The 204,133-nt window shown below is 46.0% G+C and overlaps 4 protein-coding genes across 7 annotated transcripts; 3 read left to right on the top strand and 1 right to left on the bottom strand.

The window, feature by feature from the left end:
* Nucleotides 1-1,714: 1,714 nt before the first annotated feature.
* RBBP9 (RB binding protein 9, serine hydrolase) lies at nucleotides 1,715-7,433 on the bottom strand. The gene is made up of 5 exons (XM_006077248.4): nucleotides 7,277-7,433; nucleotides 5,822-5,864; nucleotides 4,980-5,085; nucleotides 3,043-3,128; nucleotides 1,715-2,684 (listed from the first exon to the last, which is right to left on the bottom strand). The coding sequence occupies exons 1-5, from the start codon at nucleotides 7,373-7,375 to the stop codon at nucleotides 2,458-2,460; spliced, it is 561 nt and encodes a 186-aa protein (XP_006077310.3). The 5' UTR covers nucleotides 7,376-7,433; the 3' UTR covers nucleotides 1,715-2,457.
* A 6,430-nt stretch (nucleotides 7,434-13,863) lies between these two features.
* Nucleotides 13,864-47,712, top strand: SEC23B (SEC23 homolog B, COPII coat complex component). Of its 4 annotated transcripts, none has more exons than XM_006077245.4 (21): nucleotides 13,864-14,283; nucleotides 16,261-16,483; nucleotides 17,710-17,767; nucleotides 20,331-20,417; nucleotides 21,095-21,331; nucleotides 21,457-21,542; nucleotides 22,552-22,696; nucleotides 23,131-23,289; nucleotides 23,620-23,735; nucleotides 25,691-25,814; nucleotides 26,779-26,859; nucleotides 30,744-30,833; nucleotides 31,807-31,913; nucleotides 33,177-33,330; nucleotides 35,725-35,802; nucleotides 36,868-37,029; nucleotides 37,858-37,944; nucleotides 39,196-39,351; nucleotides 39,724-39,789; nucleotides 44,113-46,268; nucleotides 47,389-47,712. In XM_006077245.4, the coding sequence occupies exons 2-20, from the start codon at nucleotides 16,263-16,265 to the stop codon at nucleotides 44,200-44,202; spliced, it is 2,304 nt and encodes a 767-aa protein (XP_006077307.1). In that variant the 5' UTR covers nucleotides 13,864-14,283; nucleotides 16,261-16,262; the 3' UTR covers nucleotides 44,203-46,268; nucleotides 47,389-47,712. The 4 variants fall into 4 exon arrangements, with proteins under 4 accessions (XP_006077307.1, XP_006077306.1, XP_006077309.1 ...); XM_006077244.4 differs by having other exon boundaries at nucleotides 16,249-16,483; XM_006077247.4 differs by having other exon boundaries at nucleotides 13,864-14,301.
* A 5,152-nt stretch (nucleotides 47,713-52,864) lies between these two features.
* On the top strand, nucleotides 52,865-131,125 carry DTD1 (D-aminoacyl-tRNA deacylase 1). Its single transcript, XM_025264184.2, has 6 exons — nucleotides 52,865-53,022; nucleotides 57,851-57,941; nucleotides 60,388-60,623; nucleotides 68,077-68,183; nucleotides 120,139-120,306; nucleotides 130,572-131,125. The coding sequence occupies exons 1-5, from the start codon at nucleotides 52,980-52,982 to the stop codon at nucleotides 120,289-120,291; spliced, it is 630 nt and encodes a 209-aa protein (XP_025119969.1). The 5' UTR covers nucleotides 52,865-52,979; the 3' UTR covers nucleotides 120,292-120,306; nucleotides 130,572-131,125.
* Nucleotides 131,126-156,268: 25,143 nt separating this feature from the next.
* SCP2D1 (SCP2 sterol binding domain containing 1) lies at nucleotides 156,269-159,267 on the top strand. The gene has a single exon (XM_006077250.4). It carries the CDS (start codon nucleotides 158,597-158,599, stop codon nucleotides 159,065-159,067), a length of 471 nt encoding a protein of 156 aa, XP_006077312.1. The 5' UTR covers nucleotides 156,269-158,596; the 3' UTR covers nucleotides 159,068-159,267.
* Nucleotides 159,268-204,133: the final 44,866 nt, after the last annotated feature.

The raw sequence follows: 204,133 nt of genomic DNA, 5'->3' as shown, positions 1-204,133 counted from the left end.
CGATCTGATAGTTTTCATGAATAGTTCATGTGGGATTCTGTCATGTAACTTCTCTGATCTCAGTTTGGTGATGAGTAAGTTTTATAGGGCGGTAATTTTTATCGTGATCAACTAAGCAAACCAATCAAAAGTAACTCAATGGAGTCACTTCGACTGTGTTGGTGGGTGAGGGAAGAATGTATCATGTGCTCTAGCACAGCGCTGTCCAGGAGAACCTTCTCTCAGGATGGAGATGCTCTGTATCTTTGTCCAGCAAGGCAGCCACTAGTCACCCATGATGGCAGAGCACCTGCACTGTGGCTTCCGTGAATGAAGAACTGCACGTTGTCTTGCTGGCTCCCCGAGGCTACTGGCTGCCATGCTGAGTGGCACAACTGGATTGCCATATGGCTCCAAACTCAAGTTACTTTTATAGGAATGAAGAATAGCGAAGTTAATTATTTTTCAATTTTATGTATTTGTTTTTTTCTACAGAGAAAGAGTACAACAAAGTATTATGGACTGTTATTTGTATAAGTTTTTACTTTTAAGAAAGGACTGCAGAAAACAAGAAAGAACATACATAGAACAATTACTACTGCCAAATAATTCAAACAGAATCAAACTTTTGATTACAGGCTTGGTCATATCAGTGCTACACAACCTCTCTTAAGAAAATTATTCAACTGATTTATCTACTTTGCTTTTCACTAACTCATCAGATTTATTTTTAGTTATAAAAGACACATTCAGCACAGCAAACTCAGAACATCCCCAGCTGTAGAAAGTAAAGAGATGCCCACCACACCATACCTACCAAGATTCCCAGCCCCCTAAGGTAGTTACTGCTGAAAGCTTAGAGACTGTCTCCTGACTTTCTAAAAGCACATTTAGAAATCAAGACTCTTCAGCTTCAAATGATAGCTTTGAATCTTCATGAGGTGTAAATGGTGGGAATTCACATTACTGAAGCAAGTGTCAGGTGTGAATTTACTGGAAAGTGTTTGAGGCAATATTTAGGGATCATCATAGCCAAAAAACATTGGAAAATGAGAAAGGGTTTTTTGAGGGAGTGTGATTAGAAGAAAAATCATGGAAAGATGCTAAAAGAGATCTCAAGGCCCATGGAAACTGAAAGGTGGAGCACTTTACAGAACAAAACTTGAGGCGTGGAAAGATCATTTTTTAAAATATTTAAGACTGTAACAGAATCCAAATTGTTCCCATGACTTTGTCCTTTGACATGATGTCTGTTTCTCAGGCTTTTCTCAGGCTTTACAGAGAGCCATTTACAGCACCTGGCTAAGGGAATACCTAAGGCAGAGGTCACACAGGGATGGCCTGAACTTTGTGTCTTGCAGTGTTTGTAAATTTATTTGCACTGTAGTTGCCAACTAACATAACCTGTATGTCTGTGGACTGAACATAATTCATGTACATACGGATTTTATATATATATATATATATATATATATATATATGCTAAGTCACTTCAGTCGTGTCCGACTCTGCGACTCCATAGACGGCAGCCCACCAGGCTCCCCCATCCCTGGGATTCTCCAGGTGAGAACACTGGAGTGGGCTGCCATTTCCTTCTCCAATGCATGAAAGTGAAAAGTGAAAGTGAAGTCGCTCAGTCGTGTCCAACTCTTAGCGACCCCATGGATTGCAGCTTAACAGGCTCCTCCGTCCATGGGATTTTCCAAGCAAGAGTACTGACACAATAGTCCCTAAATTTAAAACCCACTGTACAAATTTGTTTTTATTGAAAAATCAGAAAGATTGGCAATATCTTGGCAAAAATTCCCACATGGCAACAGGGCCCAGGAGTTCTCCCTGTTCATTGCCCGGTTGCCCTCAGCGGTCTGGCCCGATCCTCGCCGATCCAGTCGGCTCTTCTCATGTTCACCACCTGCCCCTGCACACCCCTGCCTCCACCTCCTTATGTGTCACTCTCGGTGTGTTTGAGGGTGAGGGGTCAGGTGTCAAAGGGGAAGGACTTGGTCTGGGTTAACGTCTGGGGTCAGCTCCCAACTGAAGAGTGTTCAGAGCTCTTCACCAATACTGGGCCTTCAGTCATGTTTTCTTTCCCCGAAAACAAAAGTTTTATGTCAGAGAGCAGGGCAGCTCCTTCATCGTAACATGAAACCTGTTTTAATCCGAACTAGGGGGTCAGGAAACCTAGGTTTTGTTTCTGTCTTACTCACTTTGGACAGGTAAGGGTGGTTAAGCTGTCCCCTGTCCCTTTCCAAGTGGGGAAAAGAATATTTTAGGTCACAGCAATTTGAGGAGATGTAGATTCTGTTGAGAACAAAAATGCTGTTTGAAAATTGAAACGTGTTTTTTTAGGCATTTGGGGCCTTAATTGGATCTGTTTTATGTGTCAGTATTCACGTGATAATAGAGATTGTCGACTATTAATAATCTGATAGTTGCCCTCCTCCCATGTTGGTACGCAGACAGCAGGAGCCATCCTGTCTACGCTGGTACTTTCAGCATGGACCCGACTGCACTAACCAGTTCATGAAACTCCGTGTTCTGGAAGTGGCCGCGGTCAGTGAATTTGTACAATTTGGCTTCCAGCCTGTCGGCCACTTCTTGTTGTTCCTTCCAAGGAAGGAAAGGGTCATCAGTGGAGCCAAACTGCACAATGTGAGGGCAGTTGGCTTTGATCTTCTCCCACTGCCAGGGCCGGCTGAAGTAGCCTGTGAGAAAAACACCGAGCATCTCAGTGCCGTGGACCTTTTCCACTCTAGCTGCTCTAGTGAAGACCACAGCAGGGACATGAAGAATCCGAACCCCACTGTGAGTTTGCCGATCTGTAGGGCTTGATACTGTGGCTACTGGTGAAGAGGGAAGGTGTGGTTCAGGGGCTCAGTTCTAGATTGTGGATTACAAGCTGGTCCACTGCTCTAAGTGCCTACCTTATATCTAGATGGGTGGTGAGTATTTCTCATGTGCGATTAAACGTCTTGTTAGCCTGTCCGAAGACAGTGCTGTTTTATCATGGAGGCCCTTGACTACAGGAGGGGCTCTCCCCGGGGTCTCTGCCTTCAGACTTACCGCTTGCACGCTCGTTCGCATCCCCCAGGTCAGATGTGTACGCAGCCACTAACACGAGAGCATACACCCGGTGGGTCTCGGCGTACCTGGAGAGACAGGAATGACGTAGCTTATGTCTAGTGTTAAATGTAATTCCCAGAAAGGCAGTAAGCCACCCAAAGTCACTTGACTCAGCTTACAGAAAGCACGTGGTGCAGGCTGCTGAGCTTGGTATGAAAAAGAGCAAGCAAACTGCAGAAGAACTAGGAGCCCAGCAGGCAATTGCCTTACCTGGGCTACCTGAGCTTCTACTCAGTTCTCAAAGTAGTGCAGGCCTCGCCTGGACTAAGCATAACAAGGGTAATCATTCATCTCGATGTGTGGGTGCAGCCACCTTCAGCCTGCACTGGCTTTACCTTTTGGTTAACACGCAGTTTCCCTGGCTCGGCCCCAGAGCATCCGTTCAGAGGACTGAGAGCAAGGCCCAGGAATCAGCACTCTAAGGCATGACACCTCCCCAGCCCAGGTGACAGGTGCGGGTGGTCTATGTCCTACTGCAGAACCTTGCCTGTCACACGATGCTCTACTCTGTGCTGTTACTCGTTTGCATTGTGTCACATCTGTTCCCCGCCCCAGCAGGTCTGGGCCTTCTTGCTGTTTCTGGCCCTGTTCCCTCAAACAGTGCCCAGCAAGCAGACGCTCAGCTGATGGTGTAGGTAGTTCCCTCACTGAGCAGAGACTGGGGTCAGGAAGGGGCTCCTGCCTTTAAAGAAGGCACATGGTTATTAGCAGTGGCCTGAGAAAAATTGATCTGGCCTTGAGTTGGTACAGATTTTGGCGTAAAGTGATTTCTTCATTTTCCAGACAACCCCTTGCAGCTTGTGAACACTACGACTACCACAATTCTGCAGATCCACATCAGAAAGCATTCTCGTAGCTTCAACAGGTGTGGCTTACAGGTTATGGAACCTGGCAAGATTTCTCTGACAAACAATTCATGTGACATCCTGAGAGACTGAATAGGACAAGAGGCCACACAAAACAATAATCCTTTGTCATCCAGCCTCACAAATGAGGAAACCCAACCGTAACAGGCTATTCAGCCAGCTCTGTCCTTACTCTAGGCCTTAGAAGCCTGCAGGGTGACGTTCTAATAGGGCAGCAGGAATGTGCCCGTGAACCCCGAGGACTGGGGGTGGGCGTGGTTGACAGCCTCCACCTTTCCACAGGGATTTACTGAGCACCTACCATATGCCAGATACTCCTCCAGGCACTGGGGTTTCGGTGTCAGAATAACAAAGTCCCACCTAATGGAGTTTACATTTGAGTGGCAGGAGACAGACAAGAAATGAATAGGATGTCAGATGATAAAAAGTGCTATAGATAATAAGGGGCATCACAGATATACAGGGGGTAAGATTCAGTGAGGTGAGGTGAGGTTGCTGTTTCACAGGGAGTGATTCCAGAAGGCCTCACTGGAAGGTGACGTGGAGCAGAGACTTAAGAGAGGAGAAGGCCACGCAGGTTGTCTCAGGACTAAGTCCAGGTAGGACGATGGCCAGCACGGGCCTGAGGAAGGTGTGTGCTCAGAGTGTTCAAGGACTGCGGTGAGGTCTATAAGCCAGGCAGGGGGCAACTATGGGGCGATGGCAGAGATGACATGGGTGGTGGTGGTGTTCAAGGCCAAGGTATTCTTCTGGGGGGGTCAGGAGCTGCTGGGGTTTGGAGGCACTCTTGTTTTAAAAGGATCACTGTATCCGTGTCTGAGTGGATTAAATTTCTTTAATCCACTAACCAAGCCAGGAAGAAATTAGGACAGATCATATTACTACTTCTGAGGGCGGCACTGTTTCCTCTGCAGTGGAAACTTAGGACATGCACCAGCTATTTCCCAGGCAAGCACGGCTGCAGCCCATGGCAGGGGTGGGGGAAGGGGTGACATTCAACAGGGACCAAACCTCATGGCTGCGATGGCCCCAGAGCTGTGGCCAATGATGATGGTCTCCTCGTCACAGTGCAGCTCCGTCTTCATGAAGGGCAGCCAGATGCTCTCTCGGGCTGTGACTGCAGTTCAGGGGAAAGGAAGAGTCTGTCACTCAACAGGGGCAGTCTTAGTTTAGTCCTGCCCACCCTTCTAACACAGGATTGCTCAGTAAACTACAGGATCCCAACAGGGGATGGGGCTTTTTTCATGGAGCCAAAGTTTTCTGTGTTGCTGTTGGAAAGACTCATATCTGTAGTTTGGGTAAATAATTTTTTTTATTTTTTTACCATGTTCTTGTAACGAAATACTAAAGAAAAAATACAACTCTGAAGTTTTAATGTAAACTTTCCAATTGAAAAACAGAAATCCTATTGAAAACATTGTCTCTCAAGTTGACGTCCACAAATACTCTTTCTTTCCAAGAAGGAAATTCCTGAGACAAGTCACAGACATGCTCAGAACAAAAGTGGCAAAGTTACATTTTCTATTATTAGGATCTCATAGAGATGCTATAACTTTTGTCACATCTCTGCCTGAAATGAAAAACCCATGAATTCTGCCTGAAAATATTTGACTTATAGAAGGGAAAATCAAGTTGCTTACAAAGTTGAAAATTAAGTTTTACCAACCCTGGGTGCTCTTCTTGCTCCTCCTAGAACTTTCTATCACGTCTTTTGGTTTGTAGCCTCCTCCCCACAAATACTTGCCATCATTCATCCTGAGGTATGTATTCCCTTCGGCTTCTCTACCAGAAAATGGCAAGATTGAAACCCAACAAGAGTAGGCTTTTTTTAAAGATACATTTAAAAAACTTACTTGGGTCAGGCATGTTTTTAGACGAACACTGGAAACCAGGTATCTACAATATGAGGGGGGAAGAAAAAACTATTATAAGGCACTTAATTACAACTAGTAATGGCTAATAAGAAATGAGATACCTGATATGAGCTTTATCAATTCAATAAGTATTTGCTTCTATTATGAAATGAAGTGGGTTAAATGGTATAGGATTAAATATGAACAAACAGTCCCTCCTCATGAACTGCCACCTGTCAGTAGTTCTCTATCCAGCCAGCTCTGCAGATCTCTATATGTGCATCTACAAATCTCCATTTATCACCACCGGTGTATATGTAGACAGAGGGCTCCAGACAAACTCACCTGGAGCCAATCCGACTATGCTCCAGGGAATAGGTAAGATGTGGCACGCAAAGCTGGTACAGAGAGTGGGAGATCCCATCCTCCCGGACAGCTTTTCTAGCTCCATCGTGGCTCTCGGCCCTAAGCCTGAGATTTTATTGTAGACCTGCTCTGTTGCTGCTGCTAAGTTGCTTCAGTCATGTCCGACTCTGTGCGACCCCATAGACGGCACCCCACCAGGCTACCCCGTCCCTGGAATTCTTCAGGCAAGAACACTGGAGTGAGTGGGCAACTCAGGAAACAGTCATTGCCTAATTACGGAACAGGGTTTAAAAAAAATTCAATCTGCAGAAGACAACACAGATGCCATTGTTATAAAACTCACAAAGAAGCCAAATTTACCAAGGTATTGTTTAAAGCATACATATGGACGTTGAAAAGCACATTTTTTTCAGAGTGGAGTGAATTTAAAAACAGACAGGCTTCCCTGGTGGCCCAGAAGGTAAAGCGTCAGCCTACAATGTCAGAGACCTGGGTTCTATCCCTGGCTGGGGAAGATCCCCTGGAGAAGGAAATAGCAACCCACTCCAGTACGCTTGCCTGCAATATCCATGGATGGAGGAGCCTGGTGGACTGAAGTCCATGGGATCGCAAAGAGTTGGACACGACTGAACAACTTCACTGGTTCACTGGCTCAGAGGGCAGGGAAATGGGATGGAGGGACATACAGGTGGCTCTGAAGGTATTGGGAAGGTTCTAGATTTCGGCTTGGTGACAGGACTCTCAGGTATTGATTACATCGTGCTTCAGGATGAACACACGTGTTACGTACATCCTTTGTATATATCAACATTATGAATTAAAATATTTAAAAGTCTGAAGCAGAGAGCAGAGGAGACAGGTAAATTATCTGAACCTGCAGGAGATACGGGGAGTGGGCGTTCTCTAGTTTCTAGAGGTGAAGCTAGGACTCTAGCCTTAGAGAAGCCCTTCAGCCTGCTTCACCAGCCCAATTTCCAGCCCTCCTTGCAGTCTTAAGACAGGGCGGCAGGGCTTTGCACACAGGGGTCGGAGCGGGGCGCCCTGCGACGCCAGGCCGACCCTCCCAGCGCAGGTCGGCGCGGCTCCTACCTGCTCCAGCTCCCTCTTCACCCAGCCGTACCACCCGTGGGTGGCCACATCCTCGACCCCATTCCCCGGAATGATGACTGCCTTGCAGGGAGCCGCCATGTGTGCAGCAGACCTATGGTGCTCCGGGGCCTGATCAACCGGGTAGCCTGCCCCGTGGCATTCTGGGAATTGTAGTTCCGGGGTGGCAAGCGCGTATTCCTGCGAGCTGCTGGTCCACCTGCTCCACTGGAAGCACGGGCAAATCTTGAGGGGTTCCAGCAGATGTAAACCACTAGTGTTCTCATCCCCCCACCCCCTCTTATTTGGAACTGAGTGTGGTATTCCGAGAATGTGTTATCTCTTACCTAAAATTAATAATATTTCTATAGAAAATGTGTTTTCGTTTCCTAAAAGCAGAACACAACCCGCTTTATTAGTTGCAGATTCCTGATTTCAAAATGGTTCTTAGTAGAATAGTCAGTATCAGCCAGTAATAGTCAATAGCAGCAGGGGAATGGGGAAAAAAAAAAAAAGAATTAGGACTCAAAGCCTAGTTATTAAAAAAAAAATTCTTTGCTGAAACCCTTTGGGGAGTTCTGTGTTTTGAGGGGGGGCATGAGCCACTCATTACCTTGAATCAGGCCTTCAATAAACCTTTCTCTACTCCAGGCCCTGATGTTTCAATATTGTTTGGCCTAACTGTGTATCAAGCATATTAACTTGTGTTCACTAGCCTGTCTATGGGCCTGTATATCCAAAACATTTATTGTTTCATCCTGGGTTTTGTATTGAATTCTTCTCAGGGTGTATGGTAGGTCAGAGGCTCTAGTGGCTCATGACTGATCCCTGTAGAAATGGATAGCAGACAACGTTCTTTGTTTTATATTCTGTTTATATCTATGTCTTCATGGTTGTAACCAAGAAAGGTCTTGGGACATCCCTGGTGTTTCAGTGGGTAAGAGCCCACCTGCCAATGCATGGGACATGGGCTCAATCCCTGGCTCAAGAAGATTCCATGTGGCACGGAGAAATGAGCCAGTGCACCACAACTACTGAGCCTGTGCTCTAGAGTCTGCCAGCCCCAACTACTGAAGCCCATGCACCTAGAGCCTGTGCTCTGCAACAAGAGAACCCACTGCAACTGAGAAGCCTGTGCCCAACAGCTAGAGAATAACCCACATTGATTGCAACTAGAGAAAGCCCAGGCACAGCATGAAGACCCAGTGGAACCAAAAATGAAAGAAATAAATACATATTTTGGAAAAGAAAGGTCTTCACCTTTTGTTGTGAGTGAAATGGTTTACTAACTTAGAGAAAAGTTCAGTTCAGTTCAGTTCAGTCGTTCAGTCGTATCCGACTCTTTGCGACCCCATGAATCGCAGCACGCCAGGCCTCCCTGTCCATCACCAACTCCCGGATTTCACTCAGATTCACGTCCATCGAGTCAGTGATGCCATCCAGCCATCTCATCCTCTGTCGTCCCCCTCTCCTCCTGCCCCCAATCCCTCCCAGCATCAGTCTTTTCCAATGAGTCAACTCTTCCCATGAGGTGGCCAAAGTACTGGAGTTTCAGCTTTAGCATCATTCCTTCCAAAGAAATCCCAGGGCTGATCTCCTTCAGAATGGACTGGTTGGATCTCCTTGCATTCCAAGGGACTCGCAAGAGTCTTCTCCAACACCACAGTTCAAGAGCATCAGTTCTTCAGCGCTCAGCTTTCTTCACAGTCCGACTCTCACATCCATACATGACCACAGGAAAAACCATAGCCTTGACTAGACAGACCTTTGTTGGCAAAGTAATGTCTCTGTTTTTCAATATGCTATTGAGGTTGGTCATAACTTTCCTTCCAAGGAGTAAGCATCTTATAATTTCATGGCTGCAGTCACCATCTGCAGTGATTTTGGAGCCCAGAAAAATAAAGTCTGTCACTGTTTCCACTGTTTCCCCATCTATTTCCCGTGAAGTGATGGGACCAGATGCCATGATCTTTGTTTTCTGAATGTTGAGCTTTAAGCCAACTTTTCCACTCTCCACTTTCACTTTCATCAAGAGGCTTTTAGTTCCTCTTCACTTTCTGCCATAAGGGTGGTGTCATCTGCATATCTGAGGTTATTGATATTTCTCCTGGCAATCTTGATTCCAGCTTGTGCTTCTTCCAGCCCAGCATTTCTCATGATGTACTCTGCATATAAGTTAAATAAGCAGGGTGACAATATACATACATCCTTGACATACTCCTTTTCCTATTTGGAACCAGTCTGTTGTTCCATGTCCAGTTCTAACTGTTGCTTCCTGACCTGCATACAGGTTTCTCAGGAGGCAGGTCAGGTGGTCTGGTATTCCCACCTCTTTCAGAATTGTCCACAGTTTATTGTGATCCACACAGTCAAAGGCTTTGGCATAGTCAATAAAGCAGAAATAGATGTTTTTCTGGAACTCTCTTGCTTTTTCGATGATCCAGCAGATGTTGGCAATTTGCTCTGGTTCCTCTGCCTTTTCTAAAACTAGCTTGAACATCTGGAAGTTCACGGTTCATGTATTGCTGAAGCCTGGCTTGGAGAATTTTGAGCATTACTTTACTAGCGTGTAAGATGAGTGCAACTGTGCGGTAGTTTGAGCATTCTTTGCCATTGCCTTTCTTTGGGATTGGAATGAAAACTGCCCTTTTCCAGTCCTGTGGCCACTGCTGAGTTTTCCAAATTTGCTGGCATATTGAGTACAGCACTTTCATAGCATCATCTTTCAGGATTTGAAATAGCTCAACTGGAATTCCATCACCTCCACTACCTTTGTTCGTAGTGAAGCTTTCTTAAGGCCCACTTGACTTCACATTCCAGGATGTCTGGCTCTAGGTCAGTGATCACACCATCGTGATTATCTGGGTCATGAAGATCTTTTTTGTACAGTTCTTCTGTGTATTCTTGCCACCTCTTCTTAATATCTTAGAGACAAATTAGCCTACTACATTTCTTCAGGGAGCTCTGTTCTCATTGGCTTACATAGGGGAATAGAATTTGCGTCCCCCAAATATGTCTCTTGGTGTATTAATTATTTTAAGCTGGTTATTTTCTAAGAAACAGCAGACTTGGGAAAAAACTCTTAGCCAGTAGGAATTATCCTTTTGTAAGAAACATTTATATTTGTAAGAAGGATCTCCATTTGTAGGCTGTCTCTCTCCTTGTACTAGGAAGAGGATGACCACATCTCTAGAAAGTTATGAATGAAGAAGGCAGTGAGTTTAATCTGCCCAACCACATTGCCCTTATTTACTGTGTGATGTCTGATAACTCACTCCACACCCTCAATATCCTCTTTAGTCTTTAGTTGAGAGTTCCAGAAAAACATCTATTTCTGCTTTATTGACTGTGTAAAGCCTTTGACTGTGTGGATCACAATAAACTGTGGAAAATTCTGAAAGAGGTGGGAATACCAGACCACCTGACCTGCCTCCTGAGAAACCTGTATGCAGGTCAGGAAGCAACAGTTAGAACTGGACATGGAACAACAGACTGGTTCCAAACAGGAAAAGGAGTACATCAAGGATGTATATTATCACCCTGCTTATTTAACTTATATGCAGAGTACATCATGAGAAACGCTGGGCTGGAGGAAGCACAAGCTGGAATCAAGATTGCCAGAAATATCAATAACCTCAGATATGCAGATGACACCACCCTTATGGCAGAAAGTGAGGAAGAACTAAAGAGCCTCTTGATGAAAGTGAAGGTGGAGAGTGGAAAAGTTGATTTAAAGCTCAACATTCAGAAAACTAAGATCACGGCATCTGGTCCCATCACTTCATGGCAAATAGATGGGGAGACAGTGGAAACAGTGGCTGACTTTATTTTTCTAGGCTCCAAAATCACTGAAGATGGTGACTTCAGCCAGGAAATTACAAGACGCTTACTCCTTGCAAGGAAAGTTATGACCAACCTAGATAGCATATTAAAAAGCAGAGACATTACTCTGTCAACAAAGGTCCGTTTAGTCAAGATTATGGTTTTTCCAGTAGTCATGTATGGATGTGAGAGTTGGATTGTAAAGAAAGCTGAGCGCCAAAGAATTGATGCTTTTGAACTGTGGTGTTGGAGAAGACTCTTGAGAGTCCCTTGGACTGCAAGGAGATCCAACCAGTCCATCCTAAAGGAGATCAGTTCTGGGTGTTCATTGGAAGGACTGATGCTGAAGCTGAAACTCCAATACTTTGGCCACCTGATGCGAAGAGCTGACTCATTGGCAAAGACCCTGATGCTGGGAAAGATTGAGGGCAGGAGAAGGGGACGACAGAGGATGAGATGGTTGGATGGCATCAGCGACTCAATGGACATGGGTTTAGGTGGACTCTGGGAGTTGGTGATGGACAGGGAGACCTGGCGTGCTGCAGTTCATGGGGTCGCAAAGAGTCAGACATGACTGAGTGACTGAACTGAACTGAACTGAGGATGGTTTCTAAGGTGAGGGTTTCAAACATTTTGATTAGTTATTTAGTTAACCTGGTCTTTCCCCTGTGTATATGTTATTAAAATTTTGTTTCATTTTCTCCTGCTAATGTCTAATGTTGATTTAATTTTTCAGCCAGCGAGAAGAACCTAGAAGAACAGAGGAAATTTTCTTCCTTCCCACATTTATCAAGATAACTACACAGTCACATAAATCAACTATTCCTAAAATTCACTATTCATAAAGTAAGGAAATTCCTAAAATAAATAAATTTCTAATACTTTAAATATGATAGATTGAAAAAAATTCTTCTTACAGAAATTTCTAGTACTAGCAATCCAGGTTCAAATAACTCAAGAAAATTTTTGGCAAATGATAGTCTTCCAATGTTTGGTTAAAAAAAAAACCCAGCTATGTCTTTCTGTAAAAGAGAAGAATAAACCTGACTCAATACTGGATTTGTTTCTTTTACTTTAAACTTTGTATTCTACTGCTTTTGCTTCAAATTAATCACTAAAGGGAAGTTGTCTATAAACTTAAAGTGTCCATAATGATCCAGTTTAGGAACTCTGCCTCCCATGGCTGCGTGTTAAGCTAAAATACCTTTCTTTAGTTCACAGGAAACATCCTGACCAGACCCACCTGTGAATGGGTGCAGGAAAGATCAACACATCCCCTCCTCAACCTGGTGGGAACCAGTCTTCTTGGTCTGCTGGCTCTTAGATTAAAGTTGCTATTCTTTGCCCCAACAGGTGGTCTCCCGATTTATTAGCCTGTTGTGTGGGCAAGCAGCATGAGCTTGGACATGGTAAAATTTTTGCACTGTGAAATATAACACAAATGTGTATTACCTTAATCGTGTCTCCTTACTCAGAGAATAATTGATTTGAACGTCCTAAAGTTACACCAGTTTAATTACTTAAAAAAACCCTAACATTACTCTTACATAATGGTTTAGAAACATGAAAATTGTAAATTTGTTCAATAAAACTGAACCATTATTCAACTTTTTTTTTTTTTTTCTGCAAGTAACTTTAGAGAGCTCTAATAAATTAGATTACTACATCTCTTAAAGGAGCTTTGTTCTCATTGGCTTACGTAGGGGAATAGAATTTGCGTATCTTGTGGGAGCTAAGTTCCCCAACCAGCGACTGAATCTAGGCCCTCTGCAATGAGATCATGGGAGTCCTAACCATTAGACGGTGAGGGGATTCCTGAAAAATTTTCATATTAACAGTAACTTCAGAGTACATCAACTTGAAACTTATTTCTATGATCTGTTGGTCATTTAAAACTTTGTACTAATATTAACTTGGTGTTGGAGAAGACTCTTGACAGTCTCTTGGACTGCAAGCAGATCTAATCAGTCCATCCTAAAGGAGATCAGTCCTGGGTGTTCATTGGAAGGACTATGTTGAAGCTGAAACTTCAATACTTTGGCCACCTGATACGAAGAACTGACTCATTTGAAAAGACCCTGATGCTGGGAAAGATTGAAGGCGGGAGAAGGGGACGACAGGGGATGAGATGGTTGGATGGCATCACTGACTCAATGGACATTAGTTTGGGTAACCTCTGGGAGTTCGTGATGGACAGGAGGCCTGGTGTGCTGCAGTCGATGGGGTCGCAAAGAGTCGGACACGACTGAGCGACTGAACCGAACTGAACTAACTTGAGCTAATTAACTCTTGGACGCCTTGCTATGATCTAAGAATAGTTTTACATTTATATAATTTTGCTTATTCTTATATGCTATACAGAGGCGGTATCTCTGAATTAGATTAACAAACGCGCTCCGTTTTGCCGCTTAGAGGGAGTAAAACGGTAGTGGTGGTTTTAGAAAGTTGCATCCTAACCGTTAGGAGTTTCGTTAATCTCTTAAAATGTTTGACTACGACAGCTCCCAATTATTCACCTTCTCGTGGAAGGATGACAGGGATAGAGAAGAACTGTTTACTAATGCCAGGCCCCGCAAAGAGCCTCAATGCACCTGCACAAACCAAGACAGAACACATACAGGACAAAGAACAGACCGACCGGACTCCTGCGCTCACGCACCCCACGCTCCCTTAGCTCCGCCCCCTTATGCGTGCCGAGACCTCCTTCCGTCCAACCTGGTTTCCTCTGCGAGAAGCCCCGCCCTCTTCCGCTACCGGACGTCATCGTTCTCGCTTCCCGGTAACTAGGGTGATGAGGGGGACTTCCCACTGAAGGGAGCGGACGTCTTATTGGACGGCGGCGAGCTCCTGAGGCGCCCTGGTTGCGCCTAGAAAACAGTTATGTATGCGCCTGTGTTCCGTGCGGCAGAAGGGTTTAGAGGTGAACGTGGAAAAACGTGTATTCTGAGGAATTGTGATTTTGAGGCATGAAGCGTGTCTATTTTGTCCTGTTTCAATATGGCGGCGCAGCTTGTCTGAGTGTCTTCCTTCCTCTCTCCCGCCCCCGGGCCGTGTTTGATTGGCTAGCGGACGGCGCCGTGGAGTGACGCACAAGAGTGCTGACCAATCGGCTTAGAGCTGAGGTGGACTTGGTGGTGGGAGCCGGAGTCCGGCTTTTAGCAGCTGTGGTTGCGGAAGGCTGCGGCCAGGTGAGCTCCCCGGGCCAGGTGAGCGGGCAGTACAGGTGATGAGAGGCGGAGAGCTGGGACATGAGTCTCTGCTAAGGGCGGGTGGGTTCCTCCTGGGGCGAGGCCTTTTCCGAGCAGGCGGAGGAACTGAGGGGATCGGTGTCCCAAGGGTTTGTTGAGAGTGGCGCGGTCCCCGCCAGCTGGGGCGGCGGGCCTGCTTTTGGCACAGAATCCCTCGGACTCGGGGGAGGGGGGCCCGGAAGGATCCAACGTCCATTTTAAAGTTGAGGAACTCTAGAATTAAGTTAAATGATTTACGTTTTGTAACGGAGTCGGAGCTAAGAACCCAGGTCTTCGGACTCCTTGCTTAGCCTTAACTGCGTCCTTAAAAGTCATGCCCTTAAGGTGGAATGAATGGTACAGATTTTTTTTTTTATTTAACATACATATACAGGATCTTTAGAGTTTTACTTGTTCAAAGTTCATCCATTCAGCTATTAACCCATTCTGAAACTTTTCCCCTTTGAAAATACCATGTTAGTGGTCGACTCGACTCTAGAAAAATGCACTGTTGGCTCATGCACACAGTTTTGCATGCAGTTTCAGAGGATTTATTGACCTGGTGAAGTTCCTTGTTGGCTGTGAGCCCAGAGTTAAGATTCCATGCTGTTGAAAGAGTGAGGGGAAGACAGGCAGTGGCAAATGGACAGTGCAGGTTTTAATATGTAGGCGCTTGGGGACATAGGATGGAAATATAGTACCTATTAGTAATGAAATGTTTTGAGAAGGAAAACGGTCACTTAATGAAGGCTGCTGAGGTGCTTGCTGAGAGTGCTTTCATTCCCACCTAAATTACCTTTTGCTGCCCAGGAAGCTGTGGAAGTGTTTCTGTGTATATAGTGCCTTAGTTTCCCACTTTTGCAAGAAATAACATATGCCTCAGGGGGTTAATTTGAACAGACATTTGGAATTTCTATGGTCTATGTTGTGTGTAGCAGAGTAATCGATTCATTCACATTTATAAGCTGTTCATTGTTCTCTTTGTCCAAATTATTAACAGTATGGTACATCTTAAAATAATTGGAGACAGTCATTATTTAGCATTGCATAAGTGAGCACTAGAGGCCACTTATATAACAGATTCCTTAATTTACCTTTTTTCCCATTGTTGAGCTTTTTGTTCCCTTGAATCCTACCTAATAGCTGAACTGTATGTTAGCGTAGATTTTAGTATGTAAACAGGATGTATAGAGCACTCAGGGGAATTGGCATTATCTGGGTTTGGAAAATGTACTTAATCTGGATGGCTGTTAAAATTGGAATCTTTCAAGGCATGAGCATAAGTGACTGTGGTGAGAGGGTAGGTGCTGGTGAGGTGTGTATGTAGTGTGGTAGTCCGCTGGCCTTTAATTCCGGTGATCCCAAGAAGTACTCTGGGTAAGAACTGGGGGCTGTTCACTCCATGAATAGCATTTGAGCATCAGTATCTAGGTCTTTTCTCTGTAGTTAATAATGGAAAGAGGGAAAAGGGCACAAAACCAAGATCACTTGGAATGTAAATTTTAATACAATGTTTTACTCAAATAGAATCAGGAGGAAAGGGGGTCAGAGAGGAAGATAGCCAGCTTCTGAAACAGGGCTTGAACATGGGGTTGAAATCTGCTTGGCTGAAGTGATAGTGTGCTGTTTGAGGAGATTTAAATGACTCTTACTCAACTGCATGCAGCTTAGAGATAACCAAGTGATTGTAAACCTCCCACCCCTCATATTTTTTTTAAGTGCTAGAAACGGGGATTTGAGAAAGGAACAGGAAAGGTAGCCGTAAAGTTAACTGACCCTTGAGGGTCAGAGAGAAGTGAGACGTTGGCATCCTCCAGTGACAAGTTCTTCTACACTTAAGTGTTTAAAGAATGTTGCGTTAGGTTATCATCTTTTTTTTTGAAGTTCATTTGGGAATTTCACATACAATTAAGGGTTTATCTGTAGTTTTTTTTTTAGCAATGGCCACATACCTGGAGTTCATTCAGCAGAATGAAGAACGCGATGGCGTGCGTTTTAGTTGGAATGTGTGGCCTTCCAGCAGACTCGAGGCTACAAGAATGGTTGTTCCCCTGGCTTGTCTTCTCACTCCTTTAAAAGAACGTCCAGACCTGCCTCCCGTACAGTATGAACCGGTGCTCTGCAGCAGGCCAACTTGCAAAGCCATTCTCAATCCACTTTGGTATGAACTCTTTTAAAAACCAGTAGAAAGGATAACTACAGTAAATTCCGATGTTTACGTGATTCTCATAAAAGTGTTTCATTTGGGCAAGATGTCAGATCTGAGATGAGTAGTGAATAGTGAGATACTTAGGTAATGAGTGCTTTTGGGAATCCCTCCGGCCTGATAACTCCAAATAGAATTAGAACTTACGGGGTGAGGTGGAGGGAAAGGATTGGTTGTTTTTCCCTTCTGGTTTGCAGTTTATTTTTGGTTTAACCATTCATTTTATTGGTATCTTGAAAGCTTTTTCCAGAAAAATCCAAATACTTTAGACAGTTCTGTCGCACCTCCCTGGTATGGTGATCCCTACGGCAGGAAGAAGTAACAGGCAGAAGAAATTTGAGCTCTTAAAAGATATTATTGTTAAGCGTAACTTTTTTTTGCGCCTGGAATAGTGACCTGTGATCGCTCTTGTAAATGTGAGCACTCTTTCAAAAAATTTGTAAACAAATGAAGAGTGTCATAAATTCTCTTTAAAGGATAAAATTTTTACATAAGGGAACTTTTTTTTACTTCATTCTCCTTGCTTTTATTTGATGTGCCCATGTATAAGATGCTGCTGCTCTTTTAAAATAATAGCCCCTGATATTAATTTTCTAAATGTAGAAAGCAGGGGGCAAGCAACAAGTTTTAGGAAGTGTATCAACCCAGAAGCATTCCTACCCAACTTCTTCAAGTGAACTAAGTGTGGTTCAAATCTGAGGAGTTTTTCCTGTGTGAAATGTACTTTTTAGTACTAAAGTTTTGTAGTTTCACATATCCGAAAAGTAAAGATGTTAGGAAAATCATAAAGACTATTTAGATAATGGGGCCATAGGAAGTAACGAATAAATTTTATAGCTCACGAACTTCTAAATATTATCTAGGAAGTCAGAAAAGAGAAAAAACGGTTTAGTAGCCATTCATTGTTGCTGCTTGAAGGAGCCTTTCTGTGTCCTTAGCCAGAACTCGAGCTGCTGAGAAGGTGTTGCGTGCCTTCATCCACTGATGCACCCTCATAGGAAAACACATCTCTGAGATTAACTGAACTTGAAGTTTACACGTAAATGTTTTCTAGCTTAAAACACGTTATTGACCAGAGACGTATTAATGCCAGAGGTGTTCGTTTCTACAAAAATCCCCCTCTCAGTACTGTGTTAAAAATGAAAATAGAACCTGGATATAATATTTTATCTTTCTCACAGTCAGGTTGATTATCGAGCAAAACTTTGGGCCTGTAATTTCTGTTTCCAGAGAAATCAGGTATGTGAATATAATTATTTTAGAAGTATTCCCTGTGTTTCAGTTCGTTGTCCTACGCTGAAAAAATTGAGGTGAATTTGGGTCTCTCCTGGTAATATTGAACATTGAACATCCGTAATTTTTCTTTGAAATGGTCATTCCGTTTCTTTATTTGAGTCTTTGTTGTTTGCTGTGAAGAGGGCATAGAATTCCTTTCTTTTTTTTTTCTAAGTATGCTCTCTGTAAGCACTGAGTATGTTACCCTAGAAAACAGATAAGGTGTTTATATTACATTTGACTTCAATTTATTTTAATTGGATACTGGATTTTCATTTTCTGACCCTTCTAACTTTTAGGGTCAAATATCAGTATTTATCTTGTTTTGATTTAAGCATTTTTAAGCTATTGCGCTAAGAGCTCCCAAATGATGAGAGAGAATTCTCTTTGACATGAAGTGTGTCTATGAAGAAAATGTTCTAAAAGTGGATTATGATAAGTATTGCACAGTTCTATGTGCATTTACTAAAAATCACTGAATTGTGCATTTAAAATGAGTGAATTTTATTGTATATAAACTATGGTAAAGCAGTTAGCAAATAATTAATTATGCTCATCATAATATATACTGTTCTAGTAGATCTTAAGATAGTAATAATCTACTTATTCTTAATTTGATCATAATTATGAGTCTCATGCTCAGTGCACACTGAGACCAGTGATAAAGGACCAGCCTGTAGTTGATAACTGAGTATAAGCTTGGGAATTAGAAGCAGGTACCATTCAGTACTTTTTTTTTTCTTTCATTCATTTATTTTGGCCATGCCGGGTCTTAGCTGAGGCACATGAGATCTTCATTGCAACATTCAGAATCTTTAGTTGCAGCATGTGGGATCTAGTTCCCTGACCAGGGATCAAACCCAGGCCTCCTGCATTGGAAACATGGAGTCTTAGCCATTAGATCACCAGGGAAGTCCCACCATTCAAGATTCCATGGGCGATTCAGAAGTATATACAAGTCTTAAAAACATTCCTACACCCCATTACACTCAGAATTGATGTCCGTTTAATTTTATTAATTGTGAAAATTCTACTGGATCAAAAAGTGTCAACAGAGTAAAGGCCAGCTCATACAGTGGGTGAAAGTATTTGCAAATCGTATGTCTAAGGGATTAATGTGTAGAATATTTAAGAACTCGTAATAGTCAACAACAGGGAAGCCTAGTTCAGAAATGTCCAAAGGACTTGAAGAGATAATTTCTCCAAAGATGATAGATGGATGGCCAATAAGCACATAAAAAGGTGCTCATCGTCACTAATCATTAGTGATGTTTACCAAATGATGCAGAATTCCCACCTCTGGATATATATCCAAAAGAACTGAAAACAGGATCTTGTAGATATACACTCCTATTCATAGTAGTAGTATTCACAGTAGCTAAACATTTCACCTGACTTCAGTATCTGCCGCCAGGTGAATGGGTAAGCAAGTGTCCTGCATTCAGTGAAATAGTATCAGCCTTAAGATGCAAGGATGTTCTGACTTAACGCTACAATGTAATTGAGCTTTACCGATATTACTGAATGAAATAAGCCAGTCCTAAAAAGACAAACATATATGATCCCCATTAAATGAGGTACTTGGAGTAACGGAGAGGTGGGTGCTAGGGGCTGGATGGGGATGAAGCGGAGATTGTTTAAGAGGTTCAGAGTTTCAGTTTTACAAGATGAGGAAAGTTCTGGGGATGGATGTTAGAGGTGGTTGCACAGCGTTATAAGTGTATTTAAGACCTCTGAACCGGACACTCAAAAAGATGGTAAAATTGGTATGTACGGCATCATACCTCAATTTTTAACTGGGGGGAAAGGAAAAGCAACATACAAGCTACGAATCTAAAATGTTTGCAGAGAAAAAAGAAGACACCTATGACATTATGTTAAGCACCAAAAGGCAGGTTGCAAAATTGTGCATGCAAGATGATCTCAGCTGTGCTTAAGAACAAGTGTGGAAGCTGAGATGTTGACAGAGGCTGCCTCCAAGTGGTGGGAGTGTGTGTGGGTGTGTGTGTGTGATCAGGGGGTTGTTTCTTTTTTCTTATATTTTTCTTGTTCAGTCGCTCAGTCATGTACGACTTTTGCAACCCCGTGGGCTGTAGCCTGCCAGGCTCCTCTATCCATGAAATTTCTTGTACTTGCAGGTTTTCTACAATGAACATGTATTACTTTATTGATCACAGCTAGAATAATAAACCTAAATAAAAGCTTTAGATTCCACACAGATAATCGATAAAACAGCTAAAATCTCAGCCCTTCATTTATAGGCAACAATTAGGAAATGGTTTTTAATAGTGTGTGTTTTAATCATTTAGAAGTTACAGCATATCTGAAAACTGCATTTAAAATAAAGTTCCAGTGTGATATAGGGCAGTGTTAATAGATTTTTGTATTTTAGTAACATGTTCTAGGTTTTATACTTTCAGAATAAATACGTGGTCATTAAACTATTACTGTTTTTATAAATGGAAGATAAGAGACATAGTGTAACTTTCAGCCCGCATGAAACATTGCTCTGTCTTGTTTTCTCCAGTTTCCTCCAGCTTACGCAGGCATATCTGAGGTGAACCAGCCTGCTGAATTGATGCCCCAGTTTTCTACAATTGAGTACGTGATACAGGTAATTGTCATGTGTTTAAGGAGCAGTGTTAAGTATTGAGTTTCTTCTGAAATACTGTCTTCTGTGTCTCTTGCCCATATGAACGATTTACAGCTGCAAGGCCAGTGGGATCCTTGACTGCTCAGTGTGTGGGCACAGACATGTCCCTGGGCCTTTGTTCTGGCTTTTCCTCAGGCTGGAGCTCTCTCCCTGTATCTGCATTGCTCCCTCCCTCCCCTCCAGCTTTTTGCTCACGTTACTTCTTCTTTTTTTTTTTTCCTTTTGAAATCCAAAATGTTACTTTCTTAATAAGGCTGCCCTAGCCTCCCAGTTACTGGTGGAGTTCCACCCCTACCCTGCCCCACCTGCACAATCCCGCCCCTCTTCTCGGTTCTTGAAAGTTAGCTCCTCAGGCAGGTAGGGATCTCTGGCCTTTTGGTCTGCTGATGTATGGCAGGACCTAGAGCAAGGCCTGGCATTCAAAATGGGGAATAAATTGTTGGATACAAATAGTCTGCATCCAGTTGGTTCTGATAAAACCTGCCTTTTAATGAGGTAAGTAGAAGTGTGTTTTGATGTTGTTATCCCTGACAAGTGTAAATAAAGAGTTGTTATTTAATACATACCTGTTTTGTTTTAAAAAGAGCAGGTCACGTCTGTCTGTACACTAACTGTATGCCATTTTCCCCCACATCCAGCGAGGCGCCCCATCCCCTCTGATCTTCCTGTATGTGGTGGACACGTGTCTGGAGGATGATGACCTCCAAGCACTCAAGGAGTCCCTGCAGATGTCCCTGAGCCTCCTCCCTCCAGACGCGCTGGTGGGTTTGATCACGTTTGGGAGGATGGTACAGGTTCACGAACTCAGCTGCGAGGGGATCGCCAAGAGTTACGTCTTCCGGGGCACGAAGGACCTTACTGCCAGGCAGATCCAGGTCAGTGTGCAGCTTGTCCTCAGGCAGGAGCAGGGGTAGTTCTTAAAGTTCCATTAAGAAAAAGGAAAAAAATAGAGCCATTCTCTTATCGTGTTACGAGAAATGCGTCTTTTTGGTTTGTGTAGGACATGCTGGGCCTGACCAAGCCTGCGATGCCCGTGCAGCCAGTGCGCCCGGCTCAGCCGCAGGAGCGCCCGTCCGTGTCCAGCAGGTGAGCCTGGCCCCTTGGGTGGGGGGTAGAGGGGGCGCGGTGAGAGTGCTTTGTATTTTATTTTTAAAGGGGAAAAAAAGATTAGGCTTAATCAATATTTCATGTTTAATAATAAGCATAATATATCAGTGTATGTTTAAAATTTATAATCTATATAAGTATATACGTACACATATATCCTGGGGCAGTTTTGCTCAGGATGCTTTTCCTTTTAGAGTTGTATCACCATAGAGGTTTTGCGAGCACTGCACACGGTCATTCCCCTCTTCTTAGACACATGGCTGTTGTCCTTTTTTTCCTTTTTTTAATTTTGGCAGCACTGCAGCTTTTGGGACTTTGGTTCCCCAACCAGGAATTAAACCCGGGCTGCAACAGCGAAAGCCCATATTCCTAACCACTGGGCCACTAGGGAACTCCCCCATTTTGTAAAGCTGGAGACACTGAAAAGGCTTCTGCTGAGTGTCCTGAGACTGGGCACTTAGTTCACGTGGCCTGCTGCACTCCTAGAATGGCCAAGGGCTGGGTTAACAGCTGGCCAACATAAGGTGATGGTTACAGCCTCTTCTCTAAGAAACCGATGTTTCCCTGATGACTCCAAGTGTTTTAAGAGAAACCTTGAGAGAGTCTTCAGAACGATCGATGAAGGTTGTCCCTGCTTGTGAACGTTACGTGAACTGAGTTCCTGTTAGGCATGTCTTTAGGATTGTTGTTGTTGTTGTTGTTTTTGGCCACTTAAACTTTAATTAAACTGATTTGCTCCTGTTTGAAATCGATTGTCTTTTCACACTACATGTACAAATTATTATATGTTAGGCTTTAAGAGATTGTCCTGTATAAAATTGCTTTGAGTTTTTTGTGCTTGTAGTTAGAGACAACTTTGAAGGAAAAAAACTGCAAGTTTTTTCTACTCTGATACACGTTTTGAAGAGCAGTAGCTATGTGTTACGTGGGCCGAGGACCAGAGTACTTCATTAACTCAGACTTGACGTGGCCATTCAAAATCATGCAGGTTTCTGCAGCCCATTCACAAGATTGACATGAACCTCACTGATCTCCTTGGGGAACTACAGAGGGACCCGTGGCCCGTACCTCAGGGGAAGAGGCCTTTGCGATCCACTGGTGTTGCCTTGTCCATTGCTGTAGGCCTGTTGGAGGTAACTCAGAATTTACTGCCCTGCCCCCAAACATTGCAAGCTTGATGGCAGAAGGTGTGTTCCTTGGCCTTGTCTGAAAAATCAGCTGTGACCCCAGTCAGCTGGCTGTGTTAGTTTATCAGAACGTACTTCAGTGATTATTATTGTCCACACTGAAGGAGCCCTCAGTGTTTTGAAAATTATAGAAAGTTTTCTTGAGAAACACAAGACCATTAGGGCAGTGGGATCACAGTAAATTAATAAAAGCTCTCCAGAGCCTCAGCCTGGAAGTGAGAGGCTGCTTGTCCATAGTGTCGTCTGCTCTTTGCTGCAGTGTCCTCAGTGTTCACGACAGTTCACGACAGCTGAGGGAGCGCACGTTTGCGGCATCTCTGTGGGAAGTATGCTTGGGGCGGGCTGTGTGTCTCTAACATGCTGCCACTCAACTGTCACAGGGCACTTTTCCAAACACGGGAGCCAGGATCATGCTGTTCACTGGGGGACCCCCCACCCAGGGACCTGGCATGGTGGTTGGAGATGAATTAAAGGTTCCTATTCGTTCCTGGCATGACATTGAGAAAGACAATGCCCGCTTCATGAAAAAGGCAACCAAGGTAGGTGCTCCTGGCCACGGGCTGTAAGTGTAGTCATCCGGGGTGGGGCTTCGGCTGCTCAGGGGAGCAACCTCTGCTCTGCCCAGGCCATGCTGTGTGGCAGGAGAGCTGCATTTGCTGAGATGACCTGCCAGATCTCGCTGACATTAAATATCTGCCCCAGTTCTGAGACCTTCGTTAGAGTGGATGTGATCAAACAGGGGACATGGGGACAGTTTCGTTTATGAGATCCATATAAAAAAAGTGTAGCTTCCAATCTCGAAAAACTTTGAGGATACCTAATGGTCGTAATGTCCCTGTTCCATGAAGATGGTTTTTCTCTCTCTGCAGCACTATGAGATGCTTGCGAACCGCACTGCTGCAAACGGTCACTGCATTGATATTTACGCCTGTGCCCTTGATCAGACTGGACTCCTGGAGATGAAGTGTTGCCCAAATCTTACTGGGTATGTGGACAGTGAGCCCCCTCCCTGAGTAAAGTGAGAGTGGTTGTTCTAAGGAAAGAGAACTGAGGGGTGGAACTGTGGGGAGGGCCCAGGCTGGCTCACAGGAGCATTCATTTGGCTCCAGGCTGCGGTTTCTGAGCTGGAGAGGGTGGTGCACTTCTCGGAGGAAGAAGCTATGATCGGAGGGAGGTCAGGCTTCCCTAGGAACCTGTCGTTTCAGAGGAACTTCATTTCTTAGAGTTGTCCAGATACCCGGGCAAGATTGCAAGTGTGAAGTGTGTGGCCTTTAGCACTTCCTTGTGAGAAGGGTAGGGGATAGGTCTGAATGCCGGAGAAACTAGGAGCCCCTCCCCTGGCCTAGCAGTCACACTTCCTGACAGCCTGGAGGGTGCAGTGAGGGGTGGGTTGAGAGCACAAGTCCTCACCTCGTGGATGGCGTGGTGGAGGCATGGTCCTCAAAGCAGGATGAGGCCCAACCAGCCACTTCAGGGCTCCATGGGGCCTGATTAGAAATGTGTACAGTTAGGCTTCACCCCAGACCTCCTGAATCAGAGGCTTAGGCTCCAGCGTGGTGGTCGGTTTTAACAAACTCTCTGGGGATTTTGGTGAGATCCACAGATGTGCAGTGCTGGTCTGAAGCTGCTGCACATCAGAATCACCTGCGAACATTAAAAGCTACTCTTGATTTGAGTCCTGTTCCTAAAGTCAGATTTAATTAGCACAGGGCATGGCCTGGGCATCAGCGTATTTAAAGTTGCTGAGCGTTTCTGATGTGCAGGGTTTGAGAACCCCTGAGTGTTCCAGGTGTGGCTGAGCACATGCAGCTGATGATTGTATCATTTTTGTTTTAACTTTTTAATTGACGTAATTAAGATTCACAAGGAATTGCAAACACAGTACAAAGAGATCTGTCCGTACTTTTCATCCAGCAATTCCCAGTGGTTCAGTTTAGTTGCTCAGTCATGTCCATTCTTTGTGACCCCATGGACTGTAGCATGCCAGGCCTTCCTGTCCATCATCAACTCCCGGAGTTCACCCAAACTCATGTCCATTGAGTCGGTGATGCCATCCAACCATCTCATCCTCTGTCGTCCCCTTCTCCTCCCACCTTCAATCTTTGCCAGCATCAGGGTCTTTTCCAATGAGTTAGTTCTTTGCATCAGGTGGCCAAAGTATTGTAGTTTCAGCTTCAACATCAGTCCTTCCAATGAATATTTAGGACTGATCTCCTTTAGAATGGACTGGTTGGATCTCCTTGCAGTCCAAGGGACTCTCAAAAGTCTTCTCCAACTCCACAGTTCAAAAGCATCAATTCTTCAGCACTCAGCTTTCTTTATAGTCCAACTCTCACATCCATACATGACTACTGGAAAAACCATAGCCTTGACTAGACGGACCTTTGTTGGCAAAGTAATGTCTCTGCTTTTTAATATGGTATCTAGGTTGGTCATAATTTTCCTTCCAAGGAGTAAGCATCTTTTAATTTCATGGCTGCAGTCACCATCTGCAGTGATTTTGGAGCCCAGTGGTGGCATCTTACATAAGTTCAGCACAATGTCACAACCAGGAAACTTGACTTAGTCTATACAGTTAACTCCATTATGGACTGGACTTGACTCTCACCAGTGTTTACATGCACTCATTTTTAAAATCTCTGTGTATGTCTAGTTCTGTGAGGTATTTGTCATCTCTTGTAGGTTTATATAACTGCCATAGTGATCAAGGTACAAGTGCTGTTCTAAATAATTCTGTTTCATGTTTTAAAAATAGTGTCATGAGTACAGCTTGAACTGGCTGTTACCATTAGCAAGCAGTGTATTGTCAGTAACACCTTTATAGACAGGCTTGCTTTTTACTTTCTTCTCTAAATTAATTGTTTGTCAGTACCCAAGAAGCCTCTGAATGGCTTTCAGTCATCCTAAAGGTTCACTTTCTTTTTCCTTTTTTCTTCCTAGAGGCTACATGGTGATGGGAGATTCTTTCAACACTTCTCTCTTCAAGCAGACATTCCAAAGAATTTTCAGTAAAGATTTTAATGGCAATTTCCGAATGGCCTTTGGTGCTACTTTGGAAGTAAAGGTACAATATATTTCTAAAGATTTAAGGGAAGAATAGTGTTCCTGCTTATTTAATAGTTGGCCTTGGAGAAACCTCACCCCGCAGGACATGGGCACTTATAAAGATAAGAAGTTCCCAGCAAAATAATCCCACCATCCCTGGTCGCTTTGCTTCTCAAGAATGAACTGTGTATTTATCAGTGTTTGAAACACAGAGTTGTCTGCTCTCCCTGCAGGTTCTGCCCTACCCTAGGACAGCAGGCTATAGATTACGGGTGGTAGGCTGAGCACCCACTCAGCCACTGATTCGTGCATAACACCTGCCTGCAGACGGACCAGAGTGCTCTTAAATAGGGCGGCATCATGAGTATAGCTTTTTATTTTCCACTCAGGGACTGTAGACCTATACCCTTGATCTTGAGTCACTGAGAAAACAGTCAAAGTGACCATTAGAAAATACGATGGTAAATATTACTTTGCTAATTGGCGATAATGAGTAAATCATCTGGGTTAAACTTCAAACAACGTCATCAGATGTTTGAGGTTTATTTAAATAGATGAAGAATGGACTTTGCTGAAATGAATTCAGAATTAAGTATTTTAAAGATACACAGGACAGCGTGTTTGCTGATTGACAGTTGTGACTAATTACAGCAGGTTCGTGGCATTGGGGAACGTAGTAGTGGTGGTGGGGTTGCTGTCCTCTGTGTGCACAGTCATTTCAACTTTGAGAAAGCAGGACATGTGGCATCATCTTGGGAACAAGACATGCTGCTTCTCAAGGAGGGTTTTATTAAAGTTCTGGTCGGTTCACAGAAGCCATGGAGAACCGTGTACCAGCTTTTGTGTATTGGAATCCCTGTAGGGTTTTCTCTGGGTGAAGTGATAACCCTGCCATTTCTTCCTCTAAGTTTTAGTTGTGTCCTTTGTAAGACGGTGGTTCTTAGTGGTTGTTAACTGTGTGCTCTTGTGTAATTCTGTCTCAGACCTCAAGGGAGCTGAAGGTTGCGGGAGCCATCGGACCCTGTGTGTCTCTGAATGTGAAAGGACCGTGTGTGTCAGAAAACGTAAGAAAAACTTCCTCACCTTTCCCTCCTCTGTCCCAGATTTGACCGCTTAGATGGGTTGAAGCTGGATGACCTTTTGTGTGTCACCTGTTGGCTTGTGTCTGTGCAGAGGGGTGGAGGGGTGGTGTCATCTCTGTCTTTCCGTCCATCCATCTAAATGGTCAGAGAGGAGGAAGCTGAGGCTCGCAGAGGTTCAGTGTCCTGCTCAGGGTCAGAGCTGACACAGAGGAGCCAGGCCCAGGTCCCCCTCACCTGCTACTCCTGCTTGGGTGGTTGTGCCAGAGAACCACTAGGCATTTCATTCCATGGAGCACAGCCCTTTTGAGATAAACTCATGTGCTTATTGCCCTTGGAAGGGCTGCCTTTGTCTCACTTCTCAGAGACCATTCGAGTTAGCTGGGCGGTGGATGACACTGTGCGTGCAGATGTTGGTGTTCCTCGAGTGCGTGGAAGCACAGTTCAGCCCTTACTAGGTGGGGAGGTGGCCTTGCTGGCAGCCCGCTTCCTCTTCTCACACTTCAGCTACCAAGGGTGCACTAGCGGTCCAGTGAGGCCTGTCCAGGCTGGCTCTGGGCAGGGTGATGATGTTTATGTCCTTCCCCACCGTCATCTTCAACTTGAGGGTGGACGGGAGGGCTGGGAGCGGACTCAAGTGGAGGGTGGTCAGGACAAGGTACTTTCACGGATCCAGGACTCAGCATCTCTGTTGGGGAATAAAGGAAGTGATGGGACCTGCTGTATAGCACTATCGGGAGGATTCAGCGAGCAGCCCAGGGGAAGCACCAGGGATGCCCGCTCTAGAGTTCACCCTTCACATCAGAGTTCTGTCCTCAGCAATGAATGTTTGACTAGTAACTACCTAGAGCAAGTTTGAAGTTGCCAGAGGCAAGGTAATTTGCTAGAATTTTCCTGTAACCCTCTGGGTGAGGTGGATTGCTGCCCCAAGTGCCTCTGATGAGTCCCTCATCATCCCCAAGTACTATGGGACTTGTACTCCTGTTTCTCAATGGGGCCTTGGGAGGCTTCCTTGTTCCTAAATATTCCCCATAAACTTAGAATCTGCCTCAGAAGGTGTTGTCGATTAGTTCATGCTGATGAGCTGCTCTGGGGTCCAGCAGGGATCAGCGATGACACTTGTTGATGGGGAGGGAGGAGGCAACGGCGAGGGAAGTACAGTTTTCAGACACACTGGGAAGTCTGAGGAGAGCGTAATGAATCCTCTTTCCCCACCATTTAGGCTCATCAATCCTGGACATTTTGTCGGGATTATCACTCTGTCCTCTTGGCCACATTTGAGTTACCTATCTGATATCCTCTATTTGCCATATTTGCTATCCTATTTTGCCTTTGAAAACACATTGCAGATGTCTTGAGTCCATGTTTCAGTGTGCAGCTTCTGAAGACAAGGCTATTCTCAAGACTAGGAAAGCAGTTTCCTGATACCATCTAACACACAGTCACGTTCTTTCCCTGCTTTCTCTCCAAGTGCTCTTACAGCTGTTTTTCCCTCTAACCAGCATTGCATCTGGGATTATGTATCCTCAGTCTTCTAAGATCTAGAATGGACTTCCTGTCGTTTTGTTTATGCTTTCTAGCTTGTCTTGTTTGATGACGTCTGTTGAAGAGACGGAGCCACGTGCCAGCGTCTTCTGTCCTTGAGTGTCACAAGGTTTCCGTGTGACTGTTTTCTCATTTGACTTGTTTTCTGTCGTATATTTGCTGTGAAGTGGAGGCTGGACGGATGATTAGATGCAAGTGAAACCCTTTTGGGCCCACACTTCCTGAGTGATCTGTGTGCCTGCAGCCGAGCTGTGGGGAGGCGATACTGCTCATGCCTCAGGTACAGGGGCCGTTCCCTTTTTGCCTCAGCAGGAAACCTGTTGAATGAGATGATAGCACAACACGAGTATCTTGTTTGCCAGCAGCCTTTCCTCTGATTGCATTAGGTTATCCTTTGATAACCCTGTGTTTCAGTGTATTTGAATCTCAATAAAATGGTGACTTCTAGTTCCATCTTTCCATTTTCTTCTGATCAAGGCAGGGTAAATGCTTACTTAAGGAGTTTGTGTATTAGTGAGAAGTCCTTGTGGGGCTCTGGATGGTTTGTGACCACGCTTGGCAGCTGGTGCTATTCTGCCCATGTCAGTTTAATTTTTCGGGACCTGACAAAACACAGCTTAACAACAGGCAAACAAGCAAGTTTGTTAATGTGTGCATCGCACATATACACAGCACATACGTGCCTAGTGATAGATAACTGCAAGGGGTGGTTAGAACTTGGGAGTATGTTGCTTTTTAACAGAAGAGCAATAAATCTGTTGAAGAGGGATAACACAGAGGAATGGGACTTTGGATCCTGAGGAGTGGTAGATGGAGGAAACGTAGATAGATGGGGAAACTCATGAAAAAGGAGGGTTTTTTAAGCACAAGTCATTACACATTCTTCCACGCCACCTCTGGGCTGATGAGCATCTAGCATGTCCTTGGTGGTTACTTCAGACAGGAGGAGGACGGAGAGTTTTTTTTACTTCTGCTTTTAAAAAATGACCTTCAGTTTAAAATAATCCTTAGGCCATCATGGCATGTTTTGGGTGACAGTATTCTGAACCCGTGGATCTGAAACTTGAATGAGTTTCACGTATTAAAAATGGAGTTGGACAGTGTGGAGAGAGATTGGAGAGAAGGGTTAACAAGGCCAGAAAAGGAGGTGGGCAGGCCCGTTACTTCCTCACCCTCATTCCTGAGGGTGGCCTCACTGCCCAGCAGGAGTTAAAGGGAAGATGAACACCCAGACCTCTGTCCATCTCGCGATCTTCTCAGGAAAGTCTCATGAAGCACAAGGAGCTGTGACCTGATTTCACTGTGACTCTCCCCTCTCCTGCCTGAGCGTCACCTCCCTCAGATGCTGGATCTGTTCCCCGGGGACACAGGCTCCTGGCTCGGCTCCATAGAGACTGGACTGATGTCAGCTGTCTTCAGCTGACGCTATACACTGCGGGTGGATTCAGAGAAATGTATGAGAGGTGTCATGACTCTCTCAATGCACAGTCGTGTTGCTCTCCAAGGATGGTTTTCCGTATTTTAGTGAGGTGTTGAATGTATGTCTCAGACCCTGGTTCATGGTTCTAGGTGTATGATACCTGTAGCTTTTCTTCTCAATGTTATGCTTAAAGCTGTGATACCCTTCACACTTCAATGAACTTCTTATCACTGGGGAGCCGTTCAGCTGTTCAACATAAAGTAGCTTTCACACAGCTAAAATCTCAGTTCTCTTACCAAGAATTTATACCTCGCTTTTGCATAAAGGAATTGGGTTAAGAATTAATATTTGACAGCTCAAGTTCTGTAATTATTTCTTAGTCTGGTAACAATGGGGGAAGCACACAAATCTTTCAAGCTAAGCAGGTGGTTCTTCTCTCTTCTAGTATTTGCTTCTTCCCTGTCCCTGACTTATCCTCTCAGTTGACGTCAGTGTTCTGCACTGTGTGTGTCTGTGTAGAGATACGTCTCAGTGATGTAATGAAAACTGATCAGAGTGCCCATTTGAAAAGCCTGATTTTAAAGCACTGTGATAAGTGTTAAACTTTATTCTGGCTTGTAATTTTATTTTTTTCGTGAAATTTAGATTTTCTTTATTTTTTGGCTGTGCTGCGCAGATGTGGGATCTTAGTTCCTTGACCTGGGATTTGAACTTGTGCCCCCCTGCAGTGGAAGCTCACAGTTCCTAGCCACTGGACTGCCAGGGAATGCCTGAAATTCAGGCTTTTGTTTGGAGTGAGATAGTCTAAGGGGCCTGTCCTCAGAGCCAGTACTTGTCATTAGCAGTTAATCACTGGAGTATCTTTTTTGTCTTAATTCTTTTTAATTCGTCTTCTCACCCCTAGGAGCTTGGTGTTGGTGGCACAAGCCAGTGGAAAATCTGTGGCCTGGATCCCACAACAACGCTTGGCATCTACTTTGAAGTAGTCAACCAGGTGGACTGGATTTCTTTGTGAATAGTCATGTCTCTGTGTTGTGTTTTCTGGTTTATTACCGACCACTGGCCTTTGGTTTCTCTCTCCAGAAGCTGATGCTACTTTGGGCTTTTGTTGGGCCCGATACCATTCTGGCATCATCTTTTTTATTCTTTCTGGGGTTTGGTCAGAGTCAGACAGGAGATTGCCCTTGTCACTTTATTGAACTGATAAGGTCATCAGAAGAGGAATGGCTTTTATCAGCCGTCATAATGTTGGTGAATTTCTGAGTGTGTCAGTTTTTCTCCAGGATTTTACTGTTTTAAACTCAGACATACAGAAGAATGAGTAGAATTGTACAGTGAATACCCCAGTAGCCACCACTGAGGTTCTGTAATCGTCTAGCCTTCCCTCAATTCCTTCTGTTTGGCTGGACTTTGAAGCAAGCTGCAGTTATCAGTGTCTTTCCTCGCTGAACCCCTCAGCATGTATATCATTAAGTCGTGTTCAGTGTTTATTTGAATATGGTTCTCTTGTTGCTTTTTTTTCTTTTTTGATCCCTGGGTCTGGAAGATACCCTGGAGGAGGGAATGGCAACCCACTCCAGTATTCTTTTAATTTTTATCTTTAGTTAATTTTTTAAAAAGTTTATTCATTTATAATTAAAGGATGATTGCTTTACAGTATTGGTTTCTACCATACATCAACACGAATCAGCCATAGGTTTACCCATGGCCCTTCCCACTTGAACATCCCTCCACCTCCCCCGACATCCCACCCCTGTAAGTTGTCACTGAGCCCCAGCTGGTTCTCTGTTTTTGAGATAAGAATTATAAAAAGTGAAAAGCCCTGCTCTTAAGTGTCACATTCAACACGCCTTGAGAACCTTGCTGTCACCATGGTGTTGGTCGTCTTAGGACGCACCTGCAGCCTCTGACTGCTTGTGTGGGGTCCTGCACTGACAGTCACAGGGTGCTGGCCTCTTGCCCTGCAGCACAACGCCCCGATCCCGCAAGGAGGCCGAGGCGCCATCCAGTTCGTCACGCACTACCAGCACTCCAGCACCCAGCGGCGCATCCGTGTGACCACCGTTGCCCGCAAGTGAGCACCCCAGCTTCCTCCCTGCTGAGCCCCTGGTCTTTGCTGTGGAGGGGATCTAGTATCTAGTTGTTCATCTCTGTGATCCACTGTTTGCATGGTCCTCACCAGCCCTTGCTGCCTCATTTGATCAGAGCAGGGTGGGGACGGGGGTGGGGGAGGAGGGGGCAGAGGAGGAGGCAGCATTGCAGCTCACTCAGCTTAGAAGACGCTCCTTTAGTAGGGATAAGTTCTTTAAAAATGATGTTTCATTATTTTATTTATCAAATAAGTGACCCATAAGCATACCGTCCTTGTAAAATATTCAGACAGCACATAGTTATGTAAAGAGTGGGTCTCCCTGCTTCCCCTGAGGTGAAGTACAGTTACCGTGCTGGCTTCACTGTCCACAGTCCCATTTCTGGGCAGTTGTGTACCACGTGTGTGCATTATATATGTGATGGCTTTTGTGTTGGTGTGCATAAGCTTCTCTCATTAATGTGTCAAGGACACCTTTCTTGCCAGTACATAAAGGCCTCAACCTTTATGTTTTGTTTTGGGGGGAAAAAAAAAGCTCTTTTGAAGTAGTTGGTAAAGAATTTGCCTGCAGTGCAAGAGACCTGGGTTCAATCCCTGTGTTGGGAAGATCCCCTGGAGGAGGGCATGGCAACCCACTCTGGTATTCTTGCCTAGAGAATCCCATGGACAGAGGAGCCTGGCGGGCTGTAGTCCATGGGGTTGCAAAGAGTCAGACATGACTGAGCGACCAAGCACACATTAGATTCAGGTGTACAACATAGTGATCGCATGTTTTAATAGGTTGTAATCCGTTCAAAGTTATTATAAAATGTTGGGTCTAGTCCCTGTGCTGTACAGTATGTCCTTGTAGCCAGTTTATTTTATACACAGTAGGTTTTACTTCTTCTTTCTTGCTCCTCCCTCCTTCCTTTTCCTGACTGGTAACTGCTAGCTTGTTCTCTATTTGTGAATCTGTTTCTGTTTTGTTATATTCATTTGTTTCATTTTTTAGATTCCAGGTGTAAGAGAAAATACAGAGTATTTAGTATTTGTCTTTCTCCGTCTGATATGTCTCAGTAAGCATAGCACCCTCTAGGTCCATTCGTGTTGTTGGAAATGGTGGAATAGAATTCCCTTTTTTGTGGCTGAGTAGTATTCCCGTGTGTGTGTGTGCGTGTGTGTGTGTGTGTGTGTGTGTAAAAGCAGAGATTAAGAAGAGGTGCATGTGTGAGTGTGAGAGCTGGCCCTCACCCTGGGATGTCCGGTCAGTTGGGCAGACGTGCAGAGCCAGCTGAAGCACATCGAAGCGGCGTTTGACCAGGAGGCGGCGGCGGTGCTGATGGCACGGCTGGGGGTGTTCCGAGCCGAGACGGAGGAGGGGCCGGATGTGCTCCGGTGGCTGGACCGACAGCTCATCCGGCTGGTGAGTTGGGGGCAGTGGCACTGAGTTCAGTCTTGGTCTCAGTTCTACTTTTGAGAAAAGAAAACTCATTGAAACCTATTATTTTATATATTCTGTAAACAAGAGTTTTATCAGTTGCTTACCTTATACCAAGCACTGGTGGTTCTGAGAAGGGTGTAAACAAAGCATCAAATACGCATTTTCTCCAGGGCTCACCTTACAGGTGGGAAGAGGCTCCGCACACAGGCTGTTTAGATGATGGTGTAGACCCGAGTGTGTTGAGGGTTGACTCGGGAGTCCCTGTGAATGCTGAGCTTCTGCATTTTCCCTCCAGACCTTGGATGGTTTGGGGGGGAGTTGGGGTGCAGCACTGCCAGCCTGTAGGCACAGTGTGCGGTCAGTGTGTGCGGGAACCTGCAGAGGCCACGGTCACAGGTGCCTGAGTGTGCAGCAGGGGAGCAGCCGTGCAGGTTGTTCGCGCGGTTCCCTGGTTGTGGAGTCACAGAGGGGAAGGGGCAAGTGTTCTTGAGCAGAGGTGTGTCAGCAGCGTGACGCTTGTGTTCACACCATCTGTCACCATGTAAGATCCATCAGAGGGTGAAAGGGCTGCTGTTGGGGAGGCCCATGGAGGATTTTTCTGGCTCCAGGGGGCAGAGGCCAGGATAGTGGCAGTACGGTTGGAGTGGAGAGGAAGTTTGGAATCAGGATGTATGCTGAGAGGAGGATTGATCGAACCTGGTCAAACTGTCTGTGGACTCAAAAAAGAAAATCAACGCAGAGTCAGATTTTAAGTGTGGGTAATTGCAAGAATGATGGAGCGCTGGAAAAGGGGAAAGGAGAGCAACTTGAAGGTGGAGGAAAGGAATCTCCTTTTTTTTTTTTTAAATGTAGTAGTTTATTTTGAGTGTGAACTTGCAAAGCATGTCCAAGGAAAGCGTCCCCCTGTAGTCAGGAGAGGTCCTGAAGGAGCTCAGGTCAGAGGTCAGCACTGCATCTGGAGAAGGGACATGGGTGACACTGGCCTGGCCGTCAAGCTCTTTGTAGACAAGGAGGTGAGGATGGGAGGTGAGGAAGAGGGTGGAGGAGCCCGCCGCAGTCATGGGGAGGGAGGGGCCGGGCTGTTAGAAGAGGCAGAGGAGGATCAGTCGTTCGATAATGGGGTTCAGGAAATTGCTGCTCTAGTGGCTGGCTGACAGGAGAAATTGAAGAGGCTGGGGGTCCCCTGGCTCATGGCAGGAGAGGATTTATGATAGTGAGGTCTGTGCGAGAATGTGATGCAGAGAGGCTCGTTGCCAGAGATGAGCTTTCTCCAAACAGTGGACAGTTGGATCCTTTGGTGACCAGAGGGTGTGTGAAAGAAGGGAGGGGGTGTGAGAGAAGGACATCGGAATGAAAGAGAAAATGTTGAGGTCCTTTAATGGACCAGAACCTGGTGGTCCGGAGTCGACCGATAAGAAAGTAAAGGAGAGAGAAAGAGGCTGATATTCCTTGGTTTACGCAGAAAGCCAATAAAGTCCCTGACATGGGGCTTGCTCTGTTCACGGAGGCCTCAGGCGCCCTCTTGATGGGGTGAAGGCGCAGAGCGCCTTCTTGAGAGGGTCTTAGAAGCCCGGGCAGGAAAGTGAACTCAGAGAGCCTCTGTGCTCCAGGGGATCAGCCTGAAAAAGAGAGAGAGAGAAAGCAAGACACGGGGACCAAAGCTCTGATGGAGCAGAGGTGTTTTATTCAATATTGTGTAGGTATTTATACTGTCTTACAAGATAGCTATTTTCAGCAGAGATAAAATCAAAATTTACAAGTTATCAAGGAAACATGAGGTCATCCATATGAAAGAGAGAGGGTTGTAAATAATCACTTTTACCATATGGTTCATAAAAAGGAAGAGGGTACTTATCACCATATAGAAAAACTAACGAAGGAAAAGCCTGGATTCCTCAGCCCCCGGGAGAGGCTTGCTTCTCCTTTTAATTCCTGAATATTCAGGAATTAATAAAGAACAGAGGATTCCTGACAGATCCACAACTGCACACAGGAAGCCTCCTGTTAAATGCTTCCTGACAAGAAAACATTCATAAATTTGCCTGTGAGAGGACAGCGGAGTGGTAGAGAGATGGGATGTTAGGTTATCCTGGTTCTGGAGGTTTTCCTATGGAAGAGTCGCCTGGGATGCCTCTTTTAGCCCCTTGTAGCCAGCACTGCATGGGAGCTGTTAGGACGTGGGGCTCCGGCCCCTCCCAGATCTCCCGCCTCTCCAAGATCTCTCCACCTCCTCCCCACACACAGGTGTTGAGTGTTGAGTGCAGCGCTCAGCTGAGAGGAAGGGGTGGAGGTGAGGGTGGGGCGTGGCCCTCTTCCCAGGAGTTTTCAGGTAATGCTCACTTTGTTGTTGTTTTTTTTCCTGTTTTCTCTCACCAGTGTCAGAAGTTTGGACAGTATAACAAAGAAGACCCCATGTCATTTAGGTTATCAGATTCCTTCTCTCTATATCCTCAGGTAAGTAATACATGTTAAATAACAAAAGAAGAAAGTCATATAAATAAAGCTCACTGCTCTCAGGGTAAAGTGAAGACTCCATGTGTTTGGAGACTTCATCTGTAGGTGATGAAGGTCATTCAGGTCAAGGTCAGATGGTGCCAGAGCCCCTTGGGAGACACAGGGGACACCCAGAGAGCAGGTGCACAGACTTTGGGGAGAAGGCAGAACAGGTCCCTTGCTGTGAGGCCATGGCATGATCTCTGATTCGTGGTTTGCTGAGGGCCAGGCGCCTGTTTCACTTGGTGGCTGGGAGCCAGCCCTGTAGCTGGGCCTGGGGTGTGTGGGTCGGGCCCCTCACAGAGCAGCTTCCCCAGAACAGGAGGCAAACTCAACGTTTTCCTCCTTCCCTCAGGGATGCCTTAGTGAGGAATAAGTAGGAGGAAGCAGACTTTTATTTTTAAGGGAACTTGTTAGGACTTCGCTACACAAACGGGTATTACCTTACCGGATACTCGATTTGGTGAGTTGACCTAGATTTCAGTCTTTAGCTTGTGTAGCTTGGACTCTAGGGCTTCAGGGAGGCTCAAGATCCCAGCTCACTGGATGGGCTGGCTGGGCAGTTCTGACGTGTGTCCGTCTGGCCTATGTGCTAACTGTTGAGGCTAGAAGGAAGCCCACAAGAAGACAGGCTTCTCTACCTTGGCCCTTCCATGTGGAAACTTTGACTTCCCCAGAGAACTCCCTCTTTTTTGGAAATGTTTATTTCTAATTGTAGTGAAAACCCCACAGCATACGACTGACCCTCTCACCCGTTTTTAAGTGTGCAGTTTGGTAGTGTTGAGTATGTTCAATTGTTGAGCAGCAAATCTCAGCCACTTTCACCTCAGTAAAGAATGGTCATCTTTCAGCTCTCCCCTCCCTGTTCCCCGGCCATGGGCTGCCATCCCAGCCTCAGCTCACTGCGCCTGAAGGCCTTGGTCCTGAGGGCTGGTTCTCCTGTCTCCGGGTGGTGGCAGTTCTGCTCTCTGGGGGTCTAGGAAGGTGACAGTTATGTGCTTTGTTCTTTTTTCTTTGTAAATGCAGTTCATGTTCCATCTTAGAAGGTCTCCATTCCTTCAAGTCTTCAACAACAGCCCTGACGAGTCTTCGTATTATCGGCACCACTTTGCCCGGCAGGACCTCACCCAGTCCCTCATCATGATCCAGCCCATCCTGTATTCCTACTCCTTCCACGGCCCCCCAGAGGTAAGGGCCCTAGGCATTAGGAATCAGCTGATATGGAGTGCTTTTAGTCTAGCAAGTTCACTCTTAGAGCAAAACTATAAGAAAGAAATCTTTTGAGTCTTTATAGTAATTTAGCAGCATTTCTGAGTATTAAAAAAACGTGCATAGGAAAAAGTCACAGGATGCATAAAATTAGAAAGCAGTCCAAATGTTCAATGTAGGGAAGTTAAGTAATCAGAAATATTCACAAAGTTTATGTAACAGAATAAAGTAAATCCTTATGTTAGATTAAAGATGATTTTTAAAAAGCCACCAGGAATGAAAACTATAAAAAAAATAAACCAAAATGACAATATTTGTTGTTTAGCAGAAATTTTCAGATTTCCCTTAATGAGTTTAAGTATACTTTTATTATTGAAATAAAAGTCATAATCAAATGAACTTTAAAACTGGTATTAAAGGATGTTCTTTTTTATGTAGGCATTGTAGTTCTCTGTCATCTACCACAGTAGATTTGCGAGAAATATGTCTCTGATAGAATTTATTTCTAGCACAAAACAAAATTTGGAATTATTTCTGGTTCCTAGAGCAGAAGATAACATTCATCTTGCTTCCCAGTTGATAAGAGATTATTTAAATCTCTTTCTTGTACAAAATTGAAACCTAGAGTTGCCCCATCAGAACAGAAAGTGGGAACTTGGCACGAAGAGGAGGTGAACCTCCCTGCAGTGTATATTTGGCCCTGCAGCTGCCCGGAGGGAAGCGGGGGGCTGGCCCTGGGTGGGGGGCTGGCAGGTGGCCATGTGGGCACCAAGGGAAGACCCACGCCGTTCTCTCCCTGTGTTGTAGCCTGTGCTCCTGGACAGCAGCAGCATTCTTGCTGACAGAATTCTGCTCATGGACACTTTCTTCCAAATTGTCATTTATCTTGGTGAGGTAAGACCTTGCTTATGGTATTTGTATACTTAGTAATTTCAATATTACTTGCTATAAGTAAATCTGAAGTGCTCCTTTTACATTTTTAAAATTTTTTTATGCAATTTTTAAAGGTTACTTTTCTCACGTTGTTAAGTACATCCTTGAGCTCTATCCTGTAGCCACCAGTAACCGCTAGCTTGTTCCCTAGATCTTTGTGACTGTTTCTCTTTCATTATATTCACTAATTTGTTGTATTTTTCAGATTCCACGTATAAGTGAGCTGATCCAGTATTTATCTTTCTCTGTCTGGCTTATTTCACTAGCATAATGCCCTTCAAGTCTATGCATGTTGTTTCAAATGACAAAATTTTGTTCTTTTTTTAGGGCAGAGTAGTAGTACCCTGTTGTGTATATATCCCATGTTTTCTTTATCCATTCATCTGTTGATGGACACTTAGGTTGCTTCCATATCTGGGCAGTTGTGAGAAGTGTGCTGTGAACATTGGGGTGCACGTATCTTTTTTAATTAGTGTTTTTGTTCTTTCAGATATATGCCCAGAAGTGGTCATATATGATAGTTCTGTCTTTAGTTTTCTGAGAAACCTCCATACTTTTTTTTAGGTGGTCCTTTTAAATCACTATGATTTATTGCTTTCTGAGTTGTCAGGCAAAATCAGTTTACTTTTTCTCAGTGAACTTTTTATATTCACACTGTCCTTTCGGAGTTGCATTAGAGTTACTAGTAAACACCGCTAAGTTTGGGACTAGAGTGTTTACCTGAGATAACATGGCCCAGTGAACCTTATGCCAGGTCTCTGGTTCCCAAGGATGGCTGTAGGTTGGTGTTCATTTCTTTCTCAGAGAGGTTTGTGCCCTAAGGAAACGAGGGATTCCTCAAAAGAAAATCCTCTATGTTCAAGGATGTTTTCTTTTTTTTCTATTATATGTTGATACATTCTTTACCTTCAGTTCATTTCTTTTTAACAACTGACTTGACTCTCTGGTGTCTGTACATTAGAAGTGATTTCAAATGTCCTGCAAGGAAGAAATTGTTTTCTAATATTAACAGGCGTTTTATAACCTGAGACTTTATTCAGATGGTGGTATCCTGGTCAGATCCACTTGGCTCCCCTCTGCAACTCGTCTTTCCTGACTTAAGACCTTGTCACTAGAAACAGGTCCTGAGTGGAGTGTTAGAATGTCAGGGCCGTCCTAAGACTGTCATTACAGCATCTCCACAACAAGTTGTGATTTGCCTGTTTGCTGCAGACCATAGCCCAGTGGCGGAAGGCAGGCTACCAGGACATGCCCGAGTATGAAAACTTCAAGCACCTCCTGCAGGCGCCCCTGGACGATGCACAGGAGATCCTGCAGGCGCGGTTCCCGATGCCGCGGTACATCCACACAGAGCACGGCGGCAGCCAGGTGAGCCAGCTCGGCCCGCTGCTCTGCTGGCCTCGTGCACGATGCCTCTGAAGGCTCTAAATCCACACAGCCTGGTCAGTATTTCACATGGTGACCGAAATCAACAGGCAGGTCGGCTTCCAAATACGACTTCTTGCTAAATGAGTGGTTAGAATATGCTGGTGTGGAAAGGAGAGGATTGCCAGAGTAAAATACACCTCGTGTTTCAGGAGCCCAGTGAATGGAGAGTCTTTGGGCATAAACCGAACAAATGGGTTCCCGTGTGGTAAAAAAAACTTCTAATTTAACCAAAAAAAAGTAAAGACCTTTTTTTCCTGTTAAACTAATATTAATGCCATTTTTAATCTTTAAATCTACTTTTTTTTTTTTAAGGCTCGATTTCTTTTGTCCAAAGTGAATCCGTCTCAGACACACAATAACCTGTATGCTTGGGGACAGGTGAGTAACTGTCAGGAATTTGAGGAGGGGCCAGGCTACTTTTTTAAAATGTTGCTTTTAAATTCTACAAATTGGAGGATTCCCTGGCAGTACAGTGGTTAGGACTCAGCACTTTCACTGCCAGGGCCCAGGGTTCGAGCCCTGCCCTAGAAGTTAAGATCCTGCAAGCCACATGGTGTGACCAAAAAAAAAAAACCCAAAGTGAGAAAATAAATAAATGCTACAAATTGAATCCTTTTTGGCCCAGAGATAATTTGGGTGTTCTACTGGGAAGAAAACTTTGAATCATATAGAAATTTTCTGTTACCAGCATTTTCAGTTTATAAGGTTTCAGTTACCTGAGAAAGTGGTCAGAAATAATAATTCATGGCTTTTGATTACACACCAATCTGAGTAGCCTGATGAAGCCTCACACCTTCCTGTTCCCTCTCGCCCGTGTTCTCTTTGTCTGGTGCATCCACGCTGTCCACACCACCTGCCTATTAACACCTGTATAGGAAAACCTTAGTATATGCAGGGTTCCATTCTACCCGTGTGTGGTGTCAGGCACTGGAGTCTTGGAACCTGTCCACTGTGGATAAGGGGGCAACTAGAGTCTACTGTGTAGGCTGGGGGCAGGGAGACATGTGGATTCCCTTCTGCAGTGCACAGTAGAGTTCGATGGGTTCAGGCCAAAGGACCGGATGCTGAACTGTGACCTCCATGTGCTTCCCTCAGAGACACGCAGCATCTCCCCAAGCCCTCCACTTCCTGCTCTGTCTCCCCTCTGCTCCTGCTCACCACTCCTCCCTCCTCTTCACTTCTCAGCTCCGGCTTCCTTCTTTATCTGATTATTCCCAGCATTTATGTCTCCCTCAAATGAGTCTTATTTTTCATTGTACATTCTTAGAGCATTCTTGGGGCTGGTAATTTTAAAAATTTATATGCAGTTGTAAGAAATAACACAGAGAGATCCCCTATACCTTAACCCAGTTCCCCCAGGGTTAACACCTTGCAGAGCTATAACGATATCATAACCAGGATAAGGACATTGATGAGGTCAAGATATGCATTTCCATCTCCACAGGGGTCTCTTGTGTTGCCTTTTATAGTGCCACTCACATCCCTCCTGCCTCCACCCTTTCCCTGACACCTGGCAGCTCATCTCCTGGTTTCCATTTCTGTAATTTTCTCATGAAAAAGCTTCCACAGGGAACTATATTCAACATCCTGTAATAAACCGGGATGGAAAAGAGTGTGAAAAAGAATATATTTACACATGTATATGTAGCTGAATCACTTTGCTATATAGCAGAAACTTGTGCGAATCAGTGAACATATATGAAACCATACGGCACATAATCTTGGGGGACTGGCCTTTCTCCCCTCAGCGTGCTTATCTAGAGATCCAGGTTGTTGGATGTGTGGATAATTTGCTCCTTTATTGGTTGAGTAGTGTTCCATGGTGTAGACATACTGCAGTTTATCATTCACCCATGAAGGACAGCTGTGGTGGTCACAGTTTCTGGCCATTAGGAATAAAGCTGCTGTAAACATTCTTGTACAACTTTCTTGAACATAAGTCTTCATTTCTCTGTGATAAATGCCTAGGAGTTCATTAGTTGAGTTGGCTGATAGTTACACAGTTTTTAAAGAAACTGCCATACTCTTTTTCCAGAGTGATTGTCTCCTTTTATATCCCCAGCTGCACTGTATGAAGCGTCGTTTCTCTATCCGTGTCTGCGTATGATGTTGTCATTATTCTTATTTTAGCTGTCCTGACAGATGTGAGTGGTATAACATTGTGGTTTTGATTTACATTTTCCTAATAGCTAGTGATGTTGAACATCTTTTTTGGTGCTTTCTCATCTATGTGTTTTCTTCGGTGAAGTCTGTGTCTTGCCTATGTTTTAATTGGATTTTTTTTTAAAAATGATTGCGTTTTGAGAGTTATATATTCTTGATACTAATCTTTTGTCAGATTCATGGTTTGCGTATGTTTCCTCTCACTTCTGGTTTGTGTATACATTGTCTTCACAGGGTCTTTGCAAAGTAAAAGTTATTTCTATGAAGTGCACTTTTTTTTTAATGGATTGTGTTTTTGATGTCAAGAAATCTTTGTCTTACCCTAGATTCCAAATATCTCCTGTGACTTTTTTTACTTTAAATTTGCATTTCAGTCTGTGATCCATTTTGAGTTAATTTTTGTATGAGATGTGAGGCTTAGGTTTATTTTTTGCTTATGGGTATCCGATTGCTCCAGTACCATTACTTGAAAAGGCTACCTTTTTTCCATTGATTGCTTTTGCATATTTGTCAGAGATTATTTGGGCATATTTGTGTGAGTCCACTTCGGGGCTTCTGTTCTGTCCTGTTGACCTATGTTTCTGTCTCTCTACTAACACTATACAGTCTTGGTTATTGTAGCTGCATAGTAAGTTTTGAAATCAGGTAGACTGGTTTCTGTCACTTTTTTTTCAAAACTTGCTTAACTATTCTGATTTCTTTGCATTTCCATATGAGTTGTATAATAATCTTGTATCTATCTTTTAAAAATCTTGCTGGAAGTTTGGTAAAAATTGCATTGAACCTCTCTGTCAATTTGGGGAGAGTTGGTACCTTTATTGAGCTTTCCTATCTATGAACTCAGTACGTCTCTCCATTTATTAAGTCTGTTTTTATTTCTTTCATCAGTTTTTCTTTTTTTCTTGAGTGACTCTGAGTGATACTGTATTTTTAATTTCAGTGTCCAGTTGTTCATTGCTAGTACAGGTCTTTAACTTACAGTGGGATTATATCTGAATAAACGCATCATAAGTTGAAATTGCATTTAACACACCTAACCTGCTAAACATCATAGCTTAGCCTGGCCTACCTTAAATATGCTCAGAGCACTTATATCAGCCTATAGTGAGGCAGAACCGTCTAACACAAAACATATTTTATAATAACACAAAATGTATTGAGTATCTCATGTAACTTATTAAATACTGAAGTGAAAGTGAAAAGCAAAGTGGTTGTCTGGGTCAGAATGGTTGTGTCTTGGTTGTTCACCCATGTGATTAGTGTGGCTGACTGGGACCTGCCCAGCATCACAGGAAACTGGGGCTGTGTATCACTAGCCTGGAAAGAGACCAAAACTCAAGATGTAAAATACGGTGTATGATTTCTATTGAATGAGTATTGCTTTTACGCCATCATAAAATCAAAGAATCATAAGTCAGCAAGCATAACATAAAGTTATTTTTGTAGACTTGTGTCCTGTGACCTTCCTGAGTCACTTACTACCTTTGAGAGTTTTTTGGTAGATTCCTTGGGATTTTTTACAGACTTCTTCAAGTAGGAGCAGTTTATTTCTTCCATTCCAATTTGAAACGTGTTATTTCCTTTTCTTGTCCTCTTATCTGTTTGCTGGGTCATTGATTTCTGCTCTAATCTTTATTTTCTTCTGCTTGCTGTGGGTTTATATCTTGCATCTTCTAGGTTCTTGAGGGTAGGAGTTTAAATTATTGATTTGAGACTTTTCACTTCTTCACTGTATGCATTTAGTGCTTCTGAATCCCTTTGCAGCACCACTTTTGCTGTGTCCCACAAGTTTGATTGTTGTATTCTTGTTTTCATTCAGTTTGATACATTTTCTAAAATTTCCTTTGAGAGTTCTTTTTTGTCTTTTGGATTATAAGTGTTGTTTAGTTTCCAGAGATTTTCTTTTTGTCTTTAGTTATCGATTTTATTTTGATTCCATTGTGGTTAAACAATATACCTTGCATTATTTCAGTTTTTTAAAAATTTGATGGTTTGTTTTATGGCCTAGGATATGGCCTGTTTGGCCTATATGTTCCATGGTCACTTGATTGGGTATTCTGCTGTTGGATAGATTTATAGATGGTTCTATAAATGTCAGCTAGGTCCTGTTAGTTGATGGTGATGTTGAATTCTTATATACTCCTGCTGATTATCTGTATAGTTCTATAAGTTTTTGAGAGAGGATATTAACATTTCTTACTCTTAATGGTGAGTTTGTTGCTCTTTTGAATTCTGTCATGTGGGAGCCAGCCCTGGAGGAGTCCTGAGAATTACACAGAGGATGAAGTAAGAGAGCATGTTCTCAGAACTGTGTAGTGGCAGGGATGGCCAGATCTTAGTGGATCAGGGAGGGTTTTATGAGGAAACTATGCTTCACTTGAAAAAATTAGTTAGCTCTGTAGGGGATGGGCATGGGTGGCAGGAGTATTCTTGGCAGAGGGACAGCACTTCTAGTTTCCTGAGGGGAAAGTCCCTAATTCATGAATTCTAACCAGCTTTTAAGATACCTGCCAGTAAACCCTTCTTGTTTTATTTCAGGAAACGGGAGCACCCATCCTCACTGATGACGTTAGCCTGCAGGTGTTCATGGACCATCTGAAGAAGCTGGCTGTCTCCAGTGCTTGTTGAGTTAAGGATATAGGCAGGAAATGGAAGAAAACACTGTCACTTTGTGTTCACAATTGTTTATAAAGGCTTAACATTCCTTTTACTTTGCCAGTGGATTTTAATAAATAATCAAAGGAAGTGTTAGTAACTATTTAGATTTTAATTTATTTGTATTCCTTATCTGTGCCCTTTTCTTACTCCATAAAATTGTAAGGTCATAAACATTTTGGTATTGGTAGATGTTTATATGCTTTTTGTATCCTAACTTTTAGAGTCTGTATAAAATCAGAGCTAATGTATTTTGGCAACTTGCTTACATGAAAATCAATGATCAGAAAGGAAATAAATCTGGATGGAGAAAGCATTGGTTAAAATAGTGCTAATACATATTTGATTTGTGAAGTCTCTAAGTCTTGAGTATGTTTTATGTAAATTCTCCAACAAGTAATTCCTGAACTTAATCTTCATTTACTGTCCAAATGTTAACAGATAAGGAAACGTAAGAAATAATGTGCAGCTGTTGAGGCTGAGTGGTCTGGAGTGGCACTGTCCCTCCCTCACCTGAGATATAGAGAACACATTGGTGGTTACCAGTGGAGGAGGGATGGGGAAGGGTGAAATGGATTAAGGGGGGGTCTGTTGTACTGTGATGGAGGGAAACTAGGGATTGTGGTAGTGAAGTGACTGCAGTGCATACAGAACTTGAATTATAATGTACATGTGAAACATGTTATAAACCAACGTTACCTCAATTATAAAAATTCTAGCTATTCTACCCAGTGGAGTTCATTCTTGTTTTGAGGTTATGTCCCCTTTCACATAGGCCCCCGATGGCTAAGATGGTAAAGAATCTGTTTGGGATGCAGGAAACCTGAGTTTGATCCCTGGGTGCAGAAGATCCCCTGGAGGAGGGCATGGCAACCCACTCTGGTATTCTTGCCTGGAGAATCCCATGGACAGAAGAGCCTGGAGGGCTACTTGAGGTCGCAAAGAGTTGGAGATGACTCAGCAACTAACACACAATTGCTACGACAGCTGTCATCCAGGAATTTCTTTTGTTGGACTCCTCTGTTAGTTTCCAGGAGTAATAAGGACCTAATCTATAGTGCAGGAAACTACTCAATACTCTGTAATGACCTATATGGGAAAGAATCTAAAAAAGAGGGGATCTGTGTATATATAAACTGATTCAGTTTGCTCTATACCCGAAACTACAGCACTGTAAATCAACTATATTCCAATAAAAAGAAGTGCCAGGGGCTTTCCTTGGCAGTCCAGTAATTAAGGCTCTGCTTCCAGTGCAGGGGTCTTGGCTTCATCCCTGGTCAGGAAACTAAGATCCCACAAGCTAAGGGGTCAAAAAAAAAAAAAAAAAAAAAAGGCGGGGGGAACCCCAAAACAAGTGCCACCTGAAGCCTTTGTAAGGCATGCCGTTACAATTATGCAAGCTCCAATACTTTGGCCGCTTGATGCAAAGAACTGACTCATTGGAAAAGACCCTGATGCTGGGAAAGGTTGAAGGCAGGAAGAGAAGGGGACGACAGAGGATGAGATGGTTGGATGGCATCACCGAATGGATGGACGAGTCTGAGCAAGGTCCGGAAGTTGGTGATGGACAGGGAAGCCTGGCATGCTGCTGTCCATGGGGTCGCCGGGAGTCGGATATGACTGAGCGACTGAACTGAACTGAACTGAGAGGTCTGCTTAAGAGAAGCTGTCATAGGGCCCCGTCACGTGGAAGGCAAGGTTGTGGGTTCCAGGCAAAAGACGGAAGCCCTCGAGCCCAGCCCCACACCTGAGTTCTTTCCGGGCGGGAGGTCCGTACTACACGCCCCAGGATGCATCGGGGGCCAGCGCCGGAAGCGGCTGCCCAGAGCGGCTCTTCATTGGAGGCGGTGGTGGTGACGCGCAGACCGGAAGGCCCGCCTTCACCCGAGACTCGGAGGAGTGTGGTCTACGCGGCGGTGTCATGCGGCCGGCGCAGGCCCTTAGTTGGTACCGGCGGATGTCATTTGTTTACGGACTGGGCGCCTGGACCCTGCTGGGCTCCTTGATTTTTTTGAGTCAGAAAAAGAGCAAGCCGCCAGGTACGGCTCTCGGGCAGGACCTCCGCAGACGCGCGGCCTTCCGTGGGCCGTGTCCGGGCGGTTAGCGGAAGTGGCTTCGCGGTGCCGTTTCCCCAGGTTTATTCTACGGAGCACTGGGGCGACTGCTTATCGTTATCATGGAACCAAGCAGGAAAGGCCTTTTAGAGCCTTTTCCCTCGACCTTGCTGAGTTATTGAATGAGGCCGTCACTGTCCTCAGAATTTGAAGAATTTGCGAGGTTCCCGGTGAAATGTCAAAAGACACTAGAAGGTGGTTTAAAGAGGTCATGCTCCCATAGCATCAGCCCTCCTCCCATTCAGCGAGCAAACGGTTTCAGGACTTGCACCTGCTGGAGTATTGAAATTTTCCCAATAGATTCCCTACCAAAGAGGAAATCCTCCAGCTTTCAGAAATGGGCTGTAAATCTAGTTTCCTCCAGAGTAGGGGTTGCCTGGGGCTTGGTGGGGAGCGACTGCTAAAAAAAATCAGGGTTTTTTTGTGTGTGTGTCTGATATTCTAAACTTTATTTGGTGCTGATTGCACAGATCTGGAAAGACTAAAAACTACTGAATTATATATTTTAAGTGAGTTAAATGTGTATATGAAAAATATATTTCAGTAAAGCTTTTTATGTAAAAACTGCTGATGATTTCGTTTGGTGTTGAAAATTACCAGGGGCCTGAAAGTACACATATCCACTATTGAGCGTTTTAAAACATTTATCTCTGTAGTGGTCATTTGAAAAAAAAAAAAAAAATTATTTATTGACTGCGGGTGTCTTGGTTGTGGCATGTGGGATCTAGTTCCCTGATTAGGGATTGAAATGGGACTCCTTGCATTGGGAACTCCGAGTCTTAGTGTCTGGACTACCAGGGAAGCCCCCTATAGTGGTCATTTTTTAAAAAAAATTATTAAAAAAAATTTCTTTTGACAAACAATGGTGTCAGGAATCTGATGGGGTGGGGTAATTCTTACCTTAGTTTATTTAATTTTCAAGACTCTACTAATAATTCTAATGACTGCTGTATAGTTAGAAATTAGTGATCAACTATACTTTAATTAAAAAAAAAGATAAAAAAGTTAATGATGCAGATGTTCCTTTTTTTTTTTCTTTTTTAAGGTGATAAAGTAGAACAAAAGGATGTCTCAAGAAATGAACTATCTGAGCCCCCACAAGGCTTTTATGTGGAAACGATTGTCACATATAGAGAAGATTTTGTTCCAGTTACTGCCAGGATCATCAATTATTTGAAATCATGGACTAGTGGCCCTGGACCAAAATCATGATTGACTGCTGGACTCTGAAAACAGAACTTTGGTTCAGCATATACATTTGAGAGATACCTTGATTTCCACTTTCCATTTGTGAAAAGTGAATACATTTAAGTTCGCTGTAAAATAAAATAAAAAATAGGCAATAAATATCCCCTTGAAGAAAAGTAAATTGCATATTCAGAGGGTGTTCTTCTGTATTCATAGGAGTGAAAGATTGAAGTGAAATATCATATTGAACTTTGTAAACTTGGTTTTCTGAAATTAGTTGATGTAACTTTATACTTCTTTCATGTTGCTGTCAAACAGAGCTTCTGTGGTCCCTTTAAGATTAGGTTTGGGAAACCTCCACGTTTAGTTTGGGACTTGGAGCAGCCCTTCGTGTACTATATGGGTGCTTGGTAAGTGTATTATGAACTGGGTTGTAACTCCTGGATTCAGTAGACTCCATCAGTTCTTTAGGAGCAGCACAGATACCCTCATCCTTTCAGCTGATGTGGATTAAATCCCAACAGTGGCTACTAGTATTCTAGAGATGGGGGTACAAAGTGAGGATCCGGGTCCCTGCCCTCTGGTGCTGCAGGTTTCTCTCCACTGGTCTCCGTTGGTTGCAAGTGACAAACCCACGTAAATGCACCTAAATCAGAAGGAGATGTATATGAAATACGCGTATGAACGTGGAATTCCCTGGCAGTCCAATGGTTAGGACTTGGAACTTTCACTGCTGGGGGTCCGGGTTCTGTCGTTGGTTGGGCAACTAAGATCCTGTCTGCTGTGTGGTGACAAAAATGGAAAAGAAAAGCTCCGTATAACTTGGAAAAGTATCTCAGATTTTCTTTTCCTTGACATTTTTGAAGGATTATTCTAGTTACTCTGTAGTTGTTGTTCAGTCACTCAGTCGTGTTGGACTCTGTGACCCCATGGAGGATAGCATGCCAGGCTTCCCTGTCCTTCACCATCTCCAGGAGCTTGCTCAAACTCTTGTCCACTGAGTCAGTAATGCCCTCCAGCCATCTCATCCTCTGTCGTCCCCTTCTGCCTTCAATCTGCATTCTGTAGAATGCTCCTTAATTTAGGTTTGGTCTTGCTTCATGATTGGATTCAGATTATATGTTTTTGGCAGACAATACCACTAAAGTGATGCCATGTCTTTCCTCAGTGAAGTATCAGAAGTGTATGATGTTTGTCGTACTACCGGTGATACTATTTTTGGCAACTTAGTGTGTAATACTTTGGCCACCTCATGCGAAGAGTTGACTCACTGGAAAAGACTCTGATGCTGGGAGGGATTGGGGGCAGGAGGAGAAGGGGACGACAGAGGATGAGATGGCTGGATGGCATCACTGACTCGATGGACGTGAGTCTGAGTGAACTCTGGGAGTTGGTGATGGACAGGGAGGCCTGGCGTGCTGCGATTCATGGGGTCACAAAGAGTCGGACACGACTGAGCGACTGACCTGATCTGATCTGAGTGTGTAGTATTTAACATTCCAGCATACTATTTTGTATCTTTTCTGGCCAAATGACTGTTTCTTGTTTTCAACTTGAAACTTTCTCTTCTAGGGGAGGAAAAAGTTTTCCTTATTCTCCTCAGGTCTGAAAAAGTAAAGTGATAGACAAATGAACAGGAGAAAAGCATACAAATTTATATAAAGTTTTCAGCTACCCACTCCAGGACTCTTGCCTGGAGAAGTCCATGGACAGAGGAGACTGGCATGTTACAGTCCTGGGGGTTGCAAAGAGATGACTGAGCGACTTTCACTTCACTTACATGATGTAAGAGTCTTGATAAGGAGATGAAGACCTAAAGAAGCAGGCCTGTGTTTTGTGTGTGTATGTGTGTTTTTGTCATTAAGTTTGCAATTGCACTCATCTCACATGCTAGTAAAGTAATGCTCAAAATTCTCCAAGCCAGGCTTCAGCAATACATGAACCGTGAACTTCCAGATGTTTAAGCTGGTTTTAGAAAAGACAGAGGAACCAGAGATCAAATTGCCAACATCCGCTGGATCATGGAAAAAGCAAGAGTTCCAGAAAAACATCTATTTCTGCTTTATTGACTATGCCAAAGCCTTTGACTGTGTGGATCACAATAAACTGGAAAATTCTGAAAGAGATGGGAATACCAGACCACCTGACCTGCCTCTTGGGAAATCTGTATGCAGGTCAGGAAGCAACAGTTAGAACTGGACATGGAACAACAGACTGGTTCCAAATAGGAAAAGGAGTGCATCAAGGCTGTATACTGTCACCCTGCTTATTTAACTTTTATGCAGAGTACATCCGGAGAAGGCAATGGCACCCCACTCCAGTACTCTTGCCTGGAAAACCCCATGGACGGAGGAGCCTGGTGAGTTGCAGTCCATGGGGTCACTAAGAGTTGGACACGATTGAGCGACTTCACTTTCACTTTTCAGTTTCATGCATTGGAGAAGGAAATGGCAACCAACTCCAGTGTTCTTGGCTGGAGAATCCCAGGGACAGCGGAGCCTGGTGGGCTGCCATCTATGGGGTCGCACAGAGTCGGACATGACTGAAGCAACTTAGCAGCAGCAGCAGCAGCAGCAGAGTACATCATGAGAAATGCTGGGCTGGAAGAAGCACAAGCTGGAATCAAGATTGCCGGGCGAAATATCAATAACCTCAGATATGCAGATGACACCACCCTTATGGCAGAAAGTGAAGAGGAACTAAAAAGCCTCTTGATGAAAGTGAAAGTGGAGAGTGAGAAAGTTGGCTTAAAGCTCAACATTCAGAAAATGAAGATCATGGCATCCGGTCCCATCACTTCATGGGAAATAGATGGGGAAACAGTGTCAGACTTTATTTTTTTGGGCTCCAAAATCACTACAGATGGTGACTGCAGCCATGAAATTAAAAGACGCTTACTCCTTGAAAGAAAAGTTATGATCAACCTAGATAGCATATTGAAAAGCAGAGACATTACTTTGCCAACAAAGGTCCATCTAGTCAAGGCTATGGTTTTTCCAGTGGTCATGTATGGATGTGAGAGTTGGACTGTGAAGAAAGCTGAGTGCTGAAGAATTGATGCTTTTGAACTATGGTGTTGGAGAAGGCTCTTGAGAGTCCCTTGGACTGGAGGAAGATCCAACCAGTCCATTCTGAAGGAGATCAGCCCTGGGTGTTCTTTGGAAGGAATGATACCAAAGCTGAAACTCCAGTACTTTGGCCACCTCATGTGAAGAGTTGACTCATTGGAAAAGACTGTGATGGTGGGAGGGATTGGGGGCAGGAGGAGAAGGGGACGACGGAGGATGAGATGGCTGGATGGCATCACTGACTCGATGGACGTGAGTCTCAGTGAACTCCGGGAGTTGGTGATGGACAGGGAGGCCTGGCGTGCTGCGATTCATGGGGTCGCAAAGAGTCAGACACGACTGAGCGACTGAACTGAACTGAAGAATCATGGAGGAACATGACAGGTTAAGGAATATGAGGTAGGCAAGTAAACTGGAGGAAACTGCAAAGCTTGTTGGTTCAGATTCTTCTTGGTCAGCTTTTGTCTTTGGAAATAAGACTGCTCCTTTCCTCCCGGTATAGAGGGGCATCTCTCACATGAGAGTTTGTGACCTATTTCAGGAGAGAAGGGTCAGGGTGACACAGGCTGAAACCTGGGACCTTCTACCTGAGTGCTTGCACCTGGACAGACGTCAACTCCAGCAACAGGATACAAAGAAACCATAGGGACTACAAATAACAGCACCCATGCACAGTCACAGTGGGGCAGAAATGAACATGGATGTGTGCTCAGTAGCCAAGTCGTGTCTGACTCTTGGGATCCCATGGACTGTAGCCTGACAGGCTTCTCTATCCATAGAATTTCCCAGGCAAGTACACTGGGGTTTGGAGAAGGCAATGGCAACCCACCCCAGTACTCTTGCCTGGAAAACCCCATGGATGGAGGAGCCTGGTAGGCTGCAGACCATGGGGTTGCGAGGAGTTGGACATGACTGAGTGATTTCACTTTCACTTTTCACTTTCATGCATTGGAGAAGGAAATGGCAACCCACTCCAGTGTTCTTGCCTGGAGAATCCCAGGGACAGCGGAGCCTGGTGGGCTGCTGTCTATGGGGTCGCACAGAGTCGGACATGATTGAAGCGACTTAGCAGTAGCAGCAGCATACTGGAGTTGGGTTCCCATTTCCTTCTCCAGGGGATTTTCCCTGACCCAGGGATGGAACCCGAGTCTCCTGCATCGGCAGCTGAATTCTTTACCACTGAGCCACCTGGGAAGCCCACAATTATGAAAACTAAGATACAAAAAGACCATAAACCAGCTGCCATTTCTGAGGTGCTCAGCACAAAAGCAGGGCAGGGAAGACCTGAGTTTGGTTCAGGAATATCAGGAACCCCATTCCTCTGTACCCACCAGCACTATCAGACTGAAGAAGACACACTCAGAGGAGTTTTTTTTTTTTTTTTTTTTTTTAATCTGTGACAATGATTGTTAGGGTAATATTTGTACAGTCCTTTGCAGCTTTCCAAGCACTTTTACACAGTGTATTTTATTCAAACCTTCTAATAATCCTGTGAGAGAGGCCAAATATTAGGATTAGAGAAGGAATTAGAATTACAGAATCATGTATCTCTGCAGGAAACATGACAGGTAGGTCAAATGAGTACTTAAACAGTTTGTTGTTCAATTGCTCAGTTGTGTCCGACTCTGCGATCTCATGGACTGCAGCACACCAGGCTTCCGTCCTTCACCATCTCCCAGAGCTTATTCAAACTCATGTCCGTTGAGTCGGTGATGCCATCCAACCATCTCCTCTGTTGCTCCCTTTTCCTCCTGCCTTCAATGTTTCCCAGCATCAGGGTCTTTTCTAAGGAGTTGGCTCTTCGCATCAGGTGGCAAAGTATTGGGGCTTCAGCATCCGTCCTAATGAATGTTCGGGGTTGATTTCCTTTAGGATTGACCTAAACAGTTAGATGGCTATTTTAGGCAGCAGTTCCTCTTATGTCTGGTTTCTGAGGAGCTGCAGAGGGAGGAAGACAAGGGAAAAGGAATTTGGGAGGATCTGGGGTCAGAGGGGTGGGAAAACGGCAGGAGGAACACGGTTAGGATTAGGAATCAGGACAAAGCTGGGATGCAGGCATGACTGGCGGGATGTGAGCAGAAACTTAGCACCTGTGAGTCTGCCTAGGAGTGGGGGCCGGGAAAGGGGTTGAGTCTGGGCGGGGCTCAGCTCTGGGTGGGCAGGAACGGGGAGTGGGCGGGGCTCACAGCGGGGCGGGGCTACACGGGGGCGGGGCCAACTTACGGAGGGCGGGGCCAACCTGCGGTGGGCGAGTCCGGTGGGGCCGCGCCGGGGCGCGCTTCCGGGTGTCCCCGGCAGAGGGCGCCGGCCGCCGCGCCGCCCGCGGAGTCCCCGAGGCCGGAAGCCGCCCGGCGCCGCCCCGCTCGCCGCAGCCGCCGCCATGAAGGCCGTGGTGCAGCGCGTCACCCGGGCCAGCGTCACAGGTCAGTCGGGCGGGGCCGGGAGGAGCCGCCCTGACCCCGCGCCCGGTCGCCCCTGCCAAGGGTTCTCCCGGGCGCCGCCCACGGGCGATCCCAGCCCCGCGGCCCCGAGCACCCCCACCGCCCCTCCGTACCCCGGCCCGCGGCGCTCTCAAAGGGCCGCCGGGTCTCCGCTGAGGGACGCGGTGGCCGTCGTCTTCAGCGGCGCTTGCTTTTGTTCTGAGCGCGGACGGCCGCGCCCCCGGGCGTCCCCCGGCCCGCCCTTCCGCGGGGTGTTGTAGGGCTGCGCGTGGGGGGGGCGTCTCCGGAGCGCGCAGCTCCTCCCCAGCCGCTCCCCTCGGCGTTTGTGCCTTTCTCTCCCCCGACACCCCCCCGGGTTTTCTCCGTGTCTCGGTCTTCCTGGAGCTGGACGCCCCGCGAGGTGCGCGCCCCTGACAGGTGTTCGCAGGGGCTGGTTCTGAGCGTGTCCGCCCCCGTAACCCGGGGAGACTCTGAAGCATCAGGAGGCGTTTCTTTCCGCCAGTCTCTCGTGGACCGAGCCTCGCGGCCCTCAGTCTTTCTCCTGGTCACATGTGGTCTCGTGTGGACATCAGGGGTCCAGATGACTAGTGGGTACAAGGGAATCGTTTCAAAACTCAGACAAGATCATAAAGATGTTAACATTTATTATTATTATTTTTTGGAATGACTAACTTTACATTGTCTTCTAGTCTTTCCTATTCTTATTGGCAGAATTCTAGTATTGTTTCCCTTGTAGATAACCCTGCCCTCAAACCAGTGTATATACCAAACGCGTGTTTTTGTGTCCAAGAAAGTATAGCTCTAAGAACAAAACAGCAAACTCCCCTAAAGAAACCATCAAACTCGGTAAAACCATGTATTTAAATCTGAGAGTCTACTTTTCAGTCCTGCAACATGATTTCTAACGTGTTTTGGTAGCTGGTTTGCGATATGGTCTTGGAGTAACGGGGGATAGTGTAACTCTGGGGTTTATTGCCTTTTTTTTTTTTTTTTTTTGAGAAGAATTTTGCAGTCTGCTCAATGTGATCGTCATGAGCAGCGAGCAAACTTTGCAGAATGTTAAGTTTTGGTCCTAACCGACAACTCTCCATTCTGCCAATCTGATTAAAAACATGATTCTGTGAGATTAGCTGCATAGTTTGAATGATTTTAGCTTACTATTTAAATTATATGCTTTGGATTAAAAACAACATAGAAACCATCCTGCATGTTAAGGGAAAAAAAAGAAAAAACACGCAAGAGTGCTAACTGTGGTTAGGAGTTAATAAGATGGAATTCTCTCGCAGTGCTGGAGGAGCCTTTGGTTAGCCAGGCCTTCTCCTGGAATTACAACAGAGAGATTTTCTGATTGCTTTAGGATGTGACTGGCTCCGCTGCCACGTGGCCTTTCGTGAGTGGCATTTTATTTCAAAGGTTCTAAAATGTCACTTCCGATTTTATGAGTGACAGAGGAGAATATTAGGAGTCACATTATATAGTAGCCTCCTTTATGAACATGGTCCGGCACATTGATGCCTTAGCGTGGTTATTATGATCATCTAATTTTAAAAGCTTTAAAATGATGGAACATTTCAGACATATTCATATGGTTACATGGATGGAACAGGACAGTAATCCCCATGTCTATCACTCAGCTTTTTCTTTAATTTTTATTGGAGTATAGTTGACTCACAATGGTGTGTTTTAGGTGCATAGCAAAGTGAATCAGTTACACATATACATGCGTACCTCTCTTTTAGATTCGTCACTCAGCTTTATGAGCTGAAATCTGAATAGATTCATAGAATGTTGGAAAGAGATTGGTTGGGTTTGAATGGATTAATTAGGTGGTGAATTCTTCTCAAAGAAGAGGTCTTGTATGGTGCCAACATACATGGCATCAAATAAACTATTTTAGTTTACTTATAAACTAAATAAATTTATATTTATACAAAATAAATTTATATTGACTAAATATCTCAGGTCTTTCCTAGCCCTGTGTTTTTTCCCTTTAGAAATCCATTTGTCTATAATAAAACATCCCTAGGGAGGGGCATAACTTCTCCAAAAGGAAAGTGTCATTTCAAGGCTTTGGTGCATAATTTGCTTATTAGGACAATACCACATTATGAAAATGTTGAAACTCTTCACATAGTGATTTGAAACACTTCAAATTGTGATTCTACTTCTGAGGATTCATCTACGAAGTTAATCCTAATTATGGAAAAAGCTTTAGAGGGATGAACCAGCAGAGCCCAGAGGTGTCTTCGGGCAGTGACACTGCTCTGCATGATAGTGTCATGGTGGAGACATGTCGTGAGACATCTGTTCAAACCCCCACAGCACCAAGAGTGACCCTTGGTGTAAACTGTGGACTTTGAATGATGATGTGTCCATGGAGGTTCATTGTCTGGAACAAATATACCATCTGATGAGGGATGTTGGTGGTGGGGGGACTGTATGGGGGCAGGGTATATGGGAAGCCTCTGTACCTTCTGTTCAATTTTGCTATGAACCTAAAACTATGCTATACAGGAACGTCTGTTTAAAAAAAAAGGACTTTAGTGTCCAAAGATTTTCACCACAGTGTTATTTATTGAAGTGAGAACTTGAAAGCAAGCCATTTATCTGGCCAAATAGGATGCTTAGTCCGTCCATGGATAGAATGCAGCTGTTTCACTGGATGGGCTGCAACTAAAAGATGTTTAGGAAAAGCTCATAATGTGAAAACATGCCCATGTGCTGTTAAAAGATGAGACACAAAAAATTATATACAATATTATTCGGTAGTTGAGAACAAATATGGAGTAAAATCTGTGAGTGGAGAAATCTCAAAAGGAAATCAATCAGTAACATACTAAAGTGCTTGTCTTTGGGTGTTCTGTGTTCTTTTTTTCTTTCCTGTTTTTTAAAAAAATTTCTGTAATGCATATGGCATTACTTTAATGGTGGACATAGTTCAATAATCATTTTTTCAGTTTTTAAAATATACTCTGGGGAAAAATTTTAAAATATTGATATTGTAAGAAAATAATATGGATTTAATTAAAGAACAAATAGAGCCAAAGTTTTCTAAAGCCATACAAACAGGCAAACAACCCTGAGTGTTTACTGGTTATGTCAGGATAGATGATTTTGGTTTCATATTTTGAATCAGTGGTTCATCACTCATAGTCCATTATAAAAAAAAAGCACAGAAGAAAATATTAAAATGTTTGTTTTTTTAAAGTATAAAAATAAGAGACATTAAGCTGTAAAAAGAGTTATTTAAGGAATAAGTTGAGACATGTACTTTCCTGGTTTCTGACTGTCAGATGCCTGCAGGAATGGGGGGTTTCTCATTCTTTCCTGAGCTTGCAGGATGTGGTACATGGCACAGTATGCGATGCCTTGTCAGGAACATTTATGGATATTATCATCCAGCAGAAGCAGACAGCAAAAAAATGTCAGAGTTGACCCTTCTCTGGATTGGAACATTAGGTCAGTACAGAATAAACTAACCAAACATCAATAATCTAATGAGCTTCAGTAACAAGTTGGCCCTAAAATTGAAAATTATGAAGATAAACATTTGAAATATGGCTTTAGTTTGACCCCCATAATAATGTTTCTTGCTTAAGTAGTGTGCCACCATTGATAAAATGGTAGTGTTGTGTACTTGCTGTTTAGTCCCTAAGTCGTATCTGACTCTTGCGACCCCATAGACTGTAGTCTACCCAGCTTCTCTGTCCATGGGATTTCCCAGGCAAAAACACTGGAGTGGGTTGCCATTTCCTTCTCCTGGGGATCTTCCTAGCCCAGGGATGGAATCTGCATCTCCTGCATTGGCAGGTGGATTCTTTACCACTGAGCCACCAGGGAAGCCCAGAGTGTACAGTTGACTCTGCTGCTGCTGCTGCTGCTAAGTCGCTTCAGTCGTGTCCGACTCTGTGCGACCCCATAGATGGCAGCGCACCAAGCTCCCCTGTTCCTGGGATTCTCCAGGCAAGAACACTGGAGTGGGTTGCCATTTCCTTCTCCAATGCATGAAAGTGAAAAATGAAAGTGAAGTCACTCAGTCGTGTCTGACTCTTTGCGACCCCATGGACTGCAGCCCACCAGGCTCCTCCATCCATGGGATTTTCCAGGCAAGAGTACTGGAGTGGGTTGCCATTGCCTTCTCCGACAGTTGACTCTAAATACACGCAAATATTTGAAATAGAAATCTGTGTTCAGAGAATTTTCTTTTTTATGGGTGGGGTGCATCATTCAAAAAGATTTGGAGGTCATTGGCTTATAATGCAACATTAGTAATAAACTGGGAAATAATAGAATTTTGCTGACTTGAAGCTTAACTTTTAAGGTGTATTTTTTATGTATATTTCTCTTTTCTGCAGTTAGTAGAGAAATCATTTATTTTGTATGACATAAATGTTTCTGCATTCTGTATTGTGTTACCCAGTTTGCTGATTTTCAAGAAAAGCAAGTATTTCCTTTCTGAGAACTAACAGAGCTAAGCTGGATTCTCTGGGAGGAAAGCTCTGTTGTTACAGATGGGCAGACTCATAGAAAATTTCAGGTGTCTCACTCATGGTAACACAAATGAACATGAGGCCTGAAAATCATGTGTCACGGTTGTTCACTTCACAACTCATTCATTCCAGATATAAAATCAGAATGGGCAGCTATGATCATAATACTGAGTTAATGTAAGCTCTTACATGTTTCAGTACCTATGGCCTTTGCCAAAGAAGTTACAAGTGCAGTGTTTAAGCTTTCCTGTGGATACTCATATGTGCTTCATGGCACCTTCCTGGTTCTGAGTCTCTTTTCCCTTTTGTTGCCTTCCCAGTTGGAGGAGAGCAGATAAGCGCCATCGGACGGGGCATCTGCGTGTTGCTGGGTATTTCCTTGGAAGATACGCAGAAGGAACTGGAGCACATGTAAGAGGCATCTTATCTTACATTCCACATCACTGCTGTTCTGGTGGGACACGTGCTGGTTGTCCAGCTAGCTGGCTGGTTCTTTATATAATATATACACACAGACATATACATGTATGTATATATAGGCACTTCCCTGGTGGTCCGGTGGCTGAGACTCCATGCTCTCCATGTCGGGGGCCTCAGGTTCAATCCCTGGTCAGGGAACTAGATCTCACATGCTGCAACTAAAGATCTTGCATATGCCAAAAAGAATATTGAAGATCCTATGTGCTGCTACTAAGACCCAGTGCAGCCAAATAAATATATAACAGAACTTTAAAAAAAGATACATATATGTATATACACACACACACGGAACTTCCGTAGTGTTTTGCTCCTGTAAAGTGAGCCTCTGTCACTTTCATCTGTGTGCCTTTCGATGCAGTGTGGCCACCTCTGTGTCACGGACGAGGAGGGCAGGGAAGAGCTGTCACCTGGCGGGTGACGTCAGTGGCGGGCTGGAGCACAGCTCAGCCTCTGTCCCTGTGTGCTCTTGCAGCTTCGAGCCATTCTCCTAATGCAAACACTGAGCCTCTTTTCACATGAATAGTTTATGTTCCCAGTTTAAGCTGCACTGTCTGGGCCCTGTTACATATGTCAGAAATGCTCAGTTGTTCACTGGACACATGAGGATCTGCAGGTCAGTGAGGTTACGTTACCTGCTGACGGTCGTGCACATGTACGTAGCACAAAGCCTGACTCCAGACTAGAACCTGGGCTGCCCGACCTGGAAGCCGGTGCTCTCTCTTCTAAGGTGGGAGCTTTGTCACTGTTGTTGCCTGACTGGCCTGTCCTCACGTTTCCTCTCCCCAGCACTATCTGGCATGCTTTCTTCCAAGGCTTGGATCTGTTTTCTCTCTGCCCTTTGGTGCCCAGAGCAAAGGTGCAGCAGCGCCCAGTAATCCCTTTTGTGTTAGGTTGAAAACCAGACTTGGAACCGAATTCCTGCTAAGGTGTTACTGTCTGGCAAGGACCATTCAGTACCACTTCACGAATGTCAGTGTTTCTATAGCTGTCCCTCAGATACACAGGAGGCTGGGGGTGGTGTAGGGGTTAAAAGCTGGGGCCTGGGTCTGAATCTTTCTGTGGCTCTGACAAAATGGAGAGCTAGTACGTAACTTGGTGGTTCAGAGAGAGGACTCAACAGAAGGTGGACCTCAGCCATGGAAAAGGGGCCATGGACATGTCCCCTGCAGAAGGCGCCTACAAAACTGGTGGCGAGCGAGTATTTGTAGAGGCTCTGAACATGTCTTTAGCATCATCCACACAGGTGGGTTCAGGGGGTGGAATTGCAGCTTGCATGGAAATAGTTGTTTGTTATTTGTCTCAAGTCTGACCTTATAAATGTTAGCCAGTCCTCTTCCTTGCTGAGGTGGGTGTCCTTTGTTATCCCCACATACAGGGAAAGCCCCTCTGGTTATAAGGAGCCTGTGACATGGTTGTCAAAATGTCTCTCCCCAGATCTTCCTGCATTTCTGCACTGACCATGAGTTTTCTCCAGGGTATTTGCTGAATTGTTAAAAAGGGTCATCATTTACCCCTGTGTAAAGATTGAATTCTCTAGAAAATAGAACTGAGCTCATGTTTTGATATGATCCTCAAGCTCCAGCTTGAAGGAGCAGATAGTGAAGGGCTCGTCATCTCAGCTCCATTTCCCACTGGAAGCTCTGTGAATTTGAGGGGCTGATAAAAGAAAAGAAAGGACTGTTATTATCCCATTCGGAGAAGGCAGTGGCACCCCATTCCAGTACTCTTGCCTGGAAAATCCCATGGACGGAGGAGCCTGGAAGGCTGCAGTCCATGGGGTCGCTGAAGGTTGGACACGACTGAGCGACTTCACTTTCACTTCTCACTTAAATGCATTGGAGAAGGAAATGGCAACCCACTCCAGTGTTCTTGCCTGGAGAATTCCAGGGATGGGGGAGCCTGGTGGGCTGCCATCTATGGGGTTGCACAGAGTCGGACACAACTGAAGCGACTTAGCAGCAGCAGCAGCAGCAGCAACAGCAGCAGCTTTATCCCATTACTGAAGGGCTCAGACGGTAAAGAGTTTGCCCACAATGCGGGAGGCCCAGGTTCGATTCTTGGGTGGCGAAGAACCCCTGGAGAAGGAAATGGCAACCCATTCCAGTATTCTTGTCTGGGAAATCCCATGGACAGAGGAGCCTGACGGGCTACAGTCCATGGGGTCCAGAAGAGTCTGACACAACTTAGTGACCAGCACTCTCACTTTTTACTGATGAGGCGCAGGGAGGAAAGGAACTTGCCCGAGGTCATCCGTTGTGTAGGCGATGGAGCCAGCACAGTGTCCCCCGTCTGCAGAGCACTGGTGACATTTTAGGGGCATGGGTGTGTCTGGGGTCTTGTGGGTCTCTAGGTGGCTCTCACCCGGGTTTTCCCCCAGGGTCCGGAAGATCTTAAACCTGCGTGTATTTGAGGATGAAAGTGGGAAACACTGGTCGAAGAGCGTGATGGACAAGCAGTACGAGGTGCTGTGTGTCAGCCAGTTCACCCTGCAGTGTGTCCTCAAGGGGAACAAGCCCGACTTCCACCTGGCCATGCCTGCAGAGCAGGCCGAGTCCTTCTACAAGGGCTTCCTGGAGCAACTACGCAAGGCCTACAGGCCAGAGCTCGTCAAAGGTAGGTGGGGTCCCCCAGGGGATAGGGGGGCAGTGTCCCCAGGACATTTTCCAGCAGGGGACCAACAGTCTGCAGATGGAACATTTCCTTTCCAGAAAGTTCACTGGTTATACTTATTACTTTTTTTTTAATTGGGGTATAATTGCTTTATAATGTCGTGTTAGTTTCTGCTGTACAACAACAGTGAATCAGCTATATGTATATATATGTGGGCTTCCCAGGTGGTTCAGTGGGTAGAACCTCCTGCCAGTGCAGGAGACGTAAGAGATGCGGGCTCGATCCCTGGGTGGGGAAGATCCTCTGGAGGAGGAAATGGCAACCCACTCCAGTATTCTTGACTAGAGAATCCCGTGGACAGAGGAGCCTGGTGGGCTACAGTCCATGGGATTGCACAGTCGGACCTGATTGAAGCGACTTAGCACGCACACATACGTATATCCCCTCCCTCTTTGACCTCCCTCCCTCCCTCCCCCATCCCACCCATCTAGGTTATCACAGAGCCCTGAGCCGAGTGCCCTTGTGCTATATAGTAGTTTATTATTTTGTTAAAACCACATTGGAGCCGCTGCCCCTGCCGCTGCCATGTGTGTCCTCTGAAGGCCGCGTGGTACCATTCACCCTTCTCCGTGCTTCTGTCCACGTTTGAGGTGTGTCGTGGTGCAGCAGCGCACAGGATGCAGGGTGCTTTGTTCTGGTTGTTTACCCTGCCTGACGAGGAATGCAACTGCCGGCCGCAGAGGGGAGTCGCGTGTCCTCTTAAATTTCTAGGAGCCATACTAAAAAAAGGAAAAAGAAACAAGCACAACTTGTGTGCAGGACACCCCCAGGGTTCTGATTTGACCCCGCAGTCAGTGTAGAGAGTTCCTGATGAGCGTTCTTCTTTCCTGCCTTGTACTGAAGCTTTCTGCTCACTGTGCACCTCGATCCAGGCCCACCCCGTTTCCAGCACCCCGTGGCCGCGTGTGGCTCTCTGCTGGTGTGTGAACAGTGTAGACTTAACCACTGGTTGTGGGAGATGCCATCCAAGCTTCATCGACCAAGAGGGAGCCTAGAAAATGCCTGAGAAGAGTGGGCCTGGTTTGTAGGAGAACTGTGAATCCAACATTATGAATTTTCTTCTGAGGGCCATTCACCTCTAGTCAGTTTTCATGTTTCAGGGGACGAGTTGCATTTAGACCATCCTAGTGTGCCTTTCGGAGAAGGCAATGTTACCCTACTCCAGTATTCTTGCCTGGAAAATCCCGTGGATGGAGGAGCCTGGTGGGCTGCAGTCTGTGGGGTTGCTAAGAGTTGGACATGACCGAGCGACTTCACTTTCACTTTTCACTTTCATGCATTGGAGAAGGAAATGGCAACCCACTCCAGTGTTCTTGCCTGGAGAATCCCAGGGACGGGGGAGCCTGGTGGGCTACTGTCTATGGGGTCGCACAGAGTCAGACATGGCTGAAGCGACTTAGCAGCAGCAGCAGCAGCAGCAGTGTGCCTTTTGCTTCAGCTACTGGGAAAGCATATTTAGCCTCCTTTGGTGATGAACCTCAGGGTGAGACCGCAGGATGACCACTTCTGTGTCTGATCAACCACAGCTGTGTCTGCTGCTGCTGTCAGCCTCCTGTAGACATTTAGCTGTTGTCACCAGTTAATTCTGTAGTTTTTCCTGTTCTTTAACTTTCTCTCTCTGGGTTAAATAAACCTAGGTCCCTTTTTTATTGGGCCTGTTTTCAACCATAAGTGATAAATGTCATGACCTGACTCTGGAGTTCTGTAGCAGAACCCCACCTCAAGGGCCGTCAGCTCCTCAGATCGGTCGTGTTCAGAGGAGTTTTGTCCCAGTTCCTCACTGGTATTTCTTTTAAATTAAATTTTCCTCTTATGTGAAGTGTCCAGTTGCCAAAAGGACAGATGGGTTCTATGTGATCAGGACCCTCTCACCTTAAGTCAAGTCCTGCCCTTGACTTGGGTCCTGGTAGAGAAGGAATACACATACCTCATCTGGGAACATCCCAGTTTAGAATTCCATGGACAAGTCTGGTCGTGGACGTCCACTGGGGTCCTCTGTCCAACATGGCTTTGCTACAAACAAGGTTCTTCCCCCAATTAGGAGTTCAGTGCTTTGAATAATGATGTTTCTTTGCTGAGCCAGGGATTAACTGCTGTCAGCATTGTGTCATCTGCCTGCCGTGTAGAATCATCCCATTTCTGAGTAACCTCAGATGTGTTTGAGGCTGCACCAAGTTCCTTAGAAGGATGAGCACCAGGAATATCACAGAAGCACGGGAGAGAGCCCTTTCTGTGGGACATGAGTGATGGTTGTCAGGGAACTCGCGGGTGAAAACAAGGCCACTTTCACTGAAGCCCTTCAATACGAGTGTTCCATGTACCGTTAAGTGCTTTGTGTTCCTAAAAACAGCTCTTACTTTTTGAAAAGATGTGTATTTTGTCCAGGTCATTATGTGAAGTGCCTGAAGCAGTGTACTGTAAACTCTATAATTTTTTAAAGGATCAGAATTTACGCTCATGGGATATGGTACATCAGATCATTCTGATGAAAAGCCAACATGGATGATGCCAGGGGTTTTAATCAGAATTTATTTTCAGCTGCTTTGGGCTTTTAGAGGCCCTACGGTGATCTCCCGTGCCTTGCTTGCTCTTCTGTAGTGGAACAAAGTGCAGGGAGTATGTTTTACACGCTTACTGTCGTTGGGTTAATTTTGAGATTCTGGCTTTCACCTCCAACGTGGAAAGTCCTCTGTGAGCTGAAGGAACATAAACTGCTGAATACATTTTCTTTCTTGAAAGATTTTCAGGGTCTCTTCAGTGACTTTAAGACAATGTAGTTTAATTTAAAAGTTAGAAAATTTAACCCTGATGCCAAGAAATTAAAAGAAATGTCTAGTTCTTTTGAGATGTAATTGACCTGTAACGCTCTGTTAGGTTTAGTGACTTGACGTATGTATGTACTGTGAAATGACCACAGATTGACATCCATCCCCTCCCAGGTTACATGTCTATATCCCTAAGAGCTGAGTGCCCAAAACACACCAACTTCTTCTAAGTTGCCCAATATCCTTTCCCCATGTAAAATACCCTGCCCTTCTACCCCTCCTGGCTTCATGTGGCATGGTCTCAGGTCCCCGGTACATCAGGAAACACGATGCTTTTGCCCTTCGCTCCTTCACTCTTTGTTCACAAGACGAGTGTACTGCTCTCATTTCCTGTTACCACTGTGCCTTGACGGTTTGGATGTGTCCTCCTCCTCCCTGTTTTTGTGCCAGTTGGAAGCTGCCGCCGCCTCTGATTCTGAGAAAGATCTTTCAGAGCCTAGCTCAGGCCTCTCTTTAAGTGCTGTGTTTGGTACCGGTGTTTCATCTTTAGCTTTTAGGCATGATTGTGCTGTCATTCTGTTTTAAACTAATGGATCAATGGACTTGTTTACAATGTGATATTTTCTACTAAATCCAGTATTTTCAAGTAAAAACAAACAAAAAAAGACTGTCTTCATCACTATTTTGCAGGTCAGGGATCTTGGAAGGGCTTGGGCGGGCTCTTGTCCCAGACCCCCATCAGCCTGACGGATTTCTTGGCTCAGACGATAAAGAATCGTCCTATAATGCAGGAGACCTGGGTTCTATCCCTGAGTTGGGAAGATCCCCTGGAGGAGGGCCTGACAACCTACTCCAGTATTCTTGCCTGGAGAATCCCATGGACAGAGGAGCTGAGCGGGCTGCAGTCCATGGGGTCACAAAGAGTTGGACATGACTGGGCAACTAACACAGGGGGCTGCCCTGCCTTCATGGTGGAAACCCGTGGTGGGGTTGACGCTGCCAGGTGGCGGCCATGGTGCTGGCTGGGGCTGGGGATCTGCTTCTGGGATGGCCTCTGTTCATCTTGTTTCTGTGCCCCGCCTCATCTGATTCCCCTGGGCTCCCCATGATGCTTGGCTTCTCCTAGCCCAGCTGTATTGGAGTAGCTGGATTTCTATAATGGTGCCTGGCTTCCCCAACCAGAAGGGGACGCTTCAAGGAGCAGGAAGTGGAAGCGCCAGCCCCACCGACAGGCCTGGAAAGTGGCCTGTGTCATGCCCCACGTGCTGTTGGTCAGGGCAGTTACTCAGCTGTCCAGATTCTGGGGGAAGAGTGGAGACCCGCCTCCAGTGGAAGAAACGTCAGAGTCTGTGACTATCTTTCATCCTCCGCAGTTCACACCTCTGCTGTTCTCAGAGGGTTTTTCTCATCCTCTGCCTTCCCTTCAAATACTTGCTTTGGGGGAGAAACCCAGCGCACAAATCCTCAGTCCTCCCCTCTCTTGCAGAACGAGCCTGAGGCTGAGGGCGCTTCGTGGACACCCCCAACCTGAGTGGGCTTCAGGATGCTGAGTTCTCATGTGGCCCCCTACAACCCCACCCCACCCCCCACCCAGGAGCCTCCATCCTTCAGCTGAATGCTAAAAGTACCGCTTAGCGGGTGTCCTTAACCATTCTCAGAGTTGAGTTCTGAGCATGTGTTGCTTTTATAGTTAGGAAACAAAAATAAATGTGATACCAGAATGGAACAGTTGAGAAGAGGGATCTCCACTCTCCAGCATCTTGTTCCCACTCTTAGCCGTTTTGTGCTCAGTCTAGGAAAGCGCTTACCTGTCAGCTTTGTTCAGCAAATCAGAAGCCTCCACGGGATTAAAAAGAGCTGCCTATGTATTCCCTGCAGGTCTGATCCGTGGTGGGTGGCAGAGAGCTAGAGGAATGTGGAAGGTTGTTTAAGGAATGCAGGAGACTTCTGACTGTCCTCCACCCCCCATCCCGACCCATATTCCCTCTGGGCATGTCCCAGCCCTGACAAGTTCATCTTGCAGAAAAGTGCCCATAGGAGGAAGACCAGGTCGAGTCTTTCCTTCATGGTTAGGGTTTAATATTTTTATGGGTTTGCTTAATTTTCTTCTCTTTTTACTATTAATACTTAAAACATTTTCATCACATGCGTAAACTTTCAATGGAAGCCTGTGTTACGTACTTCGGCCAGTGCTACGATGCCAGAGGCGTTACTGTTCATGTAAATCTAGGAATTCTCGATGGGAGAATCACATCTTTGTTGAGATCTGAATCTGTAGACCCCGAGTCCATAAAGTTTTTTAAACTGTTCCTGCTTCCCCTGCTGAAAGATTTAAACTTTTCCTTTCATGCTGAGTCATTTCCTGTCTTTGGATGGTGACAAGGGTGAAAGGAGTTTCTCTCCACCTATACCTGTGACTTATTTTTTTTAAATTGCCTTTAGGGACTTCCCTAGTGGTCAAGTGGCTAAGACTCTGAGCTCCTAATGCAGGGGGCCCGAGTTCGATCCCGGGTCAGGGAACTAGATCTCATGTGCCGCCCCTGAGAGTTCATATGTCACTACTAAAGATCTTGCATGATGCGAGGAAGATCAAAGAGCCTGCGTGCTATAACTAAGACCTGGTGCAGCCAAATGAATACATACATACACACATAGATTTATATATAAAAAAAAGAGTGACCAGTTTTCCTGCATGCTGATTTGCCGGGCTCTGGGCCGGTGCCCTGCCTGTACTCACACGCACGTTCCTTGTGGTGGCTGGTCATCCTGAAAGACACCGGGCCACAGAGAGGCAGGATGTGGCTTCCTGGTAGAGGTCGGCAGGCTATCAGGCATTGACATCAGGGGCGTGGACATCAGCCTTTCTCTGTACATGGACCGCTGTGGTTTGGGGCTGGTAGGGCCCTTGGACCTTGCGGGGTTGGCCCCAGTGGGGAGTGTTGCTGCTGGAAACTTGTGGGACTTATATTTCAGAACAACCTGATTATATCACCACTGGAGCCCAGATGTAGTTTTGTAGATATGTTCCTGCCTTTTGACATTATTATTATTTTTTTAATGTTTTTATTTTTCCTAACCATTGTAATTTTTCTTGGGGGCTTTACTCTGTGAGCTGGACTGGGAAAAAAAAAATATATTACCATTTAAGACTTCTTGAAACATGTCTTTGGATTTATTGTCTGTACCAGTGGAAAGGCGCACAATAGTTCTGTTCTTAACTGAAGAAAAACAGGCAAAGAAAATAAATTTCTTGCTACTTAGAATGATAAACAGGGTGAAGCATATGCTGTATATCCTGGCAACAGAAATTCAAGGTCGGAAATAATTCCTTTCCTCCTGAGCCTGCCTTCAGCTTCCCTGAGGAGAGCTGCAGCTGAAAGTTGCTCCTAATTGTAGCCATAATTTTTAGCCTGCAATTAAACACATGATTTCCTCCCCAGCTGATGTCTTTTTAGCTTTCCTGACAAGGGTAGCACAAAAGCTCTGTGGATCTGAATGGCCACTTTAATCTAAGTGGAGGCCACAGGAAGCCACCGTCATCCGAGCACGACTGGCTGCCCAGCGGGAACTAGATCCATGTCGCCTCTAAAAATGGCGAGCAGCTTGGCTTCTCTTAGTTGCCCGCGCCACTGCCCGAGCCTGTTCTGCCGGGACCCTCCATGAGGTCATGGATCATTGGAGGGGCCCCTTGCTGCTGTGGTGGCTCTGGTGTCCGGGGGTCCAGCACTGAGCCATTCTGCAGGGGGGAGCCCAAGGGGCTCCTAGGCTGCCCTTCTCCTTGGCCTGTCCCCCAGAGGTGGTCCGTCCTGTGAAGGGTGCTCCATGTGAAGTGAGGGCTCCTCCCCCGGGGACTGTGGGGACCACCGGAGTGAAGAACCAAGCAGGTGTCCCTCCTCCACGTCTTGAGAGCCCGTCTGAGCTGCAGTGCACCGTGACCCCCAGGGATGGGCAGGCAGTCATGGTCCCTCAGACCATGATGCGGAGAGCAGACCCTGACTCTGCACACAGGAGCACTCCCCTGCTCCTCGAACTTGCATCTCAACCTCGGTCCTCTCGCTGGTCTCCCTGTGTTGCAGGAGGGACGCAGAGGCCTCAGAGCTGGCTGGGGCCCTGAATCCCGTGGCCTTTCAAGTCCTGTGCCCTGCGGAGCCTCCTCCAGGGAGCCCCTCTCACTCCCTGTCCATCCTCTAGGGAGGAGCTGGGGACCTCTCGCCCTTCTCTGGCCTTCAGGGTCAGGATTCTCAAGGTCAAACAGTGCTGTGTCATCAGCAGACTGTGCCCATCTGTCCCCCCATGAGACCCCAGGTCATAAACACTGGGCTGTCTGCCCCAAAATGGAATTCCAGAGTTGTGGTGTTGGTTCAACTTGAACTTTACCAAATTCTTTGCCCTCTAAAGTGTTCATACACTTCATGTCCTCATGGCTTCACAGTCCTGTTAACCCATGATTTCCCCGGCCCGCCCACTTGCCAGGGCTGTAGGGCGTGCAGGGCCCCTCTGCTGTGTGTGGTCTTGTGTCTCCCTTATTCTGGGGCTGGCCGGCCCTGCTCCCAGGTTTCCGATTGCACTGATCGGGGAGAGCCTTAACCTGAGGTCTCTACCTCTCGTGATGGCTGCCATTGCTCTTACAGATGGCAAGTTCGGCGCCTACATGCAAGTTCACATTCAGAACGACGGACCTGTGACCATAGAACTGGAATCTCCAGCCCCTGGTGCTGCTGCCTCCGACCCGAAGCAGGTAAGCCCACAATCAGGGGCTGGTCAGTCTCCTGGGAGCCAGGGACACCTTCTGGCTTTGACTTAGTTCCTGGAGCTTGTCTCAGTCTAGGGTGGAGACATCTCTTCATTGCAGGAACCTAGGGTTTTGTTTTCCTACATCCGTTCCCAAGAACACACCTATTGTCCTGCATCTCCTCTGTGCTATAGCCTGGCCACCTCCTGACTCAATCCGTGGCACTGCCCAGTCCCTCCTCCGAGCAGCTCCTGGGTGGGGCTGTGGCACCCACTGGCCACTGGGTGGCAGCAGCGGAGCGGCATAGCTCCCCTTGTCCACAGCTCTGGTGCCCGAGTGTGGAATGTATGTGGAGTGGGTTTATCCCAGGTGTGGGTACATGTGCTACCGGAGGTTCTTTCTGAATCCTGTTTCCTAAAGCAATGTCTGACCTGGATTTGCTGCCAACTCTGTCAGTCTTCAGAAAAAATTTAATTCAAACAGAAAAAGGAAATCCGTGCTAGCCCTTGTGTGCTGTGGGCTTCTGGTAGGTGCTTAGTGCTTCTGAAGGCTGTGATTAACGCAGCCACTTAGTGACCTTTGAGAGGCATGTGGGCAGGAGGCGTGAGAGCTCAGGAGGTAGTTCCGTCTTCCTCCCCTGCTTCTAGGATGCCATGAAGAGAAGGCTGTGGGGGCCGGGGGGAGCATTATATAAACCTGAAGCTCTCTGCCCTGTTCAGAGTCACCATTTCTAAGGGGAACAGAGCCTTTCTTTCTCGTTACTGATTTTCATTGGGCAGGTATGCTCGGTATCTGCTAGCCTTAATCCAAGCTGCTGGTTCTCAGCCTCTGACATGCAGCAAAGTAATGGGAGAAATCAATGTTCCCACTGCCTGGCTGCACCCAGACCAATGACACAGATTCTCCGGGGTCGGGTCAGAGGAGGTTCTGGTGTGAAGCCATGACTGGAACCACAAGTGTGAGCTGCAGAGGGAGGGACCCGCGCCCTGGCCTGTGCCTTGATGGGGTCTGTTACCTCGAACATCTAAGGGCTGGCCAGATCACCTGCAGACAAAATACCAGACTCCTTGCTCAAAAAGCAGGAAAAAGTGCCTGTAAAGTTACTACAAAGGTCCAAGTATGGATGTGAGAGTTGGATCATAAAGAAAGCTGAGCACCAAAGAACTGATGCTTTTGAACTGTGGTTTTGGAGAAGACTCTTGAGAGTCCCTTGGACTTCAAGGAGATCCAACCAGTCTATCCTAAAGGAGATCAGTCCTGAATATTCATTGGAAGTGCTGAAGCTGAAGCTCCGATACTTTGGCCACCTGATATGAAGAACTGACTCCTTGGAAAAGATCCTGATTCTGGGAAAGATTGAAGGTGGAAGGAGAAGGGGATGATAGAGGGTGAGGTGGTTGGATGGCATCACCGACTCAATGGACATGAGTTTGAGTAAGCTCTGGGAGTTGATGATGGACAGGGAAGCCCGGCGTGCTACAGTCCATGGGGTCGCAAAGAGTTGGACATGACTGAGTGACTGAACTGAACTGAAAGTTACTGCAGTGTAAAGCTTTTTACTTTCATCCATGGTCTCTGGACTTATCGTGCTTTTTATTTGCTATTTAATACCATTCTAACCAAAGACAAATTAAAAATTTATATTATTGACATGAATTTATCATTTCTCTTTATACTGTCCAAACCATTAAAAAAAATATTTTGTCGAAGTATAGTTGATTTACAAGTATAGTTAATTTCTGGTGTATGGCATAGTGATTCAACTTTACATATATATATTGTTTTCCATTCTCTTTTCCATTATGGTTTGTCATAGGATATTGAGTATAGTTCCTGTACCATACAGTAGGACCTTGTTGTTTATTCATTCTGTATATAATAGTCTGCATCTGCTGACCCCAGACTCCTCCTCCATCCCTCCTCCACTTCCCTTCCCCTTGGCAACCACAAGTCTGTTCTCTGTGTTTGTGAGACTGTCTGTTTCGTAGGTAAGTTCATTTGTGCCATATTTTAGATTCCACATATAAGGGATATTATATGGTATTTGTCTTTCTCTCTCTGACTTACTTCACTTAGTATGATAATCTCCAGGTCCATTCATGTTGCTACAGATGACATGATTTCCATTCTTTTTTATGGCTGAGTAATGGACATGGAACAACAGACTGGTTCCAAATAGGAAAAGGAGTACGTCAAGGCTGTATACTGTCACCCTGCTTATTTAACTTATATGCAGAGTACATCATGAGAAACGCTGGGCTGGAAGAAGCACAAGCTGGAATCAAGATTGCCAGGAGAAATATCAATAACCTCAGATATGCAGATGACACCACCCTTATGGCAGAAAGTGAAGAGGAACTCAAAAGCCTTTTGATGAAAGTGAAGGTGGAGAGTGAAAAGGTTGGCTTAAAGCTCAGCATTCAGAAAACGAAGATCATGGCATCTGGTCCCATCACTTCATGGGAAATAGATGGGGAAACAGTGGAAACAGTGTCAGACTTTATTTTTGGGGCTCCAAAATCACTGCAGATGGTGACTGCAGCCATGAAATTAAAAGACACTTACTCCCTGGAAGGAAAGTTATGACCAACCTAGATAGCATATTCAAAAGCAGAGACATTACTTTGCCAACAAAGGTCCGTCTAGTCAAGGCTGTGGTTTTTCCAGTGGTCATGTATGGATGTGAGAGTTGGACTGTGAAGAAAGCTGAGCGCCGAAGAATTGATGCTTTTGAACTGTGGTGTTGGAGAAGACTCTTGAGAGTCCCTTGGACTGCAAGGAGATCCAACCAGTCCATTCTGAAGGAGATCAGCCCTGGGATTTCTTTGGAAGGAATGATGCTAAAGCTGAAACTCCAGTACTTTGGCCACCTCATGTGAAGAGTTGACTCATTGGAAAAGACTGTGATGGTGGGAGGGATTGGGGGCAGGAGGAAAAGGGGACAACAGAGGATGAGATGGCTGGATGGCATCACCAACTCAATGGACATGAGTTTGAGTGAACTCCAGGAGTTGGTGATGCACAGGGAGGCCTGGCATGCTGCAGTTCATGGGGTCTTAGAGTCGGACATGACTGAGAGACTGAACTGAACTGAACTGAATACTCCTTTATATATATATATATATACACACACACACACACACACACACACCAGTTCTTCTTTATCCACTCCTCTATCAATGGACATTTAGGTTGCTTCCTGGTCTTGGCTATTGTGAATATTCAGTGCTGCTGTGAGCATTGAGGTGAATGTATCTTTTTGAATTACAGTTTTCTCCAGATGCATGCCCCAGAGTAAGGCTGATGGATCATGTGATAACTCTATTTTTCGTTTTCTGAGGAACCTTCACACTATTCTCCATAGTGGCTGTACCAACTTATATTCCCAACAACGATTTAGGAGGATTCCCTATTCTCTCCACCCTCTCCAGCATTTATTGTTGGAGATATTTTGAGATGGCCATTCTGGTTGGTGTGAGGCGATACCTCACTGGACTTTACATTTCTCTAATAATTAGCAATGCTGAGCATCTTTTCATGTGTCTGTTGTCTTATGAAGCAAACTTGGCCTTCCTAGATGTAAAATGTAATATTACAGTGTCACAGTAATGAACACAGATGGTGCTGGCTGAGCAAGAGAGAAACCCATCACCGAGGAGATGAGAGGCCTGAAAGGGAGCCTGATTATTGAAGAGAAGTTTGGTTTGTAATAAAGATGGTGTTTCAGATCAGGCCAAGAAGTGGATTCTCATCAAAGGTGTTATGAGAACTGGCTGGTTAGTTTTAAAAATTGAACACAGTGGAGATCTGTGAACTTACGTGGAAAACTCCAAAGAATACATGCAATGTGATTCCAGTTATATAAACCTAAGACTGTTGGTTGGTATGTAACTCATTTATCTGTCTCCCACTCTCTGGATCTGCTGTCTCTAATACATTCTGGTACAGAGAAAGTTTATCTGTTTTTTAAAAATTGAGGGACTTCTCTGCTGGACCAGGGATTAAGAATCCATTTTGTGATGCAGGGGACGTGGGTTTGATCCCTGGTCGGGGAACCAAGATCCCACATGCCATGGAACAAGTGCATGCTAAGTTGCTTCAGTTATGTCCAGTTCTTTGAGATCTGTGAACCGTAGTCCTCCAGGCTCCTCTCTCCATGGGTTCTCCAGGCAAGAATACTGGAGTGGGTTGCCATGCCCTCCTCCAGGGGATCTTCCTGACAGGGATTAAACCCACATCTCTTGTGTCTCCTGAATTGGCACATTCTTCACCACCTGGGAAGATCAGTTTAACTTATAAGGGGCTTCTAATAATGTGAGAGGTAATCAGCTCAATAGCCAAATAGTCTGCTTGTTTATAGGTTGGCCAGACCTGGATTCATAAACTTTTAATGTGCCTTCTCTCTGTGCCTGGTAGCTCTGCTCTTCTTTCTAGATGTTTCTTTTGTTTTTTCTTTAAAGAAAGTGTTGAACTGTATATAAAATGAGACAACTAATGCGAACCTGCTGTATAGCACAGGGTTCTCTACTCAATACTCTATAACGGCCTGGATGGGAAAAGAATCTAAAAAAAGAAAGAGTGGGTATATGTGTATGTATAACTGATTCACTTTGATGTTCACTAGAAAGTAATACAACTTGGTAAATCAACTATCAGATCAGATCAGATCAGTCGCTCAGTCGTGTCCGACTCTTTGCGACCCCATGAATCGCAGCACGCCAGGCCTCCCTGTCCATCACCAACTCCCGGAGTTCACTGAGACTCACGTCCATCAAGTCAGTGATACCATCCAGCCATCTCATCCTCTGTCGTCCCCTTCTCCTCTTGCCCCCAATCCAAATTGGAAGAAAAAAAAGTGTTGAGAATGTTGTTTTTCTGTTTTTTTTTTTTTAATGTGTAATCTAAAAGTAAACCTCACTTTTGAAAAATGAAATTATTCCACCTGAAAGAGGATTATAGTACATAGCAGATTATCATCGTTAATAGAAACACAGTTGAGAACTAATGGTTTCTGAGCTTTGTATCCGTGCTTGTGGACCCTCAAGTACCACAAGACGGGGGGAAGCTCGATTCTCTCCTTGACTGACTTGTTCAAGGTCATGGGACGTGGCTACTAAGTAAACGAACTGGGTTCCAGCAGAAGACAGTCTTTCAGGTCATCCTGTCTCAGGTTTCTTCTGACGCAACTTCCTTAACTGCCATCTTTCTGATCTATAATATGATCTGTTCAAAGAAATGAAGCCTCAACACCTCTCAGATCAGTGGGTGGAACTTGGTCCTCTAGGAGTCAGGTGATCTAGAAATGGGTTCATGTCCTTGCCATTGACCTTCAGTTCACTTGTAATTGCACTGAGGTTTACAGGTCTGTGTGTTCTTGTTTTCCCTGAACGTTGGATGGTGTTGACCAGAATCCCTTGGTACAGGCTTGCAAAGCCATCCTTCAGGGCTTACTCATCCTGTTGTATTTTTCCAGGTTCTGGGAATCACTGGCCTGTCTCCAGAGCCTTTGTATGTCACAGTTAGAAGCATGGTCTGTGTTTGACAGGTGGGAAACAATTTTGTTGAGTAAAAGGTTAGATTCATAAGGGAGACATGGAAATTAAAGTGTCTTACAATGTTAACCTCCTTTTTTGACCATTAATCGATATTAACAGTGTCTTTTTGTTAAGGTTATATTATCTGTTTATTTTATTGATAGAGGTATAATTAATATATGATGTTAGTTTCAGTTATACAACATAGCAATTCCACATTTAAATACATTACTGAATGATCACCATGATAATTCTAGTAACCATCTGTCACCATACAAAATTACAGTATTATTGACTATATTCCTTACTATGTATATTATGTTCCTGTGACTTAGTTATTTTATAACTGGGAATTTGTTCCTTGGTCTTCTTCACTTCCTTTTCCCACCTCCCTCCCTTTCTGGCAACTACCAGTTTGTTCTCTGTATCTACGATCTGTTTCTGTTTTGCTTTGTTTGTTTTTTAGAGTCCACATTTAAGTTAGATCATGTGGTATTTGTCTTTCTCTGCCTGACTTATTTCACTTGGCATGATAACATCTAGATTCATTCATGTTGTTGTAAATAGCAAGATTTCATTCCTTTTTTTATGGCTGATTAATATCCCATTGTGTATTTATAACCACATCATCTTTATTCATTCATACATTGGTGGGCACTTGGGTTGCTTCCATATCTTGTGTATTGTAAATGATGCTGCAGTGAACATAGAGGTGCATATATCTCTTTCAATTCGTGTTTTGTTTTCTTTGGGTATATATCCTGAAGTGAAATTGCTGGATCTTATGGTAGTTCTATTAATTTTTTGAGACATCTCCAAACTATTTTCCGTAGTGACTGTACCAGTTTACGTCCCCACCAACAGTGCATGAGGGCTCCCTCATGCACTCTCCCTCTTGGCCACACTCACATGGTCAGTTCATCTCTGACAAAGGAAGCAGGAATATAAAGTGGGAAATTGTCTCTTCAATAAATGATGTTAGGAGGACTGGACAGCTGCATGTAAAAGAATGAAACTAGCCCATTTTCTTATACCAAAAATTTTTTTTTATACCAAGTGTTCTTTATACCAAAGAATGAAACTAGCCCATTTTCTTATACCAAAATATGATTTTTTCTTACACAAAAATAAACTCAAATGGGTTAAAAACTTAATCATAAACCATAAAAGTAGAAGAAAATAGGCAGAACACACACATATATATTATATATTTGTATATTTATATATATACAAATATGTTTTTGGATCTGTCTCCTCAGGCAAGGGCAACAAAAGCAAAAATAAGCAAATTGGACTGTATTAAACTAGAAAGCTTTTGCATGGTGAAGGAAACTGTCAGCAAAATGAAAAGGCCACCTGCTGAATGGGAGAAGAATTTGCAAATGACATATCTGATAAGGGGTTAATATCCAGAGTCTATACAGAAATTATGCAACTCAGTATCTACAAAACAGTTGATTAAAAAGTGGGCAGAGGACCTAAACTGACACTTCTCCAAAGAAGGTATCCAGATGGCCAATAGACATATTAAAAGATGCTCCACACCTCTAGTCATCAGGGAAATGCAAATTATAACCACAATGAGACATCATTTCACACCTGTCAGAATAGCTGTCATCAAAAAGCAGATAACTAGCTTTGGCACTTACTTACTAGTTTAAAAGCTACATTACTAGTTTAATTATGAGTTGGGATATGAATAAATGTTTATGGACCATACTTCCATATTTTGACTTTAATTTGTAATTTAAAGTTATTTCAAAGCTTGTTTTTGTTTATTAATTTGTTTCGCTATATTTTGATATTCCACTTAAATTTAATTCCAGTAACAACAGAACAGGAACTGAGTCTTAGGGTCTACAGCATAGTCTAGAAAATGCGGATCCATTGGGAATGCTTCTTTCTCAGTATTTTGTTTTTTCAAGCCAGGTCATGCACTGTCAAGTTAATCTCGATCCAGACTGCTTCCCTCACCATTGAATTGACATGAGCGCTTTAGTGAACAATGAGTTAATCGCAGCCCATTCCAGCCACTGATACAAATGCTTGAGAAGTTGCTTTATCTGCCTGGGTTAGTGGTCTTGCCTCTTTGAGTGAGCATAGTCTTTTCTGTTTATTGCAAAGGTTAGTCACTTTTAATTATGGCAATTTTTCTGAAATTTACATTTTTAAAGTTCTATGCCATAGAAAACGTTGAGCTCACATAAATAGGATAGTGTAACAAATCCCCATGTACTTGGCATCCTACACCAGTGGCTGTCACCCGTCACAGAGAATTCACACCTTACGGGTGTCCCTGTGCGTGGCCAGCTGTGGGCAGTGCTGATTGAAGGTCCAGCTGGAGAGCCATGTGGGCAGAGCACACATCTAGGGGTAGAGGGTGGGGACCACAGAGAACAGGCCATTGAGTGGCTGTATTCTTTCTTTGTTTGAAGAGCATTTAAAATTTTTTTTTTCCTAATACAAATGGGCAGTGTGTTAGTATACATGCTCATATGTAAATTTTTTCCTGCTTGTGTGAGTGTTTCTGTAGGACGATGGAGGAAACGTGTACGTATGAGAGCAGCTTTGCATACTTTCATCTTCCCCGTAAACATATCATAACCTGCTACATTTTAGAACTTCCTTGCTCTTTTTTTCCGAAGTTCTAGGTTAATTATTCTCTGAATGGAAGTATCTTTATTGGAACCGTCTTAAGAAATGCTAGGGACTTCCAGGGTGGTCCAGTGGCTATGACTCCATGCTCCCTATGCAGGGGGCCTAGGTTCGATTTCTGGTCAGAGCACTAGATCCCACGTGCTGCAACTAAAGGGCCTGCATACGGTAACTAAGACCCAGCCAAATAAGTAAATAAAAGAAATGCTGTCTGCCACAGGAGACACTCAGACGTCTCTGTAGCTTCACACAATAAAAGTTACTGGCACCAAAGCACAGACTAGGTTGGTAGGAGTCTACTCCATTTGCTGACTCAGGGACCCAGGCTCCCCCACTTATAACACTGGCCTGCTGTGCAGGAGAGGAGAGGGTTGGAGACCCCTTATCAGCAGTTGCTGGTCACCTCTGCTCACATGTCTCTTGGGACCACTCACTTCGTGGGCGTGCGCTCGGATGTTGGGTGAGCACCATAACTGTGCCTGTCCTCCAGCCCTCAAGGAGGGGGACTTTGTATATTTGACCACTCTTAAAGCTCCAGCTCCATGTTTGCCCGTCCAAACACTTAAAGTCTTCACCACCAACCCCTGCACTTAAGGGAAAGGAGGTTTGAAATCAAGCCTAGACTTTCCTTCTGTCTCAGGTCCCTCCTTAACTTTGGCCCTTCAAGCTGGGTCCTATGTAAGAGAGATAATTAAACAAAATATTTTTTTAATTGAAGTGTAGTTGACTTATAGTGTCGTTTTGATTTCTGCTATACAGCAGAACCTTCTTGTCCATCGATTCTGTATATAATAGTTTACATCGGCTAATCCCAAGCTCCCACTCCATCCCTCCCTCACCCCTGTCTCCCTTGGCAGCCATAAGTCTATTCTCTGTGTCTGAGAGTCTGTTTTGTAGATAAGTTCATTTGTGTCCTATTTTAGATTCCACATGTAAGTGATATATGATATTTGTCTTTCTTTGTCTGGCTTACTTCACTTGGTATGATCATCTCTAGGTCCATCCATATTGCTGCAAATGGCATTATTTCATTCTTTTTTATGGCTGAGTAGTATTCCATTGCTATTGATACTAAATTTCTAATAATGAAATGCTTGTCGTGCTTTATGTCTTTGCGCACCTGTATGCAATGACATCTCAGATTAGATAGGAATAGAGGTCCAATTGTACCCTTCCCCCTTTTTTGGTTCTTGTTGTTGTTCACTCTCTAAGGAAATGGCAACCCACTCTTGCCTGGAGAATCCCAGGGATGGGGGAGCCTGGTGGGCTGCCGTCGATGGGGTCGCACAGAGTCGGACATGACTGAAGTGACTTAGCAGTAGCAGCAGCAGCAAGTCATGTCCAACTCTTTGTGACCCCATGGACTGCAGCACACCAGGTTTCCTTGTCCTTCACTATCTCGCAGAGTTTGCTCAAAGTCATGTCCATTGGGTCAGTGATGCCATCCAACCATCTCATCCTCTGTTGTCCCCTTGTCCTCCTGCTGTCAGTCTTTCCCAGCATCGGGGTCTTTTCCAATGAGTTGGCTCTTTGCATCAGGTGGACAGAATATTGGAGCTTCAGCTTCAGCATCAGTCCTTTCAGTGAATATTCAGGGTTGATTTTCTTTAGGATTGACTGGTTTGATCTCCTTCCAAGGGACTCTCAAAAGTCTTCCCCAGGACTGCAGTTCAAAAGCATCAGTTCTTCGGTGCTCAGCCTTCTTTATGGTCCAAGTCTCACATCTGTACAGTAATGCATCCAACTACTGGAAAAACCATGGCTTTGACTAGACGGACCTTTGTCAGCAAATTGATATCTCTGCCTTTTAGTATGCTGTCTAGGTTGGTCATAGCTTTTCTTCCAAGGAGCAAGCGTCTTTTAATTTCATGGTTGCAGTCACTATTGGCAGTGATTTTGGAGCCCCAAGAAAATAAAATCTAGCCGCTGCGTCCGTTTTTTCCCATCTATTTGCCGTGAAGTGATGGGACCACATGCCATGATATTAGTTTTTTGAATGTCGAGTTTTAAGCCAACTTTTTCACTCTCCTCTTTCACCCCCATCAAGAAGCTCTTTAGTTCCTCTTCACTTTCTGCAGTTAGAGTGGTAACGTCTGCATATCTGAGATTGTTGATACTTCTCTGAGCAATCTTGATTCCAGCCTGTGATTCATGCCCTTTTTTGGTTCTACTTTCCCTTTAAATAGATGTAAAACAACTGTCTGGTCACTACTTTCTTGTCACATGGCTGAACTGATACAGCTGCTTCAGATAGTACACTGTGGCTCAGGGAGGCTAAATAATAAATTAACTTTCTTTTTATGGCTCTTACTTCAAAATCATTTTTATTGCTTTCGGTGCGTGCTGGGAATGGGGAATAAAGGTCCAGGGCTAGGGGGAGGGGTCCTGCCTCGGTAGGAACGATGCGTCTCTGGCTTTGCCCAGTGGTCTGGTCCTCCAAGTTCCCTGGCCCTTTGTCGTCCTGCTTGGGTCAGAAGGGCAGTGCTAACCCCTCTGAGAAGTGGTTTTCCTTTGACAAGGTCTTAATAGGGCTGGCGTCCCGAAGACATCTTGTTTTCATGATCCAATTTGGGAGAAAAGTTTCCCAGAAAGTGTTTGACAGTAATTGACTAAGTACCTTGAACTATGCTCCTTTCAAAATGGATTGTGCATGTAATTTAGTAAATCGAAATATTTATTTTTTTAAAAAACATTTCAGAACAGCATTGCTTCTGGGATCCGAGCTCATTTTTTGTTTGTTATTTTCCAATTAAAAATACTTTACTGTGAGTTATTTAAGACAAATAAGAGGAGTAAAACAGGACACACTGGTACATCCACTTTCCAGCATAAGAAAGCATTCTCCTTACTTGGAGACTCTTGCAAACGTTCCAGTGAAGAGGGGGGACTGGCCATCTTAAAGCCCCTCGTGCCAGCGTCTTCTGATTGAATATGGGTAGCTGGGCCCAGCTACCTGCTGCTTCTCCTACTGCCCCCTCAAGGGGAAATCCACCAGTCCAGGTCGAGTCTGCAGTGATGCAGTGCCGGGGGAGCAGACTCAGAAAATGACTTCCTGCGATTTCTCTGTAGATGAATTTTAGTATTTAACACAAGATTTATAGGGGCTTCCCAGGTGGCGCTTGTTGTAAAGAACTCGCCTGCCAGTGCATGAGACTTAAGATACACGGGTTCAGTCCCTGGGTTGGGAAGATCCCCTGGAGAAAGGCATGGCAACCCACTCTAGTATTCTTGTCTGGAGACTCCCATGGAGAGAGGAGCCTGGTGGGCTACACTCCATGGGGTAGCAAAGAGTTGGACATGAGTGAAGCCACTTGGTGTGCATGCATGTGAGGTTTACATGGTGATCTTCCCCCTCTTTTGCCAAGGCTGTGGCAATGCTGGCGCTCAGTAAGCCAGTGAGGCAGTGCAGGGTCTAGATCTGGCCCCTTTCCCCCACCTGCTTTGCCACCCCTCCTCCACCTGTCTTTATGTCTGTCTGTCCATTCACCCATCTGTCCATTCACCCACCCATCCAGCTCATTTGACAAGGTACAAACAGTAAGGCTCAACCTTTGCTGCCTTCCTTTGCAAAGGTTACTTTGTAGTCTGAAATCTAAAAATGAAATAAAAGTCAATTTTCATACTCTTTTCAATAACTTTGAAATATCTTTACAAAAGAATGCATGTGGTCTATAGGGTTTCTTTTTATAGTCTCTTACATGTTCCTTGCAAAAATGTATCTGTTCAGACTTTTTATTTTGGAGTGATCTTAGAACTTGAAAAGAAGTTACCACAATGGTAATAAGTTTCTTTCTCTAGCCTCTCCTGTATTCAGATCTTACATGAACACAGCATAGTTATCAAAAGTAAGGAATTAACATGGGTACAATATGATGAACTAATCTTGAACTCTAAAGTGAATTTCTCTAGTTTTCCCACTTTTCTGTGCTGGGGTCTTCTCTGAGATCCAGGTTTCATCGGTCATGTCTCTTTGGTTTCCTCCAATCTGGAACACTGCCTCAGTCATATTTGTATTTATATGTTCATGTTGTATTTTTGAAAATGTATATATCTGAGTTGGTAGAAATTCTTTGAACATATTTTGTTTACGGCCTCAGGATGGCTGGGGCCAAGGAGGGACCGACCTGCTTCTCCTTCCGGACGTTCGTGCTCAGGTCGTTCCAGGCCAAACCCCAAAAAGCCCCAATTTCACTTTTGAGGCCTGTGCCCAGGAAACCACCCTTCCTCTGGGTAGTGGACTGCTTCTAGTGTGGTCTTCCCTAGGACTCTGTGCTCTAGGAATATCCGGGACCAAGGCTGTGGAGAATGTGCACAAAGGTGCTCTGTATTTACACACCGGGCTCAGTGCTGGGTACAAATCTGTGCTGGTGGTGGGTGGATGGCAGAGAGGAGGGAGGGCAGTGTTCATTCTAGAGTTTTCTGTAAAAGTGAGTTACCTGAAGTCAGAAAGAGAAAAATGAATATCTCTTATTAACGCCTGTATGTGGAATCTAGAAAAATGGTATGTGCATGTTAAGTCACTTTGGTCATGTCCGACCCCATGGATGGTAGCCCACTAGGTTCCTCTGTCCGTGGGATTCTCCAGGCAAGAATACTGAAGTGGGTAGCCATTCCTTTCTCAAGGGGATCTTCCCGACTCAGGGATCAAACACACCATGTCTCTTATGTCTCCTGCATTGTCAGGAGGATTCTTTACCACTAGCACCATCTGGGAAGCCCAGAAAAATGGTATAGATGGGCTTATTTGCAAAGCAAAACAGATGTAGAGGACAAGTATGGACACCAGGGGGGGAAAGGGAAGGGATGCATAGGGAGACTGAGATAACATATGCACACTACCGATACTATGTATGAAGTAGATAGCTAATGACAACCTACTGTGTAGCACAGGGAACTCTGCTCTGTGGTGACCTGAATGGGAAGGAAATCCAAAAAAGAGGGGATATGTGTATATATCGGAGAAGGCAATGGCACCCCACTCCAGTACTCTTGCCTGGAAAATCCCATGGATGGAGGAGCCTGATAGGCTGCAGTCCATGGGGTCGCTGAGGGTCGGACACGACTGAGCGACTTCACTTTCACTTTTCACTTTCATGCATTGGAGAAGGAAATGGCAACCCACTCCAGTGTTCTTGCCTGGAGAATCCCAGGGACAGGGGAGCCTGGTGGGCTGCCGTCTATGGGGTCGCACAGAGTCGGACATGACTGAAGCGACTTAGTAGCAGCATGTGTTTTTATAGCTGATTCACTTTGCTGGACAGTGGAAACTAATATAATATTGTAAAGCAACTATACTCTGATAAAAATCAATAAAAAAGAAAAAGGGAGTTTCCTGGACTCTGGAGGTGTGCCCAGCTTTTTGTGTATTCAAGTCAAGCATTGCAGTATCTGTGTGCATGTGTGTGCATGTGCTTATGAGATGGACACACAGCCACACACATGCAGAGAGATAGACATCAAGAGGCCAGGGCTTGCCCAGCATGCAGGCTTCTCTGAGTTATAGGACCTGCAGCATTAATCCTGAGACGGTCCCAGCAAACTTCAAAGGACGTGCCCAAGGCAGAAAGGCTTCAAAATTCTCCAGCAAAACACAGGGAGGAAGTTGACAAGACTCATGAAGTGCCAATAATCTTAATTTTTAAAAGTTTTTTAAAAATAAGAACTTCTTTACAAAGGGACATGAGCCAATGGCAGAAGACGATGACCAGAAACTTCACTCCAGGGCTCTTGGGTCACACCAGCCCCACCACTTTCTGCCTCAGGTTTGTCCTTTGAAGTTTGCTAGGACCATCCCAGGGTTAATGCTGCAGGTCCTTGCATTCTGTTACCTCTGATTTTTTTTTTTAAGTAAAACTTGTGGGGTAGTTTTCGCTCCAAGGAGAGAGTTCCTGGGTACCTCCTACCCACGTGTCTCATCGTTCACCCTCCTGCATTTCCATGGCTCATCTGTCAGAGCTAGAAACTGGTGTGCGTGCCTGACAGTGGCCCAGGCTCCAGACTTTGTTTGGATCTACCTGTCGCCATTCATCCCCTTGGTCCATCCCACGATCCCATTCAGGGTCCCCACTGCTTTTCCTTGTCTGGGACAGTTTCTCCATCTTTCTCATTTTTAACAAAGGGGAACGGCAGCAATTCCACGATCCTGACCTGACAGTCCTGAGATCCTGCAGAACGCCCCCATGCCTGGGTTTGTCCCACTACGTGTCTTGCGATTAGACCGGGATTATGATCTTTGTAGGGGCTTCCCTGGTGACTCAGTGGTAAAGAATCTACCTGTAATGCAGGAGCCACAGGAGACCTGGGTCAGATCCCTGGGTCGCGAAGATCCCCCTGGAGAAGGAAATGGCAACGCACACTCCAGTATTCTAGCCTGGAAAATCCCATGGACAGAGGAGCCTGGCAGGCTATAGTCCATGGGTCACAAAGAGTTGGACATGACTGAAGTGACTTATCGGGCACGCATGGGCTTTTAAAATGAGCACACAGGGTGGAGGGCCCTTCATGTCTCATCATGTAGGGGGATGTGTGACATCTATAGAACATGAGCCGCGGTCCCCTGGCTGCTGATGTCTGGCTGGGTCTCTCTGCTGCAGGGTCACTGACCTACTCCATTCTCAGAAGTGAACCCCTAAGCGCAGCCCATCTTGAAGAGGTTCAGGGAAGAGTAAACTCCATTTCCTAGAGCAGAAACATCTACATGGATTATTTGTAGAGTTGCAGGACACCCCAGATGACTTTGATTTTTAGATAAACAATGAGTAGTTTTGTGATGTCAGAATGTGCCTTGTGATAGATATCTGAACTTCATATTTAACTGGGTGTCCTGTACTTTGTTAAGTCTGGCAACCCTAATGATCTGGAATTTTTCTGTAAGAAAAATTGGTCTCTTCTTCCCAACATCTGATTTTAGTTCAACTCTACCATCCTCCTAGTATCCTTTTCTTCCCACTTTGTGTCATCCTTTAGCACAGTTTGATGTATTTCAGTGAGATTGCAATTTGTCTACTTAATTTTTTTTTAAACATAGTTTTGTTTGCTTTAGAAGATGAATTAGCATGAGTGTGTATATGTGTATGTTTAATCAAAGGATTTTTCTCATTGCGTGAGTGCTCAGTTGCTTTGTCCAACTCTCTATGACCCCACCATGCTCCTCTGCCCATGGGATTTTTCCAGCAAGAATCCTAGAGTGGGTTGCTGTGCTCTCCTCCAGGGGATCTTCCCAACCCAGGGATACAACCCAGGTCTCCTGCGTCTCCTGCATTGTGGGGTGGATTCTTGATTGCTGAGACACCAGGGAAGCCCATTTTTCTCATTACATGAGCCAGAAAGCACGATAGTTTCCAGCCCTTATAAATGAAACCCAGAGCTGAGGGAAAGGAACTTTGTGCTGAATTTGCAGGTGTAGATCGTGGGTGGGGCAGGGCGACAGCAGCAGGCCCGTGGATCCCACTGGCCTTGACTGGGCGAGGTGGGTGTGGCGGCCTCAACTCCCAACCTGTGGTAGGTGTGAGGGAACGCTCACCAAGAGGATGTGGGCATGAAGAGGCCTAGGGCAGTGGGGATGCCCAAGACAACTGGGTAGTTTTACCATGAAAAGAAGACCTGGAAGACTCTGGTTTCCTGGAAAACTCTGGATCTGGTTTCTTGGAAGTCACCTTGCCCAGCAGCTGGTGTTGTGGCTCTGCATTTTGTTCTCTGCAGCTGGTACCCAGAAAGACAGGGCTGGCTTTTTGTCAGCAGCAGGTGTTCCTGGACACAGCAGGAACTGTGATGCTCAAAGGTGGTCCAGGGGCTCGGGAGGGCCTCCCCAGAGCGAGGTCCCTGGGGGGCAGGCAGAGGGGAGGTGCTGGGCTCAGTGAGCAGGGTGTGGCTCTCACCTGCGGCAGTTGCCTTCCTAGGTCATTGGAAAGGATGCACGTAAAAGGATATAGGTGCCCCTTTAAGGTGAATGCCGCCCCCCCCAAGCACATAGTAGGAGCTTTAGCAAACATTTGTCCGAGGAATAAGGGCATCACTATTTGCCCTGCCAGGTGTTCGGCTCATCCTCAATAATTGTGACAGAGATCCATCGTTTGTCCCTACAATGACCTGTCTTCTGTGTTCAAAATGCCAGCTGGTTGTCTTTGCTTCAAATCAGTTTTCTTGCCCAATGGGGTCTGACTCCACCAGGTTTCCACAGGAAGCCTCCAGCAGTCCTAGGGCTCTGGTGCCCTTTGACCCAAGCGCCCTCTCCTTTCCCCACGAGGTAGGGGCTGCCTGTGCCTCTGCTTCTGGAGGGGTCTCCTTGCCCCCATCTCCTTGCTGCCCTATCTCTGGCATCCGCACAGTCACTGACCCATCCTCGGCAGGCTGGGATTGCTTGCACGTCCTGAGTAAGAAGTCCGCGTAGGTGTGAAACTGCCCAGGGCAACTTAGAATACTGCACAATGTGACAGGTACTACCTTTAGTCTGAGGCTGCCAGTTATTGTTATTATTTTTAATACTTATTTATTTGGCTGCACCAGGTCTTGGTTGTAGCACTTGGGATCTTCGATCTTCGTTGTGGTGTGCAGGACATTTAGTTGCAGCATGTGGGATCTAGTTCCCTGACCAGGAATCGAGCCTGGGCCCCCTGCATTGGGAGCGCAGAGTCTTAGCCACTGGACCACCCGGGAAGTCCCAGCCAATTCTTATTTCATAAAGAAATGAGGAGCATCGTGTTCCACATAGCTCCTTGAAGACGTTACACGTGCCTGTGCATGGCTCTTGTAATCCTGTTGAATCGAACAACATATGTTTGTCCATGTGTTTACGTTTTCTCAGATAACAGATGTCTGTAGGACAAGATTTTATCATCTATTTTTGAATTATGTTTTGAAACGTAAAAAGCACATTTTGGGCTCTTGCTGTAGCCAGGAGCGTTCCATGGTACCTGACTGTACGTGCTATTCTGGCAAGCTGTTCCGAGTCTCGGATTTTCTTGAGTTTCTGTTTATGAGATGCCAGCGTGTTAAATACACACATGGTAAACAGTGAGGTCAGTTCGTAACAGCTCTGAGGAAGAGCAGGCAGTTATGTTTTCATCGAGGACTTTGGAGTGAGCGCGTCAGCCCTGAAGCGTGACGGCCACACTGCATTGTTCAGAGGTGGGGGATGCCGGGGGCCCCATTGTTGGGTCACCTTGACCCTCACCTGTCACAGGGCCCGTCCTGTGTGTGGCTCAGCAGAGGGCTGGTGGTGGCCCCTGTTCCGGCTGTCCTGGTCAGTGTCGCAGAAGCCGAGCCCTCCCCTGATTGTTTTGAGCTGTGAGTCTGGGTGGGTGCTCTTCTGGGTCTGGAGCTGCTGAGTGGAGCGAGCTGCAGAGTTCTCATTTTCACGCGGACCACGAGCTCTTCTGAGCCACTCACTGCTCTTTTAGGAGGAAACTTAAATAGCTTCTTTCACTTGCCCTTTCCCGGATTTTTCTGCCTCTCTTTTTGATAGTTGAATATGAGGTCACCAGAAGGTTTTCTTTTCAGCTTTACTGTGATTGAATTGACCATTTTTGCAGCTGCAGCTCTTGGATGTTTGTTTCCCTTGGTTCTGCTTGATGAGCTTCTCAGAGGTGGCGAGGGTCTCCCTAGGAGAGGGGTCTCTGCAGCGTGCAACCCCCCACGTGTCTTGGCTTGAGCCTCTCTAGCCAGCAGGGAAGGGGACACTGTGGACCGCTTGATTGCAGACTTAGTGGGGGACCCCTTGGTAGGCATATGATTGCATCCCCAAGGCCATCTGACACCCAGACGGGCCACTGTGTGGTGTGGGGACCAGGCAGGGGCAAGTGTTTGGGGGTGTTTAGCGCTATATCTACCCACTCCAGTGTCCTTGCCTGGAGAATCCTAGGGAGGGGGAAGCCTGGTGGGCTGCTGTCTGTGGGGTCGCACAGGGTCGGACACAACTGAAGCGATTTAGCAGCAGCAGCAGCAGCGCTATATCTGCGAGAAGTGGTGTGGAGGACTGTGCCCGAGACCACCTCCAAGGAGCCCGGGCCAGAAGCTCTGGACTCAGGTATTGGTGGGTAGGGTCGCTGCGCCCCACAGGGTCTGTCCATGGTGCTGCCGCCCCTTGCAGGCCAACGGCTCCCTCTGACCTTTGAGCCCAGGCCTCACAGAAGCCAGACGGTCTTGCTCAGAAGCTCTGGTGTCTGTTTGGCTGCAGTCCTTTTCCTGGTCATGGTCAGCATCTGTCACTGACTGGGCCCTGGGGACCTGCCCGCCTTCCTCAGCCTCCTGCTTCTCACGGGTAACCAGGGCCCGTTCCCCAGCATCTCGGTTATAGTGAAACAGCACCAGTGGCCAGCATGTGACCACACTCCCCCTCACCCGGGTGACCCATTCTCCCTGTTTGCTTAGGCCGCCATGAGTCGGGGGGCGTCCATGTGCTCCTGATGATGCTTGTGACGGGGCTCAGCGCTGCAGAGTCTGAGCTGGATGCGATGACAGCCTCACAAACGTGGAGACCAGAGATCCTTGTCTTTCCATGGTTAGCCTTCTTCCAGATGTCTCCACAGTGTAGACAAACTGGAACCCGCAGAGCCCGGGCGGTGCTTTCCTTGGTGGGAGGAAGGGAGGCGGGATGGAGAGGCTGCCCCTTCACAGACGTCTTTGGGCTGGGGGCTCCTCTCTTCTCCAGTATTTCATTCTGAGACCTTGGTCTCTACGGTTTAAATGTTATTCTCATATTTATTTTCACGGCCTATTTAATTAAGAACACTTGATGAAAAATGTTTAAAACATAGCAGTTGTAAAGGATCTAGGGTCATGGAGAGGTTTTAATTGATCCTTGTGATGAACGAAGAATACCCTGTCGATGGCCTCCCTTCCATCGTTTCCCAAGGCCTTTGCCCGTCTCGATCAGTGTGGAACAGCATCATGTTTTTGGCTGATGGCGCTCTTGAGTTATGCTCCTCTCAAAGCCTTGACTGCATCTGAGAGGCTGAAGCCTGAGGAAGCTGAACCCCTCACTCCTGAGCTGTTCATGGCGCAAAGCATTAAAAACAGCACCAGCATGGTCATCTGTTCTATTTTTTATCGACTCTGTCATCACTTTAATTGGTTGTTGTTAGAACAGATGTTTTAGTAGGAAGATTTTGGCATGACTACATTTGCTTATTTAATTTCTGATGATTTACAGGACATTTATTTCTACATTAAAAAAAGGTGGGGGCAATGGGAGCAGAGCAGCCCTTCCTACCAGACCTGGTCCTAGAGAGTAACAAGGTTGCCAAGTAGGCTTTGCTGAGGAGGAGGTTTGCCTGGAGGAAACATGAACTGAAAGAGCATCACCAGTAGGCATGAACCTTTCAACTTACAGTCAGCAGGGCACTCCAGAGCTTTCCCAATGTCAAACCACCTTGCAGGATGGCTTCCAAGAATTGGAAGTCAAGTTACCACTGTTTTAACATTGGCAAAATTAGAAAGAAAATAGTCATCCTATTTAGAAAGCATATGAGCCAGTTATGCTTTTGCAACTTTTGTACCTTTGTATAAAGTCCTGACTTCAGACTTGGGTGTGAGCTTGGTTCACGTGCCACAGCTAAAATAATCAGTGATCATTTGTGGTTCTTTGAATTTGGGCGTTCATAGAAAAGCTTACCAATACTAACTTTGGGGGAAAAAAAGAAGATTTGCTTCTGTGTTTGGGCCAAAATAAACTTCCTAAATTGCTATTTGATAGCAGTGTTTGTAAAATAATATTATAACTCTGTATTGTAAAGAATTTTTGGTTCAGAAAAAGCCTGAGTATACAAGGATTCTTTTAAAGGTTTGTTATTCTTTTAGACTATATGAGTCGTCTTCCCTGCCCTTAAAAACTTCTGGGTTGGTGGGGGAGCTCCGTTGGTTAAACTTAGTATGTAAGCATCACATTGTCAGCAGAAGTGGTCATGGTGAATCCTGTAGTCTGTAATCCTTTAATCGATACGTGGGCTGACTGGGGTGTGTCATTACAATCATACAGAAAACACCTGTTGTGAGAGGACAGACAGGTGCTGCTCAGCCCATCCTCAGGTTCCTCGGTATAGATGCTTCTTGCTTCTGAGCCGAGAGGTGAGCGTCTTCTGCCACCAGCGGGTCCTGTCTGAAACTTCTCACTATTGCGGGCACTAAGCATGATGCTTGTCGGGTGTGTGGTCGGTGCTCAGCAGCTGCTTGTCCCATGAGTGACTCGACAGACAGCGTACAAGTCACCAGATGTCACATGTCCGCAGGGAGTGCCGCCCGCTGTCCACGGTGCTGTCGTCACCTGCGAGCGTTAACCGGCAGCCGCCACACAGGTTAATCTGTCCGGGATATTCAAGTCCTAAACTGGAATTCTGAGGTTTTCTTGAACGTTAGTGTGATTTTTGTTTTTATGTGATGTTTTAAACCATTTGAGGTCAATGGATCAACTTTTTTTTTTTTTTTTGTATTCACCTAAGCAGTACTCTTGCCTGGAAAATCCCATGGACGGAGGAGCCTGGTAGGCTATAGTCCATGGGGTCACATAGAGTCGGACACGACTGAGCAACTTCACTTTCATTTTTCACTTTCATGCATTGGAGAAGGAAATGGCAACCCACTCTATTGTTCTTGCCTGAAGAATCCCAGGGACGGGGGATCCTGGTTGGCTGCCGTCTCTGGGGTCGCACAGAGTCGGACACAACTGAAGCGACTTAGCAGCAGCAGCAGCAAGCACCTTAAGGTTAATAAAATGTCAAACATTTTCTGGTGTGAAAAATGCTACAAATCAAAGCTACATGGTAGAAAATGTCTATGAGTCATATATTATTTTGTGCTTGTTACTCATTTCCACATGTTATTGGGGAAAGGAGTGGGAGGGACTTAATTCTTTGCAGGTTCCGACTCTTATGTAATAAAAAGGGAAGGATCTAGAGGTCTTAACTTCTTGTCAAGTTTCCGAGTCTAACTCTGCAGAATAATGTCTGTCCCAGTTGATGAGGAGGGTGAGAGTAAGTTCCTCTGAAATGCTGTCACTCCTGTGTCTCAGAACTTTAGCTCTTTAAAATCCGGGTCACATCTGAATCGACCCTTAGAAGCCTTACTTTTCAGGGCAGGAGAAGCAGCGTTTCCAGCTTGCATCCAGGGAGGTCAGTATAGGAGGCTTTGAGGGCTGAGTGGGCTAGAGTGTTTTTCAGCCAAGGGTCCTGCTAAACTGCCTGGCAACACTTATCTGATCATTTTTCTCCATTAAAAAAAAAAAAAATCTGTCCAAGATGATGATAAAACCTTACATGGAGATATTTTTCTGTTTAGACTTCATAATGAAAACATTTCGCTATATTCTATTCTGATACTAACTATTACAGAGTTTTTTTCAAAAATATTGGTAGTAAAGGGGAGAAGATGCCTAGTTTCTCTTCTTTTTTAAAAAAATGAATCGCTTTCTTTATGGTTTTTTTTTTTTAATATTTATTTGGCTGCACCAGGTCTTAACTGCAGCATGTGGAATCTATATCCCTCACCAGGAATTGAATCCAAGCCCCCTGCACTGGAGCTCGAAGTCTTAGCCACTGGACCACCAGGGAAGTCCCTTTAGTTTCTCTTCCTAAGTCACCAAATTAAATTTCTCAGGTTTGCTTTTTTCCTGTATTTGCATTGCTCAATTTCTGTTTTTCTCCATGGATTTATATCAGAGGTACTTCTTTCCTACTTTGGTGATTTCTTTTTTCTTTTTTTTGCCAGTTTACTGATTTGGTGATATACACGGAAACTGTTGCACTATTCTGAGCAATAATAATTTTATTGACTTGGAAGCCTGAGTTGTCTTGACTTCCAGTGGTTGTTTGCATTGCAGTGTTTAAAATAACTGACAACCCTGAGATCCTTACCAAAAGTTTATGACAGAAAGGAAAAAAAAAAGGAAAGAGTAGGGCAGGGAGTGGAAAAAATGCTGTTTAAGTTACAAACTGCTTGTGCTTGTAGCATTTACATAGAGAGGGCAGTTAACCCAAGTCACTTAAAAAATGGTCATAACATTGAGAGTTAAAAATAATCTTACTTGTAGAATGACTTGGAGCAGAAATTGGAAGTCCAGATGAGCGAACAGTTCACATGAGGAGTTGTTGGGTGGCAGGCATGATTTTGAGTGTTACATTGTGGAAGCTGGTCGGTGCTGCTGGGGCTGGGCCTGCAGTTTGGGGCCACATGTGTGATCTTGATTGATTCAGAGCCCAGGTTGATTCAGAGGTCTCTTTGTTGATAAGCTCAAGTGCTGTCTCCTCGGGGGGCGGGGTTGGTGTCCCGTCCTCTACTGTCCCATTTAGAGTGTTCACCAAGCACTGTTGGAAGCTGGCTGGCCTCCCAGGTCACTGGTGGAGCCCTGGACCCCGGTGGCAGAAAAAGTCCCCACCCCTGTTCCCAGGGACACTCCTTGCAGCCATGTGGGTGATGGCCCCCCTGCCCCTGCGAAGTGAAGCCTGCCTGGATCATGGGGGTCATGCTTTGAGCCAGACCATCTGTGTTCATTATCTAGTGCTATGCAGAGAACTACCCCAAACTCAGCGGCTTGACACAACAATAGACGTTTTTCACACCGTTTCTGTGGGTCAGGAATGTGGACCGTGGAGCTGGATGGTTCTGCCAGGGAGGGAACTCTGGTTAGGTCGCAGCCACTGTGTCGGCAGGGCCCGTTTCCTGCATAGCCCTTGGGGTTGGCAAGCTGGCGCTGGCTGTTAGCCAGAGGCCTCAGTTTTTTTGCCACATGGACAGGGCTGCTCAGATGTCTTCCCAACATGACAGCTGGCTTCCCTAGAGCCTTGGCCTTTGAAGTCACACACTGTCATCTCTATGGTGTCCTGTGGTTACAGTAGTTAGCCCTGTGCAGTGTGGCTTCACAAGGTCACAAGGTCCTAGGGAATCTTGAAGGCTGGCCTTCCTACCATCCCAAGTGTCCCTTCCGGTTGGTAAGATCCATCCTGTCTTCCCATTGTGAGCTTAAACAGGATGCTTCCTGAGTGTGGGTACCACATAGTGAATCGTGTCCTAGGAGGTTGCAGGGCGGCTGCTTAGATGTAACAGAGGACAAGTTCGTCCTTGCTGAGTGCACAGTGGGAGCATTTGATTCAAACACTCTTCTTTTGAAATCAGTGATGATACTCAATCTTATCTTTTCAAAGAAGAAAATAAAATCACCTTTTAATTCTCCCCTCCATGGGAACCTGGCATTGTAGCTCAGATGGTAAAGAATCCACCTACAATGCAGGAGACCTGGGTTCGATCCCTGGGTTGGGAAGATCCCCTGAAGATCTGGAAACCCACTCCAGTATTCTTGACTAGAGAATTCCATGGACATAGGAGCCTGGCAGGCGCCAGTCCATGGGGTTGCAAAGAGTCGGACACTACTGAGCGACTTTTACTACACTCACTTCATAGCACAAAAGTACTGTCAGTCTGTTTTCTGGGTCATACTTCCCCTCATTCCTCTGTAGGGCATGTACACCCCCTCTATATCTGCATATAAATTTACCAAATAGGATCACACTGCACTGTTTCATAACCTAATTTTTCCTAATGATACAGACATTTTTGCATATCTTCAAATCATCTCTTCAACCTCAGTTTTAACGAGTGCCTCCTGTTTTCACCATGAGAGGTAGCTGAGTCTGTTTAGCTAACTGCCTCTTGCTGGGCATTTAAGTTATGTCCTAGCCTCTCCTCTCAAGGGCAGTGCTGGGGAGGTGCATCGTGTCCTCAGTCTTGCTCTGTACCTGGGTTGATTCTTGGTGTAAGCTCCCAGACCTGTAGCCTCTGGACACAAAGTCAGGGTATGCTGCTTTTATCAAGAGGCTCCTCCTCAGGTCATTAGCAGGTGCTGTTTCTCTAGCACTGGGCTCTGCGTATCAGTGTGGATTTTTGCCAATTCAGTAGATGAAAGAGTGTTGGAAAAAGACAGAAATTTTGTTTATTTGGAGTATGCCTCACTGAAAAAAAAAGTTGATTAATTCCTAATTGCTGTAAGAAATTGGGCAGGTGACCTTGATGGTCCAGTAAATATTTTCTTCTTGGGAGCTTCTGCTTTCTTTGCCTGAGTTCAAGAATTTTACAGCCTTTCACAACCCTTGTGCACTTAAATGTTTGAGGCTTCAGTGTGCTCTTCTGTGAACCTAAAGAAAACACGCACAGCTCTTTTCCCAAGACGGAAAAGGGCTGCCTTTTTTGTGAACGGAGCCCTGACTTCCAAACCTGTTGCTGAAGAGCCCATGTTGTCTCTGCAGTGCCAGTGACTTAGGGAACATTTCAGTGATGAGTGGTTCCTGGTTTGTTTTACTGTTGGGTTTTGTTTTTCTCTGTAGAACTGTTTTCTGTCATCCAGGATACTGGAGATGGGATTAGGGGAGGGTAACTGAGACTGGCTAAGGGTCCCCATTATCCACCTGGTGCTCTGGTGTCACCTGGGAGGACCCACCCAAGGTGATGCTGCTGAGCGGGGGGTGGGGTGCCCTGTGCCCCAGATGTTCCTCCAGCACCGCTTAATGAAGACGTTATACTAAGTATCAGAACCTCCCACAGACGCCTGTCTCAGAGGAACCTGAGGGGAGGGTGGAAAACTGGGGGCTGAGTCTGGTGGAGGAGCAGATCCTGAACACCCTTTTATTCTCCTCTTTCCTTGACTTTTCTAGGCTGTTATCCAAATCCATCCACAGACAAGGGCACAGCTCAGGAGTGTCTGCTCTGCCAAAGTCTTCAGCAGTGATTTGAGAACTAAAATTGCTTCTTTTTAAAAATTAAACCCATGCTCTCCATACAGGATGCGCGAGTGTGAGCTTCTCCTACAGTGTCTTTGGTGAGGAGGAGGTGGGGGTGGGTTCTACAACCCTGCATCCTGATGCTCCTGTCTCATGGGTCGTAAGTGATGAGTGCAGGTTTTCCCCAGATTTTTGAAATGCTATGAGAGCCTTTTGAGTGGAAGTATGACAGAAAGGCACAGAAAAGACTTTGAAACCAAGAGGTACTCAGAACCCAGATGTCAGTGCGATCAAGATGGGACGGCAGAGAAGGCAGTGGTGAGAGATGGCCTGTCGGTGGCGGAGGACTCTGGTGTCTGCGGCTGCAGGTGGGAAGGGTCCAGGAATGCCTGGAGCCCCACCTTGGCTGGCCTCCCCAGGTGCACCAAGCCCGTCACCTGACTGCAGGAGATAGAGCTGACTAAGAGGTTTCCAGGTGCTGGGTGGGCTGTTAACACCTCCACTCATCTCTAACTTTACTGCCCAGAAATTGTTCTTTGTTTGGAACATGATTCTTCTAGGTGAACCCACTGCCTACTTGTGACCTCGTCTCACTAGACATGAGGTATCTTTGGAGTTGTAATGCTTGCTGTTCTCTGCACACTCTCTTCAAGGAATTTATATTTTGAGACTTGATTACAGCTGAGGCCCTATTGTACCTGTGATCTGCTGTGAAAGGAGATCTGAAAAGTATGTGAGAAATAAGCTCTCAGAATTTGCAATGACTGTTATCTTTATGCTTGATGTGGAGATGAACTGTTTCCCACCGTGGGAGACAGCATTTTTTACCTTTTCGGCGTTGTACTCATTTTCCGTCTTGACCTCCCTGTGTCCTTCCCCTCCATCTCGTCATCCCTCCTCTCCCCTGCTCACTCTGGGGGACCCCATAGAGAACTGATTTCATTTCTTTTTAGTGTGCTTTGCACTTGGAGTCAGTAAGCTCCTCCAGACACAGATCTTCTCCTTGCCTCCCTGTCCTTTGACTTCTTAGGACTGCTCCTTTCTCTGTGTTCAGCTCTACCATCTATTAGGATGGCCTATGAGGGATGGGGGGAAAGCTGGTGGGACCCCAGGCTTTATGTCAGGGGCGCTTCTTCAATGTTAAAGAAATGTCCAGTTGGCTCTCAGAGTTAAACCCATAATGCTGCTGCTGCTGCTGCTGCTAAGTTGCTTCACCCATAATGAGCACTCCCTTATGAAGTCAATCCAGGAGTGAGCTGGGGGCCCTATTCCTCCACTTTTGAGTCCAGAAAGCTTCCTTGATTTACATTTTCTTTGATTGCTTTGAAAAGGCCTGTTGGCCTGACAACAGTTGCTATGGCGATGGTACTTGGTTAATGCTGCTGGGCAGGTGCCGCTTTGTCCCCTGTGTGGAACAGGCTGCGTTACACAGCGCGTGACAGCGAGTCACCCCGCCTGTTCTCCGCTCCCCAACGATGCTCTGGAGCCACGTGATGCACATCCCAGCTGAGGCAGTGATTGTAATTGGCCTCTCCAGTCTGTAATTTTCTAGGGAGTCTGAAACTCGAAGCCCCCCCGCCCTTTTCTTTTTTTAAAAAAGAACAGATATTAAAGATGAAATTTTAAATGATTACTCTCTGATTTATATGTGACACCGACCGTCTGATGGACAGGAGGGAAGATGGATAAACCACTGCCGGGAACTGACCTAATCAACCTGGCTGTGACAATGTTCAGATTCTTTCTGGCGGGTGATAATCAGCTCCAGGATGTTTGAGGTGGGTGAGCATTAGTTATTCCACCCCATAACCCTTCTGCAACATGAGATGGGAACAGCCATCAGACCAGAGGCTCCACGGGATTGATTATAGAGAGACCTGGTAACAGGCAGACACGAGGAACTGTTACCTGTAGGGTCTGCATGGGACCCTTGGTCTGTGTCCTACCAGAGTACACAGCCTTGCCCACGGGTGCAGGAGCCTGGGCCAGGTTCCCAGGCATGGAAGCTATGCAGCAGGTGGACTTTTACATTCTGTTTATGTTGCTAATACCGTGGCCACTCCATATTTCATAAAGGCCACTCGTGTCACTGGTGAGAACCCATGATGTGGATGAACAAATCACTGATTTGCCCCTGAAGGCCTACTTCTGACATCCATAGCATATGGCCCGTTGCCAGGGTGTGGTTAATGAAGCCCCTGGCGCCCTGCCTCTGAGCGTGAGAGTCCTGCTTAGAACACCGGCCGCCCCCCTGCACTGTCGATTTCTGACGGGCCATGTGACCAAGGCCGCAGGGCTTGGGGAGACAGCAGAGCCACTGGCAGCTACTTTCTGCAGCAGAGACAAGGCTCTTGCACTAGGCCACCTGGAGCATGTGGAAGCCCATCCTTCAAGGGGTCAAGTGCAGAGTGAATCCAGTTCAGAGTGGATGATGGATAAATTTAGGAGGCATCATCTTTTTGAGGGGGGGGCGGGTGCTGTGCTGAGTGGCTTGTGGACTCTTAGTTCCCTGACCAGGGATAAATTCTGAGCCCTGGCAATGAAACCATTGGCCCTCCAGGGAATTCCCAGCAGCATTGTCTTAAAGTATTTGTTCCCTGAATCAATGAGTTGACTGAAAGGACAATTTTCTGTACTATGAAAGTTTCCCAGTTGGTTCATTATCCCTAAAACCACCATAGATAGCCTCCTGTTTTATTGGGTTCATAATAGTGTTTAACCATTCTTTCTGTGAAGCTGACAAATGGCCGGCAGCAAGCAGTAAGCATTCTCTACTCTTTATCTCAGTGGTTTTTTTTTGGGTTTTTTTTTTCGGGTTTGTCTGGCAAGTGTTTGGCGGTTAAGTGGTTCCAAGTCCTGACCCGCACACCTGACAGAGGAGCCTCCTGAGGGGGATGGGAGTGGATTATCCCTGCATCAGATACCAGCTGGACATGCTGAGCTGTCTGTCAGTTTGGGGCATTTATCAGCAGTCAGATTCATTTACAGCCCACTTTTCTTGCAAGCCGTGGAATTATTTTAAGCATTGCAATGCAGCAGTCAGGCAAGACCCCTTCACAGATGCTTCTGTGACCCCATGCCATCTATCTGAGCCTCATTAATTGGCTTGTATTGCATGTGTTGTTCAGGTTTACCCCACTGAGAATTTTATGAGTTCCATAAAGAGGGTATCTGTTTTAAGAGGAAGGTGTTTTACTGGAAAGTTTTTCAATTTAGAGATGAAGCATCACTACCTAGAGAGGAATAAGGACAGGAATCAGCAGGGCTTCTTGTCAGAAGCCATGCACACAGGAAGAGAGTAGAGGATGGTATTTCGGGTGGTGAAGAAGACCCCCACCGGTCAAGAATTCTGTATTCAATGAAGTTACCTGGCAAAGGCACAGGAGAAATAGAGACTTTCTAAGACCAACAAAAAGAGACTTCATCTCCAGCAGCCCAGTCTGGCAGGGAATGTTTAAAGAAGTTCCTCAGGGCAGAAGGAAAATGATGCAGGTCAGAAACTCAGATCTCCATAAAGAAGAGTATGAGAGAAGGAATATATCAAGACGGGATACATTTTTAGATTTTTTAAAATTCTTCGTCCGAAAGTTAACTGTGTGTTTCAGTCTGCCACAGTCAGGCTGCCCTGGTGAGGCTGGCTTGGGGAAGGGGGAGCTGAAGGCGCGGCCAAGTCACCAGGGATGGGAGGGAGGAATTGGGATGCCCTTCGTGGGACCTGCACCCCAGGTGTTGACACTGCAGTGTGCAGGGACTTAAGTTAGTTCCAAAGTGCATGCTGTAAGCTCTAGGACAGTCATGGAAAATAAGTGTAGTTGATCCACTGAGAGAGTGAACATGCAATCGTGGAGAGTGTGCACCTCCTCCTGTGGGGGAGGGAGAAAGAGCAGCAGCAGGGGAGGGGAGGACTGCATAAGAAATCAGAAACACAGAACTGTCTGGAAGCTTTACAGACCGTCTCGGGGTTTGAAATTAGAAACAGTGTGCATTTTTAATATCCTTCTAGGAAAAGGTCCGTAGCTCATCAATGTTTAATGCCCAGATCATGATAGAGAGCTAAGCAGTTCTCTGTGGCTTCCAGTCTGGTCTGGAGGAAGAAGTTCTATTTTAGAACCGTCTTTGGGACATGATCCTGCTGTGGAATGAGAGCCCTGAGGTCCTTGCCTTTTCTCTGCCCTATGAACAGGTGCATTTGATACAAGAAAAGTGCCCTGGGTTATCTACCTGCCGCCTTGTATACATGCCATTTTCAGGGGCTATATGCCATTTGGTAATTATAGATTCTTTTACTAGTTTTCTTTCTAGATTTTTTGTAGAATTAGCTGTAGACTTTCTTTAAGGTGGTTCTCTTATAGACAGAGAAAGGGAGTATAACTCACATTATCCCCCCTCCCTTTTAACATCATGTGAGCAGTGATGCAGCTGAGATGGTCGTCAGCTTGTGGTTGAGTTACCCTGTATCACCAGGGAGATTTATTTGGACAACAGGATGTGGGGAGGCCCGGGGGTTGGGGGACAGGGAGGCATCTTTTATCCCTGTATTGTTTAGAACTACTGTGCACGTTGACAGTAAAAGCCAGGGTGTCTTGTCCATTTTATTATTTTTTTTCAAGCATCTGGACCCACACCATCCAGTAGAATCTTCTGTAATGTTGGAAACCTGTGGCATCCACATTGTATCCGACAGCCACTGTGACTGTGAGCGCCTCAGATGTGGTCAGCATGAGTGTGGAACGTGACGTTTAATTTCACTAAGTTTAGATTTAAAGGGATCTCAAAACAGGGGTTCTATAACAACTTAGAAGGGTAAGATGGGAGGGAGGTTCAAGAAGAAGGGGACACGTGTACCTATCCTATGGCTGATTCATGTTGATGTTTGGCAGAAACCAACAAAATTCTGTAAAGCAGTTATCCTTCAATTAAAAAAAAATGAATTAAGGAAAAAAAAAAAGCCCCGTGTGGCTGGTGGTCACCGTCTTGAATAGCGCAGGGTGGGTGAGGCCACCTGTTGCCTGCACCCTCAGCCCCGCTGCCTGGAGACCCTCACGCCAGCCAGCTCTCAGGCTGCCCCTCACCTTTCAGTGTCGGCACCATGACGAGAGGTAGAAGCCAGATGAAGTCCCGTGACAAATGTGAGCACCTCGCTGGCAGCGTAAGGTGCAGTGCCAAGTGTGTAAAAGAACGTACTCTTACTGGATGCCTACTGTATACCAAAGATGTATGCACCGTATCCCAGCTGTGCCCGTTTCCTGGGTTTATTCCTCACTTGGGGTGCACGTTGGCCAGTGCCAGGGCTGAACGGAGATCCTCTGTTCCATGTGTGATTACGAAGGGACATGATGCCACAGACAGAGGGTTGGTATTTGCAGATTGGAGGTAGCAAAGTGGTTTCTTCCCTCTTAGGAGCAAGTCTCTGGCCTGTGGTTTGTTGATATTTATATCAGCCACTCTCTGCATCTTTGCTTCCTCTGGCCATTTCTAGTGGGAATGCCATGTGTCTGGGGGCACTTGGGGCGTCTAGGACTCGTGGAGGAAAAAGGGATCGCCTCCTCTGCCTGTATCACAGAGCTGACTGGTTTCGCCAGGGTGAGGACTAGCCTGACTTGTGGAAGTGTTAGTCACTCAGTCATGTCCGACCCTTTGTGACCCTTTGGATTGTAGCCTGCCAGGCTCCTCTGTCCATGGGATTTTCCAGGCAAGAATACTGGTAGATAGGATCACTTAGGGAGTAGGGCTGGTGCTCTCACAGCCATTGATCTGGTTGTCCCTGATGCCAGGGGCCTAAAGGACATCCTGGAAGCAGGGCCATCAGGCCGGAAGAGAACTGTCACTCGGAACTGGGGTCGTAGCAGCTGATACACCAGGCTAGGAGTTCCGCTTCCTTTAATAAAACCTGCCTGGTCTTCCTGCCAAACAGTATGGAGCCGCACATGAATTAATCAGCATTCCTCCTTAAAATACCTCATACTTGGAACTCGCTTAATTTGACATTTGCTGCTTTTACATTTGAACGTTTCCTGGAAATGTGACAGGGATGTAGAGTCAGCTATTCTGCTTTTAATTGGTACCTGAGTAACCATGACTCCAATTGTTGATAATTGGTAAATTTGGTAACAGAATTATTCTTTGCTTTTTTTTGCTTTTGTTTTTGACTTTCTATGCCTCTTCCTTGGGGTGGTTGAGGGGGTAGGAAGGGAGGGACTCTTTGTTCCCAAGACTCACTTATATCAATGAAGAGAAAGTGATCAGTGAAGAATGTTTTCTATCGGCTTTTCTCCCCAAACCATGTCTTCATCACTGGTTGTGCTTATTTGAATCATTTAGCTTCTCCTCTTGCTCCTGAACTAAGTGCCTGAAGGTACCACCTTCATACCCACTGCATACTTAGTCAGCATGGTGTCCACATGGGGACCAGGCTGGTACAGGGTAATGTGGGAGCAGAGGTGTGGGGCATGGTCGGGAAGGCAGGGGGCTGTGTTATTACAGGATGGGGTAGACTCAGCTGACCAGCGGGCAGGCACCAGCCATACCTAGCCATGGAACTTTGCATTCATGAAGATTAAATAAAATAAAAACATGTTCCTTCTTTATGACTGAGAAGTATTTCATTGTACTATTAATATATACACACCACATCTTCCTTATCCATTCATCTGATGACAAGCACTTGGATTGTTTCTGTATCTTGGCAGTTAATGATGCCATGATGAACAGTGAGGGGCGGGGTCGCAGGTCTCTTGTTGAGTTAGTTTTTCGTATTCTTTGATCAAGGACTTCCATGGTGGCTCAGAACATAAAGAATCCGCCTGCAATGCGGGAGACCTGGGTTTGATCCCTGGGTTGGGAAGATCCCCTGGAGGAGGGCATGGCAACCCCCTCCAGTATTCTTGCCTGGAGAATCCCCATGGATGGAGGAGCCTGGCAGGCCGCATTCCATGGGGTCACAAAGAGTCAGATACAACTGAGCAACTAAGCACATACAAATTCGTTGGGCAAATAGTCAGAAGTGGGATGATGGCTGGATGATACGTTAGTTCTTGTCTTAATTTTTTGAGATACCTGCTTAACTGTTTTCCTGGTGGTGGTGAGTATGCTGTAAGGTGTGGAGAAGTAGAAATATAATTAAAATTTTATATACATGAAACATACAAAGTTATAAACTGATGTTACTTCAATTAAAAAAAATTAAATGAAGATGATAGTGCAAAAACATATTTTTTCCTTAGCTAGCCCTCGTGTCTCCTGGCTGCTGTTGTCAGTGCAGACCAGGATATCTCTGTTACAGAGCAAGTCCTAGTGGACAGGGCCGGGCAGGACATTTTGGTGATGAGCTTGATTTGTCCAGCTGGCAGGTATTGCGGAATATCTCCTTGTCAGGCTGTTCTGACTGCAGGGACACCACGGGGAGCAGGGAAGGCCTGGCACTCACGGAACCACCATCACAGTGGGGACGCAGCACAAGAAGCTGAGACAGAAATCCCCATGTGACACATGTCAGGCCTTCTCTGCCCACTGCCACTGGGGGCCACGGGTCCGTCTCTCAGGTCAGCAGGAAGAGAGAGAGTTAAGCAGCACGTTTTACAGAAGGGGAGTGCGGTCAGTGCAGAGCAGCCCATCCTGTCGTCAGTCTCTCAGGCTCTCTGAGCCGCATTTTCTTCCATTTGAGTAGAGAGGCTTTTAGTCCCCGTCCTGCGGAGCAGCAGTGAGGATGCAGAGACAAGAGGTGCTTGTGCAGCTTGTGCAGCTCAGCACTCAGCATTCGATGGAGACTCTATTACTCTCATCTCTTCCATCATAGAAATGGTTTAGATGCTTGAAGAGCAACTTCAGCTGGAGGCAGTGGGAGGGAGGCCTCTTCCAGGAACAGGAGCAGTGGGCTCCCCCGAGCCCAGCACCCACGAGGGATGCCGCAGAGCCCAGAGGACACTCCCAGCGCGCCTCTGGTGTATAGGGAGCGCTCAGCAGACCCGTTCTGCCCGTGCTTTTACGGATCTGGTGTATCCCCAGGCTCTGTTGGCCTCTGTGTAAATAGCACACCTCCACTCTTGAGCCTCTCTTAGAATTCTCCAGGTGAACTGTGGTGGGTGTCAGGTCCGGCCCCCGCAGTGCGTTTCCCCCAGCTCAGGACTTCGAGTGTTTGAGCGAATTGGGTCACCTGCTGGGACAGCCCTGTCTTGGGGGGAGGGGTCAGCAGCCTCTTGCCAGGTCAGACAGGATGGCCAGATGACACCTGTGGTCTCTACGTCTTTGTCGCAGATCTCCTCTGGTCTCCCCCACCCTTCTGGTCAAGCTGACCCCAGGTGCCTGCCTTCGCTGGGAGGGTCCCGTGTGGGTGATTGAAATGCAGGTCACTAAGGACATTCATAAGAGTGAACAGCCCTGTCTTGGTGGGGTCTAGAAAAGAGTTACTTACTGTGCTCCCAGGTAACTGCTTTTTTCTTTGCTTTTCATTTAAAAAAAAAACAAAAAAAAAAAAAAAACTGAGAAACTGGAGGAAAATCTTATAACCAAAATAGAGCAAATCTTTAAAAAATAATTAAACAACATTACATTGAAACATTGAATACAGAAAACTATTTTACTCCTCTTAATGGAACGATTTTAATTTTTCATTTATAGTCTTTTTCAGATAGTGACATAACCTTTATTTTGGTGTAACCACCACATACTTCTTCTAATTAAAACTCTTCTTAAATATCTTCACTGAGGGTGATTCGTTTTTATGTTTATCATTTTTGTGTTTATATACTAGTTAAATCACTCTAAGTTCCTAACTCTCCTTTATGTTGGACATCTAGATTATCTTACATTTTTTCACAGTTGTAAGTAACACCAAAGTGAACATCTTTATTCTAATAATGCTTTTTTAACGTAAGAGAAATGGTAAGAAATGAGTATGAACACATTTATGGCTCATATGTATAAGCAAGTCAGTAAAACTTCATCAGAGCACACATGTAATTTTACTGTTCTGTTAGGCTTTTCTAGGATTTGCTCATATACTTGTTTTTAACAATAATTACACAGTTCAGCATGACATCCTAGGAAGAGAGTACCTGGTGACAGGTGCCATGAAAGAAGTGCCTAATTCTGTGGTGGTGTAAAAGCTGCTGCTTTCCTATAATTTTTTTAAAAATTTATTTGTTTTTGACTGTGCTGGGTCTTTGTTGCTGCACGGACTCTTCTCTAGTTTCAGAAACAGGGACTACTCTCTAGTTGCAATGCACAGCCTTCCCATTTGCAGTGGCTTCTCTTATTGGAAACAAAGGCTCTAGGGCACGTGGGCTTCAGTAGTTGCTGCGCATGGGCTTGGTGTGTGGGGCTCCGGGGCTCTAGAGCACAAGGTCTGTAGTTGTGGCCCATGGACTTAGTTGCTGCACAGTCTGTGGGATCTTTCTGGATCAGGGATCGAACCCTTGTGTCCTGCACTGGTAGGCAGGTTCTTTACCACTGAGCCAGCAGGGAAAGCCCTCCCATGGTGTGTTATGGAATGTTCCTAACAAAAGTCAGTACATCAGTAAAGCACCAGTTAACCTATCGGCTGTTTCATTCGTTAACTCAGTGATGCACAGGGACCAGGTTTTCTCATCAGGGACTGTGAGCCCCAGAGAGTTATTGTCCCAGGGGTGTGCAGGCGGTTGTCCCCTGCCTGATGCCTCACACGCAAGACAGCACTCAGTATCTGCCTGTGGCCATAGGGGATGATGTTACCAACAAGCTTGGCCTAATGAATCCATGAGAAATTCCCTCATCAGGAGCGCATGGCATTTAAAAACAATGCAAATGACCTTCCCTAAATAGTTTAGTCCCTGATGATTCATCCTGTCTATGCTAGATCCTGGTGATGTTCTTTGAGCTTTTTAGGCTTTTACAGTGATAGAGCTTTTGCTCTTAAGACTTTAGGCTTTTCCTTCATCACGTGTGGTCGGCGGAAGGTTGGAGCAAAAGAGCCGGGGGCTGCCCGTGTGAGCTGAGTGCTCTCAGGAAGGCCATCTGGCGTGGAGGGTCCTGGGGAGCTGCTAGGATGGCACCCCTTGGAACACAGGCCGGCACACAGGTCACTTAGGAGTTAGCACTTGCCTAACCTCAGTGCCGTAGATGCAGCAGTCTGGTTTTCTTTGGTAAGCATCTGCCGAGTGGGTGATGTTCTGTGCGCTTGTTTTGGTCTCAGCTCCTACGTAATCGTCTGTAAGTCCTGCAGATTGCTGATTTGTGCGTCTACCAGATGAAATGCATCGAGTGCACTGATGATTCCGAGAAGGAACAAAACTCACTCCACGGTCGATTTAAAGGACCTTCTGGAGTCGTTCATTTTGCATACCACTAATGCAGTGTGACGCCCGAGGTCCATTTTAAAGCCCCGTTATGTAAACTTATTGTTGCTATAGGAGGCATTTCTCTATAATCATTTTAATCTGTTGCATAATAAATGTTTTGAGAACCTCTTCTTCAACTCTGTGCCAAAGGGTTTTTAGAGTAAGTGTCTACTTGTATGTTCTTCAAAAACAGAACAGAGAGGTGAAGCAGAAGTGCCCAGAGAAGAGACCCTTTCATTGGTCTTTTGAGCCAAGACAGAGGGAAGGGCTGACTATCTTTTCACAGAAGAAAGGCTTGGTCTCCATTCTGGGGCCTCTGAATCTCCCCATCTGTGTAGAACGTCCCCCCTCACCCCCATAACAAGCTCCCCTTCCTTAATTTTAATTTTCTTGGCAATTCAGCCCCTCACATGGATGCCATTACCTATCTCCTGTTATAAATTCCCCTTTCCCTGCTTTCCAGATGAGGCAGATGTTGAATCTAGAGTGAATTAGAGAAGTTGGCTCATTTAGCAGCTTTGGATGAAGACCCGAGGCCAACTGGAGGAGCCAAACTAGTGTCAATACCGAGGTCGTAGAGCCGGTGGCTACCGCGGGCCACGCCACGTCCTCAGGGCCCCCCAGCCGCCAGTGACCGGCAGCAGGACGGTCTTAGATGTCTCTGCATCGGGGGTGCTGAAGGGAATTGCACTGTTCCGAGGATGGGGATCAGAGGCAAAGCTGTCACTATTTCTGCTGGAGGACAGATGGGGTCTGGAATAAGTCAGGAGAGGAAATTGTCAATAAATAGCTTTTAAGAACTGGCAAACTGATGTCCTCGTCAGCGTGTCTTTGCCGTGTCCCTAAGGTTTTCCTCCCTGTCACTGGTGGTTCCTGTTCCCGGTACTAGTTTTTGTCCCCAAGCTTGAGGACTTGGCTCCACCCTGGAGCAGGCTCAGCCTCAGCTGCCCACCGTGATCTAGAGGCCCCTTCCTGGATCCACCCCAACCCCACCTTTCATGCTTCTTGGGTTTCTTTTTTATTTGCTCTGATGTCCATCTTCAAGTCACCTTTTTTTTTTTTTTCCTAAGAAGAACGTTTGGAAAATAAATGTTCTTAGAAATCTGAACTGTACATCTTGTCCTTACAGTTGACGGGTTGGTTTGGATGAACACAGATGTGTAGGTTCAAAATCCTTCAGGATTCCCGAGGGTTTTCTCCTGCCTCTGGGGATGCTTGTAGATCGGTCCCATTTTCATCCCTCGGCTGGGTGGTAGCTTTCTTTTTTCTTCCGGGGATCCTGTGGGAACCTTTTTCTTTGGTGTCCTGAAATTCCATTAAGACGTGTCCAGTTTTCATCTTGTTTATTAGTAATCCAGGATTTCATAAATCTCAATTCTCTAGCTTGCTTTTAGCTCTGGGAAGTTTCTTCCTCCTGTTATTGTTGCTGTTGTTTACTTTCACCCCTGTTTATTTTTCTGTTCTCTCTTTCTGGAAAGCCTAGAGGTCACTTCATAGTTATTATAGATTGTTCCTCTGTCTTAAACTTTTTCAGTGTTTTCTGTGTCTTTTTCTGTTATTTTTCTCCCTGGCACAATGATTGAACTTTATCTTCCAGCCCTTATACTGAGTTTTAAGTTCTGATAGTTGTGTTTTAAGTATCCATGAACTCTCTTTGTTGTTGTTGTTCTGATTGCTGCTTTTTGACCCCAGCTAGTGTTTTTGTTTTGTTTTCTTACTTTGTTTTTAGGGGTATTATGTCTTCTTTTTTCCAGTTTTGTTGAGATGAAGTTGACATACAATATCGTATAAGTTTAAGGTGTACACCATAATGATCTGACTTACATACATCATGAAATGACCATATTAAGTTTAGGAAGCATCTGTCATCTCATATAGATGCACAATTAAATCAATAGAAAAAATTTTTTTCCTGGTGACGAGAACTCTTAGATTTAACTCTCTGAACAGCTTTCATATACAACATACAGCAGTGTTAATTGTATTCATGTTGTACATTATGTCCTGTTGCTTATTCATCCTGTAACTAGAGGTTTGTGCCATTTGGCTGCCTTCATGCAATCCCCCCCAACGCCTTTCCCCTGTGCTGACCACAGGTCTGATCCCTTTTTCTTTGAGTTTGCTTTTGAAGTATAATTTGACCTATAGTACAGTGTTAGTTGGGGCTTCCCTTGGCTCAGTGGTGAAGAATCTGCCTGCGGTGCTGGAGACGCAAGAGACATGGGTTTGATCCCTGAGACAGGAATATCCCCTGGAGGAGGGCATGGCAACCCACTCCAGTATTCTTCCCTGGAGAATTCCAGGGACAGAGAAGCCTGGGGGGCTATAGTCCATAGGGTCACAAAGAACTGGACACAACTGAAGTGACTGAGCACGCACGCACAATGTTAGTTCCTGTTACGCAGCAGAATGACTAGATATTTCTATATGTTTCAAAATTATCACATTTAGTTACCATTGGTCACCATGCAGGGTATTATATGATTCTTGACTATATTCTCACTCATAACTCATTTATTTTGTAGCTGGAAGTCTGTGCCTCTTAATCCTCCTGACCGATTTCTTTCCTCCCACAACCCTCTGGCAGCCACCTGTTGGTTCTCTCTAGCTATAACTGTTTTGTAGTGTTTGTTCATTTATGGTTTTTTTAGATTCCACATAGAATTGAAATCAAACAGATCATGCCTTTCTCTGATTTATTTCACTTAGCCTAATACCTTATAGGTCCATCCATGTTGTTGCAAAATTTCATCCTTTTTTAAGGCTGAATAATGTTTAATTATGTATACATATAATATACATATACATGCACACACACATACACACTTAAAATGTGATATATATGTGTGTGTGTGTATATATATATATACATATATATGTGTATACATACATATATATATATATACACACACACACACATATTATCCATTCATTTATGAGTAGATACCTAGGCTATTTTTGAATCTTGGCTATTGTAAATAATGCCGCAATGGATATAGGGGTGCATATATTTTTTCCTAACTAGCTTTTTTGTTTTCTTCAGATAAATACCCAGGAGTAGAATTTCTAGATCATATGGTAATTCTATTTTTAATTTTTCGAGGACTCTCCATACTGTTTTCCGTAGTGACAGCATCAATTTACATTCCCACCAACAGTGTAAGAGGTTTTTCAGTTTTCCACATCCTTGCCAACACTTGTTATCTGTGTTCTTTTTGATGACAGCCATTCTGACAGGTGTAAAGGGGTATCTCCTTGTGGTTTTGATTCATGGAGAGGGGTAGAGGGTTTAGTAGTATTGTCTTTTTAATGCCCTCTGAAAATATTGATTGGATTTTTAAATGTTCATTTCTGTTCACAGAATTATCTCTGCTTAGAGTCAGCTGTTCTGTTTAGTCTACCTGATCCTTCTCTCTTGAGCTGTGGGTGCTCCCCCAAGTGTCTGGCTGCTCTTGGCTGTCTGTCTGTACCTAGGGATGCTGACCCAAGTCAGTTAATTAGGTGGTTGGTTGGTGGGTAGTTAGTTTACAGGTAGGTCGATTTGGTCTCCAGTTCTTCTGTACCCTGGATCAGTGGGGGCACACAGCCTACGCACATATGTGGGCAGGAACCTCAGAAAAACAGTGCAGGATCCCTCATTGACTCAGGTTTTGAAAAGGTCTGAGCAAGAGGTGGGAAAGGGTGCTTAACCGAGGGGCAAATTGGAGAGAGCAACTTTATCCTATAACATAAACTGAGATTTCACAGCAGTTCTAAGAACGGTATTTTTGTTGTTTGTTTGTATTTGTTTTATTTTATTTTATTTTTTTTAATTTATTTATTTTTAAACTTTACATAACTGTATTAGTTTTGCCAAATATCAAAATGAATCTGCCACAGGTATACATGTGTTCCCCATCCTGAACCCTCCTCCCTCCTCCCTCCCCATTCCATCCCTCTGGGTCGTCCCAGTGTATTTGTTTTAAAAAGTTATTTTTATTTCTCAACCATTTCTCACACCAAGGACATCTTGCAGCATCTGGAGACCATTTTGGTTTTAACAGGTGGTTGGGGAGGGAGAAAGTGCTGCTAGCTTCTAGTGAGTAGCGGCCCGGGATGCGGCTGAACACCCTGAGACCCACGGAGCATCCCGCACAACAAAGGGTTAGTGCTGGTTAGTGTTAGTCACTGGTCGTGTCTGACTCTTGGCGACCCCATGGACTGCAGGCCGCCAGGCTCTTCTGTCCATGGAATTCTCCAGGCAAGAATACTGGGCAGAGTGGGCTGCCGTGCCCCCTCCAGGGAATCTTCCCAATCCAGGGGTCGAACCCACGTTTCTTGCGTCTCCTGCATTGGCAGGTGGGTTCTTTACCACTAGCATCACTTGGGAAGCTCTTTTAATTGGTGAAGAGATGGGAAGTCTGTTAAATAGGTTTTAATTCCCACAGCCATAAATATTCCATAGCAATGCCTCAGAGTCAGTCAGTCTATACAGAAAGTCTTGTAATGGATTGAAAGCCTCTTTTTTGTGGACGCTTAGATTGTTCCACAGTTTTTACTGCTGTAAAAACCAATTCATTGAACACCCTTTTGTGTGTATCTTTGTGCACTAAGCCACTTATTTTCCACAAGATAAATTTTAAGAGGTGAAATTATTGGTCAAAATGTGCAGACACTTGCTGTGGGTTGCCAGATTGCACCCCTGAGGTCCAAACTAACTCTCTATCAGCATCATGTAATGTTCCTTTTCTTAAACCCTCATGAAGGCTGAGTATTATCATTGTTTAATCCTTGTCAACTTGGTGGATTCTAAATTGCATCTCATTGTTTTATTTGCATCAGTTTAATTGCTAGTGAAGTTGAGCTCTTTCTCATAAGCTTATTAGGCATTGGCATGTCTTCCTATGTAAAAAATTGCCTATGAACATGAATTTCAGATTCTCATTAATTCATTTCTTGTTTACATTTTTATTTTCTTCTTCACTGATTAGTTTTGGGATTTGCATAACTCAATTTTATTGGCTACATTACTTAATACAATTTCCTTTATTCGTCTCTCAAGAGGCTGGAGTTGTATGAGTAAGTTATTTATGCATTTATTTTTTAAGGATGGGAATGGCCATGATACATTCTGAAGACTTGCAAGTTTGGGGACGCCCTGGTTGACTGGGAACGTTTGGGTCGTCATCCGTTGCCTCCAGGTTCTGTAGGTGTCATCCCAGTGGCTGGTTGGCCTCCTTCCTCCCTTACCCACATGTCTGTCTGTCATCATGCAGTCATCCTTTCGTTCATGGGACACCCAGGTCCCTAGGGCTTTACTTCTGCCTCTCTCCTGGCATGTAGTCATGTGGGAGAGAAGATGATGCTCTCTGTGTGGATTTCTCTCAATTTCCCTGACGGCTGGTCCTTCCAGGATACACTTGAGCCCGTGGCATGTCCTTCTGTAATGTCTTTACTTATTACTTTCTCAGTATCTGCTCTGATCTCGCCTTTTCTCCCTTCCTACACGTGACTTCCAAGTTTCTGCTGTCTTTGCTTATCATCTTTTCCTCTGTGTATTAGGATTACACGAATTGATTTTCCTGAGTCATTAATTTCTTTCCGTAGTATTGGATCTGTGGTTAACGATATCCGGTGTATGAGTTTTCTTTCTTAAATTTTAAATTGCCTATTCAAGTAATTATGTGCATAATTAAAAATATTTAACACATAAAGGCTTGTAATAAAAATACCCTTTTTTGGCCTGTTTTCCCTCATCCTTGTTCTCTTCCCCACAAGCAAGTACCTCTAACATACTTTAAGCTGTTTCCTTGGGTCCTTTCCCTCTTTATCCCTAAATAATAAACTTTTACCATTTCTTGATGTATTAAGTTCTGACATTATTTATCTCACATTACTGTAGAGGAGGAATCTGCGCTGTTCACATCCCCCATCTTCCCAGTGTTGTGATATCATTTTAATTGAATCAGTAAATGGTTTTATGTTGCCATGACCCTGTGACTATGGTCACCCTAGGGTCCAAGTTATATCCTATGTTTTTTTTTTCTTGTTCAGTCTTTTGCTTTTCTGGGAGTGTGTACTTATCTTTTCTTCTTGAGATCCTACTGAAAGCACTGTTTTCTGCTCTTGCTCCCAGACCTCTGTTTCTAAGCATTATCTCTCTCTAGGAATGGCACCCCAGTCCAGTACTCTTGCCTGGAAAATCCCATGGACGGAGGAGCCTGGTAGGCTGCAGTCCATGGGGTTGCTAGGAGTCGGACACGACTGAGCGACTTCACTTTCACTTTTCAGTTTCATGCATTGGAGAAGGAAATGGCAACCTGCTCCAGTGTTCTTGCCTGGAGAATCCCAGGAACAGGGGAGCCTGGTGGGCTGCCATCTATGGGGTCGCACAGAGTCGGACACGACTGAAGTGACTTAGCATAGCATAGCATAGCATAGCATAGCATAGGCCCTTTCTGGGAGCCCCTCTGGAGCCCTCGCGCCCACCTGCCCCCGCCCCCAATGTGGACAGGTAAACCCCTGGCGGCTGAGCACCCTGGCTTTGACCTCTCTGTAGGTCGTGTGCACTGTTTTCCTGGGGCCCATGTCTTCCTCTTTTCTGGATTATTATGTTGCTCCAGATCTGCTCTGTTGGCATTTGTGCAACATGTGAGACCAAGTGGGGCAGAGGAAAGGTTCCCCCCTCCCCTTTTTTAAGACTCTTGCAAATTGAAGAAACATTTTGAATCATTTAAAGAACACTGTTAGTTTCAAATGCTCATGAAGAGTTTTCTGTTACCAATTATGCACTGGAATACCAACACTAAAATGGTTTTAGTGTCTCCTTAAACTTTGCTCCCCAGTGATTAACCAGACACGTGCTGACAGCGAGCTCAGTATCAACTCCAGCCCGAGATGGATGTTGACTAAACCAGGCGCCTGTTATTTCTGCCTCTGAACAGCAGTGGCCCAGAGAGGTTAGCTGTCGCCTGTCACTCTGGAGATTTTCCAGTGAAGGAAGGGCCCAGGGCACAGGCATGAGGAGGGCTCTTGGGTCCTTTTCCCCAGTGGGGTGGGGAGGGGGTGGTCAACAACAAAACTCTTGGACACTGAAACACATCGTTGGCCATGTATGTGGGCGACCAGTCTTCAGAGCATTCACCTGTATGAGATGTCACAGGACTGTAAACTGCATCCCTCAGCCGCTTGAGTGGGGGACCCTCATCTCCCCCGTGGCCCTCCAGTATCCCAGGTGCCGACTGGTGGAGAATGCGGGGTAACACTGGCCAGTGACACAGGGAGTGCGCACGTGAGAACCTGGCTCATCTCAGAGCATCTGAAGCACTTTGGTCTGGGTGCCCCCAAAGTGAGAGGCTTCGGTTCAGGTAGTTAACGTGGATAGTCTTCCCAGGGCGCATACGGAGGGTGGAAACCAGATGGGGAGGGGGAGCCAGCGTGTGACCCCTGGGCACCCCCTGAGGGACCGAAGTCACCTCCAGAGGTGCTCGCCTTGGGACCACCTGTGCTCCGGCCGGGCCTGCGGGCGTCTTCACGATGAAGGTGCAGATGCTCTGGAAGGAGGTCAGAAGTTGTGGGCTGGCGGGCAGCTGTCCTAACCCTGCAGGGACCCCAACAGCCTCCGCTATGAGGATAGAGAAGCCCACGCCTGGGCTGACCTCCATCCCACAATGGCCCGAAACAAACCGCCCAGTGTGTCGCATCGCCCGCAGGGAAGGCTGGGTGGATGGGGGGACAGGCAGCTGAGTAGGAATAAGGCAGAGACAGCAAGCACCCCACCCTCACCCACCACTGTGCATGCCTAAGAGGGTTTTTGTAAACAAGGGGGAAATTAGAAAATAAAATTAGCTTGCACAATTTCAGATGGGAACGGATGCCTCCTTGCCTGACTTCTCCCCACGCCCCCCACCCCCGGGTTTTTTTAATTCCCACGAAAACCTCAAGCAGAGTTAATAATGTATGAAAATTAGGTACCATGTGTGTACTTTGCTTTGTTATGTTTTTATTAAGCAGCCAGTTGATTTAAAAATAACACAACGCAACAATTGACATAATGGCAGATGCCTTGGCATGTATGGCAACATCCTCTTTGAATGTTGTCAGATTTTCCATTACACAAGGACACTTTAAAAAAAGAGGCTTTCAGAATTATCACATAATAGGAAATTATATCAAGTTACAGTTCAATAAAACAAATTGCCCGACACAAATTCCAGTTTTTAAAGATGGCTCGGTCAGTTAGAACTAGTCTGCGGAAGTCGGTTTCTACAGATTGTTTAAAATCCCACCGTAGTCTGACACTTCTGTCTTCCTGGAGTTTCTCTAGGCTACTCGGGTTTGGCCTACTCTTTTTTTTTTTTCTACCTTCTCTTCTGTCCTCTTTCTGTCCTCTGCCCTCCGGCCTGTTAGGCAGCAGGAGAAGCCGCAGGTCGTGGGCCCAGAGGTTTCCAGGACCTCAGCAGGTGCCTCGCCCCTGAGGGTTCTGTGGGCTGGCTCGGGGGCTTCAGGCTGAGGTGGGTGCCCTCTCCCAGGTTTCCAGCACCAGCCTGTGTCATTTCTTGATGGATCCCTGCCCATGGTGGAGGGGCTGCAGGCTTCTCTGGTCACTGTGCAGGGACCCGTGGGCTTGCCTGCACCTCCATAGTGGGGCTGGATGGCTGCCTCCTGTGTGTGTGTGTGTGTGTGTGGGATTGCACCTGACCCCAGGAGGATCACCGTCGGTGGAGCATTGCTCTGCTCCACAGCGCGTCTTCCTTACTGTCTCAGGTGTGTTAATTAGCCAGCAAAACAGTTGTCTGGTGTCAGTGCATTTGGTGGATCTGCAGGGTGGGAGAGTGGTCAGCAGGCCAGTTTCAATGAGTCGGCACCGTCAGGGCATTCTGGCGGCAGGAGTTGGTGGACCCAGGAAGGACGGTGAGCTTATGGAGGGAAGGTTCTAGAGCTGTTGAGAAGGACTCATGGGCTGCTGGGTGTGGGGCATTTTGTCTCTTAGCTCCTGTCCTTACTAACGAGGGGACATGCCAGCCGTGTCCCCTCCTCAGCAGCTTCCTGAGGTTGCCCGCTCGTGCCTCCTGATGTCAGCAGGTGTGGGCCAGTGTCTGCAGAGCCATCGTTACCTCGTGGTGTTTTAAAACGTAATCGCAGAGGAGACATTTGATCTCGATGACTTGCACCATAAGACTTTCTTGGAATCTTTTCAAGGGGTGGGTTGGAACAGAACTTTTCCATCTACACCACGGTCTATAAAAATCCTAGTAACTGACTTCATGGGGCTTGAGCTTTTCTTTTGTTATTTCCTTCACTCTCTGATTAGATTCTGCTCACGTGCAGGACAGAACAGTCTGACAGGAAATAACCAGCATTGAAATATCTCAAGGGCAAGACTGTACCTGGTACCACCCTCGTAAGGACGGCACAGGTTTGGCTGCCCCAGCGCTAGGGCTGACCTCAGAAGCCCCTGTCCAGGTGAGCTTTGGCTCCTAAGGAGCCAGGTCAACAGGAAGCTCGGCTGGGAGTCCGGAGGCCTGGTGCTTTCCCCGGCCTGGCCGTGGCCTTGAGCTTGCTCTCTCAATTGACTCCACCCCTCCGTGGTGCTCAAAATCAACCTGGGAATAAGATGACCTGCTCTTGACTTTTCAGAATGCCCAAGTTGACAAATTGGTTGTCACCATCTAAGGGGCCATTTGTTTCCCTGGTGTGAAGACAGACTTTTAAGGGAGGAAATTAACATTTCAGGTTACGCTCGCGGGCTCTTTGAGGAGGGAGGTGCTACTTTTAGTCGGCTGTCATCTAAAAGTGAAGAAAAGACCTGAAATGGTTTTTGTGGGATTTGTGAGAACATACAGAAACACTTAGAAGTTGTAATTATTCACACCTTTTTGCAAAATTGTGTTGGAAGCAAGCCTGAGGCACCGTCTTGCTCCAGGAGGGACCCTTCCGTCAGGGGTTCCTGGGTACCTGTTATGTTCAGAAATGTCTTGTAAAGAAATCACTTTTCTCGGTCCCTCCGACATGGCTGCTCGCGCCTGTCAGCTGCGTGGTTGGATGTTCCTGAGAGGGGCAGGCGTGTGGTGGCAACAGCAGACACACGTCTCTGTGTCTCCCCCTTCACACCCTCTCAGCCTGGACGGGTATCCCCAGCCGCAGAGCCATGCCCTCTGCTGAGCTTCTCCGGAAAGAGCAGAATCTCAAGGTGGCTGGAATTCTGACTGTGTGGACCACAGTGCAAGTCTGGGACTGGCTGGTGTCTGCAGCACCCTGGAGTTGCTCCTTCATTTCATGTTTTATGTCACCGTCCGCTGGATTGTTCCACAGGCTGAAGGGACCCGCCTTTAAAGATGTTTCAGCAGCAAGTGCTGGACCGCCCACCACCATGGCCGTCTCCATCTGCCCCAGCCCCCCAGTCAGCTGGTAGAGGTCTCCACCTCTGTCCTGGGTGATGATTACCCCAGCAGCACCTTGTCCCACCTCTGATCCCAGCCAGGGGATGTCCTGAGTCCTGGCCATGCCTTGCCCTCCCTTCCTCAGCTTCTCCTGGCTCAGCCCTGACTTCCCTTGGCCTCTCGCTTCTCAGCCTCGTCCTCCACAGCCCTTGACCTTCTGGTTCAGTCGCCTCATGCCGGGGGGGCCTGCACCCTCCCCTGTGAGTGTCCTGTAGTGAAGATGAACACAGAGGCAGTGCTGCCTGGAGTGGGCACACCTTCCCCTCCCTCCAGGGACTCCTGCCCCACCCTCAGCTCTGCTTCCATTCAGGCTTCCCTGAGCTTGAGGGCCTGTACCTCACCAGCCCACCACACACTGGCCACCCCGTGTTTCCTGGTGCTGACTGCCTCTGGGGCTGCCTCTTGCTCGTGGCCACCCCATTTATCAGTGGACAGGCTGGAGCCACACTTGCCTCCCTCACCCTGGCCCACCTCTCCTACTGCCGCTGATGGGCCTGCAGGCCTCTCCTGAGGTCAGTACCAGTGACCTCGAAGCGCTCTTCCAGGTCCTCGTTGCTCTGGAGGCTTCCTCATCCTGCTTCCTCTTAGCCGAGTATCCAGTTCACTCACCTTAGGTTTGGTCCCTCCGATTCTTCAGCCACAGGTAGAAACATCCAGTCACACTGAGGTCCTGCAGTGGCTTTTTGGTAGACCACTAAGGAGCAGGATCTGGGTCGGGGCTGGTTTTGTTTTCATTTGTTGAAAGGAAATGGCCCCAAGGTCCCTGTGTGTCTCCATCTGCAAGGCTGAGTGCAAAGGAGGGTAGCCGCTTGGCCTGCCATGAGCTTCGGGCAGGATGCTGGGGTCGCCAGTGCTGTAAGCTTCTCCGCTTCAAAACAGGGTGGTCATAGCTCCTTTCATGCACACCCAGGGCTGAGAAGAAGACCAGGCTGGAGTGGGGGTCGCTAGTTATTTGTGTGGTGGACATTCGGCCCAGAAAGCCAGGGCTATGTCTGGTTCTCCCCTATGTTACTGGCACCTTGGACAGGACATGACTTGTAGCCAGTGCTCATAAATTTCTGAACTGAAGCTTATAGATTAAGCAAGGCCACATGACTCCCTGGAGAGAATGTAGAGCTTGGTGTCTAGAGGCCTGGGCTGTTGTCCCGTGTCTGCCTCTTGCATCCTGTGGACGACCCCTGAGCAAGTCTCACCCCCTGAAGGTCCATTTCTCCTTTACTTCGATGGGTGTGTGATGAGATGCTTTGCTGTCAGCTGGTCGTGCTCCAGACGTGCCCACATGTAGCTGAAACAGTGAGGAACTTAGTGATCCGTGCCCCCCTCCAAGAGGACAGCTGATTCCTCTGGCTTGGCCCTGCCCCTGCCCCTCCTCAGGGCTTCTGTGTCCCCCAGACACCCCCTCCTCATTCTGAGAACTGCCTCCATTCTGAGAAGTCTCATGCACTTGTGTTTATTTGGGAGCAAAATGGTCCTCTGAAGCCCCCTGGAGCTCCCTTAAGGTCCTCGTGACTGTGCCTCAGGCCCGTGTGACAGCAGGCTCAGGGCCACTTCTGAGTAGAGGGAAGAGGAGGGACTGGATGGTGACTGTAGCTCAGGCCACCACTGTGCTTTCTCCGGGGGATGCTGTAAGGACACACCTGTTAGTGGGCTGTTCAGAGCAGTCGGGATCAGTTGGGCAGAGGTACAAAGCCAGGAGCCCACCAGGGGGCTATATCTACCCCAGTGACTTTACCTTTGCCCAGATGCATGCTTGAAAACAGGATGTGACTGCCCTGGTAGAGCTTAGGGAGCTTGTCCTCTGTGGTGTGGCCGCAGTCTCCACCCTGCCCTGATGTCTCACGTGTGGTCACTTCACTCATTCTCTTGCCTGGAGCCTCAGATCATGATCATGTTTGCAGGCCCTGTGATGGAGCACTGTGACCTTTGTGTTCAAACAGTTTATTTGTATGTTAGGCACTTAGAGCATGATCATCTTGATTAAAAAGAAAGCTCTTTGTTTTCTCAGTGGATTTAAGCGTGAGTCAGGGAGGTTTGGGTCTTAATAGTCCAGTCCTCTATTCTTTGCTACCACCACCCCCGACCTACCCCCCGCCACCTTCAGAGATGCAGCGCGAGAGGAATGGGCTGACCTCAGGATGGTTACCTGGCCCCTGGGGTTGTCTTGGCCTGGAACTGCCTTTGGAAGGTTTGGGTTTCACTTTGAGACACTAGAGCCTGTATGGTTTGCAAACTGCTTTGCAATATGGACCCTCTCAGATGATTAAAAAAAAAACAACAAGCAAACAGGGCTTCCCTGATGGTCCAGTGGTGAAGAATCCACCTGCCAATGCAAGGGACACAGGTTTCATCCCTGGTCTGAGAAGATCCCACATGCCATGGGGCAGCTAGGCCAGTGCACCGCAACTACTGAGCCCATGAGCTGCGACTACTGAAGCGTGCGTGCCCGGGGCCTGTGCTCTGCAGAAGAGAAGCCACTGTACACAGCCAAGAGCCGCCCCCTCACCTCAACCAGAGAGCCCACACCAGAAACGAAGATCCAGCGCAGCCAAAAATGAAATAAGAAATCTTTAAAAATGAAAAAACACAGAAAGAAAAAGCAAAAGTCCCCCATCGCGCTGTTGTGGTGTGCCACCACAGGCCTGTCGCGGTTCATATTTTCCTTGACGTTTGTGTCCTCATTCACTTGAAAGCCACGGCGCGCTACAGGAGTCTGTATGCAGCACACTTTTCTTCTTTTCCTTTCTCATTTGTTTCCTCAAAAAAAAAAAAATCCACCGCTTTCTTGCCTTGAGATGTAAATTCCACATTCTGGCTGCATTGGATTCCAACTTTTTCCGAGAAAAGGCTTAAATTTATTAGGTTAGTTCACAATGTTCTCGCAGAGAACTTTTACTCTGAGGCATGGAGCCATGTGTGGTCGGGGTTGTTTTAAGATAAATAATGAAAGAGTCAGCATCACATCCTTTACAGAAAGTCGGGCTATGCCTGTTGGCTTCAGTAATTGTCACACGTGATCCACAAACTTGGTCCAGGGCGGCGGGCACAGGGCTGGGGTGGAAGGTCAAGCGGATGCTCCTGCAGTTTTACTCGGCATCGATGGCACCCCTGGGTCAGTGCAGAATTGGATGGGCGATGTGGGGACCTGAGGACCCTTAGGAAGCCTGCTTCTACTGGGAATTGTTCCCTGTCATCCAGCCAGGATCTGGTTTCTCGACAGTGTTAGAGTGGGAGGCAGATAACAGGATCACAAACAAGCCTTTGTGTATAATGGACTCTCAGCATCACAGAGTCTTGGTCTGCTTGTGTCACTGGAGATGGCCACATTGTTTTATATTTACCTCTAAAGAGGGGAACCAAAACCAAGAGATCCTCTTTGGGGAATAAAAATCATGCTTTCTCAGAGGCTAGCTTGGAACATATTCACAGTTATATAGGTACGTATAAGTATCCATCTGCCTGCAGACATGTATATGTAGAACACACACGTGTCAACGTGCATACAGACACTGATGTGAATATAAACTGCTGGCAGCAGCTTATCACAGCTCACTGCTGAATGTTGATTTCTAGATGTTTGGATTCCATAACCTAAGGACATGAAAAATAAAAAAGGAAGGGGTTGCCAACATCATGTTTTCTAAGGTCGTTAAACATTTTCTTGGTGGTGGATGGTAAGTAGACTTACTGTGATGATCATTTTGCACTATATACAAATACAGGATCACATTGTACACCTGAAACTGATATAATGTTATATGTCAATTATGTCTCAGTAAAAATTATTTTAGTTGTAAGATACACACAACATAAAATTTCACATCCTGCCCATTTAAAAGTGTATAGTTCAGTATGGTTATATACATTCATGTTGTGCATCCAAGATCATTTTACAAGAAAAAGAACTAGACAGATGGGCCCCATTTCCTGTCCTCATCATTTCATAGAGGAAAGAGCGCCAGAAGGGAAACAAGGAAGGGAGGCTGGCATCTTGTGTGTGTATGCATGTGTGCACACGCCTAGTCAGTCAGTTGTGTTTGACTTTTCTGACCCTCTGGACTGTAGCCCACCAGGCTCCCACTGTCCATGGAATTTTCCAGGCAAGGATACTGGAATGGGTTCCCTTATCCTTCTCCAGGGGATCTTCCTGACCCAGGGATCAAACCCATGTCTCCATCATTGGCAGGCAGATTCTTTACCCGTTGAGCCTGTGGGGAAGCCCAGCTGGCATCTTGATGAAGGATGTTCCTCCCGTGTCTGTGATAGAAAAGCACAGAGAAAAAAATAATCATTTATGGAAACATAATAGTGCAGAGGGACAGAGGGCAAGGAGCTCTTTGTAGCCTTTACTCAGATGTGTAAAATGCTAACCTTCTTGTTTTGCCATTACACCTAAAACTAATATAATGTTGTCTGCCAATTATATCTTAATAATAATAAAAAAAAATACTCGCTTGTTTCTTCTTTGCCTAAAACCATCCTGCTCACAGCATCTGTCCTTGAGCTGTTTGTTACCAGGCCACGGCAAGTCATAGAGCTCGGGCTGGAGGAGCTCAGCATGGCTTCTGAGCATACAGTTCAGCGGTGGTATTTCTTCACAGTCAGACTTTGCAGACGAAGGAAGCCATGTGTTCATTTATGTCCTGGCATGAATCTTATCATTGCTGGCCTGAGTGCCAGTAGCAAGCATTTCACTTCTGGCAGTGGTCAGCAGCCCTGTTCTAGAGCTGGTTTTGTTTTTATAGAAGTTAAGCCAGTGGTTACAGTCAGAGCCCGTATATATTCATTCTACTGTGATACCACGCTCTACTCTTTCTCCCCAAAGTTAACTAGTGAACTGACTTTGGTTTGTACTCTCCAAGCCCCTCTTATATCTGCTGAAATCCTGCCATTAAGGCTTCTGAAACTGACATTGGTTTGTATTGACTATAAACTGGGTTTAAAGACTTATCTATGTTGATCCATGTCCATCTGCTCTAGAGGATCACTCTGTATGACTGTGCCACGTTCTAATTACCTGTCTTCCTATTGGTGCACACCTGGGTTGTTTCTAGGTTCTTGCTGATACATTAATACCACAGTGCACATGCCAGGGAGCCTTTCCTGCACACACGAGAGGGAATTTATCCCAGGGAGCTTTCTGGGAAGAGAGTCACCAGGTCAAAGGGGAAGAGAAGGCTTTGTTCACAAAATTGAATTCCTTGCTCAACCAACCTGGCTATTTACTGCAGTTGTTCAGGCACCTGGAGTGGGAGTAGGGGGAGAGAGAATATTAAGTCAACCAGTAATAAATTCGGTTTTCTGGACCAAATTGAAAGTTGCTGATTGTTGATCTGTCTAAAGGTTTAGCTCAGAGTCTAAGAATAGTAAAGCAGGCATCTGGCAGGTTGCTTACAGTGACTTTTCTTCATGTCTCTGGGCTTGGGGCAGAGACCAGTGGGGAGCAGCCAGCCCTTCAGGTCCCCCCTTTCCCATGTGAACAGCAAAATGTTTGCAGACTTGGCCTGGGGAGCCCATGAACCTGGGTGTTGCCGTCTGTCAGGCTTTGTCACAGATGGCTCTTCTGGTCCAAGAAAATCCTCTGGCCACAGCTTGGTCCATCTCCTCAGATGAGTTTCTCAGCATGCCTTTTTGGAGTGCTGGGCGTTGCTCATGAGTTCCAGCAGATCTGTCTTCCCACTGTCTGGTTGTGGTCTCTGAACAAGCTGGGGAGGCACCCAGAAGGGCAGAAGTGGCCTCGGGTGGCCTCAGGTGGCCTGGGGGACATGTGCAGGGGCCCCGTGGCAGCATCTCCAGGTAGCTGCCATGCAGCCCGCTGCGAACACCAGGGCCTGGACCATGGATGAGTCTCAGGACAAACCGAGAGCTAAGGGGATGTCCACATGCTTTGTGTCACAGCTTCTCTTACCTTCAGCAAATAGGAGAATGAGCTTATCTAAAGAGCTTATCACTCTTTAGGAAACAGTGAACAAGAAGACAACCTGCCCGTGAGAAAAAGCTATAGAGCCATGAAAGAAAAAAATAGCTAAACTATAAACTAGACTAAAAGCCTTTCCTGCTCAGCCTGTCAGAGCAGCCTATGAGTGGACCCTTCCCACACACCCCGGGACAGGCTGAGCTATGGGGAGGGTCTGACGGAGATCACATGTCTGATGCATCTGGTGTCAGATGGATAGACAGTGGGTACGGGATCTGGTGTGTCAGAGCCAATGCGATACCCCACATTATCAGACAGAAATCGTTGTCCATGGTTGCTGCCTGTGAGGTCATTGGTGTTTTGGACATACAGGCATGAGTTTACATTTGTAAAATAATTCTTTCTTTCTTTTTTTAACAACCAGCTGTCAAAGCTTGAAAAGCAGCAGCAGAGGAAAGAAAAAACCAGAGCCAAAGGGCCTTCTGAGTCAAGCAAGGAGAGAAGTGCTCCCCGCAAGGAAGACCGCAGCGCCAGCAGTGGGGCCGAGGGGGACGTGTCCTCAGAGCGGGAGCCGTAGGTGGGCTGGATGCAGGTAGGGTGGCCTCCTCGGGCTACGTGGTCTTCTTATGTGGGGGCACTGGTCAAGGATGCAGGATGGGACGGCTTGGGGCAGTTTGCTCTATGGACGTTCGCTTGTGGTCGCCTTAAATCCTGCTGCCGTCCAGGATGGAAAGAAGAGCTGAGATGCACCCGCATCAGCTGACTGCTGCGGTTCTTAATGCTACTAGAGTGTTCCAGACTTGAGCTCCCACTTCCACACCTTCCTCTTGGGAGCTGTGTGTAGGGGGGAGTTGCAGCTGGCACTCTGTGCAGCCTCTCACCTGTTGTCCTTCACTGCACCCTCCTGGCGCTGCCCACTCATGTTCCAGGGGGTTCCCTGTAGTTTTGGGTCAGACTCCCTGCCTAAAGGTCATGGGCTTGATGCCCTGCTGCCTGATGGCCCTTGGCTCAACTTGATTCCCTGTGAACACGTCACTTGCCAGCATTCACTGGTGCAGGGAGAAGCACGGGAACCGTCCAGCCACATGTCAGCCGGCGCACTGGCGTGGGGGTGTGGAGGGATGCGGGCGAGACTCCAGAGGATGAGGGGTTGAGGGGCAGGACCTGAGGGGCCGGTGGAAATGGGGTGAAGAGGGCAAGGGCACGGAGCTGCCCAGCTGAGAGGAGAGCAGGTGTGCGTGTTGGGGTGACCTGGACAGGTGGGCGCAGGCAGAGGCTGGAGAGTGGGCACATCGACTGCTATCCGGATGCTTGTCTGAGGCAGGGGCCCAGAACAGTCCAGGCCGTGGTGAGTCTGGTCTGAGCCACCTGGGTTCTGTCCTGGGGTCCCGGGGGGGCTCTGAGAGCTGTCAGGTGCACAAGGGACACAGGTTCCAGTTTACAAAGGTGACCCAACAGCCCTAGGGAGTGGGCTGGAGGGGACAGGCCAGTGGGGAGGCAGCTGCAGAATGCACGGGATCAAGGGCCGGGTGTGCGGTTCGGAGCCTTCAGCCTGTGAACTGTGGTTCAGATCAAGTCCGCCTGTGGGTTAGGGTTAGGGTTAGGGAACCCTAACCCTAACCCTGGGAACCCTAACCCTAACCCTGGAGATGCCACATAGTGAGAGAACACCTGGGACGTGGCTTCTGCCTCTGGAGTGGGGTCCCTGGGGTCTGCCTGTGGGATGTCTGTTAGGATGCCCACTGCCAGCACGGAGACAGTGAGCTGAGCCCGCAGGTGTGGCCAGGCGCAGTGGAGCCAGCTTGCAGACAGGCAGGACGCGGATCTCGGAAGAGGTGGGGTTGCTAAGCCATGTTGTGAGGGGCCGTGTGGGATGGTCAGTCCTGTAGGTCCTGTTGACTTGGCCCAGGCTCCGTGTTTTGTCAGAGTGTCACTATGGGGAGGTGACAGCCATGTCCACTGATCTGGGCTCAACGTGTGTCACACACTCATGTGAACATGAAGCCAAAGTTGGAAAGGAGTCCCTTCATGCTCGGCCTCCTTTGTCATCATCACAAACCCTACCTTGTTCTGGATCTTGATGCTCTGACCTAAAGCCACTGATTTTTATTCATGAACTAAAACAGTTGGTATGAGTTTTGTTGTTGTTCAGTCACCCAGTCGTGTCCAGCTCTTTGCGACCCCTATGGACTGCAGCATGCCAGGCTTCCCTGCCCTTCATTATCTCCTGGAGCTTGCTCAAACTCATGTCCATTGAGTCGGTGATGCCATTCAACCATCTCATCCTCTGTCGTCCCTTTCTCCTCCTGTCCTCACTGTTTCCCAGCATCAGGGTCTTCTCCAATGAGTCAGTTCTTCACATCAGGTGGCCAAAGTATTGGAGCTTCAGCTTTGGCATCAGTCCTTCCAATGAATATTCAGAGTTGATTTTCTTTAGGATTGATTGGTTTGATCTCTTGCAGTCCAAGGGACTCTCAAGAGTTTTCTCCAACACCACAGTTCAAAAGCAGCATTTCTTCAGCACTCAGTCTTCTTTATGGTACTCTCGTATCCGTACATGACCACTGGAAAAACCATAGCTTTGACTGTACAGACCTTTGTTGGCAAAGTAATGTCTCTGCTTTTTAATATGCTGTCTAGGTTTGTCATAGCTTTTCTTCTTTAAAAAACACATAGCAAGGAGCAAGTGTTTTTTAATTTCATGGCTGCAGTCACCATCTGCAGTGATTTTGAAGCCCAAGAAAGTAAAATCTAGACACTGCTTCCACTTTTTCCCCTTCTATTTGCCACGAAGTGATGGGACCGGATGCTATGATCTTTGTTTTTTGAATGCTGTGTTTTAAGCCACCTTTTTCACTGTCCTCAGAAGGGAGTCTTCTGAACCTGAAATTTGGTGTATAAGTCATGTTTGGTATTCATGAACACACAGTAACCTTTTATGTGGCATATATGTGTAAAAGTTCCATTCCCACCTCTTCCAAGACCTGATGAGGACTTGATCATCATTGATATGGTCAGTTTTGTCGTCAGAAATACCGCTACCGCCTCTGACTTACAGTCCGTCCAGAAATCCTAAATCCGGGGTTGACGGGCCACATAAAGGCAGCGTGCAGGGCGGCTCTTGAAGTTAGTTTTCTGATTATGCTAATTAAGTGAGTCCAGCCGTGACTCAGAACTTCATCAGGTTCTTACCTGCATCCTACCAGTTTCTGTGTGACAGCGAGTGAGTTATGTCATTTCCGCTTCCTTAGTTTTTCTTCTATGAACTAAGTGAATGGAGTTCAGCGATGGTGGAAAAGGCAGGCAGGCCACCACGCCCAGCGGACGGGGTGGATGGGGACCCCGTGTGGGTGAGACTGTTGTGCAGGGTGCCTCCAGGTCCCCTCGGCAAGACGTGGCCACCAAGACGTGGCAGAGCCGCTGAGGGGCCATCTCGCCTGCCCTGGGAAGGTGCAAAGGAGCTGCATTGGGTCCCCTGGGCCGACTGTGGGTCTCAGTGGAGGGGAGGTGAGCCCCAGAGGCTGAGTGGTCAGCTGCGTCCAGGCAGCGAGGTATCTCATGGCCTCAGCCCTTGACGAGCACTGACAGGCCTCGCAGGTCTCAGCTGTGACTTCCATCAGGTGTCTGGGTGAGCCTTGAGGGATCTGTGGCGCTAGAGACCGAGGTGTGGCCAGGTTGGCCAGGGTCCCTCAGGACCACGTGTGGGGCCCAGGTGCTGGCACCATAGGAGACAGACTCACTGAGCCTTGAGGATCCAGCCGTTGCTGCTCAAGGGATGGAGGCTCTTGAGGCAGTGTAGACAGGTCCATGAAGATGTTGAAGCCACATTTATGTGAATATAACTGCAGCTGCTGGGTTTTGGACCACGGGCCTGAAGTGAAACCTCCTTTCCTGACTGTTTAAGATGGGGGTCCAGCTGTAGTTATTCACACCGGAGATGGCGGCAGAGACCCTGTGGCTGGTGCAGGTGTAAATTGAGGTGGGGTCCTCTGAGACACCCACACCAGGCGAAGACCAGGGGGCGCTTCCAGATTTGTAGACCGTACAGGGGTCTCCGCAGGTCTATTAGGGGTTTGATGCCTGTGGACCTGTGCTGCCCTTCTGCTGAAATGTGTCATCCCAGCCGCTCCTCCCAGAGCTACCACCCAGTGTCCAGAAGTCTGTAAGAGCTGACAGGTGGTGACAGATGGAAGGTGACCTTGCCATCTACCTTGCTCTACAGGAAAACAGTCCCCCCACCTCCCCACAATGAGGGGAGCTGTGGTTTTCATTTGATGTGGGTTTCATTTACTTTTCTTTAAAAACAAGTGCCCTCAGGAGCATCACAGGCCTGAAGGGGAGCAGCTCTGAATTTCTGAGGCTTGAGAGAGAAAAAAAAGGCAAGAGAAGATGGAGTGAGAGGCTGCAGGATCTTGGGCAAGTGTTTCTTTGAAAATGAGCCCAAACCCCCTTGGTTCAGAGGACATTCCCAGGGTGTCACCATCTTTCTGTTATACAGCAGACATTCCTTATCTTACCAAATGGACATGAAACTGCTAAAATCAGCTCCTCTTTTGTCCTCCATCCCATTCTTCAGTCTCCTCACTGTGCTAGGAAGATCCAAGGATTCTTGTGAGGCCGCAGCTCAGTTACCCTCTTTCTGGCCCATGGCTAAAGGCATCAGGGCTACTGCCTATGAAATAGAGTGTGGTTTCCACTTGGGACCACAGGCTGCAGTGTTCCCTCGTTTGAGCATCGACCCAGCTGCCACTGGGAGGGTGTGAGAGAGGCACTCCCGACCAATACCCGCATTTCTGTCCTGAGGTTTCTGCCCTTGAAACCAAACAAGGAAAGTGTTTTGGATGCTGCCATCCGTGTGCTTTTCCAACTTAACCTTTGTCTGCATAGTGAGACGAGTCCTGGCAGAGCACGTTTCTTTCTAAGGCGCTAGAGCAGTTGTGTGTGTGTGTGTATGCTCTGTAGAAGGCTATCTCGTCACTTTTTGCTGCTGTTTCCCTGGTGAAGGTGGGATCTCTCATTCCTGAACTTTACTTTGCTTCCCTGTCAGTATTCTTGTCACTTTTTCCATCCCTGTGCTGGTGTTTCATGGTATAAGACACTCTGTGCCTGCGATAGTGTTTTTATTTTATTTTTTTTTTTTACTTTAAACAACCTTTTTCCAGTGGTTTCCCTAGAGTTCGCAGTCTACATTTTTCACTAATCTGAGCCCATCCTCAAACAGCGTGGCCACCTTATTTGTGCAGGTGCCTCATGGAAGTGGATCCCAGACCCTGGTGATGCTGTGTCACTCATGTCACCTTCCATCTGTTCTCAGCCCAGTGCATTGTTACCTATTATTATCTTATAAATACTTTTTTTTTTTTTTAGATGAACCAAGAATAAGAAAAAGAACTGATCTGGGGACTTCTCTGGTAGCCCACTGGGTAGGGCTCTGTGCTTCCACTGCAGGGGGCATGGGCTCCATCCCTGGTCAGGGGATACACTTCCTTTCATTATGTGAATCCAAGTTTCTGACCTGTGTTGTGTTCCTCCTGCCTGAGAACTTCCTTGAGCGTTTCTTGTGGATCAAACCAAGCCTTCATTTCCCTTTCACTTTTGAAGGATAGTTTTGTTGGTATAGAATTCTAGATTGGTGGTGGTTTTCTCGCTTGAACATTTTAGATATCTCATTCCACTCTTTCCTTTCTAGCGTAGTCTCTCTTGAGAAGTCCTGTGTAACTCACAGCCTTGTTCTGCTGCAGCTAACGTGTGCCTCTCCTCCCACTCTGCACACAGCTTCTTTCAAGATTTTCTCTTCGTTTTTTGCAGTTTGCTTATGATCTGCCCCAGTGCGGTTCTTGATGGGTATGCTCTGAGCTTCCTGGGTCTGTGATTTGGTGTCTGGGCTGTTCTTGGCCATCATTACTTCTCTGCTCTTTCCACCTTCTCCTCCTGGAATTTGGTTTTGTGTATGTTACCCCTTGTGCAGTTTCCCCAAGGTTCTTGGACAGTTAGTTTCTTTCCCCCCACTCTTTTCTCTCTCTCTTGGCAGTTCAGTTTGGAAGTCTGTGTTGACCTTCTGCAAGCCCACTGACTTCTCCTGGGGCTGATGAGCCCACAGGAAGCTCTCTTTTCTTTTGATCCTTTCTGGAGCTTCTGTCTCTCTGCATACATTACCTGTCTTTTCTCGAGCATTGTCTACTCTTCCCAGTAGAGCCCTTAACATATTAATCGTAGTTACTTTTCCTTATCTGACAATTCCAGCATCTTGTTTTAAATATCTAAGCCTCATTCTGATGATTGCTTTGGTTTCCTGAACTTCTGGAATCTATAAATGCATGTCTTTCAATTCATCTGGGAAATTTTAAGGAGTGTTTCTTCCAACGTTATTTTCTGCCCTGTTTTCTCTCCTCTTGCTGGAAGGAGGTTATTGGTCCCAAACCACAAGTGTTGTTCTGGCCTTTGTTTTACAGGATGCAGATATTACACAGGAGCAGGCATATTATGTCACTTTACTGGCAAGGGGGTTGGATTTACTTCCTTGAACCTTAGTTGCCTTATTTATCAGAAACAAATCGGCAAGACTCTGACCATAATAACGATTCTGCTTATTGCTCAAGTGCAGAGCTAAGCTTGCTGATAACCTGGAGTGTGTTAATATAGTAGACACTACTTGCCTGTGGATATTTAAATGCAAATTAATTAAAATTAAATATAAGTTTAATTTCCTTAGTCACAGTAGCCACATTTCAAGTGCTGAGTGGCTACGTGCAGCTGGTGGCTGCTGCGCTGCGCAGAGCTGATAGACCACAGTCTGTCACTGCACAAAGTTCTTTTGGGTGGCACTAGCTTAGAGGGGGAGAAGGCAATGGCACCCCACTCCAGGACTCTTGCCTGGAAAATCCCATGGACGGAGGAGCCTGGTGTGCCGCAGTCCATGGGGTCGCTAAGAGTCGGACACGACTGAGTGACTTCACTTTCACTTTTATGCATTGGAGAAGGAGATGGCAACCCACTCCAGTGTTCTTGCCTGGAGAATCCCAGAGACGGGGGAGCCTGGTGGGCTGCCGTCTATGGGGTCGCACAGAGCCGGACACGACTGAAGCACCTTAGCAGCAGCAGCTTAGAGGGATCAAACTAAGATTTTTGAGACCGTCATCTGAGCCACTGTGGGTGTTGTTAAATATGAACAAGTATGCATTAGAAATACGTGGGGTAGAATTTAAGGCAAAAAATAAAAACTAACTGCTGTCAGAGTTTGTTCCTTCCATGATCAAATGACATTAGTTTTATTTTTTCCCCTGCTTGGCTTATTAGTTGACACCAAGCTTTCCTTTCTCAGTTATAAATGACACCATTGTCCCTATGTTCTCAGTGCCAAGCCAGGACCCACAGAACTCATGCATAGGAAGAATGTCTGCTCTGAGAGCATGCCACAGGCCTTACTGGGGTCCCTAACATGCTAGACGGGCTGCATGAATCCTTCATCGATAACACTGACCTCCCAGTAGCTTATGTTTTTCATGGAACAGTCTGCTTTTTCTGTGTCAATGAGCTCATGTTAGTTTCCAGCCATGACCAGAACTAAATAAAAATAAATGAAACTAGGTTCTTTTGACAGTGGTTTGGAGAGCAGGTCTGTGGTGTGTATGTTCTGACTCTGGCACTCACATCTTCTGGTTGCTCAAAAGGCTTAAAACCAGAAACAGATCAGCTGGAAGTCAGCATCTTTGAGAGACTCAGGGTTTATACAGGCTGTTGAAGGAGCCCTTGCTCCTGACCCTGGACTCTCTCCCACCCAACCAGCATTTGAAGGCAGTGAAGAAGAACCACCCCAGCAGCTTCTTTCATAAGGTCTTGAAATAGTGGTGCCAAGTTATTAGACACTTCTTAATGCTTTTATGTTTTCTCTAAGCAGAAATTCTATGGCTTTCTAAGTTTACAAAGTTGGAGACATACTGTAGGTATAATGTGACCTGTGTTTACCATCAAGCAGAATATCATGAGCACTTTCTGGATCATTTATTCTTGTGTAGTAAACCATATCATTTTCATCTGCACATTGGATGCTTGAAGCATAAATTTATTATCACAGTTCATTAAAATGTAGAATATTTAATGGTAGAAAATGTAAAAGAATAATGTATTCAAACAGGATCCCAAAGCTCATTTTAGGTTCAAAAACAAAGGTTTTAATCTATGCCAAGAAGGTGGAGTTCCCCAAAGATGGGACATGGAAACTAGTTTCAGTATTTTAGTTACTGGTATTGCAGGTGAGAAAAGAGGCATTAAAAGGCCCTGGCTTTTAAGTTTGGGTTAATATCTTGATTGAAATATAGGAGCAAGTGGGTTACTTTCTTGACTGTAAAACGGAAGTATTATGGTCTCTGGGAATTAAGTTACGTATTACCTTTGTGGTTTTTCAGGTATCGGTTACGATGTAGTGCAGAACTGTGGCAGGTAGGTTTCAGAGCACGAGGGTAGACCTGGAGGAAATTTTGATTCCTCTTGTGTGTCCATATAGACCTGAAGAACTTGGACAAGCTGCAGTTCAAACAAGCCTTCCCCGTGTGGGCCTGTGAACTTCAGTGTCAAGCTGGGCTCTGGAATGGAAGGCTGATAATTCCATTGAGACATCTGCTCATAATATGACTCTTTCCTAAGAGTGTGACCTGTGTTGAGTACATCTGCTGGAAGCATGTTTACAGATGTGGCATCTCCATGTGTAAACTACTGTACTTTTGCTTTTACTGAAGTTCATCCAATTAATTTAGATCTGAGGGGATAGAAACTGCTCTGTTAAGTCTGGGATTTAGTTAAACTTGGATGACAAACCAAGAAGCAACAGTTAGAACCGGACATGGAACAACAGACTGGTTCCAAATCGGGAAAGGAGTACGTCAAGGCTGTATATTGTCACCCTGCTTATTTAACTTATATGCAGAATACATGATGAGAAATGCCAGGCTGGATGAATCACAAGCTGGAATCAAGATTGCTGGGAGAAATATCAATAACCTCAGATACACAGATGACACCACCCTTATGGCAGAAAGTGAAGAACTAAAGAGCCTCCTGATGAAAGTGAAAGAGGAGAGTGAAAAAGTTGGCTTAAAACTCAACATTCAGATATCTAAGATCATGGCATCCAGTCCCATCAGTTCATGGCAAGTAGATGGGAAAACAATGGAAACAGTGTCAGACTTTATTTTTTTTGGGGCTCCAGAATCACTGCAGATGGTGACTGCAGCCATGAAATTAAAAGACACTTGCTCCTTGGAAGAAAAGCTATGACCAACCTAAGCAGCATATTAAAAAGCAGAGACATTACTTTGTCAACAAAGGTCCATCTAGTCAAAGCTATGGTTTTTCCAGTAGTCATGTATGGATATGAGAGTTGGACTATAAAGAAAATTTTATATAGTCTTCAGTGCTTTATAAAGAGCACCAAAGAATTGATGCTTTTGAACTGTGGTGTTGGAGAAGACTCTTGAGAGTCCCTTGGACTGCAAGGAGATCCAACCAGTCAATCCTAAAGGAAATCAGTCCTGAATATTCATTGGAAGGATTGATGCTGAAGCTGAAACTCCAATACTTTGGCCACCTGATGCAAAGAACTGACTCATAGGAAAAGACCCTGATGCTGGGAAAGATTGAAGGCAGGAGGAGAGGGGACAACAGAGGATGAAATGGCTGGATGGCATCATCGACTCAATGGACATGAGTTTGAGAAAGCTCCAGAAGTTGGTGATGGACAGGGAGGCCTGGCGTGCTGCAGTCCATGGGGTCACAAAGAGTTAGGCACAACTGAGCAACTGAACTGAACTAAACTGGATGACAAATGGTTGCCATGTCAATCTTGGCATGACCATCTGGCTTTTGTTGTAGGCTCAGAATTGCAAAAGGAAATTCTAAGAATTGCCAAGGAAGACACTTGGGCATTCTATACTAAAGAACCTACCCTCCTTTGAGCAATATAAAAAATATCCCAAGAACAAGCATTTAGTTTGTACCCTGTTCGTATGTTTTCTTTAGGCTCCCAATCCCTCTGCCTCCCTCATTGTTAAAAGTATTTGGAAATGAGCCTTGTATTTTTTTCAAGAGATTTGTCCATTTTATCCATGTCTAATTTGTGGGCATAAAGTTGCGATATATCCTTTTCATTCTTTTAATGTCTGTAAAATGTTCTGCTGTTGCCTCTTTGATTCCTGATACTCATAACTTGTTTCTTCTCTTTTTTTCTTGATAAGTCTAGCAAGAAGTATATTAGTTTTATTCATCTTTTTAAAAAATTTTCTCTTTGGTTTTTCTGTTTGAAATTTCATTACTTCCTGCTCTTGTTATTCCCCTTCTCCTGCTTGTTTTGGGTTTACTTTGCTTTTATTCTTTTAATTCCTTAAGATGGAAACTCCAATTATTGACTTGAAAGCTTTCTTATTTTCTAATGTAATAAGCATTTGATACTATGAATTTTCCTCTAATCACTGCTATAGATGAATATCACAAATTTTGATTGTTGTATTTTCACTCACTTTAAAATGTTTTCTGATTTGCCATGTGACTTCTCTTGGATACAAAGACCATTCAGAAGTATGTTGTTTAATTCCCAGATACTTGGTTGGTGTCTTTTTGGGCTCTAAGGATGAAGTTCTGATAAATTGGCATCTCTTTGGTGAGAGGTATTAGCACTGATACATGACAACATGGCACATTTCTCCCAGTCAGGTGAAAAAAAAACATTGTCATTCTCTTGTTGTTGTATAAACTTGAAAGGATATCTCCAGCTGTTTTGTTATGCTTGGTCATGTATTTTAATATGATTTGAAAGCAAATTTTGGGACCTTTCTGAGTAATGTGTCTTATCTTTGTTCTTTTTAGTGCATTATCATTGGGCAGAACTGGATCCTGAAAAATTCATGAAAGATGCTAGGCACCTATACTACTTTAAAGACTTGGACCTGAATCCTGAAAAGGAAGATGGAAATAAGAAACTGGGAACCTACAAAAACACACAAAAGACCACCAAAGGAGCGTTACCATTTTTTGTTACTGCTGTGGCTTAATAGAGGAGATGGGTGCTGCCAGGGTGGGGAAGGTGCCCCATTCTCAGGGCAGCAAGGAACACACTCAAGGGTCCCCTCAGGAAGGCCACGTTGGTTCCACTGATTCTCGGCTTGCTCTTGGAACAGGCTGGCCCAGCAGCACTTGTCATCAAGTCCTCCTTTCACCCTGTGGTGTGTTTCTGAGCGTCCATGATGGGTCCCAAATGCGGTCACACTGTCCATGTTTTTCCCAACACTGGCTAGGCCAGGGCTCATGTTAGGATATAAAGAGAACATTCGTCCATGATAATACATTATGTGAGACCTTTGCATCTTATAAATTTTCTCTTTTTTTCTAAAAAGAAATAAACTCCAAAGCTCAACAAACCACTTTATTCTTAGCCAAATTCTGCTATGTTTCTTCTTAAGGATTGTGTTTATAGAAATATGACGTGTCTGACCCTTCTGCATATACATACACGTCTTTCCAGATAACCCTTTTGCAGGGGGCCTTCCCTCAGGGTCCACACAGGCTCCTGCTTCTATGGTGAGAGCCTGTCTGTGGTGATTTATAGTTGGTGCCATTTTCCTTGGATAGTAAGTAGCAGGAAAGGGGAATGTGCCTGTGAAGGAAATCCTCTTCAGAAAGGCCAGGTGACTGACACCAAGTGCATGCTGCTCTGTGTCTGGTTTATCCACCTCTGGGATGTAGCAGGGGGAAGCCCCACCATGCCAGACCACACAGATGACCTTTTCCCAGGAGCCTCATGGCTGTCTGGGTGTCCAAGTCCCCATAGCAACATGAAGGAAGAACCGTGTCTGGTAAAGGGTTTCTCAATTAAGTTTGATCTAGTGGTACAACAATAGTGATAATTTTTAGACGTTATATGATGTCAATAATAATAATATATTACCATACATAATATACATTTATATAGCATATCTGTAATATACTAATGCTTATATAGTTATCCTCTCTTGAAATACTTCTTGCCTAAGTATAGAAGAGACATCCTTATTTGGCATTTTGGTGATGTTGAAACTTTTCTAAAAGCTCATGGCACCTGGTATTCCCAGGCAATCTCCCATCCAAGTCCTAACCAAGCCCGACTCTGCTTAGCTTCTGAGATCAGATGAGATGAGTCGCATTTAGGATGATAAGGCCATAGATGGGTAATGCTGACACTCTGTGACTTTATAATAATTTCTCAGCCCCTGTACTCTGATCCAGTTGTCTGCTTCAAATAAGAACATAGCTGGAAAATAGGGGGAAAAAAGCTCAGATCACATCACCTCTGTACATTCAAGTACTTGGAACACAGAGTTGGAAAGGGGCTTGCTGAATTGCTTTATTCTGACCCAGTGCAGATTGTTCAGTATCCAGATGGTCCATTTGAATCTGCAGTGGTGTAAACCTCTTGGTTTGAAATCCTGGTGACCCAGATGCAGTTTGTGGTCATTCCTCCAGCCCACAGGCATTGAGGTCCAGGAAGCTGTCCTGTTTCCCTTGTCTAAGTCAGCTTTTACAGAGTGAATCTCCAGTTTTGTAGACTCTGTTGTAGGGCAATGGACTTGCTGAACAGATCTGTCAGGGCTTTCCTGCCATAGCATTTGATCACCAGCAGCTCATGCTGAGTGAACAGCTGCAGCCTGTCTGTACAGATAGAAGAGCCTGTGTGCCTGACATATGGACGGTGATGAAACACGAGGGTCATCGCTCACAACCCAGTTCCTGGATCCCACCTCAGAGGAACTCAGACAGACCTGAGTGTGAACAGTAGCATGTGGTCAACTTGATGAAGGATCTGAAAACCATAAAGGGAGATGAGCTGAAGGGGCAAAAACCAAGACTCTGAATATCTGAAGGACCTGAAAGAGACGCTGGGTCAGAAACAAAAGTGGAGCAATGGGTTTAAGTGTCATTAACACAGATGCTGCCTTGATGGATGCAACCTCACCATGTGACGGGGGGTGGCGATGTTGAGAGCGCTAGAGCAGAAGTTCTGAGCCTGCTTGTGTGGGGGAAGAGTTTTGTTTATTTTCATCACAGTCCAGGACCAGAGTACGTGCTCCAGTCCCTTATGTAAGATGATGTGGGACAGTCGGTCCTCTGCGCAGTGGTCATCCTCAGATATGGAGAGCCAACCGTGTTTTTAAACATCTCCCCTCCCTCACAGTGTGCAGGGAATATGGTAGATGTCAGAAAATGTTTGCTGCTTTTGTAGCATCGGGTGGAAGAGTGCTTTTCCATCATCTCGGAAGGTCGCTTTCAGCTCCAGGCAGCAGCAGAGGTGCGTGTATACACTTAATGGCCAGCTGGAGGGTCAGGTCTGACCGCAAGGCGAGGTTAGGAAGGAAACATGACAACTCAGGAAGAAACCCCACGACATCCTCAACTGCCTCAGAGAGGCTGTTCATCCCTGCCTTCCTCAGGCTCTTACTCTCCTGCTGAAGGTCATTTCCAACTCTTACTGTGAGACAAGTGGCTAAAATTAGATTCTTGGGGCAGCTCTGCTTACAGAGTGTAAATCCCAGTCTTCACGTCCCTCCCAACCTGTCCGACTCCTCCTCGCTGCTTATTTATCAAACTCGCTGTTTATTGTCCACTAAAGCATGGTTTGACTGAGGATGGGAGAGAATCGTACCATGTACGGCTTTCCTGAGAGGTCTTGGCAAACTGTGGGCCTGGGACTTTAAACAGAGCACTGCCTGGTGCCACCGGGTAGCAGGGGCCGTTTAATCTTGCCTTCCGTGGTTTACTTTATAGGAGACAGACTTCTTCTGGCAACACAAAACACAGACCAAATACATACACTTCCTGAGTGGAGGTGGGCGCCGAGCACCAGAGAGAGCAGAGAAACCACACTAAGGTCATGTAGCAGCTCACTTCAAGTCTGTTGAGATCAGGCCATCCCTGCCCAGAGGCCTTGGTCTCTCCCTTGGGCTGCGCAGAGACCTTGGTCTCTCCCGTGGGTAGAGCTGCATGCGTTCTCAAGGGCACAGCAGGCACCCCGTGCGTTGGAAGCTACTTTCCTGCAGTGGCCGCATCTCTTCTGTGGCTCGCACCAGCCTGCAGGCAACTAAAGCCTCACGTGTGTCCCGTGTGACCAGAGTCTGGCCAGTGGAAGGTACCCAGTGAAGAACTTAATCGTGTTCCTGTTGGGCTCAGGCCTCTTGGGCTTCCATGTCATCCTGGCTCTTCCTCCAGCTCTGTGTTATCCTCAGATGAGTTTTTCTCTTTATCCAGGTCCTGGCTGAACATGCTGCACAGCGCAGCATGCAGAGTCAGCACCTGGTTAGGGATCTTCTTAACAGGTCAATAGATGCATCCGTCGTGTTCTCACTCACCCCACTTTCCTTCTCCCCGTGTCACCACTCTTGCCAAAGTCAAGCAACCCTGTTTTCAGAGTAATTTGGTGATTAATCCCTTGATTCTGTCAAACAGTATTAGTGCAGCATCACTGTGTTACAGCATGACCGATTCAATGGACATGAACTTGGGCAAACTCCAGGAGATGGTGATGGACAGGGAGGCCTGGCATGGCGCCATCCATGGAGTCCCAGAGCAACTGAACAAGAACAACTGTGCCACTTGTGAACCCATGCTGACTTCTGACCAGCGCTGTGCTGTTCCACAGGCCCCCAACATAACTTCTTCTTCATCATTGGTTCTAGAATGTTTTCAGATGATGCAGTGTTTATCTTCATTTATTTCACTCTTAACCCCCTCAAATTTTATCTGTGTTGTTGAAATGATGGGATCCTCTCCTTTCTCTTGGCTGAATAATATTTCATTGTGTGTACTGACCGCATTTTCTTCATCCATTCATCCATTGACAGGCACTTGCATTGTTCCCATATCTTGGCTGTTGTGAATAAGGCTGCAGTGGATATGGGAGTGTGAGTTTATCTTCCAGATACTGGTTTTGTTTCCTTCAGATATATGCCCAGGACTGGAATTGCTGGATCATGTGGTACTTCTATTTTTTAATTTTTTGAGGCACCCCTGGGCTGTTTTCCACAGTGGCTGTACCAATTTACGTTCCCATCAATGATGTACTAGGGTTCCCATTTCTTCGTACCTTCACAAACACTGGAAATCTCTTTCCTTTTTAAGAACAGCCATCCTAACAGATGTGAAATGAAATCTCATAGTTCTGATTTCCTTGAAGATTGGTGGTGTTGGGCACTTTTTCATGTACCTGTTGACCTTCTGTATATCTTCCTTGGAAAAAACTTGTCTATTCAGTTTCTTTGCCCATTTGTAAATCAAGTTCCTTATTTATTGTTTGCTATTGAGTTGTATAGGTTCCTTACATATTTTGAATATTAATCCCTTACCAGGTCTATGGTTTGCAAATATTTCCTTTTATTACATGGCTTTCCTTTACATTCTGCAGATTGTTTCCTTTGCTCTGCAGAAGCTTTCTAGTTTTTTAGTTCCTCTTGTTTGTGTTTTTGTGCCTGTACTTTTGCTGTCATATCCAAGAAATCACTGCAAAGAACAATACCATGGAGTTTCTTACCTATATTTTCTTCTAGGAATATTATATCAGCTGTTATATTTAAGTCTTTAATCTATCTTGAGCTAATTTTTGTGAGTGGTGTAGAATAGGGGTCCGATGTCTTTTTCTGCATGTGTTTATCCAGTTTTCCCCACACCGTTTGTTGAAGAGGCTGTCCTTCCCCCATTGCATATTCTTGGCTCCCATGTCAAATATTAGTGGAACATATTTTATAAGCACAGACATAAATTAGGTTTATTTCTGGGCTCTCAGTTCTCTTCCATTGGTCTCTGTGTCTGTTTTTATGCCAGTATCATACCATTCTGATTACTTTATAATATAGGTTGAAATCAGGAAGAATGAAGCTTCCAGCTTTGTTCTTTCTGAAGATTGCTGTGACTCTTTGGGGTCTTTCGTGGTTCCATATCAATTTTAGGATTGTTTTTCCTATTTCTGTGAAAAATGCCAATGAAATTTTGCATTTAATATATGGATGGTTTTGGGTAGTATGGACATTTTAAGCATATGAATTCTTTCAGTCCATGAACAAGGGCTTTTCATCCAGTTATTTGTGTCTTCCTTAATTTCTTCCATTGTGTCTTATAGTTTTCAATGTATAGGTTTTTTACCTACTTTTAAAAAATTTATTCCTAAGTATTTATTGTTTTGATGTCATTGTATATGGGGTTGTTTTCTTAATTTTTCTTTCTGATAGTTTAAGTGTATAGAAAGGCAACTGATTTTTGTATATAGACTTTTTATTCTAAAACTTTACTGGATTTGTTTATTAGTTCTAACAGTTTTTTTTGGTATAGTATTTAGGATTTTCTGTATATAAGATCACATCATCTACTGAGGTGTTTTCCTCTGAAGTCTTGAAACCTTCAAAGTCATCCATAAGTGTTGGAATTAACTTCTTCCAAACTTCTGTTAATGTTGGTATTTTGACCTCTTCCCCTGAGTCATGAATTCCTCAATGGATCTTGAGTGGTGAATCCTTTCTAGAAGGTTTTCAATTGACTTTGTCCAGATCTATCAGAGACTCACTCTATGTGGCAACTATGGCCTATGGAATGTATTTGTTAAAAAAACTAATACTTGAAAGTAGAAATGACACCTTGCTCCGTGGGCTACAGAATGGATACGGTCGGTGTTCACAAGCATGACCACAAATGCATCATGTCCGTCTCCATCAGAGCTCTTGACCAGGTACATTGTGAATGAACGGTAATATTTTGAAAGGAATCTTTTTTTTCTGAGCAGTAGCTCTCAATAGTGAGCTTAAAACATTCAGTGAATTTCTCCTCTCTAGATAGTAAAGTCCTGGGTGGCATCTTCTAACCTGAGGTTGTTTCATCTCATTGACAACCTGCTGTTTAGTGCAGCCACCTTCGGTCATTATCTCAGCTAAGTCCTCTGTGTGACTGGCTGCAGCTTCTTCATCAGCACTTGCTGCTCTGCCTTGTATTTCTCTCATGTATTTCTCTCATATTTCTCTCATTCCTTAAATCTCATGAACACATCTCTGCTAGCCTCACACATTTCTTCATTTCTTCTGCAGCTTCCTCACCTCTCGTAGTCTTCCCAGAATGGAAGAGAGGCAAGGCCTGGCTCTAGAGGAGGCTTTGCCTTGAGGCAGTGTTCTGGCTGATTGGATCTTCTGACCAGACCACTTTTTCTCCATTGGCACCAAGGCTGTTTCTTTTCATTTGTGGGCTCCCTGCTTCCTGGTAGCTCAGCTGGTAAAGAATCTGCCTGCATTGCAGGAGACCTGGGTTTGATCCCTGGGTTGGGAAGATCCCTTGGAGAAGGGAACAGCTACCCACTCCAGTACTCTGGCCTGGAGAATTCCATGGACTGTATAGTCCATAGGGGAAAGAGTTGGACACGACTGGGCGACTTTCACTTTTCACTTCACTTTCACTGCTTCCTGGGACCTTTGGCAAATGCCTAATTGGCCAGTAGCTTTGCCTCTGCCCTGTTCACTGCCTCCGTCTGCTGTCACTGCCAAACTGGTCCCACCTGGACGACCACTTCAACAGGCTGCCTGTTTCTCCAGCTCACCTCCTCCAGTGAGCCTGGGCTTCCTCACAGCGTAGCAGCCTCAGGGTTCCAGGAGGTTGCTGGGCCCCTTAAGGCCTAGACTCAGAAATCACACACCATCACACCCGCCATATTCTAATGGTCAAAGTAAGTCAGAAGGCCAGCCCAGATCCAGGTGGTGTGCAGACATAGACTTCAAGGATGGAGTCTTGATGGGAGGGGCAGCAATGTCCCATTGCAAAGGGACACATGTTCACTGGCGGCCATTATCACAGTGACCTGCCAAACCCACGATTTGCCAAGTGAGGGTCAACAAGCACATGCCTCACCAGCAGAAAACTGGGACTCTTTCTCCTGCAGCACTTATACATGAACAATAAAAATAGACATTAGTTAACTTCAACCTAACGAACATTAGAAGGGCATTAGGAAGCTCACAGACTTGATGGAAGCATTTTTCATTGAGAGCTCAACAGTGATAGGAAGGGGCTTCCCTGGTGGTCTAGTGGTTGAGAGTCAGCCTGCCAATGCAGGGGTCATGGGTTCAATCCCAGGTCAGGAAGGATCCCACATGCCGCAGAGCAAGTAAGCCCTGTGCACCACAGGCACTGAGCCAGTGCTCTAGAGCCTGTGAGCCAGAATTACTGAGCCCCCACGCTGCAGCTGCTGAAGCCCATGTGCCTAGAGCCTGAGTTCTGCAACAAGAGAAGCCCGCTGCAATGAGAAGCCCATACCACAGTGAAGAGTAGTCCCCTCTTGCCGCAACTAGAGAAAGCCCTGCACACAGCAACAGAGATCCAGCACAACCAAAAAGAAAAAAAAAAGTGATAGAGGGCAGCCCTGAGGATCCCTGAAGGAACCTTTGTAGGGAACGGCCTCTGGGATAACTTCTGATTTGGGGGTAGGGTGGGAGGTGAGTCTTTGTGTCATTTGGCTCACGATTCAGATTCCTTGAGAGTGTGACACAGCATAAGGAATATGGTCAATAACAGTGCAGTAACTTTGTGAGGGCAGGTGGTTACTAAGCTTAACGTGGTGTATGGATGTGTCAAGTCAACGTAGGACATCTGAAACCAACTTTGTATTGTATGTCAACTCTATCTCATTAAAAACAATTCCGATTCCTTGGGGAGCTGACTTGGGATGTCTTCCCACTGCTCACGTTGGTAAGGGTGGGCAGGGCACTTTTACTGATGGGACCTCGTGGATTAGGGGTGGCGGGGTGTCCCTGAGGAAAAGTGAGGTGATGTGTGAACAACAGGGAGGTGCCTACTGACTTCTGATCACCTCCTAAGGAAGTGTATGTGACACTTTGAGCCTGACAGTGACTTATGTCAGAACATCATCAATTTATTATTTTATCTCACTGCCCCTGCCTTTCCCCCAACCCACAGTGAAAACAATCATTAAAAAGCCTTTTTCCTCTTCTTCATGCAAAATGCAACTTTAGTTTAACCTGTGTCTCACTGGATCTAACTTTGTAAATGAAAGTGTTCCCAGAGGTCCTCTCACTTGCTCTGTTTGTTCTCAGCATCCTCTCTGAGACATTTAGCCCTTGTCCTGACATCAGTCCTCACCTGCCCGCAGGTGACTCCTATATTGGGCACTGACTTCCAGCCTTCCTTGCAAATCTTCCACCCAGATCCCCTGGACTCAATCCGCTCTCCCTCCCCAAATACCTGTAGCAGGTACCCCCATCAGATACACGCACTCACCATCACTGTCAATCCCCTGGCTCATGTCTTCCTGTGCTGTAGATTGTGGGAAGCTGAAAGGGCCTTTTCTGAGACTCCCATGCAGCTGGGGAGCCATGCTTGGCTGAATTCCTCCAAGCAGACTCATCCACGTGAGACAAGATGGCACATGGATGCTGCTTCTGGGGCGGCATGGGATCTTCCACTATCCACACCTCCAAAATCAGACTGTGTGGTGACAGCAGTAGGGTTTCTGCTGGAACATTCCTGTGGGGAGGTGGGACATGTCTCCCGGCTGCATCACTCCTGGCCATGTAAGCACCTGAGCTTCCTGCCCCCTTAGATGTTTTGTGAGACAGCTAATAGAATAAACCTTGTCTGCTTAAACTTGTTGCAGTGGATTCTCTTGTCTGCAAATAAGAACCCTGCGTGATATAAACACTCACTAGCTCCCCCAGTAGTTGTGGAAGTCACTCAGTTGTGTCTGACTCTTTGCAACCCCATGAACTATACAGTCCATGGAATTCTCCAGGCCAGAATACTGGAGTGGGTAGCCTTTCCCTTCTCAACCAGGGATCTTCCTAACCCAGGGATCAAACCCAGGTCTCCCGCAATGCAGGCAGATTCTTTATCATCTAAACCACAAGGGAAGCCCAAGAATACTGGAGTGGGTAGCTTATCCCTTCTCCAGTGGACCTTCCTGACCCAGGAATCGAACCAGGGTCACCTGCATTGCAGGCGCATTCTTTACCGACTGAGCTATGAGGGAAGCCCCAGTGCTGTAGTGTAAATGTTGAACAACAGACTCTTTGTCCCCAACAGCAGCAAAAAAGCCTGATATTCCATACTTCCACCAGCAGTGTATGAGAATTCCAGCTGCTTTGTCTTCCTACTGATTTTGTCAGCACTTATTATTGAGGTTGGTAAAAGAAGGGATATAGTTTTCGGACAATCCAATATCATAACATGACTTTGGGTGGGGATAGGATATTAACACATACACACACGTTTTTATAAACCTTGACATTGCAGTTTTTAAGTTGTTTCTTAGGTCTTTGGAGTCCAACTCCTTATTTTTAAAAAAATTTTTATTGGAGTGTAGTTGATTTACAATTTTGTATTCATTTCAGGTATGGAGGAAGATGTGGCAACCCACTCCAGTATTGCTTAGAGAATTCCATGGACAGAGGAGCCTGGCAGGCTGCAGTCCATGGGGTCGCAAAGAGTTGGTTGGACATGACTGAGCAAATTTTACTTCACTCACTTCACTTCAGGTGTATAGCACAGTGAATCAGTTAGACATATATCCACTCTTTTTTAGAGTCTTTTCCCATATAGACCACTGCAGAGTATTGAGTAGAGTTCCCTGTGCTATATGATAGGTCCTTACTAATTACCTATTTTGTATATAGTAGTTTACATATGTCAACCCCAATCTCCCAATTTGTCTCTCCCTAGCTCCTCATTTTTTGAACCTGTTTGGTCACAGATTAAGAATTTAGGGAAATCTTCAAGGTATTGTTTAATTTGAGCTAGAAAAACCTCTCCAAATTTGGGCATAGCTCCCTGGTTGTACCTGTCTTCTTTTTGAAGAGGAAGAGCCGTCTCATCACCCATCCAGGACGTTTTTTTTCATGTCCTCAATCGTCCTATGAATATGGGAGGAGACTGGAATCGAGGGGCTCAGGTATGGCAAGTCAAGCATGACTGATGTGTATTCAGTTGTCATTTCCATGTTGAATCAGGAAGCACATTCAGAAACAAGAGGCATATGGTCAGCAGCCAATTAACAGCCTTGGTGGAATTCTGATCAGTTCAGGAAATGGTGTTAAATTGAAACCATGGCCAGCTCTGTCTGTTAATGAGCTGTGCTGTTCCCTCCACCCCACTCCAGTGTTCTCTCTGACTCCCTGAGTCAGAGGAGTCACAGCTGCTGAGGCTAGAATCTGACCTCAGTACGGGCTTCAGTTTTTCATCTGCAGGGACTTTTCTTGTTTCACCATCCATGGCCACATTCTCAGCATATGATACCAAATGCCCAGAGAAGTCCTTGGTTTTTGATGTCAGGGTTTTTAATAAAGAGACTCGGGCCCGATGTTGTATTGTTTGCTGGTGTGTGTGCGTGTGTGTGTGTGTGGCGCGGACAGGGGAGATTGAAGGCAGGGTGGGTGGTGAAAGATGTAGAGAAGTGGTGAATCACTCATTCCAGAGAACCGATTAAATTACCTCCAGGTAGTCCATCATGTCGACCGTTTCCTGTTGCCTTTTCTCCCCTCCTTGGTGCTGATGACCAGATCCTTTGGGATCCGGTGACTGGAGCAGGCACCTGCTGGTCTGCTCAGGTCCAAGCAGCTCATGCTCTGCTTCTTTAGTCGTCGACATAGGAATTGCATTCATTACCTTGTGCCCCACTTTTGAAGCTTCCAGAAATAGGAATTTTACTGTCAAACCTCAGTGGAGGGAGTTCGTTCTCCTAATAGTAAGGAGAACACAAAAACAGCACATAATGGGGCCTAAAAAGTGTGTCCTTGTAAAATGTCAGACCCAGCCTGTCATCTGGGTTTAACTTACTTTCATCTGGTTCTGCCTAACTTGCCCAACTACAGGCATGACTATACTCACTCCTGGATTCTGTGGCAGCTGTTTTCTCCTGTGTTTTCTCATTAGTGTCTGTGATTCTAATGTGGCAGATTCAATTCCCCTTGATTCTCCTCCCCATTCAACAGTTGACTCAGTATATCAGTTAGGTTTTGCTGTGTAACAGGCCATCTAAAAACAGTGTGGCTTAGAATGACATATGTTATCTTTAATTGATTTAATTTTTTTAGAGCAGTTTTAGGTCCATAGCAAAACTGAGTAGAAAATGCAGAGAGTTCCCATATTCTCCTGGCCTTACACATACACAGCCTCCAATACCATCAATGTACCTCATCAAGGTGGGACATTTGTTAAAATCAGTGAACCTATGTTGAGACATCATTATCACCCAAAAGCTACAGTTTACATAAGGACTGACTCTTGGTGGTGTACATCCAGTGGGTTTTGACAAGTGATGACCTGTAAGAATTCCATGGACAGAGGAACCTGGTGGGCTACAGTCCATGGAGTCACAAGAGTCAGACATGACTGAGCAATTAAACCATCATCATCATCCATCGATATGGGGATTCTTTCGTAGCTCAGATGGTAAAGAATCTGCCTGCAGTACAGGGGACCCAGGTTCAAACCTTGGGTCAGGGAGACGCCCTGGAGAAGGGAATGGCTACCCATGCCAGTATTCTTGCCTAGAGAATTCTGTAGACAGAGGAGCCTGCTGGGCTACAGTCCATGGGATCACAAAGAGTCAAACATGACTGAGAGACTAACGCTACACTACTACCGCGACGACTCTCCACTGATACGGTATCATACAGAATAGTCACACTGCCCTAAACTCCTCTGTGCTCCACCTGTTCATTCCTCCCTACCCCAAACCCCTGACATCCACTGATCTTTTTCTCTGTGTCCATAGTTTTGCCTTTTCTAGAATGTCATATAGTTGGACTCATACAGTATGTAGCTTTTTCAGATTGGCTTCTTAACAACGTGCTTTGAAGTTTCCCTGTATCTTTTCATGGCTTGATAGTTCATTTCTTTTTAGTGCTTAATAGTATTCCATTGGGAGAAGGCAATGGCAACCCGCTCCAGTACTCTTGCCTGGCAAATCCCATGGACAGGGGAGCCTGGTAGGTTGCAGTCCATGGGGTCGCTAGGAGTTGGATACAACTGAGCCACTTCACTTTCACTTTTCACTTCCATGCATTGGAGAAGGGAATGGCAACCCACTCCAGTGTTCTTGCTTGGAGAATCCCAGGGATGGGGGAGCCTGGTGGGCTGCCGTCTATGGGGTCGCACGGAGTCGGACACAACTGAAGCGACTTAGCAGCAGCAGTATTCCATTGTGTGAATGTACCATAGTTCATTTTTAACCCACTGAGGTACATCTTGGTTGCTACAAGTTTTGGCAATCATGCATAACACTGCTATTAATATCCTTGCGTGGGGTTTTGTGTGGATATAGTTTTCAGTTCATTTGAGTAAATACCAAGGAGCACAACAGCTGGATCCTATGGTAAGTGTGTGTTTAATTTTGTAAGAAACTACCAAACTGTCTTCCAAAGTGGCTGCACCGTTTTGCATCCCCCCAGCAGGGGATGAGAGTGCCTGTTGCTCCACGTCCTCTCCAGCATTAGGTGTTGTCAGTGTGTGGATTTTGGCTGTTCTGATCGGTTGTATACTGGTAACACACATCTTTCATTTCTCAAGGTTCTGTGGATCGTTTAGGTGGCTCTTCTCACATGGGCTTCTTGGCAGGGCTGGGTGATCTAGGCATCTCACTTTTATTTCTGGGGCCTTGGTCCATGTGGCCTCTCACCCTCCAGCAGTCTTCTTCAGACGGTGGTGGAATATCTCCAATAATCAGAGGGCATGGCTAATGGTGCAGCACTTTTTAAGCTCCTGCTTGTCTTAAGTTTGCTGCATCCCACTGTCTAAAACAAGTCACTTGGACAGACCCAGACCAAAGGGATGGAGAGATGGACTTCACTTCTTGATGGAAGGAGCTGAAAAATATCGTGACCTCCCCCACCATTTCTTCCATCTATGGCAGCCAGTGACGAGGACATCTAACTCAGCAATGGGATAACCTCTGATATTACATTCAAAACCTCTAAATCTCCAGTTTAGGAGTCACCCAGAAAAGCGATTTCTTGTTAGTGCAGGGAAATCTTAGAGGAAGGAGATTAGATAATCACATTCTTCTTTTCTAATTACCCAGTTGGTTTTGTTCCAACGGGGCATTACCATCTCCTCGGATCCATTAGGAACTCCCAGCCTCTGGTCTTAATGCTTCGTAAAAGAAGAGCAATACATTTATTCTTACCGTCACCTTCTTAACTGCTGAGGAAGATGTTGTTGAGGTTTAAGGGGTGATCATTAATCATGTGTCTTCCTCTTCCATCTTTGAAATCAGTTGAGAAATAGATGTAAGCCATGGGAATTGGAGGTCAGAGTAGCACCTCTGTTGCTGGCAGCCCTGGACCAGAGAACATGGTTTATGCTACAGTCAGCCAAGACTCCCTGCTTCTTCCCCCAGGACTTGGGGTGCCCATGAGCAGTGGTACTTGGGTCTGCAGAGCAGATCCACTGGCTGGTGCCAGTGGAGAAAGGAGAAAGGAGAATCGTTGCCTCTCACATTTCAGGTCATGGCAGTCAAGACAAGGGGATCGAAGCACAGCCTAGGAGCCTGGGGAGGAGGGGTCACCCAGGCTCTGTGTGGTTGTGATTCCAGCTTCCCCTTCAATACAAGTCAGCCATAGCTTTCCCCTGGGGAGGAGTAGGGAGGGAGAAAGTGGAAGGTTGGGTGGACACTTTCCTCCAATACTTTCTGTTCTGATTTGTGGGCACTTTTTTCTGTGTGCATATGTATTTAAAACCTTTCATTGAAGTGTAATATACCTCTGGAGAAGAGCACGCATCATAAATGTGTGGTTCAATACATTTTCCCAAATTAAAAACACTCAGATCGAAAATTAGAAAATTACTAGCTCTCTAGAAGCTATATGAACTCCTTTTGGCAGGGGGAGGTGGAGGGTCTGGCTTCTTTTGTTCAAAACAATGACTGTGAATTTCACTATGTTGTGTATAGATGTAGATTGTTAATTCTCATTGCTGTTTAGTTTCCTGTAATTTATCCATTCTATTGTTGATGGGCATATGGGTGGTTACCACATTTGGCTGATTAAAGTCATTCTAATATGTGTCTTTTAAGAAAAAATGTAGATACTTGTTCGGTACATCCCTGGAAATATTGTCTGGGACCCAGCAATTCCACTTGTACAGATATATCCAAAAAAACAAAAACAACCTACCCATTTTAGATACTGAAACCTCTTTCGCAGAGTGGAACTCTTTGGTGTTCTTGTTGGCAGCATTATGAGAGTTCCAGCTGCCCTTGTCCTTCCTCCTAATACTTTGGAAAAGGCCAATGTTCCTGTTCTATAGATGAGGGTGAAATACCCAGAGAAGGAGGAAATAAAGTTCCCCTATAATTAAAAACAGAAAAAAAAGTTGTAAATAATTTTTTAAAAATTAAAAGTGCATGAGCCCTTCTTAATTTTTGAATGCATTTCAAAATAAGTTGCAGACTATGAACAGATGGGGTCTTTTCAGGGGCAACACCACCCTGCAAACAGGAGAGCAATTTATGACCTAACTTTAGAAACTGGAGATACTCTCAAAGTCTCACCCATCTGGGTGGAGGAAGGGTTTTTGCGGACAAAAAGTTCCTGCACAGAAACTGTGATAAAATATCCACTAGTAGCTGTAGGGATGGAGTGGGAGTGTTTAACCCTTCAGCCATGCCAACAACATGCTCCTTCTTTAGAAAATAGGGTGCAGAGTGTTAGCGAGTGAAGAAGAGTGACCGGTCATCATGCAGTTTGACTCATCTCCTTTGCAGCAGAGACGAGAGAAGGGAGTCTTTTGGCTCCATTGATTCTGGCTCTCGTCTCAGGGGAAGGACCACATGCTCTAATGAGGGGTTCCAGACACTGGAGATACCTGAAGATCAGGAGAAAACATGCTGACAGCTCTCTCCTTTGAGAAGTTTGCCTCCCTCCTGCACTCCTTGGGGGCACTTTATATGCATTGCCCGGCAGCAGGGTTTATTATCTTTTTGCAACTGGTAGAAAAATGAGGCTGCTGCTGCTGCTGCTGCTGCGTCGCTTCAGTCGTGTCCGACTCTGTGTGACCCCATAGATGCAGCCCACCAGGCTCCCCTGTCCCTGGGATTCTCCAGGCAAGAACACTGGAGTGGGTTGCCATTTCCTTCTCCAATGTGTGAAAGTGAAAAGTGAAAGTGAAGTTCTCAGTCATATCCAACCGTCAGCAACCCCATGGACTCCAGCCTTCCAGGCTCCTCCATCCATGGGATTTTCCAGGCAAGAGTACTGGAGTGGGGTGAGAAAAGTGAGGCAGGGAGGCTCAAAAGACTCGCTGGGGGCTATCAGTGAGCCAGATGTTCAGCTGGAAATAGATACCGAGAGCTCTGGGAAATCCAGACAGCCTGAGTGGGCCCCTTAATCTCTGGACCCTTCTGTGTCTTTTTAGACAATAAGCCTTTCCTTGAAAGAGTCCCCGCCCACCCCCCCACCCCCCCAAAGGACAGGGCTGCCAGCTCTCCTCCAGGATGTTGTAAAAAGGTGACATTTAACAGTGGAAATTGAAACCCTAATTGACTTCTCCTGTGGCAGAAAAAGAAGTGCCCTGTGTTCTATCTCTTGGCCCGATGTTTGTAATTGTCCCCTTGGGTTCTACCCTGAGGGGAGCTGAAGAGGTAAAATAGAAGAGTTCACTGGAATTGGTGTGGTTACATGCTTGAGATTTGTTTCTCCTGTGCAGTGGAAGCTATGGAGGGGGCCATTCAAGCAGACAGAGGCTCCACATCACTAGACCCCGAATCGAAGCTGCCCCAGAATCTCTTGCAGTGATAAAGAGGTGAGTTCTCCATTTCCAGAGCTAGGTGAATGAGGGGCTGTGATTATTTGGCTTAGGTGTGTTACTTCCTTTGGCTAGTGGAATTTTAACAGAAATGTGAGCAAAGTCTTGGCACGAACTTGTGCAGGAGGTCTTGCCTTCTTGTATTGTGGTCTTCATAGTGAGAAGAACCTGCCCCTGGGAGCCTGCTGATCAAGCAGAACAAGAGACACAGGGCCTGGAGCCTAGGCCAGTGGACCCCCACCAGACTGGCCAATCCCTAACCTTTATGAAGCCATGTAAGTAAGAAATAATTGCTTATTACTGTGAGCCTCTGAGATGTGATGGTTTGTTATGCAGCACTTTATGTTATAGATGACTGATAACAAGGCTGCCAAATAGAGAATAAGTACAGATTCTTCCAGAGACGGCAATGGCACCCCACTCCAGTACTCTTGCCTGGAAAATCCCATGGATGGAGGAGCCTGGTAGGCTGCAGTCCATGGGTTCGCTGAGAGTCGGACACGACTGAGCGACTTCACTTTTACTTTTCACTTTCCTGCATTGGAGAAGGAAATGGCAACCCACTCCAGTGTTCTTGCCTGGAGAATCCCAGGGACGGGGGAGCCTGGTGGGCTGCCGTCTATGGGGTCGCACAGAGTTGGACACGACTGAAGTGACTTAGCAGCAGCAGAGATTCTTCATGTGCTATGGACAAAATTTGCGCGTGTTCAACTTGGAATTGTCACAGAACCAGCACTTAGTAACTGAGAGGAACTGAGTTCAACAGGGTGATTTTATTTCATATGTTTAAAAAGAATGGTGTGAACCATACTATGTATTCTGAGTGTCTGGCCTGCCTTCTAAATGACTGTAACTTTTATGAATCCTTTTCTAATAGCCTTTTCCCCATCCTTTCACCAGTCAGTTTGTTGACATCTACCTATAATTCAGTACTAGGCTGATTCATGGACACTCATATACTCCTATATTGTATTTGTTTTGTTACATGTCTATCTATCCATCCGTCAATCCTCTTACTTTTAATGCATTTCAAAACAAGTTGCAAGCATGAGTACACATCACTCCATGGAGAATTTTGACAGATGAATATACCCATCACCCCTGAGTTTCTTCATGCCACTTCCCAGTTAATCTCACCCTCACACCTCAGAGTAAAGACTCTTTTGATTTTTTTTCCATTATAGATTAGTTTTGCCAGTTTTAGAACTTCATGTTTGTTGTTGTTCAGTCACTAAGTCCTGTCCGACTCTGCGACCCCATGGACTGCAGCACGCCAGGCTTCTCTGTTCTTCACTACCTCTCAGAGTTGTCTCAGACTCATGTCCATTGAGTTGGTGATTCTATCTAATCATCTTATCCTCTGCACCACCTTCTCCTAAAGGGAATTTATATTATGCAGTCTTTTGCCATAACATTTTTGATATTCACTCCTGTTGTGTCTATCATTAAAGGTCCTCATTGGAGGCTGAACAACATGCTGCTGAATAACCAACAAATCACAGAAGAAATAAAAAAAGAAAAAATATGCATAGAAATGAATGAAAATGAAAACACAACAACCCAAAACCTGTGGGGCACTGTAAAAGCAGTGCTAAGGGGAAGGTTCAAGAAATAAGAAAAAAGTCAAATAAATAACCTAACTCTACACCTAAAGCAACTAGAAAAGGAAGAAATGAAGAACCCTAGGGTTAGTAGAAGGAGAGAAATCTTAAAAATTAGGGCAGAAATAAATGCAAAAGAAACAAAAGAGACCATAGCAAAAATCAACAAAGCTAAAAGCTGGTTCTTTGAAAGGATAAATAAAATTGATAAAGCATTAGCCAGACTCATCAAGAAACAAAGGGAGAAAAATAAAATCAATAAAATCAGAAATGAAATTGGAGCGATCACAACTGACAACACAGAAATACAAAGGATCATAAGAGACTACTATCAGCAATTATATGCCAATAAAATGGACAACTTGGAAGAAATGGACAAATTCTTAGAAAAGTACAACTTTCCAAAACTGAACCAGGAAGAAATAGAAAATACTAACAGACGCATCACAAGTACAGAAATTGAAGCCATAATCAGAAATCTTCCAGCACACAAAAGCCCAGGTCCAGACGGCTTCACAGCTGAATTCTACCAAAAATTTAGAGAAGAGCTAACACCTATCCTACTCAAACTCTTCCAGAAAATTGCAGAGGAAGGTAAACTTCCAAACTCATTCTATGAGGCCACCATCACCCTAATACCAAAACCTGACAAAGATGCCACAAAAAAAGAAAACTACAGGCCAATATCACTGATGAACATAGATGCAAAAATCCTTAACAAAATTCTAGCAATCAGAATCCAACAACACATTAATAAGATCATACACCATGACCAAGTGGGCTTTATCCCAGGGATGCAAGGATTCTTCAGTATCAGCAAATCAATCAATGTAATACACTACATTAACAAATTGAAAAATAAAAGCCATATGATCATCTTAATAGATGCAGAGAAAGCCTTTGACAAAATTCAACATTCATTTATGATAAAAACTCTCCAGAAAGCAGGAATAGAAGGAACATACCTCAACATAATAAAAGCTATATATGACAAACCCACAGCAAACATTATCCTCAATGGTGAAAAATTGAAAGCATTTCCCCTAAAGTCAGGAACAAGACAAGGGTGCCCACTTTCACCACTACTATTCAACATAGTTTTGGAGTTTTGGCCACAGCAATCAGAGCAGAAAAAGAAATAAAAGGAATCCAAATTGGAAAAGAAGAAGTAAAACTCTGTTTGCAGATGACATGATCCTCTACATAGAAAGCCCTAAAGACTCCACCAGAAAATTACTAGAGCTAATCAATGAATATAGTAAAGTTGCAGGATATAAAATCAACACACAGAAATCCCTTGCATTCCTATACACTAATAATGAGAAAATAGAAAGAGAAATTAAAGAAACAATTCCATTCACCATTGCAATGAAAAGAATGAAAAACTTAGGAATATATCTACCTAAAGAAACTAAAGACCAATATATAGAAAACTATAAAACACTGGTGAAAGAAATCAAAGAGGACACTAATAGATGGAGAAATATACCATGTTCATGGATTGGAAGAATCAATATAGTGAAAATGAGTATACTACCCAAAGCAATCTATAGATTCAATGCAATCCCTATCAAGCTACCAATGGTATTTTTCACAGAGCTAGGACAAATAATTTCACAATTTGTATGGAAATACAAAAAACCTCGAATAGCCAAAGCAATCTTGAGAAAGAAGAATGGAACTGGAGGAATCAACCTGCCTGACTTCAGGCTCTACTACAAAGCCACAGTCATCAAGACAGTATGGTACTGGCACAAAGACAGAAATATAGATCCATGGAACAAAATAGAAAGCCCAGAGATAAATCCACGCACATATGGACACCTTATCTTTGACAAAGGAGGCAAGAATATACAATGGAGAAAAGACAATCTCTTTAACAAGTGGTGCTGGGAAAACTGGTCAACCACTTGTAAAAGAATGAAACCAGAACACTTTCTAACACCATACACAAAAACAAACTCAAAATGGATTAAAGATATAAATGTAAGACCAGAAACTATAAAACTCCTAGAGGAGAACATAGGCAAAACACTCTCCGACATACATCACAGCAGGATCCTCTATGACCCACATCCCAGAATATTGGAAATAAAAGCAAAAATAAACAGATGGGACCTAATTGAAATTAGAAGCTTCTGCACAACAAAGGAAACTCTAAGGAAGGTGAAAAGACAGCCTTCAGAATGGGAGAAAATAATAGCAAATGAAGTAACTGACAAAGAACTAATCTCAAAAATATACAAGCAACTCCTACAGCTCAATTCCAGAAAAATAAACGACCCAGTCAAAAAATTGGCCAAAGAACTAAACAGACATTTCTCCAAAGAAGACATACAGATGGCTAGCAAACACATGAAAAGATGCTCAACATCACTCATTATCAGAGAAATGCAAATCAAAACCACTATGAGGTACCATTTCACGCCAGTCAGAATGGCTGCAATCCAAAACTAGTATAGCCACTATGGAGAACAGTGTGGAGATTCCTTAAAAAACTGGAAATAGAGCTGCCTTATGATCCAGCAATCCCACTGCTGGGCATACACACTGAGGAAACCAGAATTGAAAGAGACACGTGTACCCCAATGTTCATCGCAGCACTGTTTATAATAGCCAGGACATGGAAGCAACCTAGATATCCATCAGCAGATGAATGGATAAGAAAGCTGTGGTACATATACACAATGGAGTATTACTCAGCCATTAAAAGGAATACATTTGAATCAGTTCTAATGAGGTGGATGAAACTGGAGCCAACTATACAGAATGAAGTTAGCTGGAAAGAAAAACACCAATACAGTATACTAATGCATCTATATGGAATTTAGAAAGATGGTAATGATAACCCTGTATGCGAGACAGCAAAAGAGACACAGATGTATAGAACAGTCTTTTGGACTCTGTGGGAGAGGGAGAGGGTGGGATGATTTTGGAAGAATGGCATTGAAACATGTATAATATCATATATGAAATGAATTGCCAGTCCAGGTTTGATGCAGGATACAGGATGCTTGGGGCTGGTGCACTGGGATGACCCAGAGGGATGGTACGGGGAGGGAGGTGGGAGGGGGGTTCAGGATGGGGAACGCATGTACACCCGTGGCAGATTCATGTTGATGTATGGCAAAACCAATACAATATTGTAAAGTAATTAGCCTCCAATTAAAATAAATAAATTTATATTAAAAAAATAAAAAACCATCTAAACAAACAAAAAAATTTCAACATCTTTACAGGCTCTCTTTACCATCAGCATTCGGGCTTCTGTGATATGTCCACAGTTACAGTGACCACAGTTAAATAACACACTGTACCAAAAACATCCTTCTGAGATAGGCACAGCTCCTGCTTGTCTGGCAGAGATCTTGTTCTTTGGTTTGCACCCCTGGCCCTATCCAGGCTCAGGGTTGATGAATCTTTCAAAACAGCCAGAGGAACTTATCAGGATTTGTTCCACAGTGGTCTTGATGTACTTAGTTCAGTAAGACCTAGGGGCTGACCCAGCTCTTGTGACTGACTGCATCAGACTTTTCTCCAGGGGGGTCGTCAGGGTTTCCAAACCGTGTGCCAGAGAGAGTGGCTAGGGACATGGAAAGTTGTCGTTCTTACTTTGCTTTGTTCTGCTCTGGCGGGGTGACCGGAGTCCACAGCAGTGAGTGGGAAAGAAGGAGAGAAAATGAGAATAAAACGACACTTCCTTCACCGTAGCTAAATGCCAGTGCTTAGCCTGTTGGGCCATTTTATCCTTAGAGTTAGTTTGAGGTTTTTTGTTTTTCAAACTTTAAACCTTTCATTTTGTATTGGGGTATAGCCAAATAACAATGTTGTGACAGTTTCAGGTAAACAGTGAAGGGACTCAGCCATCCATGTACACGTACGTACCTGTTCTCCCCCAAACCCCCACTCCCATCCAGGCTGGCATGTACCATTGATCAGAGTTCCCTGTGCTATACGATAGGTCCTTGTTGGTTATCCATTGTAAATATAGCAGTGTGTACATGACTTTTGTTTCTAAAAATCAAAGCACTTGATGTGGCTCCAGCTTTGCTCCTGAACAACTTAGTGGAGCTGGAACTATGTTTTCCAGAATTCCCATCCACGTAGACTTCCAGGGTGAGCACAGGGTACTGACCTCCCCTGAGCCTTGGAAGGCAGAAATGATACAATGCAGAGTCTTTCTATTGGGGGAAAAGGTGGGTGCGGCTACCCAGGCGCTATAGACCTGTAGGGAGCATCTGGGGTCCCCTGGCTCGCCTGGTTGGTCACTTCGCGGGCTTCCTCATCTGCCCACTGCTTCCCTGACCTCTGGGCTGGGCTGCTGCTCAGCTACCCTCAGGCCCTGCCCAGATGCAAGCAGCAGCTGCAGGGAAACTATGTAGCCAGCTCCTTCCCCTACATGAGGAAGGTCGCATCCCTCTAACAGGTCCCTGGCCTGTGTCATTCTTACCCCTTCCTCTCAGTGGACTCCTGAGTGAACACCTACCTCAAAGGATGAGTGCCATTCACTCTTAGTTCCTCCTTTTGTTTCTCTAGCACCTCTATTGGGTTCCATGCTCCTCTAGGCATCCCCGAAGTTAGGGGAAGGTGGCTGACTGAAAAAAAGAGAAAGGCACAACCTAAAAATTGAGAACCATAAGCTGGGAAGACAGCCTCTCAGATGGCTCTGAGGGAGAGCTTTGAAGAGGAACCAGGATATACAGGAGTTCTGTGTGTGTGCTCAGTCGTGTTTGACTCTTTGCAGCCCAACTATAGCCCGCCAGGCTCCTCTGTCCATAGGATTCTCCAGGCAAGAATACTGGAGTGCATAGCCACTCCCTTCTCCAGGGGATCTTCCTGGTCCTGAGATCGAACCCAGGTCTCCTGCATTGCAGGCAGATTCTTTACCATCTGAGCCACCAGGGAAGTCCTAAAAAATTAGTTGCTCAGTTGTGTCTGACTCTTTGTGACCCCGTGGACTGGGGCCCACCAGGCTCCTCTGTCCCTGGAATTCTTTAGGCAAGAATACTGGAGTGGGTAGCCATTCTCTTCTCCAGGGGATCTTCCCAACATAAGCATAGAACCTGGGTCTCTTGCATTGCAGGCAGATTCTTTACTGGCTGAGCCACCAGGAAAGAAACAAAAACAAAACCCAGTAGTGGAACTTCAGAATGTTACTGTTCATTAAGAAAACATGATGCCTCAAGTTAATGACTTTAGCTGCTTTTCTGTGTTTGGGAAGATGGGAGAGTCTGGGTTCACTGAAATCATTGCTTTGGTCTGTACCCCAGCTATCTAGGGCCACTATCCTGCTTTTTTCCATCCCAAATCTCCTCAGGGCATGCACTGAGAGGTGGCTGAGGGCTTGATGGCCACGATACCTTTGGTTTACTGATCTGGCAGGCGACATTTTTCAACCACAGACAGAATCTGATCCTGCCAAGGGTGATGAGCATGGTCCTGGCCCTAAGACAGGCATGAAGTTGCCGAAGGACTTGGGGAGAAAAGACCCTTCTGGTAAAGAGTACATGTAGGAGAAAGTGGCTCATTTTTTTGTTCTACTGAATGATGCCCCAAAGTGTTGCTTCCACAAGGGTCACTGGCCTTAGAAGAACATCTAGCAGGATAATGGAAGGAGGGACCTTGGGTCCTTGAAGACTCACTGAGCTGCTCAAGGAGCCAACCCTGGAGTGGCCAGCTCCTGCTGCTTGTCTGGGACTTGCTGGCTTTAGCACTGAAGGTCCTATCTTCTGGGAAACCCCTCTGTCATGGAAAACCCCAGTCCAGAGCTGTTTCCCGTGGTTGGTCCCTCTAGCCCCACCTCAGGACTTCTTTAATGGGAGATCACAGTTCTCTTCACAGGAAGGGAGACTGTCCAGTTGAAGGGTTGAAGCCTGTAGAGTTGTGGCTGTTCTTGGTGCTCATAGCTGAAAGCATCCTGAATGATATGAGGCAGTAAAAGAACTCACCTTTTGTTTGTGAAAGTGAAGTGAAACGTGAAAGTGAAAGTCACTCAGTTCAGTTCAGTCACTCAGTCGTGTCCAACTCGTTGCGACCCCATGAATCACAGCACGCCAGGCCTCCCTGTCCATCACCAACTCCCGGAGTTCACTCAGACTCACGTCCATCGAGTCAGTGATGCCATCCAGCCATCTCATCCTCTGTCATCCCTTCTCCTCCTGCCCCCAATCCCTCCCAGCATTAGAGTCTTTTCCAATGAGTCAACTCTTCGCATGAGGTGGCCAAAGTACTGGAGTTTCAGCTTTAGCATCATTCCGTCCAAAGAAATCCCAGGGCTGATCTCCTTCAGAATGGACTGGTTGGATCTCCTTGCAGTCCAAGGGACTCTCAAGAGTCTTCTCCACCACAGTTCAAAAGCATCAACTCTTCGGCGCTCAGCTTTCTTCACAGTCCAACTCTCACATCCATACATGACCACTGGAAAAACCATAGCCTTTGACTAGACAGACCTTTGTTGGCAAAGTAATGTCTCTGCTTTTCAATATGCTATCTAGGTTGGTCATAACTTTCCTTCCAAGGAGTAAGTGTCTTTTAATTTCATGGCTGCAGGCACCATCTTCAGTGATTTTGGAGCCCAAAAAAATAAAGTCTGACACTGTTTCCACTGTTTCCCCATCTATTTGCCATTAAGTGATGGGACCAGATGCCATGATCTTCGTTAGTTCTGAATGATGAGCTTTAAGCCAACTTTTTCACTCTCCTCTTTCACTTTCATTAAGAGGCTCTTTAGTTCCTCTTCACTTTCTGCCATAAGGGTGGTGTCATCTGCATATCTGAGGTTATTGATATTTCTCCCGGCAATCTTGATTCCAGCTTGTGCTTCTTCCAGCCCAGCGTTTCTCATGATGTACTCTGCATATAAGTTAAATAAGCAGGATGACAATATACAGCCTTGACGTACTCCTTATCCTATTTGGAACCAGTCTGTTGTTCCATGTCCAGTTCTAACTGTTGCTTCTGACCTGCATATAGGTTTCTCAAGAGGCAGGTCAGGTGGTCTGGTATTCCCATCTCTTGAAGAATTTTCCACAGTTGCGTCCAACTCTTTGTGACCCTGTGGACTATACAGTCCATGGAATTCTCCAGGCCAGAATACTGCAGTGGGTAGCCTTTCCCTTCTCTAGGGGATCTTCCCAACCCAGGGATCGAACCCGGGTCTCTCACATTGCAGGTGGATTCTTTACCAGCTGAGCCTTGGTTTGTGACATTGGTCATAAAAGGTATTCTGAAAAACATTTTGAATGATGTCAGGAACATGAGAAAAATGCATCACTTTTCTTAGAAACTTTATCTGTTATTTTATTCACAATCAGTCTTATTAATTTATGAGCAGGCATATCTTACACATTTTATCTAATTAACTATTTGCCTGTCTTTGGCCCTATCTTCAGCTGTGTCTTGAAATAGGAATGCCCTTACCCTGGCTAGTGATGCCTTTTGGGAGGGATGATCTCTGTTCTATATATATAAAATCTAAGTTACTGGGACTTTACAAATATATTTGTACATGAGTTTGGTATAGCACAGTAACTTTTTTCCAGTGAGAAAGGCTTTCGGGGCTTGGCACTGTCTTCCCATGGATGTGGTGGATTAATATCATTATTGATCTTCACCCTTTTCTGTGTGTACATATGTTTTAGCTTGGGCTGCTGTCATAAAAATACCATGAACTGTGTGGCTTATAAACAACAGAAATTTATTTCTCATGGTTCTGCAGGCTGGAGTCCCAGATTAGGGTGCCAGCCTCTTGGGAGAGCTCTGTTCCAGGTTACAGACTGTGGACTTCTCACTGTATCCTCAAGTTAGGGAGGAGAGAGGGGACACAAGTTCTCCTGTGACTCTTATTAGGGCATTAACCACACTCATGAGGGCTTCCCCCTTATGACCTCATCTAGTCCTAAACACATCTCACTTCCTAAACTATCACATGGTGGGGTTAGTGTTCCAGCATGTGAATTTGGAGATTATACAGACTTCTTTATCCATTCATCTGTCAGTGGATGTTCAGGTTACTTCCATGTCTTCATACGACCAGGGATCGAACCCTGGTCTCCTGCATTGCAGGGAGATTCTTCACCATCTGAGCCGCCAGGGAAGCATGGCACCCCACTCCATTATTCTTGCCTGGAGAATCCCATGGACAGAGGAGCCTGGCCGGTTATAGTCCATGGGGTCGCACAGAGTTGGATACGACTGAAGCAACTTAACACATGTCTTGGCTACTGTAAACAGTGCTGCAGTGAACATTGGGTGAATATATCTTTTCAGTTAGAGGTTTCATCTTTTCTGGATATATGCCGGAGAGTGAGATTGCGGGACTATATGGTAGATCTATTTTTAGTTTTTTAGGGAAACTATACTGTTTTCCACCATGTCTGCACCACTTTACATTCCCACCAACAGTGTAGGAGGCTTCTTTTCCCACACCTTTGCCAGTACTTATTATTGTTGTTTAGTCCATAAGTCGTGTCTGACTCTTTTGTGACCCCATGGACTATAGCCCGCCAGGCTCCTCTGTCCATGGGATTTCCCAAGCAAGAATACTAAAGTGGGTTGTCACTTCCTTCTTCAGCAGATCTTCCTGACTCAGGGATTGAACTCAAGTCTCCTGCTTGGCAGGTGGATTCCTTACCACTGAGCCACCTGAGAAGCCCGATAGTAGAAATATCCTCCTCTAAAAGATAGGAACTCATGGAGGGATATGTATGGGCTGTGAAACTGTATTCTCCTCTGACATGCTGAGGCAGGAATGGCAGCCCTGTTGGGGACCTATCTGAATAGTTCAGAAGGGACAACCCATCCTTTAGGAAAATCAGGCATGGTGGGCATGGGGCTCAGTTGTCCATTGACTGTTCCCAGCGAGCTTACTGGGGCAATCCATCCTCTTCATTTTAAACTCTTAATGTATTAGTTGCATACTTGGTGGCCTCAGGGGAAAGACTTGGTTTTGGAGCCCATTGGATTTTGTTTAACTGCTCCATGTTAATAATACCAGCTCATCCATCAAGTACCAAAGAAAATGTACTGAAAACTTTTGTACTTTCTGAATTCCTCCCAGAGAGAAAAGAGCTTCCAGCAACTCCCTACCAGCTTCACTTACATTTAAGAACACCATGGTGGGGAAAGGACACAAGTACCCACCTGGCCAGAGCTCCCAATGACCCAATCTGGGACAAGCTGAGTGAGAAAATAAATAATCATCATAACAGATGATAAGAATAAAGCAGTATCCATGAATCCATATTGGGATAAATAAATGATTGCACAGGTAAAAAAAATGGGGGAAAGCTCATTCTTCCAGCAGAATTCCAGTCGTTAAATCTAAAAGGAGTGATGGGCATTTAACACACATCACACCAGTGGGTCAGGGATGGGGGCAGACAGGAGTGGGCTGGAGTGTGATACAAAACAGGGTATTTGCAGAGTCTCAAAGTATCATCTTCCACAAGACACTTATTCATTACAAAGGGAGAAGCAGTAACTCTGCAGGGAGCTGCCCATCATCCAGTGACGCCACCTTAACCAAGGAATCAAGGTCAGCATCACTGTGGGGGGACATCCTGGCACCATAGACCCCCTGATAGGATGCACGGCGAAGGCATAAGATCCCTGCAGTGGCATTCCTGCCCAAGCCCTCAACCTCATCATGAGGAAGCATCAGGCAGACCCCAAGTGGGCTCTGAAGTCTTTCTCCCTCTGTTTAAACCTGGCTGCCCTATGACTCATTGGGTGGCTTTGGAAAGTCACTTCACTTCTTGCCTCAGCTTCCTCATCTGTAAAATGAGGATTGTACCAGTACCACCTCAGACAGGTATATGGAGAGTTAAGTGTGTTGATAAAGTACATGTGCAGTGCCTACAGCGGTGGTGTGGCTCGGAGCGAGGGCTGTGATAGTGTCTGCAGTTATCCTGTGAGACCAGCAGCGTCTTCTGCCGACCTCAGGGATATTTGTTTCTTTCCTTTTTCCCCTCTCACTCTGCTTCTGGAAGCTTCCAGTGCAAGCCCTGGTGCTGAGCCCTCCTCCACCAGCTGTTTTGTTCTAACAGTTTTTCCCACTCCCCAGTAGGTAGTTGAAGCACCAGTATCTGGACCTTAAGGATCATCTGCTTTTGTAAGAATCAGAATGAGTGCTCTCTCAGTTAGGGCTGTTGAAAAGACAGAGCTCATGTCACCAGAGAACCTTCTGCGGGCCAGTTTCCTTTATCCCAGCCCGGGGTCCAGACCTTTCTGGGCTGGGCTTGTGGGACCTTGTGGTTTAGGGGAGTGGTGGTGTGGATCTGTGTCACAATGACCTGGCTGAGCCCTAACCCCATGTCACATGTTTAGCACCCGTTCAGCCAATGAGACTGTGGTACACACACGCAGCCTGAGTCCCCGCTTGGCCTTGCCTTTGATGTCACAATCGGACCTTGTGGATATTAACCTGGCCGCAGCTGCTCACACACCAGTTGGCAAGGTTAGGAGGACCAGTGCAGTAGGATGTGGAAGAGAATTGACCATCAGCTCAAGATCAAGGCAGGGGATGGGCCGCAGGCAGGCCAGTTCAAGGAACTGGGTCCAGGTCGGGAACCTGCTGTGCCACACCCTCTCTCGCTGTCGGAATTCCAGACCGTCCCAGTGTTTGAGGACATCAGCCAGCACGTCAAAGAAGTGGGGGACCAGCTGGTGAAGAAAGTCAATGCCATCTTCCAGCTGGACATCACCAAAGATGGGAAGACTGTCCACCAGTGGACCATTGATCTGAAGAATGGCTCTGGGGACACGTATCTAGGACCTGCCAGGCTCCCAGCGGACACCGTCTTCACAATCCCTGAGCCTGTCTTCATGGAGTTGATTTTGGGCAAAATGAACCCTCAGAAGGCTTTCCTTGCCGGCAAGTTCAAAGTGAGTGGCAAAGTTCTGCTTGGCCAGAAGCTGGAGAGAGTTTTCAAGGACTGGGCTAAGTGGTAAGCCTGCCGAAATATCAGGAAAATGAGCAGACCTTCTCTCCAATTATAAGGTCAAGCAGCAATCATGCTTAAGCTGAAGATTAAAACAAAAAGTATTCAATATTTTTACTCAAATTCTTCCTATTCAAGTTTGATTAATGTTCCTGCTGATGTGTTAATTTGGAGCGAGGGTTCTAGAGCAGTAAAGAGAGTTGCAGTGTATCACCTAAAATCTTTGTCTTTTTCTTTCCTTAGATTTATGTCATAATACGCTAGGGTGAAAGCCCTAGGTAGAGACACAGGTGGTTTAGACAGCTGGGTTTAAATGCTTCAGTGATTGAGTTCCTGGAACTTTCATTTTGTTTGGAGTCTGGTCTTTGGGAAAGAAGTGATGACCATCACTTTGCATTTCTGCATTCCAGTTGGCAGCCTGGCTCTTTGAGGAGACTTTAACACAGGGTTGCAGTGTTCTAAAAGGGTGAACTCTCCTGGTGGCTCAGACAGTAAAGAATCTGCCTGCAGTGCAGAAGTCCCAAGTTTGATCCCTGGGTTGGGAAGATCCTTTGGAGAAGGGAATGGCTACCCACTCCAGTATTCTTGACTGGAGAATCCCATGGACAGAGGAGCCTGGTGGGCTACAGTCCATGGGGCAGTAAAGAGTTGGGTACAACTCACACTTTCACTTTCTTTCCACAGCTGTGGGGATAGAATGAGGCCACAGAGGGGGTGTGCCCCTGATGTAACATGGCTTCTGATGGATTTAATTCCAGTAGAGTCGAAGGGCTTAAAAAATGTTCTAGGCTGCTGGTTCTTAAATTGGAATGTGCATCCGATTACCTGGAAGCCCACATGGCTGGGCTCCACTCAGAGTTTTGACTCTGGATGGGCGTGGGGAATGTGCGTTTCTAGCCCAGCTCCCGGGTGATGCTGGTGGGACCGCCCCTGCAGAACCCCTGCTGTGGTCCACGCACAGCTTTCAGTGAAGATCACAACTGATCTGCTCTAGACCTGTGAGATGCTCCAGCATGTCGAGGGTCTCCCGCAGACAGATTACACAGCCCTCTCGTGGGCCATTTCTGGTGTCAGGAGCTTGTGCGCTGAGCATTTCACAAAATCAGAGGTGATGCCGGGAGATATTCCCTTCTGGGAACCCCCTCCACACATGGAACGAAGCAGCTGCAGCCTGATGAGGCCTCCCTGTGGGTGAGTATGTGGGTCATTAGTTCCTCATGACCAGTGTACACCTTATCTTGTAGGTTAAATACACACAGTGTGGACCCTCCAAAAGCCACCCGGGAGCTTCATGGAAATGGCCATCCTTAAACATGCCTGCCAAACAATCCAGCTAGTCCTTCCCTAGGTATTTTCCCAAGAGAAAAGCATACACACAAGTATAAAAATTTGTACGTGAATGTTCATGGCAGTGTATTTGGGATTGTCCCAGACTATAAATAAACTGAATGTCCATCAACAATTGACAGATCGCGGGATGTTCTACCCTGGAATACTACTCAGCAAGAAATGGGGTTGAATTTTCATTGTGGGCACAACCACATGGTGAATATTAGAACTGTGCAGAGTGAGCAAGGCCAGAGAAAACCAAGTATGTACCTGTGGTCTACTTATGTAACATAGTAGAAATGTAAACTGTAGTGGCAGAAAGGTCAGTGGTTGCCAGGAGACGGGGATGGGTGGGGAATGGGGAGGCAATTTGGGGTGGTGGATGCATTGATTGTCCTGGGGGTGGTGACGGTTTCACAGGCATTATGGTTTTCATAGATCAGGTTGTGTACTTACACACACATAGGCAGTTTACTATGTGTCCGTAAAACTCAGTGGACTGTAGCCCTCCAGGCTCCTCCATCCATGGGATTATCCAGGCAAGAACACTGGAGTGGGTTGCCATTTCTTTTTCCAGGAGATCTTCCTCACCCAGGGATCAAACCCGGGTCTCCCGCACTGCAGGCAGGCTCATTACCATCTGAGCCACCAGGGGAGCCCTATAAACTCAATAGCACTGTCTTAATAGCCTTCTGCCCTCCATTCAAAATGAAGTTTTTTTTGTTTTTGTTTTTGTTTTTTATTGAAGGATAATTGCTTCACACAAAATGAAGTTTTTATAAAGAGAATTTAATAAGACTCAAGCCTCCCCTGGGCACGAGTCATCCTCCGACCTCATCGTGTGTCTGTTTTCCTCACTGATCTGTGGCCCCTGCACAGGTTTCTGAAGTTCTCCATGTCGGAACGAGGCAGAGAAGGAGCTCATTGCTGTCAAAAATCTCATCTTCTCAGAGGGAAGTGAAGAGACCCTGGGCTGAGTTGACTCTCAGCTCTGTGGTCAGGAGTCGCTGATGGTTTGGGAGTGGGGCGTGGGGCTTCCTGGCTCACCTGGGCCACTCAGCAGATGAGGAGGTAAATGGTGTGGTGTTGCTGCCAGTGCCCCTGCCTGTGGTCATGGTGGGCATCTCAGAGTCTTTGGATGATATGAGAGACCACTGATCCCGGCACTTACCGTGCCTGGTCTAGGCACTGCTGTTTGAGCTGCATTTGCGAGTGTCAGGCGTTTGGGGGGCTGCTGTTAGGGACACGACTGGCCCGAGCCTGTCCCCTGATGGTCCTACTCATACCTCTGGGGATTGGCCCTGAGATGAGTTTGCTTAAAAATGAGATAAGGGTCTGGAGGGGTGTGAGGGAGGGAGGGAAGAGTTACAGAGAAGTCCTGCCTGGACTGACATCTGACCACAGGGAAGCCCACCCCATGGATTGGCTAGAGACCTCTGACCCACCATCACTCGGGGCAGAAACATGACTCAAACCAGGTAGAGTACTTTCTCAGGAATTTGGGTCTGGGAAGCTGAGATCCTGAGCTACCAAGGATGAGGGAATGGGATCCAAAAGGCTGGGCTGCCAGAAGGGTGGCTGCCATGGTGAGCGCTAGACAGGACAGCCAAGCCTTGAGTGGGGAGGGGGCTGGTTCACTAGTGAGGGGGGAAGAGTCCAGGCCTCAGGAACACACAGCAAACCCCTGTGCCATCAAAAGATCAAAGTCTCGTGATGCCAGGAGGCCGGGTGGAGTGGCTGGACAGACTCAGATTTCGGAATTGGAAGTGTAGTTTTGAGACAGAGTCACCAGCTCATGTCTGGTGGGTTCCCCGTTCTGGCCTCAGTGGCGGCCTCTGGAAAAAGGCCCATTGCCTTTAAGCGGTCTGGTTGTCGGGGGCTGGGAGTGGGTCCTCCACAGGGCACCAGGGCTGGGGTCTTCTGCAAGTGTGAGTCCCTCCTCTTCTGCATGGTAGGGAGAACTGGTCCCCATGGCCTCCTGGAAAGGCCCCCACTTGGGCGCTCCTCTGCCTGACCTCCCACACTCGGTAGATGCCCCAGAAGCTCACCTCTGGCTCAAGACACCTCTCATTTGCTTGTTCTGCTCAAGGTTGGCCAGCACAGTGTTTTTAAAATTGGAATGAGAATATTTCATGTAAAAATTGAGTTTCTGGATTCTCTTGAAGAGTTGGGTCATTTGGTCACCCTGGGCCCTGTTCCTGCCAGGCTGGGGGGACGGAGGCCTCGCTGGGCCTTCCAGGTAGGCCGGGCCCCACCCTGTGCTCTGCCTCCTGGACCTTTGGGCTGTGTGGGTGGCCCCCTGCTGTCATGCCTAAGTGGTCATTTTCTCCAGGGGGCCTGCTTTGCTGGGGCCCGTGGGTACCGGCCTTCAGGCCCCAGCTCCGCGCAGCATCGGTCACCTCAGTGGAGTGTTCCTGTGTGGACTCACACACGCGCTCAGCTCACCACAGACTCAGCAGCTGCCAACAGCACCATTCACACTCTCACAGCATCTGCAGGTCAGAAGTGGGGGCAGGGCTGACTGGGTTCCTCGCTTCCATCTCACAGGCCTTAAGTGAGGGCGTTGGCCAGACTGGGCTCTCATCTGGGGGCCCAGGAAAGGGTCAGTTCAATTCCTCATGGTGGTAGCACCAAGGTCCCTGTACCCTCACTGGTTGTCAGCCAGGCCAGTTCTCTCAGCTCCTGGAAGCCAGCCACCTTCCTGGTCACCAGGCCCTTCCCTCTGCAAAACCTGCGGCAGTACGAGGAGGCCTTCTCAGGCCTCAGTGTGCTCTCTGAATCCTTCTGCCTTCATCTCTGCCTCTGGGTTGAAAGGATTCGGGTGATTACCACCCAGGTAACCCAGGAGAATCTTCTCTCTTCATGTCAACCCATCGGTAACCTTAATGACATTTGCAGAGTCCCTTTGGCTGTGTAAGGTAATGCCATGTGGACTGAACCATTAGACCCATTCCACCAGGATTCACACGCGGTGTCTCTCTCCACCATGTGAGGACGCAGCAGGAAGGTGCCACCTGCAAACCAGGAAGAGCGTTCTCAGCAGAACCTGACTGTGTGGCCCCTGACCTCAGCCGTCGAGCCTCGAGAACTGGAGGAATAAGTGTCTGCGGTTAGGACACTCCGTCTACGGTGCTTTGTGGCAGCAGCCCCGGCTGAGACAGGCTGGGTGCTCATGGGTGTGATGTATCCTCAGAGCCATGGTTCTGGGGTGTGGGGAGTAGCATCTTCTGGGAGACCAGAGTTCTGCCTGCCCCCAAACCCATCATCTAAGTCCTACCCTCAACTCCTCCAGGAAGCTGCCCCCATTCAGCTGTCATCTTCCCAAGGTTCTCTGGCCTCCCTTTTTTTCCAGCCCTGTGTTCTGGCTGTGGGTGGGCGTTATCCTGTCTGGGTCTCGCTTCCACACCACTATCTTGATGTTCAGTTTGTGGTACCCCCTCGGTCAGAGACCTCAGCCTGGATGACAGGTTACAGGGCTCAGCTGCACAGCCCCCCAGCACCAGTCTGCCCCCGAAGCCAGGAATCAGTCAGGGCCTCCCTGCTGTCATTTGATCTCATTTTCTTAGTGCCCACTACCCATTTTACATTCCAAAATTGCTTGTTGAATGAATAAATTAAGCTCCTTAATTTTTTTTTTTAAAACACGCACATAAGAAAAAAAAAAAATCCAAATAGTACAGAGGAGCATGGAGGAAATTCAGTTTTCCATCCCTCTCCTGGCCCCCTTCTCCTGTTTTCATACCCAGAGGCCCTGCACTTACCAGCTTCTGTGTGTTCTTCCAGATGGGCACACACCCCAGTGGGCACAGTCCACTTCTTACCTCCTTGTTTCTGCAGGAATGACCGCCAATCTCAGATGCTCTTTTCCACCTTGCATTTGAACGTATTCTGTAAGGTCTCACATAGATCTCCTCCAAAGAATGCCCTCCTGAACGGTTAAAAGTTATACTTGACCTACCCAACTGAAACTTTTCTCATAGTTGCCTGTGTCCTTTAGGGAGGTCCTGACGATGCACTGCTTTACAAGTGAAGGAGGTGAAATGGGCCCCTCTAACTTGAAACCAGTCAATCTTACAGAAAATCAACCCTGAATCTTCACTGGAAGGACCGATGCTGAAGCTCCAATACTTTGGCCCCCTGATGTGATGAGCTGACTCATTGGAAAAGACCCTGATGCTGGGAAAGATGGAGGGCAGGAGGAGATGGGGACGGCAGAGGATGAGATGGTTGGATGGCATCACTGCCTTAATAGACACGAGTTTGAGCAAGCTTCAGGAGATGGTGAAGGATAGGGAAGACTGGCATTTTGCAGTCCATGGTGTCGCAGAGAGTCAGACACGACTAAGCTACTGAATAACAAAAGCCTTGAGGGGGATTTACTGCCTCGAGTGTGAGGGGTCCTGTTGTGGTCCCACCAGTTGGGGCGTTGGGATGTGAGCCCGGGAAGGACAGCAAGAGGTGCAGGGTTTGCATCTGAGCAGGTCCCCACTGAGCTCAACCCAAGAGGAGTTCAGGGAGATGCCAGGGATGCAGCTTGAGGGCGTCCCACCAAGGACAGGGGCTGCAAAGGGGCTGCTCCTGGGACAGTGGTGCTGACTCCCAGGCACAGTGGGTTGCAGACACCTAAGGAAGCCCTCAGGTGGCTACAGTCAGCTAAAGAAGATGGGGGAGGCAGTCATGCGAGACCCAGAGATTGGAGCACAGCAGGGGCTGGCTCCCAGGCACCCCACCTGGGGGTTCTGATTCTTGGGGGCAGCAGGACCCAAGGGTGAGAGCCTGGACCCTGGCGCCGGGACACCTGGGGCTGGGTCTTGCCCTGGCCATTTCCTGACCGTGGGACAGCACATCGCTGTTCTTTATTATTTTAAAATACACCTCTTACTGGAGAAATCTGCAAACCATGAGTGTGCAGCTCCACAGATTTTCTCAAATGGAACAAACCTTTGTAGCCAGTATGTGACTTGAGAAACAGGAAGTGCCAGTACCTCGGGAGCCCCCCTCAGGCCCCTTCTGTCCCTCCCTCCTCGAGGGTGGCCGCTGTTCTGACTTCTGACATCATGCTGATGCCTGCTTGTATATTTCAGGTAAACAGCTTTTTCACCTCAGCATCTTCTTCCTCCTGTGTCTGAACCCCAGACATGCTTGTGGGAAGTCGTGGTTCACGCGCATTCCTGCTGAGCAGTGTCCGTGGTATTCGAGTTGTTTCCAGTTGAGGGCAGTTTCCACCAGGGATGCTGTGAGCCTTGTACATCTTTGTGACCAGAAGTTCCTTTCCACCACTTAGCGTGTGTTAGCGTCTCGCCCACATTTGCAGTGACAGCCATGGTGTGGCGTCTGGCACCCAGTAGGTGCTTAGCAAGGAGTGTTTGCAGGGTGAATCATGAATCGGGAGGCCAGGCAGGTCCAGGGTGGGGATGCAGCCCGTGTTGGGGTCAGGCATCTGGTTAGCCTGGTGTGGGATCTGCTCCATTTGCTTATAGCCCACCTGCTGGGTTTCAGAAGGAAACTGACGATGTGAAGGAGTCGAGCCCCTCGAGAGTCCCCACAGCAGATGTTGGAGATGTGCTTTTCCTTTTCTTTGGAGGAAAAATTCTTCCAGACCTGTGACTTGATAATCCCATGAAACATCTGTGACCCCCTAAAAATATCTGCTTCGTACCATTTTGTGGAGCACAATATTTATACAGCCCGCAGTGTAATTAAATGGATGTTTGGTTACCTCTCAAGAACAGCTGTAGGCTCCCCAAGCCCAGGATGGGGTTTGCAAGTGCCTGTGAAGCCGGGTGGGCAGGGGACCCTGGCTTTTGGTGGGGGTGGGGCATGGAGGGGCTACAGTGATGCAGCCAGGGAGGAGTCGGGGAAGATGCTGGGATGCCTGGCGGCTTGGCCTGCTGGACCGTCGGATGGTGGGTATTTCCACATTTCCATCTGGCAACCCCTGGACCATTTCCTACTGAGGAGAGATTTTCCCTTAAAGAACTAATCAGAAGATGCTTTGCCCCTAAGTGGCTCTTTTGGCTGTTTTGTAGCCTGAGGAGGTTAAGTGCTATTAATGGTTGATGTTTTCTGGAGATGTTCATGCTTGTTTCCAGGGAACGACATATATTAATCAAGATTTTAGCCAGTGAGGGGAGGGGCTGCGTTTTTTCTCTTTCTTTTCACCAAAAAAGAGTGTGGCTGAAAATTTTTTTTGATAAAAGACTCCCCTAGCTTTTAAGCTGAGCAAGTTTATTTTCATCCTCAGAGGCTTCCACAACAGAATCAAAGCCTGGTAGAGGCTGTGAGCTCAAAACTCCTGTGCAGCCAAGTGAACGCGTTAGTCGTTCAGTTATGTCTGACCCTTCGAGACCCCATGGACTCTAGCCCACCAGGCTCCTCTGTCCATGGGATCCTCCAGGCAAGAATACTGGAGTGGGTAGCCGTTCCCTTCTCCAGGGGATCTTCCCAACCCAGGGATTGAACCCGGGTCTCCTGCATTGCAGGCAGATTCTTTACCATCTGAGCTAACAGGGAAGCCTGAGGACTCTCTTCAAACACGGGTGTCTCTTCGGAAGTGGGTCTGAAGCACAGGCACGTTGTGGGGTGGGATTCTGGGGGACTTTGAGGAGGAGTTTGGAGTTAGGAAGGCAGTCCAGGGACAGTCCCTCTCCCCTGACTACCCTTTCCTTTGGAATCCAGCTCTTTGCATGAGGAAGAAGGATGCCCTTTTCAAACATGTATCCATTCATCTGAGCACAGCACCGCACGCCCATTCATCAGAGGTCCTCACCACATCCAGGAGCTCCTTCTCTGTATCTTAAGTTACCAAGGGCCTGTTTTCAACCTCACTTACACCCACAGTGTCACAAATTACCACCAACCTCCCCTACGATTCTGCCTCCGAGAGAAATTTCTAATAATAAAAAACCAGTAAGAGTTCATGTGCTTTTTTTTCTGATCTAAGCCTGGCAGAGGGTGAGTTGGGAAGTTTTTCTGAGGACCCTGAACTTTTCACAAAGATGTTTACCTGGTTGATGAGATCTTTTGATCTCACTTAGGGGGGTGGGGATAGTTTACTGATCTTGCTGCACCCCTGAGAAAGAACAGCATATAACACTGGCCGCCAGAGCCCTTGCTGACCTAGAGGTGGCCAGGCCCATAAGGGCCATACAGTACACCAGGTGGGGAACAACGCTGTCTCCAAGGCAGATCTGCAATGAAATTACCAGATAAATTCTAATGACAGGGGTGGATGAGGCCATATGATTAATTGTTTAATAGAGGTTATAAAAATTTAAGATCAGATCAGATCAGTCGCTCAGTCGTGTCCGACTCTTTGCAACCCCATGAATCGCAGCACACCAGGCCTCCCTGTCCATCACCAACTCCCGGAGTTCACTCAGACTCACGTCCATCGAGTCAGTGATGCCATCCAGCCATCTCATCCTCTGTCATCCCCTTCTCCTCCTGCCCCCAATCCCTCCCAGCATCAGAGTCTTTTCCAATGAGTCAACTCTTTGCATGAGGTGGCCAAAGTCCTGGAGTTTCAGCTTTAGCATCATTCCTTCCAAAGAAATCCCAGGGCTGATCTCCTTCAGAATGGACTGGTTGGATCTCCTTGCAGTCCAAGGGACTCTCAAGAGTCTTCTCCAACACCACAGTTCAAAAGCATCAATTCTTCGGTGCTCAGCCTTCTTCACAGTCCAAATCCATACATGACCACAGGAAAAACCATAGCCTTGACTAGACGAACCCTTGTTGGCAAAGTAATGTCTCTGCTTTTGAATATGCTATCTAGGTTGGTCATAACTTTCCTTCCAAGGAGTAAGCATCTTAATTTCATGGCTGCAGTCACCATCTGTAGTGATTTTGGAGCCAAAACCCATCAATTATGGAAAACTAAAAGTTCCAGTAGGTTGCAGATGAAAATCCTGCAGTTTTAAGAGAACAGATTAGTGGAAGCTTTTAAAAGTGTATGAATGTGCCGCAGATTGGGAGAAAATATTTGCAAATTATGTGACCGACAAGGGATTAGTCTCCAAAATTTACAAACAACTCACGAGGCTTAATAGCATCAGAACAAATGATCCAATAAAAAAATGGGCAGTAGACCTAAACAGATATTTCTCCAAAGAAGACATACAGATATATAGCCAAGAGGCACATGAAAAGATGTTCAACATCACTAATTATTAGAAAAATGCAAATCAAAAGTACAATGAGATATTGACTCACACCAGTCAAAATGGCTATCATCAAAAAATCCACAAATGATAAATGCTGGAAAGGATGTGCAGAGAAGGGACCCCTCCTACACTGTTGGTGGGAATGTGACCCTGCAAGCTGATCAAGCTGGAATCAAGATGGCGGGGAGAAATATCAATAACCTTAGATATGCAGATGACACCATCCTTATGGAAGAAAGTGAAGAAGAACTAAAGAACCTCTTGATAAAAGTGAAAGAGGAGAGTGGAAAAGTTGCCTTAAAGCTCAACATTCAGAAAACTAAGATCATGGCATCTGGTCCCATACTTTATGGCAAATAGATGGGGAAGCAGTGGAAACAGTGGCTGACTTTATTTTTTGGGCTCCAAGATCACTGCAGATGGTGATTGCAGCCATGAAATTAAAAGACGCTTACTCCTTGGCAGGAAAGTTACCCACCTAGACAGCATATTAAAAAGCAGAGACATTACTTTGCCAACAAAGGTCTGTCCAGTCAAAGCTATGGTTTTTCCATTAGTCATGTATGGATGTGAGAGTTGAACTATAAAGAAAGCTGAGCACCTAAGAATTTATGCTTTTGAACTGTGGTGTTGGAGAAGACTCTTGAGAGTCCCTTGGACTGCAAGGAGATCCAACCAGTCCATCCTAAAGAAGAGCAGTCCTGAGTGTTCATTGGAAGGGCTGATGTTGAAGCTGAAACTCCAATACTTTGGCCACCTGATGCAAAGAGCTGATTCATTTGAAAAGACCTCGATGCTGGGAAAGATTGAAGGCAGGAGGAGAAGGGGATGACAGAGGATGAGATGGTTGGATGGCATCACTGACTCAATGGATATGAGTTTGAGTAAACTCCAAGAGTTGGTAATGGACAGGGAGGCCTGGCATGCTGCGGTTCATGGGGTCACAAAGAGTCAGACACGACTGACCAACTGAACTGAACTGAACTGATGACCCTGAAATCCCTCTCCTGGGCATATATCCAGAGAAAAACATGGCCTGAAAGGATACATACAGCCCAATGTTCATTACAATGTTCATTACAGTACTATTTACAATAGCCAGGATGCAGAAGCAACCTAAATGTCCAAGGACAGATTATGCAGTTGAATATTACTCAGCCATTAAAAAGGAAGGGAAAGGATAGTTAGAGAGTTTGGGATAGACAGGTACACATTGCTATATTTAAAATGGTTAGCCAACAAGGACCTACTGTACAGCACAGGGAACTCTGCTCAATGTTATGTGGCAGCCTGGATGGGAGGGGAGTTTGGAAGAGAATGGATACGTATATATGTATGGCTGAGTCCCTTTGCTATCTACCTGAAACTATCACAACATTGTTAGTCAACTGTATGCCAATATAAAAAAAAAATTTTAAAAGAAGAAAAAATAAAATACTTAACTAAAAATAAATAAATAAAAAGTATATGAATATGGATCCAGCTGGGTGAGGGGAGTGGATCTCACAGGGCAGAACTGTTGTGTTCTCCAGGAAGTAGGTGCAGACCTAGCAAGGTCTGAACCAACCCCTCTGACCATTCGAGGAGAAATGTCTAGGCCCAATCTTGCTCCATTCTTGGTTGGATGTGAACTCAGCTTGACCTGAGCAGTCAAAGCTGGAGGCTGTAAGCAGGACCCAGGGCTAGATGAAAATGGGGCCTCTTGGTTCAAAATTACTAAGAAATTAGAGACAGTGATAGCAGGGCATTCGGCCAAGTATGGGGCCTTCTGAGAATGGGCTGAGCCATGGAGTGGGTCACATGGCCGTGAAGACAGTCCTGGCTCAGCCGACCACACTGCTCACTCCTGCATGTGTCCTTTCTTGAAGGGGATCTGAGCAGTTCACCCCATGTCCGCTGCAGGTCACAGGAATAGATCACTCTGTCCCTGGCTCTAAAGTACATGCCCTCACTCAGGACGAACTTAGGAGCTGGTACTTCTGATGGAACATGGCTAGAGAAGAGGCAGATGTTGTTCCCAGAAGTGCTGTTTCTTCAACTTGTAGAGGAAGGAACTGAGAGAAGCAGGCCAGTGCCCACTGCAGGAGAGACGAGGCCATCATTCACTCTGGCTGCCACATGGATCTCCACCCCACCCTCCCCGCCTTCTCAGTCAGAGAGTCCTCGTGGCTGGTCCTCCTGGAGCTGTGGGCTGCCATGGATGTAAAAAGACTGTGGACTGGGGACTTCAATGGCAGAAATTTCTTACAGTTCTGGAAGCTGGAAACCTGAAATGGGGTACAGCCTGGTCAGGTTTTGGTGAGAGGCCTCTTCCTGGCTTGTAGACAGCTGTCGTCTTACTGTGTCCTCAACAGAGGACAGAGAGACAGAGACATACAGAGAGAGAGAGAAACAGGCAGACAGAGACACAGAGACACAGAGAGAGACAGAGAGCAGCCTCTCTGATGTCTCTTCTAACACGGGCTCTAATCCCACTGTGAGGGACCCACCCTCATGACCTGATGACCTCCTGTCTCCAAATACCTTCAGGTCGGGGATTAGGATTTCAACATATGAATTTTCAGGGTGTGGCTTGAAGCAGCCCACCGACCACCAGTGGGCTCGTGATTTTCCCTAAAGTTCTGCCATCCCCTCTTCCTCCACCACCACCACCACTCCCACCCTCCACAGCCAGCTGCTCAGAGGTGAACCTCTGGGGGATCTGAGCCTGTTTCTCAGAAACATACTTCTAGTTGCCACCCTTGTTTTATAGACTCAGGTGCAGGGAAGTCCGGTAGCTTCTCTAAGGCCACACAGCCTGGTGCTAGAACCCGATTTTCTTAACCTGCAGCCAGGAAAGATGGAGTTGCACAGAGCTGGGGCCCTGGTCACTCCTCCTTTTTCGTCAGGTAGGGGCAGTGAGAGACCCCAGCTGACTGCCCTCTCTTTTGCAGCAAGGGTTGCACAATGTTTCAGGCTCCCACCTTCACCCTCCCCCATCCCCCACCCCCGCTGCTGGTGAGGCCATAGCCACCAGTTCCTTTTGAGAGGAGAAAGGGGCTTGAGTTTTCCAGGCAAATGAAATTCCATATTCCACCTTAAGCAGCCTCCACAGTATGCGCGTGCACAGGAAATGCACGTGGCTTAAACTGCTCCTATACCAAAGGGCATGCTAGCAAGTGGCAACAGTGATTAGAAACACAAGCATCAGACTGCAGGAAACTGCCCTAAAATAGCAGCCTCCTCCGAACCCCTGATGGGAGATCAGCGTGTAAGGAGCGGGGAAGTCAGTGATGCCCTGTGCCCCTTCTGCTGGAAAAGCAGAGTCTCTCCTTCCCTTTTTGTGCAAGCAGGGAAGAGCCAGACCCAAATCTGGGGGAATTCACATCCCAGGGCCCTGCTGCGTAGGGGCTCTGGGCTGGCCTGTGGGTGTCCACCCCAGATACCAGCCTCAGCAGACCCATGGTGCACAGGGGTGAGTGCCAGGCCAAGGAGGTTTCATTTCTAAGCATCTCGTGATGGTGGAAAGAGACAGAAGACATGAATTCTATTTCTGAATCTTCCACGAACTGGGTGACTTTGGGCAAGTCATTGCATCCCCCTGGAAGTGTTCCGCATCCATAAAAGGTTACTTATTGGCTCATTCCTTCTCTCCCGAACCCCACCCCCCCAAAAAGCTATTAAGCACTTACTGTGCATCTGGCCCAAGGATAGGCTCCAGGGACTAGAGACAAGTAAGTCAGGGCTGTGACCTTCAGGAGCGTGTGCAGACTGCATCACTACCGCAGTTCCTCATCCTGCTCGATGTCTAATCCACCCCCTTGGCATTTGATCTCGCAGCCCCTCTCACTAAAGAGGTGAGGAAAGAGTCTATTTTCCCAGTCCGTGATAGAATTATCAAATAGAATGTGGTGGAAATGACAGGGTGCCAATTCTGAGCGTGCCCTGGCATGTTTCCTTCCTGCCCTCTGTTACTGTCATGAAAGGGCACACCCCCTGACTCCAGGAGGAAGATGAGATGCACGGAGCAGAACCGTGACAGCTACGGTTCACCCAGACCAGCTGACCCCCAGTTAACTCAGACACAGACGCCAACCAAGCCAGGGTCAGCAGAGCCTCCAGCCCGGACCAGCCTGTTCCCAGCCGACCTGTTTGGTTCACAGCATTGTTGTGGTCATAGTCAGCTGCTCAGAGCTCTCAGGCGAGCAGACATTTCAACACAGTGGGATGAATACTTGGAAGACAGGGACTGATGAGGAGGTGGAGTGGGTTGGGTAAGTACAGAGAAAGGCATTTAGCTCCACCTGGGACTCAGAGAAGGGTCAAAAAGGAGATAAAAACTTCACTAAGCCCTGGAGGGTGAGTAGAATGCAGATGGAGTGGACTAGATGGAGGATCAAAAACCGGTTGCTTGAATACAAGTTATAGTTAATTTCCTTTGACCTGGATAGTATTTTGGAATTTTTCAAATTAGCTGCTAACATTTAAAAATGGGAAGATTTCTTATTAAAATTCAGATTTTACCATTCCAAGAAATTGCTTGGCAAAAACGTCTTAGAGGTAAGCAGTGGCTGCCTTTTTAGAAAGGATGTCCTCTCCATTCCCTGTGGTCTCTTGTCATCCCACCTCACTGACTCCGAGACTTCCTACTCCCACAGACCTGAGTCTTCACCTCCTGGACCAGGCAGTCTTCCTGGTTCAGGGATTCGAGGCAGGAGGAGAAGGGGATGACAGAGTTGGGTGGGTGGTGGACTGAGTGGATGACAGACATTGGGTGGCATCATCCACTTGATGGACATGAGTTGAGCAAACTCTGGGAGATGGTGAAGGACAGGGAAGCCTGGCGTGCTGCAGTCCATGGGGTTGCAAAGAGTCAGACATGACCGAGTGACTGAACACCTGATGGTTCAATTTCGCTTATTCCCTTGACTCTGTCCAGTCGAGGTTGTCCTATCTATCCTTCTTGTCCCCAGGGCTATATTTTTTCCAGGATTTTGAATCAGTCTTTTTAATGTGCATTTGTTCTTTTTTGTATCATTAAAAAAATTAAAATGTTAATTTTGAGGTAATTGTAGATTCACCTGCAGTTTTAAGAAATAACACAGAGAAAGCTCATGTGCCCTTTGTCTGATTTCCCCCCATGAGAACACCTTGCAAAATTATGGTCCAATATTACAATCAGGATACTGATACCAGCGGAACTCACCCACCCCTCTGGTTTAGATTTCCCAGTTTTTCTTGTTCTCAATTCTGTGTATATTTGATTCTGTGCAATTTTATCACATGTATAGACTTGTGAACCCACCAGCCCACTTATGATACAGAGCATTTCCACCACCACAAAGATCTGTTGTGTTTCCCTGTTACAGAAATTCCCATTGTTCCCCTATGCCCTTCTTCCCGCCATCGCCTACAAATCCTTAACTCTTGGTAAACACTAGTCTGTTCTCCACTTTTGTAATGAAATTGCACAGTATGTAACCTTTGGGACTGACTTTTTTTTCCCACTCAGTATAATTTTATGGAGATTTGTCCAAATTGGTGTGTGTATCAATAATTTATTCTTTTTTATTGTAAGCATGTTCCATGGTGTAGATATACCACAGTTTGCACACCTGTGGAAGGACACCTGGGATATTTCTAAATTTTGGCTCTTATGAATAAAGCTTCTATGAACATTCACACACAGAGTTTTGTATGAACATAAATTTTCATATATCTGGGATAAATGCCTGAGAGTACACTTTCTGGATCATTGGGTTGTGGATCATTGTGTTTGGTTTTATAAGAAGCTATCAAACTGTTTCCCAGGTTGGATGTATCATTTCACATTCCTGCCAGCGATGCGTGGGTGATCCAGTTTCTCCATGTCATCGCCAGCATTTGGTGTTGTCACTTTTATTTTCACTGTTCTGATGGCTTTGCAGTGGTAGTTCGCTGTGGTTTTGATTCACCTTCCCTGTTGGCTAAGACGTGGGGCATCTTTCCATCATGTGCTTTCAAAACTTGGTTCCATCTGTACGTCCTCTTTGGTGAACTGTCTGCTTTTAAGGGAGGAGGTAGCTTGATTCAGCTTCTGGAATCAAACTGGTTGAAGTCTCCCTACGTTCATTGGCCCTAAAAGCCATAATCCTAGGCAGCTGGAGTCACTATCTTTTCAGGGAGCCTGCAGGGAAGCCCCACCCTAGCTCCTGTCTTTAAGCAGTGAACCTGGTGTCTCCTGTCAGGATAACTTTGTCCCATTTGGAACACCTTTATTCCAATGATCCTGGCCAGAATGTCCAAGACTGTGCCTGGCCAACTTCACCCTGAAAACATTCCCTCTGTTATCTGGGGCTCTCTGATTCTTCACTCCATAGCCCCGAGTCTTTGTTTTTCAGGAGAACATTGATGTCAGCTCACCCTTCTGCTGATGTGTGTTGTATGAGTTCTGTGCCTGACAGCACTTTGGGTGATGGATGGCCGGATGGAGGAGGCTCTGCACAGAGGGCAGGAGTTAGGTGGGGTCCTGTGAGTGGAGACGGTAGGGACCCTGTCTGTATCCTCTAAGCCCACCCCATGGGACCCCTACAGAACTTCTTTTTTGTTTTTTTAACTTTTTAAAATGGCTTCCCTAGTGGCTCAGATGGTAAAGAATCGCCTGCAATGCCAGACACCAGGGTTCGATCCCTGGGTTGGGAAGATCCCCTGGAGAAGGGAACAGCACCCCACTCCAGTATTCTTGCCTGGAGAATCCCATGGACAGAGGAGCCTGGCAGGCTACAGTCCATGGTTTGCAGAGTCGGACATGCCTGGGTGACTAACACTTTCACATCTATGTATTTATTTATTTTTATCGTTTGGCCATACTGCGCAGCATGTGAGATCTTAGTTCCCTGACCAGGGACCGAACCAGTACCCCTGCAATGGAAGCATGGAGTCCTAATCATTGGACCACCAGGGAAGTCCCAGACATGAGTCTTTGAAAGCTGTCCCAGTGATTAAAGATCCAAAACTACTTCTCCAAAGTACGTTTTTCTCCAAGACAGAATGTTAAGGCTGTGGGGACTCAGAGGTGATTGACCCCACATGGCTTTGGACCTCTGAGTCTGGCTGTCATTGGACTATCTGGATAGCAGGGACCAGCCAGCATGGTGGACAAGCAAGATGAGTCTTGAAGGGCTTTGCAAACAGTAGCACATCAGCCTTAGCCAGTTATGATCCTCCATATTTTGACCTAATGGCTCGACTTTGGAATCTTATGTCTATGAGTGTAGCTCTGCCACATGATGTAATTTCACATTTCATTCAATCCCTCCTGTAATGATCTTATGAGGGGGGATGTAAAACCCACTTCACTTCAGCTCAGTCGCTCCGTCATGTCCAACTCTTTGCGATCCCATGGACTGCGGCACACCAGGCTTCCCTGTCCTTCACCATCTCCCAGAGCTTGCTCAAACTCATGTCCATTGAGTCAGTGATGCCATCCAACCATCTCATCCTCTGTCGTCCCCTTCTCCTGCCTTCAATCTTTCCCAGCATCAGGGTCTTTTCAAATGAGTCAGTTCTTTGCATCAGGTGGCCAAAGTATTGGAGTTTCAGCTTTAGCATCAATCCTTCCAATGAATATTCAGGACTGATTTCCTTTAGGATTGACTGGTTGGATCTCCTTGCAGATCAAGGGACTCTCAAGAGTTTTATCCAACACCACAGTTAAAAAGCATAAATTCTTCAACACTCAGCTTTCTTTATAGTCCAACTCTCATATCCATACATGACTACTGGAAAAGCCATAGCTTTGACTAGACGGACCTTTGTTGGCCAAGTAATGCCTCTGCTTTTTAATATGCTATCTAGGTTGGTCATAGCTTTTCTTCTAAGGAGCAAGCATCTTTTAATTTCATGGCTGAAGTCACCATCTGCAGTGATTTTGGAGCCCAAGAAAATAAAGTCTCTCACTAAGTGGGTTACTAAAACCCACTTAGCAACTGGAAAACCAACCATTCACAGTCTAGTGGGCATCGTGCCCAAATTGAGGTCCTACGACTACAATTTTTTCCTCAACTCCTCATGTCTCCTTGGGTTTGTGCTGTTTGAGGATGCTGTAGTGGGCATTCTTCACTTACCTTTTGGGGGACCTGTACTCTCCAGTCTCTGGGGCTGACAATAGATGTCCAGTCTGTCCTAAATATCCGAGGATTCTGTACCTCGAATTTGCCTATTTACTACAATGGGTTTGTGGTCCCAGAAGTCAGTACTCACCCACATTTGTGGTCATTCGAGGGCATGTATGGAGCAGCCCCTCCTGGCTGAGGGCGGACGAGGCCATGCCCTGCCTGCTTGCTCTAGCTCTTAGACTGTAAACACTGCCCTTCTCACTGTGTGTTCAGTGCCACACCTCGTGCGTTTTCTTGGTAATTTCAGTGCCTTGGGCTGAAGTGCTGTCTGTCTTCCTAAGCTCAGGAGGCTGTGCTGTGTCTTGTGGAGAAAACACGTGTGTCAGATGAGCTTCACTGGGGCATAAGTGATCACGCTGTGGGCTGTGAGTTCAAGGCTAATGAGTCAACTGTATGTGTCAGATAAGGTGTCCTGAGATAGAAACACACACAGCACCAGGTTATGTGTTGATTGGCTGGTGGCATTGTTGGGACCAGAGGCTCGTGGGAACTTAAGCGTGTATTTTCCCCCAGAGCAGGGATGCAGGATTCATGATGTCAGTGTTTGTCATGACCTCGCAGGATGACAGTTCAACTTCAACATTTTGCTATATTAATTATACCACCAGGGGAGTTTTATTTTTTTAATTAAAATTTTTTTATTAGTGGAGTATAATTGCTTTACAGTGTTGTGTTGGTTTCTACCGTATGATGAAGTGAATCAGCTATACATATACACATTTCCCCTCCCTCTTGACCTTCCCTCCCCATCCCCCACCATCCCACCCCCTCGGCCATCACAGGGCCCTGGACTGAGCTCCCTGTGCTATACAGCAGCTTCCCACTGTTTTACACATGATATATGTGTACATGCATGCTAAGTCGCTTCGGTTGTGTTTGACTCTTTGTCCAGTCAAGAATACTGGAGTGGGTTGCATGCCCTTCTCCAGGGGATCTTCCAGACCCAGGGATTGACCCCATATCTCTTATGTCTCCTGCATTGGCAGCTGGGTTCTTTACTGCTAGCGCCACCTGGGAAGCCTGAGAGTGTACATGTGTCAGCGCTGATCTCCTGGTTCATCCCTCCTCCCCACCCCTGCTGTGCCCACATGTCTGTTCTCTGCGTCTGCATCTCTGTTCCTGCCCTGCAAATAGGTTCGGCAGTACCATTTTTCTTGGAGAAGGCAATGGCACCCCACTCCAGTACTCTTGCCTGGAAAATCCCGTGGACAGAGGAGCCTGGTAGGCTGCAGTCCATGGGGTAGTTACGAGTCGGACACGACTGAGCGACTTCACTTTCACTTTTCACTTTCATGCATTGGAGACGGAAATGGCAACCCACTCCAGTGTTCTTGCCTGGAGAATCCCAGGGACGGGGGAGCCTGGTGAGCTGCCGTCTATGGGGTTGCACAGAGTCAGACACGACTGAAGCAACTTAGCAGCAGCAGCAGCAGTACCATTTTTCTAGATTCCATATATATGCATTAAAACTCCTTTTGCTCAGTCTACAACCAGACCAAATAAATTAGCCTCTCTGCCAGGGATACCCAGTGATGGTGGACTTAAAAGCCAGTGTCCACCGTCACTGATTAAAACACAAGGAGGGGCAACAGGACAATCCCAAGCTCATGTGACAGCTGTAAGTAGTTGCTCATTTCATCTAAATGTTTTCTTTTGTGTTCTTTTTATTCAGTACTTTACTCTTTGTCTTTATATATGCTCTCTGCATGTAAACAGATAGAGTCAATGGGGAGCAAGAGTTGCTTACCTGGAAGGCAGATGACAAGAATCATCCCTGGCCCCAGCAATCTGCAGCTCTCGTGCCATCTAGGGCCTGGGTGTGAGGATGAAGGCAAACAGGTGCTTGGTCAACACAAATAAAGAAGGACCTAGGGGCTGCCCTGAATCTCTCAGCACCTGTGATCTTGAGCAAAGGCAGGGGAATCATAGCGCTCTGAACGGCACTGCTGCAGGAAACCAAGACGAGGAGTGATTTCCAAATGCAGAGGAGCAGCTCCTTGTCACGGGGAAACCTGTGTCTCCTCCTCTCAAGGTAGTCTGCACAGACTTAGCCAAGAAGATCAAGTGTGCCCTGTCCATAGAGGATTAGCTCTGGTGTTGAAATTATTATAATCCTTTGGGTTAAAGAGTGAGTCTCTGAAACCCACCTCTCAGTGACCAAGACAGTCAAGAGCTGCCGAAGGCGCTTACTCTACCTGGGCCTCTGTCACCAGCTTCCCAGCCTGGAGGCAAATACCTGGATATATGAAGGTGTCTGTGATCCCCGTGTACTTGCCTCCGAGGCGGGAAGGTCCAGCCAGTAGTACTCAGAGTTGAACTGGAAATTGCCAAAGGGGGTGTCTGAGTTATTCAGTGGTTCTCAGACCATAGCAACAGCATCACCAGGGAACTTGTTAGACATGCCAAGGTTCCAGCCCCACCCCAGTAGGGATGCCAGATAACCTTCAGGATGCCCCAGTTAAATGAGTTGTTGTTCAGTTGTTCAGTCGCTCAGTCATGTCTGACTCTTTGCGACCCCATGGACTGCAGCACACCATGCTTCTCTGTCCTTCACCACCTCCCAGAGTTTGCACAAACTCAGGTGCACCAAGTTAGTGATGCCATTCAACCATCTCATCCTCTGCTCCCTGCCTTCTTCTTCTGCCTTCAGTCTTTCCCAGCATCAGGGTCTTTCCCAGTGAATTGACTCATTGGAATAATAATGAAATTAAATGAGAACTTCAGATAAACAAGAATGATTATTTTAGTCTAAGTATGTCTCATGTGCTATTTGGGATTAAGTACTAAAGAAATGATTACTTAGCTCAAATTTAAATCTAAAGTCATGTATTTTTGTTAACAAATCTGGTAACCATACACCCCAGACTTATAGAATCTGAAACTCCAGGCTTGGGGCCTTCCAGGTGATTCTGATGCAGACTAAAGCTTAACATTCATTGCCCTAGTGTCTGCTTTCTGTCTTATCTAGTTGATCTAGGAAAGGATTACTTCTACTCCACTCCTATCTCAGTGGTTGGGTTTTACTAGCAAGAAATACCTGAGATCTAAGCCCAACTTGTGTCTCAATTTGGAGCTGAATGACTCATTACTTACGTTGCTCTGTTTCACGTTGGACAGAGCCCTGACTTTAGAGTCTCAAGAACGGACCTTGTCTCTATACACAGGCTAGTGCTTCAGGGTGCACAGGCCTGGTTTCTGGAGACTGTGCCCTTTGCAGTTTGCTGCTGCCTGGACCTCTGACCACACGGCTGGCAAGGCTGCCCACATTGGTGCCCTGCGATGAGACTGGGGTGCACACTTTTCTTCATCATGATCACAGCACAGTAGAAGGTGGGTTTTCTTACCTCTGGGAGTCCACCAGACGCTTACCTTATCTGGATGAGGGAACAGGTAATATGATGATGCCAGGCCAGGTCTCTCCCCTGCAGCAGCCGCCACTTCACTATAGGAACTCACTGTTACAGAAGATCTAGGCATCTTAGGTCCTGGGCAGCATAATTAGAGTCTGAGTAATGGTTAAGAATCCACCTGCAATGCGGGAGACCTAGGTTCAATCCCTGGGTTGGGAAGATCACTGGAGAAGGATGGCTACCCATCAGGATTCTTGCCTGGAGAATCCCATGGACAGAGGAGCCTGTCGGGCTACAGTCCATGGGGTCATAAAGAGTCGGATATGACTGAGTGATTAACACTTTCACTTTCACAGCGGTGATAACAGTAACGGTAACCACCATTCAGTGAGCACCTACTGTATGCCAAGCATCATGCTAAGTACATTACATATAATATCTTATTGCATTTTCATAGTAACATTGTGAACTCAGGACTCTTTCCTTCATTTTAAGGTAAGGAAGCTGAGATTTAGCAAGGGCGTATTATTTGCCCACAGTCTAGAAACTAGAAAATGGAAGGATTAAGATTTGAACTCTCTTTTATGCAACTCAGAGCTGTTACTCGAAACCATAATGTCCATCAATTTCCTTTTGGGAATCTGACATTAATTGAATGTCACTGTGCTAGATGCCACGTGTATTGGCCTGCACTGAACTCATGCTGTGTGTAAGCCCTGTGCCAAGTGCTGTGGGACCTAGAGGTGCCTGACAGCCCCTGTGCTGGGGACATACGTGGTGGGGGGTGGAATAAAATGTTTGAAATAATAACCAGTGTCTCTCCCCAGTGTATTTACCTTTCCTTCCGAGCCAGCCCTTTGTATTCTGAGAAGGACCTGGGCAGCAGAAAATACGAAACAAGAATCTCTCTTATTGTCTCATGAGTTTTGGGGGCTTAGATACTTTGGGGGATGGGAAGGACATCCAACATGGATAAAAGATTTAGGAAAACACTTCATAGGAGGAGAAGTGCCTTCCATTCTTCCCTTAAACACGGATTTTCAGAAGAGGAGGGAGGGAGAGGGGTGGATCACAGAGGGTGAGGGTTCTTGGCTCTGCCTCCTGGGTCATGTCCTAGGAGGTGATGGAGCCTCTGGATGGCTGTGTGGACTCTGAGAACAGACTGGTCTTGGAGCCTGCTTCTAGGGAGAGGCCCCGAAAATCCCCAGGGTAGAAATGGCCCCACGAACATTTCAGCATGCCAGGCTTTGGAGGCCCAAATGGACTTTCCTACACACAGTTTCAGAGGGTGAACTTTTATATATACCTAAAAAGGGCACCTGAAATAGCATCAAGAACTTGTAGATATAAAGGAGCAACTGATGGGGAAAGGGACGTCTCCATGGCAACATGCACAGTTTGATGTTTACCTGAGTGTCCTGCAAGTTGGAGAGATGACACCAAAGACCAGATAGTCCCTTCCCCAGTAATGGTACTGCTTTAACCTCCAAAACTTACATATGATATCCATGGGAAAGAAGTGAACCCAAATTGACTGAGGTAATGTTTTTGCTCCCTAGGCTGAATGGGGAGTTAAAGTAGAAATTAAAGCAAGTCATAGAAAAATAGAAACAGCTATCTGTTCAATTGTGCCAGGGAAAATTGGGAAAGCTTTGGAATTGGTGAGAAAGATCACTGAATATCCTGTCTAGGGCCACCCTTCCTGACTATCTTTGCCTTTTATTGTCTTAGAGCTATGTTGCAGCTCTATAATTAAGCCAAACTATAGTAATTCAAATAATTCTTGTCCACAGAAATATAAATAAATTGTGTCTGATGGAGGTGTAATTAATTATTGCTCAGTGGGCATTAGCCAGTTTTGTACCTCTTTGAAAATTCATTTCAGGATTTATAGTGTGGGTGTTTTCTTGAGTTCTCTTGTGAGCCAATTATAGTGCAAAGATCTAGATATGCCAATTGAAAGGGCGAGATTTTCAGTGGATCAAAAAACAAGACCCAACTATATGTTGTCTATAAGAACTCCACTTTAAATATAAAGACTGAAAATAAAAAGATGGAGAAAGATATACCATGCCAATATTGATCAAAGAAAAGTGGGAGTAGCTATATTAACTTCAGACAGAGTAGACTTCAGATCTTCCAGTCATAAAGAACCCACCTGCCAATGCAGGAGACATAAGAGACGTGGGTTTGACCCCTGGGCTGGGAAGATCCTCTGGAGGAGGACATGGCAACCCACTCCAGTATTCTTGCCTGGAGAATCCCATGGGCAGAGGAGCCTGGCTGGCTGCGGTCCATAGGATCACAAAGAGTCGGACACGACTGAAACCACTTAGCACACAGCACACACAGACTTCAGAGCGTGGAAAATCATCAGGGATAAAGAAGTTTCCATAATAAAGAAGTAGTCAGTCCTCCAAGAAGACACAGCAGTGTTTAATGTTTGGGTTGGATTAAGTCACTCAGTCATGTCCTACTCTTTGCAACCCCAGGGACTATAACCTACCAGGCTCCTCCGTCCATGGGATTTTCCAGGCAAGAGTACTGGAGTGGGTTGCCATGCCCTTTCAAGAGGATCTTCCCGACCCAGGGATCGAACCTGGGTCTCCTGCGTTGCAGGCAGACGCTTTACTGTCTGAGCCACCAGGCAAGCCACGTATAAAAAGAGAGTATCAAGCTACACGAGGCAATAACTGATAGAACTGCAAGGAAAACTAGATGAATCCACTGTTACATGGAGAGTTTAACACCCTCCATCAGAAGTGGACAGATCTGTAAGGCAGAAAAGCAGGGCATAGTTAGAACTCAATAGCAGCATCAGTGAACTGGAGATAGTGCGCTCTGTGCACCATTTTATTCAGCACCAGCAGAACACGTGTTCTTCTCAAGTTCTCGTGGAACATTCATCAGCACAGACCACACTCTGGGGCATAAAACACCCCTTAACGAATTTAAAGACTAGAAATCATACAGCGTGCTATCTCAGACCACAGTGCCTTTAGGGACAGATTTGCCTTTCAGAAGAATCTTTTTGGCCAGTGGAGATGGAGCATGGGAAGGACCCAGAGGCAGAGTGGCCAGGAAGAGGGGGCCAAGAAGGTCCTGGAGCCCTAGGGCGGGATGACAGGAGAGGATGCAGCCGTCTCGGTGGGGAGGGGAGCTCTGGAGATGGAGGTGTTGCAATGGCTTCACCCTTTAAAAACAACAGCAAGGGACTTCCCTGGTGGTCCAGCAGTTAAGAATCTGTCTGTCAATATAGGGGACACTGGTTTGATCCCTGGTCTGGGAAGATTCCACATGCCACAGAGCAACTCAGCCTGTGCACCACGACTCCTGCGCCCTTGCGTTGCAACTCCTGAAGCGCATGTGCTTTGAGTCCGGGCCCCGCAACAGGAGAAGCCACTGGAATGAGAAGCCCACACACCACAGCTAGAGAGTAGCCCCTGCTCATGGCAACTAGAGAAAGCCTGCACAGCAACGAAGACCCAGGGCAGCCAAAAATAAGTAAGTAAAATAAAATGAACCACAGCAATGCCGTGAGGTGGTTCCTGTTTTTTCTTTTGACTGGAAACTTCTGACGCAACCTCAGATCTATAGAAAAGGTGTAAGAAAGTTTTTCCCTACTATTTGAGCATGTTACAGACAGGATATCCCTCAGCCCCTTTTTTCTTTAGACCCTAAAGTTTAGGGTATATTTCTCCCAAACAGCAGGAGACCTGGGTTTGATTCCTGGGTTGGGAAGATCCCCTGGAGAAGAGAAAGGCTACCCACTCCAGTATGCTGGCCTAGAGAATTCCATGGACTGTATAATACAGTCCATGGGGTTGCAAAGAGTCGGACACAACTGAGCGACTTTCACTTTCACTTTCTCCAAAACAAAAATATAGACTCACTACCCCATTATAAAAGTTGGGAAATTATACAGTTATAAAATACTAGAGTGTGTATAGGCATCATTGCATTTCTGTCCTTTGTAGTAGAAAAAAAATACTGGCTCAGACACTGTAATCTGTTGTCAGTCCCTTAAACCTCTTGCAGTTGGTAACAGACTTCAGAAGTCTTGTCTTTCATCACCTTGACGTTTCAGAAGAGTGAAGGCCAATTATGTTGTAGGATGTTTCCCTTTCTGAGTATCTCTGATGTTTCCCCCGAGATGAAACTCGGGTTGTGCGTTCTTGGCAGGAACTTGCAGACGTGAGGGTGTGTTTTCTCAGGGTGCAACGCCGGGAAGCAGAGATGTTGATCTGTCTCTGTACAAGAAGTTGTTGACTTTGATCACTCGGGTACGGTGCTGTCTGCCAGGCTTCTTCACTATAAAGTGGCTATTTCCCTCTTGCAATTCACATGTGTCTCATGGGGATATGCTTTGAGACCAGGCAAACACTCTCCATTCCTCAGGCTTCCCCCCGAAACGGTTATTTTTAACCTACACTTTTCAGATGCCAACACTGATGCTTAGAGAAATGAAGTGACTTGCCCAGGTCAGGATGCTCACCAAGAACTCGAGTTGAAAGTCCTGACTCTAGATCTCACCTCTATGTTATCTCTTCTTGTGGCTGGACAATGTCAGCTCCTAAAACCTCTTCTCAGGTACCAGAGGCTGCTGGTGCCTCAGCCATGTCCGCTCAGCCCACCTCTGGGTCCACCTGGAGGCTTCTCTGAACCAAGTCCAAGATGCTTTCTCACCCGGCTGCTAGCTGGGAGCTGAGCTGTGTTGGTAGCCTCTTCAGCTTGGTGGTCTCAGGGTGGTAGATGTTTTAAATGACAGCTGTCCCCTGCCACCCCCCGCCCCAATCCTGCCTGCTTTACCCGGGGCCAGTGTTCCATGAGGACCCAGAAGAGATGCAGGACTTTTCCCACTTGGCTTGGAAGTGACTCAGCATCTCTGCTGCCATCTGTCTGCCTGTCTGTCCAAGACTTCTGGTCGACCAGAGTCCCTGGGGTGAGGCTGAGGTGGGGGCACACTTCTCCCCATTTCTTGGGGTGCTGCTGTGGGAACCGAGCTGCAGTGCTATGAGGAAGCCCAGTGGCCTGGGGGTGGCCGGGGGAGAGGAGCCAAGGCCACTGACCGCACCTGGCTGAGCTCCCAGCTGGCAGGAGCCCTGCCTGGGAACCGTGGGAGTGAGTTGTATAATACGGGGAGCCTCGTCCCCACCCCCACCCCTGCATGGAGCAGAGACAAGCTGTCCTGTTGCTCCCTGTCCAGACTGCAGGTTTGTGAGCAACACAGTTGGCTGGTGATTTATATATATGTGGGCTTCCCTGGTGGCTCGGCTGGTAAAGAATCCACCTGCAATGCAGGAGACCCCGGTTCGATCCCTGGGTCAGGAAGATCCACTGGAGAAGGGATAGGCTGCCCACTCTAGTATTCTGGCCTGGAGAATTCCATGGACTGTATAGTCCATGGGGTTGCAAAGAGTCGGACATGACTAAATGATTTTTGCTTTCACATATATATATATATGTGTGTGTGTGTGTGTGTATGTCGACCATTTTAAAATTCTTTATTGAATTTGTTACAACATGGCTTCTATTTTATGTTTTGATTTTTTGGCCCCAAGGCATGTGGGATCATAGGTCTGCAACCATGGATCAAACCTGCAACCCCTTCAATCCCTTCTAACCACCGGATGACCAGAGAATGCCCTTGACTTGTTGTTTTAAGTCACTGTTTTGCTGAGCAACAACAGATAACCGGAGATTTATACTGAGAGAACCTCTTTCTGGGACTGGGCTCATGTGACAAGGCTCCCAGCTGCTCCCCTGTCCTGGGGTGTGTCAGAGACAGAGCACAAGCCTCTCCTGCAGCCGCTGGGTGAGGAGGGTTCACCTGGAGACGACTCACCCACCTTATGCCATTCCTACCTGCTTCTCCCACGGGCTCTTTCTCCCTTGGAGCAGTGCTCAAAGGCTGGTGGAAAACACATTTGTCACAAAAACAACACTCTGCTCTCAGAGGAGATCCCACCTCCTCCAGTGTCCCCACGAGGAGCAAACAACTTAGATGGGCTCTAGGTCTTTTATAACCAGGCCTGGGTCGTGAGGCTCTTCTGCCAGCTTTCATGGACGGGGGCCATGTTTTCCCGTATCCTGGCGTTCCTGGTCGTGAAGCCGCCCCTTGGGTATTCATTCCTCTGCAGGGCGTGTGTTGTTGACACGTGTTGAGGTTGTGTTTCCAGGGCACAGTGAATTCTTTAGACCCCCTCCCACACCCCAGAGGTGACTTGTACCAGCCATATCTGTCCACTATGACCCCGCCTCTCAGGACTGGTGGATCTGATTGGCGTGTGTGAGTTCGGGGCAGGGGTGCCGAGCCCAGACTGTGCGAGTGTCTGTCTCTGAGGGTGGTGGGGGAGGGGGAGGTCCGATGGCTCACAGAGAAGATGAGCCGCACACACACAGAAAGGGAAGCAGGGGCTAAGAGTGAGGAGGAATCCTGCCTGGGTCTCCAGGGCTCCAGCCCAGCCTTCCCCAGCCTGGCCGCCGTTGCTCAGGACTCGCTGGAGCCTGATGCCGAGCCTCCTGTGTTACTGATGCTGGAGTCCACTTCTGTCATTTTCCACCACGTTGTCACACACAGAACTGCTTTCCCAGAGTCGCTTTCCTTGGTTTGTGATGTAAAATGGGCCACAAGCCATCATCTGGGACCAACTTTGCTGAGCCCATGGCTAGGTTCAGTCAGATAGAGATGAGTAGCACAGGGTCTGGCTCTGTGCTCCATCTGCCCAGTCCCCGCAAGTCTGTAGACAGCTGCATTGTGGGAAGATCCTCCAGCCCCTCAAAGGACAGGGTGCCATGGCAACAGTGAATGCCAGGTCCTGTGTGTACCGAATTTCCATGCTTTTAGTTCCAAAGGAGAAAATTTAAAAAGCCACCTAAATTTGCTTTCTCCCTTCAAAGGTTATGTTCTATTGAGGGAAAAATAAAAACAAAGTCATAAAATTCTCTTTTGCAAGGTACCTTTGTGGGCATAGTGACATTTAGAGTGGGTGGAGAGGTCCAAATAAAAACACAAAATGTGAATAAGACTCTGAACTGATTGGATGAGGACCAAGTAATGCTTTTATTTCAGATTCCATCAATGCCAAGGACAGAGATTGATTGACAAGCTAATTCATTCCTCAAGCAAGCAGTGATAGACTTCCTGCTCCGTCCTAGGAGCCCAGGACAGACAGAAGGCTGGTGGAGTCTCTTCTTCCACCAGCAGCGCCAACAGAAATGCACGTGCCCACTGGCTCTTGCTAGGAACTCAGAGAAGCAGGAGAAAGTGTGAGACACTGCTTACCCGCTCCAGGACTTCATCATCCCAACGGGCCATGAAAACGTACATAAAATAGTAATAAGCTGCAGCACAAAAACATGTTCCAAATTCACATGGGTGGTGCAGATAAGACCTATCTCTGGGACTCCCTGTGGGCTGGGGTGATCTGGGAAGGCTTCCTGGAGGAGGTGAGTTTTGCCTGGTCCCTTAAATGAGAGATTTTTGTTGGGCAGAGAGATGGAGGGAGGGTATTCCAAGGAGTGGGTGTTGAAGGGGACCTAGTCTGTCCATGTTTCAGAAGCTTGCTTGACCGGCTCCTTGCCTGGGAAGCCAGGTTGGGTGTGGATTCTGATGGCTCAGGGGCTGGACCTTACTCTTCAGGGAATGGGAAGCCATGACAAGTTTCAGAATCAAGAGTGGGGCATAGGACACTGGGCTCCGTAACATTCAGCCCACTGGGAATTGACAGCATGGTCGGAGCCATGTTGAGGCCGGATGCCCTAGCCAGATGAGAAACCCTGGTACTTTCCTGAGGGGTAGAACCCTCTGTGAGTGATGTAACGATGAAAGATGTGGTTGAGAGTCTGAAATGACCTCTCCCCCTGGGTCTGCAGGGCACGGTTTTCTTCTGGGAGGCTGACTTTACTATTTGATGTGATGGGGTTCAGGACACACTCCCCTAAAAGACTGCACCCTGGCAGATGGGCCCTTCCCAAGCTGGAGGAATTAGAGAGACGGCAGAAGCAGGAGGCATGCTCTGACCCTTTCACCCCAGCCACCTTCCCTTGTTCCCTGAACTAGGTCAGAAAACTCCTGTGTGAGAGATGCCCACATTCTGCCAGGAGGAAGGCAGACATTTTTAGCACCAGAAAAGGGAAACTGGGAGTCAAGAAATCAGTGCAAACAAACCTTATTGAGCTCACTCTCATCTTCCCACGTAGTTCTTCACCGCAGGCTGCCCCAGCCCAAACCTCTTCTAGTTTATTCTTCACTGATGTGTTGATTCTTCTACAAGGTGTGAAAGCTGCCTGCTCTCCTGCTCTGGTCACTTATTCAGGTCTTCATTCTTTTGTGAAAGCTCCCATGTACATGTGAACATTCAAAAAATGTGTTTAAATGTGCCTGCTTTTCTCCTGTTAACTTGTCTTTGTCAGTTTAACTTTTGGACCCAGACAGGGACCCTGTGAGAGTTGAGGAAAATGCTTTCCTTCTTTACAGACTCCAGTTCATTTGCAGAAACCCCAGTGACCACAGGCATGACCCAGGAGGCCCCAGTGACCACAGCCATGATCTGGGAGGCTGTGGAAGAGCACGTGAATGGCCTGAGCCAGGCCACTACGGTGTCCCAAAAATGATGCTGGGCTGCATCCACCCACGGGGGAGACAAGGGTAGATGTGTTATGCAGAGGACTTGGAAAACTCAGCTGTCGAAGCTTGCACATCTTGAAGTGTTGCAGGAGGGGTCAGTGCCCTGTCCATCTGCCCTCCTGGTCACTGTTCTGGGGGTCCTGGGGGCTGCCTCCTGCAAGTACTGGCAGCTCTCCACCAGAAGGAGCTCTCTGGTGTGCTTGGTTCAGGTGGGCAGGTGGAAGTTCGTGTCCCCTGGGTGATGGCGTGTGATGGATACACACCTCACGTCCTCTCCCTTGTCCCAAAGACTGGATAAATCTGTGCCCTGTTGCACTGTGTCTCCCTGACGGCTCGATGTGATGGACCATTAGTTGCCCACAGGATGTCCTGATTCATCTCAGCTTTTTATTGGGTGCTTCCCTTCCTGGCCTGCTATCCCCCTTCCTGTAATGGGACCACCTCCCGCATAAACTACTTACACTCAGATTTTCATTTCAGGGTCAGTTTCTAGGGGATCCCAGCTGAAGACGAATGAATCAAAACCAGACACCATAATATCCTTCAGGTCTACATTCTCCTCTCACATCAGGCACATGGGGAGCCTGCTCTTGAAGTTGAGTCCACCCTGGGTCACTTGTCCAGGTGCGGCTGAGTTACCAGGTGCACCAGGTGTCCAGGTGGCTTGCTATGGGATGTCCCCCAAGTTTATTGCCTGCTCCCGGCCACTACCTTCACTTTGAGCAGCAATGGGGATTGAAAAGGGTGCTGGCTGCCATGTGACGTTTGGAGGTCAGGCCTGATCTAGGGATGGAATGTAGGTGGCAGCAAAACCTTGGTCATATCTGTTGGAATTTATCCTCTTTTCCTTACTGTGTTGGAGATAAATTTCAGGCTCACTGTGCCAGGGGTTTGAAAGTCTTTTTCTAGTCATGACTCTGTCTTCAAAAAGCTAACATCCCACTCCCTGAACCCAGCAGTCTCATAGCCACGTGGCTTCTGAACTGTTTCCACTGTCAAGTTTGAACATTTAAAGCCAGCCATGGGATGATTCCAATCAAAGCAAATTAGGGAGGATTCTTCATTCTTACAAATCCACTTGTCTGCGCACGAGACCGACACTTTTTGGTGCGTGTGAGTAAAAGTAATGTGTTAGTTCCCTTGTTTTCTCTTAGTTTCTCTTTCTGAGCCTGACTCTTCCACAGCTCCTTAGAGAGAGGAGTCAACGGGATGGAATCGTTCCTGCTAACTGATCCCCAAGTAGACAACTCAGACCAAGCCAGCAGATGGACCTAGAAAACAGCAGATGTGCCTCAAAAAAGTCAGGCAGTATATAATTATGAATTTTTAAGATCAAAAGTGATTCTAAATAACCAGAAGTAATATTGTCCCCCTGTGTAGCACAGTTGATTAAGGACATTTTTCTCGGACAGTTTTTTATCCCAGTGATTTAAAAAAATTTTTTAAATTTTATATTGGAGTATAGCCAGTTAGATTAACAATGTTGTGATAGTTTCAGGTGGATAGCAAAGGGACTCAGCCAAACATATACATGTATCCACTCTCCCCTAAACTTCCCTCCCAGCCAGGCTGCCACATACCACTGAGCAGACTTTCCTATGCTGTACTGTAGGTCCTTGTCGGTTCTCCATTTTAAATATAGCAGTGTGTGCCTGTCCATCACAAACTCCCTAACTATCCCTTCCCCCCATCTTTACCTTCCCCCACCCCCCACAACCTTAAGTTCATTCTCTAAATCTGTGAGTCCATTTCTGTTTTGTAAATAAGTTCATTTGTATCATTTCTTTTTAGATTTACCATATAAGGAATGCCACAGGCTATTTCTCCTTCTCTTGCTTACTTTACTCAATATGACAATCTCTAGGTCCAATTGTGTTGCTGCAAATGGCATTATTTCATTCTTTTTAATGGCTGAGTAATATTCCAATGACATTTAAAACTTCTCTGTGAGGTCCTGCTGCTGCTGCTGCTAAGTCGCTTCAGTCATGTCCGACTCTGTACGACCCCATAGATGGCAGCCCACCAGGCTCCCGCATCCCTGGGATTCTCCAGGCAAGAACACTGGAGTGGGTTGCCATTTCCTTCTCCAATGCATGAAAGTGAAAAGTGAAAGTGAAGTCACTCAGTCGTGTCTGACTCTTAGCAACCCCATGGACTGCAGCCTACTAGGCTCCTCCACCCATGGGATTTTCCAGGCAAGAGTACTGGAACGGGTTGCCATTTGAGCTCAAGTCTCAACTTCTCTGAGCTTCTAAAATAGACTTTTATAACCTCAGCCACCAGTGTGAAATCTCATCTCTTTTTACATTCTCTCTGGACCAGTGTTGATTGAGAAGGTAACTTTGAGGACAGAACTTACAGCAGTGATGCAAATATCCAGCCTGTCTCTAAATAGCTTTCATAATGGATCAGGGGGGCTTGGGCAGCCTTTTTCATTCCAGAGACTCCAGTAGAGTCAGAAAATATATCCAGTACCAGAGTTCTTGATAACATGCTGAGAAGTGGTGCAAGTCTCTGATGAAGGGTGAAAATGACTTTTGTGGGAGTGTTACCAAGGGTTCTTTCTTAATCAATGGAAATTGATAAGAGGCCAGACAAAAAATTCAGCAAAGATTTACTGGGCCCCTGCTGCAGCAGAAGGAAGGGAGAACAAGTTAACGGTTTCCCTTGCTCGCTCCCTGAGCCAGGGCGGCAAGTTGGTTCCTTACATAGAAGGAAGGTAGGGGTTTATCCAGGGGTTGGGCCAGATGGGTGGCTTAGGTGGTTTGCCCACCCCCTTAGTGGTGTTGTGTTCAAGGGTCATGCACAATTCCTTGCTTTTTCTCCAGGCTCTTCAGAAGTGGCAACTGGGGTTTTTTGGGTCTTTTCGTATTTTGTTGTTCTTAATTTGCCTCAACTGCAATATTGTTGTTGTTGTTCAGGTGCTCAGTTGTGTTTGACTCTTTGCAACCCCGTGAACTACAGCACTCCAGGCTTCCCTGTCTTTTACCAATTCCTGGAATTTGCTCAAACTCATGTCCACTGAGTCAGTGTTACCATTCTACCATCTTGTCCTCTGTCATCCCCTTCTCCTCCTGCCTTCAGTCTTTCCCAGCATCAGGGTCTTTTCTAATGAGGTCAGCTCATCGCATCAGATGGCCAAAGTATTGAAACTTCAGCTTCAGCATCAGTCCTTCCAATGAATATTCAGGACTGATTTCCTTTAGGATTGACTGGTTTGATCTCCTTGCAGTCCAACTACAATATGCATGAGTTCTTTTTAGTCCCCCATAGTTTCTTTGTATTTTGTTGCTCAAGGAGATGTTCATCCTGCAAGCACAGCAGCGAAGGGTCTCAGGTCTCAGCTCCCAGCCTGTCTCAGGAGAAGAGGGGAAAGAGGAGACTGGATAAAAGTACTAGAATGAGTATATCTGTAAGCCAGGACCCCTTTTGCACTAGATCTCTAGAAATTACAGAAAAGACATAAAACACATCCATTACACATCTATAAAATTGCATGTATTACCTTTCATGGACCTGAAATTATGAGGAATGCATGAAAGTCAGAAGGGAAATGAAATCAGATTGATAGTGGAGTTCAGTAACCAAACCCCATGCAGGTGAGATTCTTCAAATGGTAGGGGCAGCTCAGGGGTGCTGCAGGAGGGCTCCAGGAGAGCTCCAAGCTTAAGGCTGAGGAGACTGGGGGAGAGGGATTCTTGGGGTCACCCGTCAAGGTGATTGATAGCATATTGCTAAAGCAGCCAAGCATAGCAGGCAGGTGGGAGCAGAGAGTGTGGACTCAGGAAAGAGGGTGGGGTACCAGGTAGATGCTGATATTATGGGTTTATGAGCTACTGACACAGCTGACATAATATCTTGATATTTACTGGACACTTGTAGCATTCCCATCGAAGCTGGAAACAAGACAAAGGTAGCAAAATTGGTACTACTATTAACCATTATACTAGAGGTCAATGCACTAAGAGAGGGGAAAATGAGATATTTGGAGATGATATGATTACCCAGAAAAATCAAAGAAAATCAAGTCACAAATTATTAGAAGTAGGTGGATTTCTATATTGGGCTTCCCTGATGGCTCAGTGACAAAGAAACTGCATGTGAAGCAGGAGATGTGGGTTCCCTCCCTGGGTTGGGAACATCCCCTGGAGAAGGAATTGACAACCCACTCCAGTATTTTTCCCTGGAAAATCCCATGGATAGAGGAGCCTGGTGATACAACTTAGCGATTAAACAACAGATGTCCATAAAGTGGTCTGATATCAGAGCAACATAAAAAATCAAAAGATGTCTTTAACATTAGGAACAATAAATTAGAAAATGTAATACTAAATAAGATTCCATAGCCATAAAACTAAAAAATATCTAGTAATAAATGTAACAAGAAACATTCAAGATCTACATGAAAAAATTACAAATTATCAATAAATGTTATCAGTAGAGATTTGAGTAAGTGAAGAACCCTACTGTTTTTATACTATTTTTCTATTCTCACTAAATTAATCTATAAATACATACAGGATTTTCAAAAAGCATATGATGAAGTGTCTTATAGGGTTCTTGAATTATCAGCTATAAAATATTGATAAATCATGAAATGTATCATACGTATTATATATACAATAAATTAAAAGCCAAATGTACAAGTAAGTATAAAAGCATTAGGAGAAAATATAGGAACATTTGTTAATAATCCTGAGATAGGAAATGGGTAAGGAATAACTGGCAGATCTTGATAGATGACATGAAAATTAAAATTGCAGTGGCAGCACAATTGAGGTGGTAGCACAAAACCATTGAATTACAGCAAGGAAATGACCAGAAAATAGCTGTAACATGGGGCAGTTAAATGATTAATACCATGTAAAGCATTCCAAAATGCAATCATGAAGATAAAAGTGTTATGTAAAAATGAGTGTATCATAAAATTACCGCATATTCGGAAGTGTGGACAAAATATTAGTACATTCCACTTTATTTCTCTATGTCTGGTCTTCTCTATCCAATTGGGTCCCCGAGTTTTGTCCATTCTAAGTCTTGATACGAATGAATACGTTAAGTGGTTTCTTTAGGTGGATGCCAGTCTCTTTTGGGTAAGATGCCTAGACTTTCCTCCATCTCTGCGTTCTTCCTCCCTAAGGTGCAGCCGAGAGTGTGGACAGAAGAGTGTCTTGTGTGACCTTGCCATGATGAGGATGCACAGAGGGTTTCCCTGTTGACGTCTGGATCCTCCATGACGTTGCCTTCCCCCTATACTGATGCCTCTCCTGTGCCATGAGGCCAGTGCCCGAGGTTTCCATTTCCACTGGCCTCTGAGCTTGGGTCTGCATCTATGTCTCTCAGCTTGGGCAACACCTGGGCTCCTTTCTGACTAACCAGGCCCACTGCTGTCCTTGCTATGTCCCCTTCCCCTGAGGTCTCCCTATGTTCTCAAGCTACGTGCCCATCCAGTAACTCTCGCCCACAAGTAAGAGCTCATCACCTGTCTTCCTCACCCTCTGGCACAGTCCCCATTACTACCTGGAGAGGCTGCAGGGAACTCTGGGCTCCATCCCTGCCATGTGTGGAGTTGCTGGATAAAATGCAGGATGCTGGTTAAATTCAAGTTCCAGATAAACAACGAATAATTCTTTTTTAAGTATACTACTACTACTACTAAGTCACTTCAGTCGTGTCCGACTCTGTGCGACCCCATAGACGGCAGCCCACCAGGCTCCCCCGTCCCTGGGATTCTCCAGGCAAGAATACTGGAGTGGGTTGCCATTTCCTTCTCCAATGCATGAAAGTTAAAAGTGAAAGTGAAGTCGCTCAGTCATGTCCGACTCTTCACGACCCCATGGACTGCAGCGCACCAGGCTCCTCCGTCCATGGGATTTTCCAGGCAAGAGTACTGGAGTGGGGTGCCATTGCCTTCTTCGTTTTCCAAATACATTCTACACATTATGATTGGCTGATACATCTCGTTAGTCTCTTTTAGTGTATAGGTTTCTTCTCCATCTTTCTCTTTCTTTCATTATGATTTAGAAATGAACTCAGTTGTTTGTCTAGTAGCATTTCCCACTGCTGAATTTTGCTAAACAAATCTTTATGGTGAAATTTAACATTCACGGGATTCTGAAATTTGGCTGTAGGCTGCACTATAAAATTTTTGAGGTATGAAATACCCCCATCTCCAAGGTCTTCTCTTAGATCCTCCAGACTCCTGAGGGAGGGAGATGAAGGAATTGAGAAAATCACCTTTTCTCTGCACAAAACCTGGCTTTGCAGCTCGTTATTTTGTAGTTAACTTTGGGCTTCCCAAGTGGCGCTAGTGATAAAGAACCCGCCTGACAATGCAGGAGATGTAAGAGACATGGGTTCAAACCCTGGTTCAGGAAGGTTCCCTGGAGATGGAAATGGCAACCCACTCCAGTATTTTTGCCTGGAGAATACCATGGACAAGAGGAGCCTGGTGGGCTGCAGTCCATGGGGTGGCAAAGAGTCGGACACTACTGAACGCCTTAGGACGTACACTCCCTCATGTTGTCATAACTCAAACATCACATAACAGCCTTCTCTAAAGATAAAGGAAAAATTGCCTGTAAGTTAAGAACTTTGCCACAAAGGGAATGCTGCAAGTTTGATTTAAATGCAATGAGTGGCTCTTCTCTGGTGGTCCAATGACTAGGGCTCTGCGATCCCAAGGCAGGGGGCCGGGGTTCAATTCCTGGTCAGGGAACTAGATCCCACATGCTGAAACTAAGACCCAACACAACTAAATAAATAAATAGATAGGTATTTTAATAAATATTTTTTAAATGCAATGAGCAAAAATAATGATTTAAACAAAATAAAACCCTTCCTTCCCCATCCCTACCCCCAAACTCTGAGCTGGAATCAGGAAAGACAGTGGAAAGGTCAGACTCTGAGCATTAATTCTTGGTATCACCACTGTAGATAATCCTAAAACCCCTCCCTAGTCCCTCGCCCCAAGGGCAGCTGAGTTCCTTCTGCTGACTAGGGAAAGCTGGCTAAGGTATCATTTTCAAGATGTTTCAAACATGGTGTACAAATACAAAATGAATGCATGTCCCAGATTTTATTTAGCTCATTAATTACTGAAGGAGTCAGTCAATTGTTACAACAGATTCAAGTCAGAATGTGAGTTACAGAGTTATATTCTCTGTGGGGCAAAATCTATTTGCATTGCTGTGGACAGGAACCGAGAACAGTGCTGCCGGCTGTCTTTAACTGCTGGCCCTACAGGTATGTAAAATAGCCTCATCAATGGCGAGTCAATTAAAGGCGCATACCTCTATAGAATCTGATCATCCCTGGAAGATCCCCTAGGCAACATCCAGATGCCAAAAAAGGGAGACTCAGGGATCACTTTTGCTTGTTCTCAAATCCGGGGCAATTTTTTCCCTGAACAATTATAATATTCTTCCCAAAATGTTTTACCTATTAAAATACTAAATATAATAAGTTCAAAGAGGAAATATAAGTGGCTCATCAATATAAGACTAAATATTCAATCTCACCAGTGTAGGCACGGGAAACCCACACTGAAACAAGGTAAGGATTTTTACGAGCGCAGGCGGCTGTGGTGGCGCACAAGGGTGGCCAAGAGGAGCTACTCTATGTCCAAGGTCAGGGGCCGCGGCCGAGAGGAGCTACCCCCCGCCCAAGGAGCCCAGGCTTCACGGGCGCAGGTGGGCCTAGAGGAGCTACTCCAAGCTCAAGGTCAGGAGGGGCGGCTGTAAGGAGATACCCCTCATCCAAGGTAAGAGAAACCCAAGTAAGACGGTAGGTGTTGCAAGAGGGCATCAGAGGGCAGACACACTGAAACCATAATCACAGAAAACTAGTCAATCTAATCACATGGACCAAGGCCTTGTCTAACTCAATGAAACTAAGCCATGCCATGTGGGGCCACCCAGGATGGGCGGGTCATGGTGGAGAGGTCTGACAGAATGTGGTCCACTGGAGAAGGGAATGGCAAACCACTTCAGTATTCTTGCCTTGAGAACCCCATGAACAGTATGAAAAGGCAAAATGATAGGATACTGAAAGAGGAACTCCCCAGGTCAGTAGGTGCCCAATATGTTACTGGAGATCAGTGGAGAAATAACTCCAGAAAGAATGAAGGGATGGAGCCAAAGCAAAAACAATACCCAGTTGTGGTTGTGACTGGTGATAGAAGCAAGGTCCGATGCTGTAGAGAGCAATATTGCATAGGGACCTGAAATGTCAGGTCCATGAATCAAGGCAAATTGGAAGTGGTCAAACAAGAGATGGCAAGAGTGAACGTCGACATTCTAGGAATCAGTGAACTAAAATGGACTGAAATGGGTGAATTTAACTCAGATGACCATTATATCTACTACTGTGGGCAGGAATCCCTTAGAAGAAATGGAATAGCCATCATGGTCAACAAAAGAGTCCGATATCTACTCTGTAGATACGGTATATACCTTACACTATTTATAAAGATTGTAGATACTTTAATGTTCTTTCTAATTCTGCGAGTTTATTTCATTTATGTGCAATAGTTTGGAGTTTGGTAACTTACATCATATGATGATATATACTTTGCATTTGTAATATGGGTGAAATTAGACAAAAAGTTAGCAAGTCTGTTTTGTTCTTGTAATAAAATAACTTATTCTGTTTGCAAAAAAAAAAAAAAAAAGAGTCCGAAATGCAGTACTTGGATGCAATCTCAAAAAACGACAGAATGATCTCTGTTCGTTTCCAAGGCAAACCATTCAATATCACAGTAATCCAAGTCTATGGCCCAACCAGTAATGCTGAAGAAGCTGAAGTTGAATGGTTCTATGAAGACCTACAAGACCTTGTAGAACTAACACCCAAAAAAGATGTCCTTTTCATTATAGGGGACTGGAAAGCAAAGTAGGATGTCAAGAAATACCTGGAGTAACAGGCATATTTGGCCTTGGAACACAGAATGAAGCAGGGCAAAGGCTAATAGAGTTTTGCCAAGAGAAGGCACTGGTCATAGCACATACCCTCTTCCAACAACACAAGAGAAGACTCTACACATGGACATCACCAGATGGTCAACACTGAAATCAGATTGATTATATTCTTTGCAGCCAAAGATGGAGAAGCTCTATACAGTCAGCAAAAACAAGACTGGGAGCTGACTGTGGCTCAGATCATGAACTCCTTATTGCCAAATTCAGACTTAAATTGAAGAAAGTAGGGAAAATCACTAGACCATTCAGTTCAGTTCAATTCAGTCACTCAGACCATTCAGATATGACCTAAATCAAATCTCTTATGATTATACAGTGGAAGTGAGAAATAGATTTAAGGGACTAGATCTGATAGAGTGCCTGATGAACTATGGACTGAGGTTCGAGACATTGTACAGGAGACAGGGATCAAGACCATCCCCATGGAAAAGAAATGCAAAAAAACAAAATGGCTGTCTGAGGAGGCCTTACAAATAGCTGTGAAAAGAAGAGAAGCAAAAAGCAAAGGAGAAAAGGAAAGATATAAGCATCTGAATGCAGAGTTCCAAAGAATAGCAAGAAGAGATAAGAAAGCCTTCCTCAGTGATCAATGCAAAGAAATACAGGGAAACAACAGAATGGGAAAGACTAGAGATCTCTTCAGGAAAATTAGAGATACCAAGGGAACATTTCATGCAAAGATGGGCTCAATAAAGGACAGAAATAGTATGGACCTAACTGAAGCAGAAGATATTAAGAAGAGGTGGCAAGAATACACAGAAGAACTGTACAAAAAAGATCTTCATGACCAAGATAATCACGATGGTATGATCACTCACCTAGAGCCAGACATCCTGTAATGTGAAGTAAAGTGGGCCTTAGAAAGCATCACTATGAACAAAGCTAGTGGAGGTGATGGAATTCCAGTTGAGCTATTTCAAATCCTGAAAGATGATGCTGTGAAAGTGCTGCACTCAATATGCCAGCAAATTTGGAAAACTCAGCAGTGGCCACAGGACTGGAAAAGGTCAGTTTTCATTCCAATCCCAAAGAAAGGCAATGCCAAAGAATGCTCAGACTACCGCACAATTGCACCCATCTCACATGCTAGTAAAGTAATGCTCAAAATTCTCCAAGCCAGGCTTCAGCAATACGTGAACCGTGAACTTGAAGACATTCAAGCTGGTTTTAGAAAAGGCAGAGGAACCAGAGACCAAATTGCCAACATCCGCTGGATCATCGAAAAAGCAAGAGAGTTCCAGAAAAACATCTATTTCTGCTTTATTGACTATGCCAAAGCCTTTGACTGTGTGGATCACAATAAACTGTGGAAAATTCTGAAAGAGATGGGAATACCAGACCACCTGACCTGCCTCTTGAGAAACCTATATGCAGATCAGGAAGCAACAGTTAGAACTGGACATGAAACAACAGACTGGTTCCAAATAGGAAAAGGAGTACATCAAGGCTGTATATTGTCACCCTGCTTATTTAACTTATATGCAGAGTACATCATGAGAAATGCTGGACTGGAAGAAGCACAAGCTGGAATCAAGATTGCCAGGAGAAATATCAATAACCTCAGATATGCAGATGACACCACCCTTATGGCAGAAAGTGAAGAGGAACTAAAGAGCCTCTTGATGAAAGTGAAGGTAGAGAGTGAAAAGTTTGGCTTAAAGCTCAACATTCAGAAAACAAAGATCATGGCATCTGGTCCCATCACTTCATGGCAAATAGATGGGGAAGCAGTGGAAACAGTGACAGACTTTATTTTTCTGGGCTCCAAAATCACTGCAGATGGTGACTGCAGCCATGAAATTAAAAGACGCTTACTCCTTGGAAGGAAAGTTATGACCAACCTAGATAGCATATTCAAAAGCAGAGACATTGCTTTGCCAACAAAGGTTCGTCTAGTCAAGGCTATGGTTTTTCCTGTGGTCATGCATGGATGTGAGAGTTGGACTGTGAAGAAAGCTGAGTGCCGAAGAACTGAGGCTTTTGAACTGTGGTGTTGGAGAAGACTCTTGAGAGTCCCTTGGACTGCAAGGAAATCCAACCAGTCTATCCTAAAGGAGATCAGCCCTGGGATTTCTTTGGAAGGAATGATGCTAAAGCTGAAACTCCAGTACTTTGGCCACCTCATGCGAAGAGTTGACTCATTGGAAAAGACTCTGATGCTGGGAGGGATTGGGGGCAGGAGGAGAAGGGGATGACAGAGGATGAGATGGCTGGATGGCATCACTGACTCGATGGACATGAGTTTGAGTGGACTCCGGGAGTTGGTGATGGACAGGGAGGCCTGGCGTGCTGCGATTCATGGGGTCACAAAGAGTCAGACACCACTGAGCAACTGAACTGAACTGAATTGATTTAGGGTGAGGAAGCAAAGACATTATGCTGTGATGTTGAAAGTGTTGGAAGTATACTCAAGAAAATATGTTTTCTTGAGTATAAGTTGATTGTGTTGATTGAAAATTTAAATGCACCCTCTTTGGCCCAGCCAGCTCACTTATCTGTCTCCTAAAGAAATATCTACAGACATGCAAACGACCGACCATGAAAGCATCATTAATTCATGTATCAACTATTCATAAAGTGCCTACTCTATGCCTAGCAAGACCCTATGGAGCCTTCTGATGACCGGCCTCTACCTATATCCTCTGCTTTAGTTCCTCTCTGAAGTACCCAGATAACAGTATTTGATGCAAACTTCCTGAGTTGTTTTGAAGATGGAAAAATCCTTCCCTCCCCCAACATGGACGATGTTAACTACTTGACCAAGAGCACATAGTCCCAGGCCTCCTGGAGCCTGAGGACCGATACTTTTAATCCCTGTGACCCCACACTGCTGCTCACTATCAGTCAATCAGAGAACTGTGTACAAGCTGATCATAGTCTCTGCCACTCTCCTTCCTCACTTGGATTTTAAAAATTCTTTGCCCAAACCCCTTCAGAGAGGTCAGGGCTTTTTAGGCATGAAAAATGGCCCTGCAGTAAACCTTTCTCTGCTCCAAATTCCAACAGTTCAGTTTATTTGGCCACACTGTGCTTTGGGACTTGAGTTAACACATACTGTGTGCCAAGCTCAGAAAAGCTTGTGAGAAATCAGTGAACAACCAGGCAAAGATCCCTGCCCTCATGGATCTCAGGGGAGTAGACAGTCAGGAGGAAATTAATATAAGGACTATGTTAATTCTCTAGTATTTTAGATTTAGTATAAGGGAGCAGAGGGGAGTAAAAGGTTTTCTTTGACTGACCCTCTTAGGGTCCTGGGCTGGATCTGAAAATTAAACAGACAAAGCTTAACAGGGCAGAGGCATTTAGATTTATTTAAAATACATGTTATATGACACGGGACCCTCCATAAGGAAATGAGAACTGGAGGAAACAGGTACGAGTCTTTTGATTCTGGGGTTTTTGAAGAGACAAGTCATGGAGGAATCTGGTAGGTTAAGGAGTAAGAAAGACCATGGCCCCACCTCCCCCCTCTCCACACCAGCCCTCCCCAGCAGAACTGGGAGCAGAGAGAACGAGAGCAAGGATAATAGAATCCAAGTCAACCTGTCATCTTGGGAAGGCGGAGGCAGCTATTGTTCAGTCTATAAGTCGTGTCTAACTCTTTGTGACCCCATGGACTGCAGCACGCCAGGCTTCATTGTCCTTCACTGTCTCCCAGAGTTTGCTCAAATTCATGTCATTGAGTCAGTGATGCCATCCAACCATCTGATTATCTGTTACCCGCTTCTGCTCCCACCCTCAATCTTTCCCAGCATCAGGGTCTTTTCCAGTGAGTCAGCTCTTCGCATCAGGTGACAAAAGTATTGGAGCTTCAGCTTCAGCATCATTCCTTCCAGTGAATACTCAGGGTTGATTTCCTTTAGGATTGACTGCTTTGATCTTGCTGTCGAAGGGACTCTCAAGAGTCTTCTACAGCACCACAATTTGAAAGCATCAATTCTTCGGTGCTTAGCCTTCTTTATGGTCCAACTCTCACATTCATACATGACTACTGGAAAAACCATAGCTTTGACTATATGGACCTTTGTTGGCAGAGTAATGTCTCTGTTTTTGATTGTCTAAGTTTGTCATAGCTTTTCTTCCAAGGAGCAAGCATCTTTTAATTTCATGGCTGCAGTCACCATCTGCAGTGATTCTGGAACTCAAGAAAGTAAAAACTAAGTAGCAGAAAAACCTGGCTCACCCTAAGGGGTTGGGGTGGGTCAGAGGAAAGACATGGGAACCTGGACCCTGGATGGAAGTAGCATTTTCTCCTAATACCTCTTGATGGAAAGTGAGGCGAGGGTGATGTCAAATATTGGGGTTAGCCTTTAGGGTCCCCAGGGAAGTGCTATTTTGGCACATCATGGAGGACGCAGCTCCTGATTGTTCCCTGAGGAGAACAACCCCACATCATCCAAATACACAATCAGCGCGGTATCTTGAGGGAGGGGTTCAGTGTTTAACCCCCAGTTTGGGCACCAGCCCCCTCTGTCGCCTTGATGAAGTCAGTCTGCTTTCCCAGGCTTCACTTGCCTTCTGGTGGTGAGACCAGGGAGCGGCATGGGTCCCTGTGTCTGTCTGTGGGTCTGTGCTCTCCTCCTGTCCCTGGGCAGCCTCATGCACCTCACTTCAGCCCACGTGTGGCGCTGCCCCTTCCTTCCCCATGGCGACAGCTCTCTGACATCTATCTGTTCCTATAGTCCCTCTGGAAGGATTCTTCCTGTTGACTCATGGCATCAGCTTCAGGGCATGAGACAGAGGAGGGTAAGCACCAGGATGCTCCCTGGTGGTGGGGAGAGGGCAGGGTCAGACCAGGGTGAACCCGAGTGAAAGAACATAGTGATGAACGTGTGGGCAGGGAGCCCGTCCGTGGGAGGGTAGGTACAACTGAATGGAGATGCTTCCTGTTTTCTCTGTCTGTTCCTCCAGGCACCTCCCCGCCACAACTGTGCTACTTAATTATCTTTGCTGATAGAGATTAATGGTAGTCACTCAGCTCCCGAATGAGTGAGAGGAGAAATTGCATGTGAGTCACCCAGGGTCTTCTTCCAAACCTTCCTGGAAACTAAACTGTGCTTTTTACGACCTCTGCGCTTTGCAGGGACGCTAATTTCCCCCGCTGGCCACCATTATGGTGCTTTATACAGAAGAGTAAAACCACAGGGCACATTAACCTCTGCTAATGACACAGTCAGACAGTGGTGCCATCGTAAGCAGCGCGCTGAGGAAACTCGGGAAAAGGAGTCACAGCCTTAGCTCTCTTATGACTCATGACCTCAGCTTTGCATGGCTCCCTGCCCCCAGGCCCCGTGGCCCAGGTGACACTCTGGAGGGTCACAGACAAGGCTGGCTCTGTCCTTCACTCCTGCGGGTGGGAGGGGGCTGTCACCCGCCGCCCGTGTGGAGCAGGAGCGGGTGTCTGGCCAGTTCTCACAGCCCCACGCTCCCCCTGCTCTGGCCCACACTGCCTCCCCTGGGTTATTGCAGTAGTTTTGGGCCCGGGTGCCTGTGTCTACAGCCCACCCACAGCAGCCAGAGGGACATTATGACGATATCATGAGATCACATCACATCCCCTCAAAGCCACCCCTCCCTCTGCCCCAGGTACCCTCACCTCACCCTGCCTTACCGTGCTAAGTCACTTCAGGGGTGTCTGAATCTTTGTGACCCTGTTGCTTCCGTTGTGTCCGAGTCTGTGTGACCCTATGGACTGTAGCCTGCCAGGCTCCTCTGTCTCAGGGATTCTCCTGGCAAAGATACTGGAATGGGTTGCTGTGCCCTCTTCTAGGAGATCTTCCCGACCCAGGGATTGAAAGCATCTCTATGGCTCCTGCATTGGCAGGTGGGTTCTTTACCACTAATGCCACCTGGGAAGACTGATTTACATATAACTTATATAAATACATTATAGCTATGTCTTTCAGATCAGATCAGATCAGATGACATCAGTCACTCAGTAGTGTCCGACTCTTTGTGACCCCATGAATCGCAGCACGCCAGGCCTCCCTGTCCATCACCAACTCCCGGAGTCCACTCAAACTCATGTCCATCGAGTCAGTGATGCCATCCAGCCATCTCATCCTCTGTCATCCCCTTCTCCTCTTGCCCCCAATCCCTCCCAGCATCAGAATCTTTTCCAATGAGTCAACTCTTCGCATGAGGTGGCCAAAGTACTAGAGTTTCAGCTTTAGCATCATTCCTTCCAAAGAAATCCCAGGGCTGATCTCCTTCAGAATGGACTGGTTGGATCTCCTTGCAGTCCAAGGGACTCTCAAGAGCCTTCTTCAACACCACACTTTAAAGCATCAATTCTTCGGTGCTCAGCCTTCTTCATAGTCCAACTCTCACATCCATGCATGACCACAGGAAAAACCATAGCCTTGACTAGACGAACCTTTGCTGCCAAAGTAATGTCTCTGTTTTTCAATATGCTATCTAGGTTGGTCATAACTTTCCTTCCAAGGAGTAAGTGTCTTTTAATTTCATGGCTGCAGTCACCATCTGCAGT

Source organism: Bubalus bubalis, chromosome 14, assembly GCF_019923935.1.
Source record: "Bubalus bubalis isolate 160015118507 breed Murrah chromosome 14, NDDB_SH_1, whole genome shotgun sequence".
Classification (NCBI taxonomy): domain Eukaryota; kingdom Metazoa; phylum Chordata; class Mammalia; order Artiodactyla; family Bovidae; genus Bubalus; species Bubalus bubalis.
The sequence above is the reverse complement of the archived record's forward strand: the minus strand, read 5'-3'. Positions and strand labels throughout refer to the sequence as shown.

What these genes read in the sequence shown, in the direction of transcription:
- SCP2D1 (XM_006077250.4), top strand. Translation starts at nt 158,597, where the DNA reads ATGTGGAAGAGAATTGACCATCAGCTCAAGATCAAGGCAGGGGATGGG.
- RBBP9 (XM_006077248.4), bottom strand. Translation starts at nt 7,375, where the DNA reads ATGGCGGCTCCCTGCAAGGCAGTCATCATTCCGGGGAATGGGGTCGAG. An exon ending in GGGGCCATCGCAGCCATGAG is followed by an intron (nt 3,129 to 4,979) that starts GTTTGGTCCCTG and finishes CTGTCTCTCCAG; the next exon opens with GTACGCCGAGACCCACCGGG. An exon ending in TGCGAACGAGCGTGCAAGCG is followed by an intron (nt 2,685 to 3,042) that starts GTAAGTCTGAAG and finishes TTTTTCTCACAG; the next exon opens with GCTACTTCAGCCGGCCCTGG.
- DTD1 (XM_025264184.2), top strand. Translation starts at nt 52,980, where the DNA reads ATGAAGGCCGTGGTGCAGCGCGTCACCCGGGCCAGCGTCACAG. An exon ending in CACCCGGGCCAGCGTCACAG is followed by an intron (nt 53,023 to 57,850) that starts GTCAGTCGGGCG and finishes TTGCCTTCCCAG; the next exon opens with TTGGAGGAGAGCAGATAAGC. An exon ending in CTGCCTCCGACCCGAAGCAG is followed by an intron (nt 68,184 to 120,138) that starts GTAAGCCCACAA and finishes TTTAACAACCAG; the next exon opens with CTGTCAAAGCTTGAAAAGCA.
- SEC23B (XM_006077245.4), top strand. Translation starts at nt 16,263, where the DNA reads ATGGCCACATACCTGGAGTTCATTCAGCAGAATGAAGAACGCGATGGC. An exon ending in CGCCCGTCCGTGTCCAGCAG is followed by an intron (nt 21,543 to 22,551) that starts GTGAGCCTGGCC and finishes AAAATCATGCAG; the next exon opens with GTTTCTGCAGCCCATTCACA. An exon ending in TGTTGCCCAAATCTTACTGG is followed by an intron (nt 23,736 to 25,690) that starts GTATGTGGACAG and finishes TTTTCTTCCTAG; the next exon opens with AGGCTACATGGTGATGGGAG.